This window comes from Cynocephalus volans, chromosome 1 (genome assembly GCF_027409185.1).
Source record: "Cynocephalus volans isolate mCynVol1 chromosome 1, mCynVol1.pri, whole genome shotgun sequence".
Classification (NCBI taxonomy): Eukaryota; Metazoa; Chordata; class Mammalia; order Dermoptera; family Cynocephalidae; genus Cynocephalus; species Cynocephalus volans.
This window is the reverse complement of record NC_084460.1, coordinates 290,602,416-290,890,773: the sequence shown is the minus strand read 5'-3', so window position 1 is coordinate 290,890,773 and position 288,358 is coordinate 290,602,416. Positions and strand designations below refer to the sequence as shown.

The window sequence follows — 288,358 nt, the reverse complement described above, 5'->3', positions numbered from 1 at the left end:
TTTTTATTTCTCAATTCCTCCTTGGGTTGGCTTCCCTTTGCTTGTTGGTATTATTTAGGCAAGCTTTTGTTTTCTTGAAGGTCAAATCAAGATCTGCATTTTTAGAGACTGATCCAAAAGGAAAAGAGAACCTGCCTTTCAGCGACTATGTATCTATGCATGAATAGACTGTCTGGCTCTGTGTGGCTCAGTCACCATAGGTGAGAGGATTGGATATCACGCTTACACAGGCCTGGGTCACATACTTACATCCCCAACCTGGGAGAGACTTAATTCACCATGATTGACAATTCTTCCAGAATAACATGAGATGCAGGATGAAGGGCTCCCCTACAGAGAGTTGCTGTTCTTATAAAAAGTAGGGAAATAAAAAAAGTGTATTAGACAGCCAAAACTAGAGCTACCGGTCGTTATTTTGATTACCCTCAAAACAGGATCTGAAACAAGGATTTGGGTTTGGGTCATTACAGAGAACACAAGTGAGGAAATATAGAATGTAGGAGAGGGAAGGGATACAAGATATAAGGGAGAAATTAATGAGCAGATTCCTTCTATGAGTGACTGCGGCTCCATGACACTTAGAACCCTTCAGAAACCAGGTGGAATATATCTGAGAATTGGCCCCCAGAAGAGAGGAAAGTGGGGTCATTTATTCTCTGGCCCCCATCCCTGTTAATTGACGGCTGTCCCTTGCTGTTAACTCTGCTTGCTCTCAGTGGAACGAGAAAACTCTTAGAGAACAAGGGGAGATACCAGCACCTGAGGTAGACACTGTCACATACCAGAAATGGCAGCTGCAGGTGGCCAGGGGGATAGCGGGGGATATTAGCAGGGTCTACTATACCACCACAAACTACTGCAGTAAAGAAAGTAACATCTGAAATAGAGCAGAGTATGCAAAAAAAAAAAAAAAAAATCTAATGAGATGCAGAAAGAAAAAAAATTAGAACTTTGAATATTATTTTTCATTTGGTGCAGTCACTTAATCCATCACTAATGGAAATACTTATCTCTGTCTGAGAGTGACAAATCTCTGTTTTCTCTGAAAGTGCCTTAATTTAACCTCTTCTTTAAACACAAGTTTTAAATTGGCTGTTATTTTCTTTCAACCCATAAAAGAACATTAAAGTTTTTGGTCAGCATTGCAAATACATTTTTTGTAGATAATCTGATGTTTTATTCTGGATGTCTTTAAAATTTTGACTTTGTCTTTGGTTCTCCATAGTTTCTCTAGGAGGAACTTACATGAAGAATTATTTTTATTTTTCTTATGGGATTTGCTGGGCTTTTGAATATAGAATCTATGTCTTTCAACCACTTTTGAAAGTGTACTTATTATTTCTTCAGACTTTTTTTCTGATTCACTTTGTTGTCTTTTTTTTTTTTTTTTTTTGGCACTCCAAGCACATAAAAATAAACCTTCTCACTGTATCCAGTCGGTTTTTTACCCTGTCTTCTAAATTTTCTATCCCCTTGTCTCACCATGCCTCATTTTAGCTGGTGAACTGGCAGAGTAAGAAGTAGAGTAAGCAAAGTAAGAAGAAGAAAATGCTCTCTTTGGTCATGTCTAGTCTGCTCTTAACTCATCTTTCGAGACTTGGATTTTGGTTGCTGCAGTTTTCAGTTCTAAATTTATTCTATGTATTTTTCCATTGTGTTCAGCCACAGGGTTAACCAGCGTATCAAGCAGAGTTCTCCAGAGAAACAGAATAAATAGGAGAGATATATACATATAAATATGTACACGCATATGTGCACACACACACATAAAGAGATTTATTTCGAGAACTTGTCTCATGATTATGAGGATACTGGCAAGTCAAAAATTTGTGAAAAACTCTCAGGCAGTAGCTGATGCTGCAGTCTTGTGGCATAATTTCTTCTTTCCCGGGGAAACCCCAGTTTTGCTCTCAAGGCCTTCACCTGCTTGGATGAGACTCACTACATTTTCATGGGTAATCTACTTAAAGTCAACTGATGGTGAAATTAACCACATCTACGAAATACCTCTACAGAAACACCTAGATTAATGTTTGATTAAAAACTGGGCACCACAGCCTAGTCTAGATGATACACAATAGAAGCCATCACAATCTGTATTACTTAGTTTGCTATCACCAGAAGAAGAAATCCACTAAAATCCTCTTAAGAAACAACTTTTCTGTGTACAGGAGTGCCCCCTTATCTGCAATGCATATGTTCCAAGATTACCAGTGATGCCTGAAACCAGGAATAGTACCAAAACCTATATATACTACTAGAATATGTCACAAAGCTCCTTGCATGTTATTTTGTTGTACCCTCGTATGTTTTATCCTATACATACGTACCTGTGATAAAGTTTAATTTATAAATTATGCACAGTAAGAGATTAACAACTATTAATAACTAATAATGCAATAGAACAAATATAAAAATACAGTAATTGAAGTTATGTGAATGTGGCCTTTCTCTCTCTCTCTCAAAATATATTATTGTACTGTACTCACTTATTTTCAGACTGAAGTTGACCACAGATAACTGAAACCACGGGTAACTAAAATCTCTGAAAGTGAAATCAAAGATAAGGGGGGACTACTATTGTCATCAAAAGACTGCTTGTGGATCACTAAGCAACCAAAAACCCTGACTGATACAGTTCTCAACATCTCCGCCCCGCCATTCTCCATCCTGAAGCCACACTCCTGCTAGAATGCTGATGGCCTTGAAGGACTCTGCCTCTACTCTGGCTCTGGGAATGAAACGGTTGCATTTATGGCAAACTTCATAAGCCTCAGAGCTCCTCGTTTGCAAGAGATTCTTCCAGTGCTCTGGTGGTAACTAGCAATGAGCTCATCTGGCCAAATATTTCTGCAAAATTTGCAAAAGTTATTTTAAGTGCAATTGGTTAAATTTCTGTCTTACCAAAATTAAAGCAAAGAAAATATTATAGATAGTTCCAGGAACTTAAGAAAAACTATCGTGTGTTATCTTTCTGTTATTACGTTATTCTACTGGATTTTTGTGGTATTAGTCAGCTTTTTCATATGTGTAATTTTTCTTTTCTCACTCTAAATTAATGTTTTATATCTAATTTTGTATATGTAAATTTCATATTTTTCTTAAAAAGCTCTCTTTCTACCCAAACATAAGCTTCTGGCTGCACAAAACCTACATGTGCACCTAGAAGTAATTGTTTCAGGAATAGTTAAAAAGGCTTTTAAATCAATGTGCCAGAAAAAAGTATTACTGTGGCAAGAAGACTTTGTCTCTCTCTCACTCTCTAAAGCAGTATCTTCTAGAATGTCTGATGAGCCACAGGAATAAATAAATTTCACGTCACAACCCAGTACACACATTATCTAAGCATAACAGTAACAAAAGTTTCATGAAACCTATTTATCTTTGCCACATGCAATTCATTCTGACAATTTCTGATTCTATTCTATTTTATTCTTTACTCTTATGTTAGTTCATTTAAATGCTATGTTGTTTTCATAAACTGTTAAATGTGTATGTGATATAATTGTTGATTCACCAAGTCTCAATAGCAGGTTTAAAACAACCACCTTCCACAAAATGAAAGAATATTGAGACAATTACACCAAAGCATGTTTCAGTGCAAGCCAAACTCACAATTAGAAAAGCACATATAAATATAGGTTCCAGAAAGATAGAAACTAGAAAGGAACTGAGAGGGACAGCAGTGAGGAATACATGGTAAAAAGTAGATGATTGTCTTCTGATTCCCCCAAATACATCCAAATATGCTTGCCTTCAGCATCAAGAAATCTCTTTTTTTGTATGTTTAATTAGGAAATGTGCAAATGGAAACATATTTATTTTTTAATATGATATTTGATTATTTCAAACAGGTGTAATCATTAACTATGAGACAAGACTTAGGCATTTAATGGAACTATGAGGACGCAGAATTGGCACTCAGTAAGTATTGACTAAGTGAAAGAAGCTGAACTGAGAGCAGTCTGAAGGCTGTGATAAATAAATATGTATCATAGCGGCTTTAAAGGAAAATCCAGCAGAGTCTCACTGTATCTGAATAAATCCTTACAGCTTTAAATATTTATTTAACATTTGGGCAAACGTTTATCATCATTCAACGATAAGAACAGGGATATTCAATTACAGTTTTAAGAACTCCTTCCTACCCTCCCCAAATCATCAACATGCCTCTAAAACTGTTATTTTTGGACATACAAATGCATGTCCCTATACGTATGTCGTATATCCCTAATTTTTATTTAAAAAATGATGCTCACTACTTAAATGTCAGGAACAAAGCTTTAAAACCCCTAGTAAAAATATAGATATATCTTTTAGATTTGGGGTACAAAAATACCTACTGGAGAAGAGACAAAATGCATTAACTGAAAGAAAAATATCAATAAATTATTTATGTTATGATTACCTTTTGTTCATCAAAAGATGACTCAAAGAAAATAAAAACACAAATTACAAACTTGTGCATACAAGCAAAAAAAGGAATAACTCTAAGAATATATAAAAATACTAAAACTCAGTTTAGAAGTACAGATAATCCAACAGAGAAAAGAAAAAAAAATCAAAGAAAACAATTTTTAAAAATCTCATTAGGCTAAGAAACAAATAAAGAATGTTTATAATCATAAGTGAAAAGGGACATTACAACCACAATGATGGGTCATCATTGAGATAAAAGCCTATACCTTTCAATTGGCAAATTTTAAGTCTGATGAAACTGAAGGTTGAAACAGAATTTGAACCACAAACTTTATTATGCATTGTTATTAGGAGTGGTAATTAGTGCAAGCAAGCACTTTGGAAAACAGTACACCATTATGTTTTAAAAAGGCCCAACAATTTTACTCCTAGGAATATCTAAAGAGAAACTTCCACACAAGAACAAGTAAGAGTCAATACAAGAATATCAATAGCAACCCTGCTCACATCAGCAAAAATCTGGAGACATTCCAAGTGAATATGAAAAGAGAGTGACTGAATGAACTATTCATACAATGGAATACTGTACAGTGGTCAAAGTTAAATTACAACAACATGCAATGATGTAGAGGAATATTAGAAAAATAAAAGTAAGGGGAAAAATAAATCCCCAAAGATCAAAAGATTCCATACTACATACCATTTTTATAAATTAAAAACAACTTAAATAAAATACACTTACTTTTTAAGGAGTACATATAGATGCAATCTAACTAGACGAAATGGAAGAAAAGGAATAGGATTCACGATGATGTTTATATTATATGGGTGAAGGCAGGATGGACTACATGATTAGTAGGTTACATCAAAAACTTAGCTTTTTTTCCTCTTTGTACCATTATTTTAATGTTTTTTCAATTTTATGCATACTATTTTTTCAGGGTACAGTGTGTTTCAATACATGCATATACTGTACAATGATTCACTTAGGGTATATAGCATGTTTTTGTACCTATTAGTCCACGTGGTCTTTCATCTCCCTCCCACCTATGTCCCCTTCCAGCCTCTGGTAACCATTATTTACTTTCTACTTCTATAAGAACCACTTTTTTTTTTACTTTTTAGATTCCATATATGAGTGAGACCATGTGGTATTTGTCTTTCTGTGCCTGACTTACTTCACTTGACTTGATGATTTCCAGTTCCACCCATGTTGCTGAAAATGATAGGATATCATTTCTTTTCATTACTGAATAGTATTCCTTTGTGTATACATACCACAGTTTTTTTATCCACTTGTCTGTTAATAGGCATTTAGATTGATTCCATCTCTTGGCTATTGTAAATAGTGTTGTGATGAAAGTGGGAGTACAGGTTTTTTTTTTTTTTTTTTTTTTTTTTTTTTTTATGTATTGATTTCATTTCCTTTGGGTATATGCCCAGTAGTGGGATAGCTGGATCATAAGGTAGATCTATTTTTAATTCTTTGAGGAAACTCCAAACTGTTTTCCACAATGGCTGTACCAATTTACACTCCCACCAACAAAGTAAGAGGGTTCCCTTTTTTGGCATCCTCACCAGCATTTGTTTTCTGTCTTGTTGATAACAGGCATTCTAACTGGTTTTAATTTGCATTTACCTGATGATTAGTGATTTTAATTTGCATTTCTCTGATGGTTAGTGATTTCAAGCATTTTTAATGTTCTTATTGGCTATCTGTATGCCATCTTTTGATAAATATCTTTTCAGGTCATTTGCCCATTTTTTAATTGCATTTTTAATTGAGTTATTTGGTTTTTTGCTGTTGGGTTGCTTGAATTCCTTATGTATTCTGGATATCAGTCTCTTGTCTGATGTGTAGTTCTCAAACAGTTTCTCTCATTCGGTAGATTGCCTCTTCACTTTGTTGATAGTCTCCTTTGCTGTGCAGAAGGTTTTTTGTTTGATGTAGTCCCATTTGTGTATTTTTGCTTTAGTTTCCTGTGCCTTTGTGGTCTTGTTCAAAAAAGCACTGCCCACTCCCGTTTTGTGCAGTGCTTCCTCTATGTTTTCTTCTAGTAGTTTCATAGTTTCAGGTCTTAAATTTAGGTCTTGAGGTTTCAAGATGGCGGCGGCTGCGGCGGCTGGCGCGGAGTAGCTGAGGTGGAAAAGGTGGCCACTGGGCCTCAGGCAGCCGGGAAACTTGTGGACCTTCCCCTGGCCATCTCTTAAGGGAGGACTGCTGCTGCTGGCCGGTCGTGGGGGCTCAACGCCACTTTGCCCCCGGCAGGAGAGGCTGCCTCATTTACAGGCAACAGCTTTGAAGTGTGGAGCAGGAAAAGAACTGATTCTTAGCTGCAAAAGTGAGTCTTGAAACAGGGAACACGGCGCCAGGGCTGCTGTGGATGCAGCCAGGATCCCGGAGACCGGGGCCGCGCTGAAGAAGGCGGCCAGCTGCCCTATTCAGGATTCGAGGTTTCAGGCCGGCATTAAAGAAGATTCCTGGGAGCGCCCGAGCGGCGCCGCGACTGAACAGCCCGAGGCGGCAGCGCCGAGAACACGGAAGGCAACAAACCAGAGACAGAGCGAGCGCCCGACCTGGCACAGCACTGTGAGTGATCCCTGGCACAGCTCTGTTCGGGGGGGTGGATGCCCACGCGGCTTCCGCCTGCACCACCAGGCCACTCATTGCCCCGGTGCTGCCTCCATTTTCCCAGGTGCGGGCAGCTCCGCCCTGCTCGGCCATCACTGAGCCCATTTGCTTGGCCTGGCGCGGGGCTTTCCGGACCCTGCGGGCCGACCTCCTCTCCCACTCCCTCCGCGGTTCTCTGGCGGGGCTGGGGGTGTGGGGCGTCCCGACCAGTTTTGGGAGGGCTAGGAAGTACGGGCGGGCCGACTGTCACTCCACCACACCCTGGACTCCGCCCCGGTAAACTTCCTGTTACTGGGAGGCAGATACCATCTCTGCGACCACCAGTTTGGAAAAAAGCCTAACGAATTTCTGGTTGGGAATAGTGTGGTAGGAGAGTTCCCAGGTCCGCTTGAACCTGCCGGAGAGCAGGCTGCAGGCGGGCACTAGACTCGGTTTATACCGGGGGGATACAAAGGTGAACAAGACCCGAAAAAGATCTACACAGTGCTACAAAGGCACCCAGAGAGACCGGTCGTCTGTGCCTAGCAGAAACCTGGTAGACTTCCTGGGCGAGGCGGTGCTGAGCAGGGTCTTGAAGGCCCAGCTGATAGACGAGGGGTGCAGAACACACGCCCCAGCCCAGCACAGTGTGCACAGAGGGGGGAGACGTGCGGCCAGGGAGGCGGAGACTCGACAGGAACCACACACCCGGTGGGGTCGCCACTGCACGATCTAACAGCCTGGGCCAGAGCACACGGAACGGAGAGAAGTCCTGTACAGAAAGTGAAAGCTCAACAGAGATCACACACCCTGTGGTACGTGATCCACCAGCCCAGCAGAGTACAAGCTGACCAGAAAGGTGGCTCCCCGGAGAAGCCCAAGACCCGAGGCAACCACACACACAAGACACTAGAGGCCAACTGAGCAGTCACGGCGGGAGCCATACCAAATTGGCAACCACAGCAACATCCTAGTTAGTCATTAGTCTTAAACCGGTGGACTGTGAAACCCCCTGCCACAATGAATAAACACCAAAAAAAAGACACCAGAAATACAAAAAATCAAGAAAGTACACCACCAAAAGTTAATAAATCTCATACTCTAGATCCTATAGAACAAGAAGCCCTTGAAATAACTGACAAGGAATTTCGAGTGATAATTCTAAGGAAACTGAATGAGATACAAGAAAACTCAGCTAGACATCATGATGAAATGAGGAAAAGTATACAGGATCTGAAAGAGGAAATATACAAGGAAATCAATTTCCTGAAAAAGAATGTAGCAGAACTTGCTGAACTGAAGAAATTATTCAGCGAAATAAAAAACACAACGGAGAGTTTAACCAGCAGGCTTGTCGAAGTTGAAGAGAGAACCTCTGAACTTGAAGATGGGCTGTTTGAAATAACACAAGCAGACAAAAAGAAAGAGAAAAGAATCAAGGACATGGAAGAAAATCTGAGAGAGATATCAGACAACCTCAAGCGCTCAAATATCCGAGTCATGGGTATTCCAGAAGGGGAGGAAAATGGAGATTCCATTGAAAACATATTCAACAAAATAGTGGCAGAAAACTTCCCAGGTATAGGAAAAATCACTGATCTTCAGATCCAGGAAGCTCAACGATCTCCAAACGTATTCAACCCAAAAAGGCCTTCTCCAAGACATGTCATAGTCAAATTGGCAAAACTCAGAGACAAAGAGAGAATCTTAAAAGCTGCAAGAGAGAAGCGTCAAATCACCTATAAGGGAGCCCCAATCAGGTTAACATCAGACTTTTCATCACAAACCCTAAAAGCTAGAAAGGAATGGGATGATATTTTCAAAATACTAAAAGACAAAGATTGCCAGCCAAGAATACTCTACCCTGCAAGGCTATCCTTCCGAAATGAGGGGCAAATAGTATATTTCTCAGACAAACAAAAACTGCGGGAGTTCACTACCACAAGACCACCCTTACAAGAAATCCTCAAGGGAGTACTGGGTTTGGTTCCTGAAAAATAACTACCACTGCCATAAAAACCCAAGAAAAATCAAAACCCGCTAGTACAATAAAAATGGCATTCATGAAGAGAAAACAAGCTAACAAAAACACTATCTACAACCTAAGGAACCAACAAACAAAGAAACCAAACAGTAAATCAGAAAGCAAGGAACAAAAGACACCTAAGACAACCAAACAACCAATAAAATGCTAGGAATAAATCAACACCTTTCAATAACAACTCTTAATGTTAAAGGCTTAAATTCCCCAATTAAAAGACACAGACTGGCTGACTGGATCAAAAAGCAGGACCCAACTATATGCTGCCTACAAGAGACCCACCTCACCCATAAAGATTTACACAGACTAAGAGTGAAAGGATGGAAAAAGATTTACCATGCAAACAGAAAAGAAAAACGAGCTGGAGTGGCTATTCTTATATCTGACAAAATAGACTTTAAACTAAAAACCATAAAAAGAGACAATGAGGGACACTACTTAATGATAAAAGGACTGATCCATCAAGAAGACATAACAATCATAAATATGTACGCACCCAATGTTGGAGCAGCCAGATTTATAAAACAAACTCTATTAGACCTAAAGAAGGAAATAGACACTAATACCATAATAGCAGGGGACCTGAACACTCCACTGTCAATATTAGACAGATCATCTAGGCAAAGAATCAGTAGAGAAACACAAGATCTAAACAAGACTCTAGACCAATTGGAATTGGCAGATATCTACAGAACATTCCACCCAACAACCTCAGAATATTCATTCTTCTCATCAGCACATGGATCATTCTCCAGGATAGATCACATATTAGGTCACAAATCAAGTCTCAATAAATTCAAAAAAATTGCAATTATCCCGTGTATCTTCTCAGACCACAATGGATTAAAACTAGAAATTAATAACAAACAAAACTCTGGAAACTATACAAACACATGGAAATTAAACAGCATTCTACTTAATGACATATGGGTCCAAGAAGAAATCAAGCAGGAAATCAAAAAGTTTATTGAAACTAATGAAAACAATGATACATCATACCAAAACCTGTGGGATACTGCAAAAGCAGTATTGAGGGGAAAATTTATTGCATTAAATGCTCACTTCAGAAGAATGGAAAGATGGCAAGTGAACAACCTAACACTTCACCTTAAAGAACTAGAAAAACAAGAACAATCCAATCCTAAAGTTAGCAGACGGAAAGAAATCATTAAGATCAGAGCAGAACTGAATGAAATTGAAAACCAAAAAACAATTCAAAAGATCAACGAATCAAAAAGTTGGTTTTTTGAAAAGATAAATAAAATTGACAAACCATTAGCTTGGCTAACAAAAAAAAGAAGAGAGAAGACTCAAATAACAAAAATTAGAAATGAAAAAGGCGATATTACAACTGATTCATCTGAAATACAAGGAATCATTCGAGACTACTATAAACAACTATACGCCAACAAATTTGAAAATCTGGAGGAAATGGATAAATTTCTGGACACACACAAGCTCCCAAAACTGAACCGTGAAGACGTAGAAAATTTGAACAGACCAATAACAATAAAGGAGATTGAAGCTGTTATCAGAAGGCTCCCAACAAAGAAAAGCCCAGGACCAGATGGATTCACAGCAGAATTTTACCAAACATTCAAAGAGGAATTGACACCGATTCTTTACAAACTATTCCAAAAGATTGAAACGGACGCAAATCTCCCAAACTCATTCTATGAAGCAAACATCATCCTGATACCAAAACCAGGTAAAGATATAACCAAAAAAGAAAACTACAGGCCGATATCCTTGATGAATATAGATGCAAAAATCCTCACTAAAATACTAGCAAACAGAATACAGCAACACATACGAAAAATTATTCATCACGATCAAGTGGGATTCATCCCAGGGATGCAAGGTTGGTTCAACATACGCAAATCAATAAATGTGATACACCATATTAATAAACTCAAACACAAGGACCATATGATCATCTCTATAGACGCTGAAAAAGCATTTGATAAAGTTCAGCACTCATTCATGACAAAGACCCTCTATAAGTTAGGTATAGAGGGAAAGTATCTCAACATAATTAAAGCCATATATGCCAAACCCACTGCCAATATCATCCTGAATGGGGAAAAGCTGAAAGCTTTTCCTTTAAGAACAGGCACTAGACAAGGATGCCCACTCTCACCACTCCTATTCAACATAGTGTTGGAAGTACTAGCCAGAGCAATCAGAGAAGAGAAGGCAATAAAGGGCATCCAGATTGGAAAAGATGAAGTCAAACTGTCCCTGTTTGCAGATGACATGATCCTATATATCGAACAGCCTAAAACCTCTACAAAAAAACTGTTGGAATTGATAAATGATTTCAGCACAGTAGCAGGGTACAAAATCAACACACAAAAATCAGTAGCATTTATTTTCTCCAATAGTGAACATGCAGAAGGAGAAATCAAGAAAGCCTGCCCATTTACAATAGCCACCAAAAAAATAAAATACTTAGGAATTGAGTTAACCAAGGAGGTGAAAAATCTCTATAATGAGAACTACAAACCACTGCTGAGAGAAATTAGAGAGGATACAAGAAGATGGAAAGATATTCCATGCTCTTGGATTGGAAGAATCAACATAGTGAAAATGTCCATACTACCCAAAGTGATATACAAATTCAATGCAATCCCCATCAAAATTCCAAAGACATTTTTCTCAGAAATGGAAAAAACTATTCAGACATTTATATGGAACAATAAAAGACCACGAATAGCCAAAGCAATGCTCAGCAAAAAAAATAAAGCTGGAGGCATAACACTACCTGACTTTAAGCTATACTACAAAGCTATAATAACCAAAACAGTATGGTACTGGCATAAAAACAGACACACTGACCAATGGAATAGAATAGAGAATCCAGAAATCAACCCACACACTTACTGCCATCTGATCTTTGACAAAGGCACCAAGCCTATTCACTGGGGAAGGGACTGCCTCTTCAGCAAGTGGTGCTGGGAAAACTGGATATCGATATGCAGGAGAATGAAACTAGATCCATACCTCTCACCGTATACTAAAATCAACTCAAAATGGATTAAGGATTTAAATATACACCCTGAGACAATAAAACTTCTTAAAGAAAACATAGGGGAAACACTTCAGGAAATAGGACTGGGCACAGACTTCATGAATACGACCCCAAAAGCACGGGCAACCAAAGGAAAAATAAACAAATGGGATTATATCAAACTAAAAAGCTTCTGCACAGCAAAAGAAACAATTAAAAGAGTTAAAAGACAACCAACAGAGTGGGAGAAAATATTTGCAAAATATACATCTGACAAAGGATTAATATCCAGAATATATAAGGAACTCAAACAACTTTACAAGAAGAAAACAAGCAACCCAATTAAAAAATGGGCAAAAGAGCTAAGTAGGCATTTCTCTAAGGAAGATATCCAAATGGCCAACAGACATATGAAAAGATGCTCAACATCACTCAGCATCCGGGAAATGCAAATAAAAACCACATTGAGATACCATCTAACCCCAGTTAGGATGGCTAAAATCCAAAAGACTATGAACGATAAATGCTGGCGAGGCTGCGGAGAAAAAGGAACTCTCATACATTGTTGGTGGGACTGCAAAATGGTGCAGCCTCTATGGAAAATGGTATGGAGGTTCCTTAAACAATTGCAAATAGATCTACCATACGACCCAGCCATCCCACTGCTGGGAATATACCCAGAGGAATGGAAATCATCAAGTCGAAGGTATACCTGTTCCCCAATGTTCATCGCAGCACTCTTTACAATAGCCAAGAGTTGGAACCAGCCCAAATGCCCATCATCAGATGAGTGGATACGGAAAATGTGGTACATCTACACAATGGAATACTACTCAGCTATAAAAACGAATGAAATACTGCCATTTGCAACAACATGGATGGACCTTGAGAGAATTATATTAAGTGAAACAAGTCAGGCACAGAAAGAGAAATACCACATGTTCTCACTTATTGGAGGGAGCTAAAAATTAATATATAAATTCACACACACACACACACAAACCGGGGGGGGGGGGGGAAGAAGATATAACAACAACAATTATTTGAAGTTGATACAACAAGCAAACAGAAAGGACATTGTTGGGGGGGAGGGGGGAGGGAGAAGGGAGGGAGGTTTTGGTGATGGGGAGCATTAATCAGCTACAATGTATATCGACAAAATAAAATTTAAAAAAATAAATAAATAAATAAATAAATTAAAAAAAAAAAAAAAAAAAAAAAAAAAATTTAGGTCTTTAATCCATTTTGAGTTGATTTTTGTGTATGGTGAGAGATAGGGGTCTAGTTTCAATGTTCTGCATGTGGATATCCAGTTTTCCCAGCACCATTTATTGAAGAGGGTCCATTCTCCTCTGTGTATTCTTAGCACCTATGTTGAAAATCAGTTGGCTGCAAGCATGTGGGTTTATTTCTGGGCTCTCTATTCTGTTCCATTTGTCTATTTTTATGCCCTTACCATGCTGTTTTGATTACTACAGCTTTATAATATATTTTGAAGTCAGGAAGTGTGATGCCTCCAGCGTTATGAGTTCTGTTTTCTCTGTGAAGTAAAAGATGAGACTTCCTATCAAGGGAGGGTACAAGAGGAGATGGGAAGCAGTTATAGATTTAAAGAGAATGGAGAAGTTTTGAAAAAGTTTTTTTGTTGTTGTTGTATGGATGTGTAACACTGGGAAAGCAAGTGTATATGGGAGAACCCATCAAATTATATAAACTGTTGCACCTACTATGTAGATATACTACCAAAACAGGAGGAGGGCTCACAGGCTAAAGGGTTGACAATGATCAACCTCAGTTACCCAACAATGCCACCTTAGATGAGCTAATCATATGGGGTTAGACATGTGATTCCTTAGATTTTTTTACCCAAATTATTCCCAGACACTTTATCTTTAAAACTAGAAAGATAGAAAAGAATATACTAAGAACAATAAAATGAAGATATAGTGCTAATTTTCAAGAACACAAGCATCCTTTTTCTTTAAAAAATAATGACTTCTTAGATCATCCTCATTTTCTTTCTTTCTCTTTATTTCATCTCTCTCTCTCTGTATATGTGTGTGTGTGTGTGTGTGTGTGTGTGTGTGTGTGTGTGTGTGTATATATATATATATATACCAGGCTATATATGTTTATATAGTCATATATGTGTGTATATATGTTTATATACTTACATGGATGTGTGTATATATATACATTTCTATACGTGTGTGTATGTATATTCACATACGATTTTCCTATACTGCATTTAAAAATTAAAGCTATTACCACGACATTGGTCTGGACAATGATTTTTTGAGTATGAGTCCAAAATCACAGGTAACAAAAGCAAAATAGACAAATGGGATTATATCAAGTTAAAAGATTTTTGCAGAGCAAAAGAGACAACAGAGTGTAGAGACAATTTATAGAATGGGAGAAAATATTTGCAAACTATACATCTGATAAGGGGTTAATACCCAAAACACATAAGCAACTCAACTCAACTGCAAGAAAACAAATAACTCAATTTAAAAATGGGCAAAGGACCTGAACAGATATTTCTTAAAAGAAGAAATACAAATGGCTATCAAGTGTATGAAAAAAAAAAAAATGCTCACACCTGTCAGAATGGCTATTAACCAAAAGACAGAAGATAACAAGTGTTTGTGAGGATGTGTAGAAAAGGAAGCCACTGCACACATTTCTTGAGAGTGTAAATCAGTAAAGTCATTATGGAGAACAATATAGTTCTTGGTTCCTCCAAGAATAAAAAATAAAAGTACCACGTGATCCAGCAATTCCACTACGGGGTATATATCCAAAGGAAATGAAATCAGTACATCAGAGAGATATATGCACTCCCATGTTTGTTGTAGCATTATTCACAATAGCCAAAATGTGGTATTAGTCTAAGGACCCATCAATGGATGAATGAATAAAGAAAATGTAGTATATATACACAATGGAATACTATTTAGCCTAAGAAAAAGAAAGTCCTATCATTTTTGACAGCATAAATGAACCTAGAAAACATTATGTTAAGTAAAATAAGCCAGATATAGAAAGACAAATACGACATGATCTCACTCACGTGTGGAACCTAAAAAAGTTGATCTCATAGAAGTAGAGAGTAGATTGGCATTTACCAGGCCCGGGTTAGGGTGGTTGGAGTGGAGAGTTGGGGGGTTGGGGAGATGTTGGTCAAAGGATACAAAATTTCAATTAGGAAGAATAAAGTCTAGAGATCTACTGTACAACATGGTGACTATAGTTAAAAATATGTTGTATTATTGAAAAATGTCAGAGTAAATGTAAAGTATTCTCATCACAAAAATGATAATTATGTGAGCTAGTGCATATGTTAATTAGGTAGGTTTAGTCATTCCAAAATGTATACATACTTTAAAACAATATATTGTACAAGGTAAATACAAATTATGTTAATGTAAATAAATACATAAACATTAAAGCTATCAATTGTGTTCTATAGAGCCTATCACACAGCTTTAAAACATAAGCTAAATATACCTCAGGAAGATAACTGGAAAGAAAACTTCCATTTTTTCAAGTCTAAATCATCAATTTTCAAATAGACCTTCCTTTCTACTGCCTCAGAGGTGTTTACAGAACACATCATGGTCTTTCCTTAAATGCAGCCCAGTGCTTCTGTTATTTATTTATTTATTTATTTATTTTTGTCGTTTTTTTGTGACCGGCACTCAGCCAGTGAGTGCACTGGTCATTCCTATAATAGGATCCGAACCCGCGGCGGGAGCGTCGCCGCGCTCCTAGCGCAGCACCCTACCGAGTGCGCCACGGGCTCGGCCCGTGCTTCTGTTATTTTTAGTCTTCTAATTCTCTATCCACTTACTCAATCCACAGCTTGACATTATCTTTGAGAATGATTCCTTGGTGGGCTAAGTATTTAATATTTTACACATGATCAAAAAGGCCTTTTACTTCAAGCTTCATGTGTGAGTTTCATATGCCTAGTTTCAGAGTAAATAACAACTACTTCAGGTGTTGTGTTGTGAAGTCTCATGATAGTCAATGTTTTCCTAATTTACTTTTCATCAACAACCAAAACTGCACATTTTCAAAAGCAGAAATATCTTATTTTCAAACGGAGAGAAGGACACACAGACCTTTCGTGTTGTTTCCTTAAGTGACAAATACTACTATTATAAAAATTCTATTTGTTCCTGGTTGACTTCCTTTGGTTTGCAGGGACAATTTTCCTTTATGAGTCATGTGATCTAATTTGCACATTACTCTCGTCTGACAGCTCCTGTAAAGAGCTGTAATTCCTATTTCCACAGAGAAATATGTTGCAGAAAACTTCCTAATGATAGGTCAGCAGTTGTATTCTAAACCTCCAGCCTACAGGTACACTTTCTCTTACATTTGTCAGAAATAGCACCTCTATTACCTGTGGTTTCCCTTTCTAAAACTGGCTGTTATGTGTCTCCAAACAGAAAAAGATAAAAACGGGAAGCTCACCTTCCTGTTCACAACGAATTACCAGAAGTTATTCAGATAAAAGAGATGCTTGCCTGAGTGATACCATGTGGAAGAAAGAGGACGTGAGAAAAAAAGGCAGAGGCAACAAGAGCAAGAGCAGGCTCCCAGAAAACATTTAAAGGCTTTGCTTGCTTGGAAACATTTACAATAAAAATGATGCTCTTCCCTCGCACTAGATGGCCCTGTTCCACCTACCACAGTGGGCTTTGGGGGTCAGGGGCCCTGTCAATGGTCAATTTGAGAGGAAGTGCCAAAGAGTTGAGTCAGGCTGGCTGCACTGAGTCAACCCCAACCCCCACCTTCATGGCTCCACAGGGTCCCCATAAACCCTTATTCAAGGATTGAGTTTATGTCTAAGAAAGAATAATGGTAAAACTCGAACATTACAATCTGGTGCCAAGTGTTTTATACCTTGATTTGAGAGGTGGTTAGATGGGTATAAACACTTGTCAAAAATCATTGAATTATACCCTTTAAAGGAATGCATTTTATTATTTGTGAATTAAACCTCAATACAGGTAATTTAAAAAGTTAAAAAATTTAGCTATAAAGATGACAAATTATATACAATATATTGCAATACAATGTTATTTTATGAATTTTTATTACATCATTATTTAACTTTTAAAACAATAAAAAAAAGAGTTTTTAAAGTAACTATGCCTGAAAAAGTATATTCCTGATGTAACTTCTATAGGTAATATAATTATTTGTACCGGAGAAGACCTATATTAACAATTTTTTTTTTTTAAAGAAAAACTAAAGCTTGCTTCCAGTCTGATATCATCATTGATGTTAATCTCAAACTCTTTCATCACCCATAAAATGGGTATTACATCTGCTTTACTAAGACCACAACGTTGTTGTGACCATCACAAGAAATAATATATATGAAATAACTTTATAAAGTGAATCATATGCAAAATATTGGTATTGTTAAAAGAAAAAAGAAAATGACTCAAATGTTTAACTTTAAATTTATAACCCATTTAGTTGCCCGGCTAGCTCAGTCGGTAGAGCATGAGATTCTTAAATTTATAACCCATTTAATGATATAATTTGACTACAAACCATTTCTTGTCTTAGAATGTATCTTATTGACATTGTAGCCTCCAGCAACTATTATACTATAGTGAGTTTATAATAGAAACTCAATGAATACTTGTTGACTAAATAAATTAAAGTGCTTGTTGAGCACCAACTATTGCGAGGGACAATGATGGGCACAAACATGAACGTACATATTAATCAAATCAAGATTCTATTTAAAAAGATAACAGATGAAGGATTAGTATGGGGAAAAAATGGGCCTTTCTTGGATCTTGGACAGGAACACAATGTTCAGGGGGAAAAGTTAAGGAAATAGAAGCAATGAGGATTCAGCTGCCACAAATGAAAATTGATTTACAGATGAATAGGAACCACTCATTAACACCAGTCAGAAATGTGGATCTAACCAAGGAGGTGAAAGGTTTCTACAGTGAGAATTATATGTCGCTGCTGAAAGAAATTAAAGAGGACACAAAAAGCTGGAAAGACATTCCATGCTCTTGGATTGGAAAAAATAATATTGTGAAAATGTCCATACTACCCAAAGCAATCTACAGATTCAATGCAGTCCCTTTCAAAATAGCAATGACATTCTTCACAGAATTAGGTAAAATAATCCTAACATTCATATGGAACAACAAAAGACCCTGAATAGCCAAAGCAATCCTGATCAATCAATCAATAAATAAATAAAGCTGGAGTCATTACCTTATCTGACTTCAAATTATACTACAAAACTGTAGTAAACAAAACAGCATGGTACTGACATAAAAACATACACATGGACCAATGGAAAAGAATAGAGAACCCAGAAATGAACTCACATACTTACAGCCAACTGATCTTTGACAAAAGCAACAAGAACATACACTGGGGGAAAGAATGCCTCTGCAATAAACAGTGCTGGGAAAACTGGAAATCCATATACAGAAGGATGAAACTAGACTTGTACCTCTCACAATATAGAAAAATCAACTCAAAGTGGTTTAAAAGTTTAAATATAAGACCTAAAGCTATAAAACTCCTAAAAGAAAATATAGGGGAAATACTTCAGGATGCAACTGGGTAAAGATTTTATGAATAAGACCACAAAAGCACCAGCAATAAAAGAAAAAATGAACAAATGGATTTAAATCAAACTAAAAAGCTTCTACGCAGCAAAAGAAATGACTAATTGAGTGAAAAGACAACCTACAGAATGGGAGAAAATACTGGCAAACTATGCACCTGACAAGGGATTAGCATCCAGAATATACAAAGAACTCAAACAACTTAACAATAAAAAAAAAAGTTATCTGATTAAAAAATGGACAAAAGAGCTGAATAGGCATTTCTCAAAGGAAGAAATGCAAATGGCCAACAGACACATGAAAAACTGCTCAACATCACTAAATATCAGGGAAATGCAAATCAAAACCACATTGAGATATCATCTCACCCCAGTTAGACTGGCCACTATCACAAAGAAAGAATAACAAATGCTGGCAAGGGTGTGGAGAGAGGGGAGCGCTCCTACACTGTTGGTGGGACTGTAAATTAGAGCAGCCATTATGCAAAACAGTATGGAGGTTCCTTAAGCAACTACAGGTAGAACTGCCATGTGATCCAGCGATGCGACTGCTGGCATATACCCAAAGGAATCATCATGTTGAAAAGATACCCACACTCCCATGTTCATCACAGCTCTATTTACAATAGCCAGAAGTTGGAACCCACCTAAGTGTCCATGGATGGAGGACTAGATAAGGAAAATGTGGTATATGTCCTTAATGGAATGCTATTCTGCCATAAAAAGAATGAAATTCTGCCATTTGCAGCAACATGAATGAACTTAGAGAAAATTATGTTAAGTGAATTAAGCCAGGCACAGAAGAAATACCACCATGTCCTCACTCTAAGTGGAAGCCAAAAAATAAAAATAAATAAATAAACTAATAAATAAAAAAAGGGGAAGAAAGACAACAATCACAGTAATTTGTTGAATTTTCAAAAGGAGAGAATAGAACTGAGGTTACTAGAGGTGGGAAAGGGGGAGGGGGAGAGGGGGTTAGCTGGAAATTGGTAAAGGTCCACAAAAAATGATCACACCTGTGTAACATTGGATATACTCATTATCCTGATTTCAGATATCAGTATTCATCATGGTACCTACAGATATGTACAATCAGTTATGTTTCTATGAAGAAAAGAATAAAAAAGGTGAATCTCTCTCTCTCTCTCTCTCCCCCCCCGGCCACATCCACACATGCACACATAGAGAAACTTATTTTCTCTGAATCTCTGAATCATAGTGAAGAACATGAACAGGGAAAATAAAAGTTACTTGGAAAAGTATTAGTAAATTATATACTCGATCCATTTGTGATACACCAGTGTATCCTCAAATCTTATGTAAATATTGCCACTGGGTTTTTTACAAATAACACCTCTAGAAAAAGTTAGCTTTAATTATAATTTAAAACAACAACAACAACAACAAACACACACACACACACACACGCACAAATATATACCCCCTTTTCTAGGAAAGGACTTCTGGAAACCACAGCAACAACTCCTATATTGAAGTTGTCTGAATGTTGGGAATTCTGGCTAACAAGTTAGAGCTGAGGGATGTGGACTGGAATTGAAACCACTGCTCTTCTCAAAGTCCAGTTCAAGGAGCACATTGAATTTAGAGAACGGCTTCCTTGACCCCGCCAGATGGTCTCCTGGTGAAGACTCATGTTGGTCTTGAAGGCACAGAGGAGTACTGCCACTCACAGCAACAAAATCCCAGTAGTCCATAAGCTCCTTCATTAGTGATTTTCACAAACTTTTCGTACACTTGCAAAAGTATCACATCAATTTAAATACTGCATCCAGACCAATCACTCATGTCCTACATTTGTTGCAGCCAGTTTCTATTCCTGGCCATCATGCCAACTGGGGATCTAGTGTTAGAATGTTCTTTTAAAACATTTTATGAGGTTGCGGCATTTTTGCAACCTTTGAAAAAGCTGATCTCTGTTTTTCTCACTAGGGATAATATACTTGGTTCCCCTATCTCTTTACCATAAAATACAATTTAAAGAAACCCCTTAGTTACATGTGCCTATAAAAACTGGTATAAAATTGTATATTAAAGTTTGCATCATATCATTCAAAAGCTGTGTTTATAAACCAGTGGGAACATTTATTTATTTCTTCTCACTCCTTTATGTATAAACTAAGAAACATCCCTATTTCCAACACAGGATCTTCCAGCCATGCCCATGCTCAGCTGTGATATGGGCAAAACTTCCTCTGTGGAGAATAAATGTTTTCATGCCAGTCTCTTCACAATTGAGTGCAAGGTAAAAAGTTTTATTACTGTTGGCCCAACAGACTACCATCTGTGCTGAAAGCTATTTTATATTGTACAGCAGGGTGTTCCTGAGACAACCTATTCATGTCACCACCAATATTAAAAATATCTGGGGTTGTTATTGAAAATTTGAAACTGCATTCAAGACAAAGGTGAGTCTACCTGCCTCACGGAAATCAGCCTCCTGTGTCTCTTGTTCTTTAGCCACAAAAAACGGTTTGATGCCCTGCTGATTATTTCTTTGCCAGAAAAGAATCTAAATCTGAAATCTGAAGGGTTGTCCTCTGAAGCAAAACTAGGCTGTGGATTAGGGAATGCGAGCAGTTTGCAAATATGCTAGAGCTAACACTGGCCTTCGTGGGCCAGTCCGAAGCACAGGGCTTTGTGTTCTCCCGTGGGTGGGTCTGAACATGTTCAGGAAACATAAAAGACTTAGCTAAAATGCTCCCCAGTCAATGCTGAGAATAACAAGTTTTGGCTTGAGCACATTAGAGCACCTTCTCCAGACCTCTACTCCCATGGAACCCTGCTACTCACAGGGATTACCTTGTGTATCTTGTAAAGAATTCTGGCGTGATTAGTCAGATGTTTTAAAGTATAAGGTGTGGAGATTTACAAGCACTATTCTCTTAAGGTGTACTATTCACACATCCCTCTATCCCCGACAAAAGACATGATGGCAAAAATGAACCCTTCTTGGCCATGAGATAATCTCCTGGGAGTAAATTTGATTTGGTTAAATGTTCATGAAACTGGAACCTTCACAAAATGAAACACTTTTTACAGATTAAACTGGAAATCTTTCAGAGAGAAGATTTGGGGAAAGTTTTCTCACACTTCCAGATTTGAATGAATTGGGAAAATCTGCAAAGGCAGCTTCTAAGCTCACGCATCATATATAAGAAGAGCATATTATATGCTTTACTCCCCCATGGAAGACAAGTTTGTTTACAGGTAACTGTATGAACTTCAGAGTGGCTAACACCTCCTTCTACCTCGACTGGCAGAGAATCATGCTTCCACTTAGGGTTCCAGTCTGAAGACTTAAACGCTTTCACAGATAATGTCTCGTTAATTTCCTTTGAAGGGGAAGTATTTAGAGGAACTTGAGGACAGTTACTATTACGTTAATTTTTTTGAGGGGGTGAGTTGAAGAATCAGTATTGTGCTGAATGTTCCCTTAGACTTCTGTTGTCTCCTGCCTCTCTCTAGTACATTCTTCTGGGGCTGGGCAGTCTAAGGTCATCCCAGCTTAATCCTTTATCTCACAGAAACACTTAAAAACTCTTTCAGATCTCCCTCACATCACTGACCACTTTGCTATACAATGCGTTGTCATGGAAATAGCACTAGACTTAAGGTAACAAGACTTATTTTCTGATTGCCACCATTTACTGGGTGTCAGACACTGCATTTCACCTAATTGCTCTAATATTCAGTTTTCTCATTCATTCATTTGTTCATTTAGTGAACAAAAATTCATGGAGTGTTTCCTCCGAGCTTGTATGGTGCTAGGTACTAACAGTAAAATGATGACCCTAAACAGATTGTGATAGCTGGACTCCAAAGTCATCACCATTGGGAGTTTCAAGATGGCGGCGGCTGCAGCGGCTGGCGCGGAGTAGCTGAGGTGGAAAAGGTGGCCACTGGGCCTCAGGCAGCCGGGAAACTTGTGGACCTTCCTCTGGCCATCTCTTAAGGGAGGACTGCTGCTGCTGGCCGGTCATGGGGGCTCAACGCCACTTTGCCCCCGGCAGGAGAGGCTGCCTCATTTACAGGCAACAGCTTTGAAGTGTGGAGCAGGAAAAGAACTGATTCTTAGCTGCAAAAGTGAGTCTTGAAACAGGGAACACGGCGCCAGGGCTGCTGTGGATGCAGCCAGGATCCCAGAGGCTGGGGCCGCACTGAAGGCGGCCAGCTGCCCTATTCAGGATTCGAGGTTTCAGGCCGGCATTAAAGAAGATTCCTGGGAGCGCCCGAGCTGCGCCGCGACTGAACAGCCCCGAGGCGGCAGTGCCGAGAACACGGAAGGCAACAAACCAGAGACAGAGCGAGCGCCCGACCTGGCACAGCACTGTGAGTGATACCTGGCACAGCTCTGTTCGGGGGGTGGATGCCCACGCGGCTCCCACCTGCACCACCAGGCCACTCACTGCCCCTGTGCTGCCTCCATTTTCCCAGGTGCGGGCAGCTCCGCCCTGCTCGGCCATCACTGAGCCCATTTGCTTGGCCTGGCGCGGGGCTTTCCGGACCCTGCGGGCGGCCTCCTCTCCCACTCCCTCCGCGGTTCTCTGGTGGGGCTGGGGGTGTGGGGCGTCCCGACCAGTGTTGGGAGGGCTAGGAAGTACGGGCGGGCCGACTGTCACTCCACCACACCCTGGACTCCGACCCCGGTAAACTTCCTGTTACTGGGAGGCAGATACCATCTCTGCGACCACCAGTTTGGAAAAAAGCCTAACGAATTTCTGGTTGGGAATAGTGTGGTAGGAGAGTTCCCAGGTCCGCTTGAACCTGCCGGAGAGCAGGCTGCAGGCGGGCACTAGACTCGGTTTATACCGGGGGGATACAAAGGTAAACAAGACCCGAGAAAGATCTACACAGTGCTACAAAGGCACCCAGAGAGACCAGTCGTCTGTGCCTAGCAGAAACCTGGTAGACTTCCTGGGCGAGGCGGTGCTGAGCAGGGTCTTGAAGGCCCAGCTGATAGACGAGGGGTGCAGAAGACACACCCCAGCCCAGCACAGTGTGCACAGAGGGGGGAGACGTGCAGCCAGGGAGGCGGAGACGCGACAGAAACCACACACCCGGTGGGGTCGCCACTGCACGATCTAACAGCCTGGGCCAGAGCACACGGAACAGGGAGAAGTCCTGTACAGAAAGTGAAAGCTCAACAGAGATCACACACCCTGTGGTACGTGATCCACCAGCCCAGCAGAGTACAAGCTGACCAGAAAGGTGGATCCCCGGAGAAGCCCAAGACCCGAGGCAACCACACACACAAGACACTAGAGGCCAACTGAGCAGTCACGGTGGGAGCCATACCAAATTGGCAACCACAGCAACATCCTAGTTAGTCATTAGTCTTAAACCGGTGGACTGTGAAACCCCCTGCCACAATGAATAAACACCAAAAAAAAGACACCAGAAATACAAAAAATCAAGAAAGTACACCACCAAAACTTAATAAATCTCATACTCTAGATCCTATAGAACAAGAAGCCCTTGAAATAACTGACAAGGAATTTCGAGTGATAATTCTAAGGAAACTGAATGAGATACAAGAAAACTCAGCTAGACATCATGATGAAATGAGGAAAAGTATACAGGATCTGAAAGAGGAAATGTACAAGGAAATCAATGTCCTGAAAAAAAATGTAGCAGAACTTGCTGAACTGAAGAAGTTATTCAGCGAAATAAAAAACACAACGGAGAGTTTAACCAGCAGGCTTGTCGAAGTTGAAGAGAGAACCTCTGAACTTGAAGATGGGCTATTTGAAATAACACAAGCAGACAAAAAGAAAGAAAAAAGAATCAAGGACATGGAAGAAAATCTGAGAGAGATATCAGACAACCTCAAGCGCTCAAATATCCGAGTCATGGGTATTCCAGAAGGGGAGGAAAATGGAGATTCCATTGAAAACATATTCAACAAAATAGTGGCAGAAAACTTCCCAGGTATAGGAAAAATCACAGATCTTCAGATCCAGGAAGCTCAACGATCTCCAAACGTATTCAACCCAAAAAGGCCTTCTCCAAGACATGTCATAGTCAAATTGGCAAAACTCAGAGACAAAGAGAGAATCTTAAAAGCTGCAAGAGAGAAGCGTCAAATCACCTATAAGGGAGCCCCAATCAGGTTAACATCAGACTTTTCATCACAAACCCTAAAAGCTAGAAAGGAATGGGATGATATTTTCAAAATACTAAAAGACAAAGATTGCCAGCCAAGAATACTCTACCCTGCAAGGCTATCCTTCCGAAATGAGGGGCAAATAGTATATTTCTCAGACAAACAAAAACTGCGGGAGTTCACTACCACAAGACCACGCTTACAAGAAATCCTCAAGGGAGTACTGGGTTTGGTTCCTGAAAAATAACTACCACTGCCATAAAAACCTAAGAAAAATCTAAACCCGCTAGTACAATAAAAATGGCATTCATGAAGAGAAAACAAGCTAACAAAAACACTATCTACAACCTAAGGAACCAACAAACAAAGAAACCAAACAGTAAATCAGAAAGCAAGGAACAAAAGACACCTAAGACAACCAAACAACCAATAAAATGCTAAGAATAAATCAACACCTTTCAATAACAACTCTTAATGTTAAAGGCTTAAATTCCCCAATTAAAAGACACAGACTGGCTGACTGGATCAAAAAGCAGGACCCAACTATATGCTGCCTACAAGAGACCCACCTCACCCATAAAGATTCACACAGACTAAGAGTGAAAGGATGGAAAAAGATTTACCATGCAAACAGAAAAGAAAAACGAGCTGGAGTGGCTATTCTTATATCTGACAAAATAGACTTTAAACTAAAAACCATAAAAAGAGACAATGAGGGACACTACTTAATGATAAAAGGACTGATCCATCAAGAAGACATAACAATCATAAATATGTATGCACCCAATGTTGGAGCAGCCAGATTTATAAAACAAACTCTATTAGACCTAAAGAAGGAAATAGACACTAATACCATAATAGCAGGGGACCTGAACACTCCACTGTCAATATTAGACAGATCATCTAGGCAAAGAATCAGTAGAGAAACACAAGATCTAAACAAGACTCTAGACCAATTGGAATTGGCAGATATCTACAGAACATTCCACCCAACAACCTCAGAATATTCATTCTTCTCATCAGCACATGGATCATTCTCCAAGATAGATCACATATTAGGTCACAATTCAAGTCTCAACAAATTCAAAAAAATTGGAATTATCCCATGTATCTTCTCAGACCACAATGGATTAAAACTAGAAATTAATAGCAAACAAAACTCTGGAAACTATACAAACACATGGAAGTTAAACAGCATTCTACTTAATGACATATGGGTCCAAGAAGAAATCAAGCAGGAAATCAAAAAGTTTATTGAAACTAATGAAAACAATGATACATCATACCAAAACCTGTGGGATACTGCAAAAGCAGTATTGAGGGGAAAATTTATTGCATTAAATGCTCACTTCAGAAGAATGGAAAGATGGCAAGTGAACAACCTAACACTTCACCTTAAAGAACTAGAAAAACAAGAACAATCCAATCCTAAAGTTAGCAGACGGAAAGAAATCATTAAGATCAGAGCAGAACTGAATGAAATTGAAAACCAAAAAACAATTCAAAAGATCAACGAATCAAAAAGTTGGTTTTTTGAAAAGATAAATAAAATTGACAAACCATTAGCATGGCTAACAAAAAAAAGAAGAGAGAAGACTCAAATAACAAAAATTAGAAATGAAAAAGGCGATATTACAACTGATTCATCTGAAATACAAGGAATCATTCGAGACTACTATAAACAACTATACGCCAAAAAATTTGAAAATCTGGAGGAAATGGACAAATTTCTGGACACACACAAGCTCCCAAAACTGAACCGTGAAGACGTAGAAAATTTGAACAGACCAATAACAATAAAGGAGATTGAAGCTGTTATCAGAAGGCTCCCAACAAAGAAAAGCCCAGGACCAGATGGATTCACAGCAGAATTTTGCCAAACATTCAAAGAGGAATTGACACCGATTCTTTACAAACTATTCCAAAAGATTGAAACGGACGCAAATCTCCCAAACTCATTCTATGAAGCAAACATCATCCTGATACCAAAACCAGGTAAAGATATAACCAAAAAAGAAAACTACAGGCCGATATCCTTGATGAATATAGATGCAAAAATCCTCACTAAAATACTAGCAAACAGAATACAGCAACACATACGAAAAATTATTCATCACGATCAAGTGGGATTCATCCCAGGGATGCAAGGTTGGTTCAACATACGCAAATCAATAAATGTGATACACCATATTAATAAACTCAAACACAAGGACCATATGATCATCTCTATAGATGCTGAAAAAGCATTTGATAAAGTTCAGCACTCATTCATGACAAAGACCCTCTATAAGTTAGGTATAGAGGGAAAGTATCTCAACATAATTAAAGCCATATATGCCAAACCCACTGCCAATATCATCCTGAATGGAGAAAAGCTGAAAGCTTTTCCTTTAAGAACAGGCACTAGACAAGGATGCCCACTCTCACCACTCCTATTCAACATAGTGTTGGAAGTACTAGCCAGAGCAATCAGAGAAGAGAAGGAAATAAAGGGCATCCAGATTGGAAAAGATGAAGTCAAACTGTCCCTGTTTGCAGATGACATGATCCTATATATCGAACAGCCTAAAACCTCTACAAAAAAACTGTTGGAATTGATAAATGATTTCAGCACAGTAGCAGGATACAAAATCAACACACAAAAATCAGTAGCATTTCTTTTCTCCAATAGTGAACATGCAGAAGGAGAAATCAAGAAAGCCTGCCCATTTACAATAGCCACCAAAAAAATAAAATACTTAGGAATTGAGTTAACCAAGGAGGTGAAAAATCTCTATAATGAGAACTACAAACCACTGCTGAGAGAAATTAGAGAGGATACAAGAAGATGGAAAGATATTCCATGCTCTTGGATTGGAAGAATCAACATAGTGAAAATGTCCATACTACCCAAAGTGATATACAAATTCAATGCAATCCCCATCAAAATTCCAAAGACATTTTTCTCAGAAATGGAAAAAACTATTCAGACATTTATATGGAACAATAAAAGACCACGAATAGCCAAAGCAATGCTCAGCAAAAAAAATAAAGCTGGAGGCATAACACTACCTGACTTTAAGCTATACTACAAAGCTATAATAACCAAAACAGTATGGTACTGGCATAAAAACAGACACACTGACCAATGGAATAGAATAGAGAATCCAGAAATCAACCCTCACACTTACTGCCATCTGATCTTTGACAAAGGCACCAAGCCTATTCACTGGGGAAGGGACTGCCTCTTCAGCAAGTGGTGCTGGGATAACTGGATATCGATATGCAGGAGAATGAAACTAGATCCATACCTCTCACCATATACTAAAATCAACTCAAAATGGATTAAGGATTTAAATATACACCCTGAGACAATAAAACTTCTTAAAGAAAACATAGGGGAAACACTTCAGGAAATAGGACTGGGCACAGACTTCATGAATACGACCCCAAAAGCACGGGCAACCAAAGGAAAAATAAACAAATGGGATTATATCAAACTAAAAAGCTTCTGCACAGCAAAAGAAACAATTAAAAGAGTTAAAAGACAACCAACAGAGTGGGAGAAAATATTTGCAAAATATACATCTGACAAAGGATTAATATCCAGAATATATAAGGAACTCAAACAACTTTACAAGAAGAAAACAAGCAACCCAATTAAAAAATGGGCAAAAGAGCTAAGTAGGCATTTCTCTAAGGAAGATATCCAAATGGCCAACAGACATATGAAAAAATGCTCAACATCACTCAGCATCCGGGAAATGCAAATCAAAACCACATTGAGATACCATCTAACCCCAGTTAGGATGGCTAAGATCCAAAAGACTATGAACGATAAATGCTGGCGAGGCTGCGGAGAAAAAGGAACTCTCATACATTGTTGGTGGGACTGCAAAATGGTGCAGCCTCTATGGAAAATGGTATGGAGGTTCCTTAAACAATTGCAAATAGATCTACCATACGACCCAGCCATCCCACTGTTGGGAATATACCCAGAGGAATGGAAATCATCAAGTCGAAGGTATACCTGTTCCCCAATGTTCATCGCAGCACTCTTTACAATAGCCAAGAGTTGGAACCAGCCCAAATGCCCATCATCAGATGAGTGGATACGGAAAATGTGGTACATCTACACAATGGAATACTACTCAGCTATAAAAACGAATGAAATACTGCCATTTGCAACAACATGGATGGACCTTGAGAGAATTATATTAAGTGAAACAAGTCAGGCACAGAAAGAGAAATACCACATGTTCTCACTTATTGGTGGGAGCTAAAAATTAATATATAAATTCACACACACACATACACACATACACACACAAACCGGGGGGGGGGGGGAAGAAGATATAACAACCACAATTATTTGAAGTTGATACAACAAACAAACAGAAAGGACATGGTTGGGGGGGATGGGGGGAGGGAGAAGGGAGGGAGGTTTTGGTGATGGGGAGCATTAATCAGCTACAATGTATATCGACAAAATAAAATTAAAAAAAAAAAAAAAAAAAAAAAGACCCGAGGCAACCACACACACAAGACACTAGAGGCCAACTGAGCAGTCACGGCGGGAGCCATACCAAATTGGCAACCACAGCAACATCCTAGTTAGTCATTAGTCTCAAACCGGTGGACTGTGAAACCCCCTGCCACAATGAATAAACACCAAAAAAAAGACACCAGAAATACAAAAAATCAAGAAAGTACACCACCAAAACTTAATAAATCTCATACTCTAGATCCTATAGAACAAGAAGCCCTTGAAATAACTGACAAGGAATTTCGAGTGATAATTCTAAGGAAACTGAATGAGATACAAGAAAACTCAGCTAGACATCATGATGAAATGAGGAAAAGTATACAGGATCTGAAAGAGGAAATATACAAGGAAATCAATGTCCTGAAAAAAAATGTAGCAGAACTTGCTGAACTGAAGAAGTTATTCAGCGAAATAAAAAACACAACGGAGAGTTTAACCAGCAGGCTTGTCGAAGTTGAAGAGAGAACCTCTGAACTTGAAGATGGGCTGTTTGAAATAACACAAGCAGACAAAAAGAAAGAAAAAAGAATCAAGGACATGGAAGAAAATCTGAGAGAGATATCAGACAACCTCAAGCGCTCAAATATCCGAGTCATGGGTATTCCAGAAGGGGAGGAAAATGGAGAATCCATTGAAAACATATTCAACAAAATAGTGGCAGAAAACTTCCCAGGTATAGGAAAAATCACAGATCTTCAGATCCAGGAAGCTCAACGATCTCCAAACGTATTCAACCCAAAAAGGCCTTCTCCAAGACATGTCATAGTCAAATTGGCAAAACTCAGAGACAAAGAGAGAATCTTAAAAGCTGCAAGAGAGAAGCGTCAAATCACCTATAAGGGAGCCCCAATCAGGTTAACATCAGACTTTTCATCACAAACCCTAAAAGCTAGAAAGGAATGGGATGATATTTTCAAAATACTAAAAGACAAAGATTGCCAGCCAAGAATACTCTACCCTGCAAGGCTATCCTTCCAAAATGAGGGGCAAATAGTATATTTCTCAGACAAACAAAAACTGCGGGAGTTCACTACCACAAGACCACCCTTACAAGAAATCCTCAAGGGAGTACTGGGTTTGGTTCCTGAAAAATAACTACCACTGCCATAAAAACCTAAGAAAAATCTAAACCCGCTAGTATAATAAAAATGGCATTCATGAAGAGAAAACAAGCTAACAAAAACACTATCTACAACCTAAGGGACCAACAAACAAAGAAACCAAACAGTAAATCAGAAAGCAAGGAACAAAAGACACCTAAGACAACCAAACAACCAATAAAATGCTAGGAATAAATCAACACCTTTCAATAACAACTCTTAATGTTAAAGGCTTAAATTCCCCAATTAAAAGACACAGACTGGCTGACTGGATCAAAAAGCAGGACCCAACTATATGCTGCCTACAAGAGACCCACCTCACCCATAAAGATTCACACAGACTAAGAGTGAAAGGATGGAAAAAGATTTACCATGCAAACAGAAAAGAAAAACGAGCTGGAGTGGCTATTCTTATATCTGACAAAATAGACTTTAAACTAAAAACCATAAAAAGAGACAATGAGGGACACTACTTAATGATAAAAGGACTGATCCATCAAGAAGACATAACAATCATATATATGTACGGACCCAATGTTGGAGCAGCCAGATTTATAAAACAAACTCTATTAGACCTAAAGAAGGAAATAGACACTAATACCATAATAGCAGGGGACCTGAACACCCCACTGTCAATATTAGACAGATCATCTAGGCAAAGAATCAGTAGAGAAACACAAGATCTAAACAAGACTCTAGACCAATTGGAATTGGCAGATATCTACAGAACATTCCACCCAACAACCTCAGAATATTCATTCTTCTCATCAGCACATGGATCATTCTCCAGGATAGATCACATATTAGGTCACAAATCAAGTCTCAATAAATTCAAAAAAATTGCAATTATCCCATGTATCTTCTCAGACCACAATGGATTAAAACTAGAAATTAATAACAAACGAAACTCTGGAAACTATACAAACACATGGAAATTAAACAGCATTCTACTTAATGACATATGGGTCCAAGAAGAAATCAAGCAGGAAATCAAAAAGTTTATTGAAACTAATGAAAACAATGATACATCATACCAAAACCTGTGGGATACTGCAAAAGCAGTATTGAGGGGAAAATTTATTGCATTAAATGCTCACTTCAGAAGAATGGAAAGATGGCAAGTGAACAACCTAACACTTCACCTTAAAGAACTAGAAAAACAAGAACAATCCAATCCTAAAGTTAGCAGACGGAAAGAAATCATTAAGATCAGAGCAGAACTGAATGAAATTGAAAACCAAAAAACAATTCAAAAGATCAACGAATCAAAAAGTTGGTTTTTTGAAAAGATAAATAAAATTGACAAACCATTAGCATGGCTAACAAAAAAAAGAAGAGAGAAGACTCAAATAACCAAAATTAGAAATGAAAAAGGCGATATTACAACTGATTCATCTGAAATACAAGGAATCATTCGAGACTACTATAAACAACTATACGCCAACAAATTTGAAAATCTGGAAGAAATGGATAAATATCTGGACACACACAAGCTCCCAAAACTGAACCGTGAAGACGTAGAAAATTTGAACAGACCAATAACAATAAAGGAGATTGAAGCTGTTATCAGAACGCTCCCAACAAAGAAAAGCCCAGGACCAGATGGATTCACAGCAGAATTTTACCAAACATTCAAAGAGGAATTGACACCGATTCTTTACAAACTATTCCAAAAGATTGAAACGGACGCAAATCTCCCAAACTCATTCTATGAAGCAAACATCATCCTGATACCAAAACCAGGTAAAGATATAACCAAAAAAGAAAACTACAGGCCGATATCCTTGATGAATATAGATGCAAAAATCCTCACTAAAATACTAGCAAACAGAATACAGCAACACATACGAAAAATTATTCATCACGATCAAGTGGGATTCATCCCAGGGATGCAAGGTTGGTTCAACATAAGCAAATCAATAAATGTGATACACCATATTAATAAACTCAAACACAAGGACCATATGATCATCTCTATAGATGCTGAAAAAGCATTTGATAAAGTTCAGCACTCATTCATGACAAAGACCCTCTATAAGTTAGGTATAGAGGGAAAGTATCTCAACATAATTAAAGCTATATATGCCAAACCCACAGCCAATATCATCCTGAATGGGGAAAAGCTGAAAGCTTTTCCTTTAAGAACAGGCACTAGACAAGGATGCCCACTCTCACCACTCCTATTCAACATAGTGTTGGAAGTACTAGCCAGAGCAATCAGAGAAGAGAAGGAAATAAAGGGCATCCAGATTGGAAAAGATGAAGTCAAACTGTCCCTGTTTGCAGATGACATGATCCTATATGTCGAACAGCCTAAAACCTCTACAAAAAAACTGTTGGAATTGATAAATGATTTCAGCACAGTAGCAGGATACAAAATCAACACACAAAAATCAGTAGCATTTCTTTTCTCCAATTGTGAACATGCAGAAGGAGAAATCAAGAAAGCCTGCCCATTTACAATAGCCACCAAAAAAATAAAATACTTAGAAATTGAGTTAACCAAGGAGGTGAAAAATCTCTATAATGAGAACTACAAACCACTGCTGAGAGAAATTAGAGAGGATACAAGAAGATGGAAAGATATTCCATGCTCTTGGATTGGAAGAATCAACATAGTGAAAATGTCCATACTACCCAAAGTGATATACAAATTCAATGCAATCCCCATCAAAATTCCAAAGACATTTTTCTCAGAAATGGAAAAAACTATTCAGACATTTATATGGAACAATAAAAGACCACGAATAGCCAAAGCAATGCTTAGCAAAAAAAATAAAGCTGGAGGCATAACACTACCTGACTTTAAGCTATACTACAAAGCTATAATAACCAAAACAGTATGGTACTGGCATAAAAACAGACACACTGACCAATGGAATAGAATAGAGAATCCAGAAATCAACCCACACACTTACTGCCATCTGATCTTTGACAAAGGCACCAAGCCTATTCACTGGGGAAAGGACTGCCTCTTCAGCAAGTGGTGCTGGGATAACTGGATATCGATATGCAGGAGAATGAAACTAGATCCATACCTCTCACCGTATACTAAAATCAACTCAAAATGGATTAAGTATTTAAATATACACCCTGAGACAATAAAACTTCTTAAAGAAAACATAGAATAAACACTTCAGGAAATAGGACTGGGCACAGACTTCATGAATACGACCCCAAAAGCACGGGCAACCAAAGGAAAAATAAACTAATGGGATTATATCAAACTAAAAAGCTTCTGCACAGCAAAAGAAACAATTAAAAGAGTTAAAAGACAACCAACAGAGTGGGAGAAAATATTTGCAAAATATACATCTGACAAAGGATTAATATCCAGAATATATAAGGAACTCAAACAACTTTACAAGAAGAAAACAAGCAACCCAATTAAAAAATGGGCAAAAGAGCTAAGTAGGCATTTCTCTAAGGAAGATATCCAAATGGCCAACAGACATATGAAAAAATGCTCAGCATCACTCAGCATCCGGGAAATGCAAATCAAAACCACATTGAGATACCATCTAACCCCAGTTAGGATGGCTAAAATCCAAAAGACTATGAACGATAAATGCTGGCGAGGCTGCGGAGAAAAAGGAACTCTCATACATTGTTGGTGGGACTGCAAAATGGTGCAGCCTCTATGGAAAATGGTATGGAGGTTCCTTAAACAATTGCAAATAGATCTACCATACGACCCAGCCATCCCACTGCTGGGAATATACCCAGAGGAATGGAAATCATCAAGTCGAAGGTATACCTGTTCCCCAATGTTCATCGCAGCACTCTTTACAATAGCCAAGAGTTGGAACCAGCCCAAATGCCCATCATCAGATGAGTGGATACGGAAAATGTGGTACATCTACACAATGGAATACCACTCAGCTATAAAAACGAATGAAATACTGCCATTTGCAACAACATGGATGGACCTCGAGAGAATTATATTAAGTGAAACAAGTCAGGCACAGAAAGAGAAATACCACATGTTCTCACTTATTGGAGGGAGCTAAAAATTAATATATAAATTCACACACACACATACACACACACACACACAAACCGGGGGGGGGGGGGGAGAAGATATAACAACCACAATTATTTGAAGTTGATACAACAAACAAACAGAAAGGACATTGTTGGGGGGGGAGGGGGGGAGGGAGAAGGGAGGGAGGTTTTGGTGATGGGGAGCAATAATCAGCTACAATGTATATCGACAAAATAAAATTTAAAAAAATAATAATTAAATAAAAATAAATAAATAAATAAATAAATAAAATTTTTAAAAAAAAATTAAAAAAAAAAAAACAAAGTCATCACCATTGATTTTTCTTACCTCTCCACAAGCTCAATTCTTTTCTCCATTGCAGGTGGAGTGGATTTCCCTCCTATTGAATCTAGATCAGCTCTGTGATTGACCAATTGAATACAGTGGATGTGATGCCAGATTTCAGGCCCAGGCTTTACTTTTATTTTTATTTTTTAAAAAAATTTTTATTGAATCAAAATTGATTATACATATTTTGGGGGTTCAACATTGAGATATGTTGATCAAATCAATATTACTAGCTTATATATTGTTACAAATTGTAATTATTCTCTATGCCCCTTGTCCAGTCTTTCCCCATCCCCCTCTCCCTCTAATTACCCTAGATTTCTTCTCTCCTTCTGAAGGGATAATGGTTACTCTGTTGATTTGTTGCCTGGATGATGTGTCCAATTCTGAGAGGGGTGATCAGGTCCTCCAATATTATCATAGAGCCGATGCTTCTCTGTCACTCTGAAATGGGCTTTGTGGAGAGAGACATCCTCTTCTTTTCTTTATCTCTGCTGGTGACTCTCCTTGTGTCAATGCACTCCCGTGACTGGCGGGCCATCTGCATGGTAGTTGGGGCATCTAGCCACTTTTGTAGCAGCCATGGTTATTGTGGTGGCTGTGGTGGGCCACCCACATGGAGGTGATATTTTTGGCATGCTCCTTGGCACTGGCAGTATGCCTGGTTGTGGGGAGTGGCTGGTCCCTGGCTCCATACCTTGGGTCCCCACATGGGCCCTGAGGTGCTGGAGCAGTGTGCCTGGTTGTGGGAGGGGGTTCCAGTCCCCGGCTCTCAGGCCCAAGGTTTAAAAGACTGGCAGCTTCTACTTACTGTCTTTTGGAACAGTTCTTTGTGGAATCCTGAGTCTACCATGTAAGAAGTCCAACGACCCTGAGGCTGCCATCCATGAGGAAGTCCAAAGCTAGCCACATGGAAAATCCATTGGGAGAGAGGAAGAGAGGGAAGCAGAGGGAGAGTGAAGGAGACAGAGACATAGACAGAGAGAGAGAGAGAGAGATGGAGAGGGTGGGGTAGAACAGGGTCAGTCCTTGGCTGTTCCAGCCCGAGCACCATACCATGTGAGGAAGTCTTCAAATGCATCCAACCCCACTTGCCATTTCACTTCCACTATATGAAGGACCAAGAGCATGAATTTCCTGGTGGAGCCTATTGTTCCCAGAACTGCAAGAAATAGCAAGAGCAACTATTGTTCTTCTAAGCAGCCAAGCTGTAGGATGGTATTTATGCAGGAATAAATGATGAAATAGATCTCCTTGGCCTCCTGAAGCCTAAAGTTAGTGGGAACAACAGTAGACTAAGCAAATAATCACAAAAATGAATGTAAGATTTTATTGCAATGGGTGTCATCAAGAGAAGGTATGTGGGGCCATGACAGTATAACAGGGAACAGGACCAAGTTTGGGGTCAGAGAAAATTCCTGGGAGATAGTGATGTTTGGGTTGCAATCTAAAGGATAGACACTATTTAACTCAAAAAAGAAGGGGATCCTTGTTCTCATAAGGATAATATTCCAAGCAAAAGGAGCAGAATGTGCAATGGTCCTGTGGGGAGGGGCATGATGCATTCAATGGACAGGGAGAAGGTCAGCAAGTCTGGAGGGCAGTGAGTGGCAGGCCATAAAGTCAGCAAGGGAGGATGGGCCAATCATGCCAGGCCTTGTATGGAGTTAGGAATATGTGTTTACTGCAATGGCAAGCATCTGAATCGTTTTGTGGGAAACTGACAAAATCAGTTGGCCATCCATCAAAAGATATACCACCCCCACATGGTTGCTCCTTGCTCAAGTGTTATACATGCTAGCATTTTGTAAGGCCAAAAGCACTATGAAAATATAAAACTTTATAATTAACTAATACAAAGAAGTCCTAGTGAGTTTACAAAGAAATAGCCAAATATTAAAACCTTGGGGTAAATATCACATTTTCAAGGAGTATTCACAATGAAGGAGAACCCCAGTCATTATCTACAAAATTAGAAGATTAATACTCTGATGGAGTATATGATTAAAATGTACTATAGGAAATGTAAAGCAAAACTACAAATAAAAACATTTCTTCTGCAGTATTTTCTACTTGGTGTGGTATGGCCAAAAGGACAGAGAATTCAATGTCAAAAATTGTGCTTTGTTTTGCTAATTCTGCCAAGAATTAGCTGTGTGGCCTTGGGCCAGTCTTTTGAACTCTATAGACTTCAATTTTCCATCTGAAAACAAGGAGATTATAGTAATTGGCCTCTTTTTAGTTCTATAATTCAAATGATTGGTATTTATTATCTGTAAAATTATTGCATGTTTAAGGATAAGTGAATACATAAAAGAAAAACTGCTGTATTATATTTTCTAGAATTTATGACAAATCCTAAACCAAAATTATATATTTGTGACATTCTTCACACTGGTGTGTCACTCATAAACTACGTTTCTTTCAAAGACTAACAGACTGTTCTTATTATACTCACAAGGTACTTTGTTCTTTAATTTTCTAGGAAACATTTAAGAACAACTGATCACTCTGAGCCTTACCAAATAAAATATTAAAACATTCTATAAAAAGCTGATTAGCTTCATTGAAACTAAAGCATGTCAGTTTCTGGTCTTATCTTCAGAAAAGACTTTAAAATAATTTTTTGTTTTATATCTATTTATATGAAAGTCCCATCCATCCTATTTAGAGGCATTTTCCTGGAAGAAGATGAGTGTTTTTAAGCTACATGACTTAGCTTAAGGTTTTGCATATTTCTAATATCCTCAGTTTAGGTAAAATTTCAGGCTTACATAGATCTAGCCATCATTTTAGTTTAAATAAATATGTATAAATAAATAGAAATAAATTTCTGTAGCACCTTCTTTGTTCAAGTCTTCTTGCTAGATAAAAGTGAGATACATATGAATAACACCTGGTCTCTGCTGCAAGTAGTTTGCCATTCACTTAAAAGACAAAACATGTATGCAAATAAGCATATTGTAAGTGTTAAGAGTATGAAGGGAATGAAATAGACTTCCCAGCAAAAAAACCTTGGTAATGGTAGAGTTCTAAACCTGACCTCCTAGTCATATATTCTGAAATACACCTTTAGGTTAAAACAGATGAGATCAAATTGAAGGAAGTCATTAGAAAGGGATCAAACAGTGCATCGAGGTAGTAGAAAGCACAAGCTTTGGATGTAGACACAACTGAGTAAGTTCTGCCACTTAATAGTCCTGATAATACTAGCAAGTTATGTAAATGTTCTATGGCCAGTTCCACACTTGTAAAATGAGGATGATATATAGATAGCTTCCTCGTTGAGCTGTTGGGAGATAGTTTTACTGAAAAAAAATATATACAGTGTGGTTATCATTATGCCTGGAACATAGTAAGTACTGAATAAATAATATCTGTAAGGATGATGATGTTGGAAATCAGTAATAATGAAATAGTTGAGATTGTAATTCCAGGCTCACCACTTTACTAATTTGGTAAAATTTTTCTATGAGGACAGCATCATCCTGATACCAAAGCCAGACACAGATACAACAACAAAAAATAAAACTACAGGCCAATATCTCTGATGAACATAGACACAATAATCCTCAACAAAATACTTGAAAACAGAATACAACAACACATTAAAAAAAGTATACACCATGATCAAGTGGGATTCTTCACAGGGATGCATAGATGGTTCAGCATATGCAAGTAAATAAATGTGACACACCTCATCAACAAAATCAAAGACAAAACAAAAATGAGGTACCTCCATAGATGCAGAAAAAGCATTTGACAAAATTCAACATCCCATCAAGATAAAGACTCTCAGCAAATTGGCACAGAGGGAAAGTACCTCAACACAGTAAAAGCCATATATATGACAAACCTACTGCCAATATCATTATGAATGGGGAAAAGCTTTCAGCTTTTTACTTAAGAACAGGTATAAGACATGGACACCCATTCTCACCGTTCCTATTTAATATAGTATTGGAGGTACTAGCCAGAACAATCAAGCAAGAGAAAGAAATAAAGGGCATCCAGATTGTAAAAGATGAAGTCAGACTGTCCCTCTTTTCAGATGACATGATCTTATATATAGAAAAATCTGAAGACTGTACGAAAAAAACCTTTAGAGCTGACAAACAATTTTAGTAAAGTTGAAGGATATAAAATCATGCAAAAATCAGTAGCATTTTTATACTCCAGTGACAAACTATCAGAAAAATAAATCAAGAATGCAAACCCATTTACAAGAGTCAAAAAAAATTAAAACCCAAGAATAAACTTAACCAAGGAGGTAAAAGATCTCTACAATGAGAACTACAAATCACTGCTGAAAGAAATTAAAGAGAATACAAACAGATGGAAAGACATTCACCTTCTTGGTCTGTAAGAATTAATATTATGAAAATGTCCATACTATCCAAAGCAATCTACAGACTCAATGCAATCCCTATCAAGATACTAATGTGATTATTCTCAGAAATAGAAAAAAAAAATCCTAATATTCATATGGAACAAGAGAATACCCTGAGTAGCCAAAGCAATCCTGAGCAAAAAATTAAATAAATAAAGCTGGAGGCATTACACTACCTGACTTCAAATTATACTATGAAGCTACAGTAACCAAAACAGAATGGTACTGGCATAAAAACAAACACATGGACTAATGGAACAGAATAGAGAATCCAGAAGTGAACCCACCTACTTACAGCCAACTGATCTTTGGCAAAAGAAACAAGACCACAAAAGCACAAGCAATAAAAGAAAAAATAAACAAATGGGATTATATCAAACTAAAAATCTTCTGCATAGCAAAAGAAACAATCAACAGAGTGAAAAGACAAGCTTCGAAATGGGAGGAAATGTTTGCAAGCTATGCTTTCCACATGGGATTAGAATCCAGAATATACAAGGAACTTAAAAATCTTCACAGTAAAAAAAAGAAAAGAAAAATAAATAAATAAATAAAAATAATAATCAGATTAATTAAAATTGGGCAAAAGAGCTGAATAGGCATTTCTCAAAGGAAGATATGCAAATGGCCAACAGACACATGAAAAAATGCTACTCATAAATAAGCATAAAGGAAATGCAAATCAAAACCACATTAAGACAACATCTCACCTTGGTTAGACTGGCTGTTGGTGGGACTGTAAATTAGTGCAGCTGTGGAAAACAGTAGGAGTTTTCTCAAACAACTGCAGATAGAACGGCCATACGATCCAGCAATCCCACTGCTGTGTATATGCCCAAAGGAATGGAAATCATAATTTCCAAGGGATACCTACACTCCCATGTTCATCACAGCTCTATTTACAATAGCCAAGAGTCAGAACCAACTTAAATGTCCATCGATGGATGACTGGTTAAGGAAAAGGTGGTATATAAACATCTTGGAATAGTACTCTGCCATAAAAAAGAACAAAATTTTGTTATTTGAAGCAATATGGATGCACTTAGAGAAAGTTACATTAAGTGAAATAAACCAGGCCCAGAAAGAAAAGTACCATGTCCTCACTCATAAGTATGAGTTAAAAAAAAAAAGAAGCAAATAAAAAAAGAAAGAAAGAATGATACAACAGCCACAATAATTTGTTAAACTTTCTAAAGGAAGAGAACAGAACTGAGGTCAACGGCGGTGGAAAAGGAGGAGGGTAGAGACAGTAAGAAATTGGTAAAGGGCCACAAAAAAATGAGCACAGGGTGTAAGGTTGAATATACTAATTATCCTGATTTGTGCATCACATATTGCACACAGGTATTGATATTCAATGCTGTACCCCGCAGACGCGTACTATCAAGTATGTTTCACTACTAAAAAGAAAAAGAAAAGAAGCTTTGAGTGTCTACCTATTAGAACCTCACATTCTTTCTTCAAAATTAAATTAGCCTGTGTTCAATATTTTAAAATGCGGTTTCCTAATTGTTAATTCTTTGTGTTACAGAATTTCATTTGCTCTCTGTTGTCTCCAGAATTAATTCCCTCTCCTTAGCATGACAGGGGACACCATCACGATCCTCCCCCACCTTCTTCAACAAACTCATTTACTGCATGCACATACCTTTGTTTCCATCATCTTGTCAATTCTGACACGGCTGGTATCCTTGAACAAACCAGGTCTCCTCCCCATCCCTTGCCATTGTTCATTCTGCTTCCTCTGCCAAGAATGTCCCCACCATCTATCCTGTTCCTCAATTTAATCCCCTAGGCACATTCTACTCCTTCTCTATGACCCAGGTGCAGTGCCACTTTTTCAAGGATGCTTTATTGTCTCTTTCAAGCAAAGTTCATTGCAATTTCCTGCTTTCCAACTACACCTGCATTGAAACCCAAGCCATCTCATTATAATACAACTTATTAATGGCTTTCCCCTTTTTAGCATATGAAGGGACCCAGTCCTTCAGTCATTCCTGTATCCACCACACTGATTTAGTCAGGGTTCTCTAGGTAAATAGAACCAATCATGTGTGTGTGTGTGTGTGTGTGTGTGTGTGTCTGTTTGTGTGTGTGTGTGTCTGTGTGTGTGTGTGTCTGTGTGTGCACATGTATATATAAATAGAGAGAGAGGCATGTTAAGGAATTGACTCACATGATCGTGGAATCTGACATGTCCAAAATCTGCAGCAGGGGCCAGCAGGCTGGAGACCCAGGAAGAGCTGATGTTGCAGTTCCAGTCCAAAGGCCATGTTATGGTAGAATTCCACATGATGGTAGAATTCCCTCTTCCTTGGAGGAGGTTACTCTTTTTTTCTTTCCAGGACTTCAACTGATTGGATGAGGCCCACACACATTATGGAGGGTAATCTGCTGTATTCAATGTCTATCTATTTAAATGTTACTCATTCAAAATCACCCTCACAGAAACATTCAAAATAATGTTTGGCCACAATATCTGAGCACTGTGGTCCAGCCAAGTTGACACATAAAATTAACCATCACACTTATCTTTTGCAAGTAACTCTCTTTGGCCAATGTAATGTTAGCAAATGTAATGCAAGTAAAGGCTAGAAAAGTGCTTGTGTATTTCCACTAGTTCTCTTGTACCATTGCCACTGTTACTAAAACATGCCGGGGCCAACCTACTGGAGGATAAAGACAGGAGGTCAAGTCCTTTCAGCCATTAATCAACAGATGATTGAATCCAGCTGAGACAGAAAAACTACCCACCCCCCCACCCCCCCCACCCCCGAAAAGCCCAGCTGAAACCACTGACCTGAAGAATCATAAGATTAAGTCGCAAGATGTCAATGCCTCTTGCTTTAAGACATGAATTTTTATATTGTTTGTTATACAGCATTTGGGGCAATAGATAACTGATACAAGCAGGACCTTATTTATCATTAGGTGCTCAGTTTCAAATATCCTGCTGAGAACACACACAATGGTCACTCAGTAAAGCAGAGCCATTGCTAGTATGTGTGGGGTCAATAAATATTTGGTAATTTAAAGAATGAGCTGACAATAAACGTGGGTCAGGACGACAGTGATCAAAATAGCAGGAGGACCAGTTTCACAGTGACTTAAACAACAGAAATTTAATCTCTCACGGTTCTGGAGCCAAGAAGTACAAAATCAAGGTGTCAGCTGGGTCGGTACCTTCTGAGGGCTCTGAGGTCTGAGAAGCTATTTCATGCCTGTATTAGTTTGCTAGGGCTGACATAACAAAATACCCCAGACTAGGTGGCTTAAATAACAGAAATGTGTTTTCTCACAGTTCTGGAGGCTGTAATTCTAAGATCAAGGTGCCTTAGTTTCCCCTAAGGTCTCTCTCCCTGCAATCCAGGTGGCCACCCTCTTGCCACCTCTTCACACGCGCATGCATTTGCACACATTCCTGGTGTCTCTCTTAATATCCTAATCTCTTCTTTTTATAAGGACACCAGTCAAATCGGATTAGGGCACAACCTAATGCCCTCGTTTTAACTTAATTACATAATTAAAGGACCTATCTGCAAATAAAATTATATTCTGAAGTAATCAGGGTTAAGATTTCAACATAGGAATTGGGGGAGGGGATCACAATTCAATCCCTAACAGTGCCACTTTCTTAGCTTCTGGTGGTGGCCGGCAATCCTTGGATTTCTTGGCCTGTAGATGCTTTGTTTCAATCTCTGCCTCCATTTTCACATGGTGTCCTTCCTGTGCATGTCTGCACATACACTGTCTCAGGAAGACACTGGTCATATCTGGTTAAGGGCACTACTTCAATACCACCTCATCATAGCTTAACTAATTATATCTGCAATGACCCTATTTCCAAATTAGGTCACATTCTGAGGGACTAGAGTTTAGAATTTGGGGGACACAATTCAATCCACAACAGAAAGCATGGAAATAAATTCAATTAAAGCTTAAAATTAGGTTCTCCAACCTAAACTTTTAGCTGCTAAGAATTAAGAGTTTATAGCAAGGACCTGGCCCAGAAAGGAAGTCACAGACACATGGTGAAAGCATGAAAGGCTATCTCTGATCACAGGTGGCAAGCCGTCTCTGTGACTTTAACTGGCCCTGAAGTAAACAAGGAAAGGAAATGTTAATGAGGGGAAAGATCCCAAGCCAGTAGCTGAGAAGAAAAAGCAAGCACCAAAAGACAAATCCAACAGAGAGGTCAGAGACGAGGGACACAGCAGGAGAGAGATGGCAAACAAGAGGCCAAATTGCAAAGGTCAGATTAAGAAAGAGGCGTTCAACAATACTAGAAGTCTCAGGAAGGGGAAGTTGTCACAGGAATCAGAGGTCTAGAGGATTCTTAGAGTCGTGGTGATCCTGAGATCAATAGAAATCATCTGAGGCACCAAACAATGGCTTCCAGAGGCTTACACACTGGTTGGGGAAATTCTACACCCTGAAGCAAGCACGGCCTCCAAGTATATGGGCATGAAATAGTTAAACAATAAAGTCCCAAACTGCCACATCTATGAATAGCAAATCATTTTCACCTTGGTCCCCAGGCAGAAATAATCTTCTTGCCTTAAAGGTTTAAATACTCTGGCATTTCCACAGGAGCCAGAGAATATTCAGACTATTCTCTGAGCCACACTAAGGGCAAACCACGTTTTAATTAAGGAGGAAATCAAGGCCAATGTTAGAATAAAACCTGTAACATTTTAGAGTTGCACATATTTATCACATACCTCATCCCAGAATTAACATTAAGCCATTCTCAAGAAGTCACATTAGGAAAGTGTGATGCTTAATTTTAGGTGTCAATTTATCTAGATTAAGGAATAACTAGACACCTGGTAAAGCATTATTTCTGTATGTGTCTATGAGGGTGTTTCCAGAGAAGATTAGCATGTGAGCCTGAGTGGATGGGGTGGGAAAGATCTGCCCTCAAAATGGGCAGGCACCATTCAGTCTGTCAGGGTCCCAGAGAGAACAAAAACAGACAGAAGAAGGTGAATCTCTCTCTCTCTCTCTCTACCTGCTGGACACGGGATATGCTCTTCTCTCTGTCTGTGGACATCAGAACTCAAGACTCTTCAGACTTTGGGTTCCAGGACTTACACCAGTAGCACATCTGGGATCTCAGATCTTGGCCTTGGACTGAGAATTATACCTTTGGCTTCCCTGGTTCTGAGACATTAGGACTTGAACTGAGCCATGCTACTGGCATCCAGTTTGTAGAGGCCTGTTGTGGGATTTCTCAGCCTTCATAATCATGTGAGCCAATCCCCCTAAAAATTCCCTCTCACATATTTTTATACATATCCTATTGGCTCCATCTCTCTGGACAGCCCCAACTAACACAGGAAGACTTCCACTTGCCATTGCACATCATATAAAGATGCTGAAACTGGCAAGAGCCTGGCTATGAGAGGCAAGAGCCTTCACCAGTAAGAGGCGCACCACACAGGCATCATGCCGTGCACACACGTACACACATGCATGCACACACACACTTAAACTTTAAACAAGCTTTGCATTTAAAAGTCTTATTCCACCTGGTATACAGATCACCAAACAATTTTCTTCATCTAAACCAGAAATATCCTTCTTTCATATTATTTTAGGATACAATTACTATTTGTATTATAGTAATTTTAAGTTTCTCTTATTTTAGTAATCTAAGTTTCTTTCTCTAGGTGATGTATGATCTTTGCTGTGTTTCAAAATGTGCTTTCATGTTAGGAAGATTCCTGTTTTTCTTCTAGTGGAAATCCTTCTATTTAAACCCTTTATAGTGTTCTTAATCTTTTTTTCTTATTTAATTTTTTATTATCTGGTTTGTCAGTTTTAACTAGTATTCTTTGGCTCCCAGTGTTAGTAACAAAACAGTCAATGATCTTCTTTTACTTTCCTCTTCACCATTTCTTTTCCTTCCTAGTTTTACTTGTATTAATTTCACTTTTTCAGAAATGAATACACTACTGTACCCTTTGCTTTACATTCAGTTCTTGAAGTAGTCAAATGCCATCCTAATTTTCTCACCTTTATAAGTAGTTTATTCTTTTTGCCTGAAGGTCCTATGGATTTTTTGTTGCTGTTGTTTTTAAAGACTAACAGTTTTACTAAGAAAGATTTTAGAGTTTATTTTAAGGTCAATTTTGTTAGATGAACTCCTTTAATAAAAATTTTAATTGTTTTATTTTCTTATTTCCAAAAAAAAAGGTTTATTGGATTATAGTTTTAAATACTAATTCTGATCTTTTAAAAAATAGTTTGCTTGCTTTCTTCTTCAAGGACTGCAATTTCATGCATGTTGGAACTTCATTTCCTGGCTTCTACTTGAACCACTCTTTTTCTGACCCTTTTTGCTCCTTGCTTCGTCTAATTTTCATCCTCCAGGCCCTTTTTCTACCTTTCTTCAATATGCTTTATTAAATTTTCCTTGTAATATGTTTTCCTTTGAGTCTTGTATTTCTTAGACAGTCTGCTTTGTTTTGTTCATTTTTCAAATTCTTCCCTGCAGCCACACTAAGTCCTACTCCTTCCTCTGAAACAAATGAAAATACAATAGAAAGGTAGTCAGAGTGGAAAGAGATAGCAGACATAATAAATTGCAGTTAAAATTTTTACTTTTACACATTTCATTCCAAATATGTCCATGTGAACACATTACTGGGACCTCTGAAAAGATCTGAAAAGGACCATTAATAAGAGGAGCCCTGAAGCTTAAAATTTACTAGAATCACAGTGACTCTACCTCTGGTGACAACTGGATGCCAGCCACATATCAAAGTGCTTTGCATATATTATCTAATAATATTATGTAATACTAAGAGAACACATTATTTATTTATTTATTTTGGCAGCTGGCCCATACAGGATCCAAACCCCTGACCTTGTGTTATAATACCACACTCCAACCGACTGAGGAAACTGGTCAATCTCAACCAATTGTGACTTTTTTTTTTTTTTTTCTGGCTGGCACCCTTGATCTTGGTGTCATAAAACTGTGCTCTAACCAATTGAGCTAATTGGCTAGCCCCAATTCTTTAGGAAAAACAATATTATAATTTTCATTTTGTGATGAGGAAAATGAGGCTATAAGAGGCAAATCTCAAGTGAAAAATTTAGGGTTAGAATGCAGTACCCTCTTACTGCAAAGTCTGGGTGTCCTTAATCACTCTTCTTTGATGCCTCTGCTAAGTCACCTCTGCTATATCCATCTATACTCCATTCAGTTTTTTCAGCCCATTTTCATCTAACTCCCACCTCCTCTTCATCAATGCCTTTCTGTAAGCCTTTGTAGACACATGCATTGGGGTGAGTTTTCAATGCTTTTGATCCTGATTCAATTTTATGTTTACTCATCTGTTGTAATTTCTTGGAACGGAAAACATGCAAAACTTTTTCACCTTTACATAGTCATCTTAAGTATTCCTAGCACACTCCTACCAGAGCCATAAGAAATTATGAAAAGAGCATTAGAACTATCAGCTCTTTCCCTGCTGAGCCTCTTCACTTACTGACTACCCTCTGTCTAGAGGATAAAGAAGAGTCAGAGAGTAATTAAGGATGACAATTAGGTTGTTATCTTGAACTACTGGATAATTGTGGAATCATTTTCTGAGAGATGAAAGATTTAAGAAGGTGTCTGTTGGGGGTGTAGGAATCTCTTAGTGCCAGCAGCCTTCTTTTTAAAGCAGAAACATCAAACATGAAGCTAAAAGTTAAGACAGGTATTCCCAAGAATGGACATTTACAGCAAGGTCTAATTTCATGCTTATGGAACGTAAAACAATAATTAAGTGCTAAATTTTAATGCCTTCCATAATCCTAATGACTTAAAATGTTCTTTATCTAGGAATATGTGGCAAAAGATTTTTAATAAATGGCTTTTAGCAACATATTTATTTCTATACACAGACATTTACTTGACTGTAGTTTATTCTAATTTGTTTGTCTGCTTTCCAAACTAGGACATAAGCTTCATAACGAAATGAATTACAACTTCTTTGTTTACTGGTTTGTCCATAGTACCAAGTACCATGTATTTGCACATATTAGACATTGATAAATTTCTGTCAAATAAGAAGATAAAATAACTTCCGCTATCAAATATAATAAGTATGACATATTTATCAAAAATAGATTGGGTTCTGGATTATTTTAAATACTAGTTATTAGTAAGCTCCTAAATTACTGAAATTTACATTTAATTATAAAAAGTCCATTCTAGACAACAAAGTTCTTCTTTCCTGTGGCTTCCTTTTACACATGCACAAATATATGTGTGTTTACATACAAACATACAATAATGATGATGAATTGCTTGATGACTAGAGGAATTTCTTCATTCATGTGGTTCCATATTTTATCTCCCTGAAAGCATGGTGAGGCAACATGACTGTAGATATGGAGAATAAGACAGCAAAGAGTGAGAATCTTGATAGTGGATGCATATCATGCCCGTGTATGTTGAACCATCTTTAGTAGGCTTGAGGATTTTGCTCTAGATAACTATATCATCTGCAGCAACATTGCTATGCTTCTATGAAGCAGTTGTGTCTAGAGGTAATATAGCCCTTGCAGTAAATTAATGCAACACCTTCTTCTGAATTCTTTCAGATAATGTTTGAAAGAATGAAAAGTGATTTTCTCAGGTGCCATATTTCCTTTGTCCAGATCTTCTAAAAATAAAAAATAAAAATAAAAAAAACTCTTAACCCAAGTTTAGTTATATTTTTTAAATTGAAGAAAATGCTATGTGACTACTCTTCTGTGGTGGGCTGGACAATGCCTCCCTACCACTAAAATACGATGTTCTCATCCTAATCCCTAGACCCTGTGACTATGTAACCAAATGTGAGAAAAAGGACTTTGCTGATGTGATTACTAAGGATCTTGACATGGAAAAATTATCTGATATTATCTGCATGCATTCAAAATGTAACCAGTGTCCTCATAGGAGAAAAGCAAGAAGGTCAAAGGAGAGGGAAAAGATGTGAGGCAGAGACTAGAGTTATGTGGCCACAAGCCAAGGAATACTGGCAGCCTTTAGTACCTGGAACAGGCATGGAATAGATTTAGATTCTCCCTTGGAACCTCTAGAAAGAACAAGCCCTGCTAAAATCTTGACTTTAACCTCATGAGATCCAGGTCAGACTTCTGACCTTCAAAATGGTAAAGGAATATTTTTGCATCATCTGAAGCCACTAGTTGGTGGTAATTTGTTACAACAGCAGTAGGAAACTAATACACTTCTAATAAAAACTGTAAACATTTAAAAAAACCTGATAATTCCCTTCTCACTCTTGATGCCAAACTTCCCTTTCTCTTGGTTCTAGTAGCTCCCGTCCTGGGATCTTGTACTACTTATTTCTATCTCTTGATTATCTGTGAACCATGCAGCCGTCTGGGATGGGCTGTGGGTTTATTCAACCAACAGCTCTACAACAATGAACACTTGCTGGTTTCTTAGGGGTATTTCAAATTTTCTCCATCTTTGCCTCATCTTCCAATCCACTTTGTTCTCTTTTCCTGAGAGCATCTTCCAAATATACCTTTGCTCACTAAGTCTACCTTTAATTTCTTACAGTATTTGATTTATTTTCCTTACAGTATTTACATCTTCTACACATACACACACTTTGGATGGAAAGTGTTTTGGGAAATATTTTAACATATTGACATATTACATTCCTGTTGCTGCTGTAACAAATCACCACAAACTTAGGGGCTTACAACAACAAAACTTTATTATCTTGTGGTTAGGGAGATCAGAAGCCCAAAGTGGATCTCACTGGGCTAAAACCAAGGTGTCAGCAGGGCTGCATTCCTTACGGAGGCTTTAGGGAAGAATCCACTTCCTCTCCTTTTCCTGATTCTGGGGGGAAACTGAATTCTTTGGCTCGTGACCACTTCATCCACCTTCAAAGGCACAATCAGTATCTTCACATGTCTCTCTGACACCCTCTCTCTTCTGCCTCCTTCTTCTATTTATAAGTATCCATGTGATTACATTAGACCCACAGGGATAATGCAGGATAATTTAGCCATCTCAAGGTTACCTAATTAACAACTTTAATTTCATCAACAACTTTACTTTCCCTTTACTGTATAACCTAACATATTCATAGTTTCTGGGAATTAGAATGTGTACATTTTTAGGTGGTAATTATTCTGCCTACCAAAATTGGTATGAGTGTTTACTAGAATTTTAGTGATATCCTGACACTGTCTAGCGATCGGAACTTTGAGAAGTTATCTTTTGTCTCTGTCTTTTTTTCCAATTTGGGAAATTAGAGATCTGAACTAACAATTTCTAAGCTCCTATTCCAGTTGAAACACTGTAAGAAATATTTGCATTTAAAACATGCTAAAAATGTAAAGTAGATTTCAGGCTATAAGCAAAATCAGTTTGGCGGAAAAATCAGATTACAAAACATTCTGAAGCACCTCCTACAAATGATGTTTCTCTTTACTTGCAACTAGAAGAAGTCTAGAAGAAGCTGATTCTGAATAAAGGTTTGTGTGCAAATCTGAAAAAGCACATCTGTTAGTACTAATAGTCAATATCTTTTAAGCAATAGCAATAATGTTTTACTGTTGTAAATAAAGTAAAACAATAAAAACAATAACTGAATCTTTCACAAGTTGTAGGCATTGTACATTTATCAGTGTATAAATCATTTTACACATTGCAGATGCTTCAAAACACTTCATGAAGTATTTTCAGAATTACTCCTTGAAGGCAAAGGGCAAGGTTACAAAACAAGCATCCCTCTCTTTTTAATCTCTCTAAATAGCAACCTCACAGTATTGTTGCCAGGGTTATATCTCTTATTATTTACGTGAGGAAACGAGTTCAAAAACATCATGAGATTTGTCCAAGGTGACCTAGTTGGTGAGCAATAAAGTAAGGAATTAAGCTAGGCCTTCTCTTTCAAAGCAAACAGTTTTTTTCCACATCAACATCCCATATACACTATGTCCTCTGTTAAAAAATGGAGAGGGGGAAAAAAAGAATAAAAACCGATGTTCATTGCATTGATTGGTAAAGAGCCAACCTTCACTAGCCATTCCATCAATGACGAATCTTCCTTTTTTCATGAGCTCCTGCTGTTGTTTCAAGCCTTAATCACTCATTGTTTCTATCATCAACAAAATTGGCATAAAACGGGTAGGAAGAACTGATGAGAATGCATTTTATCAAGAGCTTTTTATGGGTTGAGAGATTCTTGATCCTGCATCCCTAAGTGAGTTTGTGTTTATAGAACTCCATTTACTAATCTACTAGGCCAATATATAAAATTTGTGTAAGAAATAATAAACAAGTTGCAGTGCATGAGGAAGGTAAAAACTGGTAGGAGATTTTAGTACCATGCGCTTTCTTTCCTTATAAACAAACTTGATCCAAAAAAAAAAAAACAACTACGAAATAACTATTTAAGGTGATATTTTATTACTGATATTTATTTTATTGCAAATCAGTACATAAAAGTTGGTGGCCAAATTATATATTAATTATATATTATGTTAATCTTAATTTACTAATTAACAATGATCAATTAATAATATATTAAATTGAATATATATATAAAGTGTGTGTGTGCCTCTGTGTGACTTTTCACTAACATGCCACAGCCCTCCTGACTACCTTCAATTAATCCCAGGCCTTCTGATGAGATATAAGGACAAGGAATACATATAATTGGCACACAATTATTGACTAGCTTGGGGTCACAGTAGAGGTGGTACTTTGCCAAATACTTAGCTTAATATTTATTGTCAAAAGAAGCTATTATCTACAGAAGTTGTCTCCCATTATTTTTCTTGTTTTTTCCAAGATCCAGTGTGAAGTTTGACACCAAAGCCAAAGCCATAGAAAATCATCTAAAGGACAAAATCTAAGTTAAAAGACCATCAATAATATCTTTGGAGGGAAACAAACCAAATCAATTAAATTTTGCCAACATAAGCTTTTGACTACAGTTTGTTTTTCAAGTTTTTTTGTTATCTCTTTTGCCCAATGCATAGTGGATGAGATAAGCATGTCCACCAATCTGTATATTGACAATTGTCACAAGTGCTGAATCACTTGAAAGGAACATCAAGGTCACCTTTAGGCAGGAGAGGCTACAGTGCTGTGATCCCAGCATCTTGAAGCCTGAGCCCAGGATTGGCTGTGACCCCAGTCCTGCATGTCTGAGATGCCATTCCCAAGCATGCTGATCTGATGCACCGCCACAATCCTCGTCAGATACCAGACAGGAAGACCTAACCCCCAGTAAGCTGAGTTCTGCACATCCAAGCTCCCAATCCTGAAAATCAGCTCACAGGGTCTCTACACTAATGAACACACCCTTGGGCCAGTGCATCCATGTTCTTCAAGGAAAGCAGCCAGATGGTTTCACCCTCAATGGTCTTGCCTGGTGGCCTTGCCCATTGCCAGAGAAGCCACTGGCAGAGCCCTCTCTGGGCAAGCCTAGTTTGCAGGCTGGCTCACTACCCAAGACCTGCCCCCAAATCTCCAAAGGATGCACAACCTCATACCTGTCCAAGAAGTGGTCCAGGGGCTGGCTTCCTGCAGACCCATATCCAGCTAGATGAGCCAAAGTGTGCTCATGCCCCAGCTAGCTGAGCCAAAGTGTGCTCATGCCCCAGTCTCAGAGAAATAGCCCAGTTGTCATGTCCCTAGTGGACACACCCCTGAGTCTTTGAGTCATCACACACACATGCATCTGAGTGAGAAAAGCCTGATGATGCACCCCTGGTGGGCCCATCCCCTATGAGAGAATCATCATGGTGAACCTACCACTCATGAACCAGTCTCAGAATTTCTGATGTGCCACATGTCTGCACTCCAGCCATAAAATCAATCCAGCAACCCCACCTCCAGTGAGTCAGCTCCCAAGATGACTGACCCACAGTGAACATGCACACACACCCAGCCTGAGAACTAACAGAGTGAGTCCACCCCTGGAAAAGCTGTGCCACCACTGCCACAAACCTCCCAAGCACAGGTTGCTGAGGCATGTGCAAACATAGCAAAAGTGGATTGCAGCTAAAGAAACTACACAGAGTCTACACTACTGCACCAGCCAGAAAAAAAGCCTTTGTAATTCTACCTAATGAACAACCAAGGATGCATTTTCTGGTGAAGTCCTTCCCAGTGCAAGATGCCCTACAAAACTCAATGAGGTGATTGTTCCACCAGATGAACAGATACCAACACAGAGAAGCAAGAAACATGAAAAAGATGAGGTAACAAGTCGCAAACAAAGAAACACAATAATGCTCCAGTAATTGATCACAAACATATGGAAATTGCCAATGTGCCAGAAAAGGAATTCAAATTAAAAATACAAGGAAACTCACAAAGATACAAGAGAATATAAACAATTCAACAAAATCAGAAAAACAATTCATGATCTGAATGAGAAATTTAACAGAGAGATAGATATCATTTTTAAAAATCAAACAGAAATCCTAGAATTGAAGAATTTACGAAATAAAATAAAAAATACATCTAAGAGTCTTGACAACAGACTAGATCATCCAGGAGAAAGAATTTCTGATCTTGAAGACAGCTTTTTTGAAACAACTGAGGAAGAGAAAATATAAAAAAGAACTTAAAAAAATGAACAAAGCCTATAATACTTATGAAATACCATAAAGCAAACAAATATTCAAGTCATGGGCATTCCAGAAGGAGAAGAAAACAAAAAAATACTGAAAACATATTTAATAGAATAATACCTAAAAACTTTTCTAGTCTTGGGTAATACACAAACATCCAAGTCCAAGAACCTCAAAAGTCCCCAAATAGATTCAATCCAAAAAGTAGTCACATTGTAGTCAAACTGTCAAAATTTAAGACAAAGGAAGAATTATAAAACCTGAAAGAGAAAAATGACAAGTCACTAATATGGAAATCATTATTAGACTAACATCAGACTTCTCGGCAGAAACCCTACAGGCCAGGAGAGAAAGTGATGATATACTCAAAGCACTAAAAGAAAATAACTGCCAACCAAGAATATTATACCCAGCAAAGCTGTCCTTCAGAAGTGAAGGAGAAATAAAGCCTTTCTCAGACAAGCAAAAATTAAGGGAATTCACTACCACCAGCCTGGCCTTCTAAGAAGTGCTTAAGGGAGTCCTATATCTAGAAGAGAAAGAGTGATAACAACCACCTGAGAACACCTGAAAATATAAAACTTACTAATAGAAAAGATATGCAAATTAGAAAGAGAGAGAAATCAAATCTTATCAATACCAATAACCACAAAAACTGCAAAACTTAACAATAAGAGTGGTAGAAAGGAGCAAAGGGTACAGAAAACAACCAACAAAATGGCAGGAATAAGACCGAACTTATCAATAATAACCTTGAATGTGTGGATTAAATGCCTCAATTAAAATACATAGACTGGCTGAATGGATAGAACAAACCATGAATCATCTATATGATGCCTGTAAGAAACATACCTTACCTCAAACACACACATAAACTGATAGCAAAGAGATGGAAAAAGATATTCCACCCAAATGGAAAACTAAAACGAGGAGTAGCAGCTATAATTATATGAGATAAAACAGACTTTAAATCAAAATCTGTGGGCCGAGCCCGTGGCGCACTTGGTAGAGTGCGGCGCTGGGAGCGCTGCGACGCTCCCGCCGCGGGTTCGGATCCTATATAGGACTGGTAGTGAGTGCCGGTCACGAAAAGGACAAAAAAAAAAAAAGAAACAAATAAATCAAAATCTGTACTGAGACATTTATAATACCCATTTTGAAATGATATAATGAAGGGTATTATATAATGATAAAGGGATCAATACAGCAAGAGGATATAACAATTATAATATATATGCACCCAGATATGTAAAGCAAATATTATCAGATCTAAAGGGAGAAAGAGACACAAACACAATAATAGTTGGGAACTTTAACACCCTACTTCGAGCATTGGACAGATCACTGAGACAGGAAACCAACAAAGAAATATGGGATTCAAAGGACTCCATAGACAAGATGTTACCTAAATAGATAGTTACAGAATATTTCATCCAATAGCTGCAGAATACACATTCTCCATCGGTACATGGAATACTCTCCAGGATTAACCATATGTTAGGCCACCAAACTAGTCTCAACAAGTTCAAAAAGATATTTTTTCTCACTATAAAGGAATAAAACTAGAAACCAATTACAAGAGGAACTTTAGAAACTACACAAATACATGGAAATAAAACAAAATGCTCCTGAATGACCAATGGGTCAAAGAAGAGATTAAGAAGGAAGTCAAAACATTTCTTGAAACAAAGACAGAATCTCAACATACCAAACCTATGGGACACAGCTAAAGCAGTATTAAGAGGAAAGTTTATAGTAATAAATGCCTTCATTAAAAAAATAGAAAGATTTCAAATAAACAACCTAATATGCATCTCAGGGAACTAGAAAAGCAAGAACAAAAACCAAAATAAGTAGAAGAAAAGAAATAATAAAAATCAGAGCAGAAATAAATGAAATTAAGAATAAAAATGTAATACAAAAGATCAAACAAAAAGTTGTTTTTTTAAAAAAAAAAAGATAAATAAAATCAAACCATTAGCCAGACTAACTAAGAAAAAAATATAAAAGACACAAATAAAATCAGAAATGCAAAAGGACACATTACAACTGATGCCACTGTAATACAATGGATCACTGGAGACTACTATAAACAACTATATGCCAATAAATAAATACAAAAACCTAGAGAAAATGAATAAATTCTTGGGCACATATGACTTGCCAAGTCTGAACCAAAAAGAAATAGAAAACTTAAATAGACCAATAACAGGTAACAAGATTTAATCTGTAATAATAAGTCTTCCAACAAAGAAAAGCCCAGGGCCAGATGGCTTTACTGATGAATTCTACCAAATATTTAAAAAGAAATTAATACCAATACTTCTTAAACTACTTCAAAAAATTGAAGTGGATGGAATTCCTCCAAACTCATATTACAAGGCCAGCATTACCCTGATATGAAAACCAGGCAAGGACACAATGAAAAACAGAAAACTACAGGCGAATATCCCAGATAAACATAGATGCAAAAATCCTCAATAAAATACTAGTAAACCACATACAAAAGCGCATCAAAAAGATTATACAACATGATTAAGTGGGATTTATCTTAGGGTTGCAAAGATGGTTCAATATATGCAAATTAATACACATAATACATCACAGCAACAGAATGAAAGCAAAACCATGATCATCTGGATAGATGCAGAAAAAGCATTTGATAAAATTCAACATCCCTTCATGATAAAAACCTCTCAACATATTAAGTATAGAAGAAAAGTATCTTAACACAATAAAGGCAATATATGAAAAACCCACAGCTAACATCATTTTCAGCTGAAAGCTTTTCCCTTAAGAAATGAAATAAGACACAGATGCCCACTCTCACCACTTCTATTCAACATAGTAATGAAGGTCCTAGCCAGAGCAATTAGGCAAGAGAAAGAAATAAAGGGCATCCAAATTGGAGAAGAGGAAGTCAAGTTATCTGTTTGCAGATGATGTGATTTTACATATAGGAAAACCTAAAGACAAGGACTCTACCAAAAAAACTCTAGATCTGATAAACAAATTCAGTAAAGCAGCAGATACAAAATCAACACACAAAAATAAGTAGCATTTTTATATACCAGCAACAAACTAGTAGAAAAAGAGATCAACAAAGCAATCCCACTTACAGCGGTAACAATAGCAATAATGAAAATACCTAGAAATAAATTCAACCAGGGTGAAAGATCACTACAAGGAAAACTATAACACACTGATTAAATAAATTTAAGTAGACATTAAAAAAATGGAAAGACATCCCACATTCATAGATTGAAAGAATCAATATTGTCAAAATGACCATGCTACCAAAAGCAATTTACAGAGTTAATGCAATCCCCATCAAACTACCAATTATATACTTCACAGAAATAGAAAAAAAAATTCAAAAGTTTATATGGTAATTGGCACACCATACAAGTGTATCCAAATATCACATCATACTCCGTAAATATATACAATTACCATATACAAAAGACCCTGAGCAAAAATAACAAAGTGGGGGGCATTACGCTCCCTGACTTCAAAATATACTTCAAATCTATAGTAATCAAAACAGCATAGTATTAGCAAGAAAATAGACTCATAGACAGCATAGAGAATTCAAAAATAAATCCATGTACCTACAGCCAACTAATTTTTGACAAAAGATCAAAAACATACATTGGGGAAAGGATAGTCTTTTCAACAAATGGTGCTGGGAAAACTGGAGATCCATATGCAGAAAAATAAATCTAAGTCCTTGTCTCTCACCACATACCAAAATCAACTAAAAATGAATTTAAGATTTAAATGTAAGACCTGAAACTATAAAACTTGTAGAAGAAAACATAGAGGAAACTATTCAGGACATAGGACTAGGCAAAGATTTTATGAATAGTACTTCTAAAGCACAGGTAACAAAAGCAAAAATAAACAAATGGGATTATATCAAATAAAAATGCTTCTGCACTGCAAAGGAAACAATCAATACAGTGAAAAGACAACCTGCAGACTGGGAGAAAATATTTGCAAACTGTGTATCCGACAAGGAATTAATACCCAGAATGTATAAAGAACTCAAACTGCTCAGTAAAAAAAGTAAAATCCAATTTAAAAATGAGCAAATGAGCTGGATAAACAGTTTTCAAGAGAAGACATACCAATGGCCAACAGGTATATGAAAAAATGCTCAGCATTACTAACATCACAGAAATGCAAATCAAAACCACGATAAGATATCATCTCACCCCAGTTAGAATGGCTATTTATTATCAAAAAGACAGAAAACAGCAAATGCTGGAAACTCTTATACATCACTGGTGGAAATGTAAATTAGAAAGCCATTATGGAAAATAGTATAGAGACTTCTCAAAAAACTAGACAGAACCAAAATACGATCCAGCAATCCCACTACTTTGGGATATGCCCAAAGGAATAGAAATCATTGTTGAAGGGATGCCTGTACTCCTGTGTTTTTCACAGCTCTATTTGCAATAGCCAAGAGTTGGAACCAACCTAAGTGTCACTCAACAGATGATTGGATAAAGAAATTGTGGTATATATACACAATGGAATACTACTCAGCCATAAAAAAAAAATGAAATTCTGATATTCACAGCGACATGGATGAATTTAGAGAAAATCATGTTAAATGAAATGGCAGCACAGAAAGAGAAATACCACATGTTTTCACTCCTATGTGGAAGCTAAAAATGTTGATCTCATAGAAGTAGAGAGTAGAATAGTGGCTACTAGAGACTGGTAAGGGGGTATAAAAGGGATGGTTGATGGATGCAAAATTGTAGAGAGATGGAAAGCATAAGATCTAGCTTTCTATAGCAATACAGGGAGACTGCAGTCGACAACAAATTACGATATAACTTCAAGTAGCTAGTTGAGAGGAAGTTGAATGTTCCAACACAAGGAGGTGACAAATATTTGAGGTGATGGATTTGCTAAATATCTTTACATGATCATTGCACGCTGTATAAGTGTACCCAAATATCACATTGTACTCCATAAATATATACAATTACCATGGTTTGATTAAGAAATAATAAATTTTAAAAGCCACCTTTAAAAAATGAACTTTCCATTGAACTCAGTCAATAATACTTATCATGCAAGCCACTGGGAATATAACAAAAGGGGAGGATTTTACTCTTGTTCTCATAATGCTCATCGACTTATGGGATGTGACAGTTATCAGAGCCACATTCGCCAGAGCAGATGAGGATATCAGAAGAGGAACAACTCGCTCATGTATGGGAGCACAGAGAACGCATTCCAGGAACATTGAATCCAAGACTTAAATAATGACAGCAGCAAGACAGCAAGTAAAAGCAGGTTGCAGCATGGAGGCATTGAGATGGGAAAAGACACTGTCAGACATTCTTTATTTTGTGTCACCTTGGTCTGCCATGCTTGTTGATCAAACATCTTCCCAATATGATGGTTTCCAGCCAGCTTCCACTGCTTTACACAGCTCAGCTGGGGGGTGGGAGGGGACACACACTGACCCATGGACAAATCATGTTTCCAGGGTATGGAAAACACTAACTAGTCTTGGACTAGGGATCAAACAGCTCCTCAATTTTAAAACTAAATCACATGGTTAGAAGGCTAGTACATCTAAGGAATGGAAATTTGATGCATCCTATAAAATAAACTCACAGATTTTCATTTATTATTTCCTTTATTTTTGTATAAAATAATATTTATTGGTCTTCTCTGGTTAAGAAAGTAATACCTGTAAGGAAAAAATTTAGAATATACAGATAAACACAAAGAAGAAAATAATCTACTACCTATAATCCTACTACCCGGGAATAACCATTGTTAGCACCTTTATTAATCAGTCTAGTTTGAAGACACATTTTGCTTTCTTTAGAGAGTAATAGCAGTGTCTTTCATGTGGGATATAGCAAGCTGAGAAAAGTTTCATGCACACTCTAACAACAACAATAGAATCAGACAAACAGTAAGTTTATGGCTTTCTTTGAACCCCTCAGGGATCTGAGATCAGTGAGTAATCAACTGGCTTGAAATCTAGAGACAATTGCCTGAGAGACAAAGAGGGAAACAGCACTTGCTTACCCGGGGTAGAAGCCGCCTGACAGGAAAAATGCAGCTAGAATAGTTAAGGCATGGGTGGAGGCAAGTGGGGTTGGCAAGAGAGTGTACAGCTATATTGGAAGTTCTCACCCTCTTGCATGATTTTTTCTCTGCGGATCCCACAAAAACCCTGTTGAGAATCCTGGAGAGATTTCCCTTGTGCTGTAGGCCTGAGGGAGAGTAACAGCAGATGCTGCAGTAGGGGCATGAAACCCACCCACACATTTGTCCCTGTCTACTGTAAGAAACAAGAGCCTCAATACTGGGGCATGGGAGAGGGCACCACTATCACCTTTAGGGCACTGGGTGGAACCCATTGCAGCTGGAGAAGTAAGCAGAACAAATGTCTACCCCTGGGGTAGGATTAAGAATGCCATGAAGAGCCTGGAACTACACCTGGGGGAGGGAACAATGAGACAGTCATACCCAGGAGACCCAGGGGTGTGGTGCTTGCTTGGGACTGAGGCTCAATCAGAATTAAGAAAACACCCTCCTCCCATGCCCTGCACCACCTTAGAGAAGCAAGTCACAGTGGAGTACTGCTGGGATAGTTGCAGGAGCATGGAGACAGACCCAGTGAGGCATTGCACAGGGGAAGACGGAAAGGTGACGGTGAAACAGACACTGAGTGAAGCCCCCCAGCAAACCAGCCTGCACACTAAACACAGGGCATCGCTACTAGATTTTGATCCGTAGGGTGGGCTGAGGAAGGGGCCAGTCTACAGGACAGTGCCACTCTCCCTTCACTTGCTAAATTCCTTCATGGAACTTCTGGGAATACAAGAATCAAGCCTCCCAGGCATTCTGTTAATCAATTAAGGAAATAAATCATGATTTATTTCATAGCTTCTTGAATACCCTACCATTGGGACATAAGATCTGTGGGCCTCTACCAAGACACTTCTCACAGGTCCTGCAAATGTTACAGGTGTGCCTGTGTGGGAGGTGGACTCGCCTGGTGTTATTCAGCATGTCATGCACAGAGGGACAAGGTTTCCCAGTTTCTGATCTCCTGGCTCTTGTTTTTATGCCTTTTCTACAATATCATCTACTCTCCCATAACTTACCTCATTTGTTTTCTATTTTTAATGTTATTTTATTGTAGTAAGAATACTTAACATGAGATCTAACCTCTTAACAAATTTTTAAGTGTGCATTATTGTTGGCTATAGGTACAATGTTGTGCAGCAGATCTCCAGACAATATTCATGAAATCATTGCCAATATCAATGTAATGAAGCTTTTCCCTTATGTTTTCTTTGAGGAGTTTTACTGTTTCTGGTCCTTCTTTCATTTGTAGTTAATTTTTGTAGATGATATAAAATATGTAGAATGCATGGCTATTTTTGAAATGGTCTTTTCAAGGAGAGAATTTGAAAAATCAATGAAAGCCTTTTTTTTTCACATGATGTATTAGTCCATTTCTGTTGCTTATTACAAAATACCTGGACCTGGGTAATTTATAAAGAAAATGAAATTAATTGCTTACAGTTTTGGAGGATGGGAAGTCCACAGTTCAGGGAATATATCTGGTGAGAGTCTTGGTGGTAGCAACAGTGACCCAGGGGTCTCATAAGGCAGAAAATGGCAGTGCAGAGAGAGAATAACTTCCTCATTTACTCTCCTTTTAAAGCCCTCCAAACCATGCCCATGACCAACATTTTTAATCCATTCACAATGGCATGGTCCTACAATCTAATCCCTTCTTCAACATCCCACCTTTCAATTACCATAATAGGATTTCCCACCCTCTTAATACTGTCACATTGGGGACCAAGCCTCTAACACGTTAAACTTTTGGGGGGACATAATTCAATCTATGATACGTGACCTATGAAGCCTCTGTAAAATAGTATATTAAAGCTAACAAAAATAAATAAATGACATCAACTGTTCATTTGTTTAAACTTCAGGATAGTGGTTTTAATTATTTTGAATAAATAAAAATAAAAGTTTATAATTGCATAAATGCAAAAGCATTTTTTACTGTATTATTTGTATATATAAATATCATACCTCTAATTTTTTCCCAAATTGGTCCACAATATTATATGTCAATTACTTCACAGATATAGGGGCTTTGTTACTCACTGCCAGAAACCTCCTTAGCTAGTTCAGACTTGTATGTTTTTCTATTACCGGGAAGTTTAAATGAATTAAACACTCAAACTCTAATATAGACAATCCATTATTCCGGAAGCTAAGGAAACCATCTCTTCCCTGCGAGAATCAGGAATTCAGAACCAAAGTCCCCCAATTGATCTATAAATTCGATGTAATGCTAATTGTTATCCCAGCAGGACTTCTTGTAGATATCTCTTATGGACTGAATATTTGTGCTTCACCAAAATTCATATACTGTAGTTCTAACACTTAATATAACTGTATTTGGAGACAGGGCCTTTATGGAGGCAAGTAAGGTTTAATAAGATCATAAGGGTGGGACCTTGATCCAATAGGATGAGTGCCTTTATAAGAGGAGACACAGAGAACAGGAGTTCTCTCTCTCTCTCTCTTTCCCCCCAATGTTTTGGGGGTACAGCAAGAAGGCAGCCCTCAGTAAACCAGGAAGACAGCCATTATCAGAAACTGAATTACCTTGATCTGGGACTTCTCAGCCTCCAAAACTGTGAGAAAAAACATTCTGTTGTTTAAGTTACCCCCTTATGGCATTTTATTATGACAGCCCAAGAGAACTAATACCATATCAATAAGCTGACTCCAAAAATTTGTATGGAAAGCAGGGAAACTAGAACAGCCAGAACAATTTTGATAAAGAAAACAAAGATGAAGGAGTCACACTAACTGATTTTAAGATTTATTATAAATTTACAGTAATCAAGACTATATAGTGCTTACAAAAGAATAAACACATAGATTAATGGAACTGAATAGAAAAGTCCAGAAATTGATCTACACAGCTATGGTTGACTGATTGTTGAGTAAGGTGCAAAGTCAATTCAATAAAGAAAAAATATTCTTTCTAGCAAATTGTGCTGAAACAATTGGACGTTCACATTAAAAAAATTAACATCAACTAATATCTTATTCTTTATACAAAAATTAACTCAAAATCTATTACAGACCTAAATGTAAAATGTAAAATTATAAAAATTTTAGGAAAAATAGAAAAATCAGGCAAAGAAAAGAGTTCTTAAATATGACACCAAAATTATGGTTCATTAAAAAAAAATTGATAAATTTGACTTCGTCAAAATGAAAAAAATCTTGTCTCTAGAAAAACCCTGTTAAAAGAACAAAAATACAACCTGCAAAATGAAAGGAAATATTTATTAATTATTTAACTGATAAAGCATTATATCCAGAATATGTGTGTGTGTTTAGATACATATCTGAATACTCAACAGTGTTCCAATAAAAAATGAGAAAAATATTTAAACAAACACTTCATCAAAGACGTATGTGTGGTTGGCTAAGAAGCGCAGGACAGATGTTCAACATTCTTAGTCATGAGTAAAATGTGAATTAAAACCACATTGATATACTAATACACGCTCATTAGAATGGCTAAAATAAAATAAAACTGACTCTACCTAATATTGGTGATAATGTGATAATGTAAAATATCATTGGTAGAAATGCAAAATGGTACCTGAAAAACAGTTTGGCAGTTTCTTATCAAATTAAGCATAGGCTTACTATACAACCCCCAAATCCCACTTCTAGACCCTCTAGAGAGATGGAAAATTATATTCACACAAAACTTGCTTGCTGGTTTTATAATAGAAATATTCTTAGTTGTCAAAAACCTGGCAACAAACCTAATGTCTGTCAGTGTATAAATGGATAAACACACTGTGGTGCATTCATACAATGAGCTATAACTAAGCAATAAAAAGGAGTGGATTATCGATGCCCACAACATGGATGAATCTCAAGTGCATTATGCTAAGAACAAGAAGGCAGATAAATGGTTAAACACTGCGTACACACATTTATATAACATTCTGGAAAAAGAAAATCTTCGAGAACACACCAGTGGTTTCCAAAGATTAATGTTCTAACTACAAAGGTGTGGCATATGAGCAATTTGAGGGAAAGGAGGAAACCATTCTGTATCCTGATTGATGTAGTGGTTACCTGACGATATATTTGTCAGAATACACAGAACTGCATACACTCAAAATAAAGTGAATTTTACTGTCTGGACAATTTTTTAAAAATTTAAATGTATGTAAAAACAAACAAAAGAAACAACAAAATATAATTAGAATGCTCCCAGTTGCCACCACTGCACTGCTATCCCCACAAATTGAACACTTGTCTTCTCTTTTGCTACATAGACTCTATTCCCACAGCCCAGCCAGACTAACCTTTCAAAAACATAGATCAGTCTTTACTTCTCTGCTCAAACCTACAGTCTTCCCATTACATTCAGAATATAACCAGAGTCCTTAAAATGGCTTATAAGAGCCTTTATGATTTGGTCCTCCTCCTCCATGACTTTCCTGTGGAAATATTCCCTCTTTTCCCTCTGCCTGGAACATCCTCCCCCAGGTATTCACTCCTACCCAGTCTATCCTCATGATCATTATTTCAATAAGGCTGAACCTGACCACCCTATTCAATGCTAGAAGGTGTCCCTACCCAGTCTTCCCAATTCTCCTGCTCAACTTTTCCTATGTCTACAGCATGTATCACCTTCCATAAAACCAATTCATTTATTTCTATATTTGTTGCTCATTGTTCACTTTCTCCTACTAGAACATAGGAACAGGAAGGCAAAGGTCTTTGCATATTTTATTTTCTGATGTAACTCAAGTACCTTAAAAAGAGTCTGCCATTTAATAGGAGCTCCGTAAACGTGTGTGAGAAATAATTGAATATTTACAGAATCTATAAGGCTTTCTGGGAACTAACTTTAAGAATATATAAAAGAATCCTCTAAAGACCTGTTAAAAGCAAAATTATAATTGTTCTACATGACCTGGCACTTTCACTAGAACATCTGTGGCCACTTCTAAATGGCTAGAACTAGAGTATTTCTATTTTAGGCCCAGCTGTGCGTTATGAGACCTTCAGCAAGATGTCTTCTTCCTAGGACTGTTTTCTGTTCTACAGGATGAAGTGTTTGGAAAAAAAAGCTTTTGAAGACCTGCTGTAGACTTAGTGGAGTTTCATATAGACTCACACAATAGAATCACTTCAGAAATTTTATAACTTATGGATGCTTGGGCAACATCTTCAAACATTCTAATGTAATTAATCTTATGAAGCTTAAGCACGGATAGATAGCCAGTGCTGAGACCCACTGACCTGAAAAACATGGTTCAACCGAGTTCAAAAACAGTCTGTCTTTCACAAGCGTAAGTTAATGTGTTCAATGCCTGCTGTGAAAGTTGAGTATGGATCACATCAAGGTGACTGTATTGTGATGTGGCTTGTTGAATTGAACAATGTCACTAATGCTGCAGATACTACCACGGATGGATACTGAGGAGCTGCATAGACAGAAGTGGCCATAGCTGAGCTCCGTGCAGGCTTCTCACTTCACTGCTTCCTTTGAGTACAATGACTATTGGTTTTCACACTCCTTAAGCTGCTGAATAAACCTCACATCTCACCTGTTTCCTCTCTATGCCTGTATCCTTAAAGTTAAGGACATTTACTTATGCCTGCTCAGGTGGATATTGGTCATTTTACTGCTCACTTAGGAGTTGTACAGGCCCCGTACACTAATTCCTTCAGGTTCTCTAACTTTTATTGAATTTTGGATTTAAAACTTCAGAATTTTCACTCTGACTTGTTCCAGAATTCTGAAACAAACCCACTGATTTCTATGTTTCGAGACCACATTAGAAAAACAACGCCTGGCACCCTCCCATGACCTGAGGAGCTCAAATTTGGACAGCCACGCTCCAGAACCACCTGCCTAATTGCACCTCCCTCTTCCCACTCTCATAATTGGTAGATGCCTACATTTTGGAGAGCAGTGCCACAGGGACCACGATTGAGAACCTTGGCAAAGCTAAACAACTAGAATGGAAAATTTCAGTCAAACTAATGTGTTGAAGGGTTTCATGATGCCATATTTTCCGCTTGCTTTTTTTAAAAAATAAAATTTCCAACTGTATTTTAACACGATGTACAAAAAGTTACAAATATCCCCCATTAATTTTTTTCTTTTTGAACTTCATTGCTCAGTTTTTCGCAGGTGCAGTGATCGTTGCAATTGCAGAACACAGGAAAGTTCTACTTTGTTTTGTAAATTAAGGCTCTGAGTCTTAGCAATCAGGAATTTTTTTAGGACTTTCAATGCGCGCAGACATTTTCCTTGTCTCTTGACAAGTATGATACCCTAATGTGTGACATGTAAATTACAGACTGGACCACTTCCCTACAACAGTAATTTCTTTTAACATGTTTTTTTCTTTTTCATTACTTTTAAATGGGGAAATATATACCATACCTGTCAGATATCCTGCGGACAAAACCCCCGAAGTCAGCGATTAGTACTCTCAGTTGAGGTAGTCATGAAAACCCCATGCGACTCACCCGGAGTGCTGGGGAGGGAGAGGGAAATATTATGAGGCTCACTTCTCAGATTTGTACCAACCTCAGAATGGATTGTGAAGTGCAAGCTTTAGTCAGACAAATCCTCTTTCCACAGGGAAGAGGGAAAGCCATGACACTGAAGAACATTCTTTGCACTCTCCAAGACACCAAGTTTAGTGTCACATCAGGACTGCTTCAGAAAATATTTCGGTAACTGCTCCCTCTGCCTGTTAGCCAAGCTTTTCTGCCAGATTTTAGCACATTTCATTCCTTCTGGTCTGGTATGTCTTTAAATGCTCTCTTTTGAGAAACATGTTCCCCAACTATCCAATCCAAATTTACCCTGTTGTATGCAATTCATACTGTATATCACTGTGTATCACTCAGTCTGCTCCCTACTTTAGAATATAATCTCTATGAAAATAGGCAGGGATCTTGCTGTTCCTGTTACTTACTCCTCAGTATGCAATTACCGACAGTAGTACCTGAACCACTGGACATTCTCAGGGAGTGCTATGGTCTGAATGTTTGTGTCTCCACAAAAGGCATACATTGAAACCTAACCACCAATATGATAGTATTAGGAGGTGAGACTTTTGGGAGGTGAGATTAAGTCATTTCTCATGAATAGAGTTACTGCCCTTATAAAAGTGGACCCAGAGAGCCACCTTGCCCCTTCCACCGTGTGAGAGCACAGAGAGAGGTTACCATGTATAAACCAGAAAGCTGGTCCTTACTAGACACCAAATTTGTGAGCACCTTGATCTTGGACTTCCCAGCTTCCACAACTGTGAGAAATACATTTCTGTTTATAAACCACCCAGTCTATGGTATTTTACTATAGAAGCCCAAACATACATTTGTTGTTTGTTGAGTGGACATTTATTGGAGGGTGAGAGCATGAATAGTCCAAGGAAAGGAGTGAAAAGAATCCAACAAATACAAACCCTTAAAATCTCCAAAATAAGGAGATGTGGGCACAGAGATAACATGGGGGTCGTTGCGATAGCAGATCAAGTCCACAAAACAAAGATCCTGGCATGCCACTGCATGTGAGACATGGAGCTTTCCTCCCCTACCCGGCACTCCAGCCCACAAAACACCTGATCATGCTAGGCAGAATGAGTCCCCCCAAAATTTTCACCCCTCAATTCCAAAAACCTCTGAATACGTTATCCTACATGGCCAAAGTGACTTTGAAGATACACTAAGTTAAGCATTTTGAGATGGTAAAATTACCCTGGATTATCCAGGTAGCTCGATATAATCACATGTGTTCTTAAAGGCAGAAGAGTGGGCCAGAGAGATGGTGTATAAGAAGGACCTGACCCACCACTGCTGTGAAGATGAAGGGATAGGGCCACTAGCCAAGAAACATGGCAGAATCTAGAAGCAGGAAATGGTCCTGAATTTACAGCCAGCAAGAAAATGAGGACCTCTACCCTACAACCACAGAGAGATGAATTCTGCTAACAACCTGAATGACCAGAAAGCGGATTCTCCAACAGAGCCTCCAGAAAGGAACAAAGTCTGCTGACACCTCGATGAGGACCATATTTAGCTGACCTAGAGAACTGTAGATTACAAATTTATGCTGTTTTAAGCCACTAATTTTGTGGTAATTTGTTATGACTGAAAAAAAAATTTAAAGAACGAATACATCAATCACAAAAGATTTAGATCAGAAAAATATAGTAGAGTGAAAAGCAAGTAAAATCAGTGTGTCTATATGGTGGTGAAGTGTGTATGCTTAACACCTCACCTGACCTTCTGATGTCAAGACGTCTCTTTTAGAAAAAAAAAAAAAAAAAAAAAAGACAAGGATCTATGGTTCAAGTTACAATGGAGCTGATCTTTCAGAGAACTGCTCCCACAAAATGTTCCAAAATTATTTTATTCAAGATTGATGTTAAAGCATTGAAAACATTTTAAAATATTTGAGAACGTTTTACTAGCAGCAAAATCATGCTAACGCATTTTAAGTCCACCGTGGCTAAGACAGCTTTGTTTCAGCCTCTCTGTGTGTGTGTGTGTGTGTGTGTGTGTGTGTGTGTGTGTGTGTGTTTCCTCTCTACTTACACCTATGTTTCCATTGTCCATGGGTACTTAGCAATTATTTTCTTTCTTTTTTTTTTTTTTTTTTTTTTGGTAGACACCGAATAATCTACAGGAAAGGGTCTAAATTTCTCTGTAAGATGTGCACTACTTACTCCTTGTAATACACCAGTTGACAACAATATTTCTTTTTTTTTTTTAATTAAATTTTTTTACTTTGAAATCATTGTAGTCCCACATGCAGTTGTAAGAAAGAAAAGAGAGCAATCCTATGTGCACTTTACCCATTTTACTCAATGGTAACATGTTGCAAAAACTATAGTACAACATTACGGCTAATATATTGACATTAATACAGTTACAATATACAATATTTCCATAACTTCAAGAATCTCTCATGTTATCATTTTATAGTCACATCCACTTCCCTTCTTTCACACTAGTCCTTAATCTCTGGCAACCATTAATCTACTCTTTACCGCTACAATTCTGTTATTTCAAAAATGTTACATAAATACAATCAAACAAAAATGTAACTATTGGGATTGCCTTTTTCACTCAGCATAATTCTCTGGAGATTCACTCAGGTTGTTGAGTGTATTGATAGTTTTTTTTTTTTTATTATTATTGCTGACTAATATTCCATGGTATGGATTTACCAGTTTCTTTACCATTCACCCATGATATTCATCACCTCATACATTTGTCATTTCTTTGTGATAATACCAGTCTTTTGTCAGATATCTAGCTTACAAATATTTTCTCCCATTTGTAGCTTGTTTTTCATCCCCTTAACAAGGTCTTTCTCAGAGAAAAGTTATTAAATTCAATGAAGTCTAATTTATCAAATTTTCCTTTTGTGGGTTGTGCTTTTGGTGTCAAGTCTAAGAACTTTTGCCCAGCCTAGATCCCAAAGATTTTCTCCTATGTTTTGTATTAAAAATGTTATAGTTTTGCATTTTACATCTAAGCCTGTGACCCACTGTAAGTTATTTTTTGTATATGGTGTGAGATGTTGTCAGGATCTTTTATTAACGTGAATGACCAATTGCTTCAGACCCTATCCAGTCAAGTGTATTTATATGAGTATATTTCTGGTTTTTCTATTCTGTTCTATTGATCTATGTATCTATCCCTCCACCGGTAATACATACTCTTAATTACTGTAACAATACGTCTTTAAATCAAGTGTAATGATTCCTACCACTTTATTCTTTGTAAAAATTGTTTTATCTAGTCTAGTTCCTTTTCTTTTCCATATACATTTTAGAATAATCTTGCCTGGATCTACCAAAAAAAGAAACAAACAAAAACAAAAACAACTTACTGGGTTTGGGCAGAAATTGTGTTAAATCTATATATAAATTTGGAGAGAATGGCATCTTTACAATGCTGAGTACTCCAATTCATGAACACAGTAGATCTCAACATTTATTTAGAGTTTCATTGATTTAATTCATCAATATTTTGTTGCTTTCATCTACAAGTCCTATATATGGTTTGTTAAACTTACAGCTAAGTGTTTTGTTTTTTGATTAAAATTAAATAGTATTATATTTTTAATTTCAATGCCCATTACTTGTATATAGAAATACTATGTATTTTTGTGTGTTGATTTCATATCCTGTGACTTTGCAAGGAAATTTTAGTTCTAGGCGTATGCTATGGGTTAAGCATGTCCCCCCAAATTTCATGTATTCTAAACTTACTTTCCATTGCAACAGTGTTGAGAGGGTTGGAAATCCAATTCCAGTATTTGAAAGGTAAGGCCTTTAAAAAGTGATTAGATTGTGAAGACTGTGCCTTAGGGAATGGATTGATCCATTCATGGAGTAATGGGCCTGATTCTGGTGGTTTTAAAAGGAGAGCAAGTGAGGAGGTTGGCTCTCTCTTGTTCAGCCCACTTCGGTCACCCTGATTGCCATGGGACATTGTTTAGAGCTCCACCCAGAAGGCGCTCACCAGACATTTCAGTTACAAGCAACAGAAATGTACTAATACAGCATAAATATATTCTTTGGGACTTTCCACATAGACAATTACGTATTCTGCAAGTAGAATCAGTTTTATTTCTTCTTTTTCAATCTGTACACCTTACATTTCCTGTTGTGCCTATTGCGCTGGTCAGAGCTTCTAGTGCTATGTTGAAAAAGAGCAGTGCGACAGGACAGCCTTGCCTTTTGCCTGATCTTAAGGATTAAGTAAAATGTTAGTTACAGGGGTTTAAAAGATGCTTTTTTACTGAATTTAGGAAGTCTTCCTCTATTTCTATGGTTCTAAGAGTTTTTAATCATAAAAGGGTGTTTAATTTTGCCCAGTGCTTTTTCTTCATTGATTTATACAGTCATATATTTTCCCTTTTACTCATTAACATGGTGGATTACATTGCTTGATTTTCAAATACTAAAGCAACTTTGCACCCCTAAAATCATCCCCACTTGTTAATGGCTATATAATTCTTTTTATATATTGCTGAATTCTGTTTGCTAATATTCTAAGAATTTTTGCATCTGTATTCATGAGAAACGTTAGTTTGCGATTTTCTTTTTGTCTTTCTCTGGTTTTGCTCCTAAGGCAGACTAGCCTCATAAAATGAATTGGAAAGTGTTCTTTTCTCTTCTATTTCCTGAAAGAGGTTTTGTTCAATGGGTGTCAGCTTTTCTTTAAATGTTTGGTAGAACTCTCCAGTGAAACTATCTGGTCCTGGAGATTTCTTTTTTGGGAGGGTTTTCTTTTATTACAAATTCAATTTCCTCAATAGTTATAGGAATTAGCTATTAAAATTATGTTTTTAATGGAGAGTCAGTTTAAGTAGTGTATTAGTTTCCTGTGACTGTCATAATAAAGTACCACAATCTAGGTGGCTTAGAACAACAGAAATTTATTGTCTCACAGTTCCAAAGGCTGAAAGCCCAAAATGAAAGTAACAGAAAGTCCGTGCTCCCAATGAAACCTTAACTCTTCCAGCTTCTGGTAGTCCAGGTGCTCTGTGGCTTGCGGCAGTATAATCCTCATTTCTGCCTCTGTCATTTCATGGCAGTCTCCCTATGTCTCTACATATCATCTTCAGTCTATGCATGTTTGTGACCAAATTCCCCCTTTGTATAATTACATTAGTCATATTGAATTAGGGCTCACTCCAATGACCTTACCTTAACTTGGTTAAATATACAAAAACCCTATTTCCCCAAAAAAATCACATTTGGAGGTACTGGGGGTTAGAATTTCAGCATATGTTTGGGGGGGGGGGCACAATTCAATCCATAACAGACCATTTGTGTTTTAGAAGGAACTGATTTATTCCATCTAAGCTGTCAAATTTAAGTGTACAGAATTGTTTATGGTATTATTTTTCTCACCTTTTGATGTCTGCAGAATCCATGGTGATATTCTCTATTTCATAGCTGATATTGGTAATTTGGGTCTTCTCAGTTTTTTAAACTGGTTTTTCTAAAAGTTTATTAATTTTATTGTTTTTTTTTAATTGCTTTTCTGTATCAACTTCATTGATATGTTTTTTTCTTTATTATTGCCATTCTTCTTGGTTTAGATTTATTTTGCTCTTCTTTTTCGTCGGTGCTTGAGGTGGGAGTTTAGATCATTGATTTGAGAATTTTACATTTTTCTAGCACATGCATTTTGTGCAATAAATTTCCCTATCAGTGCTACCTAATTCTTTGTTATATTTTTATCTTCCCTGACTTCAAAGTATTTTTAAGGTTTTCTTTGAGACTTTCTTTTTGACCCATGGGTTATTTAAAAGTTCATTGTTTAGTTTCCAAGTGTTTAAATATATTACTTTTATCTTTCTGTTCTTGATTTCTTTTTTGTTTACATTGTTATGGGTGACATACTCCACATGATTTCAATCATTTTAAATTTATTGAGGTTTGTTTTGTGCCCCAGGATATGGTCTATCTTGGTATATGTTCCATGGACACTTGAAAAATATGTATTCTGTTATTTATAAATAGTGTTCTACAAATCTTGATTAGATCCTGTTGGTTGATGATTGTGTTGAGTCTTTTGGTATCCCTGATAATTTTCTGTGTAGTTGTTCTACCAATTGTTGAGAAAGAGTGGTTGGAGTCTCCGGCTATAATTGTGAATTTGTCTATTTCTCCTTTCAGTTCATATTTTGCAGCTATTTCATTTGGTATGTCTACATTTAGTGTTGCTACATCTTCTTGATAGAGTGACTATCTTATTACTAAATAATCTCAGTTCTCTGTCTCTGGCAATTTTCTTTGCTCTGAGATCTAATATATCTGATATTAATATGACCACTCATGCTTTCTTTTGAATAATGTTACATGATATATCTTTCTCCAACTCTTTTACTTCCAACCTTCCTATATGAGTATAGTTATATTTCAAATGTTTCTTATAGATAGCATATAATTGGCTCATGTTTTTAATCCACACTGCCTATCTCTGTCTTTGAATTGCTATATTTACATCATTTATATTTAATGCAATCATTGGTATACTAGGGCTCAAAACTGACTTTTTTTGTCTTTCCTTTGTTTTCTCTCTTTTTAGTTTCTGTTTACTTTTTTCTTCCTTACTGTGGATTACTGAAACATCTTGCAAAAATTTGAACTTGATTTATCTATACTGTTTTTGAACGTATCTATGTTATAGCTTTTTAAAGAGATTATAGTCTCCTGGTGTTGTCAGTTTACCAGTTTGAACAAAGTGTATAAACCTTACCTCTCTTACATCCATTTACTGTCTCGATTTTATAATATAATCGATTTAAATGTTTCCTTTACATGCATTTAGAAGCACATCAGGCAATGTTATAATTTTTACTTTGAATGTCAAATATAGTTTAGAAAACTCAAGAGGAAAAGGAAATTCTGTTGTATTTACTATATTATTGCTTACCATGTTCTTTTCTGATGTTCTAAGATTCCTTCTTCGTTTCATTTCTGTCTATAGAACCTCTTTTAGTCATTCTTTTAAGATAGGTTTGCTGGAATCCTACATTATTTTTAACCTTCACTTTTAAAGAATTTTTTCACTGGATGTAGAATTGTGTTGATAACTCTTTTCCTCAGTGCTTGAAAAATATCTCTTATTCTGGCCTCCTTGGCTTCTGATGAGAAATGTGTTGTTATTTGAACTGTTTTTTCCCCTGTGGGTAAGATGAGGCTTCTTTCCCACTAATAAAACAATAAGTGTTATATTTTAGTTACTGTATTATTCATTTCCCAAATCTCCCTTTAGTTCTCCTTTACATTTTCTACTTATTTGCTGACAATTTTTTTCTGACTTTCCAATTTTTTATTTGTTTCAAGCATGTTTGTATTGCTTATTGAATTATTTTTATGATGGCTGTTTTAAAATCTTTGCCAGATAATTTTAACATCTCTGTCATCTCAGTGTTATGATCTGTATTATTACATTTCTGTTGCTTATAAAAAAAATACACAGAACTGTGTATTTTATAACGAAAACAAAATTTATTGCTTACATTTTCTGAGGCTGGGAAGTCCAAAGTCTAGAGAAAACAGCTGGTGAAGTTCTTGGTGGTGGCACCAGTGGTGGCAGGGTATCACATTGACAAAATGGCAAAGCAGAGAGAGATACTAATTCATTCTCCTTTTAAAGCCCTCAGAACCATGCCTCTGACCACCATTATTAATCTATTTACTAGGGCATGCTCCTACAATCTAGTTACCTCCCCAAGCCCCCACCTTTCAATTATCATAATTGGATTTCCCATCCTCCCAACAGTCATGGTGGGGGCCAAGTTTCTAATACATAAAACTTAGGGGACACAATTCAACCTTCAATGAGTTGGGGGGGGGGTGATATTCAATCTATTACAAGATCTAATGATTTGTTTTGTTTTTCATTCAGTTTGAAATCTTCCTGGTTCTTAGTGTGGTGAATAATTTTCCATTAAAGCCTGCTCATTTGGGGTATTATGTTAGGAGACTCAAACATTGAATCCTCTTTAAATATCTTTTTCTTTTTTTCTTTCCTTTTTTTCCTAACTTCTGACACTGTTCCTGTGGGGCAAGGAAAATGGGGGTAGTGCTGCCTCATTACTACTAAGTGGGAGTAGAAGTATAAAAGTCTAGGTTCCCCACATGGTTTCTGTTGACACTTGCGGGGAGAGGGTCCTCACTACTGCTAGGCAGGAGTGGGAGTTCAGGCTTCTCACTAGGCCTCCACTGCTGTCTGTCTGTCTGGGAGTGCTAGTTATTGCTTCCCACGTGAACTCCAATGACGAGGTGGGGCACTCATTATTTCTGGACTACAATGAAAGTTTTGATACTCTACTATGACTTCTGATGCTACCCAGTGCACAGTTGGCGGGGGCAGGGGGGGCAGCACTCATTACTGTTGTGTGGGGTGAAAATACAGGCTCCATTGACACCAAGGTGGAGAGGGAGGGCCGATGCTCCCTGTTGGCATTTAAGGTCTTGGCTCCATACTTTGCCTTAACACCACCTATATATGTGGAATGAAAAGAAGACCTTAAATTTCTGTGTGAATGTGGAAACCCAGGCTCCATGGGCACCATGGTGGAAGTGCAGTAGGGGACAAGAAGAGGGGAGTGCTGTTACTGCCTGGAAGGAAGGAAAGTTTTGGCCTCTACTTAATCTTTTCTGATACCACCTGGTCCCAGGGATCGTCTTGCTTCCTTAGAGCCTAGAGATGGTAAAATGCAGGCTCCCACTTAGCCTTGATATCTTTGAAAGTGGGCCACAGGATTTTTCTTGTAGTGTTAGGCCAACTGAAGCTGTCATTGTCTGTAAATTTTGTTTTGCTAGGCTGTCCCTTTCCTGGTCCTTTGGCTAGAGAGAGGAGGCTTCTCTGTTGTGGCTTTTTCTGTCCCTACCTCTTGACACTTTCACGTTTCCATCTTCTTTAGCCCAAGTCTGGAATATATAGGCAAAATGAAAATCCCAGAAGCTCGCCCTCATGTCATTCCTCGAGTCCCGAGGTCTCTAGCTGATCTGCATTCTGTCCACCTTTATCTTACAGCTGTTTTATAGATAGTCTCCAGGGCTATGGACGTACTTACCAGGAGGAATAGGGAAAAGTATATTTACTCCTTTTTCCCTCATGTGAATGCCCCAGGGTTTTCTTTTTCTTTTCTTTTCTTTTTTCTTTTTTTTTTTTTACTTGTTTTTTAATAGAAGGAGGAGGAGGAAAAGGATCAACAATGTCCTCATCTTGCCAGACATTTGCTACTATCAGTGTCTTTCTTCTTAAAACAACTGACATTTTTGCTCAAGGAGATACTGAGCAGGCAATCGGGGGCATTTGTGACAGCTCTTCATTCCAGGTGCTGCGTGCTGGCCTTGGCCTCCTATGGATGTCATACGTAGGTTTTGAGATCTCTATGTGCACCCAGGGTTCTAACAAGAGAGAAAGATGACTGAATCACAACTAAGCAAAATGAGTTAGATGGAGAAATCTAAGAATCAAAACCAGGAGAGAAAATCCAAGTAAAGGGAAAAGAGTTGGGAGGTCAAAGAGAGCGTTTTTCTGAGCGATCAAACATTACGTGGTAGAAGACAAACAAAAATAAAACTGAGAGAAACAGTCGAAGGAATGGGGCGCTACCAGTGGGCGTTGTGGGCATTGCCAGGACTGACAGCGTGAATGTGGGAAAGTGAGTGAACAACTTCAGGGCTCAGACCTGCCTTATGCAGGAGAGAAAGGCAGGGGACAGGACGGGACTGTGGGGCGGGGAAAGAGAAATCTGTCGGAGTCACCTCTGCTGCTGGGGTCGCTCTGGAAGAGGGCAGGAGCCTGCGGAACAGTAGGAGCGCTGGCTAGGCGCCCTTGCAAGATCAGAAAGGACGGCGGGAGGGGACATCGGGCGGTCGCAGCGCGCGGCGCACTGGCCGTGGAGGAGCGAGTCTCCCGGGCCCCGCCGCCGCCGCCGTTCCAGCCTGCGCGCCTCTGTCCCTGCGCGCTCGGTCCAGGCGTTCCGGGAGCCGGGTCCTCGCAGCACAGGACCCGGACTTTCCGTCTTTCTTCTCTGCGCGCCCATCAACAATGGATGGCAACTCCCTGCTCTCGGTACCAAGGTAAGAACCGCTTCCCCCTGTGCCCAACCCAATGACCCTCAAACTCTAGTCGGCGCTCCGGGTCGCTCACGAACTTGCCCCGGAGCGCTTCGGTTGCCTCGGGGCTCCCAGGCAGGAGACGGGCGTCGCTGCGCTTGCAAATAAGTCTGGCTCGAGCTGTGCAAGCCGCTCTGGGGGCGATCGTGGTCCCTGTCGACTGCCCGGCAGGGCGTGATGCTGTGCGCTGGAGCGCTACCGAGCGGGCAGCAGCAGCCTCGGGCCAGCCTCCGGGGCCGGGGGACTGAGGTCCCCTCTGCCCTCGCGCGGAGCCAGGAGCCGGGCTTTCCGTGGACACAGCCCGGAGAGGTTTCGCGCCTTGTGCTGTGAACAGGTTCCCAGGTAGGGATGATAACAGGAGGGAACAGGACTAGGGCAAAGTACCCCCCACTTCCCATCCAGCTCGACCGGGGCGGGCATGTGCGCTTGCTGGGCTGGGAGGTCGGGAGGCAGAGGTGTGGGGAGCACCCGCTCCTACCCATCGCCCGGCAGATACCGGACGGAGAAGACCTCAGTCCCCGGCAGGCCCACACACCCCCTGCCAGTCCGCGAGTTCCCCCTTTGACGTCTCAGACCAGGAGCGTCCCCCGACTCCTCCCCAGCCCTGGGGTCCGGTCGCTGGGCAGGTCAGGGACGCCCCCTTAGACGCCGCCAGGTGGAAGTAACGTATTCTCCAGGGCCGCGTCTCCTCCCGTCCCCTTCTCTCCGCTCTCCTGCGGACTCAGTCCTTTGCGAATTTAAAGAACCTGAGATTTTTGTCTTTCTTCCCGCATTAAGCTCAGGGGTGCATGGGGGCTGAGGTCCCGGTCGTGTTCCCCGGGCCGGGCCGGGCAGGCGGCTTCTGCGCTCCGTGCGCTGGGCGTGGAGCGTCTCCACCGAGAGCAGAGGCGGGGCTCTCGGGGCCAGGCGTTCGCACCCCTGCGGCCCGCGCAGCCCCCGTCAGGGTCGACCCCTTCCTTTCACCGTTCCCCGAGCGAACACCTCGGTAGCTTCCCGCCGAGATGACCAGGCACCCAAGAAACCCCTGGAGCTCGGATTCTTGGAGAGCAGCAAAGCCCAGCGTCCGGGGCAGGGCGCACACGGAGCTGATACGACAATGCCAAGGAGCCCGGGTCGGGGTAGCAAAGGAGGCGGGGGTGGCGGAGGAGGACGGAGACTGCTTTTCAAAGGCGTTGAAGGATGCCATCTAGGGACTCGTAGCATGTATATTCGGCGATGCAACAGCGCTTCCTCAGCCCACAGGCATCTCCTCCTTAAGCGTCCCTTCCCTGTGGGGTCAGGAGAGGGCTCGTCAGTGAAACGTCTCTACCCCTTGCACACAGCACGGTCCGAGGACCACTGACTGAGTCTTGCCATTGTGACACAATGCGCGAAGAGGACAGTAAGGACCGCAGGAAGACTTTTTAAAATAAAACAAAAAAATGCCACTGGTTTGCAGATAAACGTGGAAGACGTGTTGAAAGTCAAGTAAATGGGGGGGGGGGGTCACTCTGTGCATCCATCTATTCTACTGCGTAAGACAATGGCCATCAGAATTGAAAGGGTGAACCCAGTGGTCGCAACATGCCCATAAACACACTTTTGACAACAGATTGCTTGCTTTAAATCCAGTGTTGTAGACCAACAGGGTGGTTCCTGAATCATGATTATATTCCTATTCAAATACCGAGACATTTTCTAAAATATTAGAAACACACTGTAGAAATAATTTCATAAAATTATTTCCGTTTCCGTACTATAAAATGATCTTATGAAGAGCAAACTAACTGCAATGCTATTGCTCTGTATCCTATCAAAACGTTAATATAGATCTAAGATCAGCTGCAGCAAATTAAGCCTTTTGACTATGATTGTTTATTCACCAAAGGACGTCACATTTCCACAAATCAGTGTAGTGATTTCAGCTATTTTGTTAGCATCCTCATCTGTATAAACTCCAATAGATGAGTTAATTTTATTTTATGTTAGAAACATAATTTCCTTTCTAGGAGACTTAGTTGAATGCCATAGATATTAATAGGCAAAAGTAAACTAGAATTTTTAAATGGTTTGTACAAATTGTGTCTTAGTCATACCACTTGCCCACAAAACTTTGAATTTTAAAGAATTGATGATTGGGTACTTTATACAAGCTTTTTCTAGAAATGGCAATGGTTAGGAAATATCAAATTGTTACTGGTTAAGGCTTGTATTGTCCGAATATGAAATGCTTTCAGAATCTAATAAAATTAAGTTGATGATTATAAATCAGTTTCTCTTAAGAATTATAAGACAATGAAAGACATTCTGTTTAACAATTGGACGGAGAAAATAAAATGGTTTAGTAATATATTGCATTAACTATAGAATACATTTTTCTGTTGGCTTTCCATTTTCTTAAAATTCTCAATTAAACAAAGTTATAAATGACTGAAATTTTAATCAAGTGATATTTGGTAAAGATTGATCTCAAAATTTAATGTCTCATATACTTTAGAAACTTTACAGCATGGGTTTTTTAAAAGGAAAGATTTATTGTTTTTTGAGTTGTTATACTTTATTACCTTACCTCTGTGAAAGTTCCAGTTCATTTTTACTATGAATATTTTCATTTTTAAATGTGCAATAAGTTATGTGAATTGCATTATGGATTTCTTAAAATCACTGGTTATCAAAGCCAGAAGATGTCTCCAATTAGGAAACTGAGCTGTGGAGAGATTAAATGTTCCCACACCAGTTTCATTACAGACCCAGAATCCAAGGGTTTTCTGGCTAGCAGTACAGTTCAAGAAACAAACTTTTAAAAGTGAAGGGGTTTTTTTAGATCTAAAAGCTTTAGTGAATGTTCTTTAGTCATCTGTCCTACAGGAAGTTTATTTGATTTTCTAGGGTCATACAATTAAGTATTTTTAAAAAAATAAAAGAGAATCAGAGGACTCTTATTCAGTGTATTCTGTAGCACATTGTATTACAATACAGTAGTTTCCGCTCACAGAAGGAAACTTGGTTTCACTTATATAGGAAACTAGTGTGTGTATAGGAAGATTTACATTTATCAAGTATTATCTCATATATTAAATTATTTGATCATTACATCCCTATGAGTTAATTATGACAGATATTACGGTATTATCTCCACTTCCTAGCTGAAAACTCTGAAGGAAAAGGAAATTAAATAAAGCAAATAATTAGATTTAAAAATCCACAGAAACAGTATGTAGCAGAGCTACATCATCCACACAGCTTTTCTGGCTTCAAGTCCAGTTTTTGTTTTTTCTTGGATTGACTAAAAAAACCCATGCTTTATTTCAAATGGGGGAAAAAAGAGATTTTGGTATACAGTTTGGGAAAACACTGATATCATTGGAACACATGAGGGCGGCCTAAAAGCAAGAAGATCATCTTTTAAAGTCAACAAGTGATGAAAATATCTTTTTTGCAAACAGAAATAATTTGTCACCTTGACTATATCTAAGCTTGAATTTGAAGTTTAAGGAGAAGGTTTTCCTCATCTTTCCTAAACATTTGGATGTTTATATTGTATTGTTTTGTTCTCTTTATTTTGTTTGGCTTACTGGATTTTATTTGAACAATAAAGTCTCTATATGGCATTTTGAATCAGAAAATCAAGTTCATCAAATATGAACTTTTGAAAAAATAAGGTATATTGACTTTGGTTTCCTGTCCACTTGTTTTAACCAATCCAAATTATCACCTAGAAACATTTCTCTAAAACCCATCAGAGTCTCCAGGTTCTGTCTCTCAGAATGTTAGTTCTAGGAGGGAAAAAACAAACAAACAAACAAACAAAAAACGAACAAACTAGATTTATTTTTAATGAAACAAATAACCCAGTACTGTATAATAGACTAAGGTCTTCCATCAAGATTTTATTGGAAGGTTATTTGTTTTGAAATTCATATAAAAGGAGAAAATCAACAGTACGCTTACATTTCTGTGTCCTATTTATTAAAACCTCTCGCAAAAGATTAATCTATTACTCTTATCAAGTGAGGAGCTTTGACAAATACCAGATACTGCCTCACGTGTAAACTTAAGATCCTTCTCTATCATAGAATGCATGTTCTCCTCAAGGTGAGCTCCGGGCTTCAGACACATCCCCCAATTCAGAATTCTCAGGGCATCACTACCCAATAGGTACAATTTCCCAGAGAGAAACTGGGGATTAGAAAATCCTGGTGCCCAGGACTCTGAGAGCCCATGCTGCTGCTAGGTAACGGGTGCCTGGTGAACAGATGGGAACTCTGAAGGCAACTTGCAATAGCAACAACGTTATCAAAAGTCTTAAAGTCCATCATTAAAACTACACTTTAGGTACGGGCAACTTTTATGGGTTCTTGACCTCCATAATGTGGTTCCTTTGGTAAAATAAGTATCTGCTGCCAAATAATCAACTTGTAAATGAACATTAGGATGCATCTTGTTCACAAGGGGCCTCCTTTAGCTAGAACTACTCATGTGAATGGAGTTTTTCTGTGTTACAGAGAGTTACAGCTACAAATAATTGTGAGGAGGGGAAAAGGAAAAGTGATGCTTAGTCCTGTTCTGAAATTAATGGCTGTGACTGCTTGGGCAAGTTCCTTGAACTGTTACTCATTTTTCTCCTGGATGTACTGACATAAATCCTGGATAGACTGATTTCCTAGGTCCCTTTTACTTCTAACCTTCTATAATGCCACAACCTTTATTGTAGCAGTAACTCTCCATTGAGCATGATATGGATGAATGTCCTACTTTTTTTAAAGTGGAAGGTGAAATCAAGGCATTTAAAAGAACTGAGGCAAAACCCACCCATCTAAAAAAAAAAAAAAAAAAAAAAAGCCCAACTTGGTTTGTTTTGAATGTTCCCCTTTTGGTGGAGAGCAGCATTATGCTCACAGAAGGTCTAATAAAAGCTTACCCTTTTATAAAGAAGATAGCACAGTGATTAAGATCCTGGTTCACCCACATATTAGTCATTGGTTATCCACTCCGGGGCAAGATGCTCACTTATTTTTGTCATCTAGGAAATGTTAACAACAACAACAACAGTGCTTTAAACACTTGAAAATGATGCTGTAAAGATGAATTGAGATGGTGTTTGAAGTACAAGGAACAGTGAACCTTTAGCTATTGCTGCCTGTCATACTTAATAAACTCCTCTAAGTAAGATTGTTTCATGGTAGATTTTTTAAATTGATGCTGGTAAATAACTCAGACATGAAGTCTCCTTTATCTGATATTAGCATAGCTACTCTGGCTTTCTTTTGGTGTATTATTTTTCCATTTCCTTGATTTTAATCTGTCTATGTCTTTATATTTAAAGTTATTTCTTGTAGGCAGGGTGTTATATCTTACCTTTTTATCCCATCTGTCAATCTCTTTCTTTTAATTCATGTGTTTAGACTGTTCACATTTATTATGATTCTAGGGGCCGAGCCCGTGGCGCACTTGGTAGAGTGCTGCGCTGGGAGCGCGGCGACGCTCCCGCCGCGGGTTCGGATCCTATATAGGACTGACCGGTACACTCACTGGCTGAGTGCCGGTCACGAAAAAACCACATTTATTATGATTCTAGATAGAGCTGGATTAAATTCTGCCAACTAGTTAAATATTTTATATTTGTGCCACATCTTCTTTATTTTCTTTTTTCTTTTCTTTTTTCTCTCTTTTCTGTCTTGCTTTGCGTTAATTGAGAATTTTTTTATGATTCCATGTTACTTTATTATTTATATTTCGTTTAAGAAAGTGTGGTTACCCTACGGTTTAGAATATCTATTTTTTTTTATTAATCAGAGTTTAACTTCAAATTATAATATACCACTTCACATCCAGTGTAAGGCTTTAGCAAATATACCTTCAACATCTTATGCTCTGATCCTTTGTGCTATTGTTGCCATATATTTTATTTTAACAAATGCTACAAGCATACTATATATTATTATGTTTGCATTAAATGACCAGATAACTTTTAGAAAAATTACAAATAGGAGAAAAACAAATTTTATTTTATCTTCATTTATTCCATTTCTGGCACTTCATTTACACAGATCCAAGCTTCTCCCTTGTATTACATGCCTTCTGTACAAAGAACTGTCTTTGACATTTCTTGTAAGGTAGGTCTGCTAGCAATGGATTTTCTGTCTTTTTCTGAAAAAGTCTATTCCTCCTTTACTTTTTGAAAATTTTTTAGAGATCTAGGTTGATGTGTTTTTCTTTCTTTCATTGTTTTAAAGATGTTACTTCTTTGACTTTTGGCTTTTATAGTTTCTGTCTATAAGCTATTTTTATTCTTATCTCTGTTCCTATCTATGTCACATGTCTTTTATCTCTGCCTTCCTTCAAGATTTTATTTTTGTCTTTTGTTTAGAGCAATTTTTATGTGATATGCCAGGGTGTGTGTGTGTGTGTGTGTGTGTGTGTGTGTGTGTGTGTGTGTATCCTGCCTGATGTTTTCTGAACTTCTCAAATCTGTGATTTGGCATCCATTATTAATTCTGGAAAAAATTCATCCATAATTTCTTCAAATATGTCTCCTACCCTGTTTCTGTCTTTTCCTTCTAAAATTCCACTTGTACATATACTAGAATTCAGCTCTTGAATGCTCTCTTCTGCTTTTGTTTTTGGATTTATTCTTTTGTTTCACATGGGTAACATGTATTGACCTGTCCTCAAGTTCACTGATTCTTTCCTCAGCTGATTTAATTCTACTGATGAATTTGTCAAAGATATTCTTCATCTGATTATCACATTTTGCTTTTCTGTAATTCCTATTTGATTTTATCTTATAGTTTTCATCTCTTGCTGTAATTAACCATGTGAGCTTACATGTTGTTCACTTTTTCATCAGGATCAGGACCATTAAAATAATTATCATTATTTTAAGTTTTTGCCAGATAGTTTCAACATCCGTGTCACACCTGAGTCTGGATCTGTTGAGTCTGGATCTGAGTCTGGATCTGTTGGTCACTTTATCCCTTAGAAGTTTTTATTTATTATTATTATTCCTTGCTTTTTTATATGGCTTGTAAGTTTTGTTTAAAGCCAGACATCGTTTGTAGGATAATAGAATTTCTCCAAGTAGAAACTGGAAGTCAATACTATTATTTTTATTTCCATTTTAAATAAAGAAACTAAGGCTCAGAGAGGTTAAATGACTTGTCCAAGGACAACTAGTGAGTAACAGAACTTGAACCCTAAGATTTCAAACTCCAAATTCTATGTTGTTGGACTATATCCCTGGCCCTGTCTGTTTCCTTATGCTTGTACAGTCCCACTGTGGAAGCCTTCAAGATCTCCTTTTGTCTCATGGCTTCATTTATTTCAGACATTTTTGACTTCCTCTTCCAAGAAAATCATCAAAGCATATATAATGATGAGTAAAAAATAGTTCTTGCCTTTGATTAGCTTAGTATGTAATCTCAACATGACATTTTTTCTAAATGCCTTTTGGTTCAATTTTTCTCAAAATATGGTCTCTGAATTAAAAGCGACTGAAAACAGGTTGATGCTCTCAAAAAGATAACATGACCATTGTGCCTCCTTTTGTTTCTTTCATTTTGATTACATATTGTATAGCCAAATTATTAAAATTGTTATCTGAACTTCTTAGAATAGCCACGATTTTACAAATTAGTTTAAAAAAAAAAGGCATTGTATTACTTTCCTATCACTGCTTTAACAAATTTTCACAAAATGAGTGGCTTAAGACAGTGCAAATTTATTATCTCACAGTTATGTATGTCAGAAGTCTGACACGGATCTTACCGCTGTTGGCTGGGCTGCATTCCTTTCTGGAGGTTTTATGGGAGAAACTGTTTCTTTGCCTTTTCCAGCTTCCAGAGGCTGCTTGCATTCCTTGCCTCATGACAACCTTCTTCTATCCTCAAAGCTAGCGATAGAGTGTTAAGTTCTTCTCACATCATGTCACTCTGATTTCTGACCTCCTCTTCTGCCTCCCTCTTCTACTTTTAAAACCCCTGTTATTATATTGGGCCAACAAGATAATCCAGCACAATCTTCCTATATTAAAGTCAGCTGATTAATAAACTTAATTCCATCTTGAACCTTGATTATGCTTTGCCGTGTAATGTAACGTATTCACAAGTTCCAGAGTCTAGGATGTGGACCTCTTGGGGAGTGGGGGTGGGGGGTATCATTATTCTGCCTACCACAGGCATTAATTAAACTAAAATTGATCATGGTGGCTCTCAAATGACACTTGAGATTCTTCGAGTAGTGATTTCTTTCTTTTTTCCTCCTTTTTCTCCCGACTCCTTCTTTCCTTCTTTCTTTATTAAATAAAAGGAAAGAGTGGCAAGACTATTTCTTCCTTCTCTGTGACATATGATTCACTCAGTGTAACTGAGCTGAAACAACTGCCCAGTTCCTGAAGATTATTCAAGAACATAAAGCCATATGAGTTTGGACCTGGAGACTGTACAGAATTCACTCCTTGGCACATCTTTGTTGCAGTGGTCATTAGTGTTATTCAGCAAGTATTTCCAATTGTGCTCTTAAGCATAGTGTGGAATTGTACTTGCTCTTCTTGATACAAGATATAGCTAGGTCATGTGATTTGGCCAATACAAAGTGCGCACAAAGGACATGTGTTTCTTCCAAGTAGAAGTATTGAAGAATCCATGTGTGATTTGCTTCATTTCTCTTGCTTTCTGCCATGTGAATAACAGATTTCAGATACTGGCTGCTCCATGGACAGGTAGCATGAGTAAGAAATAAACTCTTGAGGCTTTAATCCCCTGAGATTTTGGAGTTGTTTGATGCTACAGTATAACCTGGCTATCTTCAGGGTTGAATCGGTAGGTGCTGACTATCTAACTGGATGGGATGTTGACCAGCTTGTGCAAGTTTCCAACAGCTCTCACAGAATTCTGTTTTTGCTCTGGAGTTCCAAAGACCCTCATCACTACCTAACAATATATTCCTGAATGTAATGATATGAGGATCAGGTTGGAAATAGAGAGGAATGGGACTCACATTGACCACTTGTATAAGCAGTTGGAAGCAGATCCTAGAGACCAGATGCAGATAGTAACAATAAATACTATGATCTGTAGGTCTCTCCTCCTCGGGACATGGAGTATGAACTGGGAATTACATTCATCCTATTATCCATTCACACATTGCCCACTCCACAGTCTCACACACCTGCTGCTACGTAGGGATGTTGTGGTGTTGTACCATACACACATTTAACTCTTGCAAATTCAATGCTACATGATCACTCTCTTTTTTTTATTCTTTTATTTCTCTGTCTCTTCCTCTCAATATTAAAAATATAGTAAACTTCTACTTGTGTTTTTATTACATATTGTACATTCTCACAAAGTACACACACACACAATTATAAGATTTATTCACAAAATCCAACATACCATACTTCATAAGCCTCTTAAGGGATTTTCAAAGGTTATTTTGACTGCACACAATTTTTAAGATAAGCAACAACATAAGATTCAAAAACCCACATTAGATGCTTCTCTGCTGTTCAGCAGTTGACAAAACACTGATTCTGATAGCATTTAAACAGGAGCAAAAAGAAGATTGAAGAGTCACAAATTAAACATTTATTGAGCAGACAGACAGAGTCTCTACCATAGAGACTCTAGAAAGAGAAACAAAAACCAAGTCTACACCTTCACTACATTATCAATGCTTTAGTGCAAAACATTTTGGGGGCCATAGGCGCAGCAGATGGAAGGATGAAAGGAGACATGCTAGAGAGTAGATACCCAACACACCACACTCTGACACTAGTTTTTCTTTTCATTTCCCAAGAGATCTGTTTCAAACTAACCAAACTGCTCGGTCCTTCTCTTATTTGATTCTCAGCTGCATTTGACATGATTGACAGGTGACCCCCAACTTCTTAAAACAATTTCTCCTTAAGGAGAAATTAAATAAAATAAGTCTTTTGAAATACCAAGTTCTAGTCTTTCTGTGCTGCAGAAATGGGAACCCATTGGATATGGGATATTAGAATACAAGGGACTCTGGTAAAGGTCATCTTGCCCAGTTCCCTTCCTTTAAAGATGAAAAACTCAAAGTCCAGAAAAGTTATGTGAATTACTCATATCATACAAATATTTAGAGAACTTCTGATTATAATCACCACTGCTTGGATTTGTTTAAGATAATAATAATAACAATGTCCAAAACATAGTTGGAAGCTCTTGGAGTTTGCTGGTACCTGTCACCTGTGTCTAAATACCTTCTTTACTTTTCCTTAAGAAAAATAATGTCTGTATAACTGCTTCTGTCCTCATTTCACTCCAGCTGCCAGAATTCCCAGAAACAAACTTAAAGCTCAATTACAAAAGCAGAAGAGAAATTTATGACCTGAATATCGGTGTTGTTTTTAATCATGATACTGACCTCTTGTTATAATATCTATTTTCCTTAGCCCTGAATTTTAACTTATCTTTTACCAGTTTTATAGTATATAACTTTTCTGTTAGTTATTATAAATTCTTAGTGGAACAAGACAGAATTTTCATCGTTAAATAGATCAATCATTTTCTTTATAGGCACAATGTTGTTCAAAATCTAAAAGACAGCAAGTATATCAATTGGATTAAAGCTATGTGGTGGGTCTTCTGACAGTGTCTATAGTGACCAGGACCTCAGGTGAATAAAAACATGTCTAGTCCCTCACAGCTATCAAGTCAGTAATCCCAATAATGGCTCCCACATGCCCTTGAGGTGGACAAAAAAAAATGTTGCCACAGAAACAAGCTTCTTTACAGAAAGTTGAGGCCAAATGTAAGATAGATATAAGCCTCAGAAAAATAGAATTCACTCATTTATTTATTTATTGAATACTCATATTGACCCTTTATCATATGTCAGATAAGATGAGCTGGGTATATAATAATGAACACCAGTAGAAAAATCCCTATTGTCATGGATTTTCAGTGCCAGTAAGAGAGAAAGAGATTTGTCAAATTATGACATCAGTAGAAATATATCAAATTGGCATGTATGCTCCAAAAGTAAAAGCAATGTGGTCTCTAAGAACACATAACAATGAATAAGACTTAAATGGGAGAGGTAAAGAAGGCCTTTTGAGGAAGAGTGCTTCTGGCAGCCAGAACATCAGGTGGAAAAGTCCCAGGGCAAGAGAGCAATGGAAGGTTTAAATAACTCCAGGTGCGCACCTGGAGGACAGGAAATGAGGAAGGGAGGAGTGAAAACAGACTTGAATGTCAGGAGCCAGAATATGTTAAGCCTTGGGAACCACTGGATCTTTATTTAAAAACAATGTGATGTCACTGATGTTTTTCAAGCTAAGGGTGACTAGAAGTCCTGACTGACACAATTCATATGAAGAAGGTAGCCCAGTGCCTGGCTTACTGTAAATGCTCCATAAACAGGAGCTTTTAATGTTGCCTATTAACTATAATTGCAGTATCATAATGCTTGGCAGCAGAGATAGGAAGGAAATAGAGAGCTAAGATCACAGGATCACCAGAAGAGGGTTATTCAAAAGTGCTCCTGTCATTATGAGAATACTGTAGAAGTATTTCTTGAGTTTCAAGATACAAAAGGACATCCAGAAACAGACATCCAACAGGTTGGCCATATGACACACAGAGAAGGTAACGCAGAGAATTCCAAAGGACTTCTTCATGATGTTTGCTATCTCCATGTTCTCAACCGCACGTAGCAAGGAAGGTGGCAAAACCCATGTTGACCTTCTGTGTACATTATAAGCAGGCAGTTGTCTGTGCAATATCTCCTCCTCAATATTAGGGAGAAAAGGATATAGAGAGGGCTAGAATGAGAGAGATAGAGCAGGAAATATTGAGAATGTAGAATGTGGAGAGAGGGGAGTGGGTCACCGAGGTACCTTCGGCTGCATCGTGTATGGTGGGCACAAAAACTGATGGAATTCAATCAAAAATGTTGCCCCTAACATTTTCTAAGTGTAAAAAAATTTCTTTTCATCACTTAAAACCTTTCTGTCTATTGCTATCTCTCTAGCTCTCTGGCTTAATAATGTCAGGCATTAAAAGGACTTTCTTTCCCTCTCTAGGGTCATGCAAGAATCTAAAATATAACAGAATTAAAAATTGGGTAGAGTCTGTGATCCTCAGCTCCTCATATTCAGTTGTTCACTGGCATGCATCCAATTCCTGCTGACTTTAAAAGTGGGACAGCAAGATCTTTTTCTCATCTGGGAGCCCCAGTGCCTAATGATTCAGCTTCTGTGGATACAGCAAAGCTATTTCTTTCAAAGTTTTACCACCTCCTCCTGGCACTGGCTTTAAGAAGGGCTGGATTCCCTCTCCTTATGGGCCTACCAATCTCTTTGTCCTTCCTATCTCCTGTTACCTCTCAAACTCAAGTTAATATAGCAACATATGATGTACATGTGTTGCACAATCTCTGTTGTTGGTATTAACAGTAAATAATTTCATTGAATTTTTCCCACCATGTGTTAACAACTTTTGGATGGATACATGAGTATAATTTAAAAAGGCCAATCCAGTCCTCTTTGTGAAGTTTAAACTAAGTTAAAATTTGCCAATAAATAACCATGGAAAATGAATTGATTTGTTCAATTAGTATAATTCAAACCTAAAAGAGACCTTGCCACAAAATATTAACTATATCATAATTAATACCTGAAATTCACCTAAATTCTCCTGTTTAACTCTTTTGACTCTCTTATGTAGCATAAAAAGGTGGAAATCTTGTAAAGAGTTTCTCATTCTAGGAATCTATTGTTTCTCTAACCTCTCTCTGACCCTTGTCCGGTTAGTGGTCATCATTGGTGTAATTTTCCATGGGAATCTTGTAGTCAGGCTGATGTGAAGTTCAGTGCATATTCCATAGATGATCACGCCAATGTATGTATGTACCCAGTCAACTCTGGTGCAGTGCCTGCAGCCAGAACACTATGGGTGAAAAGACAAAAGGGTTATTGGTACCAATTGGGGAAGTTCTTGCCCCTCTGGTAAGATACATGCCAGTTTGCCATCCTGAGAAAGGATGGTTGTAGGAATAGGTATTTTACCTGGTTTAGGGCCCCACAAGTCCATACAAACAGAAAACCAGTAACTCTCTGACTTTGGCAGTGGTCTCACAAGATCCACCTGCCACAGTGTCAGGGGCACTCTTAACATGAGTTACCTGCCCATCTGGGGCACCCGTCTGTTCATCAGGAGATCATCTGCCCATCAAGGGCATTTTTTCTCAGGTTTATGTGGTGCTCAGCAAGCCACTGACCCCCTGGTCTTGCAGCCAGCATGCTGCATTCCCCAATGTAGCCACCCAGCCACATCTGCTGCTGGAGCTGTCTCCAGACACCTTACCTTAGCCAGTGCATCAGCTTCATCATTGCCAATTCAACATGAAGCCTCCAGTCCTTGCCGGTCCCCAAAAGATGAGCACCTTGGCCTGCTCCCTAATCAAAATGGAACATTTCATCCGCCTCTTCAGGAGCAACCAAAAAGTCCTTTAAATCCACTGAGTGTACCTTGCTACCTGTTTCCGGACGTTTAGTAAAACACTGTTCAGGGCGTAATTGCTGCCCCAAGGCAAACAGGACTGCATTTGGCTGCCTGTCAATTTTCTTCCTTTCAACCCCTGCTGCAAGCAAGTCAAGCCACATCTGCTTACGGATAGACTTACTTGGTCCCCTCAGGATAAAATCCAGAGCATTTCTTGGGGGGTTGGCCTTAGTCACCTTTCAAACCCCTTTTGCTTGTCTTTTCTCCTCTACTTCACCCAAGTTGTTGGCTATCATGGTCGTTACCTCATTAGCATAGGACGACCAATGTATGGGGCCAGTATGGCCCTCAGTGACCCAAAGGACGTTGATGGGGCATTCTGCAGCACTGTGTCTCTCATGCTGCCTGTAAAGTTCTCATCATCTGGGCCATGAGTGTTCACATTAAACACGGACTGCCGCATCCCCAGCTCTCAAATTATTTGAACTAACTCAGCATACGTTCGCCATTCACTAACAATCTTGGGCAGTTCTCCAGCATTTGCCCACATGGTTCGGGCAGCTGCACTCACCCATTCCATTAAGGAGTGATTACCTGGCCCTTGTTCATACCTGCAGCTATTCTGCAGCTGCTGCCTCAGGGATGGGTGCATGGTGATGGAGGCCAATTTTTCCATCTCCTCATCAGAGCAAACCACACTATCCACCCCTAGGTCCCATAACCACAACAGCCAAGCAGCCAGTCCCCCCCCATTTCTGCCAAAACTGTCTCCCCAAGTCAACTAATTCAACCTGGGTAAACGGGACATAGGTGGTAAATTGAGTCACCTGTGGATTGCCCACTGGTTGCCGGCCTGGTCCCATAGGCTGCTCATGCTTCATTTTCTGGTGCACAACAGGTCATGCTTGGGGATGCATGGTCTCCCTCAACTCACCACTGGGTTTGGTCATCCTCCCTGGTGTGAGAAGCAGGATTGGCCAGTTGCTGCACGTCGTCCTCCAGGACATTTATCTGTGCTTCCAACAACTCTGCTTTCTGCTTCAGATCTTGATCAGTTTTCAGCAGAGTGAGCAGCAATCAGGCTGTGGTCAGCAGAAAAGTGGCCACTGGGCACCACTTGCTCAAGGACAGCCACATTTCGTCCCCTACCAAGGGGTTTTCCACTGTAGTGCCTGATCTATGCTGACTTGCAGTGCAGTGAACAGCAACCAGATCCCGGTCAACAGGAAAGTGGCCACAGGACACAACATGTTCAAAAGTAGCCACACTTCCTCCTTCTCCAAGGGCTTCTTGGCTCCTGTACCTGCTCAGAATCCTGCTCCAACTATGCCAATTATAGAGCTAGGGCTAGGGTCTGGAGCTCACAGAACCCTCGAGCCTGTTCATGAACCCTTCACATGCAGGTCTATGAGCTAGGTAACCAGCAAAAAGGTCCGTGGAGCCTTGGTTGAAGAAGGAATAGTCTTTATTCAGCATACACAATACTATGAGCTGAGAAGTCCACAGAGAAACTCAGAAACTCCACTGTTACTGGCAAAGTCCAAAGAAAAACTGAGCAGCTGCCAGCAAAGTAAACATGCTTTATTTTCAGATGCAAGCTCTGCCAGCCAGCTTGCTTCACAAACTGCAGAACACACAATAGCAATTAACTAGAAAGATACATGGGTGCACATACACACTAACTCCACCCACACACAACTTGTTTACAAGAAATGTGCTGCTGAACCCCCAACCAGACCTGAGCCAAGGGAGCCTGACTAAATTATCCTATTTTCCCCACACCTACCTTTCTCTGGGTCACCATTTTTGTTTGAATTGCACTTCCGAAGGAATGTGAATTTGAACCATGCTCCTATTTAATAGAACATAATAGTAGAACACCTAGAAACCCTTCTGTATCTAGTACCGACAATCCCACAAACAAGGCATTGCAACTGATTACCACATACTTACTAGGAGGACATAAAAGCTTGGAGGCCAAAGTGGCAAAACAAACAATCAAACATTTCAAGCAAGGGTACTTTGTAAAGGTAGGTTAGGTGCGATGTGGAATTATGCTTCTGAGCAAATATCTCATGAACTGTTTTTGGCTCACTGACAATTGAAATTCATGTAGCAAGTGAAAATTCAACTGCTCACATTCTGAGGAACATACCATTGTTTCTAGATTGGGCCAACTCAGTAGCCTCCCACTTACATTGACTCAGAATGCTTCAGAGGTCTCATATAGACTCACCCCTGTCTTCCTATCCAACCTTTTCTTGACTCACATTTTCTCTCACTGTCTAGGCGTCAGCTAGATTGACCTACTTTTAGTCCTGTCTACACACCAGGTCCCTTCATCTGTTTAATTCCTGTCTATCCTTTAGAAGCCAGATTACCAGTTACCAGTGAAGCTTTCCTTGGACTCTCTTTAGTAGGTCAACCCCCTCCTTCCCCTGCAAGTATCATTACATCACAGTCATGACAGTAATCCATTTGAACTTGTTTATATGACTATTTTCTTAATGCCTGCCTTCACTCACTGGGAGCTTGTGGGAAACAGGATCCATGTTTATCTTTGGTCACTATTGTGTCTGCAGTGTATCCTATAGTATTTGACATAATGTCAGCTCTCACAAATATTTGTTAGATGAATAAATAAAAGATAACTGTTATCTGATAATCTTATGGCCAACTTTATCTGTGAGCACAGAGAATGTAGATGCTAGTATTTTATTTGGAAGGCCAGGAAAGTCAGTATAAGGGGCACTGAGTCCAGAATACTGAAAGTCAACATTTAGGACCTCACAAATGTATAAAGGTTTATAATATGTTGAAAAAAAATTCATTGTCTCATCAAAGCATGTAAAATTTACCCCTAGCCAAATAAATATATTAAAGTATTTCCTTCAGAAGATTCACATAGATCTAGCTAAAGAACATTTGAATTTTGTAGTCATGGGAAGATGAACATGATTAATATAATATTTTATCTCCCCTGCTTTCAAAGCATCAACTCTCAGATTCATTCAAAACACCAGACTAAGCTGAACTTCCTCCACTATAATCTATATTCTGACTTGTGCTTGTCTTCCCCAAAGTGATGAAGGTTTTTATATTGATAACCTTGCCTGACAGCTGAGGACGGGGAACGTCAGGTTCCCTTCCCTCCCTTTCCTAATGAACAAGAAGCTCATGGCTCAAGCTTCCTGGTAGCATCCAACAAACCCTTTATGCAGAGCTTAGTTCCACAGACATAGTGATGATGGCATAGAGGCAAAGTATGTGGCTCCCTGTGGTGAGAGATGAGGGTGAAGATGAAGGGAAGAGCTTGGGGTGGAAGCCCCTGTACTCCATCGACCACAATGGCCCTAAGGTGTCCTTCAGCTTGGCTAAACCTAAGTCTAGACTTCCCTTGTATTAGAGAAATTCCTTTGGAAAATTTGTTATTGTAAACTATTTCTCTGATCCTTTAAGACGTAAATCCTTTAAAAGCTTCTTGCCAGTTTTACAACCCAAGAATGTCTTTTTTAAGAACCTGGGAACTATCTTTTTGAAATGTAAACATCAAGGAAAATAGCATCCCCATGTCCCAGTTCCTAAGGGCAAGGAGGAGCCTCACTTCTGTGGGTGCCTTGCTTCAAGGTGTAAGACTACCTCCTGTCAGGAAGATAAGAGAAAGTTCACCTTTCCTTTAGATAAGGCCAGTTAACAAACAAATGACATAAGATCCCCACCCCCTGCACTCTCCATCCTTTTTCTTACAAACTCCCCTACCCTTTATTTAAGCAGAATTGAGTTCTGACTTCATTGTTGTTTTTCTCTTTGTTGCAACATCCTTGAATAAAATTTTCCTTGTCTGTTTTTACTTTGGCATGATATTTGCTTTCACTGCATGTTTAGGAGCCTGGACTGTATCTGAGTTAGGAGAGGCCGAGCAGGACAGTAAGCGGAGGGCTCAGACTGGGGGATCCTACAGTCTAGACTGGAATCCCAACTCCACCACTCTCCACTGGCAAATTCCATCATCCCTCAGTCTTGGTCTCTTTATCTGTGGCAGATGAGGATGAATTAAATGCTTTCAGGGATAATAAGAATGGAAAGAAGGGGGATATGCAAGACATATTCAGAGAGTAAAACTGGAAGGATTTGGTAATTTATTGAATGTTTGGGGTGAGGGGAAAGGATTCAAGGGCGAATCAAATTTACTTTAGATAATTTGTGTTGATTGTTTCTCCAAAAATTGAGCAGAAAACTAGGAAAAAACAGAGCATGTGGAAGTAAGTTGAATTTGAGGTAGAGGCAGAACACACAGAGGTAGACATTCAGCAGGCCGTTGGGTACTCGGATCTGAAGCTTGGAGGAGAGGTTTGCAGTGAATACGTGCATCTAGACTCGAGATCTCTCAGGCGAATTGGTCAGATAAGAACAGCTCTCCTTTTCTCACTCCCAATTCTATTCTTCCTGAATTTTGAATCTTACTATATTTTTCTTATTTTCCTAGTGGGCACCATGTTCACTCTATAAAATTGTCATGAGAATGCAGTCTCTCAGACTTTGACCTTTCATACTCCCTAGGATGTACCATATACTTGCCTTGACTCTTCCTACTTCTGGCTGCTTTAACCACCTCCAGGCTGGAGCTGGGTGTGTTGGTCTCTTGTCCCAATTATAAGAGCTAAAACCACACAGACTATGCTGAAAAGGAAAGTACATTACAATTACAATTATCTTACATATGCATATTTTATTTTCACACAGCCCTATAAGATGTGAAAAAGAGGAAAGTACATAATGAATGCAGTTAGTAGACAGCTTGAACAATTTATAGCAGTTGTTTGAATGGATGGTCAACCTTGAAGGCAGCACTGACTTAATCTGTGGGATAATTGCTCACTTCCCCCTGTTGCTCTGCTTAGTGCACAGTCATAGAAGAAATGAACCTGAGTGCTATCCATTGTGCTGCATTCTTCCTGACCTTCTGCAAGTGTATCAGTCATAATTAGCTTCACTAAGCTTGACATGCTGTTGTGCCCCTGGCATTTCCACATTGCTCTTGTGCATTCTGCAGCAGGCTAACAACTGTGGCTTAATAAGAAGCAACACTATTTAAAACCTGGTGCCTTATTTTCTTGGTGACTTTCCTGTCCTTTTAAAAATCATAATTATTCAATCTAGACAAAATAACTTCTGTCTTTCTATGGCCCTTAAAATAGTCTGTGAAACTATTTCATCCTCAGTGTTTATTTCTAAGACTCTCCTGTGTAGGCTTTTCAAGCAATTGTAAAACAATCAGAGTCGTGTACTGCCCCCTAGCTTTCTTCATTATCTTTCCCTCCACCTGATATGTCCTTTACCCACATGCTAATGAGCCAAGCTAGTAGAAGCATCTGCAATGAGGCAAATAGACTCAGAATTCTCCTAAAAGCAACTCCTATGAAAAAACAACCAGAAAGGGAGAACAACAGGTGTTCCATTGCTAATTATTCAGCTGGCTCATTCTCTTCTCATCGATTGGGTCCAGCTCTTTTGTGAGGCTGTGAGTAAAGAACCCCAAAATATTCAGATATATATCCAATCTTTCAGATCATTTGGATTTTTATTTCTATGATATTTAATACACAGCTCTTTAGAAATATTTAACTTACCTTTGGTGCTATGTAGACAGTGCTTTGTAATGGAAAAATCCCAAGACATGAAATTAGAAGACCTGGGTCTGAGAACATATTCTACATTCTAATGTGTAACTTTGGTAAAATTACTTAACTATGCTTCGTGTGTGTGTGTGTGTGTGTGTGTATTTTTGGTCTTTTTTGTGACCGGTAAGGGGATCGCAACCCTTGGCTTGGTGTCGCCCACACCGTGCTCAGCCAGTGAGCGCACCGGCCATCCCTATATAGGATCCGAACCCACGGCAGGAGCGTCGCTGCGCTCCGAGCGCCACACTGTCCCAAGTGCGCTGCGGGGTCGGCCCCTTCATGTGTATATTAATGTTTCCTGGCCCGATTCTTATTATCAGTGTGCAGACTAAACCTAGGAAACCTATGTGAAAATACTTAACTTTTTAGGAGTAATGTTCAAATGTTATCTTTAATCTTTATATATTTTATTTTTGTAGATTGCTTTCCTGTCTCTCTCTTCCAATAAGCCATAAACTCCGTATAGGCAGGGATTTTTGTCTCCTTTATTCACTGCAGTATTGTGAGTACCTCACAGACTGCTTGGTGCTCAGTAGCTATTTGTTGAAATGATAGAAGAATGAATGTGTACACAGATTTCTACTTGGTTTTATGATTGCTTGGAAAGGACTATGTTCTTTCTGCTTATTGCCCCTACCAACTGGCTAATGGAACTGTCAACAAATTGTTAGAAAGAAATCCCATTTTAATTGGGTGTTTCAGATGAAATTAAATGCTTTTGTGCTTCTAGATGACTTTATCTTAGAAAATGAGAAGGTCGGAAGTAAATCTGAATCAGTGACAAGAAGGCCTGGGACATATAACCATGACATTTGTTGCTGTCAGTTCTTGAACTTGTAATTGTGGTTGAAGGAATCAGGTTCATTCCATTTACAAGGGAGAAGAATCGAGGCATTTAAGAAATTAAACAGCACCCATCAGGAATGCTAATACACATAAAGCTTCCTCTTGGCTCCTGTTTCTAGTTCTATCACAATTGGGCTGTAGCTACCTTTGAGACATGTATGTCAGACTTTGGGGAAAATTGTAATGTAAACACTCTGAAAGTACATATAAAAGATAGTCATCTTTTCTCAAAGTAGATCTTGAGGGGAAAAAGAGTCAAAATTCTTGTTCTTTTAGTTGTCATGTCTTAGCTTAAATCCTTCACAAGGGAAGACTTTCTTACCATGTTGTTCTTCTGTATAGGACACTTTCAATTCCATTCACCCAGAAACTGGCTAATAACTCGATGACATGCTGAGTTCCCTCCCTAAACTACAATTAACAAAGGCTCCTAAATTTTGTTTCTTTGCTTTGCCCTCTTTGCCTGTGCCACATAGAAGCTTGCTCGCTGGTTTGCAACTAAAATTTGCAATCAATATTAAATTTATAGGACTTTCCTGAGAAATATGTTGATAGCACTCTTGAACATTTAGAAATAAAAGAATAACTGTTTTTAAGGTACTATGCAGTCCAGAAGTCTCTTTTAATCACTCTGGATGGATTTGCTCCCTTTCTGCTCACCGTTCACTTTTCTCAGTAGCATGTAATGAGGCAACAGAATAATCCTGCTATGCCAATGGCTATATTGTCCTAATAACGATGAAACTGTTCATCTGCTCAGCCTCAGTAAACTTTTGTGCACTGCTTCCCCTGGAAAAGAGATGAAATGTGATTTACAAGAACAGGTCAAGGTTTCTTGCACCTTGACTATTTGGAAATATTTGAAGTCATAAAATCTCAAATGCATATTTATATCATATTTATTTCAATGTCTTTTAGTGAGTAACCTTCTTATAATTCTTATGATTCATATGGGACATAATACTTGAGATTTCCACTAATAGTAGTTGCATGTAGATTATAGTTATGTAAGAATCTGTGTTCCAATTTATTCTTATGGTCTATCTCTAGAAATCAAAGGATTCTTACTCTTAATTTTTATCTTGAAACTGATTGCCACTGAATGAATGAAAAGGTAGTCATTGATAATATTTTAACAGAGGTGCTGGTTCCATCTCTTGTCCTTGATTTGATCTTCTTAAAGCAAATGGATTGTGCAAAGGTACCTCAAAGAACTAAATAAGAAAACTATGTCAGTGAAGCCACAATAATAGAGATTAACCAGGATAAAAAACATCTTGATAATGCCTAATGGCACCTGAAATATGTACTTGTAATTAAGAATGTAACTTGCACAAAAAGGAGGAATGTTGCTGTAAAAATTTTTTAAAATGGTTTTCTCAGTTAAGTTAAATAAGAACCCCTGTGAATGGGTAGTTGGATTAAAAATAGTTTATTTACAAATTGTGCAAAGATAGAATTTAGTAAGTAATATCAACTATTCCAATTTCTGAAGTGCTGCCCAAATGAACACTTTATTTTTAACTAAAACTTTTTCTTCACATATAAAAACTTTGAGGAATACTATAAAATTTCCCTGACATTTTTTACAAGTTGAGAATATTTTAAATGTTGATTTGGCTCACATACTTTTATTTTCACAGAGTGGAAAATACAAATGTATTTTTCCCTTTGCAAATTCAGTGAAACATTATAGCTTAGGATTTAAATGATGAGCTGTATTCTGTCTCTATTTATTAATTATTTATTTATTTCTATTTATTTTTAATGGAGTGAATTCACATGAGAAAAGAGAAAGTAGATGTTTGATTCTTTCTTGCATTTTTAAGTTGCTTTTTTAAAACTGAACTGGAGTGAAGAGTCATGGAAAGATTTATCATTCTACCTGCCTCTCTGACATACTGATTTGTGCTACTTGACCAGCTTCCATCAGGGTAAACATGCTTTGTGGAGGAAGCACTTTAGATATGGCATGGAGGCAACATGCATTTAATCTGCATTTTGTATGCAAGTCATTTGCCTAGCATTCTCTGCAAAATGAAATCTACAAAGTCAATGACAGAGTAATGTTAAACTGAATTTCTAACACAAAATTTTAAGATTTAAAAAGATTATCAATAAGTGCACATATTATGTTTTATCTGTATCGGCATTTTTATGCATTGCATAGAGACAAACTTCTTCTGAAGTATGCCTGCTTCCAGGAAAGAGATTGTGTGCTACATATACATGAAGACAACATTTTCCAAGTTAAAAGTCAGAACACTTCTCTGCCAAGTGTATATTTTTGAGGTACAATTCAGAAAATGATTTTCAGGTCCATACTGGCAAACGTAACTTATATGGTCATTTTAGCTATACATTAACATTCATAAAGAAATAAAGATGGTGTTATTGAGCCTCTGAAGGTAGACATATAATAATTATTCCTACCATTGTTGCTATTGTTTTTGCTATAGTTAGCCACTATAGCATGCAATGACTGAGCAACTAGATAACTTTAGGCCAAATAATTATCTACTTCCTTCTCTATCCAACTGTTTCTAATTCTTCATAAAAAGTTTTTCAGACAATAGTCCAGTTCTTTTTGATTTGGTCTTCTATGCTCACAAATAAATATTAGGTCTCCCTTACCCTCCCTGCCTTTTCCTCAATCTTCAAGCTGACTGGTACTATTTTTCTCTGACTGTGTCCTTCCCAACACTTTCAGAGAAATGTTAGTGGCTTGTGAATTTCGGTTCCAGTAATATAACGAAGTTCTGCATCAATCCTGTTACTGAAAAATGTCCAAAACTTCAAAAAAATATTTTTAAACTTACTAAAAGAATTGAAGAGTCAATAAGATAATAAGGAATTACGAGTTAAATATCATCAGAATGCCAAAGATAAATTGAAAAATCTTAAAAAGCAGCTGGAAAAAAGATATATCACTTTCAAAAAAATAATGATTAGACTGAAAGCTGACTTTATGAAAACAATGAGATTCCAAAGATAATGAAATGTTGCCTTCATTGTGATGAAGAAAAATGATCACCGGTTTAGAATTCTATACTCAGTGAAAATCTTGCAAGAATAAATAAAGATATTTTCAGACAGACAAAAATTGAGAGTGTTACTTCTCATTAAAGAAAATTACAAAGAATTTACTTCAGGCAGAAGAAAGGCAATCCCAGATGTGAGGTCTGAATACAAAAAGAAATTAAGAGTGAAGAAACTTTTAAATATTTAGTAAATCTAAGCAAATATTGACTGTACAAAACAATATTAATAATATTTTATGAGGTCAAAAATAATTAAAATATAAGGTGATAATAAAAGTTAGGAGGGGTTCTATGATCCTTGTATTGACCATGAGGAGGAGAAAGATGTTGATTAACTTTAGAATGTGATAAGGTAAGTATACATATTATATTTTCTAGGATAACTACTAAAAGAAATGGAAAAGAGGGTATAACTTCTAAACTAGTCCAAATAATGATAAAACTTGACTGATCCAACTAGAGAAGAACCTAAAGAAGAGTTGGGACAAAATGAAAGCTCATATCAAGTGGTAGATGTGAACCCAAATATATCAACAGTTACACTTAAAGCAAATGAACTAAGTGCTCCAAACAAAATGCAAATATTATGAGTTGGATTTTGAAAAACCAAACAAAGTAAGACATATTTAAAACATAAAAGACTAAAAACAATGGAAAAAGATGTACCATGCAATGGATAACCAAAGAAAACTTTTGTATCTTTACCATTATTGAACAAAAAAGGAACTTTAAAGCAGAACATTGCCAGAAGTAAAGTATGTTACTGCATAATGACAAAAAGTTAAATCACCGACAAGATATATAAATTTAAAATTTGTATTCACCTAATAAAATAGTCTCAAAGTTAAAACACCAAAAACAGGTACAGCTACAACAAAAAATGCAAAAAAAAAAAAAAAAAAAATCAATATGGACTTAGAAGATCTGAACATCACAACATACTTAACTTAATGTACATATATATACTAAAACCTAAACTTGCAGAATGCATATAACATTTAGAGACATTGGCCATACACTGAATTATAAAACAATTGTCAACAAATACCAAATATTGCTTTTATGCAGAATATATTATCTAAGCACAATGCACTTCAACTAGGAATCAATAATAAAATAATTAAAATTTTGTATATAACTAAAAATAAAAAATGCACCTTCAAATGCATGTGTATCAACAAGACTATAATTAAAATAAGAAAGTAATTTAAACTGAAGGATAATAAAAACAAATGTTTTTAAAAGCATTTTAAAATTTGTGGAATGCAAGTAATGCTATCTTAGGAGAAAAATGTAGAGCGTTAAAGTCACATATTTTAAAAAGAAAAAAAAAAAAGGCTACAGATGATAGTAAGCATAGTAAGTACCATCTCGTGAGATTTTAAAAAGAACAAAATAACCCCAAAGAAAATTTTTAAAAGGAAATGGTAATAAGACCATAAATTAATACAATAGAGACTAAACATAAACTATACAGCATAAATAAAATCAAAAGTTGGTTCTTTGAAAAGGCAAATCAAATTGACAAATGCCTGATATACTTAATTTAAAAATAAGAGTGGAAACACCCAAAAAAAATGGTAGGACTGAAAAAAGTGAACACCACTACAGATACTATAGGTAAAATTATTAAAAATCATAAAAATATTATAACAATTAAATACAATATTTAGGTAAAATGAGAAACTTTTAATAAGAATATAACTTGTTAAAGCAACTCAAGAAGAAATGGAAACTATGAATAGTTTATCAGCATTACAACTCTGACTCTGGTCAAAACTTTCAACAGAAAAGTCACTCCTATGTAGCTTTTCTGTAGAATTCTGCCAAACATTTGATAAACAGATAATTCCAATAGTACACAAACTCTCCCAGCAAACAGAAAAAGAGGAATACCCCTAATTTATTTTATGAGGCAAGCATGACCTTAATACCAATCTGATGAGAGAAGAAAGGAAATACAACAAATATCATTTATGATCATAGAGAGAAAGATTCCCAACCAAAATATTAGCAAGCTGTGTCCCACACATATAAAAAGGATAATACATTTTTGTCAAATATAGTTTATCTGAGAAATCCAAGGCCAATTTAACAGTAGAGAATAAATTAATATAATCAATCAAATTTACAATTTAAAGCCCACCACCAGTATCATTCTGAATCTGGAGAAACTGAGGGCTTTTCCCTTAAGAACAGGAACAAGGCAAGGATGCCCACTCTCACCACTTCTATTTAACATAGTACTGGAGGTACTAGCCAGAGCAATCAGTCAAGAGAAAGAAATAAAGGGAATTCAGATTGGAAACGATGAGGTCAAACTGTCTCTATTTGCAAATGACATGATACTATATATACAAAAACATAAAGACTCTGTCAAAAAAACTCCTAGAACTGGTCAATAACTTCAGTAATGTTGCAGGATACAAAATAAATGCCGCCAAATCAGTTGCATTTATATATATTCAAATAATGAACTAACAGAAAGAGAAACAAAGAAAGTAAGTCCATTTATAATTGTCACAAAAAAACAAAATACTTGGGGATCAATTTAACCAAGGAGGTAAAAGATTTCTAGAAGAATTACAAACCACTACTGAAAAGAATTAAAGAAGACACAAAAAGATGGAAATATATTCCATACTCTTGGATTGGAAGAATTAACATTGTGAAAATGTCCATACTACCCAAAGTGATCTACGGATTCAATGCAATCCCCATCAAAATACCAATGACGTTCTTCAGAGAACTGGAAAAAACGACCTTAACCTTCATATGGAACAACAAATGACCCCAAATAGCCAAAGCAATCCTGACCAAAAAAATAAATAAATAAATAAATAAAGCTGAAGGCATAACACTACCTGACTTCAGATTATACTACAAAGCTATTGTAAACAAAACAGCATGGCACAGGCATTAAAACAGACACTCAGACCAGTGGAGCAGAATTGAAAACCCAGAAATCACCCCTCAGGCTTACAACCATCTGATTTCAGACAAAGGCAACAAAAATCTACATTGGGGAAAAGAATGCCTCTTGATCGAGTGGTGCTGGGGAAACTGGATATCCATATGCATAAGAATGAAACTAGATATGCACCTCTCACTGTATACTAAAATCAACTCAAAATGGATTAAAGACTTAACTATAATACCTGAAACTTTAAAATGACTAAGGGAAAATATAGGTGAAACACTTCAGGAACTAGGTCTGGGCTCAGACTTTGTGAACATGAGCCTGAAAGCACAAGCAGCAAAAGAAAAAATAAACAAATGACACTATATCAAACTAAAAAGCTTCTGCACAGCAAAGGAAACAATCAACAGAGTCAAATGACAACCTACAGAGTGGTAGAGAATTTTTGCTAACTATGCATCCAACAAAGGGTTAATATCCATAATATACAATGAACTCAAGTAATTACACAGTAAAAAAAAAAATAACCCAACTAAAAAATGGGCAAAGGAGCTGAATAGACACTTTTCAAAGGAAGACATACAAATGGCTAACAGATATGTGAAAAAATGCTCAACATCACTAGTCATCAGGGAAATACAAATTAAAACTACATTGAGATACCACCTCACCCCAGTTAGACTGGCTATAATCAAAAAGACAGTGAATAATAAATGCTGGCAAGGGTGTGAAGAGAAGGGCACACTCCTCCACTGTTGGTGGGACTGTAAATTAGTACAACCACTATGGAAAAATGTATGGAGGTTTCTCAAACTATTACAGATAGATCCAGCAATCCCTCTTCTGGGATATACCCAGAAGAATGGAAATCATCATGTCAAAGGGATACCCGCACTCCCATGTTCATCACAGCTCTGTTTATAATAGCCAAGACATGGAACCAACCTAAATGTCCATCGATGATGATTGGATAAGAAAACTGTGGTATATATACACCACGGAATACTACTCTGCCAGAAAAAAGAATGAAATTCTCCCATTTGCAACAATGTGAATGAACTTATAGAAACTTATGCTGAGTGAAATAAGCCAAACACAGAATGATAAATACTGCATATTGTCACTCATAAGTGGGAGCTAAGAGAGAAAGAAGGAGAGAAAGAAAGACCACAGTGGTGCATTGGATTTGCAGAGGGAGAGAAGAGACCTTGGGATACAGAGTGGAGAGGGGGTAAAGGGGGAGGGAGGATGGGGATTATTGGGTTCAGGACATGGGGTACAAATACAATTTGTGGTAATGGGCACACTGCCAGTGTGAATCTGGCCTTCACATCTTGGGCACGAGGGGTGACAATAAGCTTTGTATCTCATGAATATTTATAACCAATAAAAAATAAAAAATAAATAAAAATGTTCATTTACTACTGAAGAGCACTAAACAAAAAAAAAGGAGAAAAACATGTTTATCTCAATAAATGCAAAAAAGCATTTGATAAAATGCAACTTTCTTTAATGATTATAATAATAAAAACACCATAAGAATAAGAATAGACAAGAACTTTCTTAAGCTAATAAACAGTATCTACCAAAAACCTACAGTAAACATAGTACATGATGGTGTAATTTTAAGGATTTTTGTATTACTCTATTATCATTTATTGAAGATCTTTGCCAATGTAAAAAGGCAATAATAGGAAACAAAAAGTAAAACATTTGGAAAAGAAGAAATCAAAACTCTCAACATTTGCAATTTATTTGATTGTATATATAGAAAATCCAGAATAATATGCAGATAAAGTATTAGAATCAATAAATTAATTTAGTATGTTTGCTGAATATAAATCAAAACACACATAAATTATATTTCTTCATATGAGCCATAAAAAGTGACATTTAAAAAAAGAAACCATGCATTTATTTTTTATTTTAATTTATCAATATATAATATAGCTGATTTTTGTGTCCCTTTACCAATTCCTCCTTTAAAAAGTAAACCATTTATAATTCTATCAATAAACATGAATTTTCTAGGAATAAGTCTAATGAAAAGCATGCAAGACATTTCCAGAGAGAATTATAAACTTTAATGCATGACTTAGATTGGAGATTTTATGCGACCACAGAGAGTTGCTCATTGTACCTGGTTCTCTCCTCACTGCCCCCATGCCAGGTGTCTCATGCTTTGATATCTCTGATATTTCACTACCTTAGTTCTTCTCTGGTATCTTCATTCACACAGTTAAATTTTACCGACTTCTACTGATTTACCAGTGACTGCCATGCAATATGATGCAAAGATAACTTTACTGACTGCTTCTTGTTCACTTTTTGCTTCTGTATATAGATAGACAGACAAACAGATAGATAGATAGATAGATATCATTACTTTTTTCATAGTTATAATGACTTTATAGCCTTTGAGATTTGAAGTAATATACTATTTAATTGCATTGAATAAGGGACTAAAGCATGCTTTGCAGGTAAGCATTGTATAGAAACTTTAATTCAGGCATTTGAAGAAGATGGAGTAAATGTTCATAAAAAATTGATTGTCCCACTATTCTGTTAAAATATCAAGCTTGAGAAGCACAAAATGTGTTCCTCGCCTTTAGATACCCATAAACAAGGTCAGAAGGCCCTACAAGTCTCGGCTACAGGATGTAAATTACCTTTTGATGCAACAAAGGTATGAAGCTCAATCACAGACAAAAACCAGCTTATTATGCAAGACATATTCCATCTGAAAATACACCTGCAAACTCTGAACACTTTTCTGAATTTTTCTTAACTGTTGCAACCCATCATCTAGCTACTTTTGCTCTTTTTAAAGACTGCTTTGAATCTGTGTCTTTCCTTTTAAATGATACTAAAACTGCTGTTTCTTTTTTTCCCCTACCCTTCTCCTCTCTTGCTTCCTCTCCAAATCTGCTGGTGTTTGTAACTCCTTTATTGTGGGTGTGGTCCTCTCCATCAGCCATGTGGGTAGTTGAACCAAACTCACCCACCTGCCTCTCTGCTGCCTTGCCCGCCAGGACAGACTCCTAGGAATCCAGGTTGGTGTGGGGCATGGGTCTAGGGGATTACAAAGCCAAGTCATGACCAGGGCCTCCTCTTTTGTACCAGCATCCCATGAGCCCCCTGGAATCCTAACCCTCAGGTTTTGACCGTGACCTTGCAGGCTTCCTGGTTTAGGGTACTTCTGCCAGATTGCAAAGCATGCTGGGCACCTTAACATCAAATTGTACCCATTCTGTGCCCCATCCCTTCAGGATCCTGCTACTCTCTTCTAGCTTAAATGACTCTAATCTAAGGCATTAGTAGGGATTTTAGCATCAAGATTAGAAAAGTGGCAGAAATTGTTAGGCAGAGCATTTTTTATTCCTCAAATCACAAAAGAAAAATGGTTTCCTATTCCACTTTCATGGGAGCCTAGTGAGGCCTGGTGGAATGTTTGGTGATACGGTTGGTTCAATGACTCAAGTGTCCCCTTCTGTCAGCAGGAGTAGCCCTCCAGCCTGGTGCAGCCAGCAAGATGCCACCTCGTGCTAGCCCTCCCCTGTCTGCATTGTTCTCCTCTGAGCCCCAGTGTCCCAGTGAATTGGGAGCACCTTAAAATAAAGACAAGCAGTTCTTAAGAGAGTTAGCATGGGACAAAAGCAAGTTGTACTGTGTGAAGACACCAAGATGTCCAGGAAAAAGCATGGAATGGGGTGAGGTTTATCTAGATTTAGACTCAAAATTAAGCCTCTTGTTTAACAGTATAACTCTGAGCAAATACAAAGTCTCTGAGTCTCAGTCTTCTTACAAATATAATAAGCTTATAGCATCTCCCCCGCTGTGATGCTATGAAGTTTTGGAGTAACAAATGTAATGGTCTTGTCACAACGAGTGAGGTGAAGTAGGTGCTCAATAAAGTGTGTTTTTTTAATATTGACTGAGGTCATCTCCCTTCAATAACAAGAATCCTTCTAAGGTAAATAGTATAGTCCCACTTAACAGATGAGGAACCTGAGACTTAGAAAGATTAAGTAACTTTTCCAAGGTTAAACTAGTGAAAGTTACAGAGTTGGGACCCAAATTCAAGGCTTATGACTTCCACCACCCGGTAATGTTTTCACAATACCACATGGCATAAGAAATTTTAAAATTTTGACATTTTTATTAATTGCTCATCTTCTTATGTGGCCTGTTTGTTTAACGTGTAAACGTTGTTACAAATTTCTTCATTCTACTTGTTTCAAATATTGCAATTATAATTTACATGCATTTTCTATGGATTGAAAACAAAAAATTGTATGAAATTTTCACTCATGGTTTATAATAGGGATTATTTCTATCAATATGATAGGTTCATTAACATTTCTATCTCTGGACTATAGACTCTAACAGACAAAAGCACAGGGTTAGAATTTTAAAATAGTCTTTATTATTATCTGACTGACTTAAAGATAAATTACAAGATTTTTTAAGTAGTGCCATTATTGACCCTATTATGTTTATTGCTCACTGACTAAATGGCAGGCATTGTGCTAATTATTTTGTGGAGTTCAATAGTGAGTCAGATAATCTTTTCACCTCAAGAACTAAATAAAATGGAAATAAAACAAGCAATTTTTTTTCAACTCCAGCTAAATTGTAAAACCCTTGTTTTTTCAATATGAAATACAAATGTGTTTTAAAATGGAGACTGATAAGTATTAATACTGGTAAGTAAAGATATATTTACTGAATCATGATTTTTATAGATATTGTCTCCAAGAGGGAGAAAAAAAAGCCAGTTATTTGCTAGATATATACAAGTAGCTTGCTGGATAGTTTATAAAGTTCTCTGCTGTAACAGCAAAAAAGACCTCTTCAAACTGGAATAAAATTATATTTCAAAATGCTTTATTTCAAAATGCAATACAAATTAAAAAATAAATTTGAGAGCAAAGCTAACTCATGGCATAGTTATAGAATTCTAAAAATATGAGGGTGTGGTGGGGGTAGGGTTGAATAGGTGGAGCACAGAGGATTTTTAGGGCAGTGAAAATATCTCATATGATATTGTAATGATGGACACAGGTCATACATTTTCCAAACCCATAGAATGTACAACACCAAAAATGATTATGGACTTTTGGTAACTATGACATGTCAAATGTAGGTTCATCAGTTTCAACAAATGCATCACTCTGGCGGGGGGGGATGTTGATAATAGGAAAGGTTCTACATAGAGAAAGCAGGAGGTATATCAAAATTCTCTGTGCCTTCCTCTTAAATTTGCTATGAACCTAGAACTAGTCTAAATAAAGTCTTCCCAAAAAGAACACCAAAAAACTTTACTAATGCAAAAGGCAATAACAAAAATAAAAAAAAAAATCTGAGACAAAAAGTATGTCTGCAATGTTTGTTATTCAGAGGTCACACAATTCAAATATTTTCCAGGTCAATCCTTACAATGAAAACTGGTGCAACAGGCCTACAAGGCATGCTTTATAGGCATTCCAAGTTCAGCAATTACTGCCCAGTGTAGCCTGATTTACCAGTTTTTCCAGAGAAGACAGAAACTCAGTTTTTTTCAGTTTTCAAATTTTCAAGTGTTGGCAGTTAAGCTAAAGTATTTAATACTATGCAGGCCAATATGGCTCCCAGTTTATAAGTTCTGTTTATACTCTCATTGCTAAATGTTTTAAATATGAAACTACCTCTACTTTAAGTTAATTCTATTTTTACTTGTAATTTTTTTACATTTAACATGCTTTACTTTTATAGTCATAAAATGAAGGTGCATACATGACTAGGGAATTAAGTTACTTGAACTGTGTGGAAACAATCTATAGCTGTAATAACAGAAACTCCAGGTAGCTTTAGAAGAGCCATTCATTAAATCCCAATATGCTCGCCATGATGTCTGACAGCAGGCATCACCTGGGCAAGGTTATCCCCCCAACCTTTTTCTTAAGGAATATTCTTCAGTCCCATTCTAATATGCTGAGTGTTGTGTTAGTTCCTATTAAAAATCTTTCTACAAGATCTACAGGCTTTGGATATTTTTAACAAACACTCTAATGTACCCAATAAAGAACTCAATAAAAGTCTTGAGTCCATCACGGTAGTTAAAGAAAAATAAAACCAAACCATTAGTACTGGCCATTCTTATGCATCAGGAGATCAGGAGATTCTCCACTTAAGTGGATCTGTATTTCTGACATGATGATATTCTTGTTTTAAACTGTGCCAGATACTCCATCCAGCAGTTTCCAACAGCTTTAACTCTTGATCTGTCTCATTAGCCAGAATCAGTGAAGTGTTCCATAGGATTGTCCAAGTTTATTTTCATTTCACTCTCCACTTAATATAATTTTATCTAAGTCCATCCATGTTGTTGCAAATGGTAGTATTTCATTCTTTATTATAGCAGAGTATTCATTCTTTATTCCATTGTGTAGATGTACCACAGTTTCCTTAACCACTCATCAGATGATGGACATTTTGGCTGGTTCCAGCTCTTGGTTATTGTATATAGAGCTGCAATAAACATTGGAGTACAGGTATCCCTTCGGCATGATGATTTCCATTCCTCTGGGTATATTCCCAGCAGTGGGATAGCTGTGTCATATGGTAGATCTACCTGTAATTGTTTGAGGAACCTCCATATCATTTTCCAAAAGGCTGCACTATTTTGCAGCCCCACCAACAGTGGATAAGACTTTCTTTTTCTCCACAACCTCTCCAGAACTTATCGTTCTCAGTCTTTTGGATGTTAGCCATCCTAACTGGAGTGAGATGGTATCTCAGTGTGGTTTTGATTTGCATTTCCCAGATGCTGAGTAATACTGAGCACTTTTTCATGTGTCTGTTGGCCATTCGTATATCTTCCTTTGAGAAATGTCTGTTCAGCTCCTTTGCCCATTTTTTAACTGGGTTATTTGTTTTTTTGTTGTAAAGTTGTTTGAGTTCCTTGTATATTCTGGATATTAATCCTTTGTCAGATGTATATTTAGCAAATATTTTCTCCCACTCTGTTGGTTGCTTTTTTACTCTGTTGATTGTTTCTTTCGCTGTGCAGAAGCTTTTTAGCTTGATATAATCCCATTTGTTTATTTTACCTTTAGTTGCCTGTGCTTTTGGGGTCCTATTCATGAATTTTATACCCATCCCTATTTCCTGGAGTGTTTCCCCTATGTTTTCTTTAAGGATTTTTATTATTTCAGGGTGTATATTTAATTCTTTAATCCATTTTGAGTTGATTTTGGTACATGCTGAAAGATACGGGTCTAGTTTTCATTCTCCTACATATGATTATCTAGTTTTCCCAGCACTATTTGTTGAAAAGGCAGTCTCTTCCCTAGTATGTACATTTGCTGCCTTTGTCAAAGATCAGATGGCTGTAGGCATATGGGTTAATTTCTGGGTTCTCTATTCTGTTCCATTGGGTGGAGAGGAATGGGTAAAGGGGCATGAAATTCAAGTACAATATATTTGGAGAAGTAAAATTAAATTAAATTAAATTTAAAAAATAAAAATAAAAAAAAACAAATAAATAAAATAATAAAATAAAATAATTTCATTTCACCAGTTATCTACATGGACAACTGTGAAATCATTCACCAGCCTCATTTTGCAGAGATATGAGGGAGGAAAGATACAGAGTCTTAGATAGTGATCTGTGATAAAGGATTCCTCTCAGGCAGCACTGAAGTTTTTTCCATGGAAAGTTACCTTGGATTTAAGGCAATGTTTGCTGGCTCTGTTGGTTTTGTCACTTCTACCAATCTCATCAGTACACTTTCACAGTGGCAGCTGAATCATCTGTTGCCTTTGGTGGGACCCAGGAGAACTCATCACTAAAGCAGTAACCTGCATGATAAGATTGCAGATTTCATCTGATTTGAAAGGAAAAGGTTATTTAATAATCAGGGAAACTCCTTAAAAGTGTAAGTACAATAAAATTTTTCCTTTCCAAATTTGTTCATCAGCATTGTATTTCCAAAGATCTTCATATCACTTATTTAAAATAAAATTTTTAAAAAAAAAAACTTTTTCTGGTCACAAAATAGTATATGCTAAATGTATAGAAAATAGAGAAAGGAACAAGAAAGAAAATATCACAAATAACCCCATTATTTTAATAACAAACATTTACTGAGCTCCTACTAAATGCCGGGCATTATTCTTGGACTGGGAATACATCATGAAAAACCAACAGGGGTAACTGCTTCATGGAGTTTATAACTTATAGAGGGTGGGGCAAGGAGGAGAGACCCAGAATAAATAACAAACACAGAAAATAAATACATTGTATAGACTGTTAGAACATCATACTTATAATGGGAAAATAGAGCAGAGTAGGAGAGATTGGGAAGCAGTGATAGGAAGGACTGTGTGGCAATTGTAGAAGGTGCAGTCAGGGGAAGATCCATTGAGAAGGTGGCATTTGAGAAAGATCGGAAGGAGGGGATGAAGTGAGGGGTGCAGACCTCCAGACAAAGAGCATTCCCCACAGAGGACCAGCTATGGAAGGCCCTGGGACATCAGGTGTGCCTGGCCTGTTCAGTAATAGCAAGGAAGCCATTGTGGCCGGAGTGAAGTGAGGGACAGAGAATGCAAAGGAGACAAGGTCACAGAGGTGACAGAGAGTCTAAGCATGTGGGGCCCTGTAGTCCAAGGCAAGGATTTCCAATTTTGCTTGGAGTGAAATGCAGAGCAGTTACTGCAAGATTTTAAGTACAGAATTGACCTGATCCATCTTATATTTTTAAAAAATGCCAATAATTTTGTCAAGAGTTATGTTGGAACATGGGGCATTTCCCCATGACATTTTATGGAAGGAAGGGGCATTATCTTAATGTCTGCATTCTAATTTCATCAATGTTCCTATGAATATTTTGTTAATTTTCAGGTTTTCTCTATTAGCAATTCATATTTTCACTGATATTAGATTAGTCTTCTGTAAACTTTGGAGCTTTGCTTTAATTATCTCAATATTCTCCCATGTAGATCGATATAAAATTGTATGCCTGAACAGACCACCTCTTTGTGTAATCTTAGACTAATTCAATAAATCCTGTCTTCTCTTGGATTTTAAAAAGGCTTTATTATTTTTTATTTTGTAAACTCATGATATTAGTCAAGAGTCAGCATACATATGGAAACCTTTATTGTATATAATTTGCAAAGTCAGGTCTGAAAACAGAAAAGAAAAATGTTCCTATAATAAGTATTTATGCCTTTATTCAAAAGGTATGTATATATTATGTTTAATTTAATTTCGAGATGTTTTGAAAACCTATCAAGAGGACTCAAGAGTGAATAAATTTATAGGGCTTACCACGGTATCAGTTCTAAGTTTAATATTGAGTACTCACCCTGTGCCAGGGACTTTGCTACTGCTTTACAGGAAATAACAACACATAACCACCACAACCGTCCCGTGGCAAAGCTTCTACTCATGTTATTATCTGCATTTCACAGATGAGGAAACTAAGGTTTAGAGAGGTTTGAGTAATATGTCCAATTTCATCCATCTAGTAAGTGGTAGAAAAGAAACTTGAACCCAGATTTTTTGAATGTTGAAGCCCTGGAAACTGGCTACATTTGGACTTATTTAGATGATATGGTCATAGAAACAAAGAATTAGAAGGAATATTAGAAGTCACAGTGGAACATAACATGGTATAGTGTCGAACAGCAGGTCCAATCTCAGGTCTGTTATTTAACAGCAATATAATGTTGGATTACATGTTAATTCTCAACTTCACACCTAAAAAATGGGTATAATTAAATGATTATTAAAACACACCATACAGTGCTAAGCACCCAACATGTATTAAATGATGATAATTTTTATTAGAAGTAATATAGAGAAGATTGTATAACAGAGTGAGGCACCTGCCCAAGTGGTTTAGTGGAAGAACAGAAAAAGAAAGGAGAGGAGGTGGTTACTGTAACATTCTTAATGTATCTGAACTAAAGTCTAGATGCAGCTTAATGCAGTGATACACATAATGTGTTTTGACCATCCAAACAAATGCACAGCTGAAACTGTTTTAGAAATAAATAAAGAACTTTAAGAATAAACATGTAGTGGCATTTATGCATGAATACATATTCATGAAAAATTAACTTAGCAACAGTGATGTGTACTTTCTGTACCACATTAAAATAATGTTTTTGCAAACACCATTTGTAGGACACATGTTTTGAAAGAATCTCCCTAGAGCCCTCATTAAAAAAAAGAAAAAAATAGCTAAGCAATTATGCTGTCTTGCTTGATTTTTTTTTCTGTACAAGGGGTTATAGTTGGGGTATTGATGAAGCCTGAAACTGTGAAACAGCTTTTTAAAATACAAAGCTAATAAATCCATACAGAAGTGATTAAACCCAGGAGGACATTACCTGTCTTCACCTTCTTAATGAAAGATAATATATAAATTTGCAAAGACGGTACCTGCCACACAGAAGATTGTTCAACAAATGTTATTCTATATGTATAATCACCAATAACATTCTATTAGAAAGTACAGCCCTTTTCTTATATTACAAAGTGTACCATTTGATTGTCTTTTTTGTTTTAATGCAGTTATTTTGACTAGTATCTGTTTAAAATGAAGTTTCATGTTTCACTGGACTTATCTGACAGATTTAGAGTTGTATGAATAAAAAAGCCCTAATTAGACAATATTCAATATAAATTCAATATTCAGTATAAAAGATTTTAGCACATATAGTTCTGAAAGTAGGGAATTTACCAGGCATTAGTGTTTATAAATGATATCCCAAATGAAGTGACAATACTATAATCATGTCTTTGGTTTTTATCTTTTTTTAAAACTGTCAAGATTGAATTCTGCTTATCTAATTTGAGACCGTTCTTTCTACTAAGAGTGAGCCACTTGTTTCATGTTTAATAATAAGTGGCCTGTTCATATTTTCCTTACTGTCATTTACTAGTACTTAGCAAAAGTGGTACCCAAACTTAGGTCTGCAACAACATTTTCAGTGATCTGAGTACAAAAATGATAATAAAAGTTTGTCAACTTTTTTCTTGAAAAGAAATATCCATTCCTAGATAATATATAGTTTTTGTTACATTGTTACAGTGTCCTTTTTTTGAAGAATGATGGGGAGAGCAAAGATTGTTGTTGTAAGGGTTGTTTTTTTGTTTGTTTGTTTCTTTTGTTTTTAGTGCCCTTATTTGGGAAAATAAAAGGCTGGCCACTTTCTGTTATTGCTATTGTTGTTATTGTTATTTTACTGATGTAGGCGATCAAAAAGTCTGAAATTCATTCTACAGTTAGTCAACCACCTTTAGATATTGAAACAGAACATATAATGATAATTTCTAAACATTTTCAAGGTTTGGATAATTGTTTCTTCTGATACATTTACTAAAATTCTGCAGCATTAATGATGACCATATGGGGCTTTCAGCAACTGATATGTTGGTGACATATTTAATTTGTGTGACTTGACATCTCCAACCTAGAAAAGAAACACATGAATATGAAAACAAGCAAACAAACAAAAAAGACACATAAGCTTCTTACCTAGGACATAAAACCAGAAAAGTACATGGTGAGAGAAATTTTACATTGGATACTTGTTTTAAAATGCAAGACAGATTTTATGAAAGCTACTGCAGTAGGGGAGAGAGAAGTCAGTACGAAACTGAGCTCAGCTCCAAGGACAAGGGGAATTTATAGCCAACAGACAGAAAGAGGGGGTTAGTACGAGAGAAACCATCACTAAGAGGAGACATCAAGGGATGGGGAATTTTCACTTAACAGACTTAGTTTTCTTTCTAAAGACAGGCTGAGGACTTAAATATCAAGGGTGGGGGGATAAGAAAGTTGGTCAAATATTAAAGGGTCGGGGGAGGATTTTTGCTAAACTGACTTATGATTCTTTACTAAAACTGCTCTCAATAGGTCAATGTCCACATCTAGATGAGAAGAGGGCTCAGAAGAGCCTGAATAGAGTTTAGTCAAGGTGGGAGTCTTTGTCCTGACAGATTGGTCAGAAGATGAAAGTAGGAGAAACTAACACATTATGCAATTTTTTTAAAAAAATCAGTTTTTGAAAGTTTGAGCTAACCCCCTGAGCTTCAAGTAACAAGTAATTCCCTTTGAATGGAAGTAAAATACATTCACTTCAGCCAACTTTCATTTCTTGGTGGTAGTATATTATCAAATTGATTTTAATGAGAGCATCTCAATTCCTTGCTCAAGATCTCTTCTGATAGATCTGAATTTTTCTTTTTTCCAGTGTTGAGATTTAAGGATTTAATATAAATCTAAAGTAGATATCCTTAATAGGATAATTGCTACATTTTACCAAAAGCATTTTCTTTAACTGAGGAGAAGATAAGAGCAAATCTTTATCTTTTAGAGTCTGTTAAAGTTGTTTAGCTCTACCCTGGGTTTACTTGACATCTTGCAACAGGAACAGTAATATCCCATTTTATTAGAACTATCCTGGGAAATTCTTTAAATTATCTTCTCAGATGTGGTTTATCCCACCATCTGCCACCACTGTAGAAAATTTAACATTGAATTCAAACCCTTATTTATGCCTTATCTTTTGAAGTTAACCAAGATGCTCAGAAGAAAAGAACAAACAACCTCAGTAAATGCATATTAAGCATCTACCGATGCCTAGCACTGTTCTAGGTTCTAAGCTGTCCCTGCCCTTTTAGAACTTATAGCCTAAAAGAGGAGACAGACCGTCTTACAATATTATAAGCCTTTTAGACAACTGCTGTAACAGGATATGGCTCAGGGTGCTGTTGGAACACAACAGAAGAGTGTCTATCCCACGACTTGGGCTGGGGTGGGGGTGGGGAGAGGTATGAGTGTGAGTATGTTTGTGTGTGCATGAGGCATTGGAGGTATGTTTGGAGAGGAGTAGTGGCCTCCTTGGCAGAGGGAAGGGAGACAAGAGTGCCAGAGATAATTTATAAGCTGAGACCCAAAGGATAGAATAGGAATTATCAAGGAGAAAGAAGGGAGACTAGGAAGAATGTTCCTAGAAGAAGTAAGATCATGTGCAAAGGCCCAAGAACAAATAAGAATGTGCATTCAATTTAATATCTCAGAAACATGTTTCTCAAACTTTAGTGGACAAATAAATCACTTGAGTTTAATGTCAAAATGCAGATTTTGATTCAGGAGTTCCAGGAAGGGACCTGAGTTCCTGGGTTTCTAACAAGTTTCCAGGCAATACCAAGGCTGATGCCTCATGGACCAAACTCTGAGGAGCAATATATGGACACTCCAATTCCCAGTAACTGAACACTTCTGACTCTGGAGAATAACTGAATATTCCCTGGGTCATTTTCACTATTTATGGTGACCTACTTATTCACACTGCATGAATCATTGATGATAGCATTACGGTGGCGACTCAGCGCCTCATTTATTTATACGTGAGAGTTCACATAAAGAAGTCTGCTTTATAGAAGGCTGGTTTAAAGCCAATAGTCAAATTTTACTTTTGCCCCTCTTCCCTACCTTTTTCTACCCCCTCATTGAGACACATTAAACAGTTTCAGCATGAAATCAGTCTGAAGAGACGTGCTTAATAAATATTGTCAACACTTGTCAAAATCAAAGGAAAATGTCCCAGGAAAGAATTTGCAGCCTTACTTATTAGAGGCAAGTTATGAGGCTGTACTGTATTTTGACAGCAGTTCTTTTCATGTCAATTTGAGCTCATTTTAATAAATGCACGAGTTTCCTGTCACTGCCATCTCTGCTTCATCCTAGAGCAGCAAATGTTCTGCTTCTCTAAACACCAAGGACAGCATCTTTGCAAATACTGTAAAAATTCCATCTCCATTCCAAAGGCATGGGAAGAGATTGGGCTTGGTTGTAAAGTTTCCTGTTGGAAATTCACACCCATCTCACATTATTTAAAAGATCAGCCTCCTTACATATGTTTTGGATATTAGGCATCATTAAAGTGATATATATTGTGTTTATATTATTTATCTGGAGACAAGAAGATGCAGTTACTCTCAATATCATTGCATGAAGTTCCATCACATGTGTTAGGTAATGCATGAATTTTCCTCCCGCCATGTGACTCTACTTCCTCAATTAATTCTCCCAACAAGAAGCAAATATATATATATGTGTGTGTGTGTGTATGTATACATATAGTTAAATTTATAGCATTAGAACAAATGGAATAAGCCCTGTAGGCAAGCAGCAATTCACTTTCTCACCTTAATCTCCAATTAGCATCTCACAGTCATCTTAAAGGCAGAAGGACTTTCATACCAAGATATCTGTGGGTAGACCTGTCATTTCTTACTTCTACTAGATGAGCTCAGCAGTTTTTAAACTTCTGAGTGCATAAAAAATACTATATCAAGTTGTTTATCTAAAGCTATATAAAATGTGCTTTATGGGCAAATAAGTAATTTTCAAGGCTGATCTTTTACTTTTCTCTATTTTCACATTTCCCCCTGAATTTGGACCAAACCAACTCTGCCCAAGTTAGATGTGATTTATCTCTTGAGCAAATGGTGATCTTTGAAGCACTGCTTCTACTGTTTTATATCAGGAACGAGACCTCAGGCTTGAGGTCTGTCTCAGCTTTACTTCTCAGCCTGCCTACTTCCCACTCCCAGGGGCAATGACCCTGTGAAAAGACATGGGAGATGTTCTAATGCCGGACATAAGTCCTGGCTGGGATGGCCTGAATGGGAAATGAGCTACTAGCTCCCCAGAGCTGCCTGGGAGACACAGCAGCAATAGGACACAGAGCTGTGGGGACTCTACAACCTTTCTCCCTGAACTCCTGCACCCAGGGCCATGGCTGGCTGCTAGAAGAAATACGTGTGATTTCCTTGACTCACGGGCCAAGTTATTACAGACTGAACTTAGCTTGGTCTATAGACTTACCTTCCATGTATAAGCAGTTTGGAACCTAACAATGAAATTTGCTTGGCCTTTGGGTACTAAAAGGCAAAGTGTCCTGTGGCCAAGAAAGCATTCAGAGGGGCATCTACACTTGGGTTTGGGGCATAGTCACACTTAAACGGCAGCTTGCAAAGTCATTTGCCCCACATTGTAGGAAACCCATAAAAACAGAGGCTGAAAACTCAGACCTGCTGTAATAGTTTGCAAGTGACTTGCAGAGCTAGGAGGAAACCACAGCCTTTAGTCTAAATATGGCATCCATAAACGAAGAGACTGAGACCTGGAAGGCCAGGTGGCACACTAGCTCGAGACTGAGCACCGCCAACTTTCTTCTCCTTCCTTTCTCTCTCCCTCCCTTCCTTCCTTCCTTCACCTCCTCTCCCTCTTCTTTTTCTTTTTTCTTCTTCTCTCTCTTTCTTTTGTCATCTTTCCCCAGTTAAGCAAAGATAACACTGATGATACTTTCATTTACAAAATGGAAAGAGAATCAAAAGGAAAGGAGGATGGTTTTGTTTCAGAGATGACACAGGCAATCCTTTCATTTAGAGCAGGTTTGTTCTAGTCCTCAAGGTGACAATGACTCAGAAAATATTATATAAAAATGTTAAATGGAACAAACTTTACTTGAATTATTCTGTGCAATTTTTGCCTGGATCTGTGATTTGCTACATATCACCATCAGTAATCATTTTTTAAAATGTCATTCCTAGTAACTAATCATGGAAACGCCAACAGACTATACTCATGGACTGTTTGACTTAGGGCTAATTGCAATGTGATGAAAACTGAATAGTTCAGTACTTGAAACATGAAAGTTATCTGTTGGTTAGAAATACTTTGTTTATTTAACTGATTTTCTATTTGGTGCTTCCTTTAAGAGAAAAAAAAATGTACATGTTGGGTTGAAAATTGCATACAGAACGATTAGATTATACTACAAAATGTATTTTAATGAACTGTACATGTTTATGTGGTCAACAACAATGATAAAATGTGTAGACTTGAGATATCAGTTCATCTTTTAATTCTAAATTATCATTTTCAGAAGAGAAGTATTTAGAAATAAATGCTTGAAAGGTGTAGAGTGCTTTTTTTGTATTTAAATGAGGCTCAATTTTAAATTTTCAGTCATATCATGAAAAGCAGGTTTTATAATAATTTCAACTTTTATCACTTCTTGAGAATGTAGAAATAATTTTAAATATTTTAAAATATTTATAAAGCCCTATACATAGGCAAGCCAACCAACTGAGATTCAACAGAGATAGGAGGAAGGGATATAAGTTTAGAATTTTGGAGACAGAGAAGTTAAGGAACTGTCTGCAGTCACAGAGCTGGTAAAGGAATGACCTACATTTTCTAAAGCACATTCACTTTTCATGGTACCATTCACTTCCTGCTTAAAATTATGTTTTTCCTTCATTTTATAAAATAAAATGAGTATTTTTTTTATGCATTGGTGTTAGCGGAGCTGAATTAATATGACAATTGAAAAGGTTTTAAAACCACTTACTTAAGAAAAGATGCTAACACTGCTATGCAGAGGTGATTGTGTTCATGAAAGCACTGTGGAAGGCATTGGGCTGCAGTGTTATTTTAAAAGTAGGACAGTCCCTAGTGGCTCCCAGTTACAAAAGTGTACATCAGAGATGTCCATTTCAGCAGGAGGCTTTGCAGTGTTTAGCGCAATCTGAAAAGATGATATTTGATAAAACACGTTGTGCTTGCTTCACTCTTCATTTGCAAATATGGAGATGACTCACTGGAATGTGTTCTCTTTTGTGTTTGGGGCATAAACAGCAGCTTGGAGTCACCACTGATGAATGCAGTTTCGGAACCACAGCAGGGCGGTGGCAGCAGCTCAGGAAGCAGCCCGGGTAGCTCCATCAGGGCTTGTAAGAAGGTAACCTTGCCTTATACCACCCTCTTCTTACCAGTTGAACTTGAACTCTAGTTTAGATCGACCTTCAAACACTGTTTCTAAAGGAGAAATAACAAAACCAAATGATAAAATGGCTCACATTTTGCTTCTCAAATAAGTCCTAGTGACATTAAAAAATGTAATTCATGCTGTAAAGTTGTTTGAATTCCTTGTATATTCTGGATATTAATCCTTTATCAGATATATATTTTGCAAATATTTTCTCTCATTCTGTTGGTTGTCTTTTCACTCTGTTGATTGTTTCTTTTGCTGTGCAGAAGCTTTTTATTTTGATATAAAATCCCATTTGTTTATTTTTCCTTTGGTTGCCTGTGCTTTTGAGGTCACATTCATGAAGTCTGCACCCACTCCTACTTCCTGGAGTGTTTCCCCTATGTTTTCTTTAAGGAGTTTTATTGTTTCAGGATGTATATTTAAGTCTTTAATACTTTTGGAGTTGATTTTGGTATACGGTGAGAGGTACGGGTCTAGTTTCATTCTCCTACATATGAATATCAGTTTTCCCAGCACCATTTGCTGATGAGGAAGTCTCTTCCTCAGTGTGTAGACTTAAAGATCAGATGGCTGTAGGTTTATGGGTTGATTGCTGGGTTCTCTATTCTATTCCATTGATCAGTGTGTCTGTTTCTATGCCAGTACCATGCTGTTTTTGTTATTATAGCTTTGTAGTATAGATTAAAGTCAGGTAATGTTATGCCTCCAGCTTTATTTTTTTTGCTCGGGATTGTTTTGGCTATGTGTAGTCTTTTGTTATTCTATTTAAATGTCTGGATGGTTTTTTCCATTTCTGAGAAAAATGTCTTTGGAATTTTGATGGGGATTGCATTGAATCTGTAGATCACTTTGGGTAATATGGACATTTTCACAATGTTAATTCTTCTGACCCAAAAGCATGGGATATCTTTCCATCTTCTTGTGTCCTCTTTAATTTTTCTCAATGGTGGTTTGTAGTTCTCTTCATAGAGATTTTTCACATCCTTGGTTAACTTTATTCATAAGTATTTTAATTTTTTGGTGGCTATTGTAAATGAGCTAGCTTTCTTGATTTCTTTCTCTGCATGTTCACTGTTGGAGTGTAGAAATGCTACTGATTTTTGTGTTGATTTTGTATCCTGCAACTATGCTGAAATCATTTATCAACTCTAAGAGTTTTTTTGTAGAGGCTTTAGGCTGTTCAGTATATAGGATCATATCATTCACATACAGGGACTGTTTGACTTCATCTTTTCCAATCTGGATGCCCTTTATTTCTGTCTCTTCTCTGATTGCTCTGCCTAGTACTTCCAATACTATGTTGAGTAGGAGTGGTGAGAGTGGGCATTTTTGTCTAGTTCCTGTTCAGGATGAGATTGGCAGTGGGCTTATCATACATGCCTTTAATTGTGTTGAGATACTTTCCATCTATACTTATCTTGTAGAGAGTCTTTATCATGAACAAATGTTGAATTTTGTCAAATGATTTTTCAGCATCTATAGAGACGATCACACAGTTTTTGTCTTTCCTTTATTGATGTGGTGTATCACATTTATTGATTTGCATATATTGAACCAACCTTGCATCCCTGGGATGAATCCCACTTGATCATGGTGTATAATTTTGTGTATGTGTTGCTGTATTCTGTTAGCTAGAATTTAATTGAGGATTTTTGCTTCTATATTAAAAACGCAATTAAAAAATGGGCAAAGGAACTGAATAGACATTTCTCAAAGGAAGATATATGAATGGCCAACAGACACATGAAAAAATACTCAACATCACTCAGCATTTGGGAAGTGCAAATCAAAACTACTTTGAGATACCATCTCACTTGATAAATGCTGGAGAGGTTATGGAGAAAAAGGAACTCTCATACACTGTTGGTAGGACTGCAAAATGGTGCAGCCTTTATGGAAAATGGTATGGAGGTTTCTCAAACAATTATCAATAGATCTACCACATGACCCAGCTATTCCACTGCTGGGAATATACCCAGAGGAATGGAAATCATCATGCTGAAGCGATACCTGTACTCACATGTTTATTGCAGCACTATTTGCAATAGCCAAGAGTTGTAGCCAGCCCAAATGTCCATCATCAGATGAGCGGATAAGGAAACTGTGGCATATCTACACAATGGAATACTACTCTGATATAAAAAAGAATGAAATACTACCATTCACAACAACATGGATGGACTTAGAGAAAATTGTGTTAAGTGAAACAAGTCAGGCACAGAAAGAGAAATACCACATGTTCTCACTTATTTGTGGGAGCTAAAAATAAATAAATAAATATACAAAGAAAGGGTGGGGGGAAGAAGACACAACAATCACAACAATTCCTTGAACTTGTTAAGACAAGTGAACAGATATGATGTAGTGGTGGGAGGGGAGATGGGGGGGAAAGAGGAATGGGTAAAGGGACATGAAAACCAATTACAATGTATATTGAGAAGTTAAAATATTTAAAAAATGTAATTCATGAAAATGATCAGAAAACTCAAGCATTCCAGAAAGGTATAACATGAAAATTATAACCCTGCATTGTCATACCACCTCAACCCCAACATTTTTTCAGACTTAGCCATGGATAACAGCTTCTTGGATCTCCTTTCAGAAAAGTCTTTACAGGTTTGAATGACTCAACATATTACATTAAGCTCCTAAGTTTGCATCTAAGAAAACTTAATGACTGTTCTCCTTTATATTTTCCTGAAGGGAAAGGTATGCTTGGCTTATTTTATTATGAGAAACAGAATTGAATTTTCTAGAATATAGAATTTAGAGCCAATAAACAATCTTGCTTTAAGATACTTGCAGAAAGTTGCTATTTGAGCAACATAAAATCATCTAGTTTAACTACCTCATTTTTCCAGCCAGTACAACTAAGGTCCGGAAACTTAAAGTAAAAATCCCAAGATCCCAATTCCCCACCTAATGTTCTGTCACTATTTGATGCTGAATTTCAGAACAGAGTGTGTCTTTGTCTCATCAAAACTTATTAAAAAGTCTTATAGGTATAAATTAAGACAAATTCTGCTACTAAGCATACTGTGCATATAGATTATGTACAAGAGCACTTAAGAAGTTCATGGAAAGATTCATATTATCTTTTAATCCAATTTTTCTACAAATTTTTTGAAGTATCCTCATTATGTATGCAATATAAATTAAATACATGCATATGTGTGTGTATATGTGTATACATGTATTGATATATGTATACACACACATCAATTTGTTGGTTACTGTACCTAGTTAAGCAGCCTTATTTTTTTCCATTTCTAGTAAGCTTTCTAGTTTTTAAGTATACCAATTAACAGATATCAGCACTGGAAACATCTATTTATTATATAAAAGTAGCATTAAACATACATTTATGAAAGTATTTGCATGTATTTATTCATAACCCAATATAAAAACAAACCTAATTAATTAAGATCTCTTAGTAGCACATGTTTATGATCTAATATTCCTTCTCCTCTTATAAAATTCTTATAGGAAAGTCAGTGCTATAAATTTTAGTTTTTAATGCAAAAAACTGAGGCATCATAATGCAAAATGATTTTGAATTACTTATAAATGACTTAAAACTGCATGTCCCTAAGCCTTAGGTATATTCTATTAAACTCTGTAACTTCAAATTATAAAGACTTCATCAGATGCTGTACATTTCACAAGCTTAAATAATTTAATTCATTCTAATTTTACAAATAAGTATATTCCTATTTATTAGAGTTTATGTGGTATTTAAAAGAAGATTAAAGCCAGACTGCTTGAATATGACACCCAGTTCCATCGTTACTAGCCGTACAATCTTGAGCAAATTACTTTACTTCTTCATACCTCAATTTTTCCTTATGTGAAAAATGAAGATAATAATATTACCTACTTCACAGGGTTGAAGTGAGCATTCAATGAATTAACAGATGCAAAATGTTTAGCACAGTGCCTATCATATTGTAAGCACTCAAAATAAAGATTGCCTAATGCTAGTATTATTCTACAGAATAATTTTATCAACAAGTGTACAGTCTCAGAAAAAATAATTCCAATATAGGTATTAACATGCTGAGAGAGTTTGTGATTTATAATCTGTTATTTCATCTATACTTATTTCCTTGGAAAATAGATGGTCATTTTTTTTTAAATCACATCTGGAAGCTACTGAATTGACAGAGCTGTTTGGGGCTGAATGTTTACTTGAAAAATTGAAACCAAAACTCAATCACCAATTCTAAATGACTTCATCAGGATACACACACACACACACACACACATACTGTGTGTGTGTGTATACATATATATTTGTGTGTATACATATAAATATATGTGTGTATATATATATATATATTTACCAATAAGAATTTAAAGTGTTAAATATAATTCCACTTATTCCACAGTTGTTTCTAGAACAAGTAGGTTGGATCATATAAAATTGCCTTTTTTACAGATCAAAAATAATCAAATATAGACAACTTCATGTTGTTCCACCTAATACACTCAAAACTCTGTTTGATCTTGGGGAGAAGTAAAAGGATAGATCATAAATGACCCCCACCATTGAAGAATTTACAGTCTGGTTTGAGAGATAATACTGGTTTCTCATGTGAAAAGTCAATTAGTAATTCATAAGTAAATAATTATGTAAGATAACTTATAGCAATATCTCAAGAGAGTATAAATTAGGTGTAAAAAGAGTGTTATGGGCATTAAAAGCTAAGAGACAAAAAGTTCAGCAAGGAAATGGATCTTTAGACTGGAGAATAATCAAGATTTGAATGGGAAAAAAAATATCCAACCAAATTTAGGAAGGGCTGCTGGAAATTAATGCAGAAGAAGTCAACAACTTTTTGAACTTTTTGAACTTCCAGAAGATAATGCATTTGTTGTACAATCAGCCTCTGAAAAATTGCAAACTGAAGTTTTTTCACTTGTTTCATAGTGAATCTCTGTGGGATTCAATGTGCCTTCATTATGTTGAATATCTGCTAGATTCTTCCCTACCTGGAAAACACTATATTTAACGTTATATTTCCACGATAGCTGGACATCTTTAATCCATGCTTTATTTCACAGACTGAAGATTTGCTAGTTGGGATATAGTAGAACCAAGCCTCTGAATAAGATTCAGGTGAGGAAAGAATTGTTGGAGAAAAATCAATACCGGAAATATCCTTCTCTTTTTAGGTCATGTTAACTACATCTGCCTTAAATTTAGACTTATCAAAGGCCACAGACTGAAAACACTTCAGGTTCCCAGAGGCAGAATTTAATCTTAACATGACATCTGATCATCTTTTTGAAGTTTCCAAAGCATTCTATGCCATGACTGACCTCCTTTAAACTGACTTAAACTTGCTGTCGACTGTGGCACAGATATATCCAAAGAATGACAGAACAGATGTCCCTTGATGTTTCATCTTATTCTGTAAAATACATTTTCACTTAACTCCATATCTTTTTGATGACATGTAATTAACAAAAGCAATTCAATTAACGTGGTGCAGGCATAGGCTTACAAACTGGAAGGCTTTTTCACAATCCGATCCTTGTCTCTAAAGACATTTTTAATACTCAGAATTGTATTGCTCTTGGACAAAAGCCCCTCCAATACTTCCAAGAAGCTGAAAAGTACCTCCACTGTGTTTAAAAGCTAGATGTTCACATAATGAAAAATAATTATAATACTCTGTATTGGTAGAAGCTGTTTTCTTCAAGGAAGAAAGAACTTTAAAAGCAAATAAATAAATAAAACTAAAGCAAAGTCAGAGTGATTGAGCTGTGTTTACCTTTCCATAGGAGGGAGACACTAGGAGTATAAACCACTCTCAGATCTGTAAACACTTCCTTCTGATCAAGCAGCCTGTCCATTGTTTTCAAGCCAGTTTCTTATACCAGAGCATGACCTGTCCGGTTTTTGTCACACAGATAGTTGCCCTATTTAATCACCATTCTGCAAAAGTAATCGGAAGCATTGAAGAGACAGGGATATTTTTAAGAAAAGAATGGAGAATTGTCTTATGAAAAGTAATATTTAAAGAAAGCTAATCTGGTAATTCTAAAGAAAATTCCTTAGAGCAAAGGAACACTGGAATCCGGGATGCCAGGAGAGGCATACAGTCGGCTGTACGTATCAGTGGGGTTTGCACCTGTAGATTCAATCAACCGTGGATGGAAAATATTCAGAAAAGAAATTGTGTCTGCTCTGAGCATGTACAGACTTTTTCTCATCATTATTCCCTAAACAATACAGTATAACAGCTATTTACATAACAATTACATTATATGAAGTCATATTAGGTATTATGAGTAATCTAGGGATGATGTAAAGCATACAGGAGAATGTGCACAGGTTATATGCAAATACTACAGCATTTTATATAATGGACTTGAACATACACAGATTTTGGTATCTGTGGGAGGTCCTGGAACCAATCCCCTGTGGATACAGAGGAACAACTGTACTTGATGGGGATGAGGGATACAGTCGAGGAGGTGGAACCTGTATAGGGGCAGTGAGAGGACAGGAAAAGGAACCTGGGTAAGACACATTTGGAAGTCAACATCAGCAGGATTCTGGCCATGAAAGTTAAACAGAAGAATAAATTATGACTATTTGGGCTAAGACTTCCATGAGTGGTGGTAGAATTCAGACCAGTGGGCAGGAGGACTGGGAGAGAGCCAGGAGAAGAAGTCTATGAGTCCAGATTCAGCCCAGTTTTTTCTAAGAGCCAGCCACAACATTCCCTCTGAGGGCAATTTCATGGATCACCTAAAGAAACCATTGCAAGTCCTGAGCCAGCCGTATGGACATCTAGGATGCTTCAGGGTTGAATTGAGGACAGAATGCAAATAATGAAGCTTCCGGTGGGGATTCATTTCCTCTGCCTTCAGCAAAAGCAGGTCGAGATGCTTTGTTTCTTCTCTTGCCTTCAAAGCAGTGGGTCCACCTGGAATAGGGTCAGCTGCAGGTGCTACACACTGTGAGTTCATTCTTTGGAAAATGTCAGTGCAGTGACCCTATGAGGGAAACTTTGAAACTATCAGTTAGGCATATTCTGTTCTCTACAGCTGAGTTCCTTGAGCATCCTTGCTATGTGTGAAGAACTCCTGGAAGGATCTTGCAGTGCCTTTTCTTTTCTTTCTTTCCTTTTTTTTAAACCAAAAAGTAGGACTCTGAAAACCCAAAATAGCTTAGAACATTTTGTGAAATTGAGGGTGATGCTGCAGTATTGGAATTAGGCAAGTGATTTTTTCCGAATTCTTGTTGTAATTACCCCCAAATCTTATTTATATTATATATCAAATTTCTCTGTCCAGAAATGGAAGAGGTCTTCAATTTAAAAATATCTAATTTGGCATTCAAAAATCCTCCTTCCTGTCTAGGAGTATTTTAAGAAAGGCTAGTCATCCTTGCTCCTGTCACTAGCCTCGGTGTTCCTTCTCTTTCCTTCTAGTCCCTCATCTAAGTCTGGATTAGACATTACCTTCCCCACCAGTCCTAATGGCATTTATTTTTCCCATATTCTGCCAGGCTTCCCCTTCTGACTGAAGTGCGCAGTATTCAGTCCTGCCAGTGTCAGAGCAGGAAGGAAGGATATGGCTAAGATAAATTTGAACACCCCTCCTCAGGGACCCTGTGGCTTGTGAATGCCTCACAGTGAGCCCCCTCATTTGTATGTCCACATTTACTAGGCTTATCTCTGCCTTTTGCGGAGGGGACCTGTCCTGAAAACCCATATAAAAGCTCCCATTCCCTAGGACGGGGATCATCCAAGAATCGGGCGTATCCCTTAAAAACTGTTGTGTTTATCCGCATACATCTTAAAAGGTAATCATTTCCAGTAGCTTTTTCCCAAGGAGAAGAGTCTGGGAAAAGAAAATGGTGACTTTCTTTTAATTGCCAAAGGCCAAAGGCACACACCAATGCTCAAGTTGTACATGGTCATTAAATCGATTGTCCCTTTGTCCAGTGTCAAATTCTGCACTACCTACGCTTTGCATACCAACAGAAAATAATCCAAAAATCAATGGTCGGCTTGGATGCACATCATATATTTTCCTACATGTGTGCTTCATTGTATGTTTTGCTTCTTCTCCTAACATTAAAGTCACATTCCCTTCACTGATCATATAAATATTACAGTATTAAACTGACTCTAAATAGCAGTTAATCAGCTGTCCTGTATTTAAATCTCACTTGATTCTGTTTAAATCATTACCAACCATTCATAAATTATAGTATATTTGCATTTCCTGAGTATATCTGTTTTTGTAAATCTTAAATTTTATACTTGAGACTCAAAGTCTGTTGTCACGTTTATGTGGAAAAAGCTCTGATCAGCTTTCAAAGCATTCTTCAGCCAACTGACACCGGTGTGATATGGCAGGAGTAGATAAATGCAGCTTCATACTTCTTAACCAGTCTCAATCAGTTTCCTAGCTCTGAATGTTCTCTGTGCTCTTAGGCTATTCTTATGACTACAGTGAGATTCAGTGTGGCTTCCAGGATGCAATAACTGAGTGTTACTAGAAAAACAGGGAGACAACTGAGACTGTACTGAAGCCACATAGTTCATTTCTTCTGGCCACACTGGGATGCAATCTGGCCTAGGTTAACATACAAAGTCTCTAAATTACTGAAACGGGGACATTAATTTCAAAGAATGGAGCCCTCTTGTTCATGAAATATTTCCATTTTATACTCAGATGGTTACATTCTTATGTGACATCTGTCAGAAATGAATGCTCCAACTATCAGTATATTCTATATTTATTTACCAGAGGCACTCTTAGTTAGGCCAGGTGTATTTATGAAAAGCATTCCATAGATAAGGACTCTCCTGCTAGAAAAATACAATTCATTTATCGGGAGGTCAGTCATTAGTATGTTTATCATGAGATATGACCATGTCACCTTCTTTCTTATCTGGAGTATTCCCTCCTCCCTGCTCCACAGCAGAGGGAGAGAGTGAATTGCAGGGTCACTGCTAACCATATCCTTCCCAACCAACTATGCCTTTGATCTGGTAACTTCTTCTCGATAATGGAGAATTATTTTATTCCAAGAGCTAAAAGAACTCTATTATTTTCCAATACTATTCTAATAATCAATTATGAGATTTCCAAATTTTAGTAGGTGTCAATACTATAATGCAAGAATGTTTCACATCCGACCGAATAGAATTACAGAATATGGCCTATGAATAATCAAGCATGATTATTCATACTTTGGAAACCATTTCTCCTTTTGATCAAAAAAGGCTAATACACCAGAACTCAGGCAGTCATCTAGTAAAATCATCATTAAAAGGGAAATGTTATCTTAACATTTAATTAAACCTTCTGAGAAATGGAGACTAAATAGCTGAGTTTCTAGGCCAATCTTTTTCTTCCACACAGTGATTTTATTCTCAGTTTGTATCATTGTTTCTTTTCAGTAATTCAGTGTGCTTTAAATAGACATCACACAGTTTCCCTGTGAAGTAATGGAAAGGTATTATATCCCAGAGTGGAAAACAAAAGACCACAGAATTCTCAGAAACTGTGCTAAGGCATAAGATAAATCAACATGAAGTGTGTAAAATTACACCAAATCGTCTGACTTCTAGTTGTGTGTGTGTGTGTATGCTAGACTTTTAAGCTATTATAAAAATTTAAGTCAGCAATTAAACAATAATTAAGCCAGTCAGTAAACTTTCCAAAATTATAATTTAAAAAGTTGTAGAATCTTAGAGTGCTTCCAGACATTAAAAATATCTAGCCCAGTTCATCCATGGATTTCTTTTCATTGAAAGATAAAAGGTTCTTTTTCCATCACGGGGAAACTTAATTCCCACCACTTCCCCCCCACCCCCCTCACTCTGCACCAGCCTTTATATCTCTTTGCTGTGCTTCAAATACCCAAGCACACTCCTGCTCTGAGCCTTTGTTTTCGCCGATGACCTTTCCCCGGGATGCTGCTCTGTCCTCAGACAGGGGTGTGACTGGCACCTCACTTCATTCAGATCTCTGCTCAGCGTTACCCTTCAAGGGGCGGGCCAAGGCATTCTTTTAAAAATAGAATCTCTTACTTCTTTATCTCTTTATCTGGCTTTATTGATCTTCACAGTAGTTTTCATCATCTGGTATATACATGTTGATGTATTATGTATTTGATTATGGTCTGTCCTCTCTCAACAGAATGCAAACAAAAATGTCTTTGTGGTTATTCTCATCTTGTCCCCCTATTCTCCTGTCAAATAAACAATGCCTAGACAAACAGCAGGTGCTCAACAAGTAACTGTTCAATGAATGAAAAAGAGAGTGAAAACTTAATATAGATGGTGCATTACTCCAGTTTTGTGTTGCTATAGTAGAATACCTGAAACTGGGTAATTTATAAGGAAAAGAGGTTTATTTGGCTCACGATACAGGAAGAGCTGCATCTGGGGCAGGACTCAGGCTGCTTCTACTCATGGCAGAAAGCGGCAGACAGCAGCAGGTGCAAAATCACACAGCGAGAGAAAGCAAGAGAGAGAGAGAAAGGGAGGTGCCAAGCTCCTTTTAAACAACCAACTCTGAAGGGAACTAATGGAATGAGATCCCACTCACTACCCCCACCCCCAGGGAGGGCATTAATCTATTTATGAGGGACCCACTCCCTATGACCAAGCACCTCGCAACACTGTCACACTGGGAATCAGATTTTGACATAATCTTTGGGGCACAACATACGCAAACTCTATCAGATGGCATTATCCTTCTCTTATAACAGAATTCCAAAGTTAATGTCAGATACAGAGTCTAATTAATGTTTCTGAATAAGATTTGAGCCAAAATGCAATCCAAGTTAAAATTTTAATTTAAAATATATTTAAAATTAAAAGGAAAATAAACCACAATGAAATATCACTATGCATATGTTAGAATGACTACAATAAATTTAAAAGCAAAAAGTGACACCACCAAGAAGGATGTGGAGCAATTTAGGCTCTCGTATCTTGCTGGTGGGAATGGAAAATGGCCAATCCACTTTAGAAGACAGTTTATCAGTTTCGTATAAAGTTACCATGTGACTTAGTAATCTCCTTTCTGGGCACTTACCCAAGCAAAGCAAAAACTTAAATTCAGACAAAAATTTGTGGGCAAATATGTATAGTGGCTTTATTCATACTTGCTCCAAACTAGAAGCAACCCAAATGTCCTTCAACTAGTGAATGGACTTTTTAAAACATCTGTGTACATCCACACCATGGAATACTACTCACCAATTAAAGAAAGCAAACTAATATACACAGCAATATAGCTGAATCTCAAACATTAGGACAAATGAAAGCAACAGGTTACAAAGGGTTACATACTATATGATTCCATATACAAGACATCCCGATAAAGGCAAAATTGTAGGGATAGAAATCAGACAAACAGCTGCCAGGGACTGGGACCCAGGAACACTTGACTGAAAGGAACAGAAGGGATTTGGGGGAAAACGGAGCTGCTCCACATCTTGATTGGGCTGGTGACTATGCAACTATGTGCATTTTTCAAAACTCATAGAACATTATACAAAAAAGGATGATTTTATTGGAATGTGGTATCTCTATCAAGAAAACATAACCTGCAGGAGAGATGTCATTATATTGCCACACAAGGAGGCTATAACATCTGAGTATTTGCCTTCATGCTAATCAGCTCTTTGCCATGTTTACCAATCACGGTTCAAATTCAAGTGAACCCCTCATATTACCATCTTCTTGTGTAAGAAATATATAATAGAATTTCCTAGAAAGAGTCTAGAACAGCAATTGCAGTCCAGAGAGTCTTCTCTGGGTGATTCCACGACTCTTCTAATGGACTCCCTTTTTCTGTATCTCCTCTTGATTTTTCTCTCCTCATCTCCAACACACATTCATTAAAATTTTGTGTCATATCAAAAAGGATAACTCCTTTGGACAGTGCTTCCAAACCTTGTCCACATCATGACACATATTCTAAAAATAATATTTGTTTGGAACCCTTGAGTAAGCAAGATTGGCCAGGGGTACTTTCCCAGGAATGGCCACCTCAGACCCTCTGCAGCCTCCAGACAGCTTAGGGCATCGATGTCTCAATGTCTCAGTGTATCTTCACTTCTGAGTCCACCTATTTGGGGGAAGAGAAAAATAAATTTCTGCTTTGGAAGAAGAATGGATTCCTTGTTCTGATGGCATTGTGCCATTAATTTTAAGCAGCATTCCATCGTTAATCACAATTAGCAAATATAGCATTTTGGATGTGAAATTTCCCTCTGTTAAAAGCTTTAAGGATGCTTCACATCTCTATGCTTATGATGATCAGAAAAATGAAATGTTTTCATAGTATAATACTAGAAAATGGGGATCTTCCTCAACATTAAAATTCTGTAACCTTTTTATAAAATTCTTGAGGGAAATAAAAGCCTTGGAGATATATAAAACATCACTGTGTGCATAGATTTAACTTTTAAATTTTCTTCATATTGAATAAATCACATGATTAAAAAAACTCACAAATTTTCTTTTTGAAACACAATCATCGGAGAGGAAAATTACAAGTCTATATTACATCAAATATAAGAGGTTTGGTGCCTTTAGTCTCTTTCTGTTGCTTGTAATAGAATGCCTAAACTGGGTAATTTATAAGGAAATGAAATTTATTTTTTACAGTTTTGGAGTCTGGGAAGTCCAGGATCCAGGGAACACTTCTGATGAGAGCCTTTTTCTTGGTGGTGACTCTCTACAGGAACACAGGGTATCACATGGTGAGAGAATGGCCTGAGCAAGAGAGAACTAACCTTCTCACTTGACTTCCTAATAAAACCATTAGAATCACACCCATTATGCTGTGAATGGACCAATCCATTCATCAGAGAGCAGTCTTCACAATCTAATCAACTCTCAAAGGCACCACCTTCCAAATACCATGATTGAATTCCCCACCCTCTTAAAATTATTACGATGGAAATCAACTTTCAAATACATAAACTTTTGGGGGACTCATTTAATCCATAGCATTGCTAAACAACTAACAGTCGCTCAAAGCCAACAATATGCTAAAAGATAAGTGTGGGATATAAATTGAATAAGATACTCATATACTCTACAATACTCATATCTAGTGGGAAGGAAAAGACATGTACATACATTACAGTATTCTGAAGGAGAAATTTTGTTTTCACTATAAAGATTCTGCAGGAACAGAGAAATATTTGATATGGGGGCAGAGCTCAGTTTCAGTTAGATCTTAATGGTTGGGGAGGGACATTGATGAAAAGCTCAGGGGGCAGGTGGAAAAATGTGTGCATCATAAAAGCTGTTAGGTGGGGTTCTTTAGTAAATGGTGGGTTATAGCAGAGGACATTTGCAGGGGAATAATCAGAGACAAAGCACGGAAAACACTCAAATTTTGTAAAGTGCAATATCTTAATCATCAGAGCTTATTAACTATTCATTAAAAGATTAGTAAGTGGAAGCTGAATTATAATCTGTCTTAAACACAATGCCATGGTTTGGCAATAAGCCCACAAAATGTTGGACTCACCTATATCAAATTCTGTCCTTCCCTGTTTCCTAGGCCCTAGCCTAGTTGTTTAGCACTACAAGGTCCTCACTGAGGTTTATTGAGTCAGTCAATTGAGATTAAGGTCTTGGGAAACAATTACATAACATCAGTAATAATAACAATAATAATAACACCTACTCTTTGTGAACACTTAGTAATCAGATACTATGTACATTCATTGTTTCTAACATCTGTAAAAGTCCCTCATTGTGAGAAGGATTACTGCCCTCATTTTGTAGATGGGAAAACTGCGTATCAATGAGGTTGAGTGACTTGCCTTAGGCTTCACAGTTAATTAACGGTAAAATTGGGATTTGAAGCCCCATTTGTCTCCAAAGCTTACATTCTTTATCCTTTATTCTTGTTTCGGTGAGCTAGATGGATTCAAGAGGTAAGAGGTAAGGTGGATAGGGAGATGAAAGAAGCAATTTCAACATAAAGGCTTAGGGCTCCTGTGAGTGACCAGCTTTCCCTCACTTCCCTGCTCAAGTATCATCCCTGTCTTAGTACATTCAAACTGCCATAACAAAATACCTTAGACTGGGTAATTATGAACAACAGAAATTTATTGCTCACAGTTCTGGAGGCTGGTAAGTCCAAGATCAAGGAGCCAGTAGATTCAATGTCTGGTAAAAGCTCATTTCTCATAGATGGCAGCTTCTTGCTATGCCCTCATAAGGCAGAAGGGCAAAAAGGTTCCCTTAAGTCTCTTTCATAACTCCACTAATGTGATTCACTAGGGCAGAACCCTCATAACCCTCATAACATAATCACCCCCATCAAAGACCCTACCTCTTATACCAACATGTTGGAAATTAGATTGTAACAAATGAATTTTGGAGGGACACAAACACTCAGACCATAGCAATCCCTGTCTCTTTTATTCTCTATCACTGCGTGATGTTGATTTCTTCACAATATGTACCACAATTTGTAATAAAATGTGCATTTCAATGCTCCTTTATTTACTGTTTGGCTCCCATGCCAGATTTTAAGCTTCGTCAATATGGAGACCAGTTCTGTATTATTCATTACTGTATTACCCAGAGACTAGTTCACAGCATACACTAAAACCAAAAACATTTGCTAACATTAAATGAATTAAATAAAAAAATTAAACTTCAGAGAATGGAATATACGACTAGGAATAGATAAATAATGTTCCAGATGGCACAGAAGTTTCAAGCCAGGGTAACTGGAAAAATTGTTCTGCCTTCAATTGCAAAATCAGGAAGTCAGGGTTTAGGGACTAGAGATGAGGAGAGAGATAGTTAGTATGAGGGTACTTCAAAAAGTTCATGGAAAGACTCATATTATATTTCAATTCTATTTTTCCATGAACTTTTTGACGTACCCTTGTATTTAGATAGAAAGAGTACAAGGTAACAGCAGGAGATCCGAGAATAATAACTCACAGTTAGAAATGTGAAAAGTCAAGCTCTAGCGAAAGGTCAAAGCTGGAGAGAAAGATGGGTGAGTCATCCTTCCAGGTGGTAATTAGTGCCCTGAGAGCCCATGAGCTCTCTGAGGATTGTGGGGACTGAAAAGAGCAGCACACTGAAGACCGTACTAGAATATGCAATACTTACATTTAGGGCATTGCAGGAGGAAAAACTGGTTAAAAAGAGAAACGTGTCCTCCCCTACTTCCCCCAACAACCCCAGACAGCTCAGATTCATCTTTCAACTCTCTGGCCAAGTGCAAAGTTTTTCGCTACCTCTTGCTCCTAGATAAAACCAGCCACTCCATCTTTGGTGATATCTGACCCAAATTGCCACTGATCAAAACACCTTCTATCCTTTATCACAGTCCTGTGAGCTTGTGTTCCTCATCTATTAGAGTTTTCTTTCCAAAAGGGCGGCTGTCATTTTTATTCATCTTAATATTCCCAGTGTCTAAAGTTAAAAGAGCTCAATGAGCATTTATTGACTGAATATTGGCTGAGAAAAGAGAGTAGAGAATCAGGGGGAGAAAAACAAGAATAGCACATCACAGATAATAAATTAAAAAAAGAGGAGTTATCAAATGTTATAAAAAAGTCAAGAAAATGTTAAGATGAAAAAATATTCTCTAAATTTTACTGCATTCTTATACTAATAGCGATTATGTATCAATTGCCTATTCTGTTAAGAGGTTAGCCCTTTACAAACACTTTCTAGTTTGATCCTTGGAACACTCTTCTGAAGTGGCTTTAATTGTCTGCATATAACATGCAAAAACTAAGTCCCACCCACAGAAGTTAAATGACTTGCCCAAATTCACTCAGTAAGTGATGGGATGGGATAAAATTTCATTGCTGCCTCTACAACTCTGTGACTAACCATAAGTTACTGTCTCCTGCAATCTAAATTACTTTAAAAAAAATTAAGGCACTGCTCAGCAATGTTTAGGGCTGTGCCCAGGTTAATAAGAGTCTATGTCCCCCTTTCTGTCTCATATTAATATTAAATTCCTACAACTTGTTTCTCCATGTAAAAATGAAAGAAACTATAACATATAACAGCAGATGTTTCTACCCTATTTAGGACACCCATAAAATTTCAAGAGAAAATGTGCCATTATTATTTCGAACTTGTGAATGCACAGCACATTCATTATTATATTAGCTCTTAATCTGACATAAGTAAGCCTGTGACTAAAAATAGCAGATAAATAAATGAGCCATTGACAGCCTGGAGAGTTTTTCTCTTTTCCTCTCAGCAGGGAGATTACATTCATAAAGCTTCAAAACCATTAAATTCTCAAGCACATATTCTTCCTTCAAGCACTTTTCTTCTAACGGTTTGCCGAAAACGCTAAACCAAAAGCTTTTCACAGGTTAAAACTGATTAACATATGATGTTAAGTGGTTTATTGAAGCCTACGTTTTTACTCTCCTTACTTATTTGGATTTTAATGCATTTGGAAAAGTGAGAGGCAGCCGGAACAAAAAAAGCCAGGGAGGAAGAGAGTTGCATGGTGTTTGGTGAAAGAAGAACCTTCAGATCACTTGGTTTAATTGTTTACAAAGGTCAGACTGAGGCTGGATCCAGTAAGTGACTTAACAGTGAGTCAGGACTGGAGATCCAACTTCCTGACCACTCCGACCAAAGCCCTGAGGGAGGGAGGGATAAATTGGGATACGGTAGAACCCGAGGATGAGAAACTATGTAATTTCACAACATGCCATGGAGCACTGCTTTAGTGGAGGCCCTGGGGCTTGAAAGCTTAACTCAAATGCTAGTTCTTCACTAACTAGATGCTTGACTGTGTCCCCCAAAGTTTCGTGTATTAGAAACTTAATCCCACTGTGACAGTGTTAAGAGGATGAAAAAATCCTGTTATGGTAATTGAAAGGTGGGGCCTTTAAAAGGTGATTAAATTGTGAGGACTGTACACTTGTGAATAGACTGTTCCATTCATGGAGTAACAGGCATGGATCTGGTGGCTTATAAGGAGAGCAAATGAGGAGTGAGCTCTCTCTTGCTCAGCCATTCACCATGTGACACTCTGGTCACTGTAGAGTCACCATCATTGAAGAAGCCCCTCACCAGATGTGTTCCCTGAACTTTGGACTGGACTTCCCAGACTCCAGAACTGTGAGAAATAGGTTTTATTTCTTTATAAATTACCCAGTTTCTGGTATTCTGTTATATGCGATAGAAACAGGCTAATACACTAGACAAATTAGTGACAGCCTAAGCCTGGGAAAAGGGAATAATTCTTTTTATTATAGCCAGTGTTCATTGGGCATTTGCTAGTAGGCACTGTTTAAAGCAGTTTACATATATTAGCCCTTAGATTCTACCTCATAAGTCTAGAGTTTTAATTCAGATAATGTATGTTAGGGCCTTCGCCAAGAGACTTCTCAATACATGTAGTATTATTTGATCAATAATTAAAGAATGTAAGTATTTGATAATTAGTAATGTAAATATTAAGAACATTCATGGAAAATTTATTTTACTTATTGACATAGTCAGATGAACTATTTTTTTAATTATGATGAATAAAATTAAAATTTTAAAGTTACATATTGGATGAATACTCTCACCAAACAAAGAATTTCTCTTCAAAACATTTTTTAAGCATTGAGAGATTTAGGTTTTGTTTTAAATTTCACTTTCTTACTCTGGCTTTACAGGAGAATTTCTCTCTCCTGTAAAGAGAAGATACTTAGGAAAGGTACTCAGTTTTCCAGGGAAATTAAATAGCCAAATGAGAAGTCTTTCTAAAATTTTCCATTGAGCAAGTGGATCCATAAAGCCCCTGACTTTTTTCTAACTAAAGGATAGAACAGGGCATGGTCATTTTATATTTTTAGTTATTATTTATTGTAATAATGGGTGCAAAAAAAATCCTTAAAGTAGAAGATTCAGATTAATCCCTCTGTGCTTTTTTCTCAGTGTTAAAGAAGTTAAGTGCAGGAAAAATCTTCCAGGTAACCAGCTCTTCTCCAATCAGATTCATCATTAGACAGCCCCTTTCACAGCTGTGGGAATCTCACAGTGGGAAGTGTTAGGCCGATGGTTTTGGGGATGTGCCAGCCCAGCCTACCATTTTATGAAAGGCACAAGTGAATTGCATCTGAACTCTGTTCCCCTCCTAAGGCTGACCGAGGACAAGAATAAATCAAATGCTGATAAATGACCGTTCCTTTTTTCTGTTGATTTATTGTATTGTAGCCATGATATCATGTGCCCTGAATATATCAGAATGTAGGCAAGGTCCAGGGCCTAAATTCTAAGGAGTGAACTTCTGTATGACTAAGAAGTGATTCCATTTATTACACTGCATTGTAAAGTATTATTAACCAGTACATTCATTGGATGCATGCATTTTAAATCTTAATGTTCTTATGGTACAGAGTTAATGAGTGTTTTGTTTTATTGATGAGTGTTCCAAATTCTAAGAATTAAAGAAAGGCAAGGAGCGGATGCATGATGACATCATTTTGTATAATGGTAATTCAAAAAGATGTAAAAGCATGCTTTATTTTTTGAGAAATTAAAATACCGACAATACTTGCCAAGTAGATTAATTAAATTATATCACTTATGTCACAAAATGTTTCTTCTTCTTAAAAAAACTTGTCAGAATTTCACTAATGAAAAACTAACTTTAAAAAGAAAGTCCATAAGAAAATGTAGTTTTATTTACAAAAATTAGATGCACGTAACTTTTCAGAAACACACCCTAAATCAGACTCATTTATATGAGTATAAAAGGCAGCACTGTTACTGTGGATTGAATGTTGTCCCCAAACTCACCGAAGTTTGATCCCTATTGTAACAGTGTTAAGAAAGTGGGAAATCCAACTATGGTATCTGAAAGGTGGGTCTTTAAGAGTTGATTGGATATTAAGGACCTTGCTTTCATGACTGGATTAATTCATTCATGGAGTAATGGGTTAAAGGTTTAGTGGATTGTCATAAGAGGGGCACTGGTGGCCTTGTAAGGAGAACAGGTGTGCACATTAGAGAGCTCTTGCCATTCTCACCGCGTGATACCCTACATTGTCACAGGACTCTGTAGGAGATTCCCAGCCAAGATAGGCCCTTATTAGATGTACCCCTAGGAACATGGGCCTCCCAACCTCCAAAACCCAAGTTCAGGTGTTCTGTTACAAGTGACAGAACATGGACTAACACAGGAAATTGGTACCATAAGTGAGATGTTGCTTATAATAAATACTTGAAAATGTGGAAGCAACTATGCAACTGGGTGATGGGAAGAAACTGGAAGAACCTGGAGGAGCAGGCTGGAGAAATCTTAGATTCCAGTGAAGGTTTAGAAGAAAAGAAGACCAGGGAAAGTTTAGAAGTTAGAGATTAGTTAAATGGTGGTGACCAGAATGCTGATACAAATATGGACTGTAAAGACCATTCAGAGGTGATCTCAGATGTAAATTAAATGGAGCTTATTGAAAATTTGAACAACGGCCACCGTATTATGAATTGTCAAAGAACTTGGCTGGATTATATCCATGCCCAAGGGTTTCATGGAATGTGAAACTTAAAAGTGATGAACCAGGGTATTTGGCAGAAGAAAATTCTAAGCAGCAAAACATTCAGGCAGCTGTGTGGCTAATGCCAACAGGCTATGCTGAATTACAGCAACAAATGCATACCATAAAGCCAGCATTTATAATTAAAAGAGAAGCAAAGGGTAAAAACTTGGAAAACTCTCAGTCTGGCCATGTAAAGAATGAAAAGGTGTGTTCAAGAGAGAAAACCAAGAGTGCAACTCAGCGACCATCTGTGAAGGAGATTAGTACAGAAAGAGGGGCTCATCGAGAGAATGGAAGAAAAACCTTGAAGGCATTTCAGAGATCTCTCAGGCTGCCCCTCCCATCACAGGCTCAGAAGCCTAGGGAGACAATGGTTTTGGAGAATAAGACTGAGACACCCCCCTCAAACTTGCTGCCCAAGGCCACCTCAGGACGCTGCTCCCTAAACCCACACCCCAGCTGCTTGGGGAGCTCCAGCCATGGCTAAATTGTCCCCAGGTTCTGCTTGACCTGCAGTTTCAAAAGATACAAACTGGAAGCCTTGGCCGCATCCACATGGTGTTAAGTCTGAAGGCTTGCAGAATTCAAGAGCTGTGGAGTCATATCAGCCTCCACCCAGATTTCAAGGGATGTATGGAAAGAGATTTGTTGTGGGGGCTGAGACACCACAGACAGCCTTCACTAGAGCAATGCCAAGTGGAAATGTGGGGTTGGAGTTGCAGCAGAGAACCCGACCAGGGCCATGCTCAGTGGAGACGTGGGAGCAGGACAACCACCCACTCCCTAAAACTGTAGTCCTACTAAGCGTGCAATACCAGCTTGGGGGACCTGAAGCATGAGTCCAGGGAAGCCATAGGGGCAGGGTTTCCCTAAGACTTGGAGGCCCAACTTCTTCACCAGTGTGCAGAGGATGCCAAACATGAAGTCAAGGTAGATTGTTTTCCATCTTTAAGATTTAATGCCTGCCCTCCTGGGCTTCAGGCATGCTTGGGACCTGTTAACCTTCAATTTGGCTCATTTCTCCCTTTTGCAAGGGGAATTTCTGTCTTAAGCCTGTCCTACCATTGTATTTTGGAAGTAAATAATTTTCCTTGATTTCAGAGATGGGACTTTGGACTTTTGAGTTGAAACAAATTAAGACTTTGGGAATGGAATGAATATATTTGTATATGAGAAGGACATGAGTTTTGGGGGGCTAGAGGTGGAATGCTATGGATTGAATGTCCCCCCCCAAATTCATTGTAGCTTTATCCCCATTGTAACAGTGTTAAGAGGGTGGGAACTCCAACTACGGTATCTAAAAGGTGGGGCCTTTAAGAATTGATTGGATCATGAGGACCATGCTCTCATAAATGGGTTAATTCATTCATGGGTTAATGGCTCAGTAGGTTGTCACAGGAGTGGCACTGATGGCTTTATAAAGAGAGTAGGATGCACATTAAAGAGCTATTGCCATTCTCGCCATGTGATAACCTGCATTGTCACAGGATTCTGTAGGGGGTCCCTACCAAGAATAAGGCCCTCACTCCCTGGACTATAGACTTTCTAGAGTCCAAAGAAGTCTAGAAAGAAATAAATTTCATTTTTTAAAATACATTACCCAATTTTAGTTATTATGTTATAAGTGATAGAAAATGGACTAACATTCAAGACCAAATCCAAAGTCAGGCTCCAAATGACCTGGGGGAAAAAATCCGAACATGTCTGAACCTCAAGGTCTTCATCCTCAAAATGACAATTTCTGTAAAGATTCTTATTTTCGAGATAATTCTTACCTTATAGCATTGCAATGAAGATTAGATGAAGAAATAATTTTTAAAAAACAAACATTTTAGCACAATTCCCAGAACATTCTAAGCATGCAAAAATAGTAGCTGCAACTATTAATACTACAAAATGCATAACTAAAATTACACCCTAGACCAGAATAGATGCTAAAGAAAATTTGCCTTCACACCTCTGAAAAACTTTCAATCCATTAATTGCAGAAAGAAAGCGTCCAGTTTTCTATTGTCCTTTGCAGTTCCTTCCAAATACTAACCAAATATATATATTCTGAGAGGATAATCTGCCATCTGCATAGCTCAGTGTTTCACACCTGTCATCTCACCGAATACCCCCAACGATCACACCAGGTGGTTATTATTACCCCCATTTACAGGTGTGGAAACTGAGACTCAGAGTTTAAGTCAGCTCCCCAAGGTCACCCTGCTACAAATGACTAAGATAAGATTTCAACCCAGCTTGAATACTAATACCCATGCTCTTAAACCCTTTTCTATGCTGGGAATTAAAGTGAATGGCAGTGAGGAGATATGAAGTTAGAGCCATTTTTCTACTTTAAATAAAGTTAATCCAGATCAACAGTTCTCAATTTTTTTGACCTAAAACTCCTTTTGCACCCTGAAAAAAGTTCTAGGGACCTCATGAAGCTTTTGTTTATATGGGTTATTCTTATTGATGTTTGCAATATTGCAAATTAAAGCTAAGAAATATTTTTATTTATTTATTTAATTTTAAAATAACAATAACAAGTTAAAACCACAATAATTTATTTAAAAAATAATTTTAAAATAATAATAAACATGTTAACATATATAACCAATTTTTATGAAAAATATCTATGTTTTCTAAAATGAAGCAAAACCTTTTAGTGAGAAGAGTGACTTTAATGTACATGTTTGCAAATCTCCTTAATGTCTGGCTCAGTAGAAGACAGCTGGGCTTTTCTGTCTGCTTATCCTTTCAGCTTCTGGAAGACTCCGCTGAATACCCATCAGACAATGAGAGTGAAAAGGGTAAATAATGTCTTAGTATTATTAGAAAAATAATTTGACCACTGCAGCCTCTGAAAGATCTCAGGGGCCCTTAGGGGGTGCCAGCCCACACTTTAAGAACTAAAGTTTAGATAACATCTTTAAGAGAACTGAGAAGTTCCATAGCCAACATTGGTCTGCAGTAATAACCCAGGCCCATCACTGTCTTGCCTGCTCAACCACAAAGTGTCTCTTAGTACTGTTCTGGAAAAGAATGATAAAATTTGTCATTTCTTAGTAATGATAAACATTAAGCGGGGAAAATTTTATATATCACTAACCTAATACAAAAATGGTATAAGAAAATGTGTCAGAATGATATCATTTAATTCTATTCAGAGACAGAAATTAATATATTTCTATTTTTACAGAATAAGAGAAGATAACCCTTTCTTGTACAAATGAAATGTAATGTGTCATTCTATTTTAGTGACATTAACCAAATTAATTAAATCTGCTGTGTTAGTTAAGTGAAAGCAGTAATCAAATATTAGCAGACATGTACCCTAATAAAGTGGTGGATCACAGGAAAGCACTGGAAATCTTAAACAAGAGGAGAACAATTTTATACAATATTTGGATACTGTTAAGATACATTAAAAGTTGAATGATTTGGTTATTTATAAGATTGCATCTTTGAGATATGCTGGCTCCAAAATAAATTTGTTCTTCCTTGCTTTAAAATACAAGCCCCAAAACAAGGCATTTACAAATTATATTTGGTTTTGTTAATTCGTGTATTCAAATTCATTTTGCTTTACCATACTATTTCTACATAGAAAATGTTTATTTTAATGCAATTTCATTATTTCTAATAATTTTTAAGCTTAATATAATACCTTAGGTGTTCTAGAAAAATTGTACCTTATTTAACAGTGTTAGCAGAGCTGAAGAACTGAAGGATCAATATTACACCAAAAGGAAGACACTACATTTTTTTAAACTGAAAATATTCATAGTGTGAAAGAACATGAACTCTAAATGAAGATTTGATCTCCATTGTTAATTGAGCCGTACCCCAAAACAATCACTTGATTGTAAATTATGCAAAAGTTACACACATGCATCGATGTTTCCAGGTGTCAGATTTGATAGAGAAGAAACATCAGTGTATTCCTGTCAAGCTGATCCTTGGTTGAATATTTTACACATTCTAGTGGTGCTATTATCTTGCCAGTTTTTCGTAATATCATATGCTGGGAGGAAAAGAAAACACAGGTTTTTAAAAAAGAGCTGGTTGTTTAAATAGAAAGGCTTGCGGAATAAACACTGAGGTTTTCTCCATTCCCGCAGGTTCTTCGCAGCAATAGCCTGCTGGAATCAACAGACTACTGGTTGCAGAATCAGAGGACACCCTGCCAAATTGGTTTTGTGGAAGACAAATCTGAAAACTGTGCTTCTGTAAGTATACAGGATATTGTCTGATGATATCTCAGGATATTATCTTATAAGCAGGGACACAGGCATGTGTACCAGGGTTTAGGACAAAAGTTTCATAATTAATTAAATACATGGTCGAGAAAATATTCTTTTGAAAATACATAATTGGTTTATATGAACTATTAACATAGCAATGTACAGAGCTAATGTTTTTACTCCCGTAGTACTCATTTTAACAGGTAAAATAATCTGATCAATTCTCTGAGAAGAAAAAAAAAGTTCATATTTTCAAAAATGGCTGAGAAAAAGATTCAAAATAGAATTGTATAATGACAAATAAAAGCTTTCTTTTATTAAAGAAATTTAAAAATTTGAATTTAAAGTTCAACAGCTTTCTTGGATTCTCTTCAATAAATTTTATAACCCTTGCCAGTAGGTATTTTCTTACATGAATATTGTGTAAAAATATTCTACCATTCTTGTAAGTTATAGTCACTATTTGAAAACCTTTTCAACCTAAGAAATAAACAGGCATACATTTTCATGTACTGGAGCTGAGCTCTTCCTTTTCAAAGGAAGAGATGTTCTTAGAGATAAACGATATAATTCTTACAACTTAGAATGTGAGTAGATATCGTTACAAAATATGCTCCTTTCTATATGTTCTACAAAGCTATATGTTTCCTTTTGATTGAAATCAACTAGCTCTTATGGGGTCATTATTACAGAGATTGGGGGAGAGTGTTTCCAAAGAGGAGAGAAATGTAATGTAATTCTCACGACTAAATTGAGAGCATTAGCTCTGAGCTATTCCTGGAGGTAAGTTGCATGCCAGCATTTCTGTTAAAAGCAAAAAAAAAAAATGGAAGCTGAAAATGGGATGGGATGCTTTTTATATATAATGAGCAGAACTACAGAACCAGAACTGGCAGACAGAGGATGCAGAACATTTCATACCGCAGTCTCATAGCACAGAGTTAAGCCAAAGTCTCTATGCAACAGACTTAAGCCAATCTCTTTGTTTAGGTAAACGATTATGATTCTGCTACTTTCAGTTGTTTTGATTCCTTGTCCAGAAAATTAGTTGCTGGCTACGATCACTTAGGGAAAACAAAAAGGATTAGGTGGCAAGTAACTTAATAGTGATAGCTACTTTGCAAATTCAATTCTGAGATGAGATGGAAAATTCAGGGATTCGCTGATACGAATCTCTATTTACATAGCTGTAAATTGTAATAGGGAGAGAAATGGAGAGTAAAATCTGTCATTGGACACACTTTCGTCAGAGTTATCATCCAAGCAGCTCCTGTATCAGAAAGTCTCCCACTTGGGGAATGCACAAAAGTCAAGCACTAAAAATTGTGCAGTGAATGCAAAGAGGTCTTCTGAAAACGTTATGTTTTGGGTCCTGGATTGCGGGTCTACAATTAGAAATACAAACTTTTAAAGCCAAATTTAAAGATTACTATTGGATCTTCCTATGTGTAAGAAAACTCTTCCCCCATTCTTTACTAATCCCAATAAACACAAATTCGGACTTAAAACTACATGACTTACCCTCTTAATTCTTTTGTCCCGTTACGGTGTCAAATGACATCAGTGAGGTTGAGTGAACTCATCCTGTCTTTATGGTTCTACCTATTCTTCCCCAAAGTGGGAAACCTAAATACAAATAAAAGGCATATGGGAAGATTTGTTTCTTCCCAATAGTTTGTAGTAATTGAAACTGACACGAACATAAAAATTGAATCTAAAAAAGTTAAAGTAGAGTAGAATGGTGGTTACCAGGGACTGGGGTGGTGAGAAGGGCGGGAATTGAGGAGATGTTGGTCAAAGGATACAGAATTTCAGTTGCATAGGAGGAATATGTTCAAGAGATCTATTGTGCAACATGGTGACTATAGTTAGTAACAATATATTGAATTTTTCAAAAATGCTAAGAGTAGATTTTACGTGTTCAAAACACAAAATTGACTATGTGAGGTAATGAAGATGTTAATTAGCTCAATTTAGCCATTCCATAATGTGTATATATATTTCAAAACATCATGTTGTACATGATAAATATATTCAATTTTACTTGTCAATTAAAAAAATAAAATAAAACATTTAAAAAATTGTTCATGACTCTTAACCTAAAAGAAATTTTAGGATTTCTATGAAAAACTAGTCCTAATCTCTCAAAAGTATCCTGTAGTCACTTTTCTGAATCTCCAAATCCTTTCTCTTTCTGGCTTGGCTCAGATCTCTTGGGTGTGGAGCAGAAACTCAAGTGTGCAGAGTTATGCACTGCTGAGGGGAAACTTTTACTTACAGGAGAAAGAGAAATAAACTACAGGGTGGTGCACCAGGACAAGGAACTCTTGAGCAAAACAGCCACACAGAACGAGGAGCCAAAATGGCCAGAGAAGAAGTACTTAATTCCTTTTCAAAACCAATTCTTCTTATCAGCATGAAAATAAAAATAAAACTTGGGGTGGGGAAAGACAGTATATAAAATAGTTTCCTCATTAAAGTTTAATTAAAAATAGTTTCAAACAAGATCAGGTGTGTTCCGGATAGTATGGTAAGTCAGGCACAGAATAACAAATACTGCATGATCTCACACGTGGAATCTAAAAAAAAGAAAAAGTGGTTCTCATAGAAGTAAAGGGTAGAAAATGGTTCCCAGACTAGAGGCTGGGAGAGGAGGAGGTTGGGGGACAGATGTAGTGGATTAATGGGTACAAAACTATGCTACCTACTCTAAGTGAATCATTGTGCAGTATATGCATGAAATTATACACTATCCCACACAAATATGTAGAAGTAAATGTTAAAATAAATAAATGAAATAGAATGAACACTTCTAAAAAAGTCATATACTTCTGGGCTAGAAATGAGCCATTAAGAAAAAGAAAGTTTCAGAAAATCATCATAGACCCACATCTATTTACAAATAGCCACAAACAGAATTTGAGGAACCTGTAGCAAGGCAGTTCCGTATTCATTTATAATCTGTTCATAAGGCTGGAGAATCCTACTCTAAGTTACTTCTTTAACTTGTTCCTTCCTGACCAAAATTAGTAGCTGACTTTTTTATATCTAATTTTGACTGGTTTGATATTCTATTAAAACGAGCTCCAGGAATTTAGATTTGTGGTTTCCTAGAACTAAGTACCTCAGTGGTATCAATGTTTTCTGAATTCAAGATATTCACTTAAAAATATTTTTGAAGGACAAACTCAGGCTTGGAAAATATCCAGGATGTTGTGTGCATGTCTGAGTACAGCAACTTGTTCTCAGGCATCAAAAAATGAGTTTTGGTCATTTGTTCCGTATAAACTGCACTCATTTCACAGCTAGTATGAAGAGTCTTTTGAAGCAACCAGGAAAATGATAGAAACATCTAACAGGAGCTGCTAGCCTAGCTTGGAAGTCTGGCTCAGAGACCTGCTATAGCTACCTTTAATAGTTTTCCAAGAGATATCAAATACAAAACTGTGCTTTTGTTTTTCTAAATAGAATGCTCCTATCAAACTATATAATTTAATTTTCTTTCTGATTTGCCCTTCAGGGTTTCTTAAAAAAAAAAAAGAAAAAGCTTATTATTAAAAAGAAAGAAAATGAGAAGGAAGATAATAGAATTGGAAGCCAATCTCCAAAGCCCAACAGCTGACACATCTTAATAGAGGTCCTTAACGTAAGTGGTAGGAATTGGATTCTTCAGTACCCTTGACTTTTTTAAAATTAAAAATTAAATTAGTTCTATTTAGTCCTCTGTTGCTTTTTGCTGTTTACTAGAATTTAATATTTGAATTTTCAGGAACCATCTTTTGCTTTAATGTTTCATTAACATTACCTTAACCATTTATATTATTTCTATTCAGAGTTACTGTCAGGCTCTTTCCTTATGGATCATTTTAAGACTCCCAGCTATCACCCTTCAAACAAATTGTACCCTCTTTCTAGCATGCCCTTTAATTCACAAATCATGCTATTAAAAATGTATTTGCCTTAAATTTGTAAGTAAGTAAACCGAGCTCTCAAGAAGTCTTCAACATTCCACACATACTATTCCAAAACTAAGATGTTTGACAGATGTTCTGTGTGTCTCACATGCTAATGCAACCCAGTGGCGATGACGACAAAATGACATTTTATATTATTTTTCCAATTATATCTATAGCCTGTCTATTCTGAAATCTAAAAAAAAAAAAAAAAAAGTTAAGAGATGAATATCTCACTTGATAAGTTGTTCTATGGAAGAATCTAGAGTCTTATGATCAAGGCAATATGTGATTATAGAACTGTGAAGGACATATTAAACTGTCTAGTCCAGATATTTACCAAGTGTTCAATCAGCCTTCAATGCTTTTTTTTTAATTAAAAAATCAAGCTTGGAACTTATTTGATTCTTTAATTTTAGACTCCCAGAAAAATTGCAAGAAAAGTGCAAAGAATTCCTAGACAAATTTAACATTTTACTATATTTGCCTTATCCTTCTCTGTGTGTATGTTTGTGTTTGTGTGTAAATATACATATATGAGTTTTTTGAAATTTTTTGGGAAGAAATTGCAGACCTGAAGCCCATGTATCCCTACGTACTTCAGTGTGGAACAAAAATATGTAAAACGAGGACTGAACCCAGACCTGCAGAAATCCTTTGAGGCTTACTTAGTTCAGTACCCATTGCACAATGATTTTCTTTAAATATTTATTCAACAGTTTTTAAAGAGAAACTAAATGCTGCCTGGAGAAAAGTTTAAAAATATTAAATGCTAGTGGCAGAAGTCAGCCAGGCTCAAAGCAAAATAAAAGCTCCATATTTAAGTGGACCCACTCACTTTAGGAAGTTACTTGAGCAAGTAGCCTCTTGGGGAGTTGGAGGTGAGAGAGAGTTCTAAGGCCCCGCCGCTAGGGGCTTATTCCTGCCAACTTCATCCTGTACTGCTCTCCAAAAAAAGATGTTCTGATAAGTTCTATTTCTTTCACCAAAACATATTCCCAGAGGTTTTAATGCCCGTCCCCGTTAGGGGCTCCAGAAAGAATCTACTTTGGAGGCTTGCTTTTTAATCCAGCTGTAGACAAAACAGAGCAAGGCTGTGCTGAGTGAAGTAGAGCGGGATGCCTATAACCTGTCTGTTTGTCCTCACCTCATCCTGTGCAGTGGCTCCTGAGCTGATGAATCAGAAAGGTCACTATTGGGAAGCAGGACACAAAGGGATTGTAGAGGAAAGAGTCACCCATTAAAGCCATTAAAGTCACCCATTGTCTAGTTAGACAGCTCTATATCCATGAAGGTCATGGGTAAGAAACATAAACCTGAAAGTGATAAATAGAACTGAGAAGGAGCTTTTAATAAATGATTATTCTGAGAGCTCCCAACTAAAGTAGGACTCAGTACCAGAGTGGTCAGCGACCCCACACAAATGGGAAATAAAAGGAACCTGGCCATGGGGTGTTCACAGTGCGCCTTTCACAGGATACTTCTTTAACCTGGCAGACAACCCAATGATCAGTTGTATGACCTGCAACCTCACTCAGGAAACTTGTTTATACTGGCAGACAGCTTTGTGGCTCTTGTCTGACCCACGTCCAGTTTATGCCTGCCTGACCATCACTCTGATGCTGGGAACCTGACCTTGTGTTCTCCCTGGTTCCCAAGGAAAGCCTGGCCTGGGGCAGTCCCTGGTTTTTCAGATGGAAGAAACAAATTCAATACGTCACCACATTAGGAAACAAGTTCAAAGATTTATTACTTATAGATCCTGGACAGGGAGGGTGCATTGAGTTGGGAGGATAATTCTTTGTCCCGGGACCATTGGAGGCAGGAAGGAAGAGTTAGGTGGACAGAAAGCATGTGACAACTAGCAGTATGTATAAGGGATTAATGGGTGGGTCACTTTAAGTGTGAAGGCAAATGCCTGAATGGTCCCATTAAAGAAAGTGGAGGGAAAGTGGGGAGCTCAGTCTGCTAAGCAAGAAAGATGGCTCTAAGTTCTCATCTCTGGCCACCAGTTTGACCCATTTGGATATATGCAGAACCAGAAACAGTGTAGAGGGTAACCGAGCCCTGCTTCTGCTATGAGAAAGTTATAACTGTATTCAAAATGGATGTCAAGGCAACATAAAATTATAAGAACTCACTACAATAATTTGAAGGCTACATCTAAAGTGCATGTACTAAATAATGCAGTGCTAATTCATAGTACATGAGTAGTAGGAGTATGTTAATACTATACTATATATAGTATAGGCCTTAGACCCAGTCTGTATATTTATCAATGTCTTGGATTCTAAAACTATTAAAGAAAAAGTTTTCACAAGTTTATTTTCATTGAAAATTTAGTCCAAATTCTACCTCAAATGTTGTAGGTAAAATTCTACTTTATAAAAATTAAGATCATTGATTTTTTTTTTTCTTTTTACTGGCTCATGAAATTACAATGTACATCTAAGCATTAGGTAAGCAAAGAGAGATTTTCAATAATTTATAATATAACAAGGAATTCAAAGAGAAATATAGGTGTTTATGTGACTATTTAAGCTTTATGCAATGGAAACACCAATTTTAAAATGTCTACACTCCAGAAACAATGTAAACTAGATGAAAAGCCAACTGAAAACTGTGTTAAAAAATATATAAGCAATATATCTGATAAACTCAGGGTATTGATCTCAATGCATAAACAGTTTCCACAATTCAATGTGAAAAATTAAAATTCTAACAGCAAAATTGGCAAAAGCCAAATGTAAAAAATTCAGAAAATAAAAAATACAAGTGTTATTATACACAGGAGTAAAAATCATCTTCTCTAGTAATCAAAGAGATGCAACTGTAACTATTATACAATTTATTCTGAATTAATTGCTCAATGTTTTTGAAATTATTACACCCAATGTTGATGTAAGTGCAATAAAGAGGTCACTCTGAACAACTGATCTTGGGACTGTAAGTTGATAAAAGAAGATAATTTTGTAATATGTCCTATCCAAAACATTTAGGATGTTCATTCCTTTTGATCTATCTCTTGAAATAAATTCTAAAAAAATGACCACAGTTACGTGCAGGCTGGTGTAAAACATGGTTAATGCACAAAGCAATCCTTCTAAGGCAACACAGTGGACTGTTTCAGAACATGGGTTCTGGAGTCATATATCTGTAGTTTGAACACAGTTCCTTTTCTTCTAGTTATGTAGTTTTTTTTTTTTTTTTTTGGCTAAAAGGAAAATTTATTTAATGCAAATGCATACATTAATAAAAAGAAAGATCTCAAATCAACAATCACCTTTGCACCTTAAGGAACTAGAAAATGAAGAACAAACTAAGCCTATTCTTAGCAAAGGAAGTAAAAAATAAAAATTAAAGCATAGATTAAAAAAATTGAAAATAGGAAAAAATAGAAAAAAAATTAAACCAAAAGTTGGTACTTTAACAGGATCCACAAAATTAACCAAATTTTACCTAGATAGACTAAAAAAGCAAGGGAGAAGACTCACATAACTAAAATCAGAAATGAAAGAGGGGTCATTACAACCAAGTTTGCAGAAATCAAACAGGTTTTAAGAGAATACCATGAATGATTGTTCGTCAACAAATTAGATCATCTAGATTAAATGAATAAATTCCTAGAAACATGCCACCTACCAAGACTGAGTTAAGAAAAGAACAGAGTTTGAACAGAACTATTGCTAGTAAAATGCCAATTACTCAAAATTTTTTTTTCACATTTTAAAAATCAATAATAATTCCTTAATATAGTCAAACATTAAACATGTTTAAATTTCTCCAATTCTCTCCCCCTCCCTCTTTATTTCTCACAATTGATTTGTTTACATCAGGATCCAAACAAGTTCTGCTTGCTGTATTGGTTGCTCTGTCAGCTGTCTCTTAAGTTTCTTTTAATGTATAGATTCCCCCTTCATCTAATATTTTCCCTTAACCCCACAGAGTTTCCCAAGGTCTGGATTTGCTGGCTCCATCCCTGTAGTGTCCTTTAACATGTTCCACCACCCCTTGCATTTCCTGATGATTGGTTGCTGGATCTTGGGTCTTGGTCTCACTCAGGTTAGATCTGGCTTCAGAGGTGTACGTTCTTACTGCAGGAGGCCCGCTATGTCTGATCACCTCTTGTAATGACAGCAATCATTGATGATCGTTTGGTGAATCCATTATTTCAATAGGATTTGCAAAAATACCATATTGTAATGACTTTATTTCTTATTTATTTATTAGCTGGGATACTTCACTAGAAAGAACAGTTCCCACCTTGTACCCTGAGGAACAATTCATATGGGAAAGGCAGGATAAATGCTTGACTCTTCCCTTTTACTAGTTTTAGAAAAATGAATTGTTTCCCTGTCATCTTCCAAAGAGACTGAGAGTTTGTTTGCTTTTTTTTTTCATTGTCATTATGTGTTTTTTGGGGGTGGTAAGCTTTAGTTTCTCTTTCTCATATGCTTTTTTGTTTTACCAGTGGGGTTCTTTTTCTTTCTTCTGTATTTGTGGTAGTGATTATCATTTTTCAAAAACCAAATGAGGGACTTCCTTAAGGATTTCTTACAGAGCTGGTCATGTGGTGGTGAACTCCCACAGTTTTTGTTTGTCTGCAAAATACACTATTTTTCTGAAGGATAGACTTTCTGGGAATAGTATTCTTGGTTGGCAGTATTTTTTCTCTTTTAATATTTTGAACATGTCATCCCATTTTTTTTCTGGCCTATAGAGTTTCTGTTGAGAAGTCTGCTGTTAATCTGATAGGGGTTCCTTTATAGGTGACTTGACACTTGTCTCTTGTTTCTCTTAAGATTCTCTCTTTGTATTTGAGCTTTGCTAGTTTGACTACAATGGGCCTCAGAGAGGATTTTGGGGTTGAATCTGTTTGGGGACCTTTGAGCCTCCTAGATGTGAAGGTCTGTGTCTCTTCCTATACCTGCAAAGATTTCTCTTATTATTTCATTGAATAGCTTTTCCATGCTTTTTCCCTTTCTCCTCCCCTTCTTGAACACCCTTGATTCAAATGTTTGTGCACTTAAGGTTGTCTGATAGCTCTCTTAGATTTTCTTCATTTTTAAAAAGTTATTTTTTTCTTCTTTTCTGCCTGGGTTATTTCAAAAAAATTGTCTTCAAGATCAGAAATTCCTTCTTATGCTCATTTTAACCTGCTGCTTAAGCTATTGGTTGTGTTTTTTATTTCATTGAGTGAATCTTTCAGTTCCATGAGTTCTGCTGCATTCTTTTTAAAGTTATTAATCTCTTTGTAAATTTCCTACTTCATATCCTGGATTTTTTTTCTCATTTCATTAAGTCATCTAACTGAGTCTTCTTGTATCTCAGTGAGTGTCCTTAAGATTGTTGCTTGGAATTCCTTTTTGGCCATTTCAAGATTTTCCTGCTCTACAGGGTCTAGTATTTGAGGGTTACTGTATTTTTTTGGTGGTGTCATATTTTTTTGGATTTTCGTATTCCTAGTATTTCTACCTTAATGTCTAGTCATCTGCTAGAGAAGTTGCTTCTTCTGTTATGCTGGAGTGAGCTTTGAGGAGAGAGACGCCCTCTTCTTTTTCTGGTCTCTCCTTGTGTCAATGCAGTGGAGTGTCCGGCATTCTGGCAGGCTACCTGCACATTAGTTGTGGCAGTTGCTGTGGCATTGAGCTGCTTTTGCAGCAGCTGTGGCTGTGGTGGTTGCTGTGATGGGCAACCCACATGGAAGTGGTGTTTTTAGCATGCTCCTTACCTGCTTCTGGGTGGGGGATGCAGCCCTCAGCTCCTGCCTAGGACCCCTCTACCTATGTAATCTTGAGCAAGTTATTTAGTTTCTCTGTGCCTCATTTTCCTCATCTGCAAAATAGTATTTACTTCATAGGTTGTAAGGATTAAATGTGTTAATACTTGTTAAATGCTAGAACAGTGCCTGCACATGATTAGCACCATGTAAGTATTCAGAAAAAATTAACATCATATAATGGTAAGACTTAGAAAGAACTTACATGCCTCACAGTATAAGAATGGTTAAATAAAATTTGGATATCTATGAAGACTTATTCATCCTTTATAAAGCAGGTTTGCAAAAACTATTTAAGTATAATGTAACTGCATATAAAAAGTAGGCTACAAAATTGTACATATATATTAAGAAGGACATATGTATTAAAGGATTGAGTGAAGGAAAGAGAAAAATTAAGAATAGCTCCAATGATTTTGCTGTGAACTCCTAAGTGGATGGAAGTGTCATTTAGCATGAAGGAGAAGACTAAGAGAGGGAAGAATGGGTTGGAAGTGGGAAGTTGGAGATGATGCTGGATGTCCTTTAGTCATCAGAGTGAAGAAGTCAATTACGTAGTTGTGTGTATAGGTTGGAGTTGTTGCCAAGATTGTGGCAAGAGATAGATATCTGAGAGTCTTCAGGGTGACCCTCGGAGAGTAGAACCCAGCCAACCAGGGAGAGTGTGTAGACAGAGAAAGAGACTTGTACTGAGCTCTGGGGTACTCTTATAATAAGTGCTCAGTCAGTGATCCCCATGATCCGGGTCCCCAAACAGTAAGAGATTATTATTTTAGCATGTAAGCCTGTGTTTCAAATATATAATGAAGTATTTTATGTATTTTGACATTTCTGCCATTAAAAATACAGCCAGATGAATAGATCTGAGTGTGGTTTTAGAACCTGGGTGTTTATATCATTTCTGAACTATTTTTTAAATTTATTTTGACAGAATAATACATTATTAAAATAGCTCAGAATAGCTTTGAGTTTCTAATTTTATACAATTCCTGCTGTTATAGCAATTTTCCTCTAGGCAGAAAGCCTATCAATTGAGAAAAATCAACAATGTTTCTCATTAAAATACTTTTAAACTTCAAGGATATTGACTACATAATTTTCCATTACTTTTTAGCAGAATTATTTGTTTGATTAACATGTCTTTCTTAATCAGCTCTTCCAAATTCCTAGGAAAACTAGTTAGAAGTAACAGCTGATATTTTTGTTTGGTTGGTTTTTTACAACTTAAATTCTCAAGGCAAAAATAAATAAATAAATAGAAGAAGAAATAGAAAGGTGGACCTGGTTAATAACCTTAGGATTTTTGTTTTCTAGCTTGGAATCTCTGGAGTATTACTTCTCACTTTCATAAAAATGAGACAAGCTCACCCTGGAGGTTTATTAGGAAATGAAAAAGTGCTAAAAGCAGAAGCAGAATTTCTGCTCTTTCATACTGGATATTACACTTTTTTATAGACCAGAGACAGTTCTCACTTTATATTCTAGACAGCACCAGGCACACTGTATTGTCCATAGCATCTGTAGGTGGAATTTAATTGGATATATTAATTTAATTATGTGTGTGTGTGTGTATACATACATACATATACATATATATACATATATATATACATATACATATATATGTTGAAACTGTTTTTCTTGTAATTATACAAATGTATCTAATGAAAGCCCAACCAAGAAAGAATGATCCAAAAGATAAAAAATAAATCCAGTAGGTATATTTGCACCTAAGCATTCAATTCAAGACCCTCTCTATTGGCCTGGTCCACACTTTGCCTCCTGATCAGCCCACTCTCCCTGTCACCACCCTTTCCTCAGTTTCATTACAATAATTGCCATTCTTCAAACATTGATGCTCCTTTGCCCGTAGTGTTTCCTTAGCCTAGATGATCTTGTTACCCACTTGCTGCCTCATAAATTCTTACTGACTTTTTCAGTCCACCTATGTTTATGCAAAAGCATTACTTTTAAAACTTTTAAGTATTTCTCATTCAGGACAATTCAGGGAGAAAAATATCACATTCTTTATTTTAGATTAATTCCTGCAAAAATTTGCTGTAATTTCCTGCATTTCTTACTTAATTTGGAACTGACAGCTGGTTTCTCAATTACTTCAGTATCATGTTCCTTCAAAACTGCTTTGTCATAAAAGAGAACAAATGGTTATCATTCTAAGTAGAAGTACTATTCACCACTGCATGCTTATATTCCTGTACACACTTCTCCATTCTTATAAATACTACGTTTCTCCAACTTCCCTTTAAAATAACAAATAACAAAACAAAAAACACTTTCCTTGACCTTCACCCCCACCCCGTTAAACCACCCATCCTATGTCCATTATTTTTTATTTTTTATTTTTTTTGATTACCAAACTAAAAAAATCAATATCAATTATACTGTCCCTACTATCTGGCTTACGTTTCTTACCATTTTGCTAAAATTGCTCTTATTAGTGTCACCAAATCCACTGACAGTTCTCTGCTGGTTACGTTACATAGCTCTTGGTAGAACCAACTGAACTCACACCCCCACCCAGCTTCTAAAAACTAGCTATTTTCCTCATAGCTTCAAGAACACTATTATCTCCTCTAATTTTTCTCCTACCTCTGGGATTATTACATTTGTCTTCATTTTGGATTTCTGCTCCCCCCACCTGGTACTTTAATGTGGTTCTCCCCAAAAGTCTGTACAAAACCTGGTTTCTTCTTGCTCTCACTCGGCCATTTCGCCCGTATCTCCTGGCTCCAGCCACATCTACATGCTAATGACCACCATCTGTAGACTGTAGACTTACTTCCAAGTGCCTGTGAGATACACCCACCTGAACATCTCAAAAATACCCCAAATTCAACATGACTAAAAGGTCAATGTCCAAAAATATTTCTCCTCCCAAATTTTCCATTTCTATTGATAGTTTTGTAATCTGCACATTTTCCCAAGCTTTAATCTTTAGAATCACACTTGTTTCTCTCTCTCACTTCATCTCAAATTGGTTATCAAAGCTGTTTTTTCAATTTTGTCTGTGGCTTTTCGGCCCCACTGTCATGATTTTATAGCCTAAAGCCCTGCATATTTCTTCTAAATATTTAATATATAAAATCAAAAGCAAACAAACACAAAAAGAAAAGCAAAAAAGACTCTAGGAACCTTGAAAAGCCACTGTTATCTTTTTCTCCTGCAATCTTCTGCAGTACCTAATTCCTATATTTATTTTAAGGTTCCAATGGTATGAATAATTACATTCCTAGTTCCCCACTGCCACCCCCAGCATCACATAATTCCTCCAGGTTCTGCTGAGTCAGTTCAGTATCTAATTCAAGACCATGGCTCTTGTTTTAATTGAGCTGGATATTAATTCCAAAGAAGCTGATTCACCATCTTTGTTCTGATTTTTAGAGTGCCATGCAAAATGCCAGGTCAATAAAAAAACATTTTGACATTGGCGCACTTTGACATTGAAAACACACTCACGATATTCATTTGCCAGAGCCTACTGGTAGCAACAAAATGAAATAACAACTGGTGAATGCATTTATGCCATATGCTAAACAAGCAGAATGTACAAGTGTTCTCCTACTCTGCCAAACTCAGTGACTGAGTTTCCGTTCGTGAAATTGCAGAACGCAAGAGCTGTAATAAAACAAAGAAGATATAGTGCCCGTTCCATTCATTTTTCAAGCGGGAAAACAAAATAGTGATGAAGAGAAGAGATTTCTCAAGGCTACAGCATAAATCAGTAGCAAAGCCAGGTCTGAAGTCCAAATCCATTAGCTCTTAGTGCAGTGAGGATGGCACTTTTTCAACGCTCTGGTAGGTACCTCCCTCCCCCAACCAACTATTTTAATAATTTTATGAAAGGGTCATAACAGGTGCAATTTTTTTTTATTATAGGATTATCATGTTTATTTGAGGCTTCAAAGATTTGCCTTACTAACCCATGCTGAAGATGCAAAATTAGTATTACTGAAAAGTTCCTAGATATTTATTTAGCTTTTTGGTTGTTTCTAATAAAGTCAAGATTGTCACACGTTTGTGTATGAATTACTCTCAGATCATACCTAGTTATATTGTCCACAGGTATAAATGTCATTAAGATCTGATATGTATGTTCCACCAAACCAAAGCAACATTGTCCTCAGTCATCTGAAGAGTCTGTACTCACACTTAATCATCCAGCTGGGATTTATCAGGTATTAATGATGTGCAAACTACTACGCTAGAATATCTGAGGGGTATGAAAATATGGGAAAAATGGATCTCTGCATCTTAAGAAACTCAAAGTTACATTCAAATGACTTTGGCACAGTGTAGAAGGTTGTGGGTAGGAAGAGGATAAAAATTCATGTTAGGCATGGAAGGTGAAAAGAGATTAAGTCTGAGTTGGTTACAATAAGAAAATTTTTAAAAATTATGACTGTAGTTGAAACTGGTCTCATAAAGCGTGTAGGGTTTAGATACATGGAGATGTTCAGAGAAGATAAAACCAGGCAGGAGGAATACTTCGAACAAAGTTCCAAGTGTAAAAAACATGGAGTAAATGCATAGAATAGTGTTGGAGGGAAGTTAGTATGAATAGAAATGAATAGGTGGAAATACCACTGGAAAGGCAGGTTGAGATTGTCTGATAATGATGTTCTCTACCAAACAGTAATAAGCACAAATGAATCCTCCCCCTTGTGGTCCATGTTGGTCCCCAACTTACCCTCCTACCGAACATTCACGCAACAGAAATTGCTGGTTTAATAATATGAGGCTCTTTGTGGTAAATTTAAACATAACTTTGAGACTCTGTTACCAAATATATTTGGTATTTTTACCTATTCCTTTAGACCAGCCTCGCCCTGTTGCCACAAAAATGCGTCCCCTAGATTAAAAATGTCATGAAACGTAACAAAATGAGAAAATTAAGGAAAAGAGCAAACAAAAGTAATGGGAAATTAAGAATAAGGCTCTATTTTAAAGTCAGGAACATAGTTGGATGGTTGGTGTGCAAAACCCTTGCTTTAGAACAGTACGAAGTTTTGTTCTGTGCTCAATGGTAGCCACCTCACAGTGGGAATGAGTAGGTCATTACATGACACAAGTTTACCAACTACTCTGGGACAACCCAACTCTTAACTGGTTCTGAGACCTCTGGAAAGTTTTTGCTGTGATTCTTCACAGAAAGGCACCATAATTCTGTTCATTTTATTTGTTAAGTCAATCTTATCTTCACAACAATGACATTCCTACAGCTATTTTCAGAAATGTCCCTAATGGTGACTGATGACCAAATGCCAAAATACAATCAAAGAAGGTAGTTCTTCAGGAGATCCAACTTCTGTTGTCCACATATAAACTCTTTATGAGCTAGCTTAATCCAGGAAGATTTACTGTATCTAGACTGAGTTTATATTGGGAGGTCTGTGAACCCCTAAAATTATATGGAAATATTGAGTGTATGTGTGAGGGTGGGATATGCATATTTTATCATTTTCTATTACTCCAAAAAATATCAAGAAGCACTAGATCTGAAGAAATAAGCAGATCATACAGATTTAGAAACTTCTCCACTAAACTTTTACAAGTAATCGATGGCAGAGAATTAAAAGTTAAAATATCTGGCAAATATCTAGGATGAACATTTGCAAACAAAACTCATCTGTATGACAAATCACACAGTATTAACATGCATGGTAGTTTTACATATTTGAATTAGTTGACCGTATTTCCAAAGATTTAAAATAAAAATTCAAATTTCTGCTTCTCTTGGAAAGGCAGACCCAACAGCAGTGTTTCTGCTTATTTTCTGCTTTCCAGAATGTCAGTAAGCAACTAGAACTGAGCAGAAGCCATTTCCTGGGAAGGGGTATGCACTCAACAGCTCACCAACAACCCCCACTGCACCTGCTGTAGCCAGCAAACTGAGGCCAAGTATTACTGGTTTCTCTCACTCCTTAACCCTCTGTCTTGCAAAATGAGTGATACAGGTCTGAAAAGTGAGTCAATTCTTTTCAACACCTTGCTTGAGATATGATTCACATACCACACCATGCAGCAATTTAAAATGTAGGATTCAATGTCTTTTAGTATGAGAGGACTCTGAAAAGTTCATGGAAAGATTTGCATTATCTTTCGATTCTATTTTTCCATGGACTTTGTGAAGTATCTTCATATATTCACATAACTGTGGATTCATCACCACAATCAATTGTAGAACATTTTTGTTACCCCAAAAAGAAACTCCACGTTGCTTAATGATCACTTCCCAAGCACACCATTCTCCTCAGCCCCAAGAACTGTTACTGTAATTCCTTTCTCTATAGATTTGTCTATTTTCTGTTTCTATAAATTTGCCTGCTCATAAAAATAGAATCATACAATATAGGTCTTGTTATTTCTGGATTCTTTCACTTAGCATAATATTTTCAAGGTCAGTCCATGTTATATATCAATACTTCATTTTTTTAATTGCTGAATAATATTCCATAGTATGAATATACATTTTCTTGATTCATTCATAAGTTGAGGAAAATTTGCATTGTTTCTACTTTTTGGCTGTCATGAGTAATGCTGTTAGGAACACTCGTATACAGTTTTAAGTGGATATATAATATTCTTTCTCTTGAGTATAAACCTAGGAGCAGAATTTCTGGATCATGTGGTAAAACCATTTAAAGAACTGCCAGACTGTTTTCCGAAACAGTTACACCATTTTACATTTCCACCAACAGTACATGAAACTTCCAATTTCTCCACGTCCTCACCAAAACATGCTATCATCTGTCTTTTTGACTATAGCCTTGTTAGTGAGTATGAAATGGTAACTCACTGTGGTTTGGATTTTCATTTCCCTAATAGCTAATGATGTTGAGCACCTGTTTATGTGCTTATTGTCCATTTAAATGTATTCCTTGAAAAAATGTCTATTTAGATCCTTTGCTCATTTTTAATTGCATTGTTTGTTTTCTTAACATTGAGTTGTCACATTTCTAATAAAGCCGGGGAAGTTCCCTTTCATTCCTACATTGTTAACTGTTTTTATGATGAAGGACTGTTGAACACTATCAAATGTTTTCTGTGTCTATTAAGATAATCATATAGCTTTTGTCCTTTATCCTATTCATGTGGTGTATTAAATTAAATAATTTGGGGATCTTAAACTAAGTTTGCATTCCTGAAATAAATGCCACTTAATCATGTATAGTTGTTTTTATACATTGTTAAATTTGATTTGCTAGTATTGTATTGAGGATATTTGCATCTATATTTGTAAGAAATATTAGTGTGTAGTTTTCTTGTGACATCTTTTTCTAGTTTTGGTGTCAGAGTAATACTGGTTTCTTAGAATGAGTTGGGACTTGTTCCCTTCTCTTCCATATTTTGGAAAAGTTTGTAAAGAACTGGTGGATTTTTTTTTTTCTTTTTTAAGTGTTTAGTAGAATTCATCAGTGAAAATATCTGGTTCTTGGCTTTTCTTTGTGAGGAATTATTTGATTACTGATTCAATCTCTTTACTTGTTATAGGTCTAGTCAGATTTTCTGTAATTCTTCAGTCAGTTTCAGTAGTTTGTGCCTTTTTCAAAATTTGTCTATTTCATCTAAGTTATCTAATTGGTTGGCATGCCATTGTTCATAGCACTCTCTTATACTCCTTTTTATTTCTGTAAGGTAGGTAGTAAAGTCTCCTTTTTCATTTCTGATTTTAGTAATTTGAGTCTTTTATTTTCTTGGTCACTCTGACTAAAATTTTGTTACATGTGTTGGTCTTTTTGAAGAACAATTTTTTGGTTTTGTTCATTTTTTTTTCATTATTTTATTTTATTCTCTCTTTCATTACTTTCTGCTCTAATCAATAACATTTTCCTTTTTCCACTTGCTTTGCTCATATTTTTTGTGTCTAAAGGTGGAAGATTAGATTGTTGATTTCAGATCATTTATTTTAAGCATCAACATTTACAGCTGTACATTTCCCTCTAAACACTACTTTAGCTGCAGTCCACAAGTTTTTGTATGTTGTGTTAACTTTTTCTTCCATCTCAAAGTGTTTTCAAATTTTCTTGTGACTTCTTTGAACCACCTTTTATTTAGTAGTCTAATTTCCACACATTCATGTATAATCCAAATTTCTTTCTGTTATTTTTGCTCAAATTTTCTGTTATTTTTCCTAAAATTTTGCTCCATTGTTATTAAAGAAGATACTTTGTATGACTTAAATCCTTTTAATTGACCTCAGGCTGTTTTATGATCTAATATGTTGGCTATCCTAGAGAATGATTCATGTGCACTTGAGAAGAGTGTGTCTTCTACTACTGTTGAGTGAAGTGTTTCATAAGTTTACTTTGGGTATAGTGTCATTAAAGTCTTTTTTTTTCTTTGTTGATTATCTGCCTAGGTGTTCTATCTATTATTGAAAGTTGGTTACTAAAATCCTGACTCTTACTGTTGAATTGTTTGCTTTTCCTTTGACTCTGCCAGCCTCCACTACGTGTACTTGGGAGTTTTGTTGTTAGGTGCTTATATGTTTATAACTGCTGTAACTTTGATGCACTGCCCATTTGTCATTATAAAATGTTCACTTTTATCTGTAAAACATTTTTTGCTTGAATGTTTATTTTGTTTGATATATATATAGCCACTCCAGCTTTCTTATTGTTGCTCTCTGTGTGATGTATTATTTTATTCTTTTATTTTCAACTTATTTACATCCTTAAAACTATAGTTTCCTACAGGCATTATATAATGAGTATCCAGTCTTACAAGCTCTGCCTTTTGATTGGGTTGTTTAATCCAACACATGCTATTGCTATTCCTGACATAGTTAAATTACATCTACTGTTCTACTTTTTATTTTCTACCTGTCTCATATCATTTTTCTTCTATTCCTCCTTAACTTCTTTTTGCATTAAGTGAATATTTTCTAGTGTAATATTTTAGTTCCTGTAGTGATTTTTTTACTATATTTTTTGAATTATTTTCTTAGTGGTTACTCTAATATTTACAGTTTACATCATAAAACATTGGAACTTAATTTCAGTAAGATAGAAATATTACTATCTTATGTAGCTCTATTCCCTCTTTCCTTATCATGTGTTACTAATTTTATGCATATTACATCCATATGCAAGTGTACTTCAAAAAGTTCATGAAAAAAATAGAATTAAAAGATAGTACAAATCTTTCCATGAACATTTTGAAGTACCCTCTTATTGTCCAAACCTAGCAATACATTGTTATAATTTTGCCCATTAAAAAGTCTGAGAAAAAATTGGAGAGGAAGTTCATATTTATAGAGTTTGTTATAGTTACAATTTCTGGGTCTCTTCAATTATTCTTGTGGATTTAAGTTACCATCTGGTGTTATTTTCTCACTCCAATACAACTCTGCTTCTAGTCATCTCTTTTATGATGTTATTGTCACATGTATTGCACTCTACGTGTTATAGGTTCAAAAACACAATATCTACATATTGCTTTTAAATTGTTGCATTTTAAATCAGTTAAGAGGAAAAATATGCATTTTTAAGCAAATTTGGAAAGGTTTTCAATATTATTTCTCGGAATACTTTTTCTGCTTATTTCTCTTTCTCCTTTCCTTCTGATATTTCCATTACATGTATGTTGGTGCACTTAAATTGCCCTACATTTGTCTAAGTTTCTGTTCATTCTACTTTCTTTCTATTTTACAGATTGCATAATCTCTATTAATGTGTCTTCAAGTTCACTTATTCTTCTGCCAACTCAAATATACTGATGAACGTTCCTATTAAATTTTTTTCCTTGGTTATTATACTTTCAACTCCAAAATTGCATATGATTCTTTTTTAAGTGAACTAGCTGGACTATGGTTTGCCTGCTGCTCTTAATTAAAAGATACTATTGTTTTTAAGAGTTTCCTTAGGCCTGAACTTCCCCAGAATCAATTTCAAATAAACTTAGCTCCTTTTAGGATCTCCAGAGTTCTCTTTTTCTGTGTACTGCCTTTTCTCCTGGGAAAACTTTCTGTGCTACCACACTAAGCACTGATTGGAGGGGTGTCCTCCTGTGCTTGGCTTTCCTCTCCTGGTATGGAACATCTTTCCTTAAACAAGTTGGAGTGAGGTTGTCATGGCCCTAGCATTCTTACTCTACCACATGTGGAGTAGTACCTCAGTCATATGGGTAGGTCTTAGGTGAAGAAAAGGAGTCCCCAACTTCTCAGTTTCATTCTCCAGGAATTTAGCCTCTTCAAATTGGAGTTGAAGGGACTATGAAATGCAGGTGACCCCTGGTTCCCAGTGAGATACAGTTAGTAATTTTTGTCTGGGACCTTGAGGGAGATTGCACCATCTCCTTAGATACAAATGCCCAAGTAAAAGGGTACTTCAAAATGTTTGTGAAAAAAATAGAATTGAAAGACAACATGAATCTTTCCATAAACTTTTTGCAATATCTTTGAAGAGCTCTTGTCAAAATGATCTGGGGGTAGAGAAAACAAGAGAAGTGAAACAGGGAGTGGATTTTTGTTTAAATGCCACAGGATCTCTTTGCTCCAGCTGAGTTTTAGTAGACTTTCTTTAATAAATTTTTTTTTTCATTTTCTGTATGCCCTTAGGGCAATTTCTGTATAATTAAAATATTTGTTTTTATAGTTTTTGCTCACTGTTCTTGTTTCCCTCAGAAGCTAATCCTCAGAGCTCCCCACACTGTCATCCCAGGGCTAGAATTCATTACATGTTCTTATTTTTAGCTCATTTTACTCTGTGTTACCTGCCTGGCTCTTGGAGGTGTTTGAGTTTATGACTGAAGCAGGGTTTATAAATCCAGAGTCAGCAGTTTCATGTCTTCTGTTAAGGATAGCTTAATACACTTTAGCATTTAGCCATGTTGAGGATAAGATAATATTCTCTCATGAAAGTTAAGGCACCTACTGTCCCCAAAGAAGAACATCTCATTTTTGCATAAAGTTGACAAGTGAATATGCATGGAAAGAGGCAAGATTTTTCCTGAAAAAAAAAATGGGTTCCTTGTAATTCATGGAGACCAACTTCAGAAGATGTTTTTGTTTATTTTATTCTGAAAACATTTAACAGGTGTCACTCAATGACCAGAACAGCCATTATAAACTTGTTAAACATCACCGATTGTTTAACTTAAAGAACATGATTTCTAAATGAGCCCACAAAATAAATTATTTGTAAAATGTTCCCCTTGATACTACATGTGTTGACTTACAGTACAAGTATAGTTGTTGGCTAGAAGCTATTTAGACATTAAAAGGGGACTGTTGAAGAATGACAAATGTTGAATAGCTAAAACTGGGTCATTCTCTGTAGTAATAATTGGATAGCAGACCAAATTGTTTATTTATGCCATTCATTTTTTACAACATAATTATGGCATCAACCTACAAGACAGTTTAGTCCCATATCCTTGAAGTCATCATAATTAGCATGTATTTCCAACCAGAAATTCATGGATAAATATATCTGCAGCAGGGAAAATTCCCTGAAATTTTTGTCTAATAACATTAATAAATAATGTGAGGTAGATGCAGGCAAAAAAAAAAAAGAAAGAAAGAAAGAAAGAAAGAAAGAAAGAAAGAAAGAAAGAAAGAAAGAAAGAAAGAAAGAAAGAAAGAAAGAAAGAAAAGAAAAAAAAAAGAAACCTGATGTTAAAACTAAGCATGACACTTCATTTTTCATCACAAATTCACAAGTGACTTGGACTATGTGAGCTCAAAAGCTCCTTCCAATTTTAAGACTCTTGCAAAGGTTTATTCATTGTTTTTGATGGTGCAGTACTGGAAGAAAGTGATATTTTGCTTAATTAGCTAAAGCAGCATAATTTTGCTGCCTTTATTACATATATATATAGTTCACACTGACCTTCCACATGATATTCTGTTAACTCAACAGATTGCTGCTGTTCTGACACTTAGTCTGTGAAAACACATTCAGTTTTAATAGTTAAAAGGCAAAAGAACTAGGGGTGTATTTTCAGTTTATTTTAGTAACAGCAATTTATCAATCAATGCAAAGGTCTTCAAGCAACTTTTATGGCAATTCAATTTCATTGACTTTTTTTTTTTTTTAGTAAGTCTGTCTGCAAAGATGCTCTTTTTCTCTGTCCATTTTAACCCTTTCTCTTTTTTCATATAAAGAGAGATCTCTTTGATCAAGGAAAAGAAGAAAGGTGAAGAATTGGACTCAAGCCCTATTCATGTGCTTGGAAACTGAAGGGGAAATTAATTTGCCAAGGAAATTTCACTTGGGTTTGTAGCTTATAAAAGCACTTTTCAAACTTAATGGTGAACATTTTAGAGATTGCCTAGTACAAAGCACCACGAGACATTTAAGATGACACAGAAATAATGTATTCCTGTAGTGCATGGAAATTAACATCACATTATTTGTCTGAAGACAAAACTAATCTTATACCTATTTATAATAAAGAGCATTTATGTATGAATATATAGAATGTAAAGTAAATGGATCTGACATTTTCTTAGTGTGTTAATAATTACGAAAAATATCCATTCAGCCTTTAAGCCTGCTTCAAATCAGTTGTGTGGGGGATGTCTTTACCTTTCTATTTGTACGCATACTTTGTTATTAATATCATAACCAAAACTGACCATATTAATATTTAGAATTTAAAAAAATTTTAATACTAATTATCAGAGTAATTAATAACATGCACTGCCTGTGAAACAGAAAATGAGCATGGGCTTGCCGGGTGTTCTTTTGAGAGGCAGATGAAGGATAGTTTCCTAACCACTGTTGCATTCAGTAAGCTACAACCAGTGGGCACTGCATATGAGCATGGCAAGACACAGTGTTTTACTTGTGTTTAGAATTGTGTAGGAAGAATAAAAGCAGATAATATAGCCCAACTACTGCTTCATATTTTTCTATGAAAAAAATACTTTTTTATATTAATGAGAGAAATTTTGAATGGGTTACCTACACTGAGAAGTTCTGTGCAAAGTAATAAGCTTCATAACAAAGGAAATGTTCAAACAGAGGCAGGGTGGACATAGAGCCAAGACACGACAGAGGCAATTCCCACATCCAGTGGAGAATGATGTGCTCAATGACCTCTGTTGGCTCTCCCACTCCAAACTTATATGATTTTGTGAATCATTTCAATAAAAAGAAGAGTTGATCTTTATTGAATATTTCCGATATGCTGGGACCTCTGCCAAGCACATTAGATGGATTCATTACTTCAGAAAACATATATACAGGGGAGGAAGTACTATTTCTCCTGGTGAGGCTGTCACTGATGATGTAGCTGACTCACACAGCTAGTACATGGTGGAGCCAGAAATAGGACCCAGGCAATCTAGCCCTGGGTCCAGTCTCAAGGCCTTCCTGCACTTTCTCTACATTGTTTATAATTGTTTCTAGCCCTGGGATTTTAGGGTGACTGAAGGATATGCCTCTTTCTTTTTATGCAGAGACAGAGGACCCCTTAATTAGAAAAGTGACTGTTTAGTAATTTCACAAATTTACATTCGTTTTATTGCTACCATTTAAGATGACTTTTTGAAAATTTTTCTGCTTGTTTATCACTTGTTAATAACAAAAGCTTTACCCACTGGTATAATGCTGTAGTTTACAAGTGCTTCCACTAATGTTATCTCACTAAGTTTTTACAGAAAACCTATAAAGTAGCCAGAATAGACATTGTAAGTGAAGAAATGTGCATGAGTATTGAAAGGTGAAATGCTTGTCCAGAGCATAAAGTAATGCAATCAGTCAGTGCCTGAACTCAGGTTCTTCCAATTACAAATGCCAAGCAATCTCTCCCTGGCCATGTCACGTGCCAGCTAAAGGATTAATTCGGAAAATAAAATAAGCTCTTATCTTTTCATATCCTTAAGATTCTAGAGCAGCAGTTGGTAAAATACAGTCCTCAGGCAAAATCTCACACACTGTCTGTTCTTGAACATAAAAATATTTACTCTATTTATTTATCTATTTAAATTGATACAATTGTACATATTTATGGTATACAACATATTGTTTTGAAATATGTATACATTGTATAATGGCTAAATCAAGCTACTGACATTTACATTATCTCATGCACTCCTTTTTGTGGTGAGAACACTTAAAATCTACTTGTTTTAGGCCGTTTGTGTTGCTGTAACAGAAATACCTGAGACTGGGTAATTTATAAAGAAAAGAGGTTTATTTGGCTTATGATTCTGGGACAGATGCATCTGGCACAGGCCTCAGGCTGCTTCTACTCATGACAGAAAATGGCAGGCAACCAGCAGGTACAATCAGATCACATGGTGAGAGGAAGCAAGAGAGAGGAAGCAAAAGAGAGAGAAAAGGTGCCAGCATCTTTTAAACAACCAGCTCTTGTGGGAACTAATAGAGAACTCACTCATTAATCCCCCCTCCCCTAGGGAGAGCATTAATCCATTCATGAGGGATCCACCCCCGTGACTCAATCAGTTTCCAACACTGCCACATTGGGAATCAAAGTTCCACATGAGTTTTGGAGGGGACAACACATCCAAACTCCATCATTCCACCCATAGCCCCCCAAAACTCATGTCACTGTCACATACAAAATACAATCATTCTATCCCAACAGTCCCAAAAGTCTTAGCTTGTTCCAGCACCAATTTAAAAGACTAAAGTCCAAAGTCTCATCTGAGACCAAATGCAAAACTTCTTCCAGCTGTGAACCTGTAAAAATCAAAAACAAATTATCTACTTCCAAGATACAATGGTGGAACAGACATTGGGTACAAATTCCCATTCCAAAAGGGAGGAATAGGCCAGAAAAAAAGGAGAAAGAGGCCCCAAACAAGTCCAAAACCCAGCAAGGCAGACATTGTCTTAAAGCTTCAAAGTAATCTTCTTTGACTCCAAGTCCTGCATCCTGGGCACAATTGGTTATCTGGGCCGCCAAAGCATTGGGTAGACCAACCCCCACAGCTCTGCCAGGCACAGCCCAGTGGGCTGCACTGGTGCCTGGAGCTTTTCCAGGCTGGTGTTGCATGTTACCAGTGGCCCTGCAGTTCTGGGGTCCTGGCAGTAGCCCCGCTGCCTTGGCTCTACTAGATATTTCCCTGGTGAGGGCTCTCTGTGGGGGCTCTGACCCCACTTTTCTGCTCTGCATTGCTCTAGTAGATGGCCTCTGCAGTGACTCTGCCCCTGTGGCAGGTCTCTGCCTGGGCCCCCAGGCTTTTCCATACATCCTCTGAAATCTGGGTGGAGGCTGCCATGCTTCCACTGCTCTGACATCCTGCTGGCCTGCAGACTTAATACACGTGGACACCACCAAGGTTTCAGGCTTCTACTCTCCAGAGCTGCTGCACAAACCACACTTGGGGCTGCTCCAGCCAGAGCAGCTGGGATGCAGGGAGCAGGATCCCAAGGGCAGCTGCACCCCTGGTCTGTCCTCTGGGACAACTCAGTCCTTCTAGGCCTCAGGGTCTGTGATGGGTAGGGCATCCTTCCATTCAAATGTCTTTAGGGCATTTTTTCCATTGTCCTGGTTATTAGCATCTGGCTGCCTCACCACCAAGACAATGTCTTTAGCAAACAGCTTATCTGCTTCACCCTTGCATTTTTCTCCTGCTTTCTGTTTCTCTACCTCATGGCCAGGCTGCAAATTTTCCAAATCTTTATGCTCTGCTTCCCTTTTAAATTCTGGCTTTATATCATGCTTTTGCCACCATAACTCTGAGTAGGCTGTTAAAAATAACCATGCAGCTTCCTTAATGCTTTGCTGCTTGGAAATTTCTTCTGCCAAAAATTCTGGTTCACAACTCAAGTCCCACATTCCACAAAGTCCAAGGGCATAGACACAATGCAACCAAGTTCCTTGCTATGGTGTAGCAAGGGTGATCTTTTGTCCAATTCCCAATAAGTTCCTCATTTCTATCTGAGACCTCATCATCCACATGGCTTTTACTGTCCACATTTCTATCAGCATTCTGGTCACAACAATGTAACCAGTCTCTAAAATCTTCCAAACTTTCCCTCATCTTTTTAATCTTCTTCTAAGACCTCCAAAGTCCTCCAACCTTTGCCTAATACCTAGTTCTAAAGCTGCATCCACATTTTCAGGTATCTGTATAACAACACCCCACTCCTTGGTATCAATTTTCTGTTTTAGTACATTTGTGTTGCTATAGCAGAAATACCTGAGATGAGTAATTTATTAGGAAAAGAGGTTTATTTGGCTTATGATTCTGGGGCAGCTGCATCTGGCACAGGCCTCAGGCTGCTTCTACTCATGACAGAAAATGACAGGCAGCTGGCAGGTACAGGCAGGTCACATGGTGAGAGGAAGCAAGAGAGAGAGAGAAGGTGCCAGGGTCTTTTTAAACAACCAGCTCTTGTGGGAACTAACAGAGTGAGAACTCACTCATTAATCCCCCCTCCCCCAGGGAGAGCATTAATCCATTCATGAGGGATCCTGCCACATGACTCCATCAGTTTCCAGCACGGCCACATTGGGAATCAAATTTCCACATGAGTTTTGGAGGGGACAACACATCCAAACTCCATCACTACTCTTAGCAATTTTTAGGAATACAATACATTGTTATTAACTGTAATCAAAATGTTGTGCAAAGAATCTTTTAAAATTATTCCTCTTATCTAATTGAAATTTTGTATCCTTTGACCATCATCTCCCACTCCCAACCCAGCCCTGGTAAGCACCATTCCAATCTCTACTTCCATGAGTTCAACTTTTTTACACTCTACATGTAAATAAGATCATGTGGTATTTGTCTTTTTGTACCTGGATTATTTCACATAACATAATATCTTCCAGGTCCACCTGTGATGCTGCAAATAACAGGATTACCTTCTTTCTTAAGGATGAATAGTATTCCATTGAGTACACATGCCACATTTTCTTTATCCATTCATCTACTGATGGACGCTTAGGTTGATTTCATGTTTTGGCTATTGTGAATAATTCTGCAATAAATATGATAGTGCAAGTGTCTCTTTAACATACTAATTTCATTTCCTTTGGATATGTACCCAGTAGTGAGATTGCTGGATCATATGGTAGTTCTATTTTTAATTTTTTGAGGAACCTCCATAATGTTCCCCATAATGGCTGTACTAATTTACATTCCCACCAACAGTGTGCAAGAGTTCCAATTTCTCCACATTCTCTCCAACACTGTTATCTTTCATCTTTTTGATAATAGCCGTTCTAACAAGTATGTGGTGGGATCTCATTGTGGTTTTAATTTGCATTTCTCTGATGATTAGTGATGTTGAGCATTTTTTTATGTACATTTTTCCATTTGGCCATTTGTATGTCTTCTTTTGAGAAATGTCTATTCAGACTTTTTGCCCATTTTTTAATTAGGTTATTTGTATTCTTCCTATTGAGTTGAATTCCTCATATAGTTTGGATATTAACCTCTTATCAGATTCATGGTTTGCATATATTTTCTGCCATTCAGTATTTTTCTCTGCACTCTGTTGATTGTTTTCCTTGCCTATGCAGATGCTTTTTAGTTTGACGTAATCCCATTTGTCTATTTTTGCTTTTGTTGCCTGTGCTTTTGGACTTATATCCAAAAACTCATTGCCCAGACCAATGTCACAGAGCTTTTTACCTATGTTTTCTTCTAGTAGTTTTACAGTTTCAGGTCTCACACTTAGGTCTTTAATACATTTTGAGTTGATTTCTGCATATACGGTAAAATAAGGGTCTGACTTCATTCTTCTGCATTGAATACCTGCATGTGTAGTTTGAAAGTGGGCTTGCTGCAGGAGTTCTGCAGCAGGCTGGTCTGGTGCCTGGATCATCATTGCCTGGGGGGTGAGACTTGAGCCTGCATCCCAAGGGTTGGGTCTGAATCCTGGATCAGCTGGGGAGGACCTGATGATTAGGTCTGTGGGGATAGGTTTGGAGCCTTGGTTTACAAGGGTGGGCCTGGAACCTGCATCTGTGGGGGCCACCCTGAAGCCTGGGTCCACAGGAGTGGTCTTGATCCTCAGTCCACAAGGTCTATCCTGTTATTGGGTTGGGCCTGGACCCTGGGTCTTCTGAAGCCTAGAGTCATAGGCATTAGCCTGGAGCCTAGAACCAGCCTAGTGCTGGGGCCAGTGGGAAGCCTGAGTCCTTGGGGACCATTGTGAAACCCATGTTTGCTGGTGCATACCTGGATGCTGAATGTGTAGGTGCTGGCTTAGAGGCTAGGTCTGCAAGGGCTGGCCTGGGTCCTGGGGCCTCAGTGGCTGGCCTGAGACCTGGGTACACAGTAGAAGTCCTAGAACCTGGGTCTGTGAGGACCAATCCAGCACTAGGATCTATTGGGATAGGTCTGGATCCTGGGTCTGCTGAAATGCTGGGCTGCAGGGGCCAGGCTGGAGGGTGGAACTACGGAGGCCAGCCTGGAACTGGGCAGGCCTGGAGCCTGTGTCCACTGGTGCCCTCATGGTATTTGAGGCCAGGGGTGCCAACCTTGTGTGTTGAAGTCTCAGTCCATCAGTACTGACCTAGTGTTTGGGGTCTTGGGAGCCTGCCTAGTGCTGGGTTTTACTGGGGTGACCCATTGCTAAGGTCTAAGGCAAAATCTGGTGATTACTTTCCTCTCCTTCCTCCACTAGGAGGTTATCTCTCTCCATACTGAGCTCCCCGGGGGAGGGGGGAGACATAAAATTTTCCTTCCTACACTCTTCAATGTATCCTTTCTTTTCTATACCCAGATGCTATAACCTCTCACCTGGTTTCCTTACCTCTTATGAGGTATTTTTGTGTGTGGACAGTTGTTTGAATCAATGTTTCTGTAGGAGGACAAGTGCTGGAGAGTCTTATTCCACCATCGTGCTGACATCTGTTTGTAAATAAAGTTTTATTGGGACACAATCACACCTATTCATTTATGTATCATCTGTGACTCCTTCCCCACCACCACAGAACCTATGGTCTGCATGCTTGAAACATTTACCGTATGGTCCTTTATAAAAAAAAGTTTGCCAGTATCTGCTCTAGAGTAAGTACCTAATACTTTGAAAGATAAGTACTACTTCCGCATATTGATGGTTTAGTACAGATAAAAATGATGCAATTTCTCCAGGTCCTTTTTGCAACAAGTATTTAAAGGACTTTGCTCTCCACCATCAAGATTTTAATTGGTTGATCTCTGTTTCCCATTTCTTAAATTAATGTTTTGTCTTGAAATTTTTATCAAAACGACCTTTCCATAACAATTTCCCACATACTGTCCTACTGTAGTTTCACTTTAGTGAAGGCTTTCTTTTATATATATATATATATATTAGTTTCTTCTAATTTAACTACTTGAAATGTTCAAAGAAATTACATGTTTCACAGCATTTCCCCCTGACCTACATCTGAGTATTAGACAGAGACAGTGTCTTGTCTTTTGTCTCTGAAGAGTAATCTGGCATCTTTTACAAGAATGATACTGGTTCTGGCATAACTCTAGCTTTTGTTGTTTCTCAAAGCTGTAATTACTGACAGTATTTTTAGCCCTGTAAACTCTAATTTCCCATCTTATTTTACTGTAGCCTGTTAGTCACAACCTACTAGAAATTGCAAAAGCCACTAGAAAGATTTGACGTGAGGTATGCAATTCAGAGAGAGGATTAAACACTGGTCAGCCCTTCAGAAAAAGAAAGCAAGTCCTTGGTAATTCGGGCGGGGTGTGAACAGAGTATACATTTCCCTGTTGCTGGGCCTCGGATTTTGGGAAGTAAGTTAATGGGGGCATAGACACACATACCTGAGCCCTAAATTATTACTAATTTTGAAAAACAGACATATTTGTATATATCAAAAGACAATGTGCTAAAAGGTCATCACATCTGTGGCACATGAGAAATAATGAAGGTATTATAAAACTCATCTCTGGGATCAGTTTTTGTAATGATATTCTGTAATTTGCATAACTCCCATAATAATGTGCTTCCTACTTTGACTGGTATTAAGCCACTCTCTGGAGCTACAACAGTGACTGAGATGTACATAGCCTTTGCCCTCTCAGAGCCAAAATTTTCATGGCTTTGGAATAGAATGACCATTTTTCTTTGATAACATGGGTTATCTTGTGCTGAACAGAAACTTAATTGGCAGGAATACATGCTGTTGATTAATGAGAGAGAGGGAGAAAAGGAAAGAGAAAGGGAGAGAGAGAAAGAGAGAGAAAGAAAAAAGAGGAAAGAAAGGGAGGAAGGAAGAAAGGGAAGAAGGAAAGAAGGCTCAGGTAAAATAAAATCAAGGTCACATACTATCAAGGGTGCACTTCTGAAGACTTCAAATAATCAAGTTTAATTTTCTCATGGATATTAATATGGAGTACAGATTATGAATCTGGAATTATATCAATTTACACCCATTATACATTTTTTCCATTTAAACACACTTTTTAATCATGGTATATATTTATATTAATTTTTTGCATTGCTAGCACTTCTTTATAAATTATCAAAAATACAACCCACCTTAGTGCAGATGACTACTTGGCTTACAGCTATAGGAGCACATTATGAAAACTTTAACCTTGAGGTTAAGTCTGCAGTAGTTTGTTTTTGTCCACCTGCATGGTGATTTTTGCAGACTGAACATTGAACCTACTTTGATGATGCTGTTGCTGTTGTTTTTTACATTGTCTGCAATATTTCTCAGAGAGGCTGTCACCTAAATTAACCGTATGTCATTGGGTGTGGTTCTTTGGTCTTCGTCATGTCACTGTATCAGAATTAATTTCAGATCCAAAGTTATTGATTTTATGCCATAAAAAAAGAATTCAGATGATGATAAGAGTAAATGCTAAAGTAACTTTTACTTCAGCCCTTCACAGAGAGGCTGATGCATATAAACCTTCAATGCATGTGGTACTGAGGGCAGCAGGTTTGTCTATTAACAGAGAAAGTGGAATGAACATGTGAAAATGGCTTGAAGGGTTCACAGTACACCAGAATAGCCTGCTTTGAAATTATGTGATTACTGATGTGTTGATCTAATATGGAGAGGGTTGTGGCACAGCTTAAAATCTGAGCAACACATTCACCTGTGAAATTTCCTTATGTGTGAGGCTTTTGTTTATGTCACAATCTTTTAGCTCTTCCTGCATGTTAAGCAGTACATTAATGATGTATTATTTTTTTCCAAGACTACCCACCTAATACTTCTGGCTGAATCAGAGTTGGAAAGATTCTTCCTTCCCCAACTCCTCATCTAACACCCACATACTCACTCACTCATACACATACAATTAGCATTTCTCTAGACTGGCTCTGCCTAGTGGATTATAAGACAGGCAGTGCCTTTTGGCAACCTTGGAGCTCTTTGGTCCTGACTATCTTCACCTTGAGTATCTGGAGTTATACGAACCAATATTCGTTCAAACTGAAGGCTTTATCCCAACTCAGTAATTCATATGGGGTGTTCCATGCCAGACCAGCACCCTCCTCACATCATAAGGAGGGAAAGACCTCACTGTTAGATGTTGGATCAATTATTCTGCCCCTCAGAGCTAATTTCCTCATCTGTAAAATAAACCACTTTGACTAAATGTTCTCAAAGTTTTGTTTTGCATTTTTTTAACCATCCCTGAAAGTATATATTTCTCTGATTATCAGTGCCAGTTAGTATGGCTGCACAACATGTTACCCCTAATTTAGTAGCATAAAACAACACTTCACTTGGCTCACTACTTCTGTGGGCCAGTGACTCAGACAGGGAACAGGGCAGGTGGCTTGTTTCCTTCTGCTCCATACAATCTGAGACTCAGCTGGGAGACTCAAAGGCTGGCTCCACCGCGAGTCAGCTGAATTGGTCAGAAGGCTGAGGGCTAGAACTATCTGAAATCTTGCTCATCGTGGACATCTGACACCTGGGCTGCAAAAACTCAATCATCTGAGAGCTCAAACAGCTGGGCCTCCTTGAGCCTCTCTCTCTCTCTCTCTCTCTCTCTCTCTCTCTCTCTCTCTCTCTCTCTCTGGCCTTTCCAAGTGATCTTTGCAGCACAGGGTTTTCGGTACAGCCAGATTTCTTACAGGGTGGCTCAGAGTTCCTAAGGCCTGCATCCCAAAAGCTGAGTAGAAGCTGTGTCGCATTTTATGGCCTATCCTTAGAAGTCACCAGGGTCAATTCCATTGTAGACTCAGCCCACCTACAAGGTGTAAATTGCCTAACCCCAACCCGAGCACCCAGGCTCAAGGCCTGCCCACCTGATCCAGGCATCAGACCAGCCTGACTCAGAACTCCAACAGGAAGCCCACCTGCAGACCACACCACGTGGAGAGCCAAAGCAGAAGAATAAATCCAATGCAGAAGATAAAAAGGGAAGGAACACTGGCTCCACCTTCAATGGAGGAGTGTCATAGGACATTGTACAAAGATCATGTGGAGGGATGTGTATTGGCGTCACCGCCTCTAGAAAATACAGTGTCAGATCATGCAAAAGCAGCCTCTCAATCTGTCTGGTCTCGTATGGATAGAATTAATCTACCATGGCTCCCACCTTCTTGAAATTCTAGTATTGAAAAAAAATGGATGATGCTTGATAAAAGTATGATTAGTAGACATAGTAGACAGCTGTAAATAATTGCTTATAGGAGGGTACTTCAAAAAGTTTGTGGAAAAATAGGATTGAAAGATAATACAAATCTTTTCATGAACTTTTTGAAGTGTGTAGGAATTGGCTCACACAGTTAGGAAGCTGAGAAGTTGTGCTATGTACAAACCAGGAACTTGGGAAGGCCAGCAGTACATTTCACAGGCCTGAGAGCTGCTAGTGCAGATTCCAGTCTGCGTGTGAAAGCCTGAGAAACAGGAGGGCCAAGGGCATAAATAAGATCAACGTCCTGTCTCATCAGTCAGGCAGAGAGCGAATTCGCCTTTTTGTTCTATTAGAGCCCTCAGCAGATTGAATGACGCCCACCTACAGTAGAGACGGCCATCTATGTTACTCAGTCCACCAGTTCAAATGCTAATCTCATCCGGGAACCCCCTCACAGACACACCCAGAAATAATGCTTAACCAGCCAGCAGGACATCCAGTGGCCCAGCCAAGTTGACACATAAAATTAACCATCATGCTGCTCATGGAGCTTCTTTGGCTGTGTCGCATATGAAACCCCCTCCAATGTGTAGGGAGTCTATTCTGGGTACTGTCTCTCCAGCCAGCACACAGGCACCTGCCCTAGGCTCTATGCTCAGCCAATCACACTCTCCTGGTGCCAACTGGGACACAACAAGGTGGGGGCGGTTCAGAACTCGTTCTGTGCTTGCAACACTACCGGGAACCAGGTATCGAGTGGGAACAGTGCAAGTCACAGCTACCAATGTGACAATAGCAGTTATCCCTAATCAGAGTCTTTCCATGGCCTGACCTAGAGTGGATTCAGCACTTGGCTTCTTGTAGCTCCTGTTTTCCAAATTTGGTTCATCAGCCTTCTCCCTTCTGGTCTGTTACCCAATACCCATGCAGTAAATTTCTTTTCTGTTTGTGTTAGTAAGAGTCCATCTCAGTTGTTTACAAACAAGAACACTGATGGTTATAGCAATTAAACATTAAGAAACTCTTTTAAATAAATTTAATGTATACCAATGGGGCAGTTTCTATATACTAGATACAATGCAAGGAGCTAACAACCTAATGGTAAATAAAAGTCAGAATGTTCTTGGAAGGAGCTGGTTTAAGGAATTTTATGTCATTTCTTCCCCCAGTTCTAACTTCAACCCTGCTGCCTCTCTTGAGTGAGGCAGACACTGGGGCTTCTAGACTGGCCAGGTCTGGACAGTACGTATAACTTAGGGAAACCTACTCACAACACAAAAATGAATTCTTAAAACTGATCACTATAATTTTTAAGCTAAAGATTTTATGAAATAGGTTGAGTGGAAAGTGATCATTACAGAGATTCAAATTTGTGGTCTGGGAGATAAAACAAAAGAAATACTTCAAACCTCTAACTTTAGAAAATAAAAGCACACAAAAGCTGGAAGATAGACCTGGGAAATCTAACACAAGAATGACAGAAGCTTTAGATGGAGAAAAAAGAACAATAAAGGGGAAAATAATAACTCAATAATAGTAATAATAATTAAAAACTGTTTACCTGAGTCTGCAGATTGAAATGTTTCACCAAGTTACAAAGATTCATGAAAGATGAATTGGTAAACTAAGTGTATATAGCCTGAATTGTTTTATTAAAAAAACATATTTGGAGGAAAAGAAACGGAGATCCATGCGTTTCACCAAAGAAGACTCCTCCGATTTTTATGCTGCTTAGTAGTAAAATCAGAAACTTGAAATTGCTGTACATGCCCATTACTGATCTAGATGCAAGGAAAAAAATACCCTCATATTGCTGGTGGATATTTAAATTGTTCTAACTTATTTACATAAGAAATCCAAACATCTGTTAAAATTTAAACTGCAGATGTGCCTTTCAACCCAGAAATCTCACTTTTGAAGTTGGACTCATAAAAGTAACCAAAAATGAGAATCTATATGTAGCATTCTTCATAGTGGCAACAATAGAAAAAAACAAAGAAACAGAAATAAACCTGGAAGCAAAACCCGATTTCTATTAATAAGACAATGGCTGGATAAATTGTTACCTTAGTCCACAGAATAAGATGTACTCATTATAAAGAATTAATTGGAGCTATATTACTACACTTGGAAGGATTTTCAGAATTTATTGTTGAATGAGAAAAATCAAACATTAAAATGGCATGTAATATGATGCCATTTTTATAAAGCAAATTGCCCAAATCCTTCCTATATACGTACATACACCTACCCCCCCACACACAAATATATATATATGTCAAGCTCTTACCACAATAAAGAGGTATGGGAGGAGCAGAGATTTTACATGAAAATGACAGAGAAAGGAACAGTGGGAATTAAGTAAAAAGGAAAAGAATAAAAACTGCACTTTTCCTCAGCCTACCGTCTCCAAAAAAAAGAAATTCTCATAGATTGCGAATGAAAAACCTAGAGTATATTATGATCCAATGTATTAAAAATTAATGTGTGTATATGCAAAATGTTTTAAAAGTACAAGGTTAGATATATGGGTGTCCATATTAAAAAGTGTGTTGTAATATACGTAGTAAAATTCTATTATTACAAAATAATGCAACAAAATCCTTATAGCTATGTATACATACATATACAGACAAATAGATGATATAAATATCAATATATAGCTACATAGATAGGAGAAAGGTGTGGAAAGATACACACCAAGCTGTTAAAATTGATTTTCACATGGGTATAGGTATTCGAGGGGGAAAGAGGTCAGAGTGGGGAGAGGTGATCAGTTTGCCTTTACATTTGTTTTAGTTTTTTGCCTCTAATATTATAATGAACATATTATCTAAAATAAATAAATAAATATATTTTTTAATGAGTTAAATAAGATAAGTCAGAGGCTGTGTCTATAAGGCACTCAGCAGACAGAGGTCGGGGAAGGTTCTTTCTGTCAACTCAACTTCAATGTCACACATTAGCACCAAAGATATGAAAGAAGAAAGTTGGGATCACAGAAGAAGAGTTACTTCTGATCAGAGAAGGTGATGAGAAAAACCAAACACTCAAAGTACATTCCTCAGAAGACTTTTTTTTTTAAATTGTAACATAAAAAAATAAGAAAAAATTAATGGAGCAAAAATGATAGGGCAGGGAATTCTAGGCAGCTGCAGAAACATGACCAAAGGCCAATACATACAATCACAAACTTAGTTTAATATTTATGTTAAGAAAAGATCCAAATGCGGCTTTGAAAGAAAAGGACTATAGGGAGTTGCATGATTTTAGGATAAAAACTCAAGCACCATATAGTTATCTGACAATTGATTTACATCAAAAATAAAACACATATAAATATTAAAATCCACAGGAATAAAACATGAAATGCCTGGAGTGAGAGAATATGTTTGAAATTTCAAATACTCACAAAGATCTTCTAAAGATAACTAAAGAAGCTTCAGACTTAAAATTTTAAGATGCTCAAAATATTAGTGCTGATCTATTGTAACCCACTTTAGTTAACATGTTTAAAGCTTGTTGGGTCCCAATTAGTAATGCAGATTTCCATCTCTTTATGTATTTAATAACTCATGTTGAAGTTTTAGTAACTACACATGTATATTTCTAAATAATTTATATATGGCTTTGAATATGCCCTGGATCAGTGTCTCTCTTTTTTTTTTTTTTTTTCCTGCTGCAGAACCCTCTTTTGAAATGAAGTCTAACTTGCCCCCACTACATAAAACAGAGACATGCTTAAATGCTCACTTGAAGGCCAGGAGCCCTGACTGAAATCAAATTCACTCACAGCTCTTAACCAGAGTCCCTTAGTTACATGACAGATGACTGAATGACAGGGGTCTGTCTCTCTGATCCTCTGTCTGATGGCTGGCCCAGCCTCCAGGAGGGCCTATCAATTTCCAAGCCAAGATGATGTTAATAGAGCATATGAAATAAAGTACCTCCCCCTTGCCAGATTTCTAGCTGAATGTGTGCAATCTGTATATAATGTTATATTTTGTAAACTGATAGCTTGATGTTGAGCTTTTATCATCATTGTGCTATTTTAAAAATGGATCCATTTTTATTATGATTGGGAGCACCCATCAGTATTTCTAGCAGTTATCAGTGAGACAATGGGATTCAAATAATTGATACTTCTGTAGGGTATACATAGAAGACACAAATGATCCCCCCCAATCATCTGTTCATTCTTTTGACCCCTATGCTGAAACACAGAAGTAGAATGGCCTTCTGTCCTGACATCGTCATAAAATGATGAAAACCAAGTTTGTTGAGTCTTTTGACACATATCCTGTGGTTTGCATTTTAAAGTCACATCCATGGAGCTAAATTTTCAAATTAAGTAAAGAAAGACAATCTTGTATATGTTTTGCACTAAGGAATAACATAATGGAGTCAGCCAGATGAATAAAGAAATGAGGGGAAGCTTACGAGACAGAACAGTATATCAGAAACACATTAACAGTCTCCAAAGTGTTATCCCTGGGATTTACTGGCTCAGTTTAAATGGGTGCTGCAAACAATGGGTGGATTGGAAGAGATCATCTGCTCCATTAAATTTGTGCTGTACCAAGAATGTATTATGGAAGAATGGATGCTCTTTTTGCTCCAGCAGTTCTACCATACTACTAGAAACGTGTTCCCTTTTGAAACTGAAATGAGCATGATTTGTCACTGTATGAGCAAAGCACAACCAAGAAACTGTGTGCTCGTTTCACCCTGGCCTCTGGTCTGCTGGCCCCACACCACGGGGCTCACAGTGGCTCTGGCCGCTCCACTCTGAGTTCTCTCTGCAGGTAAAAGGGAACTTCGCATCAGCAGATTCAAACAGCTTAACTGTGAAAGCTACGGGGGGTAATTGGATAACCTTTCTGAAAGAGGATAAACTTCAAATCAGCACAAATGACCATTTCATGGAGAATGAACTACCTCATGGCAAGGTGAGACCCAAGGGAGAGAGAGACAGGGTGGCAGGTGCAAACAGGCTGTGACCTGTGGCTGATGAGGGGTCAGATATTGGTGGGCACTGGCATCATAGTTCTTTGAGGTTTCTGAGCACAGGTTTATTTCAACAGTAGAATAAAGCATATTTTGCTGGAAAAATCTGTTGAACATAAAATGCAAGGAAAAACATGAGAAAAAAGAAAAAGAATCATTTGAAGCTTATTCTGGGTCTTATGCAACTGCGTAATTATTAGCAAAAGTTAACCACACCTCTCTCCTTTCTGGTAATTCTACAGGTTTTTTTGCTTTGTTCTTAAACTCGGAGGGCATATTTAAGTTCCACTGTGAATTACACCCTTCAAATCTAAACCACAGGATCTCTCCGAATAAAGGATGCCATCTGAGGCTTGACCCCTCCTCTTCCTAGCGTCACCCACCTGACTCATTCTTACTGAAAGTCTTTGCACAAACTATTCCTGTTTCCCCAAACCTTCCATTTCCCGGTTGGTGGCTAATTTCAGTCACTGTTCTCCTGGTTTAGTCAGCACTTATGTCTCTCTGAAAGGTTTCTGGAACTTCGAGGGCTAGAGCTCTTTCTTCTATACCCAGTACACCTAGTACTGTTCCTGGTGCATAGTTGACTCATGATAATTCTGTCGAGTGCAGGGAAGGAAGTCATCTCCACAGCCTGGGACTGGTTTGCTCAGGGACAGACTCATCCTGAGAGTCCCCTGAGACAGGCTTGTTGTGGCCCCAAAAAGCAGTTCTTCCTCAAATCAATGTACAGCCTCTCTCCAGAAAATGATTCTAATGACCCTACAATTCTTCCATGACTAGAGAGTTAATGGCACCCCCTGCAGTTACACAGCATGCACTTTGCACAACCATAAGCAGCAGACTTAAGTCAAGAATCAAAAGCTTAAAAGACGACAGCATGAGCCACAGTAAAATAATGAAACAATCACTGCCAAAATAGAATTTTTCCTTGAACCCATTTCTTCTTCTACTGATTACCTTCCACACCCCTATTTACAGCCAAACTTTTAAAAATAGTTTAGACTCACTGTCCTCATTGTAGCAATGAAACTCACTGCAATCAAGCTTCAGTCCTCAGCACTCCATGGAAACTTCTCTTTGCCAAACTGTCCAGAACCAATAGACCTTTTCAGTCTTTACCTTACTTGACCTCTTGGCAGTGCTGGTACCTTCTTCCTTGTATGAGTGCCTGTCAAGGACTGTGAAGGGCCTGACATTTCACCCTACTTTCAAGCTAATAAACTAATCTGTTACTGTTTCATGAATACTGGAAAAAGACATGAGACTGCTGGGTCAGAGAAAAAGGGACTTATTACTCATAGCCCAGCCGTAGCTGGAGAGTCAGCATGGTTGTGTTGGTTTCCCTTGCCTCCCCAGAACCACAGGGAGGACACAGGTGTGTCCCAGGTATATGCCACCCACATGGCGAGTTTGCATTACAGCCACAGAATACTAAGGTTGGAGAATTCACTGCTTTTAAAGTGAGCTACAAGCGAACCTGCTCTTTGTTGGGAATGGGAAGAAAGAGGACACGACAGTCAGAAATGGCCCTGGTAAAGAGCAGGCACAGTCTGGCATTTGGGGCACACCCAAGAACACGCAGGGCTGCACAAGGCTCCTGGTGGACTGTGTCTCCCCACAGTGTCTTCCCTCAGCTGCCGCAGCACCACGTGTTCATGTTTTTCTGGCTACTTATCCTTTGTCTGTTCTCTTACTCTGCTCCGTGTTGGCACTTTAAAGAGACCTGTGTTGACACTTAGTCTCTTTTTTTACGTACTCCTTCCCTTCATGATCTTGTGCTTTAATTAACATTGATCGGGAATACAGGGAATGTATCAGGGAATACAAACCCACATGCCTACAGGGACGAGAACGGTGATGAAAACACATGACAAACACCAGGAGTAAAGCCAGCATCTGCCAGAAATATAATCCTCAGCCATTTATTTTTACTGAATGAGGATGAAAATATTTAATGTAATATAAATATAAATGTGTATGATACTGAAAATAACATTTTAAAGTCAAATATTGAAAACCATATATTCTAAAAAATAAAAATCACATTATTAAATTGTTATATTGTAAGCTATTGATTTGATCTAAAACTAAAAATCTGAAATTTTTTCTTTTATACAAGATGCTGATGGCAGGTTTAATATTTCTATTTACGATATGCAGTACCAAGTTCAGCCGTGGTTTCTCTGGCAGGGTGTGATGTTTATCTTCATTACGTCCTATTATGATCATAGCTGCTCCCAAGCACAGGTACTGCCAAGCCTGGAAAGGCTTGTGCTTCCCATATTGAAGGTGCTATTTTGGGGAAGGTTATAGAATTCTGGTATCCCAATATTAACATTTTTAGATTCTAGAACTTATGATTCAATATTTCAGTAATCTCTGTTGGGAGCTCTTCCTTCCTCTTTTAATATTAAAAGAATTGAGCAGTGCCAATCAATTTTTCATGCAGTTTAACAGCAGTCAAAGTAATCTTTTTAAAAAGCAGCCTTCAATACCATAGTGTGGGAAACTGGTTTTAGCATATAAAAATGGACCAATTTATTCCTTCCCAAATGACATCTTCAGATACATCATTTCAGGATGAATGGGCCAATGAAATCATTCACTCCTATAACTATTCAGTGGTTAAGCCAGTTGTACTGGCAACTAAAGTGGCCAAATCTTTAATGCAGTCAATCATTGCAATCATGGATGCATGAATAAGTCAACGTCTTGCAACAGTTAAAACTCTCTTCAGCACTTTGCCATAACAAAGCTGCCTAAACTCTGTGTAGTGCTTCCCATCCAGTTTATCACCTTGACAAAAACTATAGGTGCATATTTAGTTCATGAAGTTAATAGCTATGTTCATAATATTGCCCATTTTTAACTTCTTAACTAGGGAAAAAAGACAAAAGCAAAAATGAAAACTGGTTCATAATGTACTACATAAACTAAAATTCTACATTCTTGCAAACTGTTGCCACCATATAGATTAGATTCATAGTAAATGACTTTAATGCCAACCATAGCAGCAACACTACCTCTTACTAATTTTGATCAATCTGCAGTAAACTAGTCAGCCTCTCTAAAACACAAAATATGTCACTTCATATCATGGTGATAGGTGTGCTGTATCCAAAAGTTCCTGGGTTAACTCAAAATTGTCATCAACATCAAGAACAAATATAGTTAATTGGGAAGTACTAGCAGATTGATCAATGGACCAATACATAGATAGACAGATAGATAGATAGATAAATGATTAATAGATAGATGATAGGTCTGTGCTTTCAGCAGATGCCACAAATAATTCTTCCATGTAAATTATGTGGTAAAATTTTAGCAGTAACTTAAAATGCCAAGCAACAGTATTTCTGGATAGAATTTTATTTGGAAAAGCTTGTTTCTGTTCAGAACACATGATTTCTGCTGTTTTCAATGGACTTTATGTAATAAATCTACCATATGTAAAAAGCAATTGCCCAGGCAAGTTATTTTCCCTAATGAGTAACTAATTCCACAGCATCAGTTATTTTAGTCACATTATAAACCAATGCTTTTAAAATTTCATTCCTTTCTCGCAGATCACTAATTCTTTATGATTGATTGTTTCATAATATTATTTTACAATTTTGTTTCATTTCTTTTATGTACAGATAAACTTGTATTTTAAGTTTCATCTCTAAAAAACAAGAATTGGAGTATAAGGTAGCAAATAAACCCATGTCTCCAAGTCTACCTTCAGATTCCATTTTTCAGTTAAAAAAAAAAAAAAAACTATTGCTCTTCTTCTTTTCCTCCTATTATGACAGCCTTTGCAGTCGCTGGCTGGCACATTTAGTCAGCATGTCCAGTTTCCTGTGCAAAACCATGACTGCAGCTCAGCCTGGCCACTTGTACAAATCAATTTAGAAAATGTTTGCAGAGAGCATTTTTTACAAGTAACTGAACATGAAAAAATTATAAAAGTGAATAAGCAGGGAATGAAAAATGTCACAGACACTCCAGAAAACAGCTTGGCAGCTTCTCAAAAGTTAAACATGCATTTATCATACTGCCCAGCAATCCCACTCCTGGGTTTTTACCCAGGTGTAATGAAAGCTTATGTTCAGACCAAAACCTGTATGCAATAACTAGATAAATGAGTGGATGGATAAACAAAACATGGTACATTTATGCAAAGGATACTACACAGCATAAAGAGGAACATAAAACTAAAGCACACATGGATAAATCTCAAATGCATTTTGCTGCATGAAGGAACCCAGTCTTAAATGGTTACATATCACACAATTCCACTTATGTGACATTCTAGAAAAGACAACACTATAGGAGCAAAGACTAGATCAGTGATCTCTGAGGTTAAGGGCAGGAAGAGGTTCTGCCTGAAAAATTCAGCATGAGAAAATCTTTGGAGCGTTATCATTGTTCTGTATCCTGTGGTGTTTACAAGAACCTACCCATGTTTAAAACCTCATAGAACTGTTCACCCAAAAAAATGAGCTTTACTACATGCAAATTCAAAATTTTTTTCAAAATTGTAAGTATATATGTAGACTCTTCTATTTGGGGACTTATAAACTACTAAAAGAAGACTCTTCTATTTATTACCATATAAATATTACAATGCTACATAGCATCTCTTACAAACAAATGCTAAGAGGAGCACAGAACACTAGAAAATCTGCAAGTGCACACACTGAAGAAGGCAGAGAATCAGTTCATATCTGACCAGATGTTCTGAGCAGGTGTTGGGGAGCAGGGCACAGGTAACAGACCCCAACAGCAGCATTAAAGGTAGGAGCAGAGGTGCAGAGGGAAGAAAATCCTAGGCACGTTCAATGGATCATCTAACTTCATCTTCTTGAATCTCGTTGAGTTTCTCTAAGATTTTCACTTGGAATTCTTTTTCAGTCATTTCAAGGGTTTCCTGCTTTATGGGGTCTCGTACTTGAGGGTTATTGTATTCCTTTGCTGAACTCATATTTTCTTGTTTATTCCTATATCTAGTATTTCTACATTGATGTCTGGTCATCTGGTAGAGCAGTTTCTTCTTCTATTACTCTCCTTCTCTGGATTCTGCTGGTGACCCTCCTTGTGACAATGCAGTTGAGTGGTCAGTGGTCCACCTACACAGTGGCAGTGGCTGCTGTGGCTGCTGCTGTGGTAGCAGGCCACCTTTGTGGCAGCAGTGGATATGGAGTTGTCTTCGGCAGGCTGCCTGCATGGCAGCAGTGGCTCCAGAGGGTGGTGAGCTGCTTGCATGACGATGGTGGCTGCCGGGCAGTGTTGGTGGTGGTGGTGACTGCAGCAATGGTGGTTGCAGCAGCTGCCTGCTTGGCTGTGGTGTCCACAACAGAAGCGCACACATCTATGGTGTCTGCAGTGGCAGTGGGGTTACCTCATGAGGGCGGTAGGGGTGCCAGCAGCTGCAACCCGCCTCCCCTGCATCTGTGGTGTCCTTCGTGGTGTCCTTGGTAGCAGCAGGGTTTTCTTGTGGCAGCAGCAGTGGCACTAGGGGCTGCAGCTGTCTTCCTCACATCTGCGGTGTCCTTGGCAGCAGCAGGGTTAACTCGCAGTGGCAGCAATGACAGCAGTGGTTGCAGCAGCTTCTCTCATGTCTATGCAGTCCACAGCTGCAGTTACAGGCAACCTGCAGGACAGCTGCTCTGCGGTGAGTTGCTCTGTGATGGGCACCTGTTCTGGGATCGGACAATGGCTCAAGCGACTGCAATGGTGGTGGCAGTTGGCCCATTTTGATCTTTTTCTGTGGAAAGAATGCACCCTGGGCACCTCTAGTCCACAATCTTTCCAGAAGTCCTGGATACATTCAGGAAACACCTCTGGTCAGATTTGGCTGGAGTTTAAGGTACGGGGTTGACAAACAGAGTATAGTAAAATGATAGTGCTTATTCTGTCTGGGTGGTGAGGATTAAATGGCACGTGTGCTATAATGCGTGTATAAAAATATGACGCATGTGAGGACTGACACATACGAACTGTAAAATAACGTGCTTATAATGAGATAATGTGCCTCAGGGCACTTAACACATAGAGTGACTCATGCCCTTTTCTAAGGTTTCTCTAGACAGAAAAAAAAATGGAAGCTTTTTAGATTAGGAAGAACAGAATATAGAATGTGCTAGCATGAAGGGAGCTGGAGTTAAGGATGTCAATTGAAGACTTTTGTCCTTGTCACAGAGAATGAGGTCCTGAATCAGGCAGCAGCAGCAGGAATGCAAAAGGAAGGTAGGCCTTTCTCAGCAACTCTGTAGGTGTGCAAAGACTGAGACCAATTATTAATGGGGTGCTGGGGTGGGGAGAAGAGTAGAGTGCAGGGGAAAGAAGCTATCAGCATAATTATGTCAACCTCCGCCAATCTGTGGTCTTGCTCCAAGGTCTTTAAAATTCCCTACAAAACCCAGCATAATCTGAAACCTCCTCATTCCTGTGGCTGCAGCCTTCACCATTTTGCTCACTCCCTGCATTCCCACTACTCTTTTTTTTTTTTTTTTCAATTTCTTGAGTGCACTACACTCCCTCTGTCACAAAGCCTTGGCAAATGCTACTTGTTCACTACCTGAAATCCTCCCCACCTTACAGCCTTCCCACTCCTCTCCATTTGTCTCCCCACCTCACCACTAACACTTTCAGATATTTGTTCAAACACCCTCCTCCTCTTGTATCTGCACAGTGTCCCCAGGCACACACTCCCTGAAGGCCATGGACTCTCCCTATAGTTCTGATTTCACAGTTATTACTCTCATAGGCATTCCAATATTTTCCCATGGGAGAAAGAAAACAACTCATAATTTTTGAACTTCAAATAATCATGTAGAAATGGAAAATACTAGGAGAGGATAGAGTTTAAAAGAGGTGGTCTTGTTGGAGTTTTGCTTTGCATCTGAGGATTTAGTTGCCTACTATTCTCAATAAAAATATTGAAAGTTCAATAATAGCATGTCAAGGTATTTAGAGTTCATAGTACGTGTTATAGGAAAACAAAAGACTAATTCATGTTTATTACCTAAAGCATGATTTACAGCATATTGTTTCAATAGAACATATGCTCTTTTAAGATATTACAGAATACTTGTAGAGAATGTCAGAACACGTTCTGTATCCATGGTACATAAGAACTTTGAAGAAAGATGTCAGAGATAAAGAAAGTTCATATAAGTTGAGATAATTGCTATGAAGGGAAGGTACTGTAAGAAACAATAGCAGAGAGATTGGAAAGGCTTACTTTGAGAAGGTAGCACTTCAGTGGAAAGATGAGTCTGAAAGATGAGATGCAATATATGCATCCGCACTTCTTAGCTTCATCCTATCATTGAAGATGGAACAAGAAAATCTGTTGTGCAAAACATAAAAATCCATCTTGAGAGTAACATCAGAACTATTTCATCAAACTGGCACTGGCAGTTTCCCACCCCTGGGGTCTCCGGACTGCTGGAGACACTAGCAGCAATAAACTCAATGGAACTGGAGTAGCAATTTAGAATCTTGTTGTCTCTAAAATTTATGCTTAAACCTTTAAATACTACTGTTGATGTTTGCAGGAGATGGAGGTTTGCCATGAAGCACAACTTTTGGGGGAGCAGTAATTACAGAGGGCAGACTCAGCTCCCATCACCGGGAATTCCGATGCCATCAGTTGTCATCAGTATGCAATAGCATTCACTAGAAAGAATGTCCCAGCTCCCCTTAGCCTCTGAACTGAAACTCTCACTTGAAATTCCACTGTCACCAATATTAATCCTTTCTGTAGTCATGGCAGGAGCAGGAGGGAACAAGACCCTCCAAGGTGCTATCGGAAGCAGCAGTAAGTTCTTGTAGTCTCCCCCACCAGCCTACTCTGTTCCCTCCAGATGTAGGGAAAAAAATGACATGAACCATGAACCTGGAAATGAACTTTCCCTAGTGGGAGTGGGGGGGATATCATAAAAGCAGGTAGGTGCTGCTGCATTAATTACTTGACATTTTATCCTCATACAATCATTATTCTTTGTTTTCCACTTAGTCTAATATGTTCATTTTCTGTTACTCCCATTACTCTACCATTTATTTCCTCTCTCTCATCTTCTCTATTCCCCCCTCCACATTGACTTGGTCACGCTAGTAAATAAATGTGTTGAAATTTCCTTTATCTTCAATCCTCTTCTGTCCCTCCCTCGATTTCTCAATCTTGTCAAACCACTTTTTATACCGTAAATTTTCACTCCATCTAGAACAGGGTAATGTGACTTCATTATGCTAATTGCCAGATCTTACACATGCTATTCTCAAAGAACAATATTTCCACGCCTCCATTTGCTTATCTATTATAAGTGGCTCTTAACTCTAAGTACAGGCCAGAATCACCTGGGACCTTTTCCAAAATGTTCTTATGCCCAAGTTCCATTGTTAGAAATTCTGACTGTGGAGGTGAAACCAAGCATGTATATTTCATGAATCTCCCTAGAGAATTCTGAAGCCTCCCTTCTCCAGTGGACGACAACCAAATTAGGTAATGTCTAAGCCTGCCTGATTACAACACTATCATTAAGTGATTTTTTGCCAGACTTCTCACAATATTATTCTGTATTTGATGCTACTTTCTCCTGGCAACTTTTCAACCTATTTCAATCTCTTCTGCAAGGCCCCTACAATTTTCCTGAATTTTGTTCTTTACCATCTACCTTCACCTCCCACCAAAGAAAACACCTGTACTCATCCTCATCTGTGTTTTACCTGAAAGGCATTATTATTATCTCGATAACCCAGGCTTTAAAAACAATTCCATCGAACCTTTTCCACCACTCTTCCCTCACTACCACACAAGTTATCATCAAATCCTCTCCCGACTGTGTCTGAAATAACTGTTCTATTACCTTGGCCACTTCTACTGCCTTATCCAATGATTTACTTTGTACTTTCTTTTCCTCATCACATCCAAGTCAATCATCTCAATGCAATAAATGAAGAAAAAAATGTATTAGCTTAACAGCCGGCACCAGAATTTCATTCTGGAGAAATCTTGTCTTTGATGGAAAAAAAAAAAAAAAGTGTTTGAGGTCCTTCCATTAAACTTAGATGATTAAATACATAAATTTATCTATGTTCTCTCCTGAAACCACACTTAAATTAAAGTAGAACAAAAGATGTATAAAAGAAAAAAGGACAAAGAAAATGGAACAATAGGTGACAGCTGTCAAATTTTCAGAAAATGGTAACCAGACTGTAGAAGAGATAAAAACACTGAACACTGAAAGACTTCAAAGGGGAATGCCAACTCAATTCACATCTCAAAATCCAGCAAATTATTAGTAACCAGAAATTAGGTATCAAATATAGTGAAGGCAGGTAGGCCGGGTGCTAAAAATGAGGGTGTTCATTGAAAGTCTGCTTAAGGAAGAGTTGTAACTCTAAACTTCCTCTCTCTCCTACGCAAAAGGCCACCATCCAGCAAGAGGTTTATTTTCCTTGCTATACCCCAGCACCTAACACAGTAGCTAGAACATAGTAGGCACTCACCAGTAGTTTTTCAATAAGTCAGTAGAGCTAAAGGTTTATTCTATAGTGATACTAGTCCAGGCTCCAGAGAAAGGTAGTGTAAAATAATAGTATTGAAAAGACTTTAAGTGAAGATCCATACACTAAATGTTAAGGTGCTCTTCCCAGCCCCCTTGGAATACCAAGATTCAAAAATGCTGGAAGCTAGACTTTTAACACCCACACTCCAAGCAGTAAATTGAAGAATTTCTCTCTGGGAAATAGATTGGTTTCAGGGAGTGCAACCTATGTGTTAGAGATTGAATGTTTGCATTCTCCTAAAATGAATAGGTTGAAGCCCTAACTCTCAATGTGACAATATTTGGAAACGGCTCCTGTGAGGAGGTGATAAAGGTTAATTGAGGTTGTAAGGGCAGGTCCCTAATTCTGTAGGGCTGGTGCCCTAATAAAAAGAGGAAGAGACACCAGAGCTCTCTCTACCATGTGAGGACACAGTGAGAAGGTGGCTATCTACAAGTCAAAAAGAAAGCCCTCTGCAGGAATCAAATCAGCAGGAAACTTGATCTAGAAACAATACGAAAATAAACTTCTGTAGGTTAAGCCACCTAGTGTATGGTATTTTGTTATAGCAGCCTGAACAGACTAATATACTATCCATACTGGTAGTAAAGAGTCTTCTGAGGGTACGGCTGGGTCCCTTCCAATCAACCTGCACAGAAGTCCACTAATTATCAAGCACCGCACAGGGGCTTCAAATCTCTTCAGGAGGGAAAGTCTCTAGCATAAAAGATAGCAATAAAATAGACAAGCAAGTCTTGAAAGAAACAGAAAAAGATATAGGACCAAAAGTAGCCTCTGCACAAATAATTAAATACCTAGAATATTTATCATCAGAGAAATAAGAAAACCAGTGCAGCCATGAAATAAGAACAGGACCTACTCTTTTATGCAATGATAAAAGAGTTGGAGGAGTGGAAATTTTTAAAATGAGAGCCAAAGATTTAAAAATTCAATTGAAGTGTAGGGAGTGAACATCATAGGGAATCTTCCAGCAAGTGAAATAAAAATACAAAGAAAGAAGAGGAAATAGTAAAAAATCTAAAGACCAATTCAAGAAATCCAATATCCAATCTAATTTCTCCTAGAAATGGTAGAGTTAAAACTCAGAAGATGGAGGAGACAAAATGATCAAAATCAAATTTCTAAGATCTGAAAAGAAAAATATTTTCCTTAAAAAAGCTCACAAAGCAGGACAACACAAAGTCTTAGCTTATGAAATTCTAGAATACCAGAGATAAAGAGAGGATTATCATGAGTTCTAATAAGAAAAACAGCTACACAAATCAACAAAGAGAATCAGAACAAAATAACATTGTTCAACAGCAGTGCTGGAAGCTAGAAAACACTAGAGCACTGTCATCAGATTTTGAGTGAAGTGATTTTTCAACCTAGAATTCTATACCCAGCCAAAAATCAATCAAAGGTGAGGGTTAGAATAAGACTTTTTCAAACGAGCAAAGCCTGACACTGTCTTCCATGTACCCTTCCTAAGAGAGCTACTGGAAGTGTGCTTCATCAAAACAAGAGAGTCAATCAAAAAACAAGACATTGAGTACAGAAAACAGTGGACCCAAAGTGGGAGAAAGGCGAAGAAGTTTCAGGAAGACAGCTGTTCATTAAGCCTAGAGAACAACCATTTCGAATTAGCATAGGAGAATAAACGGCTCCAGGTAAAGTGTCTCCAGGCTTAAAAAAACAAAACACTACTAAAAGTCCCATTGTGTTTAATGATATAAAAAGCATTATTCTTAGTAGTTTTGCAAACCTATTGATATTTAGGAAAGATTATTATTAATTGTGAAGCAGAAAACTAATAATAAAAAATATAAGTAGGAGCTGGCTTTTGTTGTATACAAATTGCTATGGTCTGAATGTCTGTGTTCCTCCAAAATTCACATGCTGAAAGCGCAGTGGTGTTGGGAGGTGAGGCCTTTGGGAGGTGATTAGGTCATGAGAGTGGAGGAATGGTATTAGTGCCTTTATAAAAGAAGCCTAAGGGAGCTTGTACACCCCTCCTCCATGTGAGGACACTGCAAGAAGGGCATCTATGTGGAATGGGACCCCAGGAGACACTAAATCTGCTAGCACCCTGATGCTGGACTTCCCAGCCTTCAGAACTGTGAGCAATAAATTTCTGTTGTATATAAATTACACAGTGTAAGGCATTTTGATACAGTAGCCCGAATGAACGAAGACAAGAATCACCCACTAGATTTCATACAGCAGTATACTTCACATGGGTCTTTGGGCTGTTGTTTTGGGTGGGGTGGAGGGAGCAGCTTATCTAGGCTGGGCCAGGCTGAATCTGGGTGTTCAATGTGTCTTTCAGCCCACTGAGCCAGGAGGTGACCTCAGAGCATGCTCTCAGCTAGTCAATGGCAGGCATAGGCACAAAGATGGCAAGCCTGCCACACGAAGACATGTCACATACTTGCTGCATTACATCTGCTAACATCCCATTGGTCAAAGCAAATCATATAGCCAAAATCAAAGAGGGAGAGAAGTAGAATCTTCCTATAGAGATGGGAGAGGATGAACCTTGCCTGAACAATAACTTAATTTACTACATAAGGCAAAAATTAAATCCAGCAAGAATAAGTCGTAGAGAGGAAAATATCACAACATATATGTGGTTCCAAGTGAACAATAATTACCTGATCACAATAAGGCAAATTCTAAATATTGATTTGCCAAAAAATGTGCTATAAAAATACCACGATGAGAGAGCAAGAGAAAGTGGGGTAGGGGAAGGTGAGATAAAAATGCTAAAAACCTCATCTTTCATACTGAGGTAATGTCTAACATTTGTAATCAATAAATAGCAGTATACCAGAAGAAAGAGAAGTTAGTTTGGAAAGGGACACTCACAGTTTGGGAGGAAGAGGGATAGGGCAGAAGGCAGAGATTTCTTTCATTAAAAGGCTGTTGAACTATATATGTATTACTCTGATTTTAAACAATTAAATAATTTTAAACATTTATTGATAAGTGTACAGAGAAGTAATAATAGAAAAGTTAAAATATATATTGAGCATTTACTATGTACTAGGCTTGATAAGCTCTATATCTTTGAACCAGTTCAAAAACTCTACAAGGTAGATCCTGCTATTTTCTCTGTTTTATGGGTGAGGATGTATGCAGCTTGTGAGAGGCTGCATAATTCACGTAACCAATATCAGCAGAGGTGGGATTGGAGCTGGACTCTCAGCTGCTGTCCTACACTTCCTCTCCTGGTGTCAGTACTTCAGCAAGGAAACAGTTCTATGTGATATAGAGAAAATAAGTTAGGGGTTAAGGACTAACCAGCAGGGAGTAGGTGAGGAGATGAGGTGGAGGAAAGAGAACAAAGAGTACAGGTGATGGTAAATAGGTAAACCCTCCTCATCCCCTACCCAAACCTCCTTACCCCAAAAGGTATTTAGGTAATCTACTAAACTCAGAGACTTAATATGAATGAATTTTTTTTTCTTTGCAAACCGAAGAAGTGACTGAGTTTCACATCAGGGTTGATCTCCTGCAAGCAGGCCAACCTTGCAGAAATCTTCACAGGGCTCTCCACCTTTGTGACAGAAGATTGAAGAATTAAAGGTAATTGAAATAGATTTCAAGGGGCATCCTCCATTCCCAGCTGACAATTAGGCAAAAATAAGACACAACTTTTATCACCTCCCTGTCTTCAGAAAGAAATCTTTTGCTGCTCCCTAGTACTCAAAACATAGAGCACAGAATCCGATTAAGGGAATGGAATCCTCACCAACCACCTTTCCCCTCTAGCTTATCTACCTCTAAATTTGCATTCTAGATTAATTCATTCAGAATCCCATCCAGTTTTTCTAAATTTCCATGTCTTCCACCCCTTTTTTCCCTTGTTCATATCTGAGTGTTATTGTAGTTTGAAACTATAATATAACACTCCCTGCATTCTGTCTTCATTTAGAATGGTCTAAATGAATACACTCTAAAAAAGATACTCATTTTTTGTTGTTTTAAATCAGCAAATAACAAGACTAGTTTAGTCCCCTGGACTGTAAGGAAGAGCAGGAACCATAACCATCATGTTTATCTCATCCCTGCCTGCCAGTGCCTAGCTCATCCATCATAGAAGGGCTGCCTTTAACTATTCTTTAAGTAAATGAAGGAATGAGTGAATGTACAGAATAAGTAAATGAATGAATGAAGAAATGACTGAGTGAAGTAGCTATGGAATTTGGCATATTTTGCTTAATTTATCTGGCATTTAGTTTTCCAGTTTAATCTTTACAGATTTATTCTTTACAGATTTAATTCTTTACAATTTAGCTTAATTTTTCACAGATAGAACAAGAGAATTGAATCAATAGATTTTTAAAGTCACCTTCTGCTGTAAACTCTATGATTCTGTATTGAAATAAAAATGCTAGCAATTCATTTTCCTACATAGACTCACACATTTGGGGGAGTTATTCCACTTTTGTTTATCTTATTCCTGTGCTCATAGCAAAATAAAAACACATTTGGCAAGAGCTATTTGAAGCCCAAGAATGTTTTTTATGCTTTTTTCTGTCTTCCTTTCAACTGGGAAAATGTCGGCTGGCAACAGATGTGGAATAATGATGACTTTTGAGAATGACAAAGGAATGAACTTAACAGCTTAGGTGGCCTTACCCAGGCAGTGTTGTGTCTCCTTGCACAGTGAGGGGATTCTTTTTGAGGCTTTTCTAAAGCTACAAAAAGACAGCTCACAGCCTCTCTCAATTGCAACCTAGAATTTTAAATCTCAGATGGGAAACTATAATGATATTACAAAGAATTCTCTCTTCTTTTTTCTTTAAAGGCTGAGGCCAGATTAATGGGTGCTTCAATGAGTAGAGGCAGAAACATTGAAATATGAAACGAATTTAAAAAATGAAGAAAACAGCTATCTGGTAGCTGTCAATGATTTTAGGTGGTGTTGGAGGATATAAAGTGTTTGAAAAGCTTCTGAATAGCCTATCTATTTTGAACATTTGATTCCACAGCAGAGTTTAAGCACAGAGATTTTATTTGTCATGCCTCGTAGACAGCCTGAGTCAACTCAAGCTACGGCCTGCATCGTGGAGGCCATTCCCCAAAGTCACTGCCTTACACAAGTGAAGTTCAAACTGGACAAAGCTGGCAGAAATCAGGATGTACATCACTTTTTCAACAGAGACTGAAAAATAACAACAGTGCCCAGCATGCAGAAAGTCTTTTGAAACACAGAATTAAGAAGAAAGAAAAAGAAAATTTATTTTAAAATATTTAATGGACAAATAAAAATTGTATATGTTCAAGGTAAAAAAAAAAAAGCGAGGATTTGATGTACATATACATTGTGTACTGACTGCCACAGTCAGGTTAATGAACACATCCATCACCCTAACCCATAGTTACCATTTATGTGTGTGTATATGAGTTGTGTGTGTGTGTGTGTGTGTGTGTGTGTGTGTGTGTGTGTGTGTGGTGAGGACACTTAATATCTGCTCTCTTTGAAAGTTCAAGTAAACAATTCATACCTTACTATTAACTATAGTCACCACGTTGTACATTAGGCCTTCAGAACTTACTCATCTTAAAACTAAAAATGTATATCCTTTGACCAACATCTCCCCAATTCCCCCATCCCTAGCCCTAGGCAACCACCATTCTACTCTCTGCTTCTATCATTCGACTTTTTTAGAATCCACATAGGAGTGAAATTATACAATGTTTATCTCTCTGTATCTGGCTTATTTCACATAGCATAATGTTCTTCAAGTTCTAATTCAGTAATTAATTAGAATTATTGTCAGAGGAAACAAATGTGAAAGACTAGTTATTATCTTTTTCACTATGATACTTGTTTTCTCTGGTATTTTGCTTTGTTCTGTTTTTCTCTAATTGTTTTATCTATCTGTTTACTCATTATGTAGAAATTACAGACCTCAGAATTCCATTTTTTCAAAGGTTTGAATTTAATGGTTATTTATTTGAAAAGCAAATTACATCTCAACATTTGCCAGTCTGTTAGAATATTTAAATTAATGAGTCTCTAAGGGGCTCTATGAATTTAGTCTATAGAGACAGTAATTCTGACATATGCCCTGGGCTAAGAGCTTCATATGCAGGCCTAGAATGAGACAAATAGATTGGTTCTTAAAAAACCTGTGAAATGGAATGGAGAACTACTTTTTGGTGCCTTTTATCCATCTGGATAGTTGTGTTTTTTTTTTTAAAAAAAGTACCTTTCCTCCCTTTGCAGATTGATTTGAGGACTAAATGCTCTAAACATTATTCCACTTCCTGTGCATAATCACCTAAATGTGCCTTTAAGAATTGCTATTGAGTTTTTATTTTTCATACATTTTACCTATATCAATGGGATTATGGCATCACTTAATTATCGAAGATGCACAGAATGTTTGTGCAAGTATGCCTGAGGCTTCCCAGTGAAATAGTTTGAAGTTGTCTAGTAGTTTGATGGTCAAAAATGAGAGATACAAGTTAGATGTCTAGTTTAGATAAATTATTTCTATTTTTTAGTTAGGTTCCCTATCATTTATTCCCAGTGATTAACAGTGTTTAAATTGCCTTTTATTTACCCTAAAATTATTGAGCTACTCAATCTACAAACGTGAGTTTCTACTTTTTTCACATTTTCTTTGTGCAAATGTATGATGACTTCAAGAAGAGAAAAAGGCAACCACTGAAGGTTGTTATATTTTATTACTTTAAAGGTAAAAATGTTAGAAATAATCTTTAATTGAAGATGAACTGAAGAGTTAAAAAAATTCTACAAAATTTATAAACATGTAATATTTATATTCAATTTATCATGTCTATAGCCATTTTGCTCTTATGCAAAGGTGCATTATCTCATTATACCCGAAGATGGGTTGGTTGTCTTGTCATACCTAAGGCAGATTTTTGTCAATTAACTGATTAGCTTTTCAACATCCAGGAAAAGTGCATTCTCAACTAATTTTTTAGAATGATTAAAATAAAGCTAACCCATATATCCTTTCATATACTGTGTTGAGAAATGAAAAATATGCATTGGATTCAAGTGATTGATCTGCACATTAAAGTTGTTACTTATGCTCATCCAAGACCTTTCTCTAACAATAGAGGCTCTTTTGTCTGCAGGTACATAAGTTCTCTCAAACAGCACTATTCATATTTAAGAATTTAATAAATGATTATGAATAAGAAATGGGTGACAGTTTTAACATGTCTACATTTCCATTGTAAATTATAATTTTTGTATTTCCATACATGTAGTTGGATGCTTATTTCATGACTCTAGCAATCGTCTCTGGTTTTATGACACATAATAGGTAGAAGCCTTAACACTGGTGGGCATTGAGATGAATTAAGTTATAAATTTCTCTGAGAATAAGAAGGAAGAGTATCTCAATTAAATGTCCCATAGCCCAGAAAAACAAGCTAACATTCTGTACTTATATGTAAGTAATAAAGGTTTGGAAAAAGCAATTTAATGTTTTTTGGTCAGTAAATAATGTTTACACATTAAACTGAAATAAATATTTATACCAAGTAAATAGAATTTGAGTAGCAGAAAAGGTAGTTACAGGCAAGGAGACAAATTTTAATTATTTTACATTCTTAGAAATAGCTGTTCTTTATAGATATTCCATCTCAAATTGTTTAGGTTGAACCTTATAAAATTGCTGTTTTTGTAAGAAAGAACTTGAAAAGCAGCAATTTCAAATGTTCATTTTCATAAACTATGATTCAGAAATCAATAAAATGTCATCACCAATTTTCTCATATAGAAACATGCACATGGAAAGGGAAGAGTAAACACATTTTCTGTGTTTTATATTTCATTTAATCTGCAGAAAAATTCTGCAAAACTCCTCCTTTATTATCCTCATTTTTAAGTGGTTTGTCAAGACTATACAACCTGTATGAGACAAAGCCAGGATTTGAAGCTAAGCTTGTCTGTGGCCAAAGCCCATCCTGCTGTCACCTCTGCACTGCTGTGTGTCAAAGAATGTTTCGGCCATGTAAGTGGAATGCAGTCTCCTGAAGAGTAGCTGAAGAGTCAGCATGGATGAAAGTCACTTACAGTGTCTGGGATTTCCTCTGCTCTTTTTTGGTGAAACTTAAAGAGTTTTAACATTCTGAATAATGAACGAGTCCTCTACATGGAAAACAGGACTGTTTTTGAAGATTTGAAAATGAGGTGGTTTTTTTGCTGTATAGCCTCCTTACTTCTCCCTTTCTTTTCTGTTAGTTCTTTATCATGTTGTACATAAAGAAAGACTTTGTGGATCTGGATAATTCCTGGATTCCATGATTCAGGGCAGCCCATCTCCCTTGGTCATTCTTTCCTTAGAGCATGCTTATCCAGGTGAAGTAGAGTCACCATTTTGAACTAAAGGCATCCAAAAGAGTAACAAAAGCTATCAAAAGAAAAAAAAGCAGTTTTGAGGACAAAGGATTTTGAGATGTGTAAAACTGTTACACATTACACATTTAGAGATGAATAGAAACATCACATTTAACAAGATAATGAGTAAAATTTTATGTTCTTGTCATGAATGTTTCAGGACCAGAAAACAGGTCATCACATCTACCACCTCCTGAGGTCCTTCCCATATATCAGGAGACAAGGCTCCTCTGACTATTATCCCCCCAACCCCTACTCCCCAACACTATTTTCCTGTATCCCAGAAAAGATTATTCCCATTAAACTTTCTGGTGATTGCTGTGGCTCTCTGAATCTTGCCTTAATTACAGTAGGCAAAGCAAAGGGTTGAAAAATCATCTTGGTCAAAAAGAAACCAAAGCATGGAATATCTTTCCATCTTCTTGTATCCTCTCTAATTTCTCTCAACAGTGGTTTGTAGTTCTCATTATAGAGATTTTTCACCTCCTTGGTTAACTCTATTCCTAAGTATTTTATTTTTTTGGTGGCTATTGTAAATGGGCAGGCTTTCTTGATTTCTCGTTCTGCATGTTCACTATTGGAGAAAAGAAATGCTACTGATTTTTGTGTGTTGATTTTGTATCCTGCTACTGTGCTGAAATCATTTATCAATTCCAACAGTTTTTTTGTAGAGGTTTTAGGCTGTTCGATATATAGGATCATGTCATCTGCAAACAGGGACAGTTTGACTTCATCTTTTCCAATCTGGATGCCCTTTATTTCCTTCTCTTCTCTGATTGCTCTGGCTAGTACTTCCAACACTATGTTGAGTAGGAGTGGTGAGAGTGGGCATCCTTGTCTAGTGCCTGTTCTTAAAGGAAAAGCTTTCAGCTTTTCCCCATTCAGGATGATATTGGCAGTGGAAGAATCAACATAGTGAAAATGTCCATACTACCCAAAGTGATATACAAATTCAATGCAATCCCCATCAAAATTCCAAAGACATTTTTCTCAGAAATGGAAAAAACTATTCAGACATTTATATGGAACAATAAAAGACCACGAATAGCCAAAGCAATGCTCAGCAAAAAAAATAAAGCTGGAGGCATAACACTACCTGACTTTAAGCTATACTACAAAGCTATAATAACCAAAACAGTATGGTACTGGCATAAAAACAGACACACTGACCAATGGAATAGAATAGAGAATCCAGAAATCAACCCACACACTTACTGCCATCTGATCTTTGACAAAGGCACCAAGCCTATTCACTGGGGAAGGGACTGCCTCTTCAGCAAGTGGTGCTGGGATAACTGGATATCGATATGCAGGAGAATGAAACTAGATCCATACCTCTCACCGTATACTAAAATCAACTCAAAATGGATTAAGGATTTAAATATACACCCTGAGACAATAAAACTTCTTAAAGAAAACATAGGGGAAACACTTCAGGAAATAGGACTGGGCACAGACTTCATGAATACGACCCCAAAAGCACGGGCAACCAAAGGAAAAATAAACAAATGGGATTATATCAAACTAAAAAGCTTCTGCACAGCAAAAGAAACAATTAAAAGAGTTAAAAGACAACCAACAGAGTGGGAGAAAATATTTGCAAAATATACATCTGACAAAGGATTAATATCCAGAATATATAAGGAACTCAAACAACTTTACAAGAAGAAAACAAGCAACCCAATTAAAAAATGGGCAAAAGAGCTAAGTAGGCATTTCTCTAAGGAAGATATCCAAATGGCCAACAGACATATGAAAAAATGCTCATCATCACTCAGCATCCGGGAAATGCAAATCAAAACCACATTGAGATACCATCTAACCCCAGTTAGGATGGCTAAAATCCAAAAGACTATGAACGATAAATGCTGGCGAGGCTGCGGAGAAAAAGGAACTCTCATACATTGTTGGTGGGACTGCAAAATGGTGCAGCCTCTATGGAAAATGGTATGGAGGTTCCTTAAACAATTGCAAATAGATCTACCATACGACCCAGCCATCCCACTGTTGGGAATATACCCAGAGGAATGGAAATCATCAAGTCGAAGGTATACCTGTTCCCCAATGTTCATCGCAGCACTCTTTACAATAGCCAAGAGTTGGAACCAGCCCAAATGCCCATCATCAGATGAGTGGATACGGAAAATGTGGTACATCTACACAATGGAATACTACTCAGCTATAAAAACGAATGAAATACTGCCATTTGCAACAACATGGATGGACCTTGAGAGAATTATATTAAGTGAAACAAGTCAGGCACAGAAAGAGAAATACCACATGTTCTCACTTATTGGAGGGAGCTAAAAATTAATATATAAATTCACACACACACATACACACACACACACACAAACCGGGGGGGGGGGGGAAGAAGATATAACAACCACAATTATTTGAAGTTGATACAACAAGCAAACAGAAAGGACATTGTTGGGGGGAGGGGGGGAGGGAGAAGGGAGGGAGGTTTTGGTGATGGGGAGCAATAATCAGCTACAATGTATATCGACATAATAAAATTTAAAAAAATAAAAATAAAAATAAAAAAATTAAAAAGTGCCACTGTCTTCAGTGACAAAGGCCATTAACTGAACTAAACTTCCTTACTTATAAATACACACAAAAGGACTCACCAAAATGACTTTTAAGACCTTTCATGTTATGGAACTTGGTCTGATACAATAGTCTTGGCTGTGTGTAACTGAATTAGAATAATTTCAAAAGCCCCTTGAGGAAAGGCTGTGTCTGATCAAAAAGTAAAAAATAAATGATGGCTTTCATGCTGTAAAAAAAAAAAAAAAAAAAAAAAAAAGAAACCAAAGGCTTGCTGAAGAATAGGAGATCCCCCACCCCACCATCGTTCATGGGTGTTTATAATAATTCATCTAGTTGATAATTGATCAACACTTCACTTGTCTTTGTCTTCATTATCCCAAGACATGACTCCTGAGAGTTCAGAAATTTATCAAAACTCTTTGTATATTATAATCTCTGTGAGGAAAACCATAAGCAAGGTGAAGCCAAGTCTACCATGTGCTTTTTATTATTAACTTAACATACAAATAAAGTAAAAGTTCCAGATAAGCCCCGTTCCAAGAGAAATTTGACTCATTCTTACCTTCACCACCCTTGGGCATTGTTTTTTCTTAAGACCACCCCTTTCAGTAGGAGGAAGTGGCAGGAGAAAGCTCTTATCACTAAGGAGATAAAGGATGACAAAATTACAGTCAAAAATTATCCTAACCTGTGATTTCCAGATCCTCAGCCACAAGGGAAGATTTTGAAAAAACAAATATTTCCTTGAAAACAAACCAAACGTCCCTAGATGGATAAATGGACAAATAAAATGCAGTATATCCATATAATAAAATATTATTCTGCAGTAAAATGGATAAACTATTGATATACACTATGATGTGAATGAACTTTAAAAACATTGTCTTAGGCTAGTCACAAATAAAACACATGTTGTATGGTTCTAATTATATGAAAAGTCCAGAACAGGCAAATCTATAGAGATATAAGGTAGATTAGTAGTTGCCTAGGGCTGAGGAGAGGATAGTTTGGGGGAAAAGGAGAGTAAGTGGTAATAGATATGGTTTCTTTTGGGGATCATAAATGTACTGAGTTATACACTTTAAATGGAAATGTCAGAAGAATTGTGGAAAGATGTCAGAAGAATTGTGGAAAGACGTCAGACTAGAGGAAACCAGGATGTGTTCCTCCTGCAGAAGAAGACCAGAACAGGCCCACCACTACCAAAGCCACACTCACCAGTAACATTATTGGGTCCCAGGACTGTCACCTGCCTTCCCACAGTGAATTCCACCCTGCCTCACACTGCTGCTGCCTGCAGCGTGACTCCAGCTGCTGCCACTTCCAGTAGCCATCCACACCAGTGCTGTAGCACTGACCAGACCAGCCACACACAGGATCCCTGCCCATGATGCCTCACCACCCAGCCCAGCTATGTGCGGGAACCCCCACCATAGTCTCATGCAGTGAAGCTGCAGCCATGGCCATCACACCAGCCAGATTGGCTGGGTGTGGGACCCCCTGCCACTGCTGCCTACAGCATGCTCCCACAGCTGTCTATGCCACCACCACACCAGGGAGACTAGCCATGTGTGGGATCCCTACCCATGCCACTGTACCAGTGAGCCTTACTTGCACTTGGAATCCCCCACCCAAGCTGCTGCACATGGGACCACTGCCATAGCCTCCTATAGTATGGCTGCCACTGCCATCATCACACCAACCAGCCCAGCCACATGCAGGATCCCCACCCACACCATTATATCAGCCAGACTGCCTGCAGGTGGTACTCCCTGCTGATGGTGAAGCAGTAGCCAGTCTAGCTGGGTGCAGGACTGCAGCTGCTACTGCTGACAGCATAGCTCCCACCACTGCCACCATCAGCTGCCAAACACACTGCACCAGTCAGGCTCACTGTGGGTAGGACCCACCACTGCCACCATGCATTGACACAAGAAAGGTCACAAATAGAGCCACCAGAAAGAGGAAAGCCAGTGAAGACCCACACTCTAGTGGCCCAAATCCTAGGGGGAATTATACCCCATACACAGCACACAAAAATGCCTTGACCCAGGGAGAGACACAGTCAGAGATCCTGGAGAATACAGAAACCTAGGATAGCAAAATAGCATATAGGAGAAAATTCCCAGCCACTACCAACCCATCCCACAAACAAGGGAGGAAAGAAACCAGGAGAAGCCTTGACCTATAGGAGCAAGGAAAGAGAAACTTCACCCAGTGTCACACATTCAAGCCAAGGATATCCAGTATACCCCAATACACCCATCAGGGTCACTGAACACTAGCTGGGGAGCCAACAAGTCCACCTACGGTCACCCACCTCAGCCAAAGAGTGACAAGGCACCCACGAACTTCACCCAAAACCTCAAGAGCTCACGTACTTCTTCAACATCCCCACACAGTGTGTGCCACTAACCTCAGCAAGAAATCATTAAGTGCACCAGTGCCTAAACCATGTAGGCACTCACACACAACTCCAACAGTGAATACAGCAGAAGTACCCACACAGAGACTACACCACTGCATATGCCTATATCCAGAACCAATACTAAAACACCCGACTCAACAGTCAATATAAAACACATCTATAGGAGGAAGTCTCTCTCCTCAAAGCCCTCTTCAGAGTAAAAGAAGCAACTGCTCTACCAGATGACTAGACATCAACGCAAAGAGACTAGAAATATGAAAAAAAAAGGAAATGTGACACCACTAAAGGAATACGATAGTTCTCAAGTACCAGACCTTGTAGAACAAGAAACCCTTTGAAATGTCTGAAAAGGAATTCCAAGTAAAAATCTTAAAGAAACTCAGTGAGATACAAAAAGGCTCAGTTAGGCAACACAATAAAATGAGAAAAACAATTCAGGACTTGAAGGAGGAAATTCACAAAGAGATAAATACATTTAAAAAAAAAAGAATTTAGCAGAACTCTTCGAACTGAAATACTCATTCAATGAAATAAAAATACAATTGACAGCATAAGAAGCAGGCTAGAGCAAGCAGAAGAAAGAATTTCTGTCTCAAAGACAGTCTTTTTGAAATAAATGATCAGAAATAAAAAGAATCAAAAAAAAAGAAGAAGAAGAAAGAAATTTATATGAACTAGCAGACCACATTAAACACACACACACATTTGAATCATGGGTGTTCCAGAGGTGGAGGAGAAGGAAAAGGCATTGAAAACATACTCAATGCATAATAGCCCAAAATAAGCATTTATAGAGTTACAGACTTCCAGATCCAAAAGTTCAAAGGTCTCCAAACAGGTTCAATCCAAAAAGGTCCTCTCCAAGACACATTATAGTAAAACGGGCAAAACTCGAAGTCAAAGAGAGAATCCTAAAAACACCAAAACTTCAAGTCACCTGTAAGGGATGCCCCATCAGACTAATAGGAGACTTCTCAACAGAAACTCTACAGGCCAGAAGAGATTGGGATGATATATTCAAAGTACTAAAAGAAAAAAAAAAAACAAAAAAACCCTGCAATCCAAGAATACTATACCCAGCAAGGCCATCCTTCAGAAATGAAGGGGAAATAGTGTATTTCCCAGGAAAACAAAAACTACGGGAGATCACCACCAGATGACAAGCTCTACAAAAACTCATTAAAGGTGACCTGCACCTGGAACCCCCAAAATGATAATTACCACCATGAATACATGAGAAAAAACAACTACCACTGGTAGAGCAAATATGCAAATAAGAAACAGAAAGAAACTATACCATACCACCACAAAAAACAAATGAACACTGAACACAAACAATAAAAAGGAAAGAAAGGAACAAAAGATATTAAAATCAACCATATGAAAAGCAATTAAATGTCAGGAGTAAGACAATACCTTTCAATAACAGCCCTAAATGTAAGTGGATTAAATACTCCACTGAAAGACACAGACTGACCAATTGGATTAAAAAACGAGACCCAACTATATCCTGTCTATAAGAGATTCACCTCCCCTGTAAAGAAACACACAGACCAATAGTGCAGGGATGGAAAAAGATATACCACACAAATGGAAACCAAAAACAAGCAGGACTAGCTATTCTTATACTGGACAAAATGGACTTTAAACCAAAAACCATAGAAACAGACAAAGAATCCCACTATATAATGATAAACAGATCTATCCAGCAAGAAGACATAACTATCATAAACATGTATGCACCCAACACTGGAGCACCTAGATATGTAAAGCAAACACTGTTAGACCTAAAGAAAGATAGACTCTACTACAATAATAGTTGGGGACCTGAACACCCCTCTGTTGACATTGGACAGATGATCTAGGCAACAAATCAACAAAGAAACATAGGATTTCAATGACACATTGGAACATTTGGACTTGGCAGATATCTACAAACATTTCATCCAACAAATACAGAATACACATTCTTCTCTTCGGCACATGGAACATTCTCCAGGGTAGGCCACATGTTAGGTCACAAATCAAGTCTTAAAATTTTTTAAAATTGAAATCATCTCTAGTATCTTTTCAGACCACAATGGATTAAAACTGGAAATCAATAACAAGTGAAACTCTGGAAACTATACACATACATGGAAATTAAACAACTTGCTCCTAAATGACCTATAGGTCCAAGAAGAAATAAAATGGAAAATCCAAAAATTTCTTGAAACTAATGAAAATAAAGACCAAAACCTGTGGGATACTGCAAAAGCAGTATTAAGAGGGAAGATTATTGCAAAAAACACTTACATCAAAAGAATAGAAACAATTCAAACAAACAACCTAATTCTACACCTCAGAAAATCTAGAAAACAAGAAGAATCCAATCCAAAAATCAGTAGACAGAGAAAAATTGTTGAGATCTGAGCAGAACTAAATGAAATATAGACTCAAAAGATACAAATGATCAATGAAACAAAAAGTTTTTTTGAGAAGATAAACAAAATAGACAAACCATTAGTTAGGCTAACTAAAAAAGAAGAGAGGAAATACAACCTACAGAATGGGAGAAAATATTTGCAAACTATGCGTCTGACGAAGGATTAATATTCAGAATATACAAAGAATGCAAACAACTTAACAGTAAGAAAACAAGTAACCCAATTAAAAATGGGCAAATGATCTTAATAGGCATTTCTCAAAGGAAGATATACAAATGGCCAACAGACACATGAAAAAATGCTCAACATCGTTCAGCATTGGGGAAATGCAAATCAAAACCATGCTAAGGAATCATCTCACCCCAGTTAGACTGGCTATTATCAAAAGGACAGAGAATAACAAATGCTGGTGAATATGCAGAGAAAGGGGACCCCTCCTGCACTGTTGGTCGGGCTGTAAATTTGCGCAGCCATTGTGGAAAACAGTACAGAGGTTCCTCAGACAACTACAGACAGAACTGCCATATGATCCAGCAGTTCCACTGCTGGGTGTACACCCAAAGAAATGGAAATCATCACGTCAAAGGGATACCTGCACTCCCATGTCTATTGCAGCTGTATTTACAATAGCCAAGAGTTGGAACCAACATAAATTTCCATCAACAGACAACTGAATAAGGAAAATGTGGGATAAATACTCAATGGAATACTACTCGGCTATAAAAAACAAACAAAAAGAATGAAATTCTGCCATTCGCAGCAGCATGGATGAACTTAGAGAAAATTATGTTAAGTGGGATAAGTCAGGCACAGAAAGAGAAACACGGCATGTCCTCACTCATAAGTGGGAGCTAATAAATAAATAGAAAGAAAGAAGCCATCATAATCCACTGAGCTTTAAAAAAAGAGAGAGAGAAAAAAATTTAAAAAGAGAGAGAGAAAAGAGAACTGTGGTTATTAGAGGTGGGAAATAGGAAGGCAGAGGGGAAATTGGTTAGTGAGAAATTGGTTGAGGGTACAAATATTGATTATGATTTGTGAACATGAGTATACTAATTATCCTGATTTGATCACCACGTATTGTACACAGTATTGATATTAAAATCTGTACCCTACATATGTGTATAATCAATTCTGTTTCAATAAAAAAACTGTCAAAAAATAAAAAAAACAAATGGATATGTCTTACGGTATGTAAATTATATCTCAATAAAGTTATCTTTAGCAAATAAATAAACAACAAATGAACGAATAAATATTCCCTGGTCCTAACCCAAGAAATTTTGATTGAATAGCTCTGGTGTAGAGCCCAGGAATACGCAGGTGTAAGAAGTCTGCCCATTTGATTCTGATGTGCCATCCAGATAAGTCAAGTGCACTTAGTCATAAAGCCAGTTAGAAGCAGAATTAAAGCTTAAGTTTTGTCTTCAAACCTCAAATACAGCTCATTCGAGGTGAAGCCCATACATGATGCCATGTCCTATCGATGGTTTTAGGCTTTGTTTTAGTTTTTGTTTTTTCTCTTTCTTGCCCTCTGTCTCTCTCACTATGGGCCCTTTAATCTCCACTTCCATTTTCTTCTCTGCCCTTTCAGGAATCGGAGTTATTCTCATAGTCACGCTTTGGTCTTAAGACTCTTCCCAGTAGAAGGTGACTAGCTCCTCAGTTTCTAGGACTCACCTGACAACTGACAAGCCGTTGGACTTGGCTACAGTCTCCTCTCCCCACAATTGCACGGCAGCTGAGCAGGACGGCCACTACACGTTCCTTTCCATGGCCAGTACCCTCAGCCAGACTATGAAGATTCATTCAGCAAATATTTCTTGTGCAATTACTCTATGCCAAGATTATTATATCCTCCTTAGTGATTGTAAGATTTCAGGAATGCAGAAATGTCTTTCCATGAGCAAATGCTTGGAGAATCCTGATTTACCCTTCCTGAAGGCCCTCACAGCTAAATATGATGTTGATGCCACAAAAAATAAAAATAAAAAAATAAGGTCTGAAAGGTCCGCCTAAACTTAGAGACCTTAGAGAACAGGTCTTCACATGATCAGTCTACTGTTGGCATATAGTGGAATTCAACAAGTAACTGCTGATTGATGGAAGCAGGGAATAACCCCCTTCTGGAAGAACTGCCCAAGGCTAATAAACCACGAAAAGACTATTCCTTAAAAATTATGTAGGAAAACATTTTAGGATGTGTATGCAAAATATAACAACTTTCTATCACCGTTTTATCTTTATATAACCTAGAGCACATCTTTCCAAGCAGGTGACATATAGAAATGCATTGGTGTACTGATTCTCTGGTTTTCATTGGGTTCAAATAATCACTTAGAGCCTGTTGACAAGAAGGAGACACTTACCTGTAACAAAGCTTTAAAATGGAAATCTAAAATAAATATAATGTGTTATTTATCTGGTAAGTGTACATCAAACATTACATGTATATTTATCCTCTTTTTCTAAAAGAAATGTTTTTGAAGACAACATCTTAAATGTTTGTCACAAAATAAATAATTACCTTGAGTAGCATACTTATTTTTTTTTTTAAGCTAGCAATAAAATTGACTTAATGTGTGGGTGGTTAAAAGATCTCTCATCTTTTAGGACTTTCTATACCTTTTACTGTGTCTCTTAACACAAACTGCTTGTATAGCCACCCCAAAACAGCATTTCAAAAATATTTTCTAAAATATCAACAACAACAACAACAAAAAAAAGGCAGAGAAGTTTGACAGTCTCAAGTGTAAATAAAACTTCATATTTCATTTTGTGTGATTGCCTCAATCATTTCAAAGCAATACATGGATACGAATGCAGTAATTTCTCAAACGGTCAAGTGTGTTCCAGAATGTCTGACAGCATGGTGGCATAACGACATTGATGAAAACATTGCCATTTTAGTATCATCAACCTAGAGTACTAATCAAAGAAAACGCCATATTCTTTAGAAGATAATTTTGGTCCAGGGTCTTAAATCTAGTAAACATCTTTTGGTTGGGGTAAGAAAAGAGGCGATGTTTTCCTTGGAAGCTTTGTGGATCAGCATTTTGATAACATCAAATTAAGAGATCCTGTCATTATTACACAGAGCCAGATGGCTGCATTGTTAGAAGGTGCTGAAAGATAATTGGTTTTCTTCTAAGATAAACTATATGTATAGTTTATCATAGTCAACATTCAAATGCCTAGATTTTAAAGACATTTTGACATTATGATTTTGGTCAACATTTTCTAAGCAGGACCTCCATAAGAAAGATTCTCATAATAGGTTTTAAGATGAAAAGATTTCCAGAAGAGGAAGTCAAAAGTCTCACATCCCTGCTGTCCTATAGCTTCTTGGTTTGTCCTTAGCAGATTCATAATACAGTGACATTTCTCAACTATTGCATTTGACAACCTGAATCGTCTAAAATGCTGACTAAAATTAACACATGAAAACATAAAACTGGCCACAGGCAGTGTGGGTTTGATGCTGACATTCAACATCGGTTCTTTTTATATGTTTTCAATTCAAAAAGTCAAGCCTGGTTTGTTTGTTTGTTTCTTTTAATCTGATATACTAGTACTGATTTTGCCTGACAATTTGTACCAAAATAAAACTATTTAGCAAATACAGTTACTTCACGAAAGTTGCTATGAAATACAGTTCACTTAAAAATTATTTTATTTTGTTTTGTTTTACTAGATTTTAACGTCAGCTTCCCTCTTGCACTAGCCTTTCACAAAACTATATTTTATATCACTGGCTAATAAAATTTTGTATTTAAAAATGTCTGCATAGAACTCCACTTATAAAAAGGGAGTTAGAAATAAAAGAAATAACTGAGATTGCTCAACTAAATAATCCATAGTACCACATGGAGAAAAGAGGATATTGCCTACAGACATTCAAATTTTAACTGTATATAAATAACTTTTAAAAATAAGCTATTAGATTATGTAAAAATCAAAATCATAAAGTGGCATCATTTCTCTGTGATATTTATACATACAATGTTTTATTTTAAAACCACAATAATGGCAGAAGAGTGGCATTTGAGTATAAAAGTTAGCAAAATTAGCTTTGTTACGAAGGCAGCAAAAGAAGTCTTTATGGGCTCTCGGCCCATGATGTTGTGTTTCCATCAGCTTTGGCTGAATACATCTGCAGATAAACAAAAACATCTGCATGCACAAAATGAAATGTATTTTCAGTGAATACAATGGAGCTTCCATTCCCAGAAAAATGTTAACACCTTTTACGTGTATTTGTTAACAATTATGGTTCTCAACATTTTGTCTTTTTCTATTTTTTCAGCCAATCCTTATTTGTGGGAGGAAGAAGCCATTCTATGTCCTTTAAACAGTAGCCAATAGCTGGATTATTACTAACCCAGTTAATTCTCCTAAACTTCTCTATATATTCCATTATATTCTTAATGGAAGAAAAAAAATGTATTGACCACATTGGAATTCATTACACAAATAAGAGAAATAATTATTATGTGTTCCTCTGTTGTAAACCTGTCACCTGAGACAGTGCTTCTACTTGATTCATTCATATGCATATGCATTTACCGACAAGAATTTACTGAGCATCTACCAAATGATAAGCACTGAGAATACAAGGTCTGCCCTCATGAACTAACATCTAGTGAAGGCTGAAGGCAAAGGGATATATTGTGACTATCTTATAAGTACTATGTTCAAGAAAAAAAGTTAGTTACATAAAAATACATACTTTAAAAAAAATTCTTCCCTGAGTCATTTTGCAAGTTTGGATTTGCTCATTGAGACATTTTACAAATAACTCAATAGCATCACTCCAGATTGAGGTGAAGAGTCAACACAGCAGCTGAACCTTATCCTTGCACATGCAGCCGCAGCCTCCCCACCCACAGGTTCTCTCCAGCTGTAGGACCACAATGCAGAATCTCCCAAGCTTTAATACTTCAGTCACACTAACACTCACCCTAACCAGCCCCCCTCCCTGCCAAGAAACTTTATTTCAGCTTCCCATTACCAAAAGTTTCCTTTACAACCTTCTGCAATAACACCAGGAGCAGACTCAGTTAGGGAAATACCTAACTTGAACCCAGAGGTCTCTCATGATCCTTATTGCACAGGGAACATATCATAAAATTATGGTTTCCTCTTTCGTTCAGCTCTTTCAAAAGCCTGCTGATTATGTCCAGAGTTTTCACCGTGGAAGAGGAAAGGCATGGGAGTGCTGCCTGCCCACCAACCTCAATCTCACTTCTGGGGTTCCTCTAGAAAGTACTTCTGGGGTTCCTCTAGAAAGTACTTCTTGTCACAGACTAGTCTCCTTCTCCACACCTCGTGCTTAATACAGAGCCCCCTACCAGGCTGTTGCTCAACAGGTACTGATCAGGAGAAGTCACCCATTTCTTGTTCAAGTTTCCTTCTTCTGCATTTAAACATTTCCCCACTCTTCCAGGCTCACCTCAAAGCCAGCCTTCTTTGGAAGTCCACTGGTGATGACCCAGTTCTCCCTACATCCTCTTCCAGCACACGCAGCCTGTCACTTCTGCCTCTCTTCATAATGCTCTTTGTCATTTTAGGGATGTGTCATAACTCCCTGAGAGCAAGAAAGATGTCTTGGGCTGTTTGTCTTCTCAGCACCCAGCACCAAGACCATACACTTCAGAGATGTAGAGCACTTAATTCCCTCTTTAAAACCTTCTGGCTCATAACCACTCATCCCTCAGTTCTTCTACGGAGAGGCTTGTCTTATCTCCACTTGGAGTTCAGCATTAGTGGATGCCTAAATCTCAAGTAAACAGCCCAAGGTCATAGTAAAAGATTTGCTAAGAGCAATCCATCCCATGGACCATTTCACCAAGAAGTGAATTTATTGTTAAGTTATCAAAGCTTGGGTTTCAGGGCTCTTCAGAAACATAGGCCCCACTTTTAATGCCCTGGGATGGGACCTAGTGATGTACTCACATGTACTGTATGCTTTTGTAAAATTTTCAAAAGTAAGATATTTTAGCTATGATTGTCTCTTTCCACTCAGATTTCCACTACATCTTTTTTTTTTTTTAAAGATGACTGGTAAGGGGATCTTAACCCTTGACTTGGTGTTGTCAGCACCACACTCTCCCAAGTGAGCTAACTGGCCAGCCCTATATAGGGATCCAAACCCATGGCCTTGGTGTTATCAGCACCACACTCTCTCAAATGAACCATGGGCTGGCCCCCAGATTTCCACTACATCTTATCTCCCCTCATGTTGAGAGTCACTGGTGTGACCACAGGCATTTGTGCAATCTGACTTAAGGGAAATTGAGTGGGGTTGTGTTTACATGATATACATTTATGTGGCTTGGGGTCACTTTCATATATAGATGCTCCTCAACTTACCATGGGGTTATTCACCCCAATAAACCTATCATAAGTTGAAAATATCATAGTGGAAAATGCATTTAATATACCCAATAAACCCATCATAAAGTCAAAATATTGTAAGTAGAACCATCATTAAGTCGGGGACCGCCTGTATAGTTAAGGGGTTGCTAGCCATCTGTATGTAAGAAGAGTTTCTCGGAATACTCCTGCCATTGAGAATGGCAACTCAACCAGACACTGTGACATGGAGATGTCAGGTCAAAAATTGTATCACCATATGAGCATGTCCTACAGTTCTCAATACCAAAAACATGTTGGTATTGGAGATGAAACAAGGTTTATGTGTCAGAAGCTAGTCTGTATAGAATTGTTCCAGTCATCAGACACGTGAAATTTAAATACAAGATTGGGTTCCCATTGATGCTTAGTTAATCAGAAGCTCTCTACTCGTGGGAATGTATATGATAATGCAGCATTGAAAATTATAAATGCACCATGTATCATTTTTCTTTTTTCATCGGAATCACACAAAAGAGAACCAATCCAAATTCTTATGTTTGCAGAGCACAAAACTGTAATAGTACTGCAAATAGTGAGTATGCCCTTAACAATTCATTTATAAAAGAAATTATATGGTAGTTCCCCACGAAATTTGACAGTAAGCTGGAAACTGTATAAGATATTATCAATAAAAATTTGTGAAGCTGAAAATGTTTTGATCACATCAAAGAAAATGATCATATCAAAGAGATGATCTATATCCAAAAATGTAAGAAAAAAAGGTATTATGGAGGTGTATCAGTCAGTTGATTAGTTAAAATATCACTTTTGTGGAATTTTTTACGTTTGCATATCTGTTTGCCTTTTTAAATTTGAGTTGTATTGTGATTTATTTTTCCTTCTAAATAAATAAATATTCACCTTCACACCTAATTTAGGGCATTTAATTTTGATATTCCTTTTCTTAAAGAAGATCTCCCAAAATAGTGTGTACATCAGGCCCTAAAAACCCTGGGTCATCTCCTGTCACCAAGATGAAGAAAGATACGCATGCCAAGTATAAGCAAGTGATTGGTTGGCGTCTTGCTTTGTTCCTGACTTGGCCCAGCTAACAAGTGTACAAAGGGTCCTCCAGATGTAGGCAGAGTTTCATAATGTAGCCGAGAATAAAAGAAAAGAGAATTTATCTTGAGAGAACTAGAGAAAATGTTGGAGGGCAGATAATCTGTTATTATAGATGCCTTTCTTTGCCTCTGGCCTCTGCTTTGCCCTCTCCCACTATGATATGGGATAATAAGAGCTTTGTGATGCCCAGGGACAAGGTGGTGGGCCTTTCTCCAAGGTGAATGGAAAATCACCTCATCCATTTAATAACTGCAGTCCTACCTGCATGTTATTAAAAGTCCTTGAGTACTAATGGGTAGTGAGTCAGTTTCGCAAGGGCAAAGTTTCAATTATTATACAAATATTCTCAAACTGCTCTAGATCATGAACTGCTTCTGCGCTCTCTCTTCTTTTTATGCTTCCCATTGTACTGTCTGCAAAGCGGCTCATGCCCAGTTTCTCACTATGTTCCCATCTTATTAACCCAAAGAAAGAGGACCTCTGAATAAGAGCATGGGCAGAATTTCATTCCCTTCCCTCTCCCTAATGCCCATCAAGTTATTCTCAGCAAGCAGATACTGAGTCCTAGGGATTCACTGCAAGGACTTCGCGAACCCAGGAAACTTAAGGAAGTCTCCCATTACGAGGGGTCTTCAGAAAGTTCAAGGAGAGATTCTTATTGCCTTTTCATTTTTCCATGAATTTTTTGAAGTACCCTCGTATTTGAGAGTAAAAGAGTAGTCATCTTTGTACTTCAACAATACATAAACTATTTTAGTTTTTAAGGCCTTTCCCAAAATCTTTCGATTACCTTTTTTTTTAAACTCAAAAAGAAAAAGGATGGACTCTGAGAAACCATGACCCCAAACAAGTATCTGAAATCAGAAGGCCCCATATATTTGCAGGCATCTAGTAAGTCCAAACATCTAACTAAATTTCCAGATAATTAATGTACTCAGTTTTGTATGATCAAATCAACCAGTTAAGAATAAAACCCTTTGGATGATTTTTAGCAAAATACTATAAAACCTCATTTGCTTTATCTTATTTAACAAGAACCTTTCAAGATCTTATTTCTAACATTTCCCTTTCTCCAGGCCTGGGTTGCAATCAGACTCTCTTCTTCTCTGTTTCTCTTTTTCTTTTTGGCGGCTGGCTGATAAGGGGATCCAAACCCTTCACCTTGGTGTTACCAGCACCACACTCTAACCACATGAGCTAATGGGTGGGGTCAGCCCCTACCTGTTTCTTGACAGCATGTTGCACTTCCTCACCTCCAGGTACTATTCATGCTCTCTGACCCACTAGTGACACCTGCTCCATTCCCTACCCAAAGAAATCCTTTTTAATCTTTCAAGAATACATCTCATGTCATTGAAACTTTTCCTTCAGTATTCTTCTCCACAACCCCATTTGAATGCCCATAGCAGTTTTCTACCTATGTGATGTATTTGGGATTTAAATTATAACAATTCTTTTGTTGCTGTTCAGAATTATTATTTAATATTGTAGCTATTGTTTTTAGACTAACTTATGCAGACATTTATTTAAGATGGCTAACAAAGAGGCAAACTATACAAGATTAGATATGTTTAAATGAGTGAAATAATGAGGAAAAGATAAATCCACTGATCACACACTTTACTGAGTGGAGAAAGGGAGCAGGACATGAGAGAAAAGAGAGAAGTGGAGGGAAGTGTTCATTGCAATTACAGACACTGTCTTATAAAGACCTGTCACAGGTCTTTTTTCCCCAATGTCTTTTTTTTTTTCCCCCTGTGTCTTTATACTTTTCCATAACGGAAATGATTTCCCCTGGCAGTTCAGCCTTTCATTCTTTTCTTAATTGAAGCATGATTGATTATATATATTTTAGGGGTACAATGTTGACTACCATCACCTGTGCACAACATGTGTGGGTTAAATCAATATTCTTAGCATGTTCATTATTACAAATTGTAATGATTCTTTATGCCCCTTACCTAGTCTCTCCCCTCCGTTCTCTCCCTCCCCGTCTCCCACCTCTAGTAACCATAGACTTGTGCTCTTCTTCTGAACGATGAACTTATTGTTATTGTTGTGGTCCTTCCTTCCTTCCTTCCTTCCTTCCTTCCTTCCTTCCTTCCTTCCTTCCTTCCTTCCTTCCTTCCTTCCTTTTGCTTTTTTCTCAGCACCCTTTTATGAGTGAGGCCATGTGGCATTTCTCTTTCTGTGCCTGGCTTATTTCATTTAACATAGTTTTCTCCAGATTCATCTATGTTGCTGCAAATGGGAGAATTTCATTCTTTTTTATGGCTGAGTAGTATTCCATTTTCTTTATCCAGTCATCCATTGATGGACACTTAGGTTGGTTCCATATTTTGGCTATTTTAAATAGAGCTTCAATGAACATGGGAGTATGGGTGTCCCTTTGACATGATGATTTCCATTCCTCTGGATATATACCCAGCAGTGGGATTGCTGGATCATATGGTAGTTCTACCTGTAGTTGTTTGATAAACCTCCATACTGTTTTCTGTAATGGCTGTGCTAGTTTACAGTCCCACCAACAGTGTAGAAGAATTCCCCTTTCCCCACATCCTCACCAGCATTTGTTATTCTTGGTCTTTTTAATAATGACCAGTCTAACTGGGGTGAGATGATATCTCAATGTGGTTTTGATTTGCATTTTTCTGATGACTAGTGATGGTGAGTATTTTTTCATGTATCTGTTGGCCATTTGTATGTTTTCTTTTGAAAAAAATGTCTACTCAGCTCCTTTGCTCATTTTTTAACTGGACTATTTGATTTTTTACTGTGAAGTTGTTTGAGTTCTTTATGTTTTCTGGATATTAATCCCTGGTCGGATGTATATTTTGTGAATATTTTCTCCCATTCTATAGATTGTCTTTCTTCTCTGTTCATTGTTTCTTTCTCTGTGCAGAAGCTTTTTAGTTTGGTATTATCCCATTTGTTTTTCTTGATTTCTTTTTTGGAATATAAAAATGCTACTGATTTTTGGGTGTTGATTTTGTATCCTGCAGTATTACTGAAATTTTTAATCAGGTCTAAGAGTTTTTTGGTTGTGTCCTTAGGATTTTCTGTATACAGAATCAGCTCATTGCATACAGGGACAGTTTAACTTCATTCTTTCCAATCTGAATGTCCTTTATTTCTTTCTCTTGCCTGATTTCCCTGGCTAGTACTTCCAATACTATGTTAAATAGGAGTGGTGGGAGTGGGCATCCTTGTTTTTTTTCCTGATCTTAAGGGAAAAGCTTTCAGCTTTACCCCTTTCAAAATGATATTGATAGTGGGTTTGTTGTATATGGCTTTTATTCTATTAAGATACTTTCCTTCTACAGCTAATTTGCAGAGGGCCTTTATCATGAAGGGATGTTGAATATTGTCACATGCTTTTTCTGCATCTATGGAGATAATCATATGGTTTTTGTCCTTGATTTTGTTGAAGTGGTGTATCACATTTACTGATCTGTGTGTGTTAAACTATCTGTATTAGTCTGTTTCGTGTTGCTATAACAGAATTACTTGACACTGGGGAATTTATAAGGAAAAGATTGGCTTATGATTCTGGGATAGCTGCATCTGGCATGGGCCTCAAGCTGCTGCTACTCATGGTGGAAAGTGGCAGCAGCCGGCAGGTACAAGCAGATCACATGGTGAGAGGAAGCGAGAGAGAGAGAGAGGAGGTGCCAGGGTCTTTTAAACAACAAGCACTCACAGGAACTAATACAGTGAGAACTCACTCCTTAATCCCCCTCCCCCAGGGAGAGCATTAATCCATTCATGAGGGATCCACCCCCATGACTCAATCAGTTTCCAACACTGCCACATTGGAGATCAAATTTCCACATGAGTTTTGGAGGTGACAACACATCCAAACTCCATCACCATCCTTGCATCCCTGGGTGAATCCCACTTGATCATCTTGTATAAAATTTTTTTGGTGTGTTGCTGTGTTCTGATTGCTAATATTTTGTTGAGGATTTTTGTGCCTATGTCCATCAAAGATATTGGCCCATAGATTTCTTTTTTTGTTGTATCTTTGTCTGGTTTTGGTATCAGGGTGATGTTTGCCTCGTAGAGTGAATTTGGGAGAGTGGCCTGTGTTCCAAGTTTTTGGAATAGTTTGAAGAGAACTTCTAGCAGTAAAGTCATCCAGTCCTGAGCTTTTCTTTTTTGGGAGACTGCTGGTTGCTGCTTCAATCTTATTGCTTGTATTGTTCTGTTCAGGTTTTCTATTCTTGGTTTTTCTATTTTTTTTTATTCTTGGTTTAGGCTTGATAGTTTGTATGTGTCCAGAAATGTATTCAGTTCCTCCAGATTTTCATATTTGTTGGCATATAGTTGTTTATAATAGTCTCTAATGACTCTTTGTATTTCTCTGGTATTGGTAGCAATGTCTCACTTTCCTTGTCTGATTTCTGATATTTGGGTCCTCTTTTTTATTTTTGTTAGCATAGCTAATGGTTTGCCTATTTTATTTATCTTCTCAAAAAACCAACATTTTGTTTCATTGATCTTTTGTATCATTTTGGGGCTATCTATTTTATTTAGTTCTGTTCTGATCTTAATTGTTTCTTCCTGCCTACTACTTTTAAGACTGGATTGTTCTTGTTTTTCTAGTTCTTTGAGGTGTAGCTTTAGGTCATTTATTTAAAGTCTTTCTGATCTTCTGAGTAAGTGTTTATGGCAATAAATTTCCCACTTAGTACTGCTTTTGCAGTATACCACAGGTTTTGGTATGATGTGTCTTTATTTTTGTTAGTTTCAAGGAATTTTTGATTTCCTGTTTAATTTCTTTTTGATCCATAGTCATCCAGGAACCTGTTGTTTATCCATGTATTTGCATAGTTTCCAGAGTTTCACTTGTTATTGATTTCTAGTTTTAATCCATTGTGATCTGAAAAGATACTTGAAATGATTTCAATTTTTTAAAATTTGCTGAGACTTGTTTTGTGACCTACCATGTGGTCTATCCTGGTGAATGTTCCATGTGCTGATGAGAAGAATGAATATTCTGTAGTTGTTGGATGAAATGTTCTGTAGATATCGACCAAGTCCAGTTGGTCTAAGGTATAGTTTAAATCCTGTGTTTCACTGTTGATTTGTTGCCTAGATGATCTGTCCGATGCCACTAGAGGGGTGTTCAGATTCCCCACTATTATCATATTGGGGTCTATCTCTTTCTTTGGATCTAATGTGTTTGTTTTATATATCTGGGTACTCTGGTGTTGGGTGCATACATACTTATCATTGTTATGTCTTCTTGCTGGATAGATCCCTTTATCATCATATAGTGGCCTTCTTTGTTTTTATGGTTTTTGGTTTCAAGTCTATTTTATCTGTTATAAAAATAGCTACTCCTGCTGGTTTTGGGTTTCCATTTTTATAGTATACCTTTTCCATCCTTTCACTTTTAGTCTGTGTGTGTCTTTATAGGTCAGATAAGTCTCTTGGAGATAGCATATAGTTGGGTCTAGCTTTTTAATCCAGTCAGTCAGTCTGTCTTTTGAATAGGGAATTCAAGCCTTTTATGTTTAGGGTTGTTATTGACAAGTATTCGTTTACTCCTGCCATTTAATTGCTTTTTGTTTAGATGTTTAAATAACTTTTGCTCCTTTCTTCCCCTTTTATTATTTGCCTTCAATGTTTATTGGTTTTTTGAGATGGTATGATTTAGTTTCTTTCTCTTTCTCATTTGCGTTTGTGTTTTAACAGCGGGTTCTGTTCTTTCTTGTGTTTTCATAATAGTGATTATCAACGTTCGGATTCCACATGTAGAACTTCCTTGAGAATTTCTTGCAGGGCTGATCACACAGTAGTGAACTCCTGCAGTTTTTCTGGGAAATACACTATTTCTCCCTCATTTCTGAAGGATAACCTTGTTGGGTATGGTATATTTGACTGGCAATTTTTTTCTTTTAGTATTTTGAATATATCATCCCATTTTCTTCCAGCCTGTAGAGATTCAGTTGAGAAGTCTGCTGTTAGTCTGATGGAGGCTCCCTTGTAGGAGATTTGACACTTCTCTCTTGCTGCTTTTAGAATTCTCTCTTTGTCTTTGAGCTTTGCCATTTTGATTATAATGTGTATCACAGAAAATCTTTTTGGATTGAACCTGTTTGGGTACCTTTGATCCTCCTGGATCTGAAGGTTTGTATCTCTCCCAACACCTGGGAAGTTTTCCACTATTATTTCATTGAATATGTTTTCAATACTTTTCCTTATTCCTCCCCTTCTGGAACACCCATGATTTGGATGTTTGTGCACTTCAGGTTGACTGCTAGCTCTCTTCAATTTTTCTTCATTGTTTTAAATAATTTTTTTTACTTTTCTTTTTCTTTTTTTTTTTTTTTTGGTCTGCCTGGGTTGTCTCAAAAACATAATCTTCAAGATTTTTTTTTCTGCTTGTTCTTATCTGCTGCTTAAGTTCTTGGTTGTGTTTTTTATTTTGTTGAATGAATCCTTCAGCTCCATGAGCTGCATTCATTTTTAGGGCATTGATATCTTTGTACATTTCTTCCTTCAGATCCTGTATACTTTTTTTCATTTCACTGTGTCATCTACTTGAGTCTTCTCATATCTCATTGAGCTTTCTTAAGATTGTTGCTCAAAATTTCTTTTCAGTCCTTTCAAGGACTTCCTGCTCTGAAGGTTCTGGTATGTCAGAATTATTATATTCCTTTGGTGTCATATTTTCTTTCTTTTTTTTTTTCTTATTTCTATTATCTCTGAATTGGTGTCTAGTCATCTGGTAGAGCAGTTGCTTATTCTAGTACTCTGAAGTGAGCTTTGAGGAGAGACTTCCTCTTGTAGATGTGTTTTATAAGGTCCATTGAATGGAGTGTTTTCATATTGGTGCCTGTTGGATGCCATAGTGTGGTCTCTGTGTAAATACTTTGATTAAATTCAGTGTTGGAATTATATGTGAGGGCCTCCGTGGCCTAGTTCCTGGGGGCACTTAGTGACTCCTTGGTGAGGATGGTGACACATGGACAAGCTCTTGAATTCTTGGGAGAAGTGCATTGGAGCCCTGTCACTCTTTGGCTATTGTGGGTGACCTTGGGCAGGCCTGTTGGAACCCTGGCTAATTCCTCCTGTCCCTGATGAGTGCACTGGGGTATACTGGTGCTCCTTGATTTGAATGAGTGACCCTGGGTGGGTTTCTCTTTCTTCTTTCCTACAGGCAGAGGTTCCTCCTGGGACCTTGCTTTCCCTGGTTGAGGGATGGGTTGATGTTGATAGGGAATTTTCTTCTCTGCTCTATTTGAGTGTCCTGGGTTTCTGTATTCTTGGGGAATTCCACATGTGCCTCTCCTCAGATGAAGGAAGTCCAGTGAGCTGCACACATACTTTGCAACCCCAGTTGTGCTACTGCATAATGAAGTATTAATTCTCCTTGTGGGCTGGGCCACTGGGTCGCAGGTTTGAGGTCACTCACCTCTTTCCCTGGGCCCCACTGGTGACTCTCCTTCTGTCTATGCCAATTAGTGGTCAGCAAGCCTCTTATGAGGCTGCAGCGGCTACTGGCATGGCAGCAAGCCACACTTGTAGCAGCAGTTGCTATGGTGGTGGCTGTCACAAGCCACTCGTTCAGCACTAGTGCCTGTGACAGTGGTAGGGAATGCTGCTGCCAGCAAGGCAGCCGGTTGCACTGGTGCTGTCCATCATGGCACTGGCTGTCCTTTCTTTCCCCATTTCATGAGATTAGATGATGCCTTATAAATCTTAGGATTTTGTTGTGACTGTTATATTGGTTCTAAAACAAGCAGACATTTTTTACTATGTTGGGCCATGAAAGGGAAAGGGTATTTGCTGGGGCTGATGGGAAGCATGAGCAAGGTGTTAAAGATTTACATAGAAGGCCAAAGGTGAAACAGCTGTTTCTACGCCAAACTATATAAAATATATAGAACTCTCAAATCATTGCCACAACTGATTCTTACTTTCTTCTGAAAGGACTGCCATGTTTTTCACTTAACTGATGTTTTTGCCCTCTTTTCTAGGTCTGCTTTGTGAACCTGGATGTAACCAAGGATGAATGCAGCCCAGAGCACCTGCAACAGGTAAAACTTGGAACTCCAGCCCTCCAGAAGCTCATCTCAAGGGCTACTTAGTATGACTTCATCCTGTAGATGATGCTTATTTTGTAGGAGGCTCTTTAGATGGTTCCATGCTTTCCCATGTAGGCAGCACTGTTCAAGCAGGCACTCTTCCTCTTGCCCTCAAGTGCCTTCATGTGACTTTCCCTTCTCCCCCCTTCCTCTGCTCTCAAATGCCCTGTCTGAGATGACTTTTCCAAAGTCTTTACAAAATCAGCTGGATTCCCTCTGTCTCTCAGCTTTGCCCCTTCCTGCTGCATTCATCAAATGTTTTATCTCTAATCTTGACTTCATTGTCTTACACACATGAGGGGCTTGAAATTTTTCATACTGTGGTGCTAAATATCCCAAGTTCATGCAAGGTTGTGAAGATCCTGATGTAAATCTTTGGCAACACTGAAACACTTGGAGGTCTGTTCAGTTCTTTGGAAGCAGAGCCTTCTGGTACAATAGGAAGAATGAAGTAGTGTGATAAGATTGTCATTCTATGCCCAAAGCTGACATTGGTTTGACCTCTGTAATACTGTTTAAAGTATAACAGCTCACCATTTGGAGGTTGAGTATCACAGATCAGCAGACCTGCAATCACATTGTTATTGCTATAATGTTTTTTCTTGACAATGCTGAACCCGAAGCTTCTCAACCCAGTTGCCCACATAGATTATCCATCAAAAATTTTCACCAAGCTCCAAATATCATCATTTGTGTAGTACTGGAGCCATTTTTTAAAATAAATTGTACAAAATTTATCTGATCAAATTATGGTGCAGAGTCTATCAAACAGAGAGCATAGGAAGGACCAAAGCAAATTGGCATCTTAAGAACTGTGTATTTAAAGAATAGATGTGAGTGATTTGAGATAATCTTTTGCTTTGGCCAAGAGAAGACACTTTGGCACTGATTAAGTTACATAAAATTGTGTGAGTTATTAATCTTCTCTGGGTCTTAAGCTGCTATGTGTAAAATGAAAGTAATAACGGTACCTAATCCGTATAGACTTATTGTAAAAATTATATGCAGTGAGATGAAATATATGTACATTCCTTAGCATAGTGCCTAGTACATAACCAGAATAAAATCAATTAGTCATCATTTTATTATTATTAAAATTGGCTTTATTAGCATAAAATATTATTAAAAAACAATTCTCCTAAGACCTTAAAAAGAAAAATGTTTTCAAACTACTGTTTATACCTGTGGTGTGACAGTAATTATTAAATGTTTACTTTGGAAAATTTAGAAGTAAAAATTTCTAAAGCTTAAATTTTCTGTTCCAATCTAAACTCTTAAGTTTTAATTTTACACAATTTCTTCTAGTAATAATCTTAGTAGATTAAGCAATATGTACTATGAGCAGTTATATGGGTAAATTATTTTTGCAAGTAAAATTATTTGGTAGTTTCTTGGTAGTATTTTGGAAGTAAAAAGAAATCATCTAAACTAATAAAGATTCTTGCTCTACAGAAATTGGTCAACATTTCACCAGATCTTCCAAAACTTATCAACTCCATGAATGTTCAACAACCAAAAGAAAATGAAATTGTCCTCTTAAGTGGGTTAGCGTCTGGGAATCTCCAGGCAGATTTTGAAGTTTCACAGGTAAGGAATATAAGTTCTTGATAAGCCATTTGCTTAATAATAAGTCCTCTATAGTCAGCTCAGCTCAAATCATTATGAACCCCAAACAGATGCTACACGTAAACTCCTATAGCATATGAATCAACATCTCTGTATTTGAAAATAGTCTTCATTTGTATTTCTCCTAAATATTGCCACTCAGAGGTTGACAGGGTTTGCCCTTACATCAACTCCTACTTTCAATTATCTTCTCAAATTCATGGTGCTAAATTGTACTTGAACTGAAGCAGACATATAGAGCTTTGGTTATTTAGCTTGGATTTCTACAAATCTACTGGATAATCAAAAACAGAACTGTCTTCTCTTTTAGGAACAGTACCAAAATTCTAATTCATACCTTGTGATCCCAGAAGCCCACAATATTATCTTTTCAGATGTTCGTTGTTCCTTAGGAGATACCAGACTAGCCAAGCTAGCAAATAGAGGACAGTAGCCCCAAGGATGAAAAGGGAATTTCCCGGACTCCAAAAATAAAATTCCCATTAAAAAAAATGTTATTTAAATGAAGTAAAAACTGTTTGGAACCCTGTACCAGCCAGCCGCCAAAAAATAAAAATTTTAAAAAATGAAGTAAAGACTAAAATACTATTATTATTATTATTCAGTGCATTCATGTTCATTGCTATTATACAAATCATCATAACATCATTTATTTGAAGAAACATAGGTAAAATTGCTTAATCAATTTACAAGAAAAATACACATAAGGCATGTTATAGTGATGTATGTATAACATAGATCCAGATTGAAATGATGAGCATTTGTCTTCCACCAAACTGTTCTTCCTTGGATTTTTAGTTTTGCAGTAGCTTTTTAAAATCTTCTTTTATCCTACAATCCTTCCAAATCTCAAGAAACCAAGAAAGTCATGCACTATTTCTTACTCTATTCCAGGTGCTTCGTGAAGATTGACACATAGCCCATTACAATTTGCTATTCAAGATGTCAATCTAATAGTACTTTTTCTTAGAAGTTCAGGTTTTTGAAAAAACACAGAAAATGACTCAAAGTACCCTCTGTATTAGACAAAACCACAATGACAAGAAATAATACCCAAACCTGAGTTTTAAGAGCCTCTCTACACCAGTCCTACAGTTTCTCCACTGCTGTGCCGGGCTTTGATCTCTGACCTTACCAATTAAAAGCTTTTTGCTAAATCTAGGGTTGGGCTCATTATAACAAGTGATGTTTCAGGTAGAGCAACCCAAGTAGAAAATTAACTCCCCTCAAAGCCAAAACCTTTGCCCATTTCTAAAACAGGCTACTTTCAGACTTTCAAACCTGATCTATTTTTTCTTACATCATTTAATTTAGAAACCATAATTGTAAATTCTTTCTCTTCCTCTTTGAAATAAAAATCTTTTTTTAAAGGCTCATGCCAGGTTTACACCTCAGGAATGTGTTTCTCAAAAACCTGGGGGCAATCTCTTTGAAATGTAATCATCAAAGAAGATAGTGGACCTAATTTCCCAGCCTCTGTGGAAGGGTAGGAGCCTTGCTTCTGTGGGCATCTCGCTCCGAGTTGTAAAACTACCTCCTGTCATGAAGATACAAAAAAGTTTGCTTTTCCTTTAGGTAAAGCCAATTAGCAAACACAAATGGCCTAAGATCTCCTCCTCACCTCAGCTCCTAAGAACCCTATTGCCTTTTGTTTTAGTGGAGCTGTGGTTCAACCTAGTTCTGGCCTCTCTTCCCTTATATTAGTCTGTTTCTGTTGCTTATAACAAAATTCCTGAAACTGGGTAATTTAAAAAAAAAAAAAAAAAAAACATTTATTACTTACAGTTGCTGAGGCTGGGAAGCCCAAAGTCCAGGGAACACATCTGAAGAAGGCCTTGGTGGTGGTGACAGTGATGTAGGGGTCTCACATGGCAGATTGGCAGAGCAGAGAGAGAGCTAACTCCACATTCCTCTTTTAAAGCCCTCAGAACCACACCCATGGCCACCATTAAACCATCAATGGATTAATCCATTCACCAGGGCATGGTTCCCACAATCTAATTACCTCTTTAAGGCCCCACCTCTCAATTACCACAATAGGATTTCCCACCCTCTTAATACTGTTATAGTACGGATTAAGTTTTGGGGGGATATTCAGTCTATGGCACCCCTATTTTAATAGCCTTCAATAAACTCTTTCTTATCTGTTTTTCTTTGCCCAGTTTAATATTTGCTTTAACAGGAAGAAGCTGTAATACAGCTGGTCTATCTCACCCTCAGTCAAATTTTCTCCTAGGTACCCTGTGTTCCCAAACATCACTTCAATTTTTTTTTCAAGTAGTTCATCAATATAAGCCCAGAAAATATTTCAAGTATTTTAAAAGTCCCCATTCCTTTTAACAGGAGAGATTGGTAGAAAGAGAAAGGTCAGGACAATAGACTTTTATTTTCCCTTTTTAATAAATGCCTTTTTTCCCTCTGCTTTTAGTACCCTTGGCTGCCAGATATCTGCTTGGTCCAGTGTGCAAGAGGGAACAAACCAAACAGTACCAATTGCATCATCTTTGAAATCAACAAATTTTTGATTGGTCTGGACCTGGTACAGGAGCGGCAGCTCCACCTGGAAACAAACCTCTTGAAACTGGAGGATGACACAAACTGTTCCTTGTCCTCAATTGAGGAAGACTTTCTCACCGCTTCTGAGCACTTGGAGGAGGAAAGCGAGGTGGAAGAATACAGCAGGAATGGTGAGAACGTTCCAATGAAACAAATGTATATCCTGAAATGAGTCACCCTGTAAAAGGTCTCGGTGAGATTTCAGAAAAGCTTCAAGCCACATCAGTTGGGCTGACACATCATAATCTTCACTTGCTGAGTTTTAAGGAAGGAAGGAGGAAAAGAGAACACTGATGAAGATGCTGACTAGTGCCCTTAGCAGACTTAATGGTTGAATGGACCCGAACTCCAAAAGATGCCTTAGGGATGCTGAAGGAAATCTGTGTGTTTCAAGGGGAAATCCTCCTGCCTGCCAAGAGAGGGAGGCTGTGACTGGGAGGAAAGTTAACTTCCCTAAGACTTCCATAAAAGCTGTATATTAGCTGGAGCCAAGTTGGATGGCCTGGATTTGAATCCCAGTACTGTCACTTTGAGGCTGTGAGACCTGGGCAAATAATCTAACCTTTCTGAGCTCTCCTTTCCTTCTCTGTAATCTGGGAGTACAGTAGTTCCTACAGCTAATGATTGTTGTGAGGGCAGAGGAGACAACCTGGGAAAGTGCTCAGCACTCATTTATTCTGGGCTCTTTCTGTTGACTCATTAACAGAGCTCAATGAACAATGGGTTCCTTCCCCCCATTATTAGCCACAGAGGAAGGGATACCCCAGATGTTGCTTCCACTGTCTCTGGGGCAAGTCCCATGCAAACTTCACAGCAAATCTTTGCAACAAGGTCTACGCTTGAGGTTGCTCTACATATCCTTCCTCCTCCCTCTGTACCTACTAGAAAGCTCTAGGATGCAATTGTTTGCATTGCTTTCCCCTGAACAATGGTGACCAGTCCTCACCTACTCTGGCACTTGCATTTGTATCCCATGTTGAAAGCCATTGTGTCGGGTGGCGATCCATAATAAAATTCAAAAACCTTTTCAGATTCACTTTTCTCAAAGAAACATTCAGAATACTATATTTAAAGGGGAAAAAAAAGATAGCTGATGCTTTAAGACATTTTTAGAAAGTAATTATTATTTTAGACTCATGATGACCTGCTATCCAAAAACTAATAGTGGCCCTCATTTTCTCTTCACCAGGTTATGAAAATATAAATGTTTCAGCTAATGTTTTGGAAAGTGAAAAACCAAAGGAAGCTACCCAAGAGGAATGGAATTACAATCAGGAAAAGTTGATTTGTGCCCTGGAAGACAACTGCATTAGCAAATATCACACAGCGTTGATTAAAGCAGAACGATCTCTGGAAGATGTAGTAGAAAACACTGACTTGCAGAGTCTAGATCCCTCAGCCAAGCCACCACAGTGGAAAGGTGTAGCTGTGGGGAGTGAGAGGACAGCCACAAATTATCGTTATTCAGAACATTTTAAAGGTCAAGTGGAAAAATCCCAGGCACTGTATAATCCAAATGAAGCTCATTTCTCCACGATGGTTAAGAAAGATGTGTCTTCTGCATGTGGCACTTTCACTGAGCAGGGCAGCAACTCAGACCCAGGAGACCATGAAAACACTAGAAACTATCTTCCTCCTATACAAGATGGAAAAGCCATGACAGGCAAATATGCTACAAATTTAGCAGAATCCGTGCTGCAAGATGCATTTATTAGATTATCTCAGTCTCAGCCTACACTACTCTGGGAACCTGCAGTCAGTGTCCCTGTAGAAAGGGCCCTACTTCCCAGTAGCTGTTCCACAAAAGATATAGTGGACTCTCAGTCATGGAATGAGCTCCCCCAAATCGTCATCGTTCAGAGTCCAGACGGCAGCGATGCTGTCCCTGAGCCAGGCATCTCCTCGTGGCCCAGGATGGAAGCCTCTGTTGAAACCCCAGGTGTCCTCCCTGGACAGAACTCCAGCAGTCATCCCCAGAGTGCTCTAGAAGTAGCGTTAGCTTGTGCGGCCACCGTGATTGGAACCATTTCCAGTCCGCAAGCCACAGAAAGACTCAGATTGGAGCAAGAATCCCTGGTATCAAACTGTCCACCGGGAGGCAATGAAGCACGGCAACCTCGAACATCCCCAGTCCTCCAGGAACCTTCCATCAGCGAATACTCCTTTCCATCTGCTTTGTGTGGCATGACTCAGGTGGCAAGTGCCGTTGCTGTCTGTGGCCTGGGTGAAAGAGAAGAGGTGACGTGCCCTACGGCTCCAAGTGGCCTCTTGCCTACAAGTGAGGTTTCTGAAGCAACCTCCCCACTTTGTAGTTTTGCAGCAGGGAGGAGCATGGAGCTGGAGAAGGAAGCCATTGCAGAGGGATTGCTTAAGGAGGCTGCTCTGGTTTTAACACGGCCTAATACCTACAGCAGCCTTGGAGACTTCGTGGACTCCATGAACAGGAGGGTCATAGAAACTGCTTCAAAGCCTCAGACTCTGTGCTCAGAAAATGTCCTCAGGAATGAACTGGCCCAGACCCTGTCCCATGTGATCCTGAAGCATTCCATCGATGAAGTTCACCAGAAACATAAAGTGATCGACCCCAGCAATGACAGGCATTCATCTGAAACTCTGGACACCTTCATGGATAGTGTAAATCAACTGCTCTTCAGTGTGATATGCTTCACGTTCAAGGAGATGAGCCATATTGCACGGCTTGGTGAATGTCCCACCGCCCTTTCTAAGGAGACCATTCAGTGGAGGAAGACAGAACTGGGCAGCCAGCCATCAGGTCAAGCTGCTAATCAAGCATGGACAGAAGCCACTGAACACTCCAGCAGCCACCCACTTCGCACTGCACACAGCGGCGGTCTCCTCGTCAGTGATCTTGTGGATGACGTGCATCTGAAGCAAGACGGCAATGGCTTATCGGGGCGGGGCCTCGTCAGGATCCCTACACTGCAATCTGAGGTGTCATGTAGTCACAGAGTCCCTGATTCTTCCACTGCTAAAACATCTCCCAAAGATCTATATCTGAAAGGAACAGTGGCAGAGGATACGGAACCCCCTCGTCAGTCACCCAGCCACTGCGAGAATGAAGGCAGAGCCTCTTGCAGAGCAGAGAGTGCACTGACAGTCAGCAAGTGCAGACGCAGCTCCCAGGGTGCTGAGGACAGTATCACCCCAGACACCCAAGAGAAGTGCAATTGTGCCACACCTCTGAACAACGAAGCCCAAGTTCATCTGTCCTTGTTAGGGGATGACGTGCCCCTTCCTGCTCCGTCCACGCTGCCAGCGAAGCAAGCCGGCGTCTACTGCATTACAGACTTTGCCGAGGAATTAGCGGAGACGGTCGTCTCCATGGCAACTGAGATGGCAGCAATTTGCCTTGACAACTCCAGCGGAAAACAACCCTGGTTTTGTGCATGGAAAAGAGGGAGCGAGTTTCTGGTTACACCAAACGTGTCATGCCGGTCCTTGAAGAGAAAGAAGGAAAGCCAGGCTGGTGGGGCCGCTGTGAGGAAACACAAGCCCCCCCGGCTCAGTGAGATCAAGAGGAAGACGGATGAGCACCCCGAACTGAAGGAGAAGCTGATGAACAGGGTCGTGGACGAGTCTCTGAACCTGGAGGACGTCCCAGATTCTGTCAATGTTTTCGCAAATGAAGTGGCAGCCAAGATCATGAACCTGACGGAGTTCTCCATGGTGGACGGTGTGGGGCAAGCCCAGGGCTATCCCCGGAATCGGTTCCTGGGGGGCTGCGACAGGTGGAACCGGCTGAAGGCCTCCAGCTGTGAAAGCATCCCAGAGGAGGACTCTGAGGCCAGGGCCTACAGAAACGGCCTGGGGTTAATGAGCACCTTAAGCCAGCCGGTCAGCAGGGCCAGCTCAGTCTCCAAACAGTCCAGCTGCGAGAGCATCACGGATGAGTTTTCCAGGTTCATGGTGAACCAGATGGAAAATGAAGGGAGAGGATTTGAGTTACTGCTGGATTACTATGCAGGCAAGAATGCCAGCAGCATTCTGAGCTCAGCAATGCAAAAAGCATGCCGGAAAAATGACCACCTGGGCGTGCGGTCGAGCTGCCCCTCCAAGCAGTCCAGCACAGAGAGCATCACCGAGGAGTTCTACAGGTACATGCTGAGGGACATGGAGAGAGAAAGCAAAGATAGCCCCTCCTCCAGACGAAGCAGCCACGACTGGACGGCTGGCTTGCTGTCTCCCTCTCCGCGATCCCCATTGTGCTGCAGACAGTCGTCCATGCCCGATAGCAGATCCCCATGCGCCAGGTTAACAGTGAACGCACCCATCAAGGCCAACTCCTTAGACAGCTTTGCTCAAAACTGCCCGCAACATTTCCTCAGCGTGCAGCCGGTCAGCAGCGCTTCCTCATCGGGTCTTTGCAAATCTGACTCTTGCTTGTATCTAAGAGGCGGGACCGACCAGATCACAAACACGTTAATTCACGAAACGTGGGCCAGCTCAATTGAGGCCCTCATGCGCAAGAACAAAATTATCGTGGATGAGGCAGAGGCAGCTGATGCTGAGCCTAATTCTGGTGGCTGTCCCTTGCAAGTGGAGAATTGTGCAAACAGGTTAGCTGCAAGCAGAGTTCACAGTGGGCCAACTCTGCTTGTTCAGGAGTCTGTCGGGGAAACGAGGAGAGACTCTGTTACCGAAATCAAACATCCCCCAGTGTCGTCTCCGAGCAAAACCTCTCCTCTTACAAACCACAACAGTTTCGATTCTAAACAAGAAACTTCCTCGTGCTGTGATGTTGTCCCTCGAAACCACACCAGGCTGTCACTTTGCTCAAGGGAAGTGCCGTTGATTCAGATCGAAACAGATCAAAGAGAAGAGTGTGTTGGAGAACCTGAACCCTTTCTTTCCAAAAGCAGGCCCCTAGAAGAAGCAGAAGAGTGTTTGCATAAGGAAAAAGCCCCAGATGTAGCAAAGGGTGGAGAAACAGTTGTGAGCGACTGTCAAAACTGTAGGTGAGTGAATCATTTCTTAGACCAGGTGGGGGCATGCGACTGGCGTTTGCATCTTAATTAGTATTTATTCTAAATCTTAGACATAAAGGGACTTCATTAATGAAAGAACTGAATTCCTGAGACAAAAAAAAAATAATAATAACCTCCTGGGCTAATATGCACTTACAATAGAAGTTGGAAGGTTTTTTTTTTTTTTTCAATCTCCAAAAAAATTTGTTTATATAACAAAGGAAATAAAATTAAATTTTATTTAATTAAATAAAAATTAAAATTAATCTCCCATGGTTTTCTACCTTTTAAAATTCAATCATGGCAACTTTTAAGCAAAATAATAATAATAATAAAAAATGCCAACTTATTCATTTGAAAAGTTAAATTTAAATAATTTTTAGTACTGGAATTCATTAAATATTTCGGCATTGTTTTTCTCTGCTCTTAATTTTCTTCTCCATAGAGTCTCTCCTTTCAAGTTTTTCATTTCTGTATTTTCTAAAAATTTGGAAGGACACTGTGTCCCACAAGTGCTGGCCCTTTAGATGCACGATATAACTGTGGCAGTGTAAATGCAAAGCGACACTGGAGTATTATCTCAACAGTTCTTTTCCAGAAAATTGTAATGTAGTTGACAATGCATTTTGAATTTGAGGCAAGGTAATTATTTCTGCTTGAAGAAGTGTTAATTCATTTCACAACTCCCATTTTCCATAGAAAATTCTTAAAATTCTTCAATATGAGACTGTTGTATCGTTCTTTATTTTTGGTCTAGAGTCAAGGTTAAACAAAACAGAAAAAGAAAAAGAAAAATTAAGCTCCTGGCCTTGGAAAACACAAAGTTGGGGAAATAGCCTGTGTAGTCTTTTTAGGGACATATGCCTATTGTTCATTATTTACAAAAAGCCTGTGATTTTTAAATGGTTAGCTGCAATAAGCAAGCTGAACACAGCCTTCATCAAATTTTAGCAGCTCTCTAGTGTCTCTATACTTTTCCCCCTCTCACCAGCTGAAAAGATCCACTACAGGGCATCATTTCAGTGTGTGGTTGGTGCATGGTCCAGGTGGACTTCAGTATTTCCTTCTGAGCTAATGTGGTAAGAACTGAACTTTCCAATTGGGTGAAACCCTGGAAGAATGCAAGATGAAGAAAGGGGAAAGAAAGCAAGAAAACATACAAGCAAAAGAAAATGAAGCTAAACCAAATGAAGTACCAGCCAAACTGACCAAGAAGATAAGTTTTTAATACATCACTAATTCTCCAGGTATAGATGCCAACTCCGGGGAATATGGAGAATTAACAAGTTTTTAAAAATAATCAAAGAGTTAAAGAAATAACATAGCCAATATGTAATTCTTTAGAATGACCTTAACTTGAAAAACAAGAAAATAGAAAACCCTTATTATAGTTTCCAGGTGTCTGACTTAGAGGTTGGTTAAACAGAGATCATAACTCAGCAGAGATTTTTAATCAAAGAAGATTAACTGGTTAGGGAACATTCATGAACTAGTAGTTCAACGAGATTCATGGTTGTAGACTCAAATCAAATAGCAGTTGTCACTGAAGTTGAATAAAATTCATTATACAATTTTAGATTAAATGTCATTGATATTATCCTTAAAATAGATACAACCCAAGGGCATTTTCAAAAAATTTTGGGAATATGTATGAATAAAGCCTCCAACCAAATTTGGTTTGTGACCTAAGCACACAACATCTCAACTCATGATATGGATTTCTGTTTCTGTTTTCCACCAACAAAGCAAAAAAGAATGTGGAATCATCTGCCCTAGAAATTCAAGAGCTCAATCTGTTTCTGAAACATTGGAAATAATATTGAAGATATTTTTCTTTGTGAAGCAACATGAAGAATTGCTTGAATTCCACTAATTAGCCTTGTCACAATTTCACCTTGAAGAAGTTCCCAAATCTCTTTACCTCAGTTTACTCACAGGCAGAAATAATAGTAACCGCTATATCATACGAGGATTTTTAAGGTTTAAATAAAGATATGCACCTATTTCTCTTAACTCAGTGCCCAGCCCACTGTAAGAACTCAATAAATGTTTATGCCGTGGCTGTTACTGTTGGGGATTAGGGTACATGATTGCCTTTATTCCAGGAGATTTTTTTTCCCAAAAGAAAGCTGTTATGAACAGTCTGAAATTTTTATTAAAATAAGAGAATTCCCAGGATTCGCAAGGGAGAAAATTAGCCATATTTAAATTAGATTTCATTTTCTAAGCTCAGAGACGTTATCTTGGGATTTGATTAGTCAAAATAGCTAAATGCAGAGCTCAATTCCCTGTGAAACAATTCTACCCACTTACAAGAACAAGATAGGTGACACAGATGCTCTGAATTCTATTCAGAGGTGGAAAAGTGTCACATCCTGAAGATATTTTTAGGCTACTCTCTGAGGCAAATTTTCATAATTCTTACTGAAAATTGTATTAAAACCCAGCATACTGAAACAAAAATCACTTTCTTATTTTTTTATTTGACAAAAGAACCAAACCTTCAGAATTTATTATGAAAGTCATGCTCAAATAGACATACCTGCTATATTTTAGGCCATGACATTTTTCAAGATACTTGAGTTACCCCTCAAGGATAGAGAGTTTGAATGATTTGGGGTAGTCCTGTTCTTGATTTAATGTCGGCCTGTTGGTGGGCAGTGATGTGTTGTTAACTCAGTCTCCTTCTCTGACATTATTGGAGAGTAGTCATGTAACTTTGATGATGCAAGAGCACAAGGTGTAAATAAGAAACTGAGAACTCTGAGCATTCACATATTGTACTTGCTGACATAATCTTATGTCTTAGAAACATATTTTATGTTGTGTGTTTATTTATATTTACCTCGAGAAAAAAAGATTATTTATCCAACAAATACTTGAGTGCCCATTCTGTGAAACACACTGTCCTTGGAGTTGCAAACACAGAAGAAAATTGAGAGATTTGGTGCCCACTCCCACGGCTCTTACATACCAGTGGGAGAGACAGGCAAGACATATGGGAAAACCCTTTGGAGAAAGATTATTGCAGAGTGTGATGAGAGAAAGATAACAAGAGTAATGTGAGAGCAAAGAGCTGATAGGAGGTGGGGTGGATAATTAAGTAAGATGTAGGCATTTGAGATGAGACCTAAAAGAGGAGAAAGTGTCAACCTTGGGAAAAACTGAAGTGAAAGACTTGCATTTCAAGAATTATGGTATTCTAACTATCCTGAAAACTTCTCCCACTATGAATCACCTAGAAATCCTGGATTAAATACAATGAACATCCTTTCAAATACAGAGCTGAGTTTAACAGTAATAATTATAATAATGAAAATCTCAGGGGCAAAAAAATGAAAAAAATGTGCAAGCAAAAGTGGTAAATTAAAGCTGACTCTGTGCCTGACCTTGAGGCATTTACCAGTCTCAGTAGCCTACAAGTTTATTTTCTAAAGGCCATTGGAAACCAGAAAATGAGACTGTGGACCCAAGAAATGGTGAAGACTTAGAACTGAGACCAACCTCCATATCCTGAAGGGTTACATCCTCAGTAAAAATATAAACAAAAGGAATTGTTCACCCACCAGAAAAGAGAACTGATAATAAAATATATCCCTCAGGGTTAGGTTCTCAGTAAAAGGTTAAAAAAGAAAAAGAAAAAAAAAAGACTACTATGAGTTATAACACAGCTTGCCCTAATGCACTGTGTGGTTCTAATTTGTACTACCTGTGCAGTCCAGATAACCCCCAAGCTGGTTAATTACCTTAAAGCAATCTCAGGTTAATAGCCTTGTGAGAGCTTGGCCGAAGCAAAAATAAATCTCTGGAGATTTAAGCCCAAGTCTTAAAAGATTCCAACAAATAAAGCTTCATCAAATATGAGCCTCAGAACCTAAAATTGCAAAACATGCAAAAGAATCAAGGGACTTTAAGCAAGACTCAGCACAAACATCAAATAGCAGAACTGTCAGATATAGAATATGATATACATTAAATATTTGAAAAAAATACAGAACAGGAGCAAGGCACAAACTACAATCAAAACAGGATGAGGTTGATTTAAAAGTCAATCAAGTACTACAAGATATGAAAAGTATAATAATACAAATTAAAAACCACTAGATATTTTTTTTAAATTTTGAAATCAAAGCCTCAATGGCATACCTGCACAAAGTGCTACAGATAAATGTGAAAGAATTTCTGTTTCCACTCATAATGGAGTTACTGAAACTGAATTCACCTTCTTCCTGTGAAGAACTAGAAAAATGGACAAAATATATAAAACTCTTTTCACACATTGTACAACAAGCAACATGCTGAGAGAAGGGAAACAAACATGGTGAGCCCTATAATTGCCCTGACTGTCTGCCTGCGTTCAAGGAGGGCAAACCTGATCAGAGCTCAGTGGGCACTCTGAGTTGAAGAGACAGATTGGGGGGAGCTATTCAGAGAAAGAACTCCAGCAATCTGCATGGGATTCCCTTGACCTATTGCTGAACACTGAGTCATACAGACATAGGTGCAAGCGCATGAAGCCAGAGAGCTATAAGCTGAACAATTCCACAAGCACACACAGGGCAGAGAGAAGTTTAGTTGCACCCAGCCCAAGTGGAGAATCCATGTTAAACATAGGCATCATTTAGTAGAGATCCTAAAAGGATCATACCATAGAATTAGCATAAACCTAGCCCTAAAAATGTCTCATCTAAATTTGTCCTAACAAAACTAAAAAAACAAGTATTGAAAAGATCAAGCTGAACTGAAACTAACTTAACCTATAATAAAGTGCAACACTGTTTAAAGAAAGACAACAAAATCCAGTGTGCAACAACATAAATTCGCAATGTAACATCCAATCAAAAAATGTTGCACATAGAAAGGGAAGCAGAAAACATCACCCACAACCAGGAGTATAATCATCAATAGAAACATACCCAGAAGTTACAAAGAAGATGAAATTAGCAGACAAGGACTTTAAATTGCTAGTATAAATGTGCTTGAAGATTACTATAAAGCTATAGTAATCAAATATATATGTCTCATTATATACAAATATATATACATATACATATATATATACAGTATATACAGCTACAGTAATCAAGACAGTGTGGTATTGGTGAAAGAAAAAACAAATAGATCAATAGAACAGAATAGAGAGCCCAATAATAGACAGATAGAATCAACTGTTCTTTGACAAAGGATCAAAGGCAATACAGTGATGGGCAAAAGACCTGAACAGACACTTCACCAGAGAAGATATACAGATAGCAAATAAGCATTTGAAAAGATGCTCAACATCATAGGGCATAGTGAATTGTAGATCAAAACAACAATAAGATACCACTACACACACTAAAGGTTGGACCAAATCCAAAACACTGACAGCACCACATGCTGGCAAGGATGAAGAGCAACACGAACTCTCCTTCATTGCTGGTGTGAATGCAAAATAAAACAGCCCTTGGAAGACAGTTTAGCAGTATTTTTGCAAAATTAAACACACCCTTACCACACAATCCAGCAATTATGCTCCTTGGTATTTACCTAAATAAGTTGAAAGCTTAGGTCCACCCAAAAACCTACACATGGGTGTTTATAGCAGCTTTATTCATAATTCCCAAAACTTGGAAATAACCAAGATCTTCTCGAGTACTTTAATCGATAAATAAACCATGGTACAATCAAAACAGTGGAATGTTATTCAGCATTAAAAACAAATGAGATATCATGAAAAAACATGGAGAAACAATGCATATTATTAAGTGCAGCCAGTATTAAGAGGAGGCTACATTCTGTATGGTTCCAACTAGGTGACATTCTGGAAAAAGGCACAACTTGAAGACAGTAAAAAAAAAATCAGCAATTGCCAGAGATTGGGGGAAAAGAGGGATGAATAGGTGGAGCAGAGAGGATTTTAGGGCAGTGAAACTACTCTACATGATATTAATTATGGTGGCTATATGTTACTATACATTTGTCAAAACCCATAGAACGTATAAAAGCGAGTGAACCCTAATGTAAACTATGGACTAGATGGTCTCTGACGTCCCTGCCAACTCAGAGGTTCTACAATTGAATTTGATATGACATTTGGTCCTCTAAATCTCTATGTATGAACTGTAAGAAATGGGGGAAGCCATCTGCATACATCTGCATAATACATCTGTGCATTATCCATAAATAAATGAGCAAAACTATAAATGTCTCTCAAAAGAAAATGAATGCTAATGTTTTGGATAATCATTATTCACTCTGAATTCCCAGCTATGTGGCATGGAACATGAGATTTACTGTAAATGGAGCATGAAATTGAGATAAAATAAAATGCACTGACAGACTCATTTTTAACCTGGTTTTTCAATGTCAATCACTGAGATTTAACATCTTTAGTGAGAAATATCCTGGAATGAATTTTTCTAATAACACAAAGTTCTAATTTAGTAAGGAATTAGTCCAAGAAATTACTTTTTAACTGGCAAACAAATGGTTTTGGAGCCCTCTCCTTTGTGTCCAGCACTTGGCTCGCATACACTTTGTTAGAAGTACGTGTTTTTTCCACTTGTCATCAGTGAACTTTTCATTCATTCAGATTTATGTAAACACTGTCTCTTTGGCTACATCCATTCGCCCTCTTCTTCCCTGATCAATTTGGAAAAAATCTTAACATTTTAGAAAAGAAAACCAAGCGTATTAAGAACTATTAGCACCAGAGCATCAGAGCATGCTAGAAACAGTGTACCTCAACACCATATCTATTCAAAGTGCTTTAAGAAGGGATGTCAGGGATGAAGGTCCACAGCCTTTTATAAAATTCATTACATGACAAGTTTACATATCAAAAAGGAGATTTTTAATTATACCCCAAAAGTTATACATTTGGAACTCTACTCTGTATACGAGAAGTATTTTTAATATTTTTTAAAATATAGCCATTCTTGGAGAAAGGATAGCAGAACTAATTCTAAGACTGAGGGAAATTACATAGACCTTTCCACAACCAATATGCAATTTTAAATGAAAGAGACTTCCATCATGTAGATGTACCACAGTTTCCTTATTCACTCATCTGATGATGGACATTTGGGCTGGTTCCAACTCTTGGCTATTGCAAATAGTGCTGCAATAAACATTGGAGAACACGTATTCTACTCTGCTATAAAAAGAATGAAATACTGCCATTTGCAACAAGATGGATGGGCTTAGAGAAAATTATGTTAAGTGAAACAAGCCAGGCACAGAAAGAAAAATACCACATGTTCTCACTTATCTGTGGGAGCTACAAATAAATAAATAAATAAACACAAAAACAAATAAAGTGCGGGGGGGGGGGGGGAGAAGACAGAATAACCACAAAAATTCCTTGAACTTGTTAAGACAAGTGAACAGATATGATGTGGGAGGGAGGGGAAAGAGGGAGGGGGAAAGATGAACAGGTAAAGGGTCACGAAAATCAACTACAATGTATACTGAGAAATTAAAATAAAAAATAAATAAATAAAAATAAGTAAATGGGAGAGACTGAGTGTCTTCAATTTTATTCCCAGAGAACAGACTCTGTGAGGGAGAGTTGCAGGCAGATAATTTGTTAGGGAGTGTTCTCCAAGGATACGTGCATATATATGTGTAAGGAGGTGGGAAAGGCAAGACTGGCCTAAGAGAGAAGTCATCCCCAAATGTGTTTGCAACTGAGGCCTCAGAACATCCTGCAGAAAACCTTAAAGTTGGGATAGTCTGTCAGATTTGATGCAAATTAATAGCCAGTTGTTGGGACACTTACTAGGAAAGGGTATAACCTTGGCAAATTAATTCCTTGACCAATGGTCATTCCCAGTGTGCATGGTCAGCAGCCAATATTCACTATAGTCAGTGTACAGTGGAGAAAAGCATTCTGGTATCCATCACACCAAGTTACTATATTTTCTACTGTCAACTGAGAAATATGCTCTTGCTTTTTGTTTGCAGTCATTAAATGTCATTCCCTTCTATATTGTTAGTTTCTGATGACGTTGTAGGTAGTGTCAGGAGACAAGTTTCCATGAATATATTCACATTTCAGTACTCTCAGGGTTTTCTGAGCAAAGAACACCAGCACCTGGATTAAAGGGCAAATGAATATTAACCCTAAAAACAAGGCTTCTAGAGAGATACAGAGACTTATACCCCTTGAGCCATGTGTTTATATTCTGGGGTGGTGAAATAGAGATCATTCTCTCCTCTCAGCAAAAGATCCGAATCTGTTTATAATGCAGAGCAAAGGCCTCTCTCTCTCTCTCCCCAGCCTGTCTCCCCTCTCCCTTCTCCCATCTTTTCTCTCCCCTCTTTTCTTTCTCCTTCTCTCTCTCTGCCTTTCTCTCTCACCCTGGAGGAGAGAAGGAACAGATGTTCCAGCAGCTCCTGTATAAGCTCTGGCTTCATATTTTGAGATTCTTCTCCTACGTCACAAATCTCATGCATGTGTAGTGGACAGTAGGAAATTGGGGCATGGGGAACTGATGTAAGCAGCTCTATGAGTAAGTAAATGGCCTGATCCTTAATTGAGAGTGCTCGTGTTTGTACACATGTGTGTGTGTTTGTATATTACTGTGGTAGGCAAACCAATGGAAAATCAAGCTTATTAAGGACCTGCTTTCACCAAATGTCAGCAGCAGAGCATGCTAGAAACTGCCACACCTCAATACCATAGTTATTCAGAATGCTGTTAGCTTGCAAGAAGTGCAAAATCTCAGATCTTTCACAGTTTCAGACTTAACCAGTAGAGCTATCTAAATTGAGGGTATGGATCTAATTACAAAACTAGACACTCTTAACAATAACATATTCATCTAAAGAATAGTTGATGTACCGATAGCTCTGCTCCTAATGTATAAGAAAAAATATAAATTCCTAATAATGTGTCGTATATGCACAGATAACTATATACACTAGAGTGCAAATTAGGAAGCATTATGTGCCACCAAAAAGAAAGAAAAACATAAATTGCTTAGACCATTCAAAAGAGAGAGAGAGAGCCCCAGCTGGGGAGATTAAGGAAGGCATCAAGGAGGTAGGCGCATCTCGGCTGAGCCTTGAGAGGTGATAGAAGCAAAGATCAGAACAGGGTATCCTTAGATTTATGATTCTTAATAAATTAGATAATTTACTAAAAAAGAATGATAATTCACACTTATTGGATACTTATATTCTGGGCACTAATCTGCACACATTGAAAACTTTTTATTTTCCAATTGACTTCTTCCAAAAACTCATGTGAAGTGGAAATTATATTTTTTTAGAGTGCTTTATGAACTTATCAAAATTGGACAGGTGACAGGTAGTAGAACTGGTATCTGTAGCTGTTGGACAGCAGAGACAGTGCTCAAAACACTGTTTTCCAGCACTTGGTCAGAGGAAGCAACTAGGCAAAGGCCAAGAGACAAGAAATCGCTGGCATGTTTGAGAAACAACAGATATTTTTGATTGCTAAGCAGTGACTAGGGTAGAGGCAGATAAAGCTAGATAGACAGGGGAAGGCCAGGAAAGACAGACTTTCATTTCTGGAAGTTTCTAAAGGTTCTTTGGTAAGAGTGACCAATGGCATGCTTTAGGAACATTGATCTGGCAGCTAGTAATGAAGGTTTTGAAAGTGGAGGAATAGTTGGGGTACTACTATTAGAAGGCTGGTGCAACACAGTTCAAGCAAGGAGCATTGCAAGGCCCACAGGCCTCAAAACTCAAAGTCTAATGCTACAACCTTGGATAAATCATTCTACCTCACTGAGCTTCTGCGTCTTCCTCTGCAGAAAATCCATGAGGTTCCTTCCAAATCTAAAATTCCAGCAATTTAAAAGAACCTAAATTAAGATGATTTCATGAGCGCAAAGGCAGGAATGAGCAAATGCGTGAGAGATACTTTAGAGATGGAAACGAAAAGACCAAAGTAACTGATAGAACATAAAGGGCAAAAAGGGAGAAATCAGAAGACTGCAAGATTTTAAGCCCAGACACTCAGAAAGTTCAGAGGAAATAGGAAACACAGGAAGAGGGTGGGAGGGCAATTAGAATTCGTTTTAGATACAGTGATTATGAGATGTTAATAAGACAGATTGGAGACTTTCAGAAGACTAGCTGAAAAGAGAGCCCTAGAATCCCAAAGAGGAGTCCTGGCTGGGGTCCATATTCGGAAGCTGTTTTCATAGACAGGAGAGTAGATGAGATTGCTCAGGAACAGACTGTGGAAAGGAAGGCAGTGAATCAATCAGATTGGCTATAGTCACACTTAAAGGAGAAACAGAGAATCAGTCGCCAGGCAAGGACTGGCCAGAGAAGCAAAAATTCACAGAAGGTCAGAGCAGAGAGCCTTCGAGGAGAAAGGCCTGTCAGACCAAGTGTTAAATGTTCAGAAGAGCTACTTGATCTAAAAAGGCTCTAATCCAGAAAAGTGGTGCTGATACAGATCAGGGGTTTCAGAGGGAGGGGATAGGGTAAAAGGTAACGACAAGTGCAAAATACATTCAGAGAAAGAGACAGTTGTAGGCAAAATGACTTGGTAAAGCCAAATCCGGAGTGGGTATTTTTCTCCCAGCATGTTCCACAGATCACTTGCATAAGAATCACCAGAGGCAGTTGATTGAAAAACAGATTTCTGGGCCTCCCTCCAGAACCACTGAATTATAATCTCCGGGGAGAATGCTTTGTGCATCTTCATTTTAAACAATGTCATCGCTCGGTAATTCTTACGTATGCAGGTCAAGGTGCTTCAACTTGTTTTTTCAATGAATGGAGGAAGTCAGTAGCAAGAGATCATTAAAGAGATGGGAAAGTTGATGAGGAGTAATTCTGAATAGGCAAAACGGGACCTAGGGCACAAGCAGAAGGATCAGACTAGAGAAAGACTCAACCTGAGTGCAATGACGTCCTGCTCATCCAGGCTCAGCAGAGCAGCCAGCGTGGTCTCCATGAAAAGTCCCCTTTTGTCGTTCCCCCCTCTTGGTAATAACATTTTGCTGTCTACAGTGACAGCCTTGATGACAAAGATGTACCAGAGGCTGAAGTCCCCACAGAAGCCAGGGCTCCAGATGAGTTTCCCAGCCCTCCCAGCAGCAGCGAAGAGAGCACAGGCAGCTGGTCCCAGCTTGCCCACGAGGAGGACAACCCGGATGATACAAGTAGCTTTCTGCAGCTCAGTGGGCGATCCATGAGGTACCTGCTCTTTTCTTGGCTTCCCAGGGAAACTGGTCTCAACACAGATTTCAAAATGCATTTTAATGGTTCTCAGCAAAGGGCCTCTCAGAGAGAGAGAGAGAGAAAGCAAAAAGGAAAGTTCCGGTAGGTCAAGGTCCTTGCCTGTCATGATTTGTGCTGAGGTATCTTAATATCCAATTATGGCTTAAACGACCTTGGTCAAGGTTAGCTGTGCTCCCTTCCCTGCAAGCCCCAGCTAGTGCATTCAGTGATGACAACTGTGAAATTTTCAGTGAGAACCACTACTATACCTGGTGTGTTTCATATTTCTTTTTGGTTCATTTGTATTTCAGATACAGCACAGGCTGGGTTTACTCGAGGCAAGTGCTTCCCCACAGTGTTGTGTTGTTCAGTTCCCCTACTTTATCTCCCATGTCCTTTGTAGCGTTCCTCTGAGAAAGCCAGAGAGGAGCTTAGGAGAGATCAGATTTGGAAGAAATCGAGCCAATCAGGAGACGTAAACTAAAAACTTTTCTTCTATGAGATGGAACCTCTAAAAGAATCTCTGTGATTCTGCCCAAAGTTTTGTTTGATACTGGACCATCAAATCCACAGATTTTCCAAAAAGGTCAATTGGAAAATAGGATTCAAAAGCATCTGCATATGTGTATAGCTCTAAGAAAGTTTTATTTTCAGCAGTTCAGTCTGTTTAGAGTTAGGAACATTTCACAATGTTAAACAATTGGTGACAAATTCCAAAAACTAGTGGGAAATGTTACAGGATAGAGGCAAAAAGCAGAGAGAACTTGGATCTTTGGACTTAACAGTGGAAATTTATGGGGTTAATTACCTCCAGTGTGTTTCTGAGTCATCAGGTTTCAATCTGTGACTATATTCAGTGCCCCACCTGAAACCTAAGACAAGAATTTAAAATTGAGGGAGTCCAGTTGGTTACTCCTAATATTCTCATGGGAAGTCCTGTTATATGACACACAAACACTCACCCTTTGACATCCTTGCTTGGAAGAGACATCACTGGGAAACAGAGAATGTATGAGGAGGCTCAGTGAGTTTGGTAAATTGGATACATTTCATTTCACAAGTACAGACAGAACCTAAAAATTGGCTCAACTCTGCTGTGTTTCAGTGAGTAAGTTCCAGGCTAGTAACTAGACCATATGTTGATTATGCTTCCTATGGAAATGATGCAATATGGGATCCTTCTTCTCTACGATATATGAGGTATCAGGTGCTGCTGCTTCTGAAAGATCATAAGACAAAGGAGCAACAAAACTCTGACGTTGCCCAACTTTATACTTGTAAATTCTATAGTACCATAGGAATACAATAAACCGGGCGCACATCCTATGAAATCCTATGGGATGTCCCTGAGAAAAAATCCCCTAAATGTCAGAGAGAGATCATGAGTCCACTGGTTTCTATCAAAATCCAAGGAGCAGGCCGATAAGCATTCCGGTACCTCCCCCAGCCAGCATTTTCAGAAGTATCTTCATCTCTGCAGACCCATCCAGCAGCAGGAAGTCTCCTGCTGATAAATAAATATTCTCACTGTAGCTAGAATAAGAAAGAAAAGAGGCATGCTGATTGTTACCCACTTGGTGTGATCCATCATGTATGACCTGACTTCAAAAATTAGAAATTAAGATTATTTGCTTGACCTTGATAGGCTTATGTCTTGTGTTTTCCCCTAATTTGGTAAGAAATAAATATCAATTTAGGAGTCCTAGACACAAAGCAATATTCTTCTGGGGACCAAAGAAAGGATCGCTTACAACAATAGGACATCGTGTTGGCAGTGTGGCCAGGTGGTGGAGACAGGCATTAATATGTAAACTTTTGCTTTGTCAGCAATGGCAACAGTAGTGCCACTAGCAGTCTTGGCATTATGGACCTGGACATTTATCAGGAAAGCATGCCATCTTCTCCCATGATTAAGTAAGTAGCCTCTGAGACACAGTGATTGTGAGACCACTACTCCAATTCCATTTGGCAATCCATTTTGACCATCCAGGCTGTGCCCAGCCACTGATTTCATCATGTCTGTACTGCCGTGGTTCTGTGTCACTGGAGCAAGAATTCAGGCTTAGAGTAGGGATCCACCCTACCACCACCTTCTGGGTTTCAAATCTGCCCCTGTGGAATAATCATTTCAGGTAAAGCCTATCAATATAATCAGAAGTGGATGTGATTTTACCTATTTGGATACATGGAAGCAAAAATCCATTTAAATTTTACCATGACAACCAAGGAAGTCTATTCAATAGTCTTCACTATAGAGGATACTCACGTCAATAGTGAACGGCTTTTCCTTTACTTGTAGACACCTGGGGTTATCACTACTAAATATGTCTAATGCCAAGTGGTTTCCATGACGGAGACGTGTCATTCCCTGCCCCCCCAGCAACTCTGCTTCCCACACTAGGGAGACTTCTAAACAACCACAGGAAAAAAAGCACTTGGACAAGCATAATATGTACCACACAAAACACAGTATAGGAAGGGAGGGCAACATGAAGTCAGGACTGCTTCTAGACTGTGCAATTACTCTAGAGAATTAAATGAATTGAAATATATTTTTGACCATTATAACTTAGATTTATTACTTGGAGATTTTTGAAGTTTCAGAAAAGTGAAAAGTAAGTATAGGACTAATGTTGCTCCCTGCCTATTTCCTTATCACTATCTGTAGCTAACGCACTTTCATTTCACCGTTTAATCGGGTGTATCCCTCAGTGACTGAAGGTGGCAGCGGTTCCTTTGTTGCTTCACGTGGCCACTGTTCCCAAGCAGAGAGGAACGTACACATTGTCTTGGTTTTTGGTTTGTTTTGTGTTTAAAGGGGAACCAAAAAACAAAACAAACAAAACTACTTTGAAGTAAATCTATTTTTCTTTTTCAGAAAGCATTTGTTTAGCTATTGTTTCTGTCTCTCTGCAGTGTGAGCCTGTATTCAGGGAAAGCCGAGAGCATCATTTCCTGTAGTCAGCATCCTGCAGCTCCATAATGGAAACTCGACATAGCATTTGTCATATCTTTTGGTCCCTCACATAGAGATGTAGCAGAGAATCTAGGCCCTTGGGGAAAATGGCATTTCCACGAATAATTAGGAGTGAATGAAAAAATGACCATATCAGGAATATCAGGAATCCAATGGAATTATCAGCCAGATCTTAGCAGGAACAGAGAATAGGAGAGAATCCTTTATCATCAAAAGACACATTTCTATGAGCCCCTGTGCTCATTTCTAGACATGACAAAGATATAGGACAACCATGGGCTTCCCAAGATGGTCCCTTGCTTTCAGCTTGTGGGCCATATGCTCTTACTTTGGAAGCTTTTACTGAGTCCTCCCACTATGTTCAGGGCTCTGTAATAAGTACACACCATAAGAAAACACCTCTGATATTAAATATCACCATATCCAATGAAATAGTTTGGTTGTGAGTACCTAGTTCTAAACCACCCCCAGCCAACTACAGTTCCTCCCAATAAGAAGAAAGAAAAATATTCAGTTGATTGAGATATTTTGCTGTACAATTTAAGTTCTGCAGTTCATCACTTGTCCTTTCTCTTATTTCACATCAAAGAACCATACGCATGTAAAAAAAAAATTCCCATATTAAAATCCAAGCTTATGTTGCTGTCATAATGTAGAAAAAAAACATTGTGACAAGATAAAAACATAAGGCCCATTCAATGACAAGCAAAATGCAGAAGGATAAATCCCCAAAATCAGAACTAGTTACTTACAAAATCTCTCCTTGACAGTTCCAACCTGTGAAGGTTTTTGAACTAGAGGTTGAAGAGAAGGGGGATGCATCTCTCAGTTTCCCACACCAATTATCCTCACTAAAATCATTCAGGTTATCTCACCTTTTTTTGTTTTATTGGTAGATGGGGACATTTATGGCAGACCCAGTAATCTTACATAATAGCCACACTGGTATTTCCCCAGCATTACTTCGCTCTATGAAAACGATGCATCTAGAATGAACTTAAGAAGCTTCTAGATCAATAAGACCCATCACCTCATCTTCCATTTACAGCTTACTCTTCTTAAATGTTACCAACCATAAACTGTTGTTTTCTCCCAAAGTGAATTAGTAGAAGAAAAGGAGATTCTTAAAGGACAGTCAGAAAACATAGAGGGTAAGTCATATTCCTATAATTCTGACACACAATTGCTTAGGATCTCCCTCTGGAAAGCAAAGTAAGGCTGTGGTTGTGTCTGTGTTCAGCACGTGCCTCTGGACTCCCGGTGGGAACAACCAGCCACCAGAGGAGCCTGCTGGTGATCAACTTTGACCTGGAGCCAGAGTGTCCCGATGCCGAGCTTCGAGCCACTCTGCAGTGGATAGCTGCCTCTGAACTTGGGATTCCCACCATCTACTTCAAGAAATCTCAAGAAAACAGAATTGAAAAGGTACTATGTTCCATGTTTGGGTAGGATATCCATAAAGCTTTCCATTTTTATCAACCCTGGAAACTCAGTCAATGCCCAGTTAATCCGTTTGAATTTCAATTGTTTGATCATGTCCTTTCTTGACCTCAGAATGGTGGCTAGGATTTTGAAAGTTTCCACCTGTGTAAATATAACCATGATCACTGTTGCTTTGACCTCAGTTTGTCTTGGCAAGTTGGTGGCAATGAGAAAAGTAAGTTGAGGAGCTGGGAACTTTTTCAAAGAGTTTTATTTTTTGGTGGGTCCTTGCTCTGGAACCAACAACCTCATAACACCCATTTAAATAAAAAATAGAAGAAAAGGACCTGATATATAACAGAAACCAAAGTGAGGCTGCACTGATATTTAAAATAGGCTGTGGCATGATGTCAAAGAGGCGGCACTTTTAATTCCCTACCAGACAGCTTTGCATTTATCATCCTCCACCTACCAGAAATATAAAGCTGGGGCATAGATTCTTGGCCAACATCAAAATTAATAGCAATTATCACTCTAATTCAGTATCTCTAAGATCTACCATTAACTATGGTAGAAACTCAACTATTTAGATTAAGACATGAATCCATCTACCAGTGTCTTCAAGCTCAATTTTCCATAATTTAAAACTATGATTTTTTTAAAGGATTTCAAATTAACAACAATGTTGCTGTATTAATTTTCTATTGCTGTGTAACAAACTGCCACCAACTTACCAGCTTAAACCAGCACGCAGCTCTGCAGTTCAGAAGTTCAGGAGAGTTTGACGATGATCTCCGCTCAGGTCTTACAATGCAAAAATTAAGGTGTCGGCCTTATTGGGCTCTTATCTGGAAGTTCCAGGGAAGAATAAGCATCCAAGCTCGTCCGGTTGTGGTTCTAATTCAGTTCCTTTTGGCTATAGGACTGAGGTCCCTATTTCCTAGCTGGCTGTCAGCCCAGGGTTACCCTCAGCTTCTGGTGGCTGCCCACATTCCTTGTCATGCGTGTCCTTGTGTTCTCATACTGTCAATCTTCTGCCACCAGCCAGAGAGAATTCTGCTCTTAAAGTGTTTATGTTAGATTAGGTTCACCTTATAGTCTCTTTTTTGATTAACTCAACATTAACTGATAAATCCCTTTTTCTATGTAAGGTAGCATAATAAGGACATGATATCCTATTCAAGGTCCCAGGGATTGGGGTGGAAAATCTTGGGAACTGTTTTACGATGGTGTCTATCACAGCCACCATGCATTTTTTTCATGTCGTCATCACAGAATGCCTCCGCGGACTTCATTATGCTTGTTTTTTAATGGCCCTGTTAGAAGAGCAGAATGGATATTATTGTTCCCTTTTTTTTTTTTTTTACTAATCAGCAAATCAGGACTCAGAGAGGCCAATATGTGAGAGATTCCTCATGTAGCAATAGCTGAGCCTAATCCCCAAACCCTGCTTTCTCTGCAAAATATTTCTCAATAATTCTTTATTTAAAATGTCTTTCTCTGAATTATATTAAGTGAAACAAGTCAGGCACAGAAAGAGAAATACCACATGTTCTCACTTATTGGTGGGAGCTAAAAATTAATATATAAATTCACACACACACACACACACACACACACACACACACAAAACCGGGGGGGGGGGGGAGAAGATATAACAACCACAATTACTTGAAGTTGATACGGCAAGCAAACAGAAAGGACATTGTTGGGGGGGGGGGAGGGAGAAGGGAGGGAGGTTTTGGTGATGGGGAGCAAGAATCAGCCACAATGTATATCGACAAAATAAAATTAAAAAAAAAAAAAATGTCTCTCTCTCTCAAGTTAAGTGACCTTGGGGTTACGATCTGGAATTTTTTAAATGTGCAATTGCACTTCAATTCTCAGTATCAAAATCTAGCAGTCTGAAATGAAACGTTTTTTATCTTCTTGCCCATGCTCATGGCAATTAGAACAGCTTCCCCATCTTTGCATCACCAGTCAATGCAATTGGCTACTGGAAAAATCGAGAAGGAGACCTAACTCATTTTCCATACCCTTTCCCACTTCAACCTCTAGTTTCCAACTAGTAATTTATACTTCTTTTCATGCTTAGGCCTGCCGATGTTTGACACCAACTGAATCTAGGTACACTCCTATAGCTGTCTTGCCTTTGTTTGCAAAATGATGAGTGGTTCACTATTTGATATATTCTCCTCCAACATTATCACCCAGCCTGTCCAGTGCAAATCATGGAGGGAAACAGCATAATCACATCTGACCCCACCCCCATGACGTACATTGTCCCAAAGCCCTCTGCCATAGGGAGGGGAGAAGGACATTCTCAGGACTACATTCCCAGGTTCATGGAAAAATGAAAGACGTATTGATTTCCAGCTTCATCTCCAGCAGCTCCCTGAATAAGATCATTACCTGGTACATTTTCAGATGGCATTTTAATGAAATAGATGTATATACAATTTTTGAAGAAACAATAATTTTATGTGAATATATGTCTCATAAATCCACAGTAGGTGCAAGGATAAGGGGTGTGTCATGAATGCCTTGATTATGTAAATCATGCCCTGACTTGATAATTTTTATTCTGACCTGATTTTTAATTCTCAAAGAGAATGCCTGTCTTTACACATAACCATTTTTTCTGAGAAAATAAACATTCCACTAGTATTATCAAGAAAGACATTAAATGGTATTTCACTCATTCAACTAGCTAGCATCAGCTCAAGGTCTTTATTTCTAAGTAGTGTAATTTTAGGGACTAAATCTTCCAATTTTTTTTTTCCAGAGTCAGTGAAGGCTCTCTGCACATAGTGGCTTTTCCATAAATGGTCACTGTGTATTGTCTGTGACTAAATTGGTTAAATAAAGAAAAACCTTAAGCAAAATTTTGACATCCTTTCTTTTATCAATAGTGCTTTGGGGGACCTGACTTTGGTTGTTTTTCTTAATTAGCCCAGTAGTTAAATGGCCATTTTCAAGTGGTGTGGAAAAGAGAGAATGTCTTCTCATGAAGGCTAAGTCATAAGAGAGCAGTGGTGTCACATCAGCTCCTGTCAGTTTAGGGAAGGTTAAAGAAACATCTCTGTTAAGTTTAAAAAATGTAATCTTTCCATTGTCATTTGGGTATTTAATGCCATTCACTAATGAATACCCTGAGACCCTATTTGTGTGAATCCTAAACTTTTTTGGACAAATTAATGTAATCAACTTGCAATGGTGTTTCCAACTTACTAGCTTTCCTGCCTTGTGAAATAGAGGCATGTGCTACCCAGAAGAAAGATATCATGAATTAACACTGAGGCAGTTCATCTCTGCCACTACTGCCTATGAACTTAACCTTGGAGTTGGAGGGCCCTTAAAGACAGCTTAGAACTACTTTCAGTCTTAGTTCAATTAAAAAGGCAAATTCCCAATATTCTGAGTACCCAATGTTCTGGCAATCTTCTCGTGACAAATGGTACTTTTATTTTCTAGCTTTCTCTTTCATTTGTGCTTTGTCTAATCATTAAAATGCTAAGTGCATTTGAAAGTTGTACATTGAGAACAATCACCAAACATCTATTGAGCATCTACAACATGCCAGGCACTGTCTAGGCTCTGGAGATACAGTGAACAAAAGATACAAAATTTCTTACCCTACTGGAATTTACATTCCAGCTTAAGACGGACTCAAGGTAAGAAAAACATAAACTGAGAGAGGCAACCTTGAGATTTGATGGGAAATTATTCTAGACAGAAGAGGAGAAACACACAGAAAACAATTTTTATCAAACCATGCCTATGAGCCAAATGGGTATAAAACAGAAACATCTGGGACACTTTTTCACAATTCAGACTTCTGGTCCCTTCTGGAACCCGATCACTTTCTGGGAGTAGGGCCCAGGTTAACAACTTCCCTCAAGTGGAGTGATTCTGACAAACACTAAAGTTTGAGACCCCCCTTTCGGAAGAAATATCCTAAAGGAGTGGCAGAATTTGAGTTGGCCTTAAAGCGTGCTAAATTTCAGAGGAAAAGTTGCTGCTAGTCATAACACCCAGTAATCTAAAACGATTTATAAACCTTGACATCAAAGTTATGTAATTAATTCAAAGCAAAAAAAAAAAAAAAGAAAAGAAGAAAAAAATATGAAAACAATTGGTTAACACAAAAAGAAAAAGAAAAATAGACATAGACACACAAGTAGCTAATTGTCCTGATTTTCAGATCCAAAATATATTGTTCTCTGGCTCTTTCTCTTCTGTTTAAATTCCATGAGCTTCTGTGAGCTGGGGAAGGACAATGACTGGCCTCTCGTAGTAAATCACTGCTTTTCTCATTGTTAAGCCTGGACTGAGAGTTACGTCCTGTTCTTGGAAGCAGTGCATAGAAAGAAATGCTCAGAGAGAGGAAAGGGAAATATACTTCCCTTCCTGAGAAAGTGGGGTCAGAAGAGAAGTGGGCTCCCCTCTGACTTCATATCCCATTCCACAAGTGAAGTGGAGCATGGAGAACAAGACAGAAAATGTTGACAGTACTGACTGCTAACGTTACAAAAGAAAACCTACTGTTAAAGCATCGGTTTCAAAGAAACACATCAAAAGGAAGGGGAAATTAGGAAGAATGAGTTCCTTAGGTTCTTCACGTATAAACATAAGAAATTGTCTTGAACTGAATCCTTTAGGCAGAATTCTCAAATTTTGGTTAGAATCACCTGGGGAGCTTTTACAAAACCCGATGCTCTGACCAATTAGATCAGAATCTCCTCGGGATTTCTGAGCGTGGTTAACACTGAGAATCATGGCTCTATGGTCCATAATTGCAGGAGCAATATGGGGATCAACTCTCTGCGTTGGAGCTAAAGAAGGTATCTGCTTCCAGAAATCTACACTGAATGTTTCCAAACAACCACATAGCTTGCAATAATTGTCACAGATTTCACCATACAATTTCATTAACAATTCATCTAATTTATTAGTTGCATTTGAGAATATAAAACTCATCTGCTACGTGAGTCACGAATGAGTCTATGAATAATAAACTGTCTACAAATAAATGAATCTACGAATAATATACTGTCACAGAATATAAATTTTCCTGGTTTCCTAAGACAAAACATTTGCTCAAAGAAATGCCAACTATGATCTATCAGAAGGAGACCTAATTACTACCGATTGTGAAATGGAAGGAAATGAAAATTTTTTATTTTTATTTTTCAGTGCAGTGGAAAGAAAAACCCAGATCTCTGACATACTAAAGCTGATTATGAAAATACCAAGGTGACAGCATTCACAGGCACATGAAAGCGCTGGTCCAGCTGCTAAATGTAATATGGTTTTAAAAGCCTATAATAATGATCTGGAAATGTCCTTTTGTGGCTTCTTCACAGTGGTATTTCATTCTTATCTAATTTTTCTATATGAAGGAAAAAGGAAAGCATGAGACCTTCCTGCTCATCAGCAGCACAGATGTTTCAAGGTCTTGATGTTGGAAATTAAGTTATCACAGCCTGAGTCCATGCTATATTTAGTGAGGTCAGATCATGTTTAAATGCCACTTTATTGGGATATCAGCCTGGACTTAGAAATCATGAGATAAGATTCTAGCTTGTGACCATCCCACAAACTACTGTCATTGTGGGCTAGCTGGTGGGGATTTTGACATCCTATATGCTCCTGGCCACAGTGAGAGACCCCCCTTCACAGGCCCAAAATAGATGAAAGGAAGCTGATGTTGAGCTTCCAGAAAGGTCCAGGAGAAGTAAGCCTTCAGGAAAGGATTTAGCAAACATTGGCATCTGCTCCAGAGATTTGATTCTTCCTCCCACAGGCAGTGACTCAGAGATAAAAGCTGAGGGTAAAGTCGTGGCCCAGTGAGCCAGAGTTTACAGAAAGAAAATAGAAAGGAGCTGAGGCTAATTTTTTGTTTACATTGACTGCATCTTTCGAAGACACACATGTTAAGGGAGAGGAGCCATCCTCAACGTAGAGCTCTGGCCCGAGGCCACTGGTGACCCGTTAGGGAAATCTCGAGAGAGAAATTAAAGACCATGAGTCCCTCTCAGGGAGAACTCAGAAACTTGATGTTCAAGCCTTCTGCACCAGGAATATCTACTGTCTAGACTTCCTGTAAGAGCTGGAAAAAGCTGCTTAGATGAATCATGCTAAGACATTCCAGTCTTTCTCCCCTTTTGTCTATTCAGGATGCTTTTCCAAAGCCTCACGTTTTCACCCCTTTTGTTTGATCAAAAACATAACTTAGATCTTTCACATACACAGAAATATGAGGTACAGCTCACAACAATATTTTTATGTATCTCCATAAATTACTAATAGCTGCCTGGAATGTTCCCCTTCCTTGGGGTATTTGCATTATAAGCAAAGCGCTAAAGAGTGTGCACTCTGTTTTTAAAAAGTCAGGAATCAGACAGACAGAAAGTAGGCAGGTTGTGGAGTAGTCCCAGGCAACTGAGAGTTTCTCTGAAATTCTAACGCTAAGACTGATGGAGTGGAGTAAGCTGACCCCAAATTGTTGTTGTAGCAAGCGGTGAAGAGGTTCCAGGTATCTCACCCCCATGATGAACATGCCCACTTTTAGCCACGTGATAAGAGATGTGCCCCATGACCAGCTTTTACTTTGCTCCTTGCTAACTAGCACTATTCCACTTCAGGACTGTTCAGCCTTATCCCAAGTCCATAACCTCCAACCATTTTTGTGCAACATGCTATCAGTAGAAAATTACTGAGCAAGCAGCCCCAAGATACACGTGCTTATTTTTAAAGTATATGTGGGCAAATACATTAGTACCTAAAACTCAAGAATGAATATTTGGTGGAATATCACTCAGTGATACCAGATGCCTATCCATAGTCCAAATAGTGTCCTACAGAACTTGGAATGCACTTGACTCTCATTTGGTCTTCTGTCCCTTCTGTCATTCAGCAGATTTTCATTGAGTACCTACTAAGTGCAAGCACAAAATATGAAAAGATGGCTGAGGTGTTGTCCTTCCCCTGGGAGAGTATTATGTTTAATATGGTTGCCATCCGCCTCCCATCTGTCGTCCTTTTCACTACATCCTAAAACTCTTCCGGCACTCAGCCAGTGAGTGCACCAGTCATTCCCATATAGGATCCGAACCCGCGGCGGGAGCGTCGCCGCGCTCCCAGCGCAGCACGCTACCGAGTGCGCCATGGGCTCGGCCCATACATCCTAAAACTCTTAAAGACAACATTTATGTTTCCAGATAGTAAGAGTTAAGTATTTCATTTTCCAGCCTAGAAAATCGCTTTATTTTGATTAAGCCAATATAAGGCAGGTGAGCGCAAAAATGAAGTACTGATTTCTGTAACTGTGCAGGGTCAGTGCCATCAGAGTTGGGAGAAGAAACATACAGCGAGTTAATAGAGGATCTCTATGAGACAATTTCTCAGTAATTGAAATGAATTAGCAAATTCAAACTGTAAAGAAATAAGCATTCCAGTTTCTGACATCTCTTAAGTCTGAGCAAATGCAGAAAGAGCAGAGTAAAAAAATCCTAGAAGGAAACACTGAAGAAATAGTAACCAAACCACAATCATCATCTTTTTAACAAATATTGCTTTCTTCCTTGTAAAATGATACCAAATTCCCAGCCTATTCTTTCTCCCAGTGCTCCAAATAAATATCAGTTCTATGTTCTCCTGGCATCAAAATGCAGAAGGGCTCTGGGGTAGTGAGAGCACTGGATTCCTACTGCCAGTGTTTCATCTCTCCAGCCCACAATGTTTTCATCTTTAAATGCTCACTTCACAGGGTTGTGACAGAATTGAATGAGGTTACATGTGTTAAAATACTTTCTGCAGTTTCTGGTTCTTATTAATTGTTACTTTCCTTAAAACATATCTGACTAAGGAGTTGGAGAGACCTTCACACTGGACTTCACCATACACTTCCATGAAGAGAAGGATCTATCATGATTTCCCCATCTTCCCTCCCCTCCAAGCCTGCAAATCACTTGCAGTCCACAACTTTCTATTTTATGATCCAGCTGGCAACAATAACCAGGTGACAAAATGAGGGTGTTTCTTCAATCTTTCCTGTTCCTGTTGCTATGGAAAGCCAGCCTTTCTAACTTGATCTTACCATGGAGGGGGAGGGGATGCCACTCAAGATGATGGAATAGGAAACGAATAGGTGGCCCTACCTAAAAGTTTAGCACCTGATTTATTTGATTGAGAAATAGTTTGTGACAGAAATAGAAGGGACTGGGAACCATGTTATACAGTCTCATTACAGAGGGTCTAACACAGAGGAAAGCAGACCTGAGGAAACACTGAACAACCAAAACACTGACTCTTGAAAGAAGAATTGATATCATTCCATCTAGTCCCATGCAATTAGTGAATGACAACTGGTGTAAAGGAAATCTCAGTTCAGTTGAAGGAAGTCTGTAATAATCTGAAATGTCCAAAAGGAAATAGGCTACTGTCCTGGAAAACAGTCTCCTGACATGAGTGATATTCATACATAGCCTTGACTTTGGACGAGTGAATAAGATGACTTCGAGGACCCTCTGTGATACGTGAATCTTAACTCTGTTTTATTTTAGTTTCTAGATGTCGTGCGGCTGGTTCATCAGAAGTCCTGGAAAGTGGGCGATATCTTTCATGCAGTTGTCCAATACTGCAAAATGCATGAGGAACGGAAGGATGGGACCCTGAGTCTCTTTGACTGGCTCTTAGAACTGGGATAAGGCAGCTTCACCCCGTAGAGATTCCTTTCCTTTATTCTGGCTTAGATGACAGTGGTTTACTCTAAATGCTCTAAACTTTCTCAAAACATTGCATCACATTAGCAGAGCTATAAAAAATCTGCTGCTGAAGTCCACTGCACATGGAATAAATCTGAGGAAAAGCCAAATATAGGTCTCTACAAATTAATACAATCTGTGGGTGAGTTCAAAAAAGCTTGTATTAGAATATCTGGCTAAAGAGAAACTTTAATGAGGTCCTAGTTAGAAAACTTATAACTAGGCCCAAACTGCAAGAAAGCTGCACTCACATATTTTTAATAATGTAAAATGACATGTAATGTCTCTAATTATGTGAATCCACTGCGAACAAACTCATTCATCAAAATAATTTTATGAACTATGCTGTAACCTTTATTTTACTTTTCTTCGCAGATTAAGGGCTGCCAGCCCAGGGAAATACCTAAGATATGAGTGAGAGATTCCCAGGTCTTTATGTAAAAGATTTCCACTTTCAGACCAGTATCAGTGGATATTAACAGAAGTGAACAAGTATATCAGTGTCCTCAGCAGAGGTGATTTCATTTTTTCACTGCAGCCCAGTGATAAATATCCCACTTCTCCCCAACAATATATGGGCTGCTAGCTAACCAGAAAACTTTCGACATTCAGCTGAGAGAGAGGAAGATTGAAAACTGTCTTCTTTCCGTCACTATATTACTTGAGTAACATGATTACAGAATTCTTATCCTAAGGGAAAGCTTTCTTACTAAAAAGAAAAAAAAAAGAGTCTTTCGAGATAAAATCTGCTTGTGTATGGAATTACATGAAATAAAAACTTTCATTTATTTTATTGTAAATTATGAAGAGATTGTTATCTTAAATAATATACTGAGTTAGCTTAGAGGTTCATAAAACATGAAGAGATTGTTGTCTTAAGTCATATACTGACACTGAGCTCAGTGGTTCGTTTCATCATGAACGTGTTGGTACCCATAGGCAGACATGCTACTCCTATGACATTTATAATGATGGAAACAGGGTAATTAATAGTCTTGTGTTTTACATGACCAGTTAGGATCATAGACTCAAAGACATTGGCATTGAATTGGGGGGGGGGGGCGCGCAGGAGAGACTTTATCACATTATAAGTATTTTAATAACAAAAACTTATTCTTTTGAAAATAAAGGTATCCAATGTCTCCCTAAACAAGTCTTTTTCCTTTGAACTAAATGAGCTACACTCACTTTCATTTTCTTGATCAAAGAGGTGTTTATTAAGGATTTTTTGAAACACCATGCTACTCTATTTTTAAAGATCGCGAGGTAATTGTTCATGTGAACAAGGCCCAACACTATCAATTTGGTCTTACTTTGTCATCCACATCTTGAAATGCCAAGAAAGCTTTTTTATAAGCCATACTTCCTTCCCCTCCACCCACCCTTTCCCAGTGCTCATTAGCCATTAATTATACAAATAGTCCAAATTTAGGTTATACGTTTAATTTGACACATTAAATAAACGTCAAATTTTAAAATATATCCATCATCTCAAATTGAAATGTGCTTCTTTGTGCTACTAAGTGGAAAAGGATACATTTATTTTTAAACAGTCCCAGAATATTGTGTGTAGACTTTTGTTCTGCTCAAATAAATGTTTACTTATCCTACAAAGCACAAATACTGGATTATAATCATGTGATGACTTTATATATGTTGCATCTAATGTTGCAAACTAATCAATAAATTTCTGTGGCCAAATTGTTGATCATTCTTTCTTCAAGAGCTTTAAGGAACTCCTAAGAAAAAAATACAAGGTATGATTAGATGAAAGTAAATATATCTCTTAGACAAGTTTTGCTGTCCTGCTTTCAATTTTTGAATAAGGAAATGTTCTTTGACTACATTTGTTAAAATCAGTAATACTGATGTAAATCAATGTCTCTCAATCTTGGCACTGCGTATTGACATTTGGAAACAGATAATTCTTTGTTGCTGGGGGCTGTCTTGTGTATCAGAGGCTGTTTAACAGCATGCCTGGCTTCTGCTCACTAGATGACAGTAACTACCTCCTCCCAGTTGTGACAACCAGTAATGTCTCCCAACATAGCCAAATGTCCCTTAGGAGACAAAATCACCAGTGGCTGAGACCCATTCATGTAAACAATGTACTGAAGGGGCAGGGTCTGAGGCTCTGTGAGGTGCTAGTAAAGAAAGAGGATCCTGTGGCCTATAGAAGCCTGAATACCAGGCATTTCTCTACCCAAGGCCCATAGGGTGTGGCTTTCCATTAAGTCTGGGAAATAGAAGAAAGGGACACAAGACAAACAGTCTACAGGTCTAGGGATAAACCAACCTAGACTCAAGTAAACCAGAAGCAAACTCATTAGGGTTATAGTAAATGGATCAATGCTCTTTGAATTCAGGAAATAAATTGTTAGAACTTATGAAAATAAGGCATTGAGAATCATGGGCACTTTATTTTATTCACTAATAAAGACGCAAAAACATGCTATATAATGAAGAAGTCTCCAGTCACCCAGAGTGTACTTTCAAATAAAAACGTACTCTGGACATGGGTAAGGAGAGCCTTTATTTGAAAGAATTATTGCAAAAGGGAGAAAAATAACTATTTCAATAGATGATGGGGACTATTGCAAGAGTAAGAATGCTCCAACCATGAGATCTGCAAGTGTCTCAAGGATTAGCAAAAAAAAGGTTTTCTTTTATACAGAGAAGTAAATGAGGCTAGAAAGAAACAGGCGTGGGGAAATGGGATGGGCAGGATGAAGCAGTGAGGTGGAATGACCAGACGGTAGATCAGAGAGTGCTTTGTATTGAGCTCAGCCTATTCTTGGGGCGGGGGGACGGGGGAGAGATTTTAAGGAGCGGCTATAAACTGGATCGCACAGACAGTGGGTTAAAGTTTAGGCCACCAAGGAAAGGAGAGAAGCTTAATTAAATTCTAGTTAACAAGCCTTTTGTTCCAGTTCATCAGTGGGTACAATTTGGCTAATCATATATGAGGCAAAAAATAGGAATCTGGAGGATCCATGTCTGGTCTTGTCAGAGGTAAACAAGGGGGCACCTGTGATATAGGAAAGTCATATGCAGAAGGATGGTTCCTTGTGGTAAGGCATTTCTGGAACACAAAAGGTTGGGAGGATTTCTCTAACCATGGCTGTTTACCAGCATCACAGGGCTTCGGTAAAGTTCACATTGTCAGTACCGAAGAGTCAACAAAGAGTCTTGATGAAACCATCACCCTTGGCATCTCCCTGGAGCCTCTCTTTTTTTCATGGTATAGGTGTATGTCCCCCCAAAACTCCCTGAAGCTTGAATTGTGTTCCCCAAGTTTTATGTGTTAGAAACTTAGCCACCACTTTGACTGTGAAGAGGGTGGGAAATCCTATTATGGTAATTGAAAAGTGGAGCCTTGAAGAGGTGATTGGGTTGTAGGACCGTGCAGTAGTGAATGGACTAAAAATGGTGGTCAGGGGCGTGGTTCTGAGGGCTTTAAAATAAGAGGAGAGTCTGTCTCTCTCTCTCTCTGCTTTCTCTCTGCTCTCTGTTTCCACCATCTTGCAAGGTGAGAGCCCTGGGTCACTGTTGCCACCACCAGATGGACTTTGTACTTCCCAGCCTCAGAAACCATAAGCAATAAATTTTGTTTTCTTTATAAATTACGCAGTTCCAAGTATTTTGTTATAAGCAACATAAACAGACTAATACAGAAACCAGCCTCACAAAACAATATAATGATTGCTATAGTGAAACTCTACATGGACTGGCAAAGGAAAGAGCCCTGAGGATGCAGTGTTTATTGTTTCCTGGTGAAATACGGGGCCACTCCAGAGAAAAAGCATTTAAGATCAGGTTTTTGGTATGTGGGAGTCATTTAAACAAATGGAGGGGAGGAACTCTTAAGAGCTGAAGAGAAGACATTCAGAGCAAAAAGAAGATTATGAGCAGTAACTGGACATGCAGTCTGAGACACAGCCGGGCGTATGGTGTAACTGCAACACAGGTGGGAACTGACGGGGGTGCTGGACAAGATGCTGCAAATAGAAACTGAAGCCACATTTAAGAGGCTTCTCTCTATACCATGGAGTCAAAATGTATTCTTTAAACACAAGTCCTTAAATCAAAGGAAATGCAAAATCAGCTGTGCATGTAAGAGAAATAACTTTTGTGAATACATGTGACCCACTGAGTTATATCTTATGCTTGGGATGATGCCATGAAAAATTACTTTTTTCATGGCTAAAGGGATCCCCCCAGCTCTATGATTCATTCTCCCCTTATAACACTGTGCATCAGAGGTCCCCAAGACCAACCTCAGGCTCAGTGATGTTCTAGAAGGATTCACAGGACTCAGAAGCTGTCTATTCACAGTTATGATTTATTGCAGCAAAGGGCTGAATTAAGATCAGCAAAGGGAAAAGGCACATAGAGCAAAGTCTGTGAGAAATCAGTGCAAGCTTCCAGGTGTCTCCTCCCAGTGGAGTTGCACAGGATGCACTTGATTCTCCAGCAACAATATGTGACAACACATGCCAGGTGTTGCCAACCAGGGAAGCTCATCCAAGCCTTGATGTCCAGGTTATTTATTGAGGGTCAGTCACGAAGTCATGCTGAACACACGTGACTGATCTCAGCTAGTCATACTCCCGCCCCCGCTCAAGGTTAAAAATAGGGGTTTACAATAAATCATACTATTAGCATAAATTATCTGGTTGAACTGGTATGCAAGACCCAAGGTCTTAGACATACAAAACATTCTCGATGGACAGAACATTCAAGGTCTCAGAGCTTAACTCCTAGGAGCCAGGAAAGAACAGTCCTGAAAATAGGCCTCTTTTGGGAATGTGCAGGGTTTGAGCAACCCAGGCCTCCTGAGTTAATCCTTTCCTGCATAAGCATGTATCACCATCTTCCTTCTAGCATGATAAGTTGAATTCATGTGTTTCCATTGCTGATTGTAAGTTCCTTGAAGATGGAACCACATTTTATTTATCTGTGGATTCTGCATAGTTCCTAGCACAATGTCTTTTCCATAGCAGATATCAGATTGAGCTAGAAAAGCTAATAGCCCTAGGGAAACTGAGATTTTGGTTACATCTAATAATGTTCAACCATTAATTCTAAAAACAGTTTTATTTTGATGTTCTTCTTAGTTTAGCAGAGACTGCTACCTGGTATACAAAGCTGCTCAGGATTTCTTAGGAATTACTTTTTGATTCAGGCAAGTAAAACTTTCTACAAACTTTTGACCTAAAATAGTTTAGATTCCACAAAACTGAAAACATTTTAGTGGTTTGGGGATGAATGTAAGTGATATTCAGTGCATTATCAGTAGGATTTTTAAGCCATTTGAGTGCAGATAGGTTTGCACAAAATGAACAGGGGTGAGGGGATGGGAATCATTTGAGCCTCCTGGTTGGGCAAAGGCATAAAGAAACATCACGATTTGTAAGAATAAATATGCTAATAATAAATGAATTTTTTAAAATTGATGCAGAAAAAGCGCTTAAATAATTGTACACAGCCAAAAGAAATATTAATCCACTTTTCTTGTTGCAAAGACCCCTTGACCATCTAAATCTTTCCTGAAGTCTCTGTAAAAATGCCCCTCCTTGAAGTTTTTTACCCTGCCTCAAATTCTTTTTTTCAGTGTTCATAGCTCCTTCTTTTGTGCAAAAAGAAGGGAAGCCCATCCATTCTTTGGAGATGATCTTTTATTAAACACTTATCAGCCTTTGAAATATACCCACTGCTTCGTTGACCTCTATCCCATTTATGACTGTATTCTTCACTCTGTTTCCAGCCAAGAATGTGGCAGAATTGTTCAGCTCTAGATTCTACCACTCTGAGCACACAAAACCAAGGTGCAAAGATTGTTTTATGGCTAGTTGTATTGTCCTTGGGCTGAACACCTGGCCCAAATCTTTATACACACACAACATATCTCTCTCTTCTCATATTACAAACAACAGTATGCAGAACAGATAAAGTAGAGTTTTAATTCTTACAGAGGAAAGCAGAATGAATTGGCTTTTGTTGAGATGGAGGGAAGGTGGATGAAACCAGGAGAGCCTCCACTTGTAAGTGCCCCAGATTCTTCTCTGTGCCCATGTGCTGTGACATTTAGGAAGGGTACTTGATAGAGTTTGGATATGTTGTCCCCCCCAAAGCTCATGTCAAAATCAGATCCCCAACTTGGCACTGTTGGGAGAGGTTTGGGTCATGGGAATGGATCCCTCATAAATAGATTAATGCCCTGGGGGAGTGGGTAGTGAATGAATTCTCACTCTCTTAGTTTCCAAAAGAGCTGGTGGTTTAAAGGACCCTGGCACCTCCCCCCACCATCTTGCTGCTTCTCACCATGTGATCTTGCACCCTCCAGAGGCCTGCCACTTTCAACCGTGAGTAAAAGCAGCGTGAGACACACACCAGATGCAGCTGTCCCAGAATCATGAGCCAAATAAACCTCTTTTCCTCATAGATTACCCATTTTCATTCTATTATTGCCTACTGTTTCAAGCAACAGTAAATTATTTTAAGCCTAGCAATATTTTTAGTAATAAAGGCAGTAGACCACATGTTAACCTTTTATAAAACTCATAGAAATTTCAAAAAAAGCTTTACTGAATTAGATTGATTATTTCCTTCTTCCTTCATTATTTGACAGCACGGTCTTATTTTAAACTTTGAGTTCAGGGACAGAGTACAAACAGGAGTAACTTACAGTCCCCAGTGAGGGGGTCCTCTAGCATATTACTGAATGTTTCTGAAACTTAGTTTTATTTTGTTTTGTTTTTTAATATAACAAATAAAGTACATGGATAACATGATATATGAGACCACTTCCAACTGAACATTTTACAAATTGCTGCTTGGCAGAGAGGAGAGAAAAGGTGAGACCAATGTGGGAAGTAAAGCGATTGTGTGAGATTTGGTGTTTCAGGAAAGGAAAGATTAGAAGAAGCTTCCTAGTAAACACTGAGCACAGTTCGTTTTCTGCATGCCTGGGGCAAGATGCACAGAAATCAAATTTTGAATAATTCTAGCTTAAAAAGGTAAGGAAATGTTTGAGATAGTTCAGCGAGACAAAGAAAAATGTAGACATTGTTGGGGGGAGGGGGGAGGGAGAAAGGAGGGAGGTTTTGGTGATGGGGAGCAATAATCAGCCACAATGTATATCGAGAAAATAAAATTTAAAAAACAAAAAAAACAAAAAAAAAAAAACAAAGAAAAATGTAGCTCTAACTTTTATAACATTTTGTGGTGTAGGCTCTTTCGAAAACCTGAGGAAAGCTGCACGTACACAAAATTCACAGGTTATCTGTGTTGTTTCCAGAGGTTGTTCATGCCTTTTTCATAACCCAGCTCTAGTTTATAGAAAGTACAGCCCATGTCTTCCTCATTTGCTATCACCTTCTAGAACCACCCTCCAGTACCTATCCTGGCACCTAGTGGGTCCTCGAAACATGTTTATTTAAGAAAACCTCACTCTCTCGGAACTTATATATTAATGAGGAAAGTGTGTCAAAAGAGTCAGATTCTAACCAGAAGCAATGTTATTTTAAAGACATTTTTGTACAGAACATGTTCTGATCAAAAAAGAAAGAGGGAGGTAAAGAAAGAAAGAGAAAGGAAAAATGTAGTCCTTCAAGAAATACAAGGCTAATTTTAAAGTCAAAACCAGAAAGCACAGAATACAGTTTATACAACATGGCATGGCTAATACATGACAAGATAAAATATCTGCAGTGGCTACTTCATGCTTAAATCAAAACACTTGGCTCCATTCACGGCTCCCACACAGGTTTCCATTCAACATCAAGGACTTCTATTTCTCCTCAGCTGCCAGGGAAGGAGGTCCTAAGGTTGATGCCCCTCAATCAAACCATGTAGATTTTCTCTTTCTTTATCTAGGTTTGCTGAAGACAGAGGTGACAGTTCTAACCACCCACCCCCCAAACAGATAAAATATATCGCTTTCAATTTATCATGCACCAGTTCTAACAGAACTTCCATATATACCTCTAAAATAATAAGAAGCTGTAATTTATGCCCTTATCAGCCTGTTAATGTTTGCCTACGCATTTCTTGACCCTACAGCACAGGCCTTGGTAAGGCTGGTATCCAACTCACAGAAAAGAGAGCCAAGAAAGAGAACTCAGCAGAATGCCTTGTGTTCTGATAGGCATGCGTGTTTAGCCACTCATTCCACAGACATTTATTCAACATCGGGCATGCAAAGCACTCTTCTAGATGACACAGGAAAATGCAACAGAGAACAGACAAGGTCCTTGACATTTTAGAATCTCCATCCCAGTAAGGGGTATAGATGATGAACCATAACAACAACAACAACAAAAATACACAAAATAAATTTAGTTGAGCATATAATATCAGTAAAAAGTTCTGGAAGAAGACAAAGAAAGGCAGGGTAAAAGTTAAAGAGTGATGGAAAATCCTAATTTAGATCATGCCTAACCTCGGTGGTTCCAAGAGCAACCTAAAGTAACTTTGGAAGATTGAAGAAGTCAGAAAGTATCACTTGAAATGACCCCTGACCAATTATTCATTAGTCAATCTGAACATGTGATTTTTGATACCAAGTAAGGAGGCGGATGATAAAGTCAGCAGCAACTGAGAGGGTCTGAGCTTGCTTCTCACAATTGCAACATTGACAAATGTGTCAGTGGGCAGTGGTGAAAATGGGATGGAAGACTAAGCTCTATGTCAAAGAACAGAAGTGTGCAGAACCCAACACATCTTTTCTTTTAGTAGTTTTTCCTGTCATCCCCATGTCTCTTAGGAGATATACTTTTCCCACCCTCAACTAAGATCCCAATAAGTTCACTCATGACATTTTCTGAACTGTCTCCAGCTGTTACTATTCCCAGATACTGTGTTTATTTGCCCTCGCACACAGGTTGGTGACATATGAGCACACTGTTACCTGAGTCATGGGGTCTCGTCTTTCCGAATGTCAAGGGCAAAGCTGACATCATTGGAACTCCCCTGGCTGATGACTAAGTAACATTGAAAAACAAATGAATTTATTTCTGGAATAAAATTAAGTTTCCTAACTCACCTTGGAGGTTTGGGTGAGCCCTTTAATTGGAAGATAGAGACAGCTGTCAATGAGCATGTGACAAGAGTCTGATCATGATCAACTTCTAATGATTCTTGAAATGCAGGACAGCATTGGCAAGAAGCTCCCCGATGCTAATTAGCCAACGTTTTATGAATGGTATCTTCCCTGTCCATGCCCATGTAGTTCATTTGAATGTGGGAAGAAATTATGAACCTAATTTTGCAGGTAAAGAAATTGAGATTCAGAGGACCTGAGCAAGGCAGCAAAGACAATAAGAACAGCAGCTAACATTTATCTGAGCACTCATTCTATGTGCCAGACACTATTGTAAGTGCTTTACATGTGTTGACTTATTAAATCTCCACAGTAGCTTTCTGAAGTAGGTATTATCTTTATCATGTCATTCCTGAAGAACCTGGAGCACTAAGGGAGTAAGTAGCTTGCCAGGAGCAGGCAGAGCAGGATTCCTCCCCAGCAGATTAACTTCGAGGCTGCACTCTTCTGCAAGGTTTTCAACTGGCTTAAATCAGAGGCACGAGAGGCAAGGGTGGTCAAAGGTGGTCAAATCATCCTTTACCAGTTCAACCAAGTATTTTCTCAGCTACCATCTCAGCTACTATGACTCTCCAAAGAAAAGGAGAGAGAACAATGAACAAAACTCTGTGTTATTTACTTGACATAGGAGCAATTAAGTCTGGGAAAGCGAAGCTGATGACTATTTATAAGGCTGGGTTAACTATTTGAGAGCATCCCCTGGAAGGAGATTATACTTCTAGATCAGTCACATAGCTGCCTTCAGGCAAATACTACATTTAACTGCAACATGCAAAGATGTCCTCAATCTGGAAGAACACCAGGTTATGTTTTCCAAAACCGCAAAATTGCAATAAAAGTTTTTCTTAAAAAACCAAAAGAAAAATTGTGTTTGGCTTCTCTCATAATGGTTTTTTAAGTACTTTTTAAGTGTTATATTATAGTTAACTTTTCAAAATGTTATTTGAAACATTCTCAACCAATAATGCTGTGCTATTCATCTGTTCAAAATGAAAAAATAAGCAGCAAACTAAAGAGCAGAATTGTTCAATGGATCACAGAGAAAGTGTGCAGCAGCCAAATTTTCAGCATGGGAAGAATGAACAAATCATAAACACACTGGGAGATGAATTTTAAACTGTTTCCAGAGCTTGACTCCAGGAAGCAGCAAGAAGAGAGAAAATATTAACAGGTTATCTTCAAAGCAACAAATGCCAAGATTGACTCATTATAGGTCTGGAAACTGGAAGAATCTTCCCTTAAGGCAGGCCAATGGGGAGAGGGGCAGGGACAGTGAAATGACCAGAGCACACTGACCTTTTGGTTCCCAGTGACACGCTGGAAATGACAACTGTCCTATCCCAATCTGGGCATTGATAGTGACTGTGAGTAATAGAGGAGATCTTAGGCTTGAAGAAGCCCAGAGGAAATTGGTCAACACTGCCCAGGGCTGCATAATTACCGGCCAAGATGGAAGCAGATGACTACCACATATGACGGCTCCATGTAGTGGAGAGTATTGGTGACAAGTCAGCAGTGTCCCTCCTCCTCCTCCTTACCTTATAATCCACCTCCCTCCACATAGCCCATGTGATGCAAGAGAAACTGACTCCATCCCAGCTCCCAGGGCAGATGCTGGCTGGACACAGTCCACGAGAGTTCAGTCTTCCCAGGGCAGATTAGGGACCTAAATTGGTCCAATCTGAAGAGAATGAATCATATATACAACGTTCTCTCTCTCTCTTCAACTCCTAGGCCAACTGTGTTCTGTCAGATTTCTTTCTGCCATCCTGTTATGAATCTAGGGCAGATCCCATAGTTTCTGGTCACTTTCATTACTAAAATCCCCAATCAGACTAGTCCAATTTACAGACCTGGCTGTGCAGGAAACTTAAAGCTCTTGTTCCCCTCTCCTAAGCGCCATCCAGGCTTTGGCCCAAGGAGCTCCAAGTGGGAAGAGGGGCAGTGTCTGCTACTTGGTTCTTCCTCTCCTGCCTTTTCTGGTTTCATCTTCTTCTTTGTTGGGTGCTGGAAGAGAAAAGAAAAGCAGGGCAAAGTTTTCTTTCTTTACCTGGAAGTGTAACTGCAATTCTGTTAGCCAGGATTGCTTCACTAGTTAATACAACCCCACTGACAATGCCCTTCTTGGGACAGGAACCTAAATCCTTGGGATAAGAACCTGACTCTCTGCTCTCTCTTGGGATATGCATAAGTGTTGTATAGGGCCCTTTGGGGAAACTCCTTTAAAGTTTCTCTGAAAGGAGAAACACAGCCTCAGCTCCGCTTACCTCTCCTTCCTGCAGCTGATGACGCACCGAATCCCCACCTTCTCCTTCCCCTTCCAGCCTCCCACCAACCTTCTTGTTCCTGGGTCTCGATACCCAAGAAGTAGCCCTCTTGGGTAGGGTACCAGTAAAACAGCTCAAGCATGGTGCAATGGCTGGTTTATGTGTCAACTTTACTAGGTGGAGGGATACCAAGATAGTTGGTAAAACATTTTGTCTGGGTGCTTCTGTGGGTGTTTCTGGATTAGCATCAGAATCAGTGGACCAAATAAGAAGACCCACCCTGACCAATGTGGCATCTTCCAATTCACTGAGGGCTAGAATAGAACAAAAAGGTGGAATAAGGGCAAATTCTCTCCCTCTCCTCTTGAGTTGGGACATCCACTTTCTCTTGCCCTCAGATATCAGAGCTCCCAGTTCTCAGGCTTTTGGACTTTGAGACTTACATCACTGTGCCCTCCTTGCCCAATGCCCTCCCCTGGTTCTCAGGCCTTAGGTCTTGGACTGAATTTCACTACCACTTTCCTGGTTCTTCAGCTCACAGACCACCTATCATGGGACCACTTGGCCTCCATATTTGTGTGGACCAATCCTCATAATAAATCTCCTCCTAGGCATGTATGTATGTACCTATCTATCTATCTATATTGATTTATCCATCTCTCTGTATATATATATAGTTCTTTTTCTCTGGAGAACCCCAACTAATACCCGCAGTCATCTACCATGATCCACAGTAAACTTAGGCAGCCTCATGGTGCCAAGGAATCTTATCTGTGACAGTTCTGTCCGTCCGCCCCCATCTCAGCTGGGCCTTCTTTCTCTCTGAAAATTTCTTCTCCACTCAGGTGTGCTTAAAGCAAAATCGTCCAATCTGCTGTCTAAACAGACAACCAACCAAAATGTAAGTAAACGGGGATCTCTTCCTTATGAGATGATCTTGGTGTCTCCTACCTTGATTTGAAGGAGACGTAAGAGGAAAAAAACCCTCCCCTGCAAGGTGGAGAAAGAAAAAGGCACAGGCTGGTCACCTTTCATTCATGCCACCAGGAGCAAAGGGAGATGGCAGAAATGACTTAAGGAGTTCAGATCCAAAGCCATGTTCTTCTCATCCCCAGAGGTAAGTGTTGGCCAGAGGAGCAATAACAACCGAGAAAGAGGACTTGAAAACTGGCCAGAGAAATAGGAGATGGCTGTTTGTTTGTTTGTTTTTTCCCCTTCTCCCTCCCTTTTACTCCAGCCTAGTGTAGAAATTGAAACCAAGAAAGTGGGATTAGCTACATAATCTGCAGGCCCCAGTGCAAAATGAAAATGCAGGGCCCTTGCTCAAAAATTATCAAGAATTTCAAGATGGTACAGGAGAGCATTAAACCATGTGCACAGTCTTTCTAATTGTGGGGCCCTGCGTGACTATGTGGGTTACACACCCAGGAAGCTAGCACTGCAGGAAAATCAAGGAACAGAAGAGAGAGAGCAAAGACATGCCCTCTTCCCCTTATAGTTACTCAGGCCATGGTCAAGTCTGAGCTGCAAGAAAAGGTAATAACACAGTTATTTCAAACTGGTTTGGAAGATTCAATGACAAAAATTAAATACTTGCATATTTGTAGCCTGCAGAGTTCATATATCTTAATAAACTAATTATAAATGGGAAGTCAGTTTGAATGCCAATATTCGGGGAAAGGTGCAGCTGAGGCAATTACATAGGATTATCTAAAATCCTGAACTTACCCTGCCAAGCTGCCCTGTATCTATGTATATAACATAAAAGTCTTTATTGTTGCCTTATAACTATAAATCTATTTTTGAGAGTATCATTATCATTAACTACTGTATAAACCTCAAAATTTTAGTAACTGAACACAATATAGGTTTATTTGTCTCTCACTTATCAGTTCAGTGACTTTTTTTAATGCAGTGGAAATGATCTTATGCAGTTCTAGGCCTGGCCTGTAGGATGCCTACCAATCTCCAAGTTCTCCTGGGGAAAACCAGCAGCAATGTAAGAAGTATCACTACCCCAAGACCACCATATCATGGTGGAGCCCAAGCTGGCCATGGGGTCATGTGGAGCATCACTGAGGTGTCAGACGTAGGAGTGACTCCTTGTTGGGTCTTGCAGTTCAGCCCAGCTCTGCTGTCAGCTGAATGCAGCCAACTCAGTGATCCAGCTAATGTCACATGAAGCAGAAGAACCATTCAACTGAGCCCTGCCCAAACTCCAGACCCACTGAATTATGAGAAAAAATAAATGGTGTTGTTTAAAGCCACTAAATTTTGGGGTGGTACATTACCTACTGATAGATAACCAAATCACAGTTACATATAAAAAATATAAAATATTTAATAAAAGTTAAATATTTTTAAACAACTTTAAAATATTGGAAGTTGCAGATAAATATTTGCATAATATTGTCAGAGATCCCCTTGTTAAGCAAGATGGGAAAATAGTTACTAAATAAAACTTTTTAAAACTGTATAACAAAACACTATAAACAAAATCAAATAAAAACAGTAGAGTAGCGGGAAGGGGTCAAGATGGCAGACTAGTCAGTTCCTCGTGTCACCCTCTCCCACAGAGTGACCAATTTGCAGCTTTGAGGAGCAGTGACAGAGGACTTGAAATATGTGCTGGAGTGGACAGGAGCCGCCTGCCAAGGGACCCCTGTTCAGGTTGTTCCACAATTTGTAGAGAGACTTTAGAGCTTTTGGGCCCACACACCCTGAGCCTGCCGGCTGGAAAACGCAGGCATGGCTGGGGTGGGTCTTCTGGTGCAGGCTGTCCCATCTCCATGAGCGATCTGAGAGGCATGGGTTCCCAAGCCCTGAGCCAGATGAGCTGGTGGAGGCTGATGGGGTGGGAATTTTGGCTCAGTCCATCCCGTCTTGTTGAGCAGCCTGAAGGCTCCGGGATCCTAAGCCCCAAGTCAGACAAGCTGATGAACACAGGTGGGGCAGGACTTCTGGCACAGGCCATCTGTCTCTGTGAGCAACCTGAGAGGTATGGGCTTCCAAGCCCCAAGCCTGACAAGCAGGTGAAGGCAGGTGGGGTGGGACTTCTGGTCCAGGCTAGTTTCTGCTGTCCAGAAGCAGCAGACCCTTCAGGATCCAAGCCAGACATCAGGGTGAAACGAGTGAACTATGATACCCCAGCCACAATGACAAAACACCAAAGGAAAGAAACCAGAAATATGAAAAATCAAGAAAGTACATCGCCACCAAAGGAAATTAATAACTTACAAGTGCTAGATCCTATGGAACAGGAAGTCTTTGAAATGACAAACAAGAATTTAGAGTAACTATTCTAAGGAAACTAAATGCAGTACAAGAAAACTCAATGAAACAACACCATGAAATGAGAAAAAACATACAGGATCTGAAAGAAGAAACGTACAAAGAAATCAATGCCTTGAAAAGGAATGTAGCTGAGCTTGTGGAGCTGAAGGATTCATTCAACGAAATAAGAAATGCAACAGATAGTTTAACCAGCAGACTTGAACAAGCAGAAGAGAGAATTTCTGACCTCAAAGACAGGCTGTTTGAATTATCACAGGCAGACCAGAAAAAAGAAAAAAGAATCAAAAAAAATTGAAGAAAATTTAAGAGAGACACCTGACAACCTCAAGAGCTCAAATATCCAAATCATGGGTATTCCAGAAGGGGATGAAAACGGAAAGGGCATTGAAAACATACTCAATGAGGTAATAGCAGAAAACTTCCCAGGTATCAGGAAAGTCACAGATCCCCAGATTCAGCAAGCCCAAGGATCACCAAACATATTCAACCCAAAAAGGTCCTCTCCAAGACTAGTGATAATCAAACTGACAAAAATCAAAGACAAAGAGGGAATCTTAAAAACTGGAAGAGAGAAGTGGCAAGCCACTTATAAGGGAGCCCCAATCAGAATAACATCAGACTTTCCATCAGAAACTCTAAAAGCCAGAAAAGAATGAAATGATATATTTAAAACACTAAAGGACATAAACTGCCAGCCAAGAATACTTTACCCAGCAAGGCTATCCTTCCAAAATGAAGGACAAATAGTATATTTCTCAGACAAACAAGAACTATGGGAGTTCACTACCACATGACCAGCCTTACAAGAAATTCTCAAGGAAGTACTGGGCTTGATATCACAAAAACAACCATCACTACCATGAATACACAAGAAAGAACAATACCTACCAGCAAAACAAAAATGCTAACAAAAGAGAGAAAAATAGTTTATCTATCACTCCAAGAAACCAACAAATACAGAAGACAAAGAGAAAATTTGAAAGAAAGGAACAAAAGACACTTAAGACATCTAAACAAAAATCAGTATAATGCTGGGAGTAAATCAAAACCTTTCAATAATAACTCTGAATGTAAAGGGACTAAATTCCCCATTCAAAAGACACAGACTGACTGACTGGATTAAAAAGACAGACCCAACAATATGCTATCTTCAACAGACTCACTTGACCTGTAAAGACACACATAGACTAAGAGGGAAAGGATGGAAAAAGATATATCATGCAAGTAGAAATGAAAAATGAGCTGGAGTAGCTATTCTTATATATCAGATAAAACAGACTTTAAAGCAAAAACCATTAAAAGAGATAAAGATGGTCAATATATAATGATAAAAGTATCTATCCACCAAGAAGACAGAACAATCATAAATATATACACACCTAATGTCAGAGCAGCCAGATGTACAAAGCAAACACCATAAGATCTAAAAAAAAGAAATAGACACTAACACCATAATAGTGGGGGACCTGAACTCCCCACTCTCATCACTAAATAAATCATCTAGGCCAGGTGAAATGTCCATCATCTGATGAGTGGATAAGGAAACTGTGGTACATCTACACAATGGAATACTACTCAGCTATGAAAAAGAATGAAATGCTACCATTTGCAAAAACATGGATGGATTTAGAGAAAAGTATATTAAGTGAAACAAGTCAGGCACAGAAAGAGAAATACCACATGTTCTCATTTATTTGTGGGAGCTAAAAATTAATAAATAAATAAACACACAGACAAATAAAGGATGGGGGGAAGAAGACAGAATAACCACAAAAATTCCTTGAACTATTTAAGCCAAGTGCACAGATATGATGCGGCGGGGGGGGGGGGGGGGGGGAATGGATAAAGGGCATGAAAATCAAGTACAGTGCATTTGGAGAAGTAAAATTAAATTAAATTAAATTAAAAAAATAAAAACAGTAGAGTAGGAAAAAATATTTACAATATATACAATATTGTGTGAAAATAAACTACTCTATATTTAAAGCTCCTACATTTTTTCCAGATCCTCCCCCAAAAATGGATTATGACAGACAACTTTTAAAACAAAGAATGAAAGAAAGTGACCAAAAAACATATGAAAAGATCCCTGCTTTTTAGTAATCAGTAAAATGCAAACTAAAACAAAAATAAGATCACATTAGCAAAAATTAAAGTGACTGATAAACTTTAGTGCTTCTAGTACTGGCAAAGGTTCAGGGAAATAGGCACTCTCATACAATATTGGTGGGAACATAAAATGCTAAATCTTTGGGGAAAAAATTGGTAATATTACTAAGATATGTGCACAAATAACTTTATAAGAATGTTGCATTTAACCAGTTAAGACCTGTCTGGCCTGGTCAGCAGTATGGGTCTTATTTCTGCAACCTAGAAACCAGGAAGTTGTGTTTGAAGATAAAAACTGGCAACTTACGAAATACTTCAGAAAACCTTGATGCTTTCATCTGCCTTTCTACCATCACGTGCGCGTGCACACGCACACACACACATACAGACATTCTGAGACAGAGAGTGGACAAGAATAGAGCCCAAGTGAGATAGCTTGAGGGGTCAGGTGGGGAATAATGACTTTAAGGTTCCTTGTAGACTGTACCTAAAAGCCAAGGTCAGATGTGAGAAATCAGAAATGGAAAAGATATAGCAAAGGAAATTTTTTTAAAAAAAGAAAGAGTGTAGGCAATGGTACGGGAACTCAAAGCTGAGAAAATATAGGGCAAAGAGCATAGGAAAATGGGAGAACTTATAGTTTGGAAACGGTTGAGTCCAAATGTGGAAGGCCTTGAACATAAAACTGAAATATAGGGTTCATCCAAGTAATGTAGCATTTTATACACATTTGTGTTTTTTGTTTTGGTTTTGTTTGTGTGTGTGTTTTGATAATTCTATCAAAACTATAGTGTTCAACTAAAAGTTACAATGAAAATAGATTACATGTATTTTCTATTATTCTAGTCTTCTGAGTATAGGCAAACTATTGCCATAGTTCCAGTTACATGAAGTAGCTTAAAATAAAATGTGGTTTCTGTCGTTTGATTTGTACTTTGACAAGCAAGAAGCTTCTGGTGACATCTGCTTTTTTAATGATAGGAAAGGGCACCTGCTGAAGGAATTCTTGACTTGGGGCAAGGGAGCATGACCTTGAGTCTCATTTGCTGCTGATTATCTTTGTATCTTCTGGGAAAATCATCAGCCTTTCTAAGCCTCAGGTTATCTTCTGCAAAAGGAGCATCACTATATCTTCATTACAGGGTTGTTAGAAGTATTCAATTTGACAACATTCATAAACCTGCTTTGTAAGCAGCAAGGGGCTATTCAAGGCTCAGAGCCAATGTTATTTCTAAATCCTTGACTCTGTTTTGGAAAGGTCACCCTAAATAATGCCTGCTTGGAAGATAACATATGAGTTTACAGAGACAGAGTTAAAACAGGCTGACGTATTTATAAACCTAGTTTTTATCAGGGTAAAGCATACTTTGGATAAGTGACTTCAAAGGGAAGCTTTCAAGTGTCAAGTTCATGGATCCATGAATACAGCCTATAATTGAGGGTGGTCAGCTCTCACTTGAAGCAGAGTTGATAAGATCTTAGGGAATGTAAATAAGATTTTTAAGAATTAGTTATTTATGCAATACTTCTGCATTTGTACTCTCTGATTCTCTATATTTTTCTAGTTCCATATCTCAGCTCCATAAGAATGCAGGTCTATGCATTATTTTAAAAGAGTGTTAATACTGAAACTCTTAGGTAATCCCCTTTTAGTGTGACATAATTACAGTCTGATTCTTGTGCTTTCAGTGGCCAAAGATTATAGATATTATTTACACCAGCCATAAGAGTTCCTTGCCATTTTCCCCAAATCATGCATGATCTTGCAGAACCTTACACAAATTATTTTCTCTGCATTCTTCTATCATAGACACTTGAAAGTGGCTCTTCTAACATCTGTTTGCCCTGTCCCAATGACTCCCACTTTCCATTTTTGTATCTGCTTGCTTAGAGGGAAACTAATGCTTTCCCAGCATCCAAGGGTTGGCATCAGACCTAGGTTAGACCACTCACTGTATTCTATTTCCTTAGCCATAGTTGTTATTTAGGGGTGGGCATATGACTGAGCCTAGAGAGATAAGCAAAGTTTGGTTGACTGTTTGTGGTCTAATTCAATTAACAGGTCTGGATGAATGCTATTTTTTTGATTGTTTATTTTTATTTTTCTATTTTTCTAACTTGTTTACTAAGTACTTGTGGTGTTACATATGGTTCTATTGAATTGAAGTTTCCTGGGACAAAATTTCTTTCTTTGTAAATATTGGAAAGATTATTGCAACAATCTTTATGAACAGTTTAACAAACATTGGAGCTCAACAGTTAAGAAATTCATAAACATCACTTCAAGACCTCTCTTGATATCTTTCTGTGGAGTGAAATTCACATAAACCTGGCATTTCTCCTCTAGTTACTGGCAGCTCTATAAATCTATTAAAATAGATGACCAATAAAGCACCATGAAAATCATATCAAACCAACTTGATTGAGTTATTGCAATAAATTACGTCCCTGAGAAGACTTGTCCTTTATCTATATCCAGATTTTTCTAGTTTTGATAAGGTAAGTTTTTTTTTTTTTTTTTAATGGCAGCTGAATTTTTGACACTCCTGCAGTTAAACAGTGCCTAGTGCCTATGTCCCCTGTGCTTGAGTCTAGGTGGGGTTCTGACTTCTTCACACAAAAGAGTTTGATGAAAATGATGCTACATGACTTCCAGGGCCAGGTCATTAAGTGCCAAACATCTTCTGCCTGGTGCTCTTAGGTATTAAGCATGAGGAAATCTAGCTGCTGCATAAAAAAGTCAGACTAGCCTGAAATTACCATGCTGGAGAGACCAAGTATAGGCATTCCTATTGAGAATCTCAGTGAGCCTAGCCTTGAAGTCATCCAGCTCAAGCACCACATGCCATTTAGCAGAGACAGACCATCCCTGCTGTGTCTTATCTAAATTTGTAACCCATTGAATTTGTTAGCATAATAAAATTGTTTTCAGGGGTTTGTTGTACAGCATAGGAACAGGAAGAATTATTCATCTTCAAGAATAGATATTAAGGTTTTTCTTTGATATGTTTCAGTTATTAAGTGTATGTAGGTATGGCTTTCTTTTTATTATATTTTGGATTCAACAAACTTCATGAATCTGTCATTGGTATCTTAAAAACAGTTCTGGAAAATTCTCAGCCATAACCATTTTGTATGCTTCTTTCTCTTTTCTTTCCTTCCAGGTCTCCAATTAACCATGTTAAATCTTTGCACTGTGTCTTGCCCACTTTTCTGGTGTCTCTTCATGCTAGATAATTTCCTCTGACCATCTTCCAGTTTACACATTCTCTCTTCAGCTTAGGCTGCTGTTAAATCCATCAATTGTGTCTAAATTTCAGTTACTGTTTTTCAGTTGGAGGAAAAAAAATAGGTTCTTTATTAAAAATCTCTTATGTCATTTTTTATAGCTTCCTATTCACTACAGATATTTCCAAGTTTGGATGTTTTAAATATTTGTCAAAACATAGTAAGCATAGTTGTTTTATGGTTTGTGTGTGATAACCCCTCAATTTGAAGTCATAGTGAGTCTATTGCTGTGGTCTATTGTTCTGCTGCTTCTCACTCACATCATCTTGGTTCTTTGTGCATCTGACATCTTTGATATCATGCTGGACATTCTGCTTGAAAATTTATTTGTATAACTAATTTTAGGCCTATAAGGATAAAACTTTCCTCTAGGGAAAATCTTTGTTTGCTTCTGCCTGATACCTAAGAAGTCTTTCAGCCTGAGACTGCCTTAAGCTCATTTTGTATTTTATCTAGTTCTTTTTAGTCATTTCATTAGAGGTTTGGTCCAAACTACCTAGCTCATCATTACATAGAGCATAAACTCAGGGGGTGGTATGCTAATAGAGACCAAAGCCTCTCAAACTTTAAAATGCATACAAATTAGTTGGGTGTTAAATGGTAGAATTGTCAACAGGAATTTAGATTCTGACACAGTAGGTATGGGGTATGGACCAAATTTCTGCATTTTTAACAAGATCCTAGATGAAGGCAATGCTAAATTGTGAATAGCAAGAAGGTAGATAACATGAGTAAGTCTACATAGAAACATTGAACAGGAGTTGGGGGAATTAAAACTCATGATAGAATAGCCAAATTAATTTTTTAAACATATGCTGCCCCAAATCAAACATGTTTGAACCTTTCTGTTATAGTATATTAGATATCTAGATACCTAGATACCTAATAGGTACTAGGTATCTGTAGGTACTAGATATCTAGAGACTGAGGCATGCCTGAGGTACTTGATGCAATGGTGAGGTCTTAGTAGAGGTGATTTTCAAAAAGAGAGGAGTTTATGAGTTAGACTGAGAAAGATAATATAGAAGATAGTATTATCCCTGCCCCCAATACTAGCCCTTCTTCCCAAACTGGTTTCTAACCCCTGTGGAGGGCAGATCTACAGATAAAAGTTGAAGGGACTGTGTTCATGTTTCACGAGACATGGTAGTATAAGGAGAAAGACACTTACCATCATCAGGCCTTGCAGTTTTGGAAGTTCTGGGAAACTGACCCTTGAGCTATCCCCAGTAGCTGGTACCCGTAACATACACCAAGTAGGTATTCAAAAATACCTGCTGAATGAACAATATGCCAAGCAAGCCCCTCCTCTCCCCAGGTTCAGTCCGAAGACATATCGAAGGCAATACAGAATGAAATACCATGAGCTTTCATGAAACACTTCCAGGGATTCTTAGAAATAATTAGGAGAGATTTCAGATGGAGGTCCTTCAGAATACAAATGCAGATAATACTGCAGTGGAATTTGAGCAATTATTAATATTGACCTTTATGAACCCACAAGATGAAGAAGCCTGGGGATTAATAGTAAATTTTAAATATTTAGTCTATCAGATACCATCAAGGCACTGTGCTCATGGTGACTATGGTCATAGCTGTGGCAGATAAATATAGCATAAAAGACTGCTCCTACCCTCAAGAAATTGCAAGATTAATTTTTTAAAAAGGTATTAAATTGAAAAAAAAAATCTATAGAGTATATAAAGTTAGATGTATATCTCACTTTTTGGCATCTAGAACCATATGTATTCAATTCCAAAATGAATGGTAATTCTTAACTAATGTAGGTAGTGTTGTATATTGGAAAGTGTGTAAGATTTTTAAGCAGACATTTAGGGTCCAAATCCATGCTCTGTCATTATCAGCTGGGACATTTTGTGTCAATTGCAAGCGTAATACTACGTTTTTGTTGTTTATAACAGAAAATCTGAAACTGAGTAATTTTAAAAGAAATAAAATTTATTTCTAATACTATAGAGGCTGAGAAGTCCAAAGGGCACATCTGATGAAGGTGTTCTTCTGCACAAGAACTCTCTACAGGGTCCTGTCATGACCAGGGTGTCACATGGCAAGCATTGGCTGAGCAAGAGTGAGCCAACCCTCTCACTTGTTTTCCTTAAAAAGCCATCATTACCATGCCCGTTACTCCATGAATGGATCAATCCATTCACAAGGGCACAGTCCTCACAATCTAATCACCTCTGAAAGGCCCCACTTTTCAAATACCATAATCATATTTCCCACCGTCTTAGCACTGTTACAATGGGGGTCAAGCTCTGATGAGTTTTAGGGGGACATTCAAGCCACAGAACTTAGCCTCTTAAATTCCAGAGACTTTGTGAATTTTAAAAGTGATAACCTTTAAATATCACAGGCTGCATATTAGATATTTAATGATAAATGTAAATGTCTTTACTTCTCCCTTTCCTCACTATTAACAACTTTAAAAAGTATGTTCAAATTCTCAGTCAAAGCTTTTTCCAATTAGAATTGTGATGGCAGAAGATCTGAAATATTTGGAGGGGAGATGCTCTGAAAACCAACATCATTATTGCATAAGAACTCAAAGAAATAGAAAGGTAAGTCCTCTTACTTCTACTCACTCCACTTTTAGAAAACTGATGTGGCAGGCCAGAAGCAATGATTTACATAGTTGCGCCATTCTGATGTTGGAGCAAACAGACTTGGAATATTAGCTAATAAATTTTGTTCGTATTTAATAACCAAGGAAAAAGATAATTCTTTCTTATCCTCAAAGTAGATCATTCTCAGATTTTTTTTAACACAAATGTGGCACATGTAATTGATAAAGAATGTTACACTTCTCACTGTGTAATGGGGATGAAAAAAGGATTACTCAAAGCACCATGAGTGTATTGAGAAGCCCAAAGGGACTGCACCTCAGCAACTCCTCTGTTAGAAGGAGAAACTGGGTGCAGCCCTGATTCAAAGTTAGCTTCTGTTTTTTATTGTAAAGACAAGGAAGTTTCACAAGAAAATTCAGTTGATTCAATCATCACAAAGGGACACAAGGACATGGGCAGTGTTACAAAAGTTATCTATGGCTAAGTATAGCTTAAACGATGGAAACTAGTAACATCAGTAAAATTAACAATGTGACATTCCAAAGTACAATTAGTGAAAGGCTAAGTTGGTCAAACTGTGCTCATTTTCTAAAGTATAACCTCTCCTTAAGCAAAAGTTACATTCTTATGATAAAATCTAAGTATAATTATTTCTGAAGTTTCCCCCAACAGACAGCTTGTCCCTAGCAAACACTTTTTTCACATCTCTCCCTTCAGCAATTCTTAAAATCTCTTAACAGGATCAGTATGACAACAACCTGTTAGCTCTAAAATCATTAAAGTATACTATCCCATACCTAAGCAGTGATTAGAGTTGATTAGATGGACTGTTGCCTGGCTATCTGTGAGCTGTGGCTCCCTTCCTGAGGGCTTTTGCCCTATACATGATGCATTTACCTAAAAACCCTATTCTAAAATCAAATGAGAATCAAGATTTCTAACCCTCTACAAAGGAAGTTTTATTATTTAGAGAAGACATAAATGCCAAAAAACAAATATAAATTTCCCCTATTTTCACTCCAACCAGTTTAGACATATTTACTAATAATCACTTGTGAAAATACACTCCACAAAGCAAATCTTCCTAGAACAACAGTGCAGTTATTTGTCTCAGCAGTGCCACAGGCTGGTGCTTGTCTAGCATTCCTGGAAATAATTACCAACATCTACATGGTAAGTTTAAAATTAGGATCCACTTTAAATACTGTAAGGTATACTTTCAAATTAGCCTCTCAAAATGCCCTCAATTAACTGAAGTCTGAATTGAAAAAAAAAATGATTTTTTAAATGTTGGAAATTGTTAATGTGAGCTTGGGGAAAACATATTTTATAATTGATAATCAGTTGAGCATGCAAACATTGACAGCTCCAGAATTTCCATATAGTAGGGGCAGTTTAGTAGGAAAAAGAGCTTAGCTTGAAGTGAACATACTGACTTTATAAGTCCTTTATGTTTATTAGAAGGGGCTTTAGGGGATTGGTGGAGGAGGCTTTAGTTTTCCCCACACCCAAGTCCCTTGACACTACCAGTGTGCAAATATATTTTATTTCATGGAAAACGATGGGCCCTTATAAGGATATTTGCCCAGCAGCAGTCTCAGCTCTCATCAATTATTCCAGTAAAGGAGAAAAATAAGTCAAACGTGAAGGCTGACATTCAAGATCTTTTTCTGGCAATAAAATATAAATCGTGATTAGCTTGTATGTGCCTCTTATCCAAATTTCAGTATGAACAGAGAGAGAGAAAATATAAAGGTAGTTAGGAGCAGGCAAAAGAAATATAGGAGTATTAGCTTTCACAGTTTCACATAAAATATGCTTTGAGGACACCATAAGGATCTTAATGCTTGGAAGATGAGCTTTGCTGCTTGACTGAGATTTAACTTGAATGCCATGTTTGTTGTTAGACAAACACCTATTAAAGCATCATTGTACCCAAACATCCTGGGAGCAACAAAACTATAAACAAGGCCCCTGCTTCCCAGAAAAGCATTTTTGTAAGTGAATAACTACAATACACAGAAACTAGTCATGGCAAATGGCTCATACATTAAGTGCCACAGAAGTTCTTTCATCTTCTTCTCTTTTATCGTGTTCAATTTTATAATTAGATGCTGTGTGTGTGTAGGCATGTTTGTGTGTGTGTATGTGTGTGTGTGTGTGTGTGTGTGTGTACAAGTTTGGCATTTCCTATGAAGAAATGCTTGAGTCCATGCAGAATCTTGGCACAAGCATGAACAATATAGTACTCAAATCCATTGCTTTACATTGGAAACGTTCATGAAAAGACCCAAACACAAAGAAACAATTTTCTAACAGGGTTCTGTCAAAGCTCATTCATCAGAATAGGTTGTATCTGAAAGTGCAATTATTCATCTGTCTTCCCTATTTTAAAACTAAAGACTTCAACCCAGGTAAAATATACCTTTCCTTTTGGCTGATCTTTTAATAATATACACAAGTAGCTGAAGATTTATCAAATTGCTAAAGTAATTTAAGGCAGCTACTTTTGAGAAATGCATTTCCACATGGCATTTTGCCATTGTATTTTTGTAGAGTTAAATATATTAAAATTATATTTAAAAGTCAAAATTTTATATTTGTCAAGCTAGATATCCTAAAGGAAACAAAGCCACTCAGAGCTGTGCAGATCCAGTACGTGCTGGGGACAGCCTGGCCAGTGGCATTTATCTGACGGAAGAAGTGATCCAGGAATTGCATTACTGATTCTCCATAGAACTTAGGTTCATTGCAAATTGACTTTTTAGCAATCCATCAAAAATAGAAGTAGTTGTCTCCTTCCTGGAACTTATAGTGATATTTTTTAATGATTTGTATAATGCTCTTTCCCATGATGGTCAGTTTTATGTATCTACTTGGCTAGGTACAGTCTCCAGTTATACAATTAAATATTCTAGAAGGTCTATTTGCTTTTTTATTGGGTGTAAACAAGAAAAGTCTGAAGAGATGAAGTTCAGTGGGTAGCTGGTTGTCAAGGGAGCTTCTCTTTACTGGCATTGTCATGATGGTTGGGAAGACTTCAGGTCTTGTGGGGCCCAAGCTCTGCTCTTTCACTCCCGAGAGTCACAAATCTGCAGAGCTGTAGACCTGCAGAGCTGTAGATCTGCAGAGCTGTAGACCTGCACTTCCATGCCAGGAGAGGAGGATTAGACCCACAAAACACACACACACACACAAAGAAAACATGGTATGCAGATTTGCCAAATATCTAGTAAACACTTACTATGCAACAGTTATTAGGGTAAATGCAGAGATATGAAACCAAACAGACTAGATCTGACAAATGTTCATTGATATCTATTTCTCTTAAACTTCCAGGTATTCAAAGGGTTACACTTTGCCTTTCTCCTGAAGTTAGGTGTGACCAGGTGACAAGGAAAAGTGAATGGAATTGACATGTCAGTTGTCTGTTCTCAACCTTCCAGCCTCTCTTTCTTTGTCTCAGTGATCGTGGGACCACATGTGGATATGTAAGGGTATGTGATCCATCCACAGGGGACAGCTTCCCTGAAGAGTCACCAAGACCCGTAGCAGATTTTGCATATGTGAAAAATATCTTTTTTATTAACCTTCTAAGAATTGAAAGTCATTTGTTTTTGCATCACAACCTTACTTATCCTAACTGATGACTAAGTCACACATGGTATCTGCCCTCCATGAGCTTCCAGTCCAGGAGAATGGCTTAAAGTAACTCAGTGGCTTTAATAACACACATTTTTTTGGCGAAAATAATTAGTTACTTCTAACTTATATCAGCATTTACTTCCAAAGATGATAACAAGATTATTTGAATACCAAAACATGCATAAAATAGGAAAACGAAAAAAATTCAAATCCATTTAGTGCAGTTGTTCTCGACCCTGGCTATAAAACAGAATCATCTGGGGAACATTTCAAAATACCAGTGCCAGGGCCCCAAACCAGAGAATTTGATTTAATTGGACCAGAGTAGGGCCCAGGCATTGGCATTTTTAAAATATCCCTAGTTTCAGACTCAATGAATTTGAGAGTTGCATTTAGCTACTGGGATAAAGGTCTTTTAGGTCTTAAATATTGAATTTAACTCTAAGCTTCCAGCTAACCAAAGGAAAATACAAATATATTTTTTCTTCCTGAAATTTATGATTTTTTAAATGATTTATTTGATGTTCTTCCCTGCGATGGTCAGTTTTATGTGTCAACCTGACTAGACTATGGTCCCCAGTTATTCAATGAAACACTAATCTAGGTGTTGCTATGAAGGTGTTTTATAGAAGTGATTAAAGTCCATAACTAGCTGACTACAAGTAAGGGAAATTATCCTACATAATCTGTATGGGCCTGATTCAATCAGATGAAATACCTTAAGAGCAGAACTAAGGCTTTTCAGAAGGATGAGGAATTCCATCTGTCAACAGCAGGTTCAGCTCGTGCCTGCTCATCCGGACAGCCTGACCTAGAATTTCAGACTTGCCTAGTCAGCCCCCGCATAATGTAAGCCAATTCCTTGCAATTTATCTTTTTATATCTCCTACTTATTCTGTTTCTCTGATTGAACCTTGACTGATACACTTCCCCACCCCATAAAATTATAAACTGCAAGGCAGAGGTGTCTGTCTTATTCATCATGAACCCAGAACCTAGCAAGATGCTTGGCCCATAATAGGGGCCAATTATTGAATAATGAGCCCATGTTGAATGAATGAATAAATGAACTATCTGGTTGGAGAGGTAAATCAAGCAACATAAAAAAAGCAACAAAAAACATCTCCATTAATGGGCCATGAGGCACAATAAATGCCATTGGAATTTAGCATAGAAGCAAGCACATCTAGTCGTGGAGATGGGGGAAGATTTATGATGTGAACTGGGGGTGAAGGATGAAGACTGGGGGAGCAAAAATATAGAGACTAGAAATGGCATATCCAGACACATTTTACAAGCTAGGCTAGACAAAGGATTCATGTAAGCCAACAAAAGAAAATAAGTTTGGAAGAGTAGATCATGACCAGATTTTGCACAATTAAATGCAGAACTTTATTCTTTCAGCTGGTGATTTTCCTTTTTTCTCTGTCTCCTTTAAGATTCAAAATAACTTTCTTCAAATGCATTTACTTGGAGGCTAAAATGAGTAAAATGTTCTTTAATGAAGCTCCTCTGGTTAAAGCAGGATGTGCAAGACAGGGTTCTGTGTGCTCAGCCCCTCACTCACTCAGCTTTAACAATGAACAGCTGATGTTCCATGAAGCATAGCTTGAAAATCAATGCCAAAGTAATGGGCTCTATTAGTACTCATTCATCCATTTAACCAATCAATCAGTTATTAACTATTTAGAGTGCTCTAGCATGCCACATTCGGGAGAAGCTCAGAATGAAAAGGGAAAAAATGTCTCCTGGTGGTAGAACCAGCTCAAAAGGCAATGATTACTGCTGAGGTTGCAGGTCTTTCTGGACATGACAGAGGTCCTGAGGCACCTTCTAAGGGCTTTGAGGCTTACATCCAAGACAATGAATCTCTGATAGAGCAGGCAGACTTTTGTAAGAAATGTGGATGTGTACTTGCCAGGTTTTCCTCTGACCTCATCTCTTCTCCATGAACTTGTGCCAGAGCCCTGGGGAGAAGAGGCAAAAATAAAAGTACTCTATCATAAAAACCACTGTGAACATTGAGGCAACATCAAAGCTTCTTCCAAGCCCATGCAGCAAACTGCAACATAGAGACAGTGCCAAAAGGCACTTGAGGTGGAACAGGTTCTAAAATTAGAATATGAGAGACTGTCATCTATCAGAAGAGGAAAAGGCCAGGGTCACAGTGGACAGAGGATCACTCTGTCTTGGAAGAGGCAGAATGTCTGACAATCCAGAGTGGCCCAGGGAGAATTCAAAGTCTACTTGCTTGGTCCATTTTTCATCCTCAACCTCCATATTTCTCATGCCCTAGACTCTTTTCAGCTAAAGATTTTCTCAACACCCGAAAGAGCTGCTAATAGTTCTTTAAAAGAACTTCAGTCTCCTGTTATCTTGGTGGTTAGTTCTCTTGTATTCTGCCCTTATCTATTGCATTTTCCATTCCTCACAGTGAACCAACAAAGCTATTCTCACCAGTGCTGTCAACTCTGAATTCCTGTCCTTTTGTCCTGGTCTCTCTGTAAACCCCCTTGCCAGGGCCAATGTTAGAATGTGCCTTCTCCACTCCTGTACTACACAGCCAAGTATCATAGAAAAGAATCACACAATCGTAATGCTGATGGCTACAATAAATCTGCAGGTCTTCTACCCTGGCTGGGCCTTCAATGTGTCCATCATCCTATTTCGATTCTCTTCAGTGACTATCCAAAAAAAAAAAAAAAGGTTAACAGTCATCTCAGTCCTTAAGCACCTCGCTCTCAGCAAAAAGCTCCACAGAAACCAAAGTCATCAGGCATTAGTGAGCAGGTCTTAGTGTTGATACTGGCCTTGTACTCAGAGCCAGGCCTTGGCGTTCTCTAGTTGAACATAAACAACTTCACAGAATATCAGCACAAACAAGGCTACTCTGTGACCATGATGGATCAAGACGAAAAACAAGACCACGCCGTGGTCATATCTGAACACAAGAGAACATAAGCATTGCCCAAGCCACAAAAGTGACTAATCACTTCTCTCTCCTGGCTAATATGTGACAGCTGCTCCTTTCTCAGTTATAACTTTAGCCTTGCTTTCCCTGTGGGTAAAATTTATGAAGATACCCAGTCATGGAATTATACTTGCTTCCTGACAGCATCCAATCTAGAGCAAAGAGAAAAATCCCTAAACCCTACTCAAAATAACCTAACACAATCCCAAATCCTATAATAAATCCTTTTTAACATTTTCTCTCTGAGACACCCTATGATTTCCCATGAGAGAAATCAATGCAATTTGTTGAATTACAGGCATGTTCCTGGTGTTCTTTGGCTAGAGAGCATTGATAGTAGTAATAAGAATTGTTGCTATTATCATTTTCGTTAGGTTCTGTACTAAGTAATTTACATGTCTTATCCATGTAATCCTTTGATGACAGCAATGATTTTTACCCACAGTAGACATGGAAACATTGAGACTGAATGAGATAAAAAGCCATCCAAGTCATAGATCCAGCATAACAGGTGGAGGGATTCAGGAGTATGTCTCCAGAGTTCAGGCTATTAACGACTTTAGAAATAACAAACTACAAATTTAGCAAGACCATTCTCTTCCTCACACCCTCCCCTTCAGTCTCAGAAAGTGAGAAGTTTCTCCTTTTAGTGCCAACTTCTCCTTCTGTCTGCTCTTTAGCCCCCTCTTCTGCTTTCTTTAGCACCTGGTTCCAGCAAATACAAATTTTATGCTAATTATTCAATGTTTCTTTCTCTTCTAGAACCATCTCCGCAGTCTAAAATCAGGTGTAAGCCTCTTTCATTCTTTAAAAAATCCACAATGACCTCCAATGACCCCATGGTTACTTTCTCTTTTCCATCTCCAGCCCAAGTTCTGGAAACGCTAGTCTACATTTGCAAGAAAAGCATGATTAACAGGCATGCATGCATGGACATTAGGAAGACTATTTTTTCCAGCTTGAAGGGGACGGAGTGGGTGGGAGAAACTCAAAAGAGAGTCCAAGAAAATAATGATATCTGGGGTAAATTGTAAAGCGTGGGGAGAGGGGGGATTGTCCAGCTGTAGATATGAGAAAAGGAATTTTAGAGTAGATAGGTAAAAGTAAAATCACAGAGAAGAGAAAGCATGACACATTTTTGAGACCCAGAGAGTAGTCTACTTATCCGCTGTATTAGTTTGCTAGCATTGCTGCTGTGGATTGATTTAATTGTTTTGCCCAAAGTCCATATATTAGCAGTTTAATTTCCACTGTAACTGTTGATGGTGGAAAATCTTATTAGGGTAATTGAAAAGTGGGGCCTTGAAGAGATGATTAGATTGCAGGACCCTGCAGTAGTGAGTGGATTCTTAATGGTGGTCATGAGTGTGGTTCTGAGAGTTTTAAAAGGAGAATTCATGAGGAAGTATCTCTCCCTTTGCCATGTGAAACCCCTGGGTCACTGTTGCCACCATCAGATGTGTTCCCTGGACTTTGGACTTAGCCTCTAAAATTGTAAGCAATAAATTTTGTTTTCTTATAAATTACCCAGTTGCAAGTATTTTGTTTTAAGCAACAAAATGAACTAATACAGTTGCTATAATGAAATACAGACTGGGTGGCTTAAACAACAGAAAGTTATTTTCTCACAGTTCTGGAGCCTGAAGGTCTGAGATTAAGGTAAGCACAGGTTTGGTTTCTTCTGATGTCTCTCTCCTTGGCTTGCAGATGGTCACCTTCTCACTGCGTCCTCAGCCTCACATGGTCTTTTCTCTGTGCTCTCACATGCTTGCTATCCTTCTCACAAAGACACCAGTCATATTGGATTAGGGCCTGCCCTAATGGCCTCATTTTAACTTAATTACCTCTTTAAAGACCCTATTTTCCAATACAATTACATCTCCTGGAGTTAGGACTTCAACATATAAATTTTAGGAGAATCACAATTCAACCATAACATCTGGGATACAGGGGAGCAGAACGTGTAAATTAGGATCAGCTTACAGATGACTTAGAACATAAGAATGAGAAATCTGAACTTCTTCTTTAGATAGTGGATTATGTGAACACCTAACATGACATACCTCACTTCACTGGACTATTCAAAATTGAAGGTTAAATCTGCTAACATGATTCTTCTACAAATAAATTATCTATATATGTTATAATGTACATTTTGCAACAACTAAGACTTCCCTGTAAAGAGACTTGCTTTCAGATATGTATGCTCACATTCTTCTATTTCTATCCTCTACCTTCCAACCAAAGCTAAGAGCAAGACCCTATAGATATTTAAGATTGTCTGAGACATATTTTTCTTTCATTGAAAAGGAAAACTTTTAATACCTGTAAGAATTAGCTCAAATGATTGGGAAATCAGCTGGTGCTATTCTAAATATAGGCCACCTGCTTCTCCCAAGGGAGTCAATGAAGCCAGAGTGAGTGGCTCAGAGAAGCAATTGCAGAAGGGAGGGCTCTGTACCGCAGCATCAGCAAAGGGCCTTCAGAAAGGCAAAGGACCTGCTTTGTGCTCTTCCAGAAGGGCAGTTCCTGCAAGATCCATGCTTTGTCATCACACGAGTCGGTGCTGATTCCAGCCTTGAAGTGGCACATTCTCAATGAAGAAAGGACAGGTCAAAGACACCGCAGGCATTGAACTGGTGTTTCTTCAGGTGTAAATCATTTTATTCTATTATTATGTTTCCATTTTATAGATGAGGAAACAAATTCAGAAAGGTAAAACGAGTTGTTCATAAAGAATAGAATGACAAGTTGAACACTCTTATTACAAAGTCTTTTCTTTGCCACACACCATGGCAGGTGGGTTTTCTTTCCCACAATCAGTGATGTCAAAATATCATCAACATATGTTTGAATTTTGGCACCTGCCCTCTGCAGGAGGACACCAGGCTGTAGTAATGGGGACTGGGCCACTATCAAGGATCTGCTTAAGGACAAGTCTGGGTAGAAAATCTCTCAGTCTGCACAGAAACAGGTTGAACCACATGAAATCTCTTTCGGTGGATCAAACTATGACAAAATTGGCAATTCATATGATTTAACTTAATTGTTTATTCATGGTCATAACCCAAGAGCACTGTAACTGTTAATCTACTTCCTGTGGGAGATTATTCTGGCCTAGAAAAGAATTGTACATGTCCTTTTGCCTCAGGCACCCCTGCAAAACAAGTCTCCTCTTGCCTGGGGAAAAGTGCCCAGCCTCATCTTCCAGTCCAAGAAAATACACTCCTCTGAGCAAACAGGGAAAAATCATATCTGAATTGAGCAGGATTTCAGGCATTCCCCTTGGAATTGCTTTTTCCATAATTGAAGACAGAGTATGTCCTAGAAATACGTGCAAGTAACGAAGTATATAGATGATAAATAAAATATTAATCGAGGAACCACACCACAAAGGGCTCCAAGGGGATCCTCCCACATTTGGCATAAGCCAACACCCAAAACACTGAAGGTCAGCACATGGGAGATGCCCAGAGGAAGTGTGTCTGTGGCCATTTCTTCTGAAGGGGCACTGGCTTCTTTGATTGGCACTATGAGCAATTGCCATTCAAATTCTGGGGGCATTTTCAACTCTAGTATGTGTGGATCACTGAAATTTGAATAAGCACATCAGAACACCCTGAAGAATATTTCTACCTTTAAGATATTTTTTAAGTATTTGATAAATTTTCCCTAATTTTTCTAATAAAAATATCAACTCAAATATGGGAAGGAGGATTTCAAGAAGAGTTTTGAAATTCCACTTAATTAGTGATAAGAATATCTTCCTCTTCATCAATAATATTTTTGATGATTGTGCAGGTTGGAAGAGGTTTGTTAACTTACTGAGAAATGCATAGTTTTGCAAAAGGGAAAAGGTACTGAAAAACTGGGCTGATTCAGTCATGGCCACCACATGTTTATTGAGCTGAACCAAATTTTATTCACATCCCTGAATACATAAAAATTCATGAAAGATGAGTACTCAAAATATTCACTGCATTTCTTTTACTCACCTGTAGCTGCCTAGGAAAATGTGAATTGGAAGTTTTTACATCTATTGCAGGGATGTATAATACATTATGTATAATATATTATATATGTATAATATAACGTATAATATATTAATGAGAAAATTTGCCTTGAATATGTAAATTCTTTCATAACCCTTAAATCCATTAAACCCAGGTTTTTGAAGCAGTGTCCACAAATAATATTAGCTACTATTAATTGAGTGCTTACCATGAATCAGGTTCTTTGTGTATCTATTAATTTATTTAATCCTCACAAATCCCCCCCATACTATTAATTAGTCCCATTTTATAGGTGAGAAAACTAAGTCATAGAGTGTTTGAATCCTTGAGGTCCCAGGGCTGAAAAGTGGTGGAGTAGGATATTAAAGCAGCCATTCTGATTCCAGAGTGGCTATATTTTTAACCACCAAAATACTGTTACTAATGAAGCTGGCTACATGGCAGCCACCCCTCTCTCCAAATAGGAACTACTATGAGAGATTGATGGTAACAAGGCACCCACTGACCGTCACTTGTTCCAGGAAATGGCCAGCACAGAAAACGCGCTACCCATAACACTGAGCAGTCCTCCTTTTTGGAAATGTCCTCATTCCACTCACTTGTCCCCTTGCAGCCAACCAGGACTTCCAAATGTACCTGAAGACCATTTAGAGTCTCCCCGCTTCCAAAGCTTCTATCTTAATAGAACACTTGTCAGTGAGAGACCATCCGGTATTTCCTCTTTTTACCCTATAAAACTGAGTCTCCTTTGAACTTCTGATCTTCTAAAGTGAAGGTGACAGCAGATGGCTTCCCTTGCCACAAGTTTATGAATAAGCAACCCTTCTTAATTTGGTCTCAGACTTACTTTTGCCCTTGACAACCAAAGGCAAATCAGTTTGACCCTTTAGGTTTAAAGTTATGTAAAAATAATAAATTCAAAGTACTCACAATTCTTAGACTCTCAACCAAGTGAAATTACAAAAAGCTTTATTAAAACAAAATAATGCATGTTACACTTTGATCAGATATTAATATTAAAAGACATAATTGAGTGTTGGATTCCTTGATAGACTGTGTCATGATTATAACATGGTTTCCAAAGAGGGACCTATAAAGAAAAATGGAACTATCTCTTGTTCACCTTAATGGTCTGTCTCCTCACAAATAGATGGGGAAATATTTCTACAGTGCATCAGGACTAATGAGATATGTCATTTGCCCCAGATCTGCCAGAATGGTCCTAAGCTTTAAACTACACCACAATCTGAGCATTGCTATACATCCCTTCATAACCCTGACTTGTAAGGGACATAGAATAAAAAATTTA

At 38.0% G+C, this 288,358-nt stretch overlaps 1 protein-coding gene across 1 annotated transcript; it reads left to right on the top strand.

The window, feature by feature from the left end:
• Positions 1–76,905: 76,905 nt before the first annotated feature.
• Positions 76,906–253,717, top strand: SPHKAP (SPHK1 interactor, AKAP domain containing). The gene is made up of 12 exons (XM_063086703.1): positions 76,906–76,921; positions 136,261–136,295; positions 141,974–142,081; positions 220,146–220,205; positions 221,706–221,840; positions 224,308–224,566; positions 225,625–229,411; positions 240,398–240,583; positions 242,435–242,521; positions 244,683–244,735; positions 244,825–245,009; positions 253,574–253,717. The coding sequence occupies exons 1-12, from the start codon at positions 76,906–76,908 to the stop codon at positions 253,715–253,717; spliced, it is 5,055 nt and encodes a 1,684-aa protein (XP_062942773.1).
• Positions 253,718–288,358: the final 34,641 nt, after the last annotated feature.

Coding starts and splice junctions, on each gene's coding strand:
- SPHKAP (XM_063086703.1), top strand. Junction 224,567..225,624: donor GGAAGAATACAGCAGGAATG/GTGAGAACGTTC, acceptor TCTCTTCACCAG/GTTATGAAAATATAAATGTT. Junction 229,412..240,397: donor AGCGACTGTCAAAACTGTAG/GTGAGTGAATCA, acceptor TGCTGTCTACAG/TGACAGCCTTGATGACAAAG.